This window comes from Monodelphis domestica, chromosome 2 (assembly GCF_027887165.1).
Source record: "Monodelphis domestica isolate mMonDom1 chromosome 2, mMonDom1.pri, whole genome shotgun sequence".
Classification (NCBI taxonomy): Eukaryota; Metazoa; Chordata; class Mammalia; order Didelphimorphia; family Didelphidae; genus Monodelphis; species Monodelphis domestica.
In genome coordinates this window covers 259694012-259917095 of record NC_077228.1, presented here as the reverse complement: position 1 = coordinate 259917095, position 223084 = coordinate 259694012, and the positions used below count along the sequence as shown (strand labels likewise).

The 223084-nt window shown below is 41.3% G+C and overlaps 13 protein-coding genes and 1 long non-coding RNA gene across 24 annotated transcripts; 7 read left to right on the top strand and 7 right to left on the bottom strand.

The window, feature by feature from the left end:
- Positions 1–8359: 8359 nt before the first annotated feature.
- On the bottom strand, positions 8360–20074 carry PLD2 (phospholipase D2). Of its 3 annotated transcripts, none has more exons than XM_056817687.1 (25): positions 19981–20074; positions 18999–19108; positions 18690–18820; positions 18451–18593; positions 17951–18059; positions 17760–17825; positions 17516–17574; positions 17108–17200; positions 16760–16912; positions 16074–16223; positions 15547–15630; positions 15258–15336; positions 14508–14618; positions 13960–14130; positions 13228–13354; positions 12948–13066; positions 12739–12852; positions 12552–12656; positions 12293–12381; positions 12075–12188; positions 11624–11673; positions 10256–10390; positions 9605–9758; positions 9416–9530; positions 8360–9264 (listed from the first exon to the last, which is right to left on the bottom strand). In XM_056817687.1, exons 1-25 carry the CDS (start codon positions 19989–19991, stop codon positions 9040–9042), a joined length of 2817 nt encoding a protein of 938 aa, XP_056673665.1. In that variant the 5' UTR covers positions 19992–20074; the 3' UTR covers positions 8360–9039. The 3 variants fall into 3 exon arrangements, with proteins under 3 accessions (XP_056673665.1, XP_056673667.1, XP_056673666.1); XM_056817689.1 differs by lacking the exon at positions 19981–20074 and adding an exon at positions 19705–19933; XM_056817688.1 differs by lacking the exon at positions 19981–20074 and adding an exon at positions 19795–19931.
- C2H17orf114 (chromosome 2 C17orf114 homolog) lies at positions 20026–20993 on the top strand. The gene is made up of 3 exons (XM_056817690.1): positions 20026–20141; positions 20460–20572; positions 20736–20993. The coding sequence occupies exons 2-3, from the start codon at positions 20500–20502 to the stop codon at positions 20897–20899; spliced, it is 237 nt and encodes a 78-aa protein (XP_056673668.1). The 5' UTR covers positions 20026–20141; positions 20460–20499; the 3' UTR covers positions 20900–20993.
- Positions 20994–23132: 2139 nt separating this feature from the next.
- On the bottom strand, positions 23133–25340 carry PSMB6 (proteasome 20S subunit beta 6). Its single transcript, XM_001370839.4, has 6 exons — positions 24957–25340; positions 24426–24493; positions 24163–24294; positions 23906–24035; positions 23495–23639; positions 23133–23381 (listed from the first exon to the last, which is right to left on the bottom strand). The coding sequence occupies exons 1-6, from the start codon at positions 25077–25079 to the stop codon at positions 23239–23241; spliced, it is 741 nt and encodes a 246-aa protein (XP_001370876.1). The 5' UTR covers positions 25080–25340; the 3' UTR covers positions 23133–23238.
- A 23-nt stretch (positions 25341–25363) lies between these two features.
- Positions 25364–35402, top strand: LOC103095333 (uncharacterized). The gene is made up of 4 exons (XR_462356.3): positions 25364–25816; positions 28420–28497; positions 34424–34565; positions 35017–35402. It is a non-coding gene; the product is annotated as an uncharacterized LOC103095333 (long non-coding RNA).
- GLTPD2 (glycolipid transfer protein domain containing 2) lies at positions 28979–31119 on the bottom strand. Of its 2 annotated transcripts, none has more exons than XM_007483236.2 (4): positions 30906–31119; positions 30709–30773; positions 30046–30194; positions 28979–29728 (listed from the first exon to the last, which is right to left on the bottom strand). In XM_007483236.2, exons 1-4 carry the CDS (start codon positions 31027–31029, stop codon positions 29206–29208), a joined length of 861 nt encoding a protein of 286 aa, XP_007483298.2. In that variant the 5' UTR covers positions 31030–31119; the 3' UTR covers positions 28979–29205. The 2 variants fall into 2 exon arrangements, with proteins under 2 accessions (XP_007483298.2, XP_001370841.2); XM_001370804.3 differs by having other exon boundaries at positions 30709–30776; positions 30906–31118.
- A 25150-nt stretch (positions 35403–60552) lies between the features above and the next one.
- Positions 60553–62351, top strand: VMO1 (vitelline membrane outer layer 1 homolog). The gene is made up of 3 exons (XM_001370776.4): positions 60553–60946; positions 61117–61232; positions 61704–62351. Exons 1-3 carry the CDS (start codon positions 60737–60739, stop codon positions 61999–62001), a joined length of 624 nt encoding a protein of 207 aa, XP_001370813.1. The 5' UTR covers positions 60553–60736; the 3' UTR covers positions 62002–62351.
- A 3664-nt stretch (positions 62352–66015) lies between these two features.
- On the bottom strand, positions 66016–74372 carry TM4SF5 (transmembrane 4 L six family member 5). Its single transcript, XM_007483233.3, has 5 exons — positions 74047–74372; positions 71740–71820; positions 66721–66860; positions 66243–66427; positions 66016–66146 (listed from the first exon to the last, which is right to left on the bottom strand). The coding sequence occupies exons 1-5, from the start codon at positions 74215–74217 to the stop codon at positions 66139–66141; spliced, it is 585 nt and encodes a 194-aa protein (XP_007483295.1). The 5' UTR covers positions 74218–74372; the 3' UTR covers positions 66016–66138.
- A 13843-nt stretch (positions 74373–88215) lies between these two features.
- ZMYND15 (zinc finger MYND-type containing 15) lies at positions 88216–95500 on the bottom strand. Of its 2 annotated transcripts, XM_001365922.4 has the most exons (14): positions 95406–95500; positions 94179–94760; positions 92817–93051; positions 92410–92565; positions 92129–92289; positions 91723–91875; positions 90992–91072; positions 90651–90767; positions 90359–90447; positions 89945–90043; positions 89602–89755; positions 89442–89500; positions 88838–88998; positions 88216–88516 (listed from the first exon to the last, which is right to left on the bottom strand). In XM_001365922.4, exons 2-14 carry the CDS (start codon positions 94753–94755, stop codon positions 88345–88347), a joined length of 2214 nt encoding a protein of 737 aa, XP_001365959.1. In that variant the 5' UTR covers positions 94756–94760; positions 95406–95500; the 3' UTR covers positions 88216–88344. The 2 variants fall into 2 exon arrangements, with proteins under 2 accessions (XP_001365959.1, XP_056673657.1); XM_056817679.1 differs by lacking the exon at positions 95406–95500 and having other exon boundaries at positions 94179–95397.
- Positions 95501–96875: 1375 nt separating this feature from the next.
- CXCL16 (C-X-C motif chemokine ligand 16) lies at positions 96876–102135 on the top strand. 4 transcript variants are annotated; one of them, XM_016430849.2, is made up of 5 exons: positions 96888–97151; positions 97612–97777; positions 98564–98646; positions 100222–100620; positions 101670–102135. In XM_016430849.2, exons 1-5 carry the CDS (start codon positions 97034–97036, stop codon positions 101720–101722), a joined length of 819 nt encoding a protein of 272 aa, XP_016286335.1. In that variant the 5' UTR covers positions 96888–97033; the 3' UTR covers positions 101723–102135. The 4 variants fall into 4 exon arrangements, with proteins under 4 accessions (XP_016286334.1, XP_007483296.1, XP_016286335.1 ...); XM_056817684.1 differs by having other exon boundaries at positions 96895–97151; positions 97645–97777; XM_016430848.2 differs by having other exon boundaries at positions 96876–97151; positions 100222–102135.
- MED11 (mediator complex subunit 11) lies at positions 102097–104240 on the bottom strand. The gene is made up of 3 exons (XM_001370719.4): positions 104006–104240; positions 103699–103829; positions 102097–102588 (listed from the first exon to the last, which is right to left on the bottom strand). The coding sequence occupies exons 1-3, from the start codon at positions 104088–104090 to the stop codon at positions 102451–102453; spliced, it is 354 nt and encodes a 117-aa protein (XP_001370756.2). The 5' UTR covers positions 104091–104240; the 3' UTR covers positions 102097–102450.
- Positions 104241–105599: 1359 nt separating this feature from the next.
- On the bottom strand, positions 105600–116031 carry ARRB2 (arrestin beta 2). Of its 4 annotated transcripts, XM_056817680.1 has the most exons (15): positions 115507–116031; positions 112260–112290; positions 111613–111673; positions 111388–111432; positions 110916–111112; positions 109989–110048; positions 109627–109694; positions 109113–109248; positions 108453–108537; positions 107947–108019; positions 107425–107562; positions 106731–106814; positions 106572–106651; positions 106387–106441; positions 105600–106044 (listed from the first exon to the last, which is right to left on the bottom strand). In XM_056817680.1, exons 1-15 carry the CDS (start codon positions 115644–115646, stop codon positions 105951–105953), a joined length of 1347 nt encoding a protein of 448 aa, XP_056673658.1. In that variant the 5' UTR covers positions 115647–116031; the 3' UTR covers positions 105600–105950. The 4 variants fall into 4 exon arrangements, with proteins under 4 accessions (XP_056673658.1, XP_056673660.1, XP_056673661.1 ...); XM_056817681.1 differs by lacking the exon at positions 105600–106044 and having other exon boundaries at positions 106381–106441; positions 107421–107562; positions 115507–115718; XM_056817682.1 differs by lacking the exons at positions 112260–112290; positions 115507–116031 and having other exon boundaries at positions 111388–111506.
- A 1432-nt stretch (positions 116032–117463) lies between these two features.
- PELP1 (proline, glutamate and leucine rich protein 1) lies at positions 117464–147852 on the top strand. The gene is made up of 17 exons (XM_001370666.4): positions 117464–117753; positions 120175–120239; positions 120683–120788; positions 122678–122827; positions 123010–123081; positions 142584–142643; positions 143093–143243; positions 143730–143859; positions 144108–144195; positions 144449–144537; positions 144619–144735; positions 144906–145053; positions 145208–145367; positions 145464–145519; positions 145718–145924; positions 146230–147534; positions 147695–147852. Exons 1-17 carry the CDS (start codon positions 117514–117516, stop codon positions 147788–147790), a joined length of 3240 nt encoding a protein of 1079 aa, XP_001370703.2. The 5' UTR covers positions 117464–117513; the 3' UTR covers positions 147791–147852.
- LOC100015976 (polyunsaturated fatty acid lipoxygenase ALOX15) lies at positions 123010–188722 on the top strand. Its single transcript, XM_003340327.4, is given in 15 exon segments — positions 123010–123081; positions 174318–174471; positions 176143–176347; positions 177062–177143; positions 177450–177572; positions 177745–177848; positions 179159–179319; positions 180672–180815; positions 182062–182271; positions 184583–184669; positions 185139–185308; positions 185578–185699; positions 187362–187462; positions 187624–187791; positions 188095–188722. Coding segments are annotated over 14 exon segments (1992 nt in total). The 5' UTR covers positions 123010–123081; positions 174318–174336; the 3' UTR covers positions 188275–188722.
- A 6298-nt stretch (positions 188723–195020) lies between these two features.
- Positions 195021–214493, top strand: LOC100015945 (polyunsaturated fatty acid lipoxygenase ALOX12-like). Its single transcript, XM_001365746.4, has 14 exons — positions 195021–196285; positions 199676–199886; positions 200554–200635; positions 200791–200913; positions 201062–201165; positions 201462–201622; positions 202995–203138; positions 203478–203687; positions 205958–206044; positions 206936–207105; positions 208847–208968; positions 213624–213724; positions 213869–214036; positions 214119–214493. The coding sequence occupies exons 1-14, from the start codon at positions 196151–196153 to the stop codon at positions 214296–214298; spliced, it is 1998 nt and encodes a 665-aa protein (XP_001365783.1). The 5' UTR covers positions 195021–196150; the 3' UTR covers positions 214299–214493.
- The last annotated feature ends 8591 nt before the right edge of the window (positions 214494–223084 follow it).

Genomic DNA, 223084 nt, shown 5'->3' with positions numbered 1-223084 from the left:
GACGATCTTGTGGTGAGTGATAAAGACTGACTCACTCTCCCTTAGGCCCTTTCTACTATTTTCTCTTTCTCTCTCTCTCCTTCCCTTAATTCCTTCATTAATATTAATTAAAATCTCCATAAAACCAGCTGACTTGGGTATTTTCATATTTGGGAATTTTCCTGTGGCAACCACTTAATTTTTAGTGTCTTGATTTAAAATCTAAAAAAAATATCTTTATAGTTTGGCCGAAACCTTTACAGTGTTTTGGCAATTTACAGTCTTGGCAAAACCACATTTTCACAGTTACACCAACTTAAAAGTTGAGTATGGGTATTTGCCCATTTTTAGATCTAATCACCAAAAGTATAAACATCCCATTTAGTCATTGACTGGAAGGTCTGTGACCCATGTGTAAGACAGTGGACGATGAATCAGAATCGACTGACTGCCTTCTGGGCAGTCCTAGAGTAGAGCGTAAACTGTGATTTGTAGACATAAAATTAGGGGAAGACACAGGAAGTGATGCAAGAGAAATTGTTTTTAAAATGGAGTGACAACTTCCTGAAGCAATTCAATTCTTCATGCTTTTGAGTTGAAACTGGTGAAGAGGGGCAGAAGGATCTGCTGACTGGACCTGAGACCCTGTTCCTTTAGACTGACACATGGTGAATGAAAAGCTGACTCTTAACTGCTGGATATTCAGAAGAGACTAACCTCAGGAGGGACCTATCCTCTTGAGAGAGATTCCCGGCATCCCCAGGGCCTAGACTACAAGGGCCTAGGCCTAGGGGCTGGGAGGAAATTACTTAGTGTTTAGGCTAGATATCTTACCTTGTCCTCTCTCTGATTTCTTACTTCACTCTTTCTACATTTTGTAAATAAATTGTAAATAAAATCTCTTTGGAATTAAATTCCTGGTGACCATACTCTTAAATAATCAAGTCTAACCCTTTTAAAATTAACCCTATTTCCCCCTTAGAGTCTGGGACTGATGTGATCTTTCAGGATTAAGAGACCCCCAGGGCTAGTTAGAAAAATCCCAAAGAATACAGCTGGGTTGCTTCAGATTCTTACCATTTCAATCCTAGATGTGCAATTCATACACATCCACCTCAACCCCAACCTATGCTTCCAATATCCCACTCCAGATCTGCCTACCCCTTCTGCTAGGTCTTCTGTATCACTGGCTCTATGATTAGCAAACTTCCTTTTGTTTTAAGCGTTTTTTATCTCTTATTTTTTTCCATCTGCTAGCATTCACTTAAGACCTGACTCCCTCCAAATGATATTGCCTCCCTGGATCCCCTTTTCAGTATTGATTTTACTTTCTCTCATTCTTCCCACTTACTTGGCCTCTGTTGAGGGAGTTAGTATATTTCTTGCTCCCCATTGGCACTTTGAGACTTCTCTCTCTACTGCCATCACTCAAAAACCTTTCCCCTTTTAAAGTTAACTTTGTCCAAATTTATCATCCAATCCAGATCCTTTTTGGCCATTATCTATCAATAACCCAGATAGTCTCCCTCCTCTCTGTTTAATGTCTAGTTCATAGTCTTTCTTTTCCACAACTTCTGCCCTCATATTAGAAGACTGAAACATACATATTGATGTTCCTTCAAATACTATAATTTATCAGTCCTTCAATGTCTTCAACTTCCATGACAATATCGTTCACTCAGCTATGTACAGCTATGGTCATAATCTTGATCTTCCTATCACCCAAGTGTCCTACTTCCATGTTCAGGAACTCAGAAATTCCTTTATCTGATCATAATATTGCATCCTCCCAGACCTCCCTATGCCTTACTATCTCTAGCCTTCTTCATTCTCACTCTGACTTCCATTCTTCCATTCATCGTTTACCAAGGCTGTCACCTTTATACTCAATTCTACTCCCATCCCTATTTTGACCCTTTGGTGAACTAGCTCAATCCTACTGTTTCTTCCATTCTTGAATCTCTTATTTTGGATCATACCTTGCCAAACCCTAACCCTAAATTACTCCTATGATCTGACTGCTTTGATCTATGGCTGAACAGGAGGGAGTTATGAAATAATGCTTACTGGGTCCATGACAGATTTGTATCTAAACTCAATTGACTCCTCATTTTGGTAAAGCAGTCTTTCTAATCTGGCCTCATTGTATTCTCTAGCCCACTCACCACAGTGACTTGATAATTTTTTTGTTCCCTCATATTGGTCATGGCATTCCTCTCCCCTCTTAGCTAAGGGCCTTGCCTCATATTTTACCAAAATTTGAGACCATTTTCTGATAGTTCCCTCACGTGCTTCTGACTTCATCCCACACTACATCTTCCTTCATTTCAGTGTCTAATGAAGACTTTTTGCCAAGGCCTGCTCCTTTACATTTGCCATTGATCCCATCGCTTCCTATCTTTTCCAGTAGATTGCCTCTACTATTATTCTCTCTCTCTCTCTCTCTCTCTCTCTCTCTCTCTCTCTCTCTCTCTCTCTCTCTCTCTCTCTCTCTCTCTCTCTCTCTCTCTCTCTCTCTCTCTCTCTCTCTCTCATTCTGGCTCTTTCCCTGCTGCCTATAAATGATGCCAATGTCTCTTCTATCCTTAAGAACAAAAATAATGCCCCCCCACTAGATCCTAACATTCCCGACAGATGATAGCTATATATATCAAACTCCATGAAAAAACCTCTACTGTCTCCACTTTTTACTCTATCTAAACTTCTTGCAATCTGATTTCCAACCTCATCATTCAACTGAAACTGCTCTCTCCAAAGTTACCAATGTTAAAAATAAAAAGATGTTTCAAGATGATCAAGGGAAAGGCTGAATAGTGAACTCCTAAAAATCTATTAAGATGCCTGACCCAGCTCAGGTCCTCCCTAGTCCTGAGACAGACATATAATTTTATTGGTTATGATGCTGTCCTAACCAATGAACCGGATATAATCTTGCCCCACCCCACTCCACCCAAGACACCAAAGTTAATAATGATTTTTTTCTCTTTTTTTCTTTTAACCCTTACCTTCTTAGTATTAATTACCAAGACAGAAAAGTGAAAGGGATTAGGCAATTGTAGTTAAGTGACTTGCTTAGGATCACACAGTTGGAAGTGTCAGAGATCAGATATGAACCCAGGTCCTCTGGACTGCTGGCCTGGCTCTCTACACTTTGCTACCTAATTGCCTCCAATTATCTCTTAATTATCAAATTAAATGTTGACCACCCACTTTTCCTGGATATTCTTTCCTTTCTAGGTTTTCATGACATCGCTCTCTCTTGATTTTCCTACCTATCTGACCAAACCTTGTCTGTCTCCTTAGTTGAATCTTTGTCACAGTTCCAAATTGAATTCATGTCAGCTCCCAAGGGTTTGTCTAGTCTGTATGGTGATGATTCCCAGATCTTTACATTCATTCATACTTTCCAGTTCCACATCACCAAATGCCTATTAAACATTTAAAACTATATGACCTGTAATCTTAAACTCCAGATCACCAAAACAGAACTATTTTTATATTTCCTCCAAATCTACCCTTCTACCAAACTTCCCTATTTCTGCAACCTCGGAGTCATTCTCAACTCTTCCCTTTCCCACATACCACATATCTAATCAGTTGCCAAATCTTTCTATTTCTCCTTCTAAACCATCACTCAAATCTGTCCCCTTCTCTTGACTCAGCCACAGTCCTAATAAAGATGCTTATCACCTCTTGACTGAACTATTAAAATTTCTTAATTGATCTTCTTGTTTCAAGTTTCTCTTTTCTTGCATCCATCCTCTATAAAGCTACCAAAGTGTTTTTATGCCATTACCCCTTCTTAATAAATTCCCGTGGCTCCCAGGATTAAATATAAACTCTGTTTTGGTAGCTAAAACTCTTCATACCTTAGTCACATCTTTTTCTAGGCTTCTTAAATGTTACTTCCTTCTACACAATTTACAATCTAGCCATACCTGCCTATTTGCTGTTCCTCACACATCAATGTTCTAGACTTTCCTTCTTGCCAAAATTAGCTATCTCTTCACCTTTTGAAGTTTCTAGCTTCCTTCAAGGCTCAGTTCAAGGGGCAGGCAGGTAAGTAGCACAGTGGATCAGAGCCCCAGGCCAGGATTCGGGAGGATTTGGGTTTAAAACTGGCTTCTGACACTTCCTACCTGTATGACCATGGGCAAATCACTTAACCACTATTGCCTAGGCTTTGCCACTCTTCTGACTTAGAATTAATATTGACAGAGGGTCAGGATTTTAAAAAACCAAACTGAATTCAGACACTTTTTTCTGCAGGACCCCCACCTCTAATGCAGGGTCCTCAAACTAAGGCCTGCAGGCCACATGCAGCCAGGCCATTTATCCGGTATTTATACTGCACTTCCAGAAGGGGCACCTCTTTCATTGGTGATCAGTGAGAGGAGCACTGTATATGGCAGCACAATGCTCACATATAATACTACTTCCGGTGACATAATCCTTTGCATGGCGCCTTGTAATGAGAGTAACTGAACTAGAATGAGGCGCCCCACAAAGGATTATGTGGTTGTGCAATAGAAGAAGTTAGCATGGTGAGCAGCAATCTGGGGGAGGGGATTCAGCACTGTGTATACTGCTTCCTGGTATAGTGATGGCAGTGATGAGCCTGTGCAAGGTGTGACAGGCCCATCACAGCCAGCGCTGCAGCCTCTGCTGTCCCAGACAGCTGTATACAGATTTGTTCATAGTTTGTTTGTTTTTTTTTAAATAGTCCGGCCCTCCAACAGTCTGAGGGACAGTGAACTGGTCCCCTGTGTAAAAAGTTTTGGGACCTCTGCTCTAAGGTTACTTTCCATTTACTTTATATGTATCTTTGGCATATGGCTTTTAGGTACACAAAATCTTCACAGTTAGAATGTAAGCTCTATGAAGCTGTGACTATTTCTTTTTTCTTTGTATTCTCAGTGTTTTATATAATGCCTTGCATGTACTAGGTGCTTGATAAATTCTCTTTGATTGGCAGATGAACTGACTTCTAAGTGCTGGAGACGATAGGCATTTCAGAACTGGAAGATAATCTTGTCAAACTTTTCTCCCTATTTTACTTTGTTGTTATTTTTTCTAGGTTGTAAGTAACTTCTTACTAATTTTAATAGGTATAAAGTAGCTTCAAATATTATGACCCAGTCTGAGTCATCCAAAATCTTTGTGAGCTTCTTCCTATTTTGTTGTTGTTCAGTTGTTTCAGTTGTGTAAATTTTTTCAACCCCATTTGGGTTTTTTTTTTGCAAAGATACTGGACTAGTTTGCCATTTCCTTCTCCAACTCATTTTTGCCGATGAGGAAACTATGGCAAATAGGGTTAAGTGACTTGTTCAGGGTCATATAGCTAGTAAGTGTGTAAGGCTATATTTGAACCCAGGTCTTCCTGACTGCAGGCCTAGAGCTCTATCTACTTTGCCACATAGCTCCCCATTTTTAAAGATGATGAAATAGGACCAGTGAAATTTTTTTTAAGGTCATCTGGTTAATATTTGGCAGGAGAGTCTCCTCTTGACTACAAACTTAGCATTCTTTACGCCATAGATACACTCTTATCTGGGATGTTAGAGATGAGAAATGGCCAAATACTATCCAATCTCATCTTCTCATCTTAAAAGTGACAAAGCTAACAAGAAGACAAAACTTGTGTACATGTGTACAAAATGTATACCCACTGACATTTCTGTGTACAACATAAACTAAATTAAGACAAATAACTTAAACCACCCCAAATGTTTGCCTCTTATCTAGGTTTAGTACCTGGGAAAGAAAAAGGAAGGTAGACAAGAGGAGGGAACAAGTAAAGAGATTGTCTTTGTCCTGTGTTTCATTTAACAATTTTTGTCTTCCTCCTCATTGGTAGATTTGAATGTCCTGTCCTAAAGGAAGGGTGGGAAGTTGGCCCAGAAACTAGAGGAAGAGAGCTTCTATTTTCTTCTGATCTTCTAGCTTCCAGGCACTTTGGTTACCTCTGGCTTCTCGCTTCCAGAGGGAAGATAGAAGAGGCCAACTCCACTTTAGACTACTGAAAGAAAAGACTGGGAAGAAGCCTCAAAGTGGCAATCTCTATCACATTCCTAACCCAAGCTTGCTACCCTAGAGACTTGGGAGTATCTCTTTGGAGGAACTCTATCTTGATTGAGTAGAGTTATATCAGTTCCATTGGGAATTAAACTTCACTGTATTTTCTAGTATTTATCTTCCTGTGTATACCTTCTTTGACTTTAATTTTGCTATCAATTTGGATAAATAGGCTTCTTTACTATATTCATTATGTGTGTCCATTGTGGTATTTGATGGGTGAAGGGTCAGGCCTTGGATAGAGAACTTGGAGTCCTGCTTCTCCCTAATGACAGTTTTCAGAAGTTAGATAAAACTTGATCATATTCTCTAGCCTAATAATCTTCAAGGAACATACACACACACATACATATACATATATGTATGTGTATATATATAAATGTATACACACACACACACACACACACACATACATATCCACATATCCCCTAGCCCAGTGCCCTTTCTCTGAGGAGAGCAGAGTGGCCTCCTATCCCATTTTTTCCTGTTCCTCCTCCTGGTAGGAGTTAACAGTTTCTTTTGGAGATCTGTTGGGAGTACCTCTGAGGGAGAAGCTAGGGATATCTATTCTGACTCCATTTTATGATACTCCCACACTATGTGTTGGGGGAGGGAGAGAACCACACCTCTATAAACTAGCTACATACAGAATAAATAGGAAAAATTGATAAAAGTTAGTTTTCTCAACTGTAAAAACCGGTATAACAATAGCACCTATTTCAGAGTTGTTTTGAGAACCAAATGAGATATTTGTAAATGGCTTAGCACATAGTACTTAGCTACTTAATAAATGCTTATTTCCTTCCTTTCCCATAAATTTTATTGTTACTTTACAGTAACAATAGTTACTAAAGACATTGAAAATAGGACCTTGTGTACAGCTTTTTTTCTTTTTTTTAAATTGGGAATTTCCCCTTAAAATAGGGATAAGAAAAGTAGCTGCTGTGCTTGACCCCAAGGACTGATTTTATTATTTTCTTAAAACCCTTAATTTCTGTCTTCGCATTAGTACTAAGACAGAAGATTGGTAAGGGTTAGGCAATAAGTGTTAAGTGACTTGCCCACATTTGAATTGAGGTCCTCCCCAGCCCAGACTTGATGCTCTATACTCTATGCTACTTAGCTGCCCCTGCTCCCCAGACTGATTTTAACTAGAATATAGAATGCCGGGGTTTGAAAAGACTATAGAGTTTCTATATTGCCAGGTAGAAATCTAGTGACAATTGACAGAGTTGGGACAAGAATTTGTGTCTCTAGGCTCCCTGAGGGTTGACTGTACCCCTAATCAAATTCTTTAGTCAAGGAAATAGGCAGGACAAAGGAAGATATATTACTACCTACCCCTTGAAGAAAGTAGAGAGAAAAAAAGAAATACATAATCCATCCAGCTCCTATCTGGTTGCCCTGTTTCCTCCCTGCCCCACTCCAGACAGTTAACAAGGTAATGACTCCCCCTGAGGAGAGGCACTTAACTGTGCTAATGAGGCTAATTAACAGACTGTCAATTAGCACCCAAGGACCTCAGTACCTATAGTGTGGGCGGGACTCCCTCTGGTAAAGATATTTCCCTGGAGCTCTGGAGATGAGGGAGGATGTAACTTGAAATAGTGGAAACCTTCTATGATACCAACATTCTTCTTTATTTAATTTTCACTCTTAGGCTCCTTCCTTGACTCATCCATTTCCCCGTTATCTAACTGAAGTTCCTTAGTTTCCTGCACTTTTGGTGGATATGGTCTGAGGAGAATGATTAAAGAAGGACCATTATCATACCTGAAGAAGAGAAATGGAGAATTTATGAGAAGATAGGGATATTGTTGCTGCAACGAGACAGCTAGGCCATTAAAAGATTTCCCATCCAAGAGATGTTCTCTCAACACAGGAGTTTAGGTCCCATCCCATCTGAAGTGGTTCTTTTGTACATTGGAGTATTTTTGGAGAGCAGGGGGCTCTTGCAAAGACTTTCCCAGGTCTGTGATTTGATGTGTGGGTGTGGTGCAGATGAGAACAGGAGAATTAGAAAGAAGGGTGAACCAAAAACTTCCTTCCATTTTTGTCTGTTCAAAAGTTTTGTTCTAGCCCCTCACTTTCTTTTCCACTAGGGGTCACTGAATCAGCTCCTTCCTCTTCCCCGAAAGCGGATGACTGATCCTGAAGCTACAGGTTCACAAATTGAAAGAAAATGGCAGAGATGGAATCAGGGGAGAGAAAAATAGAAGGAGTTATGGGGTAAAGAAGTGGAAAGCATAGGTACAACCCTTGTTGCTTCTATCCCACAAAATGAGACTTTTTTTAAACTTTAAAATTATTTTAAAAAACCCTTTATTTATAAAATGAATATGTGCTTAACATAAAGTATTCAAGTACTCAATTAGTGTCTGTAAGCAGGCTAGGGTAAGTGATTGTGCGCCTTTAGTGGTGGGATGAACTGGGGTACTGATCAGGGCTAGAGGAAGAAGAGAAGATTGGAAGACTGGATCTTTCTCCTCCGGGATTTGAACTTAATTCAGGAAATTGAGAGAAGTAAGAGATAGGTGGGAGAGAGGCATCTCTCTGCATCATTTCTACTCCACCCCTCAACTCACTCCTCTGTTGCTCCAGGGGATAAGTTGAGGTTCCTAGAATGTCAGGGTTGGATCATCAGATTGAACCCCTTCATTCCACTGAGAAATGAAGTAACTAAGACCTTAGCAAATGACTTGTCCAAGGTCACAGCTAGCTAGTTGGTTTCAAGGCTAGGACTGGAACCCAGGTCTCCTGCCTTTCAATTCTGTATTCTATCATATTGTTTCTCCTTTTAGACATACCTCCCCAGTCCTGAGGAGTGGAGCCTTTCTATGCATCCCCAGTATTTGTGAGAGATTTGTTTGTCCTCATTTTGAGTGTGAAGAGAGAGAAAAAATGCCAGGTACAGAATTTGGTGTCCCATAGTTCTTCTCTCACTAGCCCCAACTCACCAAAAAAAGGGGGCTTGGGTATTCTGAGCTATGTCCATACTTCGAGGGGTATGACTCCCTCCTTGCTACCCAATGGAGGCAACAGTGATTCTTCCTCTAGGAATTTGAGTGGGAAATGAACAAGGTGCCCTTGGATTTGAGCGAGTTCCGAACAGGCTATCTCAGGACTAACGGTGGCCAGAGGCTCCACGCTCCCATATTCCCGAAGCACTCTAAGTGATCGAGTTGCATTGGATGGCAGGCAACGAAATATCTAGGGGATAAAAGTGAGATTGTTGAATAATTTACTTTTCCTTGACCAACTCCCAGATATCCTGCCTGCCCCCTTACCCCAGGGGAATAAATATTTCCCCCCATTATTCTACAAAACTATGTATTTTTTCTTTCCCTTTGGATATCCCAACCTGCTCATAGATGTTGGCATTTCTCTCAGCTGTCTTCTGCCACAACTGGAAGAAGGTGTCACAAACAGGATCCTGGAGATCCAGTTCAGGCTGGGACTCTGCCCCCAGGATGGTGCTGAGGGGAGAAGGAGTGTCAGATTTATTTCCATATTCCCACCCTGAGGTGACAAGGTCCTCTGTAGCCTCTACCTGAAGCAGTGTTTCCGGAGACTGAGGGCAAATCTCCCAGCCTGGTACTCTTCTCCATCCATAACAGATGGCTCCATCTCAGTGTCTTCAATCAGTACTGCTAGTTCACTGTCCCTCTTCCCTAAAAGGCTTCGGTCATTGATGTTTGCTGAACCTGGAGTAGAGCTGTCTGTTAGTGGAGGCAGTTTGAAGAAGCACTCCCTTGCCCCAACTCCTGCTGCTCCCAATCCTATTTCTCTAACTTCTCCAGTCCCTAAATTTTCCTATCCAATTTTCCCTGTTTCTGCTTCTCACTAACCCATATCCTCGCCATTCATGGGGCAAGTAGGTGGCTCAGTGGATTGAGAGCTAAGCCTAGAGACAGGAAGTCCTGGGTTCAAATATGACCTCAGATACTTCCTGCCTTTCTGCCTTGGAACCAATACACAGTATTGATTTTTAAATGGAAGATAAGGATTTCAAAACATTACCATTCTCTTCATTGGTCTTTCTTCCTTTCTCTGTGCCTCTACCTCAAACCTCCTGAATGCTACTTGCACTAACTCCTCCAGTCCCTTGATATTCCCCATCTAGCCATGCCCTTCCCCAAATTTGACCCCTGAAGCTTCCTCTCTCCATCTCCAGCCTCTATTCCTTCAGATGTTTCCTGACCTATGATGACTGTCCTGTCATCGGCAATGAGCAACTTGCTATGGATGTAGATGAGCTCAGACATCAGCTTTTCACCCAGCTCTCCATGGGTTCGGAGCCCACACACTGACACATAGTCTCGCCATGTTGTACCCACTGGGACATGTACAAGAAGGAGAAACACAGGAAAGAGGCAAAGATTAGCTTATGTAAAGACAGCTGGAGCCACCTCTTTACCCTTTCCTTGCCTTTAGAGGACCTTTCCCCCAACCTTGCTGTTACAGGGATATAATGGAAAGGACATTGGGTTACGAGTCAGATCAGCTGGGTTTGAACTCTGGCTCTGTTATTTACCAGATATGTGACCAAACAAGTCACTTAATTTCTCTGGGTCTATGTTTCCTCATCTATAAAATGGGGGAATGATAATACCTGTACTTTCTACATAACGAGGTTTTTATGAGGAGCAGATGAGATCTGATCATATACAATAAAGGGCTATAAAAATGTCAGCTATTCTTCAGACAACATGGTACCATGGAAAAGGACCTGGCTTCAAATCCTACCTCTGTCATGTGTTATCAGTTACTCAGGAAAGTCACTTAATCTCTTTAGACCTCAGTTTCCTCGTCTATAAAATAAAGGGTTTCTTCCAACTCTAACTCTATATGATCCTATGAAAAGTTTTTATTAACCTTTGTCACTGTAGGGCAGCTAGTGGATAAAACAGTAGAGACAAACCCAGGCCTTAAGTCAGTTCATATCCATCCTTAGAAACTAGCTGGGCAAGTCACTTAACTTTGTGTTGGCCTCAGTTTCCTCATCTACAAAATGAGCTGGAGAAGAGAGGGGCTGGGTGGCTCACTGGATTGAGAGTCAGGGGGTGGGGGAAGTTCTGGGTTCGAATGTGATCTTAGATACTTTTTAAAATTGTATTTAATTGATTAATTAAGAAAAATTTTCCATGGTTACATGATTTATGTTCTCTCTCCCCTCCTCCCACCCTCCCTCCCATAGCCAATACACTAATCTATTGGATTTTATGTGTCAAGATACTTTCTAACTATGTGACCCTGGGTAAGTCATATAACCTCCACTGCCTAGCCCTTACCATTCTCCTGTCTTAGAAGCAATAACACAATATTGATTCTAAAATGGAAGGTAAGTGTTTTTTAAAAATGGCAAACTGCTTCAGTATATTTGCCAAGAATACTCCCAATGGGGCCACCAAGAGTTAGACATGCCTGAATAACAACAGTCCTTGTAGAAGACTACTTTCAGACTGATACAAGATCAACAGTCACATGGAGAAATATTCACTCTCCCTATCCCAGCTTCTCCCACTACTTCCTACTTCCTCTAGGACTCTCCCCAACTACCATCACTCACTGGCAGCTTTTAGTCGATGCAGGATTGAGTATTCACCACGACAAAGAGTCCTGGGGGAGAAGTCACAAGGAGAGATCAAAATCAGGGGAAAGAGCTGATCCTGAGAAGGGGGGAAGAGTCAAGAGGAAAGGGAAGGAGTTGAGAAAGAACGGGATTGTTTGAAGAGAGAAGGTGGGTGGGCAGCTAGATGGTTCAGTGGATTAAAAGCCAAGCCTAGAGATGAGAGGTTCTGAGTTCAGATTTGGCCTCAGACACTTTTTAGCTATGTGAGCCAGGGCAAGTTACCTAACTCTTATTATTGCCTAGCCCTTATTGCTCTTCTGCATTGGAACCAATACACAGTCGTGATTCTAAGATGGAAGGTAAGTGTTTAAAAAAAAAGGGGGAAGAGTCAAGGAAACAGAAGGGAAAAATTAAGAGGCAAGAAAGGGCAGGTGGTTATGTATCTGACCTGTAGGTGAAGTGCAGAATAGCTTGGATAGCATTTCCACCACCTGTGGAGATATCACCTTCAAACCCAGGGAGCAGGGGGAGTAGCACATACACCCGAAACCGCTGCTGTTGCCTGTAGAAAGGGGTGTGGGGTGATAGCTGGACACCTCTGATGAACTAGGCTACTTGGACCTAACCCTGCCCCTTTATATCCATCCACTCATCCAGAGGACTTACTTGTGGGCTCTGAGAATCCTCTCCACAATAGCATCTCCCACTGTGTTTAGAACTGTCCGTCCATCTGAGCAGCTGATGAAGAACTGATTCTGGTAGGACATGGGGTTTAATGGGCAAGGAATAGGGAATAAGCAATATAGCCTACCTCCCCTAATTCTCTAGTTTCCCAATCTCTGTCATCCCCACTCAGTGATACTCTCTGAAATCCTGGTCTCTTGTTCTTGACAAAACCCTAATTCTCCACTTTAGCCCCACCCACCTCAATATAGATAAAGTGACGACTCTCCCGAATAGTATGTAGGTATGCATTGAGGATGGAGCTCTCAGAGGTCCCAGCTGACCAACGATCTACTGATCGAAGGACCTAGGAGACAAGAAGGAAAAAAAGGAGGTCCTAGAACTTTGGGGAGAAGGCTCTTACACTCTGAGGAAGGGAGCTGTCTCACCTGTACAGTGACACATTGCCCTCCAGGGAGAGCAAATGGTAACTGGTTAGCTGTGTTGGTTGACTTGGGCAGCAGATATGGGTATGGAGGAATTTTGTACTTGGCCTTTGTGGTCTAAAATTTAGAGACAGGAGAGAGAGTCAGTGGAACTAACACTGGCCTCCTTTTTCCCTCCCCCAGATCAACCTTTTTCCCCCGTGAAGGGAAACCTTGGTAAAATTCCAACGCTGGATGAAATGTCGAGCAAGGTCTCTTGCTGCTGAACCGTGGACTACAACCCCAACATCTCTCCATGGCATCCGGGGCATTGTCTCTCTGTCAATGAAATCTAGGGGACCCCAAAGGGTAGAAATCAAAGAGGGGGCCCTGAAGCCAGTTTCTAAACATACACATAATAGAGCAAGGGCAACAGGGAGATCATGCTTGCTCTAGAGAAGGTTGCCTTGATCTGAATTTTGGACTTGGGACTGTAGAGGAGAAATCTCTCACCCTCAAAGGGCCGGTCCAGTTGTACCCAATCCTTGGTGATGAAATTGCTGTAATCCTTGCCCAGCCAGAACATTTGGTTGTGGGAGAGGTCAGGGGCAACGGGAACACTTGAGCATGGGCTGGGCAGCTGTGTGAGGAAAGACCCAGCCCAGGGGGGGCTGTGAGAAACCCAGCCCAGGGACAGGGTCATAGGAGCCAAAGTCATGGGAGAGGTGTAACCAGACAGAAACAGGGAAACATAAGACAGAGACACTGAGAGAAAGGAAAAGACAATAAGAGATTGGAAAAAAAAAGGGAATATTGATGATCACACCCTCCTGCTCCAAGCTTCCCAACCCAAAGGGGCAAAAGGACAGAAAGATCTGCCCTAGGATGTGGTGACATCAGAAGGGCTCTTGGATTGAATTGCCTGTTGGCTCTGGGAAGGGTAGGGAAGGGAGGGAGGGGGATAAGTCTGATCATATAACATAGGAAAACTTGTGAAAATTTCTTATTTAGCCAACTGTCTAAATAAATAAATAAGTAGGGATCTTGGAGAACCAGAAGGTTGAGAATAAGGGTGATCCTTGATGACAGGAGAGGACTACAAGTACAAACAGAGGAAGTGGAATTGGGAAGGACAAGGTGGAGTTGGGCTTCAAGGTTAAGAAAGGAGGTTCAGGGTCAGGGATCATCCTAGGAGGAGGAGAAGTGGAATGTGCGACTATGAGGGGAATACCAAGCAAAATTTACCTGGGGGGTGGTAGTTCCATTATAGCCCTCTAGGTCAGTGATCCGGTAGTGCAGATCATCCCATCGACCATAGGCAAGGTCAAGCCCTCCCATGAAAGCCACCACTTGGTCCACAATCAGCAGCTTCTCATGGTGGGCCCACAACGTCACATTGTCTGGGTGACGCATCACCTGGAAAGAGCAGGAAAAGGAGAAGCAAACAAGATTTGGGAAGAGACAGGATCTCAATGCATTGGGGCAAGTGGAAAAAGCTACATTGTTTATGCTAAGAGCACTATTCTTGTAGTCAAGACTGTGACTATGGGCAAGTTCTTTAACCTATCTGAAAATCAGTTTTTTACCTATACAATGAATAATAATTATGCCCTCTCCCCAATGTTTTGAGGAAGGCATTCTGTAAAGCTTAAAGTGCTATAAAAATGATTTATGATTACTTCAATATGTGGGCTTGAGGAAAGTGGAAGTTAGAGACAAAGAAGGAGTGGACATGGTGAAGTCAGGAATAAGGAGCAAGGGAGGACAAGAAGGCCAAGGGATGAGGGAATCACCTTAACATTAGGGTGCAGCTGCATCAAAGCCTTCTTGCTGTAGCCACTGTTGATACCCAAGGCCAATTCTACTTCCTTAAACAGTAACACAGAAATCCGAACACCCTCCTCCTAATTGTGGTGGAAAGGGAAACAGCTGTCAATGGAAAATGCCTTGGAAAACCATTCTCTTGCCTCATTTTGTTCTCACCCTTTGGCTCTCCTCTCTACTATCCCCTTTTCGGAGCCTCAAAACTTTGACTCCAATAAATTCAATTGAACAAATGTTCATTAAGCTCCTAGTGTGTCAGGGGATATAAAGATGAAAAAGTGACACAATCCCAATCCTCCATATATACTAAATAATCTTGTAGGAAGTTACCAAATAGGATTTAATACCATACTACTACACATAAACATATCCCACAGATGAGAAAACCAAGATCCAAAGAGAAAGAGTGACTTGTTTAGGTTACACAGGTAGTAAATAGCAGAACTATAATTCACACCCAGGTCATCTGACATATCCAATGTACAAATTTGTTATAATGTGATGGGGCAAGAGAGGAATTAAGACATGGTACCCTAAGAAAATCTGAGAAGGATTTTTATGAATCCTTTACTGTGAAAGATACAATTAATACTATACAATTAATGGTCCAAAGCCTGATCACCTGGACAGGGCCAGGTGTTCTTACCCTATTCTCATTCTATAAGCACTTCCCTCCTATAGGCTTTGTCCCCTTTGTATGCCAGTCCCAGTGCCCTTACTGCCTTCTTTTTGAGCATAACATCCAGTCTCCAGTCATCAGAATGGGCTGGACGCTTCAAATAAATTTCAGGACTCAACCTGGGAATAAGTAAAAATAGGACAAGTCAATACCGTGGAAGTCCCAAAGGTCCTCCCCCATTACCCTCTGGTATCTTTGACTCCTTGACTAATCTTCCTCTAATCTGATCCAGCCTTATAGCCCCTGTGGCCCCCCTGAACCAGCTCTCATCATAATCGCATCTGAAATCTATCCAGGTGTTCCACAGTCCTCTGATTACCATTACTTACCACCAATCTGCAATGAAAATCTCCTCCCTGGCCTGAAGAATGGCATCAGCCACAGCTGCAAAGTAACCAGCTCCATTAACAAACCTAGAGGAAGTGTGAGGAACAGAGTGGAAATCAGGGGGTCCAGAAAGCCGAAGAAAAGATCATGGAGGGGTCAGATTGGGGTGTGTGATAATGGACTAAGGAGACAGAGAAGATAGGAGAAAGTCAGAACAGATGGGACAGAATAGAATGGGATCAGAACCCAGAGAGAAGTCAAAGAAATGAGATTAGGGGAACAGGAGACGATAGAAAGGAAAGAGAAAGCAGGACATTTGATCAGAGAGGGTCTGAAAAGAAGGAGGAATGGGGACAGGAAGAAGTGGGTAGAGGAAAATTAGAGGTAGAAGGTGGTAAGAATGGGGTTAGAGGTCAGAATGAGGAGGGGGGTAGAGAGAGGTCAGGGAGGGTAGAGAGAAGACAGAGAGGGGGTAGAGGAAAGTCAGAGAGGATAGAGGATGGTAAGAGCAGATAAAGGAAGGTCTTACCATCTGGCCAGCGTCCCTGGCCTGAGTGGAGCATAGCTCTGGTGTCTGTGTAGTTGTAAGAAGTCACGACCCTGACCCTGAGCTAGTTCTGTGATTTCCTGACCCCACCATCGAGCCTGCCGGTAACTGTTACACTTGAGGATCAGGGACCTAGGACAGTGATAAAAACAGAGCCCAATTGCTGATACTCCCAACTGCTGTCTATCATCCTCTTAGCTCCAGCTCCATGCCTCTACTCCCAGAAAACAATTTTTCCCTTTTAAGCAATAAAATGTGCAACCAGGACAACATAGTCATCTTTCTGATCCTCATCTACAACTCTATCTCTGTATCTATGAAGGGTAAAGAGCATCTAGGATGTGGAGATGAAGTTATTCTTACCCTACTTCCCCCTCCCATTCTGGACCAGGCTCAGAAAATAGTCTCAACCTTTGTCACTGGTCTGGGGCTTGGCATATGATGGACAATATATTAATGTAAAAATTAGGGAAGGACACTCTTCTTCCCTTTAGTCTGTGCACCAGGTTTCCATCACCCACTCCCATCGTACCTGTCTTGGCTGAGTCCTCCTAATATCCCTATGCCCCTTCTATTTTTATTCACCCAACTTCCTCAGATATGTGACCATGTTCTCCAATCTCTCCCATTCATCCCAATGTTGGCATTAGTTGGCACTGGTCCCTGACCTGTGAGAAGTGTCGATTCGGACCCCATAACGTGCTTCTGTGCTCTGTTTCCCAACCTGGACCTCAAATCCAGGGTCAAAAAGCTGGACAAAGGAGATAGAGCCTGTCTCTGGACGCATGTACAACAAGAAGGAGTCTTTTACCACTAGCCACCTGGAGAAAAGAATGAGTTGTGATTAGTGACCCAGGAATCTGGTCAGTCCCACCCTGACCCCAGCTTTATCATTAACTGTTGCTCTGAAGGAAACTACATAGATGTCTTGTCACCTATCTCCCATTTCCTTCATGGATTTATTGCCCCACTCTCCTGACCCCTCAATGACCAAGAAATCTGGCCCCTCGATTCACCTTTTGGACCATCGGTAACAAACTTGACCTCGTCCACAGCAGGTAAAACCAGGGACTCGGTGACCACCTGAGCGCTTTCGAATCAAACCTTCCCTGTGGGGGCCACAAGTTAAAGAGATTTACTAGTCCTAGACGGGTTTCCAATACTGTCCTAGTTGTCCAAGGTGGAAGGAGTGGGGCAACAGTGGTTAGGGTATTTTTGGAAAGGGAGTAATAAGAATGAGGTATGAAAAGGGAGCTAAAAGAAATAGAATGATAGTGTTAGAAGTGAAAGGCTCTCAAAAATCATTTAGTTTAACTCCCTCATTTTACAAAGGAGGAAATAGAAGCCCAGAGAGAAGTGACTTGTCCAAAGTCACAAAGAAAGTTGGTGGTACTAGAAGCTGTGGGAGTATCAGGGTTACTCACAATCCTTTGGGACCAAGGTCAGGTATGAAGGAGAAGGGACTGACCTCTAGAAACTCTGTCTAATAGAGGAAGAAAAAATATCAGAAGACCCAGAAAATCTAGCTTTGCCAGAGTCCAATCCCCAATGCCCTCAGGATCTAGACTTCTGGCCTCCCAACACCCACTATCCTCATGGACCAAAGCATCTGTTCCCTGGTTTTTAATGCCCTCAAGGATCAAGGTTTCTGGCTCAGGGCCACCTCACCATGGCATGGTAGTTGCGGTAGAATGAAATGGCCAGGAGGTGGTTGAGATAATTTTCTAGGTATTTCTAGAGTAAAATAAGAAAGGGAAGAAGATGTAGCTGAGAGAAATTTCCATACCATGGTTTTGCCAGGTTCACTGTCCCCTTCCTTGTCTCTTGCCACTACCCCTAGGCAAGTAGTTAGACTGTACCTGTTTGCTGGCTCTGTGTCTGGAGGAGCCCTCAGAACCTACTCTGGGCAAAGAGGGAATTTCCGCTGTAGCAGCAGCTTCTTGGGAAGGGGAGTAGGCAACTGCAAACCTGGTGGTTGTAAGGTTGTAAGGAGGTGGTGGTGGTTATAAATCATATAGGGACTGGGAAGAGACCAAACATTATGCTACTTGAGTCACTGAGGAGAGAAGTGACTGCCAACATTTCTAGGTAAGGAGGGTTAGCAGTATGTGACTACCATGGCCTTGGTCTTGAGGCTCTTTTGGCAGAGGCAGGAGGATGGAGGGGTTTGGGGTAGTGAGCCTAGAATATGGCAGGAGTAAAATAAGGTATCCAGCCATGGCTGAGTGTCAGGAGCCCCGGGTATATATGTGTGATTGGTAGGGGAATAGGAGGTGGGATGGGGTGGGACAGTAAAGAGGAAAAAGAAAGGGCTTGAGCCCTTTCTGGGAACCTGAAGATGGTCCCATCCTCCTCTCACCGGGCCAGAGGAAGGAGACTCATCAAAACTTTGTGTCTCAGCAGGTCTCGATGAAGCTCCTGGAAATTTCGGAATTTCTTTTTCGTTGTCCACGTGAAATCACCATGAGAGAGTTGGACGGAGTAAAGTGTACACGTGCCCACCTTTGAGTTCCAAGTGCTAGGTGTCAGGTTCCTTCTTCTCTAGGTTCCCCTCCCCCCAGCCATATACATGACTACCCTTTACCCCCCCCCCCCAACCTTGGATCCACTGGTGTATCTCTCAGTGCCTACAACTTGTGCAATAACAGGAACTCCAGGGGCAAAAACTGTGGGATGATTCCTCAGGGGCTGAAGGTTATAGATGGTCAAGAAGTGATGCATCCGGTCAGCTGGTGGGGTGGGGAGGAGAGATGGAAGTCAGAGGAGCTTAGAGCCCAGTACCCTGACCTCCATATTTTTCCCCATGGTCCCCATCCTTAGATCCCTTGCTTCCCCTTCCTCTTCCCATTCCTATGAATGGACACAGCTCCTATGCACTGTACTGCCCCCATTTTCTGTCCAGATTACCTGGATCTTCCCCTTCTTTCAAGGTGTCCAATTCATCCGGTTCCATCTGGAGCTGCCTGGAGTCGAGGCCATCAACTCCAGGGAACATTCTCTCTGGATTTGACATCATACTGGATAGCAGACCAAGAGATCTCAGGAAGGTAGGGTTCTTCCCTCAAGACTTCTAGGTTTCCAGATTTCCTTCCTCCATTAGGTAAGCCCCTCTTTCAGACTGACTCTTCCTTCTCTGATCCCCCCACTGGATATTTTTTCCCTTTATCGCTGGTCCCAAACTTCCATCTTACCCTGAGTTTGACATTCTTCTGCTGCCCTTTCTCTCTAGTCATAACCTTGACACCCCAAATTCTGGTCTCCCTTGCTGATCCATCCCCAGCCCCCTCCGTCTCTCTCCTTCCTTCTCACCACCCACTTCCCCAGTACCCATTCTCTTAACTCTCCTCGGGAAGAGGGGGAGGGAACCAGAACGTGAGAGAAAGCACGGAGCCCAGCACAGGATGTCTCAGAACTAGGGCAGAGAAGGGGCCCTGGGAAAGAGGGGTGGGGGAAGGGGGAAAGCGGAGGAGCAGCAAGGAGAGTTGCTGAGGGGCAAGTGCCTCTGGCATAAGGCAGGTTGCCGGGCAGAGGCTTTTAGAGGCATGGGGTGAACACGAGACGTGGTTCGGGGAAAGGGTGGGGTATGGCAATCAATGAGGAAGTTGTGCTTTACCTCCCAAACTGGGAAGGGAGGGAAATCCCAAAGTCTCATAAACGCAGCTGGGCCCTAGTTCCAGTCCCCCCAGGACCCGTAGTCCCTCACCACTCAGAGTCAGAACTGGATGCGGGATGCCAGCGGATCAGACGCCCGAGCAGACATCCCGAGCGGGACTTGTTGGGCCGGACCCGGCCGGGGGAGCAAACGGGGATGATTACACCGGCCTCACCCTCCGGGGCGGGACAGAACTGGGAGTCAGAGGGGGCGGGGCGCTCTCCCCCGAAGCCTTACCTCCTCGGCATTCTTGTCCGTCCTGTTTCTTCTCTCCTTCTCCAGGGCCCTCCATCTCGTGGGGGAAGACCGCAGTAGTGGAATGGTGGCAGAAACCGAGTGCGAAGTGCAAAGCGAAGGGAAGAATGAAAGCACTTGTCCGCATTTCTGTGTGTCTTTAGGTATCCGTCTCCGTGTGGAGAGTTAAATTTCTGTCTCTCCTGACATTCTCTCCCCAACACTCCCTACTTCCTTGGGGAAATGCTAAATTCGAGTGTTTCAGTTGGGGGAGTTGAAAAGGAACCCCTTTCCTCTACCTTCCCCATGCCTTATCTAACCCAGCGATGCCCTCTGCCTCCGCCCCCTCCCCATCCATGCTGGAGCCTATAATCACTGAGGCGCCTGTCTGAGGTTAAGTGGTAGTCTGACTACTGAAAAGGGGGGTTTGGGGGCTGGCAATAAAAATGCCATCCTAACGTCAAGCTCCCCCTCCCCTCCAGCCCAATACTCCTTCCCTATCCACCCCCTCTCAGTCTCAAGATGGGTCTGAAAGGGCAATGGTGTTTTCCTTGGTCTGGGCCCCGGAGACATCGAGGGAACCAAAGGGGGACAGGTACTGTCTAAAAAGAGGGAAGAACATAGAGGTTTGGGTTGGGGGGATGGCCATTGTAGTTTGAGAAGGCAAAAGGAGGATCTGGCCAACTCTCCCAAACTCCTGTCTCCCTGTTGTCACTCCAACTTCTGACTATTTTTCTCCCACTTCCTTTCTCCTATAGCCCTGACTTTGGCCTCCCACCCAGACTCTAATCAGGCCAGGGAGCACCCCCTGCCTGGAGGAGGACCCACTCTAGGAGAAGGTGCCTACTTCAGCAGCAAAGCTCGACTCTCCTTCCGTCACCAGCTGCATGCCACAACCTCAGCCAATGATTCTACCAACTGAAGTCTGGTGGGGATCTGCAACTCCTAGGTAGTGGGCAGTAGTGGGCAAATCTGGCCCTACATGTACCACTTCTTAGTAAATCTATTCAGTGGTAGCCAAGTTTGTGTTGGTATTTGTTGGGGGGCGGGGGGGAAACTCCTAGAAATCACTTTGGCTGAGTGACAAAAGATGGAGAAGACCTACTGATAACTGCTTCAAATCTAGGTGTGGCTTGTAGGAAGGGGTGGAATGGGGAGGAGCTGGAGTGGGAATTAGTGAAGGGCTGGGTTAACCCAGATGAGTTGAAGAGATAAAATGATATTGATTTAATAATGAGGGAATCTGGGAAACCAGTCTTCACAACCAGGAAAGATGTGCAGTTTCTTTACTTAGTTTAATCTCTTCCTCCTACTGAATTTAATTACTTTCCTGCTCACTCCAGGAAGCTACCCCCATTAGCAATTGTGTGAATCACCGGGAAGGGAATGTGTTATGATATCACCCCTTCATTTCATATGTGGATTTGTCCTAAATTGGTTTACAGCTTAGCTCCAAGCATTATCACCTCCAAAGAGTGCTTCTGGACACACAGGCCCTGGAATAGTCAGACTTACCCTACCATATTCCTAAGTACTAGGGATATACAGCTGGTGGAAGGGTGAGAGAACAGAGGAGGGGCCCAGAACTCCATTGTTATTCTTCTAGGATTAGTGCTTTAAGGAAGGGGGAAGTCCCAAATTTAACCCTCTACTAAAAATCCTGGGACTGATAACAGGTCTCCAAGAGGGAGGAAGCAGAGTTGATGGAATCATAGGACCTCTGGAAAGGATGTCAAGAGCATAGATCTGCCCATGTGAAGTAAACTGTTATTTCCATTGCATGTGAAAATTCTGATCCTTACTACCCTCTGTAAGCCCCAAAATGTTTTCTACATTTTGTAAATGAGATAGAAAGCTATGGTGGCACAAGTGCTAAATTGTTCTGAAATTGCTAATTGTCCAGAACCTTGTTGAAGACCCACCTGTACCCAACAACTGTGACTGCAGGTGAATCACAATCTCAGGGCTCTAGGCAACTAAGGCTAAGCAGTTTTAGAAGGTGCCAACCTGCACTGGTATTTTTCTTATATTAGTTTCTATAGCCAGTAAAAACACAAGTCCATTTCTTGATCCTATGCAGATGAGCAAACTGAAGATCAGGGATTAAATGACTTTTCTATAGTCACACAGCTAATAAATGTTGAAAGTGAGTTTTGGACCCAAGTTATCTCCATACTCCATGTGGGGATGGGAAGGGAAGTCCTACTATGTGAGTAAAGTACTATTATCCTCATTTTAGAGATGAAGACATTGAGGCACAGAGGTTAAGCCCAGGGAGTTACAAAGCTAGTATATACAGCCATTGGATTCAGGTCTTTCTCACACTAGGCCCAGCACTCTTATCCACTTCATCACTTGGTCCACTGTTCTTACTTTTCAACTGCTCCCTTTTGAAATGACTAGATAGGTTTCCCTGAGGTGTGTCTTCAGTTCCTCTTTCCCTTCATCAGTTCACCCACATGTGACTCAGTGTATGTAAAGAAAAAAAAAAGGGTGGTAAGTAGGCTAAATACACTGGTAGAAAGGAAAAAAACACACAATATTTGTTCTTCTAAGATCTGAGATTCAATCCTAGTTTTACCTTACTTTTTAATGTAACTTTTAGCTTGTTTCCCTCCATTCAAGGGAGATGGACCTGATAAAAGTTCTCTCCAGATCTGACATTGTGTGGCTTTATAGGTCACTACTGGTCTGAAAATGGGCTATAGACTAGAATGTTTTGAAAAATGTTTAACCCTTTCATGTAATTCTCCTCTCCTCTTGTTCCTCTTACCTCTTGTGTCTATTCTTCTTTTCCTGATTCTGAGGAATCCCAACTCCCCACCTCCCCCAAATCCCAGCCACAGAACTGCCAAAGCTCTTTAGGGGTGGAGAGAGGGGAAGGAGGTGATGGATCAAGGAAGAGGTTCAGTTAATTACAGATTAAGACTATGAGGGGGCAGCTGGGTAGCTCAGTGGATTAAGAGCCAGTCCTAGAGACGGGAGGTCCTAGGTTCAAATCTGGCCTCAGCCACTTCCTAGCTGTGTGACCCTGGGCAAGTCAATTGACCCCCATTGCCTAGCCCATACCACTCTTCTGCCTTGGAGTCAATACACAGTATTGACTCCAAGACGGAAGGTAAGGGTTTAAAAAAAAAAAGAATAAGACTATGAACTCTCTCCCCATGACCAAAAGTTTATTGAATCTTGGGTATATATGGGGATTGGCTTATGGCTAGGGGAAGAGGGAACACAGAGAGAATGAGGAGGAGGTAGCAGATCTCAGGCTGAAGGATAGGTGGTACTAGGGAATTGGGGAAGCTGGTCCCCCATAAGCACCTGCCGTTCCACTCCTTTCTCAGTAATTGCTGCCAACCGGATAACACCACCACTTGAGCCATCTCGATCCATGGCCAAAGCAAGAGCTGGGAAAGAGAAAAAAGCAAATAAAAAAAATAAAAGAGGAGAGAAAAATACAAGAGCCAAACTTGAAAAGGTAAGAGAATAAATAAGTAGGCCTAGAAGCCAATATCCTTACCATTAGCAGTGAACTGAAGACACTGTTTTTCATTCATACCCTCTCGATAGGAGGCATCAACATAGCCATAGATGTAGGAGCTCCCTGAGCCCCCAATAGAGAAAGGCTGCCGAACCATCATACCTCCCATGGGTACTGAGTATACCTAAAATTGTGAGATACAGGAAAAAAAATAACCATTCCAAAGACCACTAACATATCTGAAAGACATACAGACAGACACTGAGCAGCCTTAGGGGAGACAATCACTTAAGAAGATCCTATTGTAAAGTTTGGAAACCAAAAAAGGGAAAGAAATGAAAAGGCAAGACCAAGCCAGTGACTCAGATGAAGTATAGTATCTGGGAAATGAGGTCAAAGGATATGACTTTACTGTTCTAGACTCCCCTAAGAAGGATTCAGGGGTCTAACCTGTCCCCCCTCACGGGGATCCCAGCCAGCAACGATGATCCCAGCCATGAGATCCTCTCGGTAACGGTAACACATCTCCTTAAAGAGGTTAGCAGCTGTGTGCACCAGGGGAGGCTCATTCAGTTCAATGCTATGAGGTTCAAGATAAGGAGCCGTTAGTGCCTGATTAACTCAGACTTGAACCCCTCTCAACCCCCAGACCTTTCTTTCTTCAAAAGACTCAAGCATCTTCCTTCCTGCACCCAACCTGTCACCACCTGTGGAAACTTAGTTGATAGGTGACTGCATCAGCTACAGCCTGGGTGTCAGCTGCAGAACCAGAACGGCAGCAGAAGATCCGATCATGGATAGGGGTCAACTTGTCTGTTACTCGGTTGGCAATATATGACCTACACAAAAAATGATAGTCAAGAAACAAGGAACACAACTCCCAGTGCCACTTTTGTTCTTACCCCCCTCAGGCTTAGGTAAGGGAGATTCCAAGCCCATCTCCAGACCAGATAAACAGTCAAGCACTCACCCAGTGGTTGTCCGGGAGTCAGCTCCAAGGACCACGCCCCCATCAAACTGCACAGCCATGATAGTCGTCTGGGGGTAATAATAATAGCAAACATTTATACAGCCTCTACTATGTGCCGAGCACTAGGCAAAGTGCTTTACAAACCTGGGTAAGGTAGGGGAGGTTAAAACTCCTACCCTCTTCACCGATGCTCAAGACCTGCCACCCCAGTACCGCAAAGTTTCAGGGTGGGTTTTTTACCACGCCTCCCCCACCATGTCCCTGCCATTACCCTAGGATGCCCCCAAGTATCCCGGCGTGCTCCGCGCCCCCGCTGCTCCAGTGAATTCCATGCTCGATTGCCAAAGTCTTCATGAACCACTCAGGCGGAAGCCAGGGAAGACCCTCCCCCCACTCCGCGGAATCCTGGGGCTCTCCCTCGCCTCTAGACCCGTCTTCCCACCGTCCCTCTCCCTCCCGGTTCCTTGCAGTCCCCATCAGCCCCGCACACTCCACACAACCCTTTCCCGGCCCAGCCCTGGCCAGACTCACCCCAGTAGAGACGCCCTTGTTCCCCCAATCCGGAGAGAGGCCCATGGGCCCATAGCTTGGGGCCGAGCACGGTCCGCAAGCCGAAGCCATTACTCTGTGAATCTGGAGACGCTGGTCCGGCATCGTCGGAAAGCAACTGCCGCAAAATGCTCGGTCAGCGCCGGAAAGCGGCACTAGTGGGGAGGCCGACTGTAAGGATTCCTGCGTGCCGGGTCGTTGTGTGACGCTAGGAGGCTGTGCGAACCTGCCGCTCACGTTGCGTGGGGAGGGGTTAGGAGTTTCGAACTTGATTCGTTGGAATGAAGTTTATCAGATATTCAGAGATGGAATAATGAAGTTTTAGGAGAAGATGGGTGGAATAAAATGCTGAAACAATAAATGTGACTCCCATCAGCCTCGGGAAGTCTAATAGTCTTATGGGAAATGTAGTCCATCTGGTCATAGGCTTAGAGCTGGGAGGAGCTGGAAAGCCTAATGCATTTTTATCTTTTGAAATAAATGTTTCAATTTTATTTTGCCTCTTAGGAGATGTAGTCCACCTGGCCATAGGATTTAGGGCTGGAAGGACTTCAGAAGTCTAATGCATTTTTAACTTTCGAAAAAACTTTTACTTAAGTTTAAAAAAATTATTTCAAAAATATTTCTTGAAAAATAAATTGTATTTCGTTTTTCCATCGCCAACATTTACCAGAATATTTTTCCCTTCTTCTTGTCCCCAAGAGCCATCCCTTAATATGAACAAACACTAAAGCAAAACCAGTTCCCTCTGTAAGAGTTGTGCATCCATAGGCCTACCTCTTCTAAGACGAGAAAATAACTCCCACGTTTTAAAGAAAGGGAGAAGAGTCTCAGCTTTTTTGGTAAGTACTTATTCATAAAAAGCTTCTGGGAGACCAGTGAAGCAGTCTGGCAAGAGTTAATTATATAGACCATAAGGCTTCACACTAACTATATAGGCACTGATGTCCAACCTATTGCATGGGTACCAAATGGCACCTAAAGCACATTCTGTGGGCATTCCTGGCCCCCTCCCCACAACAGACCAGTTCCCCTCTCTCTCTCCCTTTCCACCATGCATGATGACATTTTTTTCACATCACCCAATCCTCTGCTCAACAGCCCAATGGAAGTGCTTCCTCCCTCCCCGTGTGGGGTAAAGGAAGGAGGGGGGTCTCTGACAGGGGTAGGGGTGGAGGTGGGGATGGGGTAGGGGCAGAGCCCAGCTCTCAATCTCTAAAAGGTTCATCATCACTGATATAGAGTGTCCCAATGTCTTAGTGTGGTTTTAAGTTTTAAAGACTTTTTAGTTTTTAAGTTTCTAAGACTTTGGGAACACTCTATATAAAAAGATGTTCCAAATGGATAAATGAGGGAGGAGACTAATAAAAATTAGAGGAACCAAAAAAAACCAAACTGAAAAGTTTTTGCACAAATAAAATTAATGCAGTTAAACTTAGAAGGAAAAGCTAATTGAGAAAAAATATTTGCAGAAAGCTTCTTTGTTAGAGGTCTTGTGTCCAAGATAACTATCATAACAAGGAACTATTTGAAATGTATAAGAACAAAGGCTAGTCTGTATTAGATAATTGGCCAAAGGAAGAAGTCTAAGCTAGCAATGAGAATATGAAAATGTGTTCCAAATTGGTAGTAATTAGAGAAATGCAAATTAAAACTATTGAGGTTCTGCCTCACACCTCAGGTGGGTACCTGACTGGCAAAGTTGAAGAGAAAGGAAGGAGAGTTGGGTGGGTTGGGGAAACATTGTTGGTAGAGTTCTGAATTAGTCTAGCCATTCTAAAAAGTAATTTGGAACTATATCTTAAAAGTCATTAAACTGAAAATACCATTTGGCCTTCTATTTGTCTATACTCAAATGCTATCAAGGAATAAAGAAAATGACCTACATGTACAAAAATATTTATAGCAGCTTTTTCTGTAGTGGCAAAGAACAGGAAATAAAGGGGATACCCATTAATTGGGAAATTTTTGGACAAATTATGGTATATGAATGGAAATATGTTGTGCTGTTAGAAATGAAGAAAGTTTCAGAGAATGACATTATGTGTATAATAACAACAGTATTGTAAAGTCAAAAACTGAAAGACTTAAATTTAATGACCGACCTTAATTCCAGAACATTGAAGATGAAACATGCTGCTCCCTTGCAGAAATGAGACATGGATTTAGGGGCATGCCATGTGGAAATTTGTTTTATTTATATATATTTATTTCAGAGGTGTTTTTTTTTTTTGAGATAGGAAATTGAGAGGAAAAGAAGAGTTATGATTAAAAAATAAAGAAGAAGGAGAAGAAAACAGAAGACTAGAAAGAATCATAATCAGGGCAGTTTTACAAGTTACATGTTGATTTTGATACTTAAAATGCTTGATACTTGAGAATATCAATCTGTATATAAGATTTACAGTTTCATGTACAGTCCTTTTTTTTTTGGTCTACCTGGTATATGAAAATGCTTATTTTAGTTGGTGTTTGTTAATGTCAGATTTTTTTAATTTAAAAAAAAGTCAACAACAACAACAAAGATAAACTCAAGTGGAATGACAGTGTTTTATTAAAAGTGAATTTCCTTTAGGAAAAAATTTGTAATTTGGAATTCTCTTAATCTCTAAAAAAAAATTGGCTTCCTGGCAATGAATTTGCCTAGGTCCCAAAGAGTTCATAGGGACAGGAATGGCTACATAAATTGTGGGGGGGAATACTTACCCTCTGAAGCAAGACTATTAGAAGAATTTTTCAAAAGCCACAAATTCCATTCCATAACCAGAACTAAATCTCTGAGATAAGGGTTATAATACCCTAACAGTCAGTCCACTCCTTCCCATAACTCCCAAAGATGGAATCTTCTTTACTATCTCAGTTCTTCTCTCTATCATCTAGGAATCCATGTCTAGCCCCTTCACTGAACTTCCTAATTCCAGACCCAGTACTCTTATTTACTGAGATACCTTGATGTCCCAAATAGGGAAATTTGGAAGAGGGGTGAGTTTAGGGGAAGGATGATGAATTCTATTTTGGACAAATTGAATGATTCCTCTAGGCAATAATGACCTTTTTACTCTAGAATCTCAAAAAACAATTTTTTTCCTGCTTCTTTAGTTTATCTGAGAATGTGCTATTTCTAAGCAAAATGATATTAGAATCAGTGCTCTTCCTCTCTATTTGTATTTATTTTCATTATATTTTTTCTACATATACTTATCCGAACTTTGTCTCAGTACATATATGCGGATCATTCTAGAGTAGGTCCTTAATAAATGTTTGTTGAATAAAAAAAAAAGGTAAGTGACAAGACAGGTATTGTTCCCATTTTATAGATGAAGAAAGTGATATTTATAAAAGTTAACTTGCTCAAGGTCACAAGTGTAATTGATTAGACTAGGCCTGCATTAGACTGTGCTGCATTTCCCTAAGGTTCTCTAATACAACCCTCTTCATTTTTTAGGTCAAGTATCCCTTATATCCACTTTATAGATGAAGAAATTGAGCCAGAGAGGTGAACAGCCTGCCTAGTATAACACAGGTAAAGTTACAGTGAAAAAGAGCACCTAGGTCTCCTGCCCCTCTATTCATTGCCTTTTCCACATCACTACTGGGGAAAGAAATATATGTGTGTTTTTGTTGTAGTTGAATTATTTTCAGTTGTGTCCAACTTTTGGTGATCCCATTTGGGGTTTTCTTGGCAAAGATCCTGGTGTGGTTTGCCATTTCCTTCTCTGGTTCATTTTACATGAGGAAACGGAGGCAAACAAAGTGAAGTGACTTGCCCAGAGTCACACAGCTAGTAAATGTCTAAGGCCAGACGAACTCAGGCTGATAAGTCTTCCTGGCTCCAGCCTTGGCACTCTATCAGTTGTGCCACCTAGCCACCCAAGTGTGTGTTTTATGTGTATATCACATATACTTATATGTAATAGTTTACATATAAATATAATATTTTCAATATAAATGTTATTCTCAACCAGTCCCTGCTTGTATAGACACACACAACTCACACCTTGAAATGACAGTTGCTAAAAACATTTTATTTTCCCCCACCTCCATCTTCCATCTGATGTTCATGAAAGATGCCAAGGGGAAACTCAGAATTTTCTTGCCTCCAGGTCTGAGGAGTGTCATATGGCAGAGAGTAGATGGTAGAGAAACTGAGTGCCATTCTCAGTCTGCTTTCCCTCTCCCACCATTCAGTCCCCATACTCTAAGGGAGCACAGGGCTCTTCTGAAGATCCTGCTACCTGCCCCCCGTAGGCAGCATAGTAACTCCATGGGTCAGTATCCCCCTTTCAGCCAGTAGCCCCTGGGTGCGGTTGTAGACAGCTTCCAGCATGTCAGATGCCTGAGCCAGGGCCTCCTGGGCCTCTTGCTCATTGGCTCCTGGGCACACTACTGCCAGTAGCTTGCTTCGTCTGGGGAAGGCAAGAAAGGCTAGGCTTGCTGCCTTGCGGATCAGCCAGGGGTGAAAGGGGCCCAGCACTCTCTGATAGGCATCCCCACACAAAACCCCCATGTCTGCATTGTGGACTCTGGCAATGCCATCCAAGCAGAGCTGGGCCCAATGCAGGGCTCGGTGCAGAAGCACCAGTGTTTGGAGACCAGATTTGTATTTAAAGGGATCCTGCTCCCATTCAGCCATGGCCGAAAACGTTTGATAATGGTTGGAATGAGGGCCTCGGGAATAAGATTCGAGGGTTGAGATTTTCTCTGAGGCTTCCTGGGTAGCAAAGGTAAAGAGGGTGCCCAGGGGGTCCAGGAGCCTACAGGGAAAAGGAAATGGGAAGGAGACTGAGACACTGCCAGGAAGACAGTCACTCAAACTCCAAACATTCATTAAACACCTAAAATGTGTCAAAAAGCTAGAAGCTGAAATTACAAAGAAAGGCTAAAGACTTCCCTAGTCTCAAGGACCTCACAGTCAGGGGAAACAACACATAAGCAACTGTGTACAAAGAAACTATAACCAAGATAAATTATGGATAATATACAGAAACAAAGGCTCTAACATTAATCTGGCAAGGCTTCTTGTCAAAGTTGGGATTTTAGTTGGAATGATTCACTCAGGGGCTATACTCACATGACCAATTTCCTCCATCCATTGAGAAACTGGGGCATCTGTAGGTCTCCCTCAGTCGCTAAACTCTCCTTGAAAGGCCTTACCATTTGGCCTGGTAGCTTGTCTGGACCCAGGCAGTGAATTTCACCAGATTTCTGTCCAGGTTCTTCCTATGGGAATAGACAGGGAGGGAAGGTGGGAACTGGGGGCAGCCTAGGCCTCTAAGGTCTGACTTACATCCCTTTAACCTCAATTCCTCCCAACCCATCTCCAAGAAGAAAGCAAATGAATCCCTGAGCTGATACCTCTAGTTTTTTTCTGAGTCCCCCAGATTTAACAAAGAAAGTAGGCCCTATGATTTTGGTGTGCTGATGGTTTAGCTGAAAATGCCTTAGGCCAAACATTTTTTTTTATTACATTAGAATTCTCTAAATATGTTACATAGAAATAAATAGTAAAGGCACAATTGTTTTAAAAAAGACAAATCATATAGCTGAGATCAAATTACTTACCATCTCCAAGTTGGGGGGGGGAAGAAGGGAGGGAAAGAGATAGTTTGGATCTTATAATTTTGGAAAGAGTATGTTAAAATTATTGTTACATGTAATTGGGAAAATGAAATGTCTCTGAATCAAAGAAGAAAAAGAAGAAAGAAAAAAAAAAAACCATGGCCAGTGCCCTTACCTGAGAAGTCAAGGACCTCTCTGGAACACAGAGCTGAGCCGTGAATCCACAGCCTGTGAGCTCATCTTCTGGGGAGGGGAGAGGGTGGTGGTGAAGGGGCGCACACCAAGATTTCTTAGGGAATGGGAGCAGAGGAAAGAATTGGGGATCATAGAGTGGGGCTCTGGGGAGGTAGGGGAATGTAGACAATCACTCACGGCGTTTCTCTCCAGTCAGGTAAAACAGCAATATGAGGATGAAGATGGTGAAGGGAAGAGCACAACTGAGCCAGTGCCTGGGGGTCCAAACTTTAGAGGAAGGGGACAGTAACTTTAGCTTCATGGCCACTGTCCCAAACCACAGCTCCCCCCTAGCCCCTTGGGTCAGTACTTGTCCCTCTGACTCCTGAGTGGGTGGAGAATTAGCCACACCTTGTAGGGAAGGGGCTAATAATTAAGCTTTCTTTCAGTCCCTATTGGTCTTTGACCCCAGGGAAGATCCCAGGCCAGAAAGAAAAGGAAATAATGGCTCTCTGAAACCCTAGCAAACTCCTTCTTATACTCCATCCCTCTTTAGGGATCCAAGCATATGACCAAACCCTCAAATGTCCTTTTAGGAAGATCTATACCCACCCAAATCTGATCAACTACCTTATAAGTAGTTTGATTCCCTGGTCAATTCACCACAGAATTACACAAAGTTAGATTTGGAGGGGCCCTCACAGATAATCTAATTTAATCCTGATCTGAGCAGTAACCCTTCTTTAGCATCCCCATAAATGGTGATTTATAGGAAACAGTTTGAACTATACAATTAATGGTCCACAAAATGCATACAAATATAAATACAAATGGTACACAAATAAATGATATACAAAAAAGGGCACGAATATCCTTTGATCCAACAACCATATACCACAATTTGTTCAGCCATTCCCCAGTTAATGGACATCCCTTTAATTTCCAATTCTTCCTGGCAGCACTATTTGTAATCGAAAAAAAAATTGACACCCAACTATTGGGAATAGCTAAAATGAATTGCACCTAGCCAATAGCAGGTTGGGTTCCTGAAAGTGGGGTTTACCATTTACCATTTACCATCTCTTTAGGGATAAAGGTAGGGGCCACCCTGAGGGGTTGGACTTTGAGAGTTGAGCTAAGATGCCAAGTCACCATGAGGACTGGTACCAGGTAGAGCATACTGTGCAAGCTCTAGGGACTGGTAGTCTCACTCAGGTGATAAACCAAATTGATTTGACTAATTGCTTGTGTGTCATGCTCAATCAAGTATCAAGTGCTGAGTCAGTTGGAGAAAGTTGGGATTGGGGCACTTGCCCTCTCTCATATATTAAGCTCCCCTCCTATTTTATATTCACACTCACAGACCAGGCTTAAGCCTGTAAAATTTCTTTGCAAGGGTTCCTGCAACAACATAGGGCACCTGTTTTCTCCAGGGATCCCTGAAATACATAGGGAATTGGACAAAATCTCCAGGTATCCCTTTATATATAGGGCATCCTTGTAACCTTGAAGATATTCTTGGAAGTTGCAAATTTTCTCTGGCTCTCTCAACTAAGCGAAAAATGTTCCTTCTGGATCCCTGCTACTGGAATAGTAATCCAAATCTAAACTCATGCAATCTGATCCAACCATTCTGGAGAGCAATTTGGAACTATGTTCAAAGGACTCTAAAACTGTGCCTATCCTTTGATCCATCAATACCATTACTAGGTCTGTATCCCAAAGAGCTTAAAAAAAAAAAGGGAAAAGGACCTATTTGTACAAAAAATATTTATTAAATCTCTTTTTGTGAGAGCAAAGAATTGGAAATTGAGAGGTTGTCCATTAATTGGGGGATGACTATGAACAGGTTGTGGTATATAATTTTAAAAGAATACTATTGTATTTAAGAAATGACAAGCAGGATGATTTCAGAAAAATGTAGAAAGATTTATATCAACTGATGGCAAATGAAGTAAACAGAACCAGAAAAAACACTATACATAGTAACAGCAATATTTCTTGATGAACAACTTGAATGACCTAGTTATTCTCAGCAATACAGTGACCCAAGACAATCTTAAACACCCATGATGAAAAATGCTAGCTGCCCTCCAAGAAAGAACTGGAGTCTGAATGTAGACTGCAACGTACTATATTTCATTTTCTTTCTTCTTCTTTTTTCCATTTGAGATCTCTTCCACAATATGACTAATTGTGGGAAAATGTTTAACATGATTATACATATAGAGTCTATATAAGATTGCTTGGCATTTTAGGAAGGAAGGAGGACCAGGAGGGTGGTTCAAAAGAAAGAAAATAATTTGGAACTCAAAACTAAAAAAATGAAAGTTAAAAAATTGTTTTTACATGAAGTAGGAGAAAAATAAATATTATTTTAAAAATATTTCTAAACTCATCCATAATAAAACAAGCAGGATCAATTGAAAAGGAGAGAAAACAGGAGCAGGTAAATCTAAAACAGCTTGGGAGCTCTCAAAAGAGGCTAAATACTTGAAGTTCATGTCTCTGTTAGCAAACTTCATCCAATGGATTTGCATCCTTAAGGATGTATACTCAGTTCTAGCTCAGCAGCTCTAGTCTCACTACATTACTCTCCTTCTAAACTAGATCTCTGATACAAACTGGCCTTTTCTCTGTTCCTTACAAAATACACCTCCCACTTCCCTGCCTTTGCACTGGTGATCTCCTAACCCTGGATTTCACTCCCTCCTCACCTCTCTGTCTCATAGAATCCTTCTTTTCCTTGAAGACTCAATTTAAATTATTATCACTTACATGAGGTCTTTTTCTTTCCCTCCATCCTTCCTTATCTCTTTCTTTCTCTCTCTCTTTCTTTCCTTTTCTTTCTTCGTTCCTTCGTTCCTTCCTTTCCCTGCCCAGGGGCACATAGCTAGAAAGTGTCTGAGACCACATTTGAACTTAGGAAGATGACATGGGATCTTTCTTGATTCCTTTAAATGCTACTGCCATCTCTCCCTGATGACCTTGTATTTAACAACTTTGTATTTATTTATATTTGTTTTCTTTAGGTTTATTTTATATATACTTTAGGAGGTAAACTCCTTGTTTCATTGTTTTTATTTGTGTCTCTGAAACCTAGCACAGAGCTGGTCACATAATAGAGATTTAATAAATTCTTGTTGATAGATTGATTAAAATGATGAAACACCCCTCACTCCTCTTGATAAAGTAGTGTGAGAGGAGAAATGTTGTATATATTGTATCAAAGCTAAAAGATAGTCACTCAGCTTTGTGTTTAGTAGTGGTCAGATAGATTGTAAACAGTTGGTTGCCTAACATACTGAGACAATTAGTTGGAGATAGTGCCAGGCCTAGAATCAGGAAGATCTGAGTTCAAATACAGCCTCAGACACTTACTTATTATTATTAGCTGGGTAAGTGACGGGGGGCAAGTCATTTAACCCTGTTTGCCACAGTTTCCTCATCTGCAAAATTAGCTGGAGAAGGAAATGGCAAACAACTCAAGTATCTTTGTCAAGAATACCCCATTGGGATCTCTAAGAGTAGGATAGAACTCAACAATAATAACAACTAAGTGTCCAAACAAAAAGTGTGGGCTAGAAAATTCTAGAAAATACCTCAGGTTTGCATTAAAGTTATAAATCAAGAAGAATGTTTGCAAAAAAAAGAAAGGGGGAAAAGTCCAAGAAATACTTGTGATAATATTAGATCATAATAAATCTTCTCCCCAGAGCTTTTAGAGATCTTCATAATAAAAGGACAAGATCAGCAAGATGATGAAGTAGTTGTTTTCAATATTCCACTTTAACCTGACAACTTCAAAAGGAAGGAAATACACACCAAATCTAGCATAATTAAAGCGGAATCTGAAAGGTAAGAAAACAACACTCTCTCACTGAGTACTTTTACCTCCTAGAGTGTGCAAATGGGTTATTTGAGATGTTTTGTTACCTGTGCTTAGGCAGACCTTTCTTGAGTTCTTTCATGGCTGAAATTTGTGTGTGTGTGTGTGTGTGTGTGTGTGTGTGTGTGTGTGTGTGAGGACATAAGCAACTGTTCTCTGCCTGGTACCTCTATTATATCTTGAATACCTTTCCATAAAGAATAATGTTACCCACATTTTGGGGAGACCTTAGACATGAGTCAGATCTAAGCTTTATATTAGAGATTTTTCTAGACTTACTCTGAGATAGGGCTGGGAGTGGGGATAATAAGGCAGAATTACAGAAATTTCCACATTTACCTCAGACCTATTCTGTCTGAACAACTCACAAAGTCTGAAGGTCCTGACCTGCTAGGTAATGGCTTTCTTTTCATCCTTCAGGTTCAGGATAACCCTATCATTGGAGAGGTCCTCCCAGATCCCCCAATATTTAAGGATGCCACCAAGGGAATTCTCATCATTCCCTACCCAGATACTTTCTTGAACTTCTTATCATCTCAAGAAACTCATCATTCTACAAGATTAACTAGGATTAACTCTTTCCCTTAATTTCCTACCCAAGCTGCATGACTTCATCACATACTTTGACTGGGTAAAGAGGGAGAATCCTTTCTCTTTTCAACTTTTTATGTGTTGTCTTCCCCATTAACCTGTGAGCTCCTGGAGGACTGAGGCTGTCATGCCTTTCTTTGTTACCTCCCTTCCCCTTAAAACATAGTGACTAGCACATAGGAGACATTTAATAAATGTTTATTAACTCTTGTTAATTCCGTGGTCATTTTCTCTTCTGTTGTGGAAGTCACCTCCTAGGTAGCTGACATCCATGATAGCAACTTTCAAACTCCAAGACTCACATAGTTGCTGCCAGGATTATGTTAATATAAAATTTGGGACTCTGGCTGGAAATTTTTAATCATTTTATTAATAGAAATGTCCATTTATCAGGGCCTCTAGCCCTAGTTTCAGGGAAGAAAACATGTTGTCACTGCTATATTCTTGAGGCTGCCATTGCCATGGAAAGGGGACAGAAATTTATTTTCTACTCCACTGCAAATCGAAGTAAAGAAAGCATCGAATCAGAGCTGTTTTTTTTTTAGCTCCTCTTTCAGCCCACAAAGTAGTCATCTCATCTGACTCAGACATCCATCACCTTCAAAACCCTTTCCTTCCCTCCCCCCACTTCCCAGCAATCAACAAAAGGAATGTTGTGTCATCTCATGAAGGTACATATTCTCCTTAAGGAACCAGAGCACTCTTTTTTGTAACCCTTACCTTCTATCTTAATATCAGTTCTAAGACAGAAGAGCAGTAAGGCCTAGGCAATGAGAGTTAAGTGACTTGCCCAAGGTTACATAGCTAGGAAGTGTCTGAGGTCAGATTAGAAACCAGGTCCTCCTAACTCTAGGCCTGTCTTTCTATTTACTGAGCTAGAGAGAGACAGAGGCAGAGACAGAAACAGAAACACAGAAACAAAAACAGAGGCAGAGACAGAGACACAGAGAGAGACAGAGACCGAGACAGAGATAGAGAGAGAATATGAGAATCCCTAGGCAGCTAGGTGGCTCAGTGCATAGAAAGCCAGGCCTGGAAATGGAAGGTTCTGGGTTCTAATGTGACCTCTAGATGTGTGAATCTGGACAAGTCTCTTAATAGAGGGTGCCTATCACTTGCTACTCTTTTGCCTCAGAACTGATACTATAGATTCTAAGACAGAAAGTAAGGGTTTTTAAAAAGTATGGGGTGGATTCTGAGGGACTTATGAGAAAGAATGCTATCCACATCCAAAGAAAGAACTGTGGGAGCAGAAACACAGAAGAAAAACAACTGCTTGATTCTATGGTTTGATGGGGATATGATTGGGGATGTAGACTCTAAATAATCACCCTAGTACAAATATTAACTATATGAAAATAGGTCTTGATTAATGACACATGTAAAACTCAGTGGAGTTGTTCTTGGTTACAGGAAGGGCCTGGGAGGAGGGGAGTGAAAGAACATGAATCATGGAATCATGGAAAAATATTACAAATTAAATAAATAAATAAACTTCAAATAAATAAATATGTTGATATAAAAATTTAAAAAGTGTGTGTCTATAAGAGCCCCAGTCTATCTTTGTCAAACAAGCATTCTAGCAAACATCAGTAAGAACTGACAGATGTAAATAGCATATTCAATTTGTAATCACCTCCAAACAAGATGAAGACAAGAAGCTAAATAAGTACAATTAGCAAGAAAAGAGTAAGCAATGAGATAACATTTTTTCTCTCATGTTTATAAGCTATTAAAAAACAAATAAAAGTAAAAGTAAAAACAAAGAGTGATCATTAAGAGATAAAAAGTAACAAAAATTTCTTAAAGAATCATGAGGGAGGAATGGAGTAAGAGTGAATTAATATTCCATGGATTAAATCTGTGGAAGAAGCATGAAGAGAGAGAGAGGATTTGCAAGTGTAAAATGGAGATTTGAACCCCAGATTTCAATTCCTAGATGTCCTTGGTAGTTCCCAGAATTCCCTATAATATCACCCTGAGTCCTCAACTGATTTGGAGAACACAATTTGTATTTAAACTGACTCTCTGCCTACTTTGCACTCTTCCCTGCTTCTGCTTCTAAGCACATGTGTCCCTCAAGATATAGTAAGTGAAATTGAATGGGATTTTCAGCCCTCCTAGACACGTGCTTTTCTTATTTTGTATTTTCTTTATTTCTTAATCTTTAATAAACCTCATGAAAATACAATACTTTTGGCAGAGAAACTAATTTTAATTGTTACTAGTTATGGTGACCAAATGGGACGAGAAAACTCTCAATTAAAAAAAAAAAGATAGCCTAGATAGTGATTTTTAAGCCATGTTTCTCCAAGGCTTTTCAGAAAAGTCTCAAGATCTCCTGCCTGTAGCCATCTGCTTCGGACTTTCTTGATTCAATATCGCTCACTTGGTCCTAGCCCTTCTGGCCTAGCTCTGCCAGGCTCCTGTTGCCTGTTTCTGCACTCCTGCAATCTGGACCTGTTTGACCCAGATCTCGATCACCTGGTCACAACCTGCCCACCCGACCCCAGCAAACTCTAGCCTTGGAGCAGATCGCTCATCTCCCCAGGTCCAGGACTCACTTCCACCAGCTGGTAAAAAAATGGGGGTGATTTTTCTTAGGCTATGATTAGCCTCCACATGGCAAGGGGCAGGGGATAGCAGAGGGGGAGAAAGAGGAGAAGAAAGAGACTTTTGAACTTATAAGCATGACTACTTTTAAAGAATATCTTTTGACTGTATTGATTCTTTCACTTTGCTTACCTGGGAGTCAGGGGAAAAATTCAGCTCCCTGCAACTCTTTAGCCAAATTTGAGATTCCTAAAATTAACCCTTACTAAAGGGGGGAGAGGGGAAACTCAGTGGTTCAGTGGATTGAGAGCCAGGCCTAGAGACGGGAGGTCCTGAGTTGAAATCTGGCCTCAGACACTTCCTGGTGGTGTGGCCCTGGGCAGGTCATTTAACCCCCATTGCCTACCCCTTACCAATCTTCTGCCTTCTGACAATAGGCGTCTAAATGGATAAAAAAAAAACAAAGAATTTTAGAGAGACTGGAGGTTATATTTTTAAGGCATTTCAGACTCCATGTTTTATAAAAATCTCTGTATTCTATTGCATTTTGCCGATTGTTTTAAGGTTTAACTTTGTGGTTTTAAGTTCATATATTACTGCATTCAACACTATTCTGTTACACTGAATCAGTTTAATGTACTGGGTTTTAACTACTGTCAAATTCTGTTGCTTTTCCTCTATAACTATACCGAACAAACATTATTGAATAGGCCCATATAAAAATAGCTTTTCTATTTTTTACTTTGTAAATTGTCACATAGAGGATAGATGGACTCCATCAGAAAATATCTATAACAACCTTTGGAAATGTTATTGAGCTAAATATCTCAAATTGATTTTAAGGGTTCTTTAGACATGATTTTTAGAAATTTTCTTAATAATCTCTGGTCATTTTGCCTGCCCCTAACACGAGGTAAGGCCCATTTTAGTAGCTGAAGTGAAATACAATTATAACCCTCACCTCCTGCATTTATAAAAATGTGAATGGAAGTTGGGAAGTTAATCCCAGGGCATTATACCCCTAGAAGCCTCCAAAAAAAAGGGGGAAGCATCTCTCATTTATAACTCTTCAGCTCACTACTTTACTTCCACCAGAATGATATCTAGATTTCTTGATGATGTTCTAGACCCAAAATAAGTTTTACTTTGTTTAAAAATATGTTTACCAAGGTTGAAAGATTTGCTACGTTTGTAAAAATTGTGACAAATATCCATCAGTTCATAGGCTTTTAAAAATGCCATATAGCAACTTATGTAAAATATGATAGTGGGTTTGTTTGTTATTGTAATTAACTGGACTATTGAGAATTTTTGAGATATTGATACCTACATATTTGTATTACTGATCTTTATTAAAAAAAAAAAACTGTTACCTTGTGAAATTCATTTGCTTGTACTCACAGTGGATCATGGCCAGATATGAAGAGGAAATGAATCTCATTTTTGGTGAGAAAGCCTAGTATTCTATATTTTCTTAGCTGACACAGTGTGTCAATGATTATAAGCTACATTTTTTAATTTTTAAAACTTTTATTATATTTTTCTTGCATGTGCAATATACTATTTCAGTATTTTTTTCTCTCCTTTTTATATTTGGAGCATGTCACCAGCATTGAGATTTTCTTTAACTTTTTGATTTTGAAGTAATATAAGTTTAAAATACATTTGCTATAATGTCAATGCATGCCCCCAAACCTTGAGACTATAAAAATGATGCCATTAATTGTTTTAAAAAAATTATGGGACTTTGCTTAATGATTCTGTCTGATTCCAGGACAAGATATACAAAAAGAGTCATTACACAGGGCCAAATAAACCAATCCAGGAAGGATTGATGCACTTCTAAGCCAATGCAAAGGACTTGAACCTGGTGTGAAGACTCAAGGTTGCAACGCTTAACATACGTTAAGATGTAGGCCTTCCTTGTATCCACACTTTGTGAAAATACTTACAGACGAGTATCCCAAACTTGGCTCCTTACCTGGCTCCTATAATCTAGTCCTTTTTCTGTATTTCATAGTGTGGCAAAATTTCTGTAGTCCTGGCTACTGACTGGGTAAATGCATCATTGCTTAGATCATTTTAATTGGGCCCTGATTCAAGGACCTGTTATAGATTTACTTTTCCTTTACTTGGAATTTTTACACATAAGACTTTGATAGTCTCTGTTTTCATCCAGAAATTTTCTTTTTTATTTGGATTTTTCTGATGTCTTTTTAATTTCTCTTGCCAATTGATTCATATACCTCATAACTCAGCCATGAATCCCTAAGTGGTCCTGTGTTTTTCAATCACCCTCTTCAAGGGAGGAATGTAAAAATATTATTATTTTAAATTGCAAAGTTTAAGTTCCTTTTAAGAAGAATTTTAGGTTAAGAAACATGATACCTCTCCAATCCAGAAACTGAACTGTTTGGAGAAGACACCATGAAGTTGCCTCCAGACCACAAGCTGCACAAGAAGATCAAGAATGAACTTTGGGTGTGGTTGATTGAACATTTATTTGTATCTATACTTTCATGCCAAAGGGGACTGCTCCCTAACTGGTTGTTTGTTTTTTTTTTTTGTCAATGCATCTAGCAATTATTGGTTTTGTTCTTTTTTCCTCTTATCCTCAAATTATTGTCATCTTTAAGTTGATTATGTTTTCATGATCCTTTTGGGGAAATTCTTCCCAATAGGATCAAACGGGGATATGTAAAATGGATATTTGAACTCCAGACTTCAATTCCCAGAAGTCCTTGGTAGTTCCCAGAATTCCCTATAATATCACCCTGAGCCCTCATCTGAGTTCGAGAACACAATTTGTATTTAAACTGACTCTCCGCCTACTTTGTACTCTCCCTGCTCCCACTTTTAAGCACATATGTTTCTCAAGATGTAGTAAGTGAAGTTGAATGGGCTTTTCCGCCCTCCTAGACACGTGCTTTTCTTATTTTGTATTTTTTTATTTCTTAATCTTTAATAAACCTCATAAAAATACAATACTTTTGGCAGAGAAACTAATTTTAATTGTTACACAAGCCAGATCATGCAAGAAACAAGGCTGGGGACCTGTCTGTCAATCAAGATGAAGATTCCAAATGGAATGTTCCCAGGAGGGACCGGTGGGGAGCCTGACCAGAGAGGAGAGAAAAACTGAGACTTTGGCTCTCTGGGGTTGACTGACCAAGAAAGGAGAGAGAAACCTTTGGCTCTGGGTTTTTACTGAACAAAGAAGGCAAGTCTGGCTGCAGGGGGAAGAAGCTGAACTGATCCTAGTTCCAAGCTGAAGGACCCTTGAGGGGGGGGCTTCTGAAATTAGACTGAGAGACCTTTGTGGTTTTGTGAATTGGAAGAAGAAAAGAAGACTTAATAGTTATCCTCCATCTTTCTGACTGTCCCCCCTGTCACAGCTGTGACTTCCCAAACCCTCATAATCTTCATTTTAGATTAGGGAAACCCTCATCCCACTCACCGCAGTTTCCTTGTCCTGTTATCCCAATAAACCCCTTACCTGAGAAAAGAAAGGAAGAAGTTTTTCCTCATAAATATCATAGTCCACTTGGAGGGAGGGGGGGGGTGAAGCCACAGGCTTCAGAAGAAACTGGGAGTGAGAGGGTGGAAGAAGGGAAGGAGTGAAGGGAGGAGGAGGTTAGGAAAAATATTGATCAATTAGCCATCAAATAGTGATCAGTAGGCAAACTCCAGAGCATTCCCCTGTGGCAGCATCTCTCTATCTGTAGCAACATCTCTCATCTATCCCCATTTTAACTAAGCAGCCTCAGGTGTGTCCCCTAACAGCAGCTCTCTAGTCACAAGCCAGAGTATCCAGTTACCACAACCAGTAATAGTTTCCACACAGATTATGTTTCTATTACAAATCCCATACTCACATATAAGTGAATCACATAAATTACATAATGGAAAATCTCTTGAACACGGAGAGAGGAAAGAAGAGATAAGGGGGAGCTGGAACTGCATCCCCATCCAATATGGAAGTGAGCAAATCCATTATATAGTTGAGGAAATTGGGGCAGACAGAAGTTAAATAACTTGTCCAAGGTCACTAAGCTAGCAGGTATCTGCAGTGAAATTTGAACTCAAGAAGATGAATCTTTCTGATTCTAACCCTGGCACTCAATCAACTGTGCTACCTAGCCACCCAGCTCAAATTTTATCTTCTGGTACATACCATTCCTGATTCCTCCAGCTGTTTATGCTTTTCCCTCTGAGAATATCTTCAATTTATTCTGTATATGTCTTGGACATTGTAATCTATCTCCACAATTAAAAAAAAACATACTTTCTGTCTTACTAAGTACCAGTTCCAAGACAGAAGAGTGGTAATGGCTAGGCAATTGTAGTTAAATGACTTGCCTAGGGTCACACAGCTAGTGTAATAATTAAAAATAATAATATTTCTACCCATAGATATATATTTTTATAAAGTTTATTAGGAAGGGTAGACAATCATTCCTAAGGAACCTAATCGCGTGGGACCTAGCCTGCCAGTCTCTTCCTCATTCCCTCTCACCTGCCTGCTCTCTCTTCTCCTCATGGTTCTCTTGTCGGTCTCCCCCAATTCTGCCCCAAACCTTAACTTTTATTGACTTACAGAACTTACACCAACGCAACTGTAGTATGTCAGGAATGTTTGATAGACATGTAAAGTTACTTAGGAGGGGGAGGGGATAAACTTCCTTGACACACTAGGAAGTATCTGAGGCTGGATTTGAACTTAGGATCTCCTATCGTCAGGCCAGGCTCTCTATCCACTAAGTCACCCAGTTGCTCCAATCTTCAGCATTTAACACAGTTCCTGGCACATAGTAAATACTTGTGAAATATTTCTTGATGGATTGATGTAAGGCAACATGGAGGATGGAAGGATAAAGTGAGGTGTTTTTTTTTCAGGATAGCAAGACATGAGCATGTTTGTAAGAAAGTAGGGAATGGGTAGGTAGACAGGAAGAAATTGAAAATAAGTGCAGGCAGTCTATTGGAGGAGAGGAGTTAAAGTGGAATCACTTGAACAAGTAGAGTAGTTAGTCTTGGTAAGGAATAAGGAGAAGTTAGTGGTTAAACTAAGTGATAGGAGATGAGGAAGAGGGGAAAAGAAGGAGCTCATGGTGAATGGCCTCAATTTTTTCTGTAAAATATGAAATAGGGTTTTCAGCTGAGAGTGTAAAGGGAGGAAGAGCCATGGAAGATCTGAAGAGGGAAGAAAAGGTTTGGAAGAACATTTATGGAGAATGGGATAGTGAGTTGATAAGGAAGGTATAGCAGGATTGCTTAGCATCAATGAAGGCCTAATGAAGGCTGTACAACATAAATTTGTAATGGACCAGTCTGAATGGTCATGTGATTTGTCTACACTTTCAGTTTATTGCACATGTGTAAGAGCAAAGGTGGTAAATGGTGGGAGTGATCCTGAGGCTGATTAGGCATAACTGACAATATGATAAGGGGCTAGAGATTCAAGAAAGGATGACATTATAGAGTTGAATTTGTTCTCTAAGGGGTCAAGATAGATAAAAGAGGAGAAAGTATAGAGAGAAAGTAATGTTTTGTAGGGGAAGGCAGAAGGAGAGGTGAAAAGCCAATAGATCATGCTTAGATAAGGAGAATTCAGAATTCTTTTTTTTTACTTTCTTTTTTAAAAATTAAACTTTTTTAAATTTGGTAATTTTCAAACATTATTCCTTGGTTACAAAAATTATATTCCATTCCTCCCTCCCCTTCCCCTTACCCTTTCCATAGCCAATATAGAATTCCACTGGGTGTTACATGTGTCCTTGATCAGAACCTATTTCCATGCTGTTGATGTTTGCACTAGGATGTTCATTTAGGGTCTATATCCCCAATCATATCCCCCCTCGACGCATGTAATCAAGCAGTTGTTTTTCTTCGGTGTTTTTACTCCCACAGTTTTTCCTCTGAATGTGGATAGTGTTCTTTCTCATAGACCCCTCCAGGTTGTTCATGATCACTGCATTGTCACTAATGGAGAAGTCCATTACATTCAATTGTACCACAATGTATCAATTTCTGTGCACAATGTTCTCCTGGTTTTGCTCCTTTTGCTCTGCATCACTTCCTGGAGGCTGTTACAGTTCCCATGGAATTTCTCCACTTTATTATTCCTTTGAGCACAATAGTATTCCATCACCAACAGGTACCACAATTTGTTCAGCCATTCCCCAGTTGAAGGGCATCCCCAAATTTTCCAATTTTTTGCCACCACAAAGAGCACTGCTATGAATATTCTTGTACAAGTCTTTTTCCTTATTATCCCTTTGGGGTACAAACCCAGCAGTGCTATGACTGGATCAAAGGGCAGACAGTCTTTTATCGCCCTTTGGGCATAGTTCCAAATTGCCCTCCAGAATGGTTAGATCAATTCACAACTCCACCAGCAATAAATTAATGTCCTGACTTTGCCACATCCCCTCCAGCATTCATTACTTTCCCTTGCTGTCATGTTAGTCAATCTGCTAGGTGTGAGGTGATACCTCAGAGTTGTTTTGATTTGCATCTCTCTGATTATAAGAGATTTAGAACACTTTTTCATGTGCTTATTAATAGTTTTGATTTCTTTATATGAAAATTGCCTATTCATGTCCCTTGCCCATTTGTCAATTGGAGAATGACTTGATTTTTTGATACAATTGATTTAGCTTTTTGTAAATTTGAGTAATTAGATCTTTGTCAGAGGTTTTTGTTATGAAGATTGTTTCCCAATTTGTTACTTCCCTTCTAATTTTGGTTACATTGGTTTTGTTTATACAAAACTTTTTTAATTTGATGTAATCAAAATTATTTATTTTACATTTTGTGACTCTTTCTAAGTCTTGCTTGGTTTTAAAATCTTTCCCTTCCCAAAGGTCTGACATGTATACTATTCTGTGTTCACATAATTTACTTATAGTTTCCTCTTTTATGTTCAAGTCATTCACTCATTCTGAGTTTATCTTGGTGTAGGGTGTGAGGTGTTGAGCCAAACCTAATCTCTCCCATACTGTCTTCCAATTTTCCCAGCAGTTTATCAAATAGTGGATTTTTGTCCCAAAAGCTAGGATCTTTGGGCTTGGACTGTCTTGCCGAGGTCACTTACCCCAAGTCTATTCCACTGATCCTCCTTTCTGTCTCTTAGCCAGTACCATATTGTTTTGATGACCACTGCTTTATAGTATAGTTTGAGATCTGGAACTGCAAGGCCTCCTTCCTTTGCATTTTTTTCATGATTTTCCTGGATATCCTTTACCTTTTGTTCTTCCAAATGAATTTTGTTATGTTTTTTTCTAATTCAGTAAAAAAGTTTTTTGGTTGTTCGATGGGTATGGCACTAAATAAGTAAATATGTTTGGGTAGGATGGTCATTTTTATTATGTTAGCTTGTCCTACCCATGAGCAGTTAATGTTTTTCCAATTTTTAGATCTAGTTTTAATTGTGTGAAAAGTGTTTCGTAGTTGTGTTCATATATTTCCTGTGTTTGTCTCGGCAGGTAGATTCCTAAGTATTTTATATTGTCTAGGGTAATTTTAAATGGAATTTCTCTTTCTAATTCTTGCTGCTGAGATGTGTTGGAGATATATAGAAATGCTGATGACTTATGTAGGTTCATTTTGTATCCTGAAACTGCTAAAGTTGTTGATTATTTCCACTAGCTTTTTAGTTGATTCTCTAGGATCCTTTAAGTAGACCATCATATCATCTGCAAAGAGTGATAACTTGGTCTCCTCATTGCCAGTTTTAATACCTTCAATTTCTTTTTCTTCTCTAATTGCTACAGCTAGTGTTTCTAGTGCAATATTAAATAATAGTGGTGATAATGGGCATCCTTGTTTCACTCCTGATCTTATTGGGAAGGCTTCTAGTTTATTCCCATTGCAGATGATGTTGGCTGATGGTTTTAGATAAATACTGTTTATTATTTTTAGGAAATACCCTTCAAAATTCCTATACTTTCTAGTGTTTTCAATAGGAAGGAGTGTTTTATTTTGTCAAAGGCTTTTTCTGTGTCTATTGAGATAATCATGTGATTTTTGTTGGTTTGCTTGTTGATATGGTCAATTATGTGAATGGTTTTCCTAATATTGAACCATCCTTGCATTCCTAGTATAAATCCCACCTGATCATAGTGAACAACCCTCATGATCACTGTGATATTGAAACAACTGATATATATTAATTTAAGGTCTCCAAGGAATTCACTTATGTAATTCCAAAATGAAACACTCAAGTAAGCTGCCAAATTTTTATGGTGTTTTAATTATAAACAGGAGGAAGAAAGTATTATTAGAGGGAGAGGGGGAGAGAGAATGAGAGAGAGAGAGAGAGAGAGAGAGAGAGAGAGAGAGAGAGAGAGAGAGAGAGAGAGAGAGAGAAGGGAAAGGGAGAGAAGGAAAGAGGTTTAACTCAGACCCCACTCTGGCTCAGGCTGAGCCAAAATGGGCTTTAAGGCCTTGGATAGCCAAGGCAGAGAAAAAGGATCAGTCCTTATCACTCACATGACCAATCGGAAGGAAAGCAGTCCATGGTGTTCCTCCAACTCCAAGCACCAGTCTCCAACTGCCTCTTGCCCTCCTCATAGGAAGCCCTGAGAACTCCAGAGGCTGTTCTCCACCTCACTTCCTGCGTCTCACATTTGCCAATGGTGGCTCTAGCTTGACCTAGGATTGCCCAGAGGTCCGTCCTTTTTGCACATGTCTGTTGAAGGCCATATTCTCAAATAATAAAATCTTGAGTTTGCTGCAGCCCTTCCTAATCTTGTTACACTGAGTAGGGTAGAAAATGTAGTTTCCACAACCTGATTCTGTTATTCCAAGTATATTGTTATTGATCAGGAAATAGCTAAATTAGATCTTCTAAAGAATGATCTGAATAGGGTGGAGTAGTTTTGAAATTCACATCAATTGCTGGAGTCTTTTTGCTAGTATCCTGTTTAAGATTTTTGCATCTATGTTCATTAAGGAGATTGGTCTATAGTTTTCTTTCTCTGTTTTTGACCAGCCTGACTTTGGAATCAGTACCATATTTGTGTCATAAAAGGAATTTGGTAGAACTCCCTCTTTGCTTATTATGTCAAATAGTTTGTATAGTATCGGGATTAGCTGTTCTTTGAATGTTTGATAGAATTCACTTGTGAATCCATCTGGGGATTTTTCTTAGGGAGTTCTTTGATGGCTTGTTCAATTTTTTTTTCTGATATGGGATTATTTAAGAATTCTATTTCTTCCTCTGCTAATCTAGGCAATTTATATTTTTTGTAAATATTCATCCATATCACCTAGATTGGCATATTTATTGCCATATAATTGGGCAAAATAGTTTTTAATGATTGCCTTAATTTCCTCTTCATTGGAGGTGAGGTCTCCCTTTTCATCTATGATACTGTTAATTTAGTTTTCTTCTTTCCTTTCTTTTTGTCAGATCGACCAGTACTTTGTCTATTTTGTTTTTTCAAAATACCAGCTTCTAGTCTTATTTATTATATAATGAAGTCAATATCTAACTCTGAAACTAGTCTGCTTTTCTGTGATTCTTTCCTACTGTGCTATATTAAAAAAAATACAACAATGACCTTCTTTGCTCTTTTGATGATCATATTCCTAGCCTCATTCTCCTTCCAACCATGTGCCAAATTGAAAGAAAAAAGGAAAACCCTAGTAACAAATTTGCATGATCAAGCCAAACAAATTTCTAAAAACAATTTCTAAAAACATGGGTTTTGTTTTGTTTATAGTTTATTACCTCTCTGTCAGAAACTGGGTAGCATGCTTCATTACTTGTCCATTAGAATTGTGGTTAGGTATTGTCTTTCTTTTTGTAATTTAATTTTTAAATTTAATTTTTTATTATCATGCAAATATACTTCCATATTGGTCACTGTTGTAAGAGAACACTCATACAAAGCCCAAACCCCCAAATAAAGCCATAAATACACTGAGGTAAAAGATCATATGTTTTGATCTGCACCCATCTGACTCTACCAGTTCTTTCTCTGGAGGTGGAGAGCATTACCTGTCATAAGTCTTTCAGGATTGTCCCAGATCATTGTATTGCTGAGAGTTTTCACAGTTGGTCACCATACAATATTACTGTTACTGTGTACAATGTTCTTTCGGTTCTACTTTTTTTCACTCTATACAAGTTTATGCCAATCTTTCCAGCTTTTTCTGAAATCATCTTGCTTATCATTTCTTATAGCACAATAGTATTCCATCACCAAAATATACCATGATTTGTTCAGCCATTCCCCAATTGATAGACATCCCCTCAATGGCCAATTCTTGGGCATTGTCTTTGGAAGTTGTTTTTTCTTTATGAAATTTTTGTTCTTCTATAAATTGTTACTCACACACTTTATTCTCTTATCAATTCATACAAATCTCCCCAGGTTTCCCTGAAACTGTCTCTTTTGCTGGACAGGCCTTGCCCTGATTCCCAGAATGCACAGCTATTCTATAACTGTTTCCTGTACTCACCCTTTAGTGAAGAAAAACTTTTTCATTACCTACTAAGCCAGAAGTAAATGTGGATAAAAAGGAACTAGTTGACATAAAAAAGGTACTTTCTCTCACCCCAGAAGTTCAAGTAAAAGAAAAGGTGTGCCTTAGAAGGAGGAGCCTCTTCCTTACCTGGTCACTATGATGCTCTAAAGTCACATGGCATTTATATCACTTATAATCCATGATTTTTCTTGCTCTTCAGTGAAGAAGTATTAAAGAGAGATATACCTTGGGAGATTCAAAAGGTTGGAGAAGCTATTTCCCTTATTATTCCTAAGAATGTAATACTCTGGTAGACCTGGAACAGTTCCCTAAAGGGCAGCCCTGTGATGCTATGTACACATTGGGAAATGAGAGGGTTAAGAGACCCTGAGCCTATGATGATGCATATATTTAGAGAGTGTAGGAGATGGAGGACAAGAGGCAAAATATGGACTTTGAATGGCAGATGGGAAACCTCCCCAGAGTCATAGGCATGTGGGGAAAGTGAGCACCTCACCATGTCCTTTGATTTCCAGTTCCTGCAACCCCAGAAACTGTTAAGAGAATTGGGGGGGGGTGGAATAAATCATTCTTTCCTGTGCTGAACTGAGATTTCATTTTTATCCCAAATAGCAGAACTGTAAACCTTAAAACTTCCCAGACCCTACTTTATAAGATTGGATTAAGACCATTCCCCATTTGGGCAGTGAACTCTACTTAAAGCAAGAATGTGAGAATTCTACTTTACCTACTTGGGTCTGCCCTAGGGGAAGATAAAGTTGTAAACTCTTTTCTGAACAATGAAAAGTACTTAAACCCATACTTTTCTTAAGCTAAGTACCTATAAAGGTCAAGCAACTTGTGAATTTACAAGGAACAAAGAACTGGAAAACTTACTCAGGGCTTTCCTGGTGTGAATTACTCAAAAATCCACACCTTCTTAGGTGTGGACTAAGAATGGGCGGTCCTTTAGAAACATCTATAGTGATTGGTAGATGTAAGGACTTAGGGGAGGTGACAGAGAAGATTTTGCCCTTAAAAATAAGAGCTCAGAGAAGAGCAAAAGATCTCGATTTCTGATTCTCATTCTGGAGGATCTCATTCTGAAGGAGAGCTCCTTGAGGAGCTCCTCTGAGGGGCTCTGTCCCTCTGGGGTAGGAGCTCTGGAGGCTCTTGAGAGAGGCCCTTTGAAGCAATCTCTGGCTGGAAGACTCTTTGAGGAAGGACGCTGGCCTGGTGTCACTAAAATCCTTGTTTAGTCAGACCTTGTGGTGAGTGTTAAAAAACTGACTGATTTCTCTTTTAAGACTCAGGTCTAGGCCATATTGGCTTGAGGCCCTTTATACTTATTCCTTTCTTACTCTCTCTCTCTCTTTCTTTGATTACTCATTGTATTGTTAATTAAAATCTCTATAAAACCCAATTGACTTGGGTATTTGAATAATTGGGAATATTTCCCTGGCGACCACCTTATATTTGATTTTAAAACCCAAGACACTGTAGTGAAACGTATTTCTGCGGTCAAATTTGCTCACCCTCTCTTATATCCATCACAATTTATATCTTCCACTATTTTAATCACTACAGTTTAAGACCATTTTAAATCTCACAGAACCCCTAGATTTTTGCAGGTTCTATTGTCTGATCCCTGGTTACTCTTTTACCACTTGCTCTGATAAATATGTTTACTCAACATCTATGATTATTCTTAGTATAATAGGGTCTGCTGGGAGGGAAACTAAGTTGGTTGAAATTAAGGTAACTATTACCTTTCTGATTTGGGGCATGATGGCCCCCTACTTGGTGTGATCAGAGAAAGTGGCTTCTTTGACATTTCAAATATTGCCAGATTATTCCAAGTACAACATTCCCTCATTTAAGAACCAGAAATTATAGACCCCACAAAGACAAAAGTAGCATAGGTAAGATGTGACTTTAAAGTCACATGGTAACCCCAATCACCCAAAGACTTAACAGCAACCCTGGCAATTTGAATGATTATCGCCTTTTATTTATATACTCACTTCTGGTGGAGGAGTCAATTAAAAGGCTTTTCTTCACTATGCTGTGGTGAAATAGATTTTTTTTTACATATAATTACTTTTTCTTTTTCTTTTAATTCTTTGGCATATAAGCCTCCTAGTATAACTAGATGGTGGAGTGGATCAGTGCAGGGCCTGGAATCAAGAAAATTTGAGTTCAAATCTCCCTTCAGACACTTGTTAGCTGTATGAACCTGGGCAGGTCATTTAACCTCTGCCTCAGTTTCCTCATCTGTAAAATGGAGATAATAATAGCACCTATCTCCCAAGGTTGTTGTGAGAATCAAAATGAGATACACATAGTGTTACATGAACGCTTACCATTATCACTGTTATTATTGCAACTTAGGTTTCCAGTCAAGCCTGGGATTTTTTATAAGCCACTGACCTGATTCCTAATTGGTGGAAAGAATGCTAAAGTGAAACTGGAGCTGGTATAAGACCTTTTTTGGGAGGAAAAACATGTGGTTTCACACACTCTTTGGAAGAGGCAAGTATAAAAACTTTATAAACTACATACATTCAAGGTGAATCAGTTCTTCAACATGTCCTTGGGCGGCAGAGCTAAGATAGCAATGTAGTATTAGGAGCCTTCAGAATCTCCTTCCAACAGATCATTACAAAGTTTCTCAAAAGGACAGAAATCAAAATTGGACAATTAAAGGGGCTCTCCCACTGGACAAAGCCTTAAAGGTAGGCAGTGTTTGGGGATTCCCGTTATAAAGGGGTGAAACTATACTTATCAAAGTGCAAGCTGATTATTCCTCCCCCACACTACCTACTGCCAGAGTCAGAGCAAGGGCCAGGGCAATTTCTAATTCTCTGGGGCTGGCTGAAAGCACCACAGACTTACCCCTGAGGGCAATGCAAAGCCTTGGCAGTGACACTTGAGACCCAAGGTTGAAGAGCTTTGAGCCTGAGCAACAGAGTGTAGAGCTTGGGTAGAAACAAGGCTGGCCCCAGTTGAGGCAGCAGGGGCTAGAAAGAGAGCCTGAGGGCAAAGCACTTAAAAAAAAACAAAACAAAAAACGTGCTTCACAAAGAACACCACAGACCTACCTGTCCTCACTCAGACTTCTGACTGGGAAGGGAAGATACTACCAAAGCAAAGCCCTTTGAGACTGAAGCTAAGAAAGCAATTAATGTGTAGGAACCCCACTCCACTAGTGGCAAAAGGAATAAACAGCAGCAAAAAAAGTTCTTGACCCTGGAAAATTTCTGTGGTGAAAAAGAGCAAAATAACAGAAGCAACAGCAGAAAGTGACAAGAAAACGTATCCAAACTTTCCTCCCCAAAATGGAAATTGGTCATAAGCTCTCAAGGAATTTAAGAAGGAGTTCAAGAACTAAGTAAGAAAGATAGAAGAAAAATGGAAAGAAAAGTGGGAAAAAGAAATGAAAGTAACACAAAAAGAAAATAACTGCTTAAAAGACAAAATTTCCCATGTGGAAAAAGAGACATAGAAATAAAATGAAGTTATGAGCAAATTGGAGACCAGAAATGACCTCCTGGAAAACATGAAAAATATGTCCTTGATTTCCAACTTGCCTTCCTAGAGACTTCAGGGAATTTCCCCTTTGGTGAGATTGGAGCATCTTGCTTGGTTTTAGCTGAGATTCCATCTTGCTCCTAGCAAATGGCTGAATTACTTAATATTTTCTGATTCATTATTATTTTTTATTTAAAATTTTTAACTTTTAGATTCAAATTCTCTCTCTTAAGTTTCCCCTACTCATCAAGATGGCAAGAAATATGTTGTTCATTATATATATGAAGTCATGAAAAATGTATTAGCCATATTGTGAAAAAAAAGCAAGAAAAATGAGTAAAAAATCTATATAATTTAATCTGTTCTCAGAGTTCATCATTTTTTTCTGGAGGTCAACAGCATTTTTCATCACAAGCCCTTGGGAATTGTTGTGGACCATTGAATTGATCAGAATAGTCAAGTAACTTTCACAGTTAATTGTCATTACAATACTGCTGTGACTGGGTCTTCTTACTTTGCTTTGTATTACTTTATATAAATTTTTCTAGGTCTGTGTTGGTGAACCTATGGCACTTGTGCCAGAGGGGAATGCTCCCTTCCCCCTCTCCATGCCTGCCTGAAGACATTTCTCACATCAACCACTCCTTTGCTCAGCTGCTCAATGGGAGTTTCCCCCCACCTGGGCTAAGATGGGGGATGGGAGGGCACATATGTGATGTTGTCAGATAATTTTAGGGTTGTGACTTTAAATCTAGACTTAAATGGTAACCAAATAAAATTCCCAAGTCAGTCTGTAAATTTATGGTAATTTAATTAATATAGAGGGAAGGAATTTAAGGAGAAGGAGGAAAGAGGGTATAGGATTTCTCCTACCTGGCCTATGCCAGGGGGAAGTTTTAATCTCCCTGCCACTAGGTCTCTGAAGAAGATTAGAGGCTTCTGAGAGGAAAAAGTTGGAAAGTAAAGGAGGAAAATTCAGCCAGAAACTCATCACCGAACCGGACAATAGCTTTTAGCCATGCTAAGATGCCAAAAGGCTCAGCACGCAGCTCTCAGCTAACTCTCCACCGCCTGTCAGGGAGAGAAAGAGAGAGTCTCCTTGAGGGACAAAAAATCTCAAATATATAGACTTTTTATCCTTGTGTCTCCTCCTGTAAATTTTCACATCTACCAATCACAGTAAAGGCTTTTTCTACGGGACTGCCCATACTTTTAGTTCTCACCTTCTTTGATTTGATTATATCTTTGGAGTTACTTAACACTTCTTTGTTAAGTTCACCTTTTGTGAGTTACTTGACCTTTTTGTGATTAATTTAACCTTTATAGTTACTTAACACCTTTTTGTATTAGATCTAAAAATAGACAGCTTAAAGTTTTAGCTTCACTATAAGGTGAGAACTAAGTACCTTCATTATTCAATCAGGAGATTACAACTTTATCTTCTCCTAAAGTACAGTCTAAGTAGGGTGGAGCAGTTTTTAAAGTTCACCGTGTGAAGGTTGCAGTTTGGGTACTCAGTGTCTAAAAGGTTAGCTATCACTGTCCTAGGTTTTTCTGAAGCTATCCCTTTTTTCATTTCTTATAACAAAATAGTATTCCAGAATAACCATATACCATAACTTGTTTAGCTATTACCCCACAGTTTCCAATTCTTTGACACTACAAAAAGAGCAGCTCTAAATGTTTATATATATATATGAGTCCTTTTCTTTTTCCTTTGATCCCTTTGAGGTACAGACCTAGAAGTGATATAACTGGGTCTGGTTATATAGTACCTCTGGACATAGTACCAGTTGCTCTCCAGAATGGTGGGAACAGATCACAATTCTACTAACAATGCATTAGTATATCTTTTTCCACACCTCCTTCAGCGTTTGTCATTTTCCTTTTCTGTCACATTAACCAATCTGATGGGTATGAAATGATATCTGAGAGTTGTTTTAATCTGCATTTCTTTATTTTATTGGTGATTTGGAACATAAATCTTATCTTCAGGTACCTGCCCAATCAGAAAAAATAAGAAAATATAGGGAAACTAATGGTTGAAGAAAGCAGAAGGATATAGGCAGATGTGAATTTGTCAAACCCTTATGGAAATCAATTTGGAATTCTACAAGAAATTGTACTAATTTATTTACATATTTTGACTCAGAGATTCTTCTACTGGAACTGTTTCCAGTAGTATAAAGGAGGTTATTGACAGCAAGCAAAGACCATGTATATATACGACATGTTTAAAGTAGTCTTATGATAAGAAAAATCTGGAATATACCCAAGAGATGGGGAATGGTTGAACAAATTTTGATATATGAATATAATTGATTATTAATATGCTATAAAGAATGGCATGAAGAATTCAGAGAAATATAAGAAATACAAGAAGTAGTTCAGACAGAAGTAGTCAGAGCCAGAAGATCCATAATGACCACAAAAATGTCAATTAATTCAATGAAGAGCTATCAAAACTCTGAATGAGGGCGCAGTCTTTCTCCCTGTGTGCATTTTGAAGTGGACATTTTGAAGTGGAGACTCCATCTCCCAGGGCTCTCTACCATAACTTCATCTGACACATCCCACTTCCTTTGTGGGAGGGTCAGAGGGAGAATAAGGCCTTTGATCCCTGCCTTAAATAAACCTACCTAACTCCCTGGTGTCTAGTCTGATTTAATCCACTCCCTATCCTACTTACAAAGAACCCTGGTCAATTTCCCTACTGAGCAGGGGGGGGACCCAGGCTACATTCCTTCCCTTACTTTCCCTATCTTTCCTGCCTTTTCCCCAACTTTAAGTAGATTCTTCCTCAAGTCCCCCAACCCCAGTCTATAGCATTAGATGAGTTTGGAATTGAGACACCACAAGGAAAGAAGAAAAAGTACATTCTCTTACCTATTGAGACCACCAAATTTATGGAGAGCCAATGTATTCTCTGCCTGGACTCAGTATTTATTTTTAATAAATTCATACTGCCTTTTCCCCAGTTATAGTGATGAATTGCTAATTGGAGAGTAAGCCATTACCAATTTCACAATTGCTCGTTTCCATTCACCTCAACCCTACCCTTCCTATATACCATGTAAATCTTTGTTTCAGCTGTTTCTTTTAAACAGCACTTTATTGTATTCTGCTTTCTAATCTTTTCTGCTGTCTTCTTGTTTTATGGGTAAGTTCTCATTCATATTTAATCATGATTGCTAATTTGTTTTCCTTTCATCCTCATCCAATCCCCTTATATTTTTCCTTCTCTTTGCTTCTTGCTCTTTATAAAGAAGAGAATGAGGGAGGAGTGGGCTCAGCAATAGTAACCAAGGCTGGTACAGTCTGCTTTTACTCCCTTGCCCCTCTTCTCTTTCCTTCTCAGAGCCCAATTATTCTTTCTTTCCTTTTAAACCCCTTTACCCTCCATAGTTTGTTTTGCTTAGGGTTAATCTCTCTATTAATCTACCCTCTCTCTTATTACCTTCTTATGTCCCCTTTCCCTCCTGATTCCTTTTTTACTAAAATATATTTCTGTATCCAGCTCTGTATGGATGTGTCTGTATATATTCTTCCCTCCTTTGAGTATTTTGGATGACAGTAAAGTTCAAGTGTTATCTGCTTCCCCTACCCTTTCCTTTTTGTTTGTATAGTCTTCTCCTAGGTCTCCTGTCTCCATTATGAGAAAATTTTCTTCACACTTCTTTCATCCCCTAATAGATTCCTCTTTTCCTCTCTTTCCATTCTCTTAAGATCATCAAAACATAAAACCATTCCTAGACTCTCTACCTTATTAGAGTCCCTATATGATTTCTGATGTATTGGGGGCACCAGTATCACCTCCCCCATTAGACTATAATCACTTCATCCTTGTTTAGTCTCTTATGGTTGCTTACTCATATTTAATATTTCTCTTGATGTTTGTGTTTGAATTTCAAAGTTTCTATTCAGAATGCCCTAAAGTCCTCTATTTCATTAAAGATCCATTTCTCCCCATAGAGTATATTAAGTTTTACTAAGTTATTCTTAGTTGTAAGCCTTTAGTTTTGCCTTCTAGAACATCATATTCTAAGCTTTTCTTTTCTTTAAATTGGTGGCTACAAAAATTCATGTGGTCCTATGGTACCTTGCTACTTGAATTCTTTCTTTTTGGCTGAATGTAGGTTTCCCTCCCTCCCCACTCTGGATTATGGCTATAATGTTACTGGAAATGTTCATTTTGGAGTTTCTTTCAAGAGTTAAATTGACAGATTCTATTTTCACTTTGTCCTCTGGTTTTAAGAGATCAGCAGTTTTAAGATTTCTTGAAACATGGGAGAATATTGTGCACAATAATAGTAATATTATATGATGATCATTTGTAAAAACTTGGCTACTCTCAGCAATGCAATGATCTGAGACAATCCTCAAAGACTTATGACAGGGAATGCTATCCACCTCCAGAAGAAGAACTGTTGGAGACAGATGGATGCAGATCAAAGCATGCTATTTTTCACATCAGTGTATTTATGATTTTATTTTGGGGTTTTGGTTATGTATGTGTGCTTTTACAATAATGACAATGTGGAATTGTTCTTTCCATGATAATGAAAATAAAAATTTAAAACAGAAAGCAATAAATTAAAAAAAAGATTTCTTGAAACATGATATCTAGGCCCTTTTTTGGTTATAGATTTCAGGTAATGCAGTGATTCTTAAATAATCTTACCTTGATCTACATTTCAGGTCAGCTGTTTTTTGCTTTACCTTGCATTTTCTTCCATTTTTTCTCAGTCTTTGGACTTTGTTTTAATATTTCTTGTTGTTTTATGGATTTATTGGCTTATTTTTGGTCCATTCTAATTTTAAGGGAGTCTGTTGCTTGGATAAGATTTGTGTTTCTTGTGCCAAATCTGTTAATTCTCTAATTCTATCTTATAAAGCAAATATTTTTAAATTTTTTTCTGTAATGTTCTAATTATAAAATTATAATTATTAAATCATCTTAAACCTAAAAAATTCTTTATTTCTTTTAAGAATTCTAGTTGAACTGGAACCCAAATTATGTTCTCCCTTGAGGCTTTGCTTTAAATGTTTTGGAGTAAGTCCTTTCTTTTGGGTTCATGTATTGGGCCTCCCTATCACAATAATAGCTCTTTATGGTGAGATTATTTTTGTTTGTTTGCTGGCTGATTCCCCAGCCTTACTTCCCCCCTTGTGTTAGGGACAAGCTCTGCACACTTCTGGAAGAAATATCTGAGCCATGCTTGGTATATTTTATGTCCTCTTGGGTCCCTCTACTGCCTTCTTGGGGTATTGAGTATTCAGGAAGTTTAGGTCAAATACTTTTCAGTGTGTCTACAATGATCTAAGATGAAGATTGATTACTACCGTCTGGTGTGAGCCCTGAAATATCCTAATCTGGGTTTGGGTCTGAGTAACACAACTGTGAGTTTGCCCCTGGTTGAAATTGAAGTAAATTTATGCTGTACTACTTTGCTACTTTTAGCTGCAAACCTCTGCAGTTTCAGAGGGACAGAACTGCAAGATCCTCTTTGGATTGAACTCCCTATCCTGGTTTTTCTGTTGCAGGCTTCAGACTGAACTGGAAGCTGGAACTGAGATGCTTCTATGGTGCTGCTTGCTTCTCCTGATCCTGGCCCAGTCCACAGCCTCTGGTCCACAACTCTTTGTCCTGGACTCTTCATTTCAAGCTATATATGGGACCTAGCTCTCAGGCAGGATAAACACTGTTGCCAAATGTCACTTCTTCCTTCTCCCTATGTCAGACTATTCTGTGCTGTATTTGAGATTTTTTTTTTTGCCCTAGTACAAAACCATGGGCCCTTTTCCCAGACAACCTCCTGGCTAGATATTCCATTCTCAGTGTTTTCAGTCCTTTTATGTAGAAACAGAGATGGAATAAAATGTCTTGTAAATTTTTTCTTTTTCTTTTTTTTTCCAACCAAGACTTGGTCTGGCAAGTTTTCTAGATCTTTGTGAAGTGATTATGAGAAGGTGCTGGTCTGTACTGCTTCCTCTCACCTTACCATCTTGGTGGGTCCTGGTGGTTCATTTCTAGCTAGGTATAAGGATGATTGGTCTCAATGATTTATACTGGGATTCCCTATTTTCTCCTTCACAGAGTGTAAGGAGCTTAGGACCTGCAGTTCCCCACAAGAAGCAGAGATATAGACAGGGCAGCAAGAAATCTATTTTTAGATTTGAGACCACAGTTGAAATGGTAGGGGGGAAGGAAGCAAAGAACCCAGGTGAGTTTGACAAAGAACTTTAATCCCTCTCCTCCTTTCCCTTTTGTATTTTAAATATTAGGTTCCTTTGTGTCTAGAGGCTTATGCTTGGGTAGCATACTAAGTGGTTGTTTCTGATCTTTATACAGTTCTGGTCATTTATCAGGGATATTGAGAGGATATTTAAAATGGCACTAAGATTTGGCATGCCCTGTATTTCTCCTACTCCATCTAGGACTGTGAATATGGCTCATTGTGCTTCCAACAGCTTTTCCTCCTGGCTCCCAAGCTAAGCACTTATTGAATCTATTATTTCCAGAGTCACCTGGCATCTCTACTTCAGCTGCTTTACACATAAGCTAAACAAAATGTTTGGCATTCATTGTGCTTAAATTAATGTTATATATGTATACATAAAACACAGGTGTGTATACTTATGAAGGGGTGGGAGCAGAAAATAAGCTGATAAGCGCAGACAATAAAATATATGATATCAAGTTTTCTGACTGCAAGGAGTAAGAGGGCTTCCTACTCAGGTATTTGGAGAAACCAGATAATAAGTATCTAGGGCAGGAACTGGGAGGAGGAAGAAGGGATTACTTTTATGATAAGGGGTTGACTCACCCAATTGGACCTCCATACCTCCTCATCCACATTGAAAGCACCTTTGCAGATGGTTTTCATAGTTTCTCTGGATGTAGGCTTTGGAGACCTGAAGTGGGAAAGGTCATAACTCTTGGAAGATGAAAGTCCATCTACTATTCTAATTCCTACCCTCTCTCTCCTCTATTTTCTTTTTCCTTCCCAGAAATCTCCCATAACCAGTCATAGTCCCATATACACAAGCAGAACCTCAGAAGTTTTCCCCAAAATATTCATTGCTGTACACTCTAGGAATCTGAGCCCTGCTCAGCCCACAAACACAAACAAAACCCAGTTATAGTTGTTATTAATCTGAGTGGGAAAGGAGAGAGCTGTACCTATTAATCTTTGCTGAATGTTAGAATTCAATAAAAGAGAATGGAGTTTTTTTGTCTGTTTTTTAAACTTGTCACCTTGATTCAGTCTCTCCAAATCCTAACCTTGTTTTTGTGGCCAATTTTCACTTGGCTTAAAATGTTGGAACATAATTTCCTAACATTTTACCTCTCTATATACCTCATTTCTACTAAACTTATTCTTTGTTCTCACTAGAACTTCCAACTTGTACATTTTACAGGACTCTTCCTAGATTATCACTCTTTCATTAATCTCTAAAATTCCCTCCCAAATGAAAAGGATGTATATATGTATGTGTGTGTTTCCTATTTAGGCTATATGTATATGCACATGAGTTTGTTTAAACATGACTCAAAAGAGACATGAACAGATCTCTTTGGAATTTTATCCACTCTCCTCAGAGAGAGTTCAGCTTAGAGGGGAGCAGGACTTGGGGGCCATGATGTTGGGCCAGTCATGTTCTCTTCAGAGGTATTAATAAGCCGGAATCATATCAATCTGCCTCCTAAAAACTGTGAGCCATGGGGAAGTGATCTTTTTTTTAGGTTAAAGGCTCTTTTACTTATTGTTCAGTCTAGAAGGAGTACCCTGAACTATATCGGAAGACTTGGATCCCTTCCTGCCACATGCTAGTTATGCAAGGCTGTCACAAATAGGGAAAAGTGAATAAACCCATTTATCCACCATGAAGAAATCAGAGAAGTTATACAGATTAGAAAAGGATTAGAAGATTGGACATGTTTACCTGGAGTTTTGTGCTTGGTTAACTACTCGGGAGAAAAAGTGGAAAAAGTGGGAGGGCAAAGCAACTTGCCTGGTGGATTTCCCCCTACTCTAGCTGCCTCTTAAGATCGGTTAACATTTCCCCACCATTCACTGTTAAGTATTGTTATATGATGCCTTCTGGAAGATGGAAGGTAGAAGGACTTCTCTTTTTGTGGTCTTTTTTTTTAAGTGAAGCAGCATTTTGGCTCACTACCACTGTCACATGGCTAGTGGAGGGCCAAGGGACCACTCAGGATTTTCTGGGTCATACTAAAGCCCCATTCATTTCAGTTCTAGGTCACTTTTAAGTCCCTGGAAGTCCCCAGGGGACTTCATGGCTCAAGCTTCCTTGGGATGGTCAATACAACTTTCACTAAAATATATTATACTCCCTCTGAGCATTGACCTTCTTACTTTTCTGCATATGCAACATTCCACTTCTAACTCTCCTGCTTTTGCACAGGCTGACCCCAACCCTCCTAGAATGGAATGTATTTTGAATTCACCTATGCGTTAGAATCCCTCTATCCTGCAAAGCTCAGCTCAGTAATGCTTCTTGAATGAATCCTTCCTCTATGGAACCTCCCCTCTCCAATACTTCGTAATTACTTTGTTAAATCTGACAGCTACTTATCCAAAGTGAGAGTTGCTTCCCTTCCTTAGCTCCCCTAACCTCTATGCCCCTCCTCCCCTAAAGCCATGCAGAAATGATTTCACTTTTGTCTGTAACCCCAGAATTTCGCAGTTTCCTTCATTGACTTAATAGAGAAAGAAGCCTGTGAAAAATAGACTCTTATTGTTCTCTTCTATTCTGAACGCTGCCTCCCAAACAAAGTCTTCAGCCCCACAGCACCACGTTTTAGTCTTCCTTCCTCCTTCTCGACCCCTCTGAGAGGGGCCTAGGATTAGTGTCGGGTGTTCCTTAATCTCTGTCTCAGCCCTTGCCTTCCGCAATTGGAGCCAAAGGAGTGGTAACCCTATGAACTGTGAGTTGGAAGTGGAAGACCAGGCAGAAAGGCAGGATGATTTCGGGACCCCAGTCCGTGGTGCTGCTATTGCTCCTCCTGGAATCCTGTCTCAGGTCAGGCTCTTCTGAATACGACGGCTTCAGGGAGCGCGAAGGGCACCTCTACACCGCTGTTATCGAGGTGCCCAACGGCGGACCCTGGGGAGACTGGACGTGGCCCGAGATGTGTCCGGATGGATTCTTCGCCAGTGGCTTCTCCCTCAAGGTTGGGGGCCTTGCATCTGGGTCCCTGGGGAATTCAAGTTGCTAAAGGGGTCAGGAGTCAGATGCCTGAGTCCCAGAGGGAGGGACTTGGAGACTTCATCCCCCGGGCTTACTCTTACTGTCTGGGTCAGAAAACCGAGATTCTGATAATCATTCCTCACACCCCATAAGGTCGAACCCCCCCAGGGCATCCCTGGAGATGACACGGCCCTGAACGGGGTCCGGCTTCACTGCTCCCGAGGTGACGCTGAGCGTAACACTCACGTCGTGGAGTCTCAGGCAGGCAGGTAGGTACTAGAGAACCTCTTCTCAAGGTACCCTAGAGACTTTTTCCCTTTGGGCGACCAAAGAGGGATAGGGTAGAGCCTGGAGGAGCCTCCGGGACAGAACTTTCTTCAGTTTTCTTAGCTGCCTCCAGGTTGACTGGTGCACCAAGGTGGGCCCCCTAATCCGAACCCCTGGGGACACAGTCCCCTGTAACTAGAAATCTATGGTGTAGATTTTGCGTAGGTGTGTGTATGTGTGTGTGTCCCAGCACCACTGCTTGCCTTTTCCTTGTGTGGTGAAACAGTTCTCGGGTCTTTCCTTGGGGGACCTTTCTGCAACCTAGAATTTAGTCTATTTCACGAAGATATTAGGCTTTGGAAAATTTGGGAACTGGAAATCTGGTCCTTATGGGTGGGTGGGGGAGGGGTAGTGTATAATGGAGAGTTCCTTATCCCACTGGGTCCCCTGCCCACGCTCTGCTCTCCTCAAAGGTGGGGAGCATGGTCTGAGCCGCAATGGTGTCCTGATGGAGGCTTCCTCGCCGCTTTCTCCCTACGGGTGGAAGAGCCTAGGACTCCAGGAGACAATACTGCTGTTAACAATGTTCGCTTCCGCTGCTCAGGGGGCGAAGAAGTGGAGGGGCCCGGCCTGGAGTGGGGCGAGTTTGGGTCTTGGAGTGACAATTGCTCCAAGGGCGTGTGCGGCCTTCAAACCAAACAGGAGCCCCCCCGTGGGCTCAGGGATGATACTGCACTCAACGACCTTCGTCTTTTCTGTTGCAGCAGCTGAGATCCGTCACAAATTGCTTATTAGTATCTCTCCCTTCCCCCAGATCTCCCAAGTCCTCCTCAAAGCCTTCTCTAAAGGCAGTTTACTCCTTATAGGGATCTAAGTTTTGCCTTGATCTGTCCTTCCCACCTGTAGTGAACCTTCCATGAACCCATGAGAAAGAGTTCCTCTTCCCAGGTGTTTGTGTCAGTTCAAGGCTGCATAAACAATTCCAAGAACTCCTGAGAACTGGTCAAATCCCCTGTTCACATTCTGGGGAGGATTGGGGAGGATAGGTTGTTTTTCTTGAGGAGAGCTTTAAAACTTGTGTAGCTGCACACAATAAACATTCATTATCCCTGCTTTGATAATGTTCCAGTTTTTCTTTACTGCGACTCCGCAGCAGTTCCCTGCACCCACCCACCCCAACCTTCTCTTTTATTTGTCCGTATTAAATCTCCTCCCATCCTAAAGCTCCATCTTGTGTGTCACTGAGGAGTCAGCTAAACTCCTGACCTTCTGCCTCTGAGCAAGGACCAAGATTTGTTCTTTGTATCTTTCACTCCCACCCGCACTATCTGCACACTGTGATCTCAGGAGAAAAAATTCTCCCCTTTTCAGTATCTGTTCTACTCTACAAGAATAAATATTTCCCTCACAACAACTCTGTGAATCAGTTCAGTGGTTATTCTCATTTTACAAATGAGAAAACCGAGGTCATCATCATCCTACTCACCTGGGCCTGAAACTTTAGAGTCTTCACTCTCACTCCACCTATCTCATCTGTTGCCAATTGTTGTAATCTATGCCTTCCGCAATATCTTTCCTCTGTCCCCTTATTTCCACTCAAACAGCTATAACCTTAGTTCAGTCCCTTATTGCCTCTTCCACTACTGCAACAGTCTTTTATCTGGTCTCCCTGCCTCAACTCTCTCCCTACTCTGAATCATTGGCCACTCAAATGAGGAGGTGATTTTTCTAAAGGGTAGGTCTGACCATGACATCCCTCTACTTAATAAGCTCCAGAGTTCCCTGTTATCTCTAGCATTAAATATAAAGTGCTCTGACATCTCAAACTCTTTATAACCTGACAGCTTCTGACTTTCCCAGACTTTATTCCCCTTCATATAGTCTAAGATCATTGGCCTATTTGCTGTTTCTAGAACAACACATCTCCATGCCTTTGCACTAACCCCATGCAAAGTGGATAAAGCTCTGACCTGGAGGCAGGAAGACCTGAATTCAAATGTGGCCTCAGACTGAAAAACAACAGGCATAGAATACTCTTGCCCTTTCACTTCTTGGTTTCCCTGGCATCCTTCCTGACACACATCAAGCACTATCTTTTGCTGAAGGCCTTTCCCTCTCAGAAAACATTCTATTTAATGTGTAAGTACCTAGTTATTTACAAGTTGTCGCCCCCATCCCCCATTAAACTGTAAATTCCTTGAGGGCAGGGAATATTTTTACCTTTCTTTGAATTCCTAAGCACATAGCACATTTCTGGCAAATTTCTGTGGTTGTTCAGTCTCCAGACTTTTTGTAACTTCATTTAGGATTTTCTTGGCAAAGATACTGCAGTAGTTTGCCATTTCCTTCTGTGGCTTATTTTATAGATGACGAACTGAGCCAAACAAGGTGAAATGACTTGCCCAGAGTCACCCAGCTAGTAAGTATCTGAGGTTGCATTTGAACTTAGAGAGATGAATCTTCCTGACTCCAGGCCTGGCACTCTATTCACTGAGCCATCATCTGGCATACATGCTTAATAAGTGCCCCTTTACTGATTCGCCTAAAAATAGCACAGTTAACCCAGGCTGCTTGACTTTCCTTCCCATAGTCCTCTAGGAAATGGGGGTGGTATGGGGGAGGATAGCACAGACTTGGAAGTCAGTGCTTGGAAGTTTGGGTTCAAATCTTGATCCTGTCACTTATTGGTATTGTTAACGTTAAATCTGGACATCTCAATTTTACCCCTGCCCTTTGAGAAACCCCAGACCTGTTTTAGATTGAACTATAGACCTTAAATTGTTTGGGGACCCCTAGTGTGGGTGGGATCTGTCAATCACTGAGTGCCTTTATTTGTTTTAGAAGCTTCTCCCATTATATTAAAGTCCTCTCAGGAAACCCAGCTCTTAGTTTGACCCTTTCCTTTGTAAGTGTTATAGTTGACCGGCTCCCTGATACTCTTGAGGCCTCTTTGCAGCCTGCTTGCAGTTTATCTATGCAGGCTTGCTGCAGAGGGTATAAAAGACCCCCAGGTTTTGTCCCACTTCAGAGCTGGCATCTAGCGCAGTATCTTCTCCCAGGGATACATCCCCAGAGTCCCCAGGGTATAGGCCCCATGCAAATCTTGGCACTAGGCTCTGGGTGGCAGTCAAATATTGGACCTATCCATATTCTGATTAAAGACTTGGGTTTTTCTGACTATCTAATAGTTCTGTGGTTGTTTTTTTTTTTAAGTTAACAGTATATAATATTGGTGGGCAGGTCAAAACTTCTGGGCTTCAATTTCTTCATGGGCAAAAGAAAGGTTGGACCAGATAGATGGCCTTGCAGATATGCTTTTAACTCTAAATCTATTATCCTCTCAGGATCATGGAAAGAGTTTTAGAATCAGGAAGTTGTTAAATCATGTTGACTTGTGACATTTTCTTGGCAAAGATGTTGGAGTGGTTTGCTATTTCCTTCTCTGACTCATTTTACAGATGAATAAACTGAGGCAAACAGGGTTAAGTGACTTGTCCAGGGTCACAGAGCAAATAAGCATCTGAGGCCAGATTTGAACTTATGAGGATGAGACTACCTGACTCCAGGCCTGCCAGTCTATCCACTTTACCATAAAGAGCTGGCTTCTAATGTTTCCCCCCTGACTCAGATTCAGGGAACTCTATAAAACCTGGAGTTACAAATGGTTTTCAACCATTCTTTTCACTCCCAGGAAATCAAGATCTCAAGCTACCATGTTCTTGGGAGGTTCAAATGAGATAATGAGGTGGGCAAAACAGGGCCCCTGAACATCCCAAATTCTAGAGAAACCACAGTTCAAAGATTACATGAGGAATTTCACTCCTGAAATGCTTGCAGCTGAATGGAGCCTCTGGTTTTAGATGTATTTACACTAGTTTTATGATAAGGGTTCTAGCAAAGAGGGATACCTCCTGTTTGCTAGATTCCTCAAGATAGGCAACTCACCCACCTTTATGATCAGGATGTCATAACTGACGAATATTTGTGCTTATGCCCCCAGAGACCCAAAGGCACCATACTGTCACCTTTTATCCCTTGATAGTCTCGATGTTTGTCCTCCTCTCCACCTTTCCCTTCCAAGTCACACAAATCCTAATCCTTTAGGATATAAAAAATCCTGAACTTTTTACTCTTTGGGGAGATAGGTTGGTCCTCATACTTCCTTAAGACCATTGAACCAAAATAAATCTATCTTTAAAGATATCCATCAGAGCCTGTCATTCTTACAAGAGCACCCTTCCCAGACTAGGGGTTAATATCCAGTTCTCCCACAACAATAATGTCCCTAAAACACTTCTTTAAGAGCTATATTAGTCAGTGGATTGAGAGCCAGGTCCACAGATGGGAGATCCTGGGTTCGAATTTAAATTCAGACACTTCCTAGCTGTGTGACCCTGGGAAAATCACTTGACCCCTATTGCCTAGCCCTTTACCACTCTTCTGCCTTAGAACGAATACACAGTACTGATTCTAAGATGGAAGGTAAGGGTTTAAAAAAAAAAAAAGAGCTATATTACTTCAAATCTGGCTTCAAACACTTGCTATTCCACCCCTGAGCTAGTCACTTAACCCGGTTTTGGGTAAAATTAACTGGAGAAGGAAATGGTAAGCCACTCCAGTAATTGCCCCCCAAACCCTAAAAAACCAAATGGGATCACGAAGAGTCAGACACAACTAAAAACGTCTGAACAACAAAGGATTCCCAAAATTTCTCCTAAGTGGACAGGAGAGAAGAGAATTCGGAGTCTGACAGGTTCTCAGATAAGACAGCAGCAGCGCCAAAGGTAGTGCGAATCAAGGATACTTTATTTTAGCTGATGAAAAAGAGGAGTGGAGACAACCCACCCCGTTCCCAGACTTCTTGGAGTCGGCGTTCTGGCTGGGACTTGTCTTCTACAGCTTCAATGCTTATGGATCTGGAGGAGGAAAAGGAAGAGAATGGGAGCCCACTCCCAGGCATTTGCAACCCCAAGACCACCGCCCTAGCAGGTCCGCCTCCGCCCTAGACTTACCTCCTCTTTTCCGGCAATCCCCGCAAAACACTCCTATGGTAGCGTTCACTAGTTGAATGCCGCATAGCACTAGTTCCAGGGCTGATGCCGCAGACAGAATCGCGAACAGCCCCACGTTCCACGCCACCACGTTCGGAGGGTTCTGGCACACATCCCACAGCGTACTGTTACTCAGGTAATTCACGCTGCCGAGGCCGAGGTGGAGGACAATCAGTGGTGGGGATCAGTGGGGATCAAACTCCCCACGCGAAATTGGGTAGGTATCTCTATAGCGCGCGCACCCGTGGGAAGGGGCGGGGCTTGTGCTTCCCTTAAGCCTGCGAAGGAGGGGATTTATCCCGATCGGTGGAGGGACGCTCTCTAGTTCTGCCTGAGCCCAAGGAGAAGCCTGGGCTTCTCAAGTTTGGGGTGGGACTTGTTCCTGAGATGTTGGGAGGGGGAGATGGGCTGGGGTATTAAGAGTCAGATTTGTTCTTACTCGATGTTTTCGAAGGGGTAGGTCCAGGTGTTGTCTTCTATCTGGCATTGGGGCCCGATCTTAAGTGCTGCTCCGGAAACCGAGAGGCAATAAAGGGATCCAAGAACCCCAAAAGCAGAAGAGAAGACGGAGCGCAGCATCTAGGGAGCAGGGCACAGAAAATCGTAGACTTGAAACTAGAGGGAACCTTAGGACTCTAAATTTTTGACCAATCCTTTCATTTTGTAAATGAGAAAATGGAGGGGGGGGGGGGCAGAGCAATTAAATGATCCAAGATCCATATCCACGTATTAAGTGAGAAAGCCCATGTTTAGACTTACATCCTTTGCTTCCAAGTTCAGCACTGTTTTCATGGTGTGGAAATGGAGAGGTCAGTGACCTCTTGGCTCTCCGGAGTAGTCTTTTACCAACCTACCCTTAGCCTAAATCCAACCCCTACAGCCACCTATTATCTACTTAAAAATTAAAATATACCTCCCTAGTCTGTGGGACACAAAACTAAGAATTAGTCCCTGTAGGTTCCCAGGGAGTTGTACACTCTCTTCCTTCTAGAAGAAGTGAGACATGTTGGCATTTGGAACCTAGAAGGGACCTTGAAGGCTAGTACAGTTCTTTCATTTTACAGAACAAGAGAGGAGAAATGACTTGCCTAGGTCATACATGGGGAGTTAAGGGAAGAGCCAGGTCTAAAACATTTGTCTTGATTCCCAAGAATAGCGTACTTCCCACTTACCCAAGTGAGTGTATGCAAAGGAGGCAGCTATGCAGGGAAGGAATCAGAACATTTGAATTTCAGCCTGTCTGACTAGCTATGATTTTGGCCAAGTCAGATTGTAGGAAGGGACCTTGAGGTAATCATTCCCTAGACCTAACCAGTTGTCAAGGGCACATTTCCCACACAGGGTCTCTTCTAACATCATCCCCAAATCAACTCTGGGTGAAGCAAAAGTGGTGCTCCAGATTATTACAGTCAGACTCCCCAACGACACAATCACCAGATACTTATTAATATAGCTACTAAACCCTGATGATACAACTGTGCCAACCCATATCCACTACAAATTTATGTTGTTTGATTTAAATGGAGCCCTCACTGCTGCATGGCACTCCCTTAATTCTCTGAGTGACTCTCAATCATATTATCTCCTTGGAGAGATGTTCCCTCCTACCTTCTCTGTCCCCTGGCAGTGACCTATAGCAACTACTTTGCTGTGAAAATAGGATCATGAGATCTTTTAGTAAAACATTTCTAAAAACATGAATCATGTAACCATGGAAATTTTTTCTTAATCAATTAAATAAAATTTAAAAAATAAAAACAAACTATATTTCATAATCTCCTTATTTCTGAACCCATCATTTGATTAAATGTATTCTCTCTATAGCCAATAAAATATACAGTAACTACAGCTATGTAAATAGATATAAAACAGTTGATATATTTTATGAAATTTTAAAGAACAAGCTTGGCCCTAAGAGAAGATACCTCCTCCTACTCCTTTGCAGAGCTGGGAGATCCAGGAGTATGGAACATTGAAACTGCTCTCTTCAAAGGTCAACAACAATATCCTAGTAACTAAATCTAACAGATTTTTCTCTGTATTCATAACTGTTCTCTTTGCAGCTTTTCACACTGTTGATAATGTCCTGCCCTTCCCACACATTCTGTTCCCTCTACTTTTGTGATTTTGAAACCTCATTATTCTTTTGTCCTCCTTCCCTCAATTTCCCTTGTTGGACCATGTCCCAGTCTCTAAGAGTATCTGTATCATTGGGCTTCGGTTCTCTTCTTAAACCCTCCCTTTGGATTCAGTGATCATTCCTATGCTAAAAGATGCCCCAAACTACATTTCCAGCTCACATTTTCCCTCTGAAATTCCAGTTATCTACTCTCAACTGTCTGTTGGAAGTCTCTACCTATATATCCCATAGGCATCTCAAAGTCATTTTCTAAAACAAATACAACTACAAAATGCCAATCATTATATTTATCACTAAACCTTCCTTTGCTTCAAACGTCCTTTGTTTTTGTTTTTTGCTTGTCAAGGTCACCACCATCCCTCCAGTTATTCAGGTTTTAAATCTCGGTTATCCTTGACTCCATACTCAATTGAATGATCGCCAAATCATCTCTTTTATCAGTCCCCTTCTCTTCACTGGCAAGGGTACTACCTTAGATGAGACTCTTATCTTTTGTTTAGGCCACCTTTTCCCTCCTTTAAGTGTCTTCCCTCTCTTAGTGCATTCTCTGTACTGTACCAAAATCATCTTCCTAAGGCACAGATCTGACCATGTCATTTCTATGATCAAAAATCTTTAGTGGCTTTTTATTGCCTCTTGGAGAAAACATAAACTTCTCAGTTTGGCATTTAAAACCTCTTACATTATAACTCCTGCCTTCTCTTCCAAGCTTATTTCACATTACCATCTTCTAACAATCTGTTCCAGCCAATCCATTATTCCATTTCCTGATCTTGGGCCTTGGCACAAACCCCTCACCCCTGCTCCAATGGTTGGAATGCACTCAATCAATGAATCAACAATCATTTATTAAATGCCACCTTCACCCCACTCTCCAGCTTTTCTGAAATCCTTAGTGATTAAATACACTGTCCCTCTTCAGATTATCTTGTATTTACTTATACATCCATAGTACATAGTCTATCTTCAAGAGAATAGTTCCTCCTTTGAGGGCAAAGATTTTTTCATTCTGTCCTCGTATTTGGCACAATGCCTTTCAAATCCATTGAGCAGGCATATATTAAGTGGCCACTTTATGCAAAGCACTGTACTGGGCACTGGGAACACAAAGACAAATCAACTCTGTCCTCAAGGAGTTTATGTTCTGCTAGAGGGGATACTACATATCAGTAGATAAGTTAATACCATATATAGACAAAGTAATTTACATATTGGAGAAAATCTCTAAAAACTGGGGGAGATCAAGGTCTTACCTAAGAGCTGGCACATGGGTACCAAGGAAACTCAGAATTCCAAAAGGCAGAGGGCCTTAATAAATGCTTGTCGATTAATTGATTGAATGTATTCCAGCTATTAGAATAGGAATGGGAGGAAAACAGCTCCTACATAGGGACTCAAAACAGGAAATGGAATGCACAGAGGACTGAGAAAGGTTGGCTTGAACATAGATTGTATAAAAGTGAAATAAATCTAAGGAAAAGCTGGTGCTAAATTGTGAAGAGTTTTTAAATGTTAGGCTGAGAAGTCTGTGTTTTAACCAAGAGTCAATAAAAAGGTACTGAAAGGGGGAAGCTAGTGGCTCAGAAGACTGAGAACCAGGCTTAGGAATGGGAGGCCCTAGATTCAAATCTGCCTCATATATTTCCTAGCTGTGTGATCTTGGGCAAGTCACTTAACTCCCATTGCCTAACTGTTAACGATTTTCTGCCTTGGAACTGGTACATAATATTGATTACAAAACAGAAGACAAGGGTTAAAAAGAAAAAAAAGCCACTAAAGATTTTTAATCATAGAAATGATGTGGTCAGATCTATGTTAGGAAGATGATTTTGACAAATAGTAGAGAATGAATTGGAAAGAGAAACCTCACACCTGAGGTATTATAATAGTTGTCCAAGGCTTGGTAAACTATAGAACCCAGTTTGTGACCTGACTTTGTAGAGCCTAAGAACTAAGAATGTTTTTTATATTTGTAAAGGCATTTTTGTTGAATTTAAAAATGTATAAATCATTCATAGTTCCTTGGCCATAAAAACAGGTGGTGAATGGATTTGGCCCTCAGGGCATAGTTTGCTAAGTGCTGATAGGCAAGAATTGATAAGAACCTGAACTAGATAGAGAGAAGAGGCCTTCTCCGTGGAGAGAAAAGGACTAATAAAAGAAAGGGATGGACGTTTTAGACGTGTTAATGGATTGTACAGGGAGTTGAAAGAGAAGGAAGACTTAAAGCTAATTCTGAGATGGCAAAATTGGGTGATTTTAAGAGTAAGCTGGAGAAACAGGGAAATTAGGAGGAGGGCAAGTATTTAGTGAGATGGAGCAGCTAAGTGTCTCAATGGACTGAAAGACCCAGAAGGCAGGAGGGCCTGAATTAAAATTTGGTTCCGGACACCTCCTAGCTGTGTGGCCCTGGGCAAGTCACTTAATCTCCATTGCCTAGTCCTTACCATATTTTTGCTAGATTCTATGACTTCAGGTAAAGAATTAAAAACAACAACAAAGAGTTTAGGGAGAAAGATAAGGAGCTCTGCTTTGAGATGCCAGTACTAAGTTTGAGATGCCAGTGAGACAGCCAGCTGAAGATATCCTGCTAAACAGATGGTGATGAAAAACTGGAGAAATGTGAACTAGATGTATATATTTGGGAGTCATCTATGGAGAAGGAATTGAATTTCTTAAGATCAACAAAAGGGAAAGTATAGTCAATGAAGACAAGGGAATCCAGGAGGTGGTTGATAAATACATGAACTCAATACTCTTCTTTTTACAGGTGAAGAAACTAAGGCCACCTCTCACATTGTTGTTACAATCATATTATTAATGGCTAGCTTTTGTTTAGCACATGAAGGTTTGCAAAGGGCTTTATAAATTCTTTTCTATTATGTCTTCTTTGGGCCTCCATTATCTATCTCACCTGTAAAATGGAGATAATTATGTGTTTTGGAAACCTTAAAACACTATTACCTGGAAAGGCTAAAGCATTTTTTTTTAACCCTTACTTTACCTGTATCGGTTCTAAGGGAAGAGGGTGGTAAGGGCTTGCCAATGGGGGTTAAGAGATTTGTCCAGGGTCACACAGATAAGAGGTGTCTAAGGTCATATTTGAATCTAGAACTTCTTATCTCTGGTTATGGCTTTCCATTCATGGAGCCACCTAGATTTTAAAGCATTTTAAAGACTGGCAGAAAGGCAGAATTCAAAAGCAGGAAAGCAGGTCCCTGGTATGACGGGGGTAGGAATAAGAGGGTGCTTAGGCTAGTGAAGTGTGAGTGTGTAAAGAGCACCTGATGGTGGATAGTATGTGGGCATGGGCCTTACCCGGCAACGATTTCCACAGCAGCCAGCTCCACAGCACCCTTTGCCCCCAGCACGAACAGCAGCTATTCCAGGACATAGTACCTGTAGGAGAAAAGAGAGAGGAGGGATTTATTCCATCCCAGCTCACCAAGACTGAAAGCACAAACCAATAACTCCCAATTCCTATTCCCATCCCCACCATCACTTTCTTTGGTTAGAAGTGATGAGAGGAAAAGTGCTGATGCAGGGAAAGGGATAACCTGGGTTTTAGCATCTGGGATTTGATGATCTCTTGGTACATGCATTTAAAGGACTCATCTTGGGAGTCTAGAATCCCCCAAGGATGAATCCAGGAGTCTCTTTGTCTTCTTGCTCTCCTGTGTCAATTATTCAGGACTTCTACTACTGCTTTATGTATGGATGATTGTCAAACTTGGGTCTCTAATTCAGACTTCTCTTGTTTTATAGATTCATAAATGGTCAAAGAAAGGGCAGCCAGGTGGCTCAATGGATAGAGAGCCAGGCCTAGAGGCAGGAGGTCCTGGGTTCAAATGTGACATCAGACACTTCCTGGCTATGTGACCTTGGGTGAGTCACTTAATTGCCTAACCCTTACCACTGTTTTGCGTTGAAACTTGAGGTATTGATTCTTTTTTTAAAAAATATTTTCCCACATTTACATGATTCATTTTCTTTCCCTCCCCTTTTCTTTTCCCCCTCCCAGAGCCTACAAGCCAATTCCATTGGGTTGTACAAATGTTATCACTTGATACCTATTTCCATATTATTCATTTTTGCTGTAGAGTGATCTTTTAAAGCCCAAATCCCAAATTATATACTCATATAGACAAGTGATAAGTGATATGTTTTTCTTTTGTGTTTCTACTATCTAGTTCTTTCTCTCAATGTGGTTAAGGTATTGATTCTAAAATAAAAGGTAAGGATTAAAAAAAGTTATAAGGGATTATAAAAATAATCCAGTTTACCCTTTCTACCACTTTATTTTACAGGGAGGACACTAGGGTCCATCTCCCCTCTTCCACATCCCCCCTCCACAACAAGCAATTCCACTGGATTATACAAATGTATAAACTTGATACTTAGGTCCATATTATTCATCTTTGCAACAGAGCAATCTTTTACCGTCAAAACCCCAAATCATATGCCCATATAAACAAGTGATATGTGATAAGTCATATGTTTTTCTTTTGCATTTCTACTGTGAAGAACAGATTTAAATGCCAAATTTCCATTAAAAAAAAACCCCACTATTATTGCTGCCATATTGCTGCATTTCCATCATCTGCCTCCACTTAATAATCCTCATTGGGTCCTTGGAAATTCCCTCCCCCCACCTTTCTTAAACCCTTACCTTCTGTTTTAGAATCAATACTAGGTATTGGTTCCAAAGCAGAAGAGCAGTAAGGGCTAGGCAATAGGGATTAAGTGACTTGCCCAGAGTCACAGTTAGGAAATGTCTGAGGTCAGATTTGAACCTGAACCTCCTATTTCTAGGTCTGGCTCTCAATCCACTGAGCCACCCAGCTGCCCCTTGCCCCTCTCTATAGTCTTTCCACTAGAACAGGAAGGTAATTGGGAAGGCATATAGCAGGAGAGATGAAGGTTAGACCTTGGGAGGAACTTCTCAAATGGGAATGAAAGGATATCTAGGACCAGGGATCAGAGATGGGGAGCAGGGTGGGTAGAGGTTTCTTATCTATACCTTTGAGCTCCAATAAAACAAGCCAGATTAGAGGGTTGAAGGGTGATACTGGTGTATCTCAGTCTCTCTGCCTGTCCAATTAAAACTCAAAATAACATATTTTAAATAAGATTAAAGGTAGACAAGAGGAAAACCAGGAAGGCCCATTTCCACTAGTTGTCTTAACCTCCAAAAAATCATCATGGGAAGAGAATGCAGGTCGGGCACCTAGATAGGACAAAGAGAAAGACCCCTGGAAGGTGTGGCAGGGCAGTGATGTCGCCTCCTGTTTCCTTATCTCTCTTTCTCTCCCCCCTCCCTTTTGGCCCTGACAATGCTAAATATTGTGTATTGATGACCCTCATACCACCAGCTACTCTTCAGGTCTTAACACAGACTAAGTAGTTAAGTGTTTTTATCATTCAGTAAGGGAAATTGGCAATGATATTCATACCCCCAGAAAATAGACTAGGGATCCCAGGAGAGGAGCTGGTTCTCCTCTCACCCTTAATATTTCATTACTGTACCAATATTGTCATCATTCCACCCTAAATGCCATGTCCTTAGAGAACTAAGCCATTCCTCCCCCTCCCCCACCAGCTCAAGCCCACCACCATTCATCTCACCAAAAGGCCTCCGCCAATAAAGCCTGCCATGAACCACACATGCTTGCTGAGATGGTCAGTCCACTTGGTTTCCGCGTTGGGCACCAGAAGGAGGATATTGGCCAGTAAGCAGATGAGGGACAATGGGATAAGGCTGAGTCCAAGACATCGGGCACACTTCCCTGTACACATGACAATTGGAGGAGAGGAACAAAGGGCTCCCTGAAGAAGTTGGAGAAGAGGTGAAGAGGGAGAATTGTAAGAAATAAAGAACAGCAGAGAGAGTCCAGAAGAGTGAAAGTGATTGTGCTATCTCTGGGGAAGGGAGCCTGGTATAAGGGGACAAAGGGCAGGTGGTAGGTGTGGCAGAGACCTGGAACCAGGAAAGATAGATAAGGGAGAGATACACAAGTGGAAAGGAACAAAAACATTGGTGATGACGTTTGTGGCTATGAGTAGGGCAAGAAAGAGAGAGAGAGAGGATGTGGGGAAAGGGGGAAACAACTTCAAAGAGGAAGTTGTCTAGGGTCATTACATGGACTCAGCTGATTTTCATTACTTCAAACCCCCTTCCCCCTGCCCCCCAAGTTTTCATGCAGAGTAGTCTCTCTGGATGAGGATACAGATTCTCCCAGTTTTCCTCCATTCTCCTGGGACCAGGGCACTCCCCTGAGATAGGAAACCTATCCCAGGAGGAAAAAAAAAAAAGAACATAGAAAAGCTTGGTAAATAGATAGAGCTCAGAGACATGGGAAAATGTCAAAGTCTTTCATTTTCTCTCCTCTTTCAGAAACAGAGGACTATAGCATAGGACTGGGACTTGAGCATAGCAGAAAGTATGGAAAGAACCAGTGAATTAGATGCCCTAGATATCTTAAATTCAACATGTTCAAATTCAAACTTATCTTTTCCCCCAAAACTTCTTTCCTCTTTCTAACTTCCCTATTACTGTTGAGGACACCTCTACCTTCTTCAGTCCCCAGGCATCTGAAATATCATCTTCAATTCCAAACTTTCACCCCACTCCCCCATGTCTAATCTGTTGCCAAGGCCTGCCAATTTTTACCTCCTTATCAACTCTCTCTTATACTCCTTTCTCTTTTAACACTGCCATCATGCCCATATAAGCCCTCATCATTTCACACCTAGACTGTTGTGATAGCCTGCTGATCAGAATTCCTGTCACAAATCTCTCCCTATTTGAGATATGAAAAAGAAATCTACCTCTAAAAGGATTTGTTGGGAAGGACTTAGATGGGTTGGTGATAGAAAACCCCCCAACTAGGAACCTCCCAGGGCCAGTAAAGCACAAGCCCTTGATATTATAGAAAAACCAAGTTTATTGAGGTTAGGCAATGGTAGATAAGGTCCTAAATCTATACAGCTCTAGCTCCTCCCGCCTTTCTATGCCCCCTGGCAGGGATGACCTTCTTGTCTTCTCAAGCCCTTCTTATTCACTCCCTGATCTTATCTAGACCCCAAAAAGCTATATGACTATCTATATACTACAGATTGTCTTTAAAAGGCTGAGGATGTAGGACTCACAAATGTACTGAGTCCTTACCCAAACCCTGGGTTGGCTTCCTAGGTAAACCCAAAGTCCCAGGTGACAAAGCCCTTGGGTTTACCTTAACCAAGTTGTTTCTTATAGGTTGATCTCTGTACTTCGGGGAAAGGCAGTTCTCCAACCCAGAATTTCCTAATCTTTCCACAAGATTAGTCTTTTCCTAGGGGATACCAGAGCAAAGATCCTCCTTACCAGCTCAGAGGAAAGCCAGATCAGGAGAGACCTTTAAACCCAGTAAACTCCCAAGATCCTCCTCTTCTTCTAGAATCTTCTCCTAGGGTTTGTGTCTAAATTCTCCTCCTTTAAACTATAAGTAAATTAGGTGAATACAGAATAGTATACTTGTCAGATCTTTGGGAAAGGAAAAAATTTTAAGACCAAGCAAGAGTTTTAAAAAATTAAAAAATATAAAATTAATAATTTTGATTACCTTAAATTAAAAAGGTTTTATACAAACAAAACCAGATGCAACCAAAATTATAAGGGAAACAACAAATTAGGAAAAATTCTTTATAACAAAAAACTCTGACAAAGGTCTAATTACTCAAATATGTAAGGAGCTAAATCAATTGTACAAAAAATCAAGTCATCCCCCAATTGATAAATGGGCAAGGGACATGAATAGGCAATTTTCAGATAAAGAAATCAAAGTTATCAATAAACACATGAAAAAGTATTCTAATTCCCTCCTGTTAAAAAATGCAAATTAAAACAACTCTGAGGTACCACCTTACACCTAGCTGACTGACCAATGTGGCAGCAAAGGAAAGTGATAAATATTGGAGGGGATGTGGCAAAATTGGGACATTAATGCTTTGCTGGTGGAGCTGTGAATTGATTCAACCATTCTGGATGGCAATTTGGAACTATGCCCAAAGGGCTTTAAAAGACTGCCTGCCCTTTGATCCAGCCATACCACTGCTGAGTTTATATCCCAAAGAGATCATAGGGAAAAAGACTTATACAAAAATATTTATAGCTACACTCTTTGTGGTGTCAAAAATTTTGAAAATGAGGGGATGCCCTTCAATTGGAGAATGGCTGAACAAATTATGGTATCTGTTGGTGATGGAATACTATTGTGCTCAAAGAAATAATGAACTGGAGGAATTCCATGTGAACTGGAATGACCTCCAGGAATTGATGCAGAATGAAAGGAGCAGAGCCAGGAGAACCTTATATACAGAGACTGATACACTGTGGCACAGTCAAATGTAATGGACTTTTCTACCGGCAGCAATGCAATGATCAAGGACAATTTTGATGGACTTATGAGAAAGAATACTATTCACATTCAGAAGAAGAACCGTGGGAGTAGAAACACTGAAGAAAAACAATTGCTTGATGGGGATATGAATAGGGATGTAGACTCTAAATGATCACCCTAGTGTAATTATCAATAATATGGAAATAGGTCTTGATCAATGACACAAGTAAAATCCAGTGGAATTGTGCATCAGTTGTGGGGGTGGGGGTGGGGGGGAAGGGGAAGAACATGAATCATGTAACCATGGAAAATATTCAAAATTAATTAAATGAATTTTTAAGCATTACAAAATTTTAAAAATAAATAAATTCTCCTCCTTTCCTCTTAAAGACAATCTGTACATTTTTCTCTCTCCCTTATCACTTATCCTTATATATTCCCATTGGATCTTTATTCATTCATCAAAGGAATCTTCCTAAATTAAAGGTCCGATCATGTCACCCCCTCCCCTTATCCAATAAATTCTAGTGGCTCCCTATCACCTCTAGGATTAAATATAAGATCTTTTGTTCAAAGCCCTTAATAATCTGATACCCCCCTCCTACCTTTTCCAGTATTCTTATACCTTACACTGCCTCCTCCCCAATACCCTTTCTTTAAAAACTAACTTTCCATCTTAGAGTTAATATTGGTTCCAAAGCAGAAGAATGGTAAGGACTAGGCAATGGGAGTTAAGTGACTTGCCCAGGCACACACTGCAAGGAATTGTCTAAGGCCAGATTTTCTCTAGACCTGGCTCTCAATTCACTGAGCCACTAACTGTGCCCCTCTCCCTAATACTCTTTAATCCAGTGACATTGGCCTCCTAACTATTTCTCAAATGGTATCTTCCTACTATGAGAGTTTTCACAGGCTGTCCCCCATGCCTAGAATGCTTGAAGCTCTTGACTTCTTTGGCTTCCTTCCAGTGCCAGTTAAAATCCTTTATTCTACAGAAAGCCTTCCCTGATTTCCCTTAATTGTAATGCCTTCCCTCTGTTGATTATTTCAAAATTATTTTTAATATAGTTTTTTAAAATATTGAACATATTATTTGCATGTCATCTCTCTGGTAAGATTATGAGCTCCTTGGGAGTAGGGGCTGTCTTTTATATTTCTTTGTATCTCTAGAAATTAGCATAGTGCTTGGCACATAGTAGGAACTTGATAAATGTTTGACTGATTGAACCAAGGGACTCGACGGATTGGGAATTGGGGGAGATCTAAGAAATACTGGGAAAGTCTGAGTCTTTGGTCCTGATAACTCTTCTAAGTTATTCTAAGTGTCAGAAGGACACAGAATGTTACAGTTTGTAAAAACTTTTTCATATTGTGACACTTTTGTGACCTTGATGGTCTAGCTGGGCCCCTTGGGGTTTGGCTGTGGTTCAAGCACTGTCTTCCTTAAAAGTAGAGAAAGCCAGTGTGTCAGTCACCTTGCACTCTTAAATGAGAGGTCAATACTGGAATTTCCCATCAGATGGCGCTTTACTTGAGCTGCCAGTCCAGGTTTGTTGAGGGTTGTCGCGTCCTCCTCAAGCCTACTGAATAGGAGAGTTCAGTATCTGAATTGCCCACCAGATGGCGATTTGTTTGAGCTACCAGCCCCAGCTGGTCAGAGGAGGTTCTACTCATGAAAAGGGGACCTGCCTTTGAACAGGCAAGTAGCTAAATGGCTCTGGTCAGGAGCCAGAGGGTAGCTTTGTCACTTACACCTCAGTGCTGGGTCCCAGATTCATTCATGGACCTGAGAAGGGCTCCTGCTTGGAGAGTTGGCAGTTGAGGGCAAGGAATAGTTCCTGGCCCCAGGCTGTGTAATGATGGAATAATAACAACAACTACTACTGCTACAGCAACATTTATACATTATCTACTATATACCAGGCATTGTATTAAGTGCTTTACAAATAGTATCTCATTTAAATCTTCACAGTACTCCTATAAGGTAGGTGCTATTATGTATATGCCTTTTAAAGACAGAGCCCTAGAGATTTTTATTGCATAATGTTAGCACTAACTAAAATTTATATCCTAGTAACATGTTGAATCAGGAGAAACCATCTAGGATCTTCTCTTCAAAGTTCTGGTGCTATGATCTGTAAAATTCTGGACAAAATAGAATAGAGGGCACTTCCCTTGGCAATAAAGGACAAAAATCTAGACCTCTACAACTCTAGACTAGCAGAACATCAAAAAAGTGATGATGATTTTGGGATGACAACTTTGAAGTTTTACTGATAACTTTGAGATGATTTAGATGTGTTAATGTACTAATCCCAAAATGGCAAAGGTAGGAGTTGGTCTGTTTCCCCCCCAAACCCATAAAAATGAAATATCAAAACTCCCATCCCCCAAACACTCATCCATTTCCACTGTGTCCATGCTTTCAACTCTAATCCTTAGTTATGGCTGATATTCCCTGGCTCCTCTCCCCCACTCCACTCCCCCAAGTCCATCATCTGGCCCACACTGCTTACCTCCCTTTATCATCCTGTTCCCCATTCCTGAATGAGCTGTTTGCCTCTGAATCCCTCCTTATGTTTGTTGATTATCTCTGTGCCTTATTAACGTATGGTTTCTGGCCCATTTTCTTCTGTTTGTTGTGGTCCTTCCATCAAATACCCTAAGAAATGGACATGACTGACTCCATTTCATAATTTAATTATTAATTCAGGAGCATTCTATCAAAGCCTTCTCTTTTCTTGATGGGACATTTTACAGACATCCCTGTCAGTCATCACTGTGAAAATACTGATATTAGATATAAGATCAAGAATGATCTTTATGTGTTCCAGCCTTTCAATCAGTGGAATAAGGATAACCCTTGGAAGAGAAAAACAACTTGATTTTAATCTATATTTTCTCAAAGTTCTTTGATTTTAGCACTTTTGACCTCTTTCCAGAACCTAAGGAATCAATAATTTTAATTTACAGCCAAAGTCTCTTCCTTTTTAAAGTTGGTAATTTAAGTATTCCATAACATCAGACTTAAGTGAGATTTGACTGGGTACAAGTGGGCCATGGCAATTGCAAGCCCTCTTCTAAGATGAAGGTGATTGTCTTCAGTATATTTTCAGTTGTTTCACTATCTTCATTTATAACTCAGCTACTGGTGTTCAGTGGCTATTCATATACTTGACATCCCACCACTCTACAGGTCACCACAACTTTGAAATATGGCCTTTGGACCTTTGAGGTCCTACAACTGTGGTGATCCTAGCCTCAGGGAAACCTTGGTCTTGACCTTAGACAAATTTATCTCCAAAGCCCCTCAAATCTGAATAGAGAGATTGAGTGGTTTAGGATTTCCATCAATGTTGGAAACCTGAGGAGATATACATTTAGGAGAGATGAAATGCCCCTAAAGTCTGTCCTGGGATTTAAAATACAATTTCCTTAGCATCTCCATAAGCTGCTAATAAATTGTTTTCCTTTTTTTTTTCTTAACCCTTACTCTTAGAATCAATACTAAGTATTAATTCCAAAGCAGAAGAGTGGTAAGGTCTAGGCAATGAAAGTTAAGTGACTTGTCTAAGGTCACACAGCTAGGAAGTCTCTGAGGCCACAGTTGAACTTGGGACCTCTAGTCTTTAGGCCTGACTCTCAACCCACTGAGCCATCTAGCTGCTCCCCAATTGTTTCCTTATTAACCACCTTTCAGAAGCTATACCTAGAGCTCCCTAAAGGAGAAGGTTTCATCACCCCTCTGCTCTCTTGGCAAGGTGGGGGATATTTCTTTTTGTACCACCCTCAAAGCACCAATTGGCACCCTGAGCTCTGTTTGCCCCAAAAGCCACTGCTCTTCCAGTCTTTCAAATATTAGTAGTTGATGTGCCCAGACTTGTATGGTTGTGTCTAGTATTGTAGCTAAAGTTTGCCTTTGTTCTAGTGGGACCTAACTATTCTCAAGGCAGGTCCAACAGCAGGTGTCCCTGGCATGGAGGAGCTGCATAGATCCAATCTATCAAATCCCATTCCCTGCAGATCACTTTTAGAAACCAGATTCAAAGGGAACTCATCTTTATGGGGTCAGGTCAAAGTAACTATCTCAGCCACTTAAAAACAGGGGGAAAAGGTATTTCCTGTCTAGAGAATCAAATGGATTTTTTTTTAAACCCTTACTTTCCATCTTGGAGTCAATACTGTGTATTGGCTCCAAGGCAGAAGAGTGGTAAGGGCTAGGCAATGGGGGTCAAGTGATTTGCCCAGGATCACACAACTGGGAAGTGTCTGAGACCAGATTTGAACTTAGGACCTCCTGTCTCTAGGCCTAGCTCTCAATCCACCAAGCTACCCAGCTGTCCCCTCAAATTGATTTTGTTAACTCTGTGAAAGTCCTCTGAGAGCTCTCTAAATCTATGAAATTGTCAGAATATCTGAATTGACTTCATTAAACAATGTCCTCAAAAGCTACCATTCTCATGACTGGTTGAAATTTTCTTGTAACCTAGAAAGTTTTATGGTAAAAATTGTTTCCTCCTGTATCTCTCCCTCCCCCCCTCCCAAGGAAAAGGAGGAAATCTTACTCTAGGGCAATGATGGTGAGCCTTTTAGAGGGGTGGATGATGTGAGAAATGTCCTTAGATGCTCTTGGAGAGAGAGACAGGAGCAGCCCAATCCTATGTCCCTCTGGCTTTCTAGTAACCAACTCTGGTGAATTCAGTGCTAGGGTGAAGGTGGGCATGCCCACAGAGAGGGCTCTGAGTACTCATGCCATAGATTCGCCACCATGGCTCTAGGTTATAGTAATCAGGTAAGTTTGGAGTAGTCTTACTGGCATGGGACCTTGGACTGCTAAATTATGAAAATGCTTCAGGTCAAACTGTAAGCAAGGAAATTCCTTCTTTGCTTCCTTGCAGTCTTGTTAAGGTTAAGGAAAGGGTGGGCTGGAACTTCAAAGACTTAATGATAAGAAAGACCCTTTAATTATCCCCCTTGGATTCTCCCCTAGGAGATGGACACCTCCAGGCTATGCTTTGGTATCACTGAGTTGTATCTAAGACATCTACTTGTCCCCTACCTATGAGGGTCGACCCCTATGTCACCAGGACATGACACCACACTGACCCTGGTCAGGTGACCAACCTGATCTTCCCCCATTTTGCCTGAATTCAGACCCTCTTCAAGTCACATAGCACCTGCTGTAAATAAGAGTATAAAACCCCCAGAATTCATCCCTTTGAGGAGGTGGTGTCAATCCCTTCACAATGTCCTCCAAGCCACTTAAACATGACAATAAATTTCTCTTTTTCTTTCTAAACTAAGTTATGGAGTCTTGCATTCTTGCAAAGGGTAGACATTCCAAACCCAAGGGGTTCACCTCAAGCCCCCATAACATTTTCATAGGTGAGAATTCCCAAGTCTCATCCTTACTTCCCCTGGACAACCTGTATATTTATGTAATAGCCCTGGAGAATAGTGAGGACCCTGTAAAGACAATTTAAGACAATTTATTATAAGCATCTATTGCCCAAGAGTAAGTTAGACTCTGATGAACAATGAATGGACAATTAGCTTAGTGGATTCTGAGTAAAAAAGCTAGTCCACCAGTTGTAGACTGAACCAGATAATGACTCAAAAAGTAACACTTCAAACTATGAAAACTTTGTATATTCTAACCCTAACAACTTTGCACAGAGATGAGGACTTAGAGAAAGCAGAGACAGCATCTTTCCTACCTAGAATTTCAGCTTTAGAGACTCCTAGGCTACAGAGCCTAGACATGTTCATAGTGAGCCAAAGAAAGATTTAGAAATGAAGGCACAAAGAAGTAGCTGGGTGGTTCAGTGAATAGAAAGCCAAGCCTAGAGGCAGGAGGTCTTAGGTTCCAATTTGACCTCAGACAATTCTTAGCTGTGTGACACTAGGCAAGTCACTTCACACAAGTTGCCTGGCTCTTAACATTCTTCTGCCTTGGAACTGCTACTTAGAATCAATTCTAATACATTAAGAGTTTGAAAAATAAAAATCATTTGTGAACAAGAACCTATCAGTCTTGGCATCTTGTCTGCTAATAGAGTGAGTGTACTAGAAGATGCTATAAATGAGCCTATAGAAAATAAGGTTAGAGTCCAATTCTTTTTTTCCAATTGCAAAAGGCAGTTGTTTTATCCACTTGTAAAATAGTCCTTAGAACATGAAAAATGGAACGATAACAGGATAGTGACTTGTCTGTTATGTTTTACTTCAAGAATGTAATAGAGGGGCAGCTAGGTGATTCAGTGAGATAGAGAGCCAGGCCTATGTTGTGGGCACTATGTGTTGAGTTGCCAGGGTTCCAATGTTGAGAGAAAAAGGAAGAGAGACAGAGAGAGAGAGAGAGATACAAACCAAGGGTCAGAAGGGAAGATATATGATCTCCATGATCTCTGTTTATTATGACAAAGAAAAAGACTTTTATAGAGAATAGAATACTAAGTATTACATCATTATTAAGAGGTGTTGCTTTTCCACAGAATACTGTTTATAAAATCACTTTATCCAAGAACATTTTCAGTGCTCCTCTACAAATGTAAGCAAATTAAGAGTGACAGTTAATCTATCCTGGGTAACTTGTTGGAAAGGAAGATCTGTTTTTTTCATTCCTGATGTTATAAAGGCTTCGTCTTCTTTGCTCATTAGAATGAAGAAAGACCCAAGATGATAACCATATTGGGGGTGGAATCCTTCCTTTTCTGAGTTACAGTCTAGAGAACAGCTCATACCTGTAAGCCAAGACCCGACTTGCCAAGGCAAGGCAAACTCACAAGCATGTCTTTTCTGGTTGCTTTTCCTCAGTGGGCTTAATTTGTCCTAAACTCCTCCATAGACCTGGAGAAGGGAGGTCTTGCAAATGTGGTGCAAATGTGGTCTCAGACACTTCCTAGCTGTGTAAACCTGGGCAAATTACTTAACCCTAATTGCCTAGCACTTACCACTCTTCTGCCTTGAAACTGATACTTAGTATTGATTCCTTAGAATCTTAACAAGAGGTAGAGGTTTTAAAAAAAAAAAGGTATGTAGGCACATAGATATATTTGTTAACAAATCCATGCCATCAATTAGGGGCAGAAAAATTTCCAGATCATAAAGGAGTTCTGTCTCTCCCTATCTTCAACCATAATAACTTACATTACAGAAAAGAAAAAAAAACCAGAAAAGTAGCTACATGATATAGTGAGATAATACTGTTACAGGACCTTGTAAAGTGTGTCTTACATGTAATTGCATATTTGTAAATGTTAATAACTTCATGTTTTCTCAGCATAAATATTAACTTGCTAGTGTGCTAGTATCATAAATTTACTATAGCTACTGTTACCTGTGGCAGTTCTAATCTTTATTTTCCTATCTGTCAATGTTTATACATGCTTGTTATTATATAAGCTTATTAACAATGTTACTGATATGTTTTTTTTAGATTTATGACTTTTTACTTTTAAATCATATTTATAGGGGCAGCTAGATAAGGACAGTGAATAGAGTGTGGTCCTGGAGTTTGGAGGATCTGAGTTCAAATTCATCCTCATCCTTATTAGCTGGAAATTGAAGGAACTGAGATTAGAACATCAAGTGGTTAATTGTAGGAACTGAGTGAAACACAGTGACTCCATCTTGTGACTCACTTCTGGAGTTAGTTTAGTTCCCTTTCCATTAAATTATGGGCCTAGTCCAAATTGAGAAAAGTTTAGTCAGTTTTGGGAACTGAGAAAAAACCACTATTGCATTGTTTGAAGCTAGCCCTGCCTGGCTGAAAAACTAAACCAACTCTATTTATTGCTTAGAGACTCTTTAACCAAGGACCTATTTTATGTTGACCAGAAAGATTGATATAAGAAACTTTCTCATAATTGTATATCTCAAGCAATCTATTTGTCTTATCTGAAAACCAGCCCCATACTGATCAATCAAGTATTGTTCTCATGTTTACTTGGGGGAAGTGGGACACCATCTTTTTTTTTTAATTCAGAGAATTGTATCTATTTACTTTCTCCCTCCCATTTTGGAAGGTCCTTAATCTTTCATCTAAATAGAAATCAGATCATTTCATGTTGTATTGTTTTTTTAGTTTCATTTGATTGTTTTTAATGTATGAAAGTCTATCTTAAGGTCCAGTCCTAAGCTAAGGGAAGGGGCATGGTCCTGACTTGTTGGGCAATTGGCATTGCTTAATTGATATGCTCAGAAAGTTAAACCTTTGTTTCCTTTGCTTGTTACAGTTTTGGCAAACTCAGCTAGGTCCAATCAGAGTTCCAATCCTTGGAAGTCTTCCAGAAAATAAGCTTTCTAGAAAACCAGCCTTCTAAAAAACCTCCCTAGACATCGCTGTTTAATTTTTTTTACTGATGGAAGATTTTAGTTCAAATCTGGCTTTGGAAACTTGCTATGTGATCCTGGGCAAGGGCAGCCCCTATTTGCTTCAGTTCCTCATCTGTAAAATGAGAACACACTATAGAGGAAAATGGCAAACATCTTTGCCTAGAAAAGCAAAGTCCATGGAGTTAAGGATAGTTGGACATAACAGCAATATCTGCTGAATGTAATAATGTACATTTGACATAAATGGGATAACTACCATTAATGTTAGGCTAATAATCTTTGTTATCTTAAGAGATATTTTGATGCCACTTCCTCTGACTTCAAATTTAGCATATTTTCAGTATAACCAAAAGAACTCTAGAAGTATATGCCCAGGGGCAGGTAAGTGGTTTAGTGTCAGGCATGGAGAAGGGAGGTCCTGGGTTCAAATTGTATCAAGGGAAATTTATTCCCTCCCCCTCCTGGAGGACCAACCCAGTTCATCAACATTCCTCACATGCCATCGAAGCATCCATGAACATCTGTGAACATCAATAAAAGAGAGTGGGTGGAGCCCACCTGAGTCTTTTTCGCTAGACACTTGGCAGGAGCAGACAGGTGAGGGAGAGAGGTATTCTTGGAAAATAGAACACATGTGGTCAGAACTTAGAGTAAGGAAGAGACTTTAAATCTATACTTATCTACCTCTTCTATCTCAAGTGATTATTAATAAACTTTATGAAAAATAATAACTGGTAGATATATTAATTTTAAATATAACAAAATATGACCTCAGACACTTCTGAGATGTGACCCTGGGCAAATCATTTAATATACCAATCCCTTAGCCCTCATTCTTTTTCTGCCTTGGAACCATTACTTATTGATTCTGAGAGAAGGTAAGAGTTTAAAAAATATATGTGTGTATATGTATATATATATATATGTATATATATATACACATACATATATATATCATATATATATAAACCCATAGGTAGAAAGACATTATCCAGAGTTCTCAAAGTTCCTGTGACTTTTGACCTGTAAGAGACTTATTTTTGATTTTTTGATTAAGTGGTGACCAAAGGGAGAAGCAGAATAGAGACAATGTGGAAATGATAGAAAGGCAGCCTGGAGGACTGCCTAGGACTCCCTTCTAGACCATTCAGACATGGAGCTGAGTAATAGCTAATAATCATTGCTCATTTGGCAGAGGAGAAGAGACTAGAGCATTGGAGATAATCCAGACAGAGAATAAGGAACTGAGAACATATTGGGCTATCCATCTCATGGGCTGGTGAGATGAAACTCAGTCTACCACTTTTTTTTCCACTTCCATTTCTGAAGCAGTGGCTCTGATTTCTGTTTATGTGTTCATTATTTGCTACCTATTTTATTTCTCCTTCAAACCAGTGAGAGGAAGGATATGTGTTTAGGCAGAGAGAAAGCTATTTGTCCTCTCTCATTTGCAATTGAAGTAGTCATTTGGAGCTTTATTCACTTGTTTACTTCATTTCTGTGGTATATAATACTGCTATTAAAAAAAAAAACCAGACAGTTATAATTTACCTAGAATTTGATGGCATAAATGGAATAGCATTGAAAAGTAGCAAAGCCAAACTCAAAAGGAATTGAAGGATTTTCTTAATGCAGGTTGGATAGGGGCAGAGTCAATTAAAGAGAGAACATTTGCTTTTAATAATAATTTTCCAGAGTGAATATTTTTATGTTTAGGTCAGAGGCAAGACCTTTTCCTTTTGAACCCAGAAAGACTTAAAACCAAAGAAGCCTGAAAATTGTTAATTCCCACAGATGTGGGATGTTGATATGGTTTTTGCCCTGGGGGGTACCTTCTGGTCTGAAGCAGTTTAGGTTAAGGTTTGCTTGGTGTTGGAAGATTTCTGGTGTATAGACAGACTCCTTGGATTTCTATTCTTATGTCTGCCTCCCCACCCCCATCCCCCTTACAATTACATTAGGAATGATACTTTGCTTAGAGCTAACTATAACAGGCAGGTGGCATAGAGCAGACATATTCCTGAATTCAAATCTAGTCTCAGACGTTAGTTGTGTGACCCTGGGCAAGTCATTTAGCCCTATTTGTCTCAATTTCTTCATCTGTAAAATGAGCTGGAGAAGGAAATGGCAAACTACTTCAATATCTTTGCCAAGAAAATGCCAAATGGTGTCACAAAGAGTTGGGTATAACTGAAACAAATGACTAACTGAAGGGTTTTTTGTTTTCTTTTGGTTTTATATCAGATAAATAAGACCAAAGCATGTTTGTAGGCAGCAGGGAGTAAGCTAGTAGATATGAAGACACTGAAGATGAAAAAGAAGGGAATTGATAGGCAGGACAAGCTCCTGGAGGAAAAAGGAGAGGATAGTACCAAAGGCACAAGTATCAGGTTTGTTCTTGTCCAGAAGGACCACCCCTTCATTGAAGGAGGAGGCAAAGGACCAGACTATAGAGGATGCTAGAGGGAAGTTTTAGGGCGAAGAGTAGCAGCACAGAATGGGATAGTGAGATAAAGTTAGGCAGGGGTAAGTAAGGGTAAGAACATGAGCCAAGTAGGACAAGGTGACCAGGAATCAGTGATAGAGGACAGTGTACATTTGAGCTGATCAATTCCATAGGGAAGGAGGAAAAAGGAAATTTTTATTTGTCTATTTTAAACCCCAATTTTCTGCCCTAGTATGGATGCTAAAGAGGTGCCGCAAGGGCTAGATGATCAGGGTTAAGTGACTTGTTCAGGGTCACACAGCTAGGGAAGTATCTGAGGCCAGATTTGAATACAGGTTCTCTCAATTACAGGCCTGGCTCTCTATCCATTGTGCTATCTAGCTGCCCCAGAATAAGCATTTATTAAGAGCATACTGTGTGCCAAGCACTGTCCTAAGCACTTTACAAATATTATCTTATTTGAATCTCACAACAACCTTGAGGAAACTGAGTTACACAGCAATCAATCGATTTGCTCAGAAGTATCTGAGACTGGAATTAAACTCCTTTTCCTGACTCTTGGTCCAGTACTCTATCCACTGGGCTATCTAGTTGCCTAGAAGATCTACTGAGTACAGAGTGGGCCAGTTCACATTGTTTCATTTGCCTCTCAAACCAGTCATTTTATTCACCTTTCCTGTTTCCCCAGCTATCCCTTCCCCTCTGCCTGAAGGTTCTTCTTTTTAAAAATTTTATGGGAAGTGATAATTCCATCTTTGACTCTCACCTTCGCCTTCGGCCTCCACGACTTGGCCTCTTGTCTCCTCTTCGCCTTCTGGCAGGGACTAGAGGGACTGTGGGGGCTGGGACAGGGGGGGCAGGTCCAGGGGCAGGTCGGGTCCCACTTCCCTGAGGAGGCTTGTAGACCAAGTGAAAGATGAAGGCATTACAGTACCTAAGGGAAGAAGTAGTATCAGGACCAGGTACAGGATTCCAAAGGGAATGTGGATGAGAGGCATGTATCTCTATACAAATGAGAATCAGATATCTGGGTGTGTGGAATGGAGCATCACAGGGGATGGCTGGTCCATAGATGGAGGAAATGAGCACTATGAAAGTGTCATGAAGAAATGTGAGGTGTCTAAGTCTAGGTATGGAAGATTCAGGGTGATGATAGGGCACTATGAAGGAGTAAGTAGTGAGGAAGTAAAGGATAGGGGATTTAGGGATTCCACATCAAGGGAGATGGGTGCCAAGCACCAGAAGAGTCCCTCACCAAGGCATGCAGTTGTCTGCTGCCCGGAGTCGGAAGGGTGAACGAAATGGGTTGGGCTGTGGGGGGCTGGTCCCACCTCCTGTGGCCCCAGCCATGGTCTGTTCATCCATCACACAGCTGTACTCACTACTCTCCGTGAAAAATGCAGGGACTCTAAGGGACTGGAGGAGAATATCCATTATTAGTCTCCTTTAAACCTTCCCATATGGAGAATATCTCTCCTCAGAGATCCTTGCCATAGGAAAAAAAAGAAAAACAGAGAATAGGAACACAGAAGCACCTCATATTCGATGGAGTCCTTGATAGAGAATTAGAAAGAAGTAGAAGAATATATAGATTTAGGTAGAGCTGTGTGTGTGTGTGTGTGTGTGTGTGTGTGTGAGAGAGAGAGAGAGAGAGAGAGAGAGAGAGAACTAAGAGATCTCCTCCCACAAGAGAAAAGATCTAAAAGAGGAAGATAATAGGTGATTCAGAGATCTAGAAACACTTAAAGATATCCAGAGTGAAAAGGTGGACAACGGTGGTCAGTAATAGAAAGAAGGAAGGAAGAAAGGAATATTATCTACCATAGTGCCTCCCACCTCTTTTTTTCCACCCTCCACACCTGTAATCGAGGCAAAGAGCTCAACCAGGTGTCCTTGAGACCAAAGCCAGAGTTAAATCCTGAGGAAGAGGCAGAAGGGAGAGAGTGAAGGGAGCACTCTAGCTCTCTTCTCTCCTCCTCACCCCCACCCCCCTTCCTACAGGCATCTTAGACTTCTCACCAATCACCAAGTCAGGCTTGGGTCCCTGAAGTAGATGGTAGGGCCTCGCAGAAATTTTGATTTGCAGGTCCCTACGGCTTCCCTTCTCTTTAGCTCCTGAGCCTGGACGGGCAGATACCCCAGAACCTGGACGGACAGACACTCCTGATCCATCCTGGTGGAAGAAGAGCAGAGAAAACTTGGGGCAAAGGCTTTTGGTTAGGGGTCAAGAGAGGATGAAATGAAAGTGAGAGAAAAGATCGGTTATGGGGAAGAGCAGTGTGACTGTGACTATTGGTGGTGCAGAGGCTATATCTGGATTGAGAGAAGCAGGGTTAACTCTCTCCCCCCAGGTCCCTCATACCCTCTGAAGGGTAAAATGTTGCTGGTCATTCTCAGGAGGCAGAGCACCACCTACAAATTGCAGCTCCAGGGCCACATGAGGGAGCAGAACAGAGAGCTCCTGGGTAGACAGAAGAATGGAAAGGTGAGGTATCACACAGGACTCTCCATCCCCTCCACCACAACACCCTTGTCCTTTTCCCATCTCCATCTAGTACAGTTCCTTTGGAATGTTGTGGGTTATCTGCCTCCTCAACTTCCATACCTGATCCTAGGATTCAAGTGTCATCCCACCCCCTTTTCTAAGATCAGGGTATTTGGTTGTTTTAGCCTACTTTCATTGAAGACCCTAATAATTCAGCCTCCCTCAGGTACCATTTACCACCATCAGAAATCACCTCCCACCCACCCCATCTGCTTTCCTCTTGGGCCTCACCCAAAACACCATGATGAGGTCAAACTCCTTCCCAGCCTCTACCACATGGATTTTCAGGGATTGTTTGTTCTGGATGTTCAGCTCTGGGACTAGGTGTATGTGGGGAAGGGGGAGGGAACAGAACCATTTATTAAACTGATAATTCCTCAACCCCACCCATTCTTTCTCCATCTCCAGCCCCTCAGGTTTCTATTTATTCTTATAGCAGCCTGACTCCACCCCCCCACCCCCCACTGTTTCCCTGGTCTTGAGTCCCTCCCAACTCTGCCCCTCTTCTCAACCCTTTTCTTACAAGACTGGGGCACCAGGTGGGTAATAACATAGTAGACAGTCAGTGGGTAGGTAAGGAGGACAGCCAAAGGAGAGTCCAGGCCCAAGCCACGCCACGCATAGTAATCCTGCCAGGATCCTGGTGGTGGTGGGGAGGTGAGGAGGTGAGGAGAGGTGAATGGATAGGTAGATGAAGTCCACTGTGAGATGTAGACTTTCAGCCTTGGGCCCTCCTCCCTCCTGTCTCCACACATTGTCCTTGGGGACTCAAGAGAGAGAGACCTCTAGCCTCTAGTTCCTTCCCCACCTTCCCCACCTTCCCCAACTCCTTTAGAGATGATGGTGTCTAATTCTCCTCCTCACCAAAAGGGCCTCGGGGTGGGTCAGGAGGCACTGGAGGCATCAGGGGGGGCCCATCTCCTTGAAGTAGCTGATAAGGATCTCCTGAGAGAAGAGGTAGGTAGGGGTAGAGGAGGGATCCCTTTTTAGCCTATCCCTTCTTTATCTCTTGCAGGCATGATGCAGAGCTGGGAATCTCTATTTATGGGAGGAGGAAGAGGAGCTGATCCGAAATTACTATTAGAGGCATTTGAATAGGAATTGGGAACTGGGATGTGAGATAGGAGGAAGTAGTGAATAAGGTGGAGAAACTCTTTTGTGTGGGTTATTGGGCTAGGAGGGGTGCTAGCTGCAGAGATATTTAGGGAATAGGATGATCCAGCCTGAGGTGGCCCTTGTTTAAGTACAGGCATAAGAATCAAGTGGATTTGGAGGGAGCTAAGAGTTTTCTCTAAAACTTCTTTCCTTTCCACTTCAGTTTCTTTTTATGTGGGATCTATTTCCATTAGTATGTAAGCTTCTTAAGGGCAGGGGTTGCCTTTCTTTTTGCTGCTTTGTACAATGCCTGGAACTTAATAAGAACTTAATAAATGCTTGTTCCCTGTTGTTGAAGACATCCTCTGCCCTTCCCTCAATTTCTTTCCTATAATGCCCTGCCACATTTCTGTGGCCTTTGAGATTTGGGTGGAGGTGATAGTTAAAGAGCCAAATGCAGCATAACCCACCCCCCAAGCTTCCCAGGATGGCCAACGAACCACTGAGGAGGAGGCTGAGGGGAGGTCCATTGCCTGGGGGGTATCCTGGGGCAACAGGACCTGGAAGTAGCATGCTGAGCTGAGTCCAGTACCCTCTTGTGAGGCCCCGAGAAGCCAGGAATGCCTCCTTGTTAAACATCTCACTTGTTACCTCTGATGAAGTAGAGAAGGAAATGAGGACCCAGGTATTTATCTTTCTGGCCCCAAGGAGTTTTGACATGCCAGCCTAGACCCTGGTGTTAAGTCTCCTAGATTCCATCCCTTTCTTCTCCCCACCAACTCTGTATCGTGTTATCTTAGGAGCCCAGTGTCTTTCCCCTTCCCAGTTCCTTGCTCCCCCCAATATTCTCTAAAAGTCTAGTTCTTGGTCCCCACACTCCCTGAGGGGCTCAGGTCATCCTGGTACCAGCAGTATAGGTGAAGGGCAAGGCTGCCAGCTCCCCAGCCCGCCCCATGAAAGCTGCAAGTCTTGGGCACCAGAATCGATGGCTCACATCATCTGGTCTGCGTCGCCAGTCAGCCCAGACACAAGTTTCCCCACAATACAGGACTGCACCACATTGGGGGCTGGTAGAGATGAGATCAAGGGTAGAACAGTTATGGAAAAGGACAGGGCAAATATCCTAAGAGCCCTGCCTTCCTCCAACCTTAGTTTCTGTCTAACTCCTAATCATGACAGCTGCTTACCAGGGCATCAGCTTCACCTCAAAACTGTGTCTATGGCACACATGGCAGGCACGGGCCCGGAGTGAGGCAAAAGTGAAGCCAGGACGGGGGCCCCATGTTCTCATTGGTGCTTTAGCCAGCTTTACCCCAAGCCTAGGGACCAAGCTTTCCAGTTCTCTGGGTGGGAGATAAAATTCAATCATGGAGATTCAGCCTTCCACTTCCAATCCTTCATAACCATCAGGAGCTGGGACATAGGACATCCAGGTCTCAAGCTCCCTTCCCAGTACCTCTATTCTTTAGGGATACAGGAATATACACCCTCCAGTTCTCATGCCCTTTTAATAGCAATGCATTTAGGACCTTACATATCCCCTTCTCTATCCTGTGCCAGTCTCCACACCCTTTGGGGACCCACATCTCTGTACCGGTGTAGCTGAGGGTCTCCCACTGTGAGCTGTCGGGGTCTTCGAGGGTCTCCAGCTCCCATGGGGCAGGCCATGCTGTGGCAGAGGAGAGTGTAAGCTCTTTGGGCCAGGCCCTCAGCCCCAGTGGCTCTACCTCCACTCCCTTGGGGTCCACCCATCAGCAGGTCAATGCCCAGGATAGTGCCATGTTCATCTGTCACTAGAAGGAGGCAGGCCAGGTGTAGGGGGGCAGCATCTGGGAGAAGAGAAGGGAAAAGTCAGAAGAAAGGGAAGAAGGTTTGGGGGTCAAGGAGAGCTGATATACAAAGGAAGACTGTGTGGCTCTGGGGTAGGAGTTCAGGGAAGAGGAGGAGTCTGAGAAGAAGCAGCAGAGCTATAATTAAGAATTCTCATATACTGGGTAAATTTGAATTACGTTCTCTTAGTTCAACTGAAAATATTAAGAAATAAATATTTCTCCAGCGTAGACCTTATCAGATTTACTAGAAGAAAATTTTATTACTACTTAAATTTCTCAGGAAACAATGACCTCCACTAAAAACCGTTCTGACCTTTCTCTCAAGCCTAATCTTTTTCTTTTAAGAAGGTTTGAAAAGGGTAGAGAAAGAAAACTCAAGGTCTAAGGAAATGGGGGGAAATGGACTCATCTAAATGGGCAGCTCCCATTTGGAAGGAGAAATAACCTCAGATCTAGTAGAAATCAGTGAGTAATGACCCAGGTAAGAACAATGCCCTTGGTCCCCTTTATACCAAAAGAGATAGGAGAATCAATGCAAGGGAAGGGTTCTTTTTGTTTGCTTCTGGTCATCTGGGACCAGCAGAGGGGAGAGTTCTCAAAGAAAGTGACTAAGTTTTTGGAACTTGCCTGAAAGATTAAGTGACTATTTTTCTATCTGATGATGTAAAGTGTTCATTCTATTTTGTTTAACTCTTTTATCATATTGTGAAATGTTCCTCATTCAAGAATTCCTAGAAATTCCAAGGGCAGGCTTGTGCTTCAATGTAGTATAAAATATTTTTTTTCTTCAGACATCTTAGTCCAATAACCTCTACTAACTTCCATGCACTCCTCTCCTTGACCTAGGACTTTCTTTTCACCAAGTTCAACATAGGGGCATAAACTGGTAGACCATGAAGCTTAATACACAAAAACTAATGGCCTCTACCACAAGTGGGAAGAAGTGTCTGCTGACAATACCTAGGAAGGAAAAAGTCCTGTCCTAAAAATGGTTCTGGTCAAAAACATAGCAGGGAAATATTGGCAGAAGCCAGATAGAGCAAGGATGGGAACAGAGTTACACTCGGTAAAGAGAGAAGAATTGGGTCAAAACTAGGAGTAAGATTGTGTTTGGGGCCTCTTACCACCTCTCTTTCCCCTTCTCTTCTCTGGCCCAATTTCCTCCTCTCCTCCATCCTCTCTGGTGTCCCCTCCGCTACTGTCCTCTCCTCCTGCCTCTTCCTCAGCATCTTCTGGTTCCCCAGGTGTCTCAGCATCCTGAGTAGGCTCCCGGCTCGTGGTGGCCTGCTCTCCTTCTTCCTCCAGTTCCCCTTCCTCTTCACCTGTGCCCTCCTCCTCCCCATCCTCTTCTTCCTCCCCATCCTCAAGGCTAACAAAGCTGACATAGGGGCTGAGGTCTCTGAGACAGAGAGGGGGCTCATCTCCCAAGAGACGGGCAGCTCCCAGGCCTGGTCCAGGTCCTTGCTTAGCACCTTGCCCCAAACTGATTCCCACACTACGGTTGGGCAAGATGTGAAGAACCCAGAGGGCAGGGTCTGGGGGCAATCTTCTCACCTGGGCCTCCATCAACCTTGATCGACCCTCAGGCCCATTCCCCCCACCAACCCCAGTCCCACGCTCTGAGGCAAACTTTCGGAACCAGCCAAATAGAAGGGCAGCAAAGTCTAAGAACTCATCCCGATAACCAGATACAAACTCCATGATTTCTAGAGGAACAAGGGAAAAATCAAGTCACAGAGGGGGGAAAGGGACGCAGGGATAGTGAGTGAAGCTCTGGAGGTGGAGTAGGGATGGAATGAGTATAAGGAGGTGAGCACTACCATTGAGGGGATTGAGGGTTGTTGGGCTGGGGTCACTAGGGTTAAAACTAGAGAATGGATAGGGAACAGAGTCCTGGATAGGGCTCTTGGAGATAGTGGCTTAGAGAGTGAAGTGCAGAAGGAGTTGGACAAAGCATAGCTATGGTTTTTCATCAGACTCTATTTAGAGGGTCACTATTTAGGGCTAGGAATGGAGGCTCTAAATAGGGGAATTTTAGCTGCTAAGAATAGGAGTTGGAGATAGAAGCTATTAGAGATTGAATTAAATCCAGAAATTGAATCTAGGTTGTGAACTATTTCATTCTGGACTGGTTTTTTTTTTGTTTGTTTGTTTTTGTTTGTAGTGGGAAGACCCGGGAAAACATCAGGAAATAAAGGTGAATTTCATAACGGTCTATAGTCAGAAAGTAGGGGGCAAAGGGCCAGGTCATCCAGCGTCTAGATCAGATTTGGGTTGAATGTTTATGCCTAAGTGGATGGGGATGGGGTCTCTGTCTTTCCCATATTTCTCCCCCACCGTGCCTCTCTTACCTGCAGCGGCCGTCTCTGTTCGAAGGTAAATACTGTGGTGGTGTGGGGGAGGGCTGTGACATCACGTTCCCCCCTAACCTAGACCCGGCACTCTCGCGCAGAATGCCCCACCCCCATCTGGAGGGTAGACTACCCCTACATCCGAGCCCAGAGTCTTCTAGGGCTAACATTCAAGTGTTGTTGTTTCCTTTCTTTTTAAAAATGTCTTACGAATGCATTATTTTTTACTCTACAGTTACTTTCCAGTAATCACCCTTTCCCCATTATACTGTCCCTTATAAAAATTAGAAAAAACAAAGTTGGGCAAAGACATTTGATACAGCAACCTTGTCTGAGAATATATAACATTATGTACAGTCCTCCAGTTCTCTACCAAGAAGAAAGTAAAATGTTCTATTATCATCATCCCTTATCTGTAACTAATATTGACCATTGATTGCATTTGATCTAAGTGCTGGATCCATTTACAATGACAATCACTATATGTATTTTTTTGGGTCTGCTGTCTTTCATCTGCGTCAGTCTTTCCAAATTTCTGAGTATTTCATATTTATCATTACTTAAGGCACAATAATATTCTTTTATATCCATATATCATCCTAAAAAAAAATTCCCAGGGCATCTAGGTGGCACAGGATCACGGGAGGAGTCAGGAGGACCTAGTTTCAAAACTGGCTTCAGACCCTTCCTAGCTGTGTGACCCTGGGCAAGTTGCTTAACTCCGACTGCCTAGCCCTTGCTGCTCTTCTTAGAATTGATACTAAGACAGAAGATACTGATTTTAGAAAAGAAAAAAAAATCCCTCAATCAATGAGCTTTGTTTCTAAGTTTTTGTCACCACAAAAGGTGTTTTTATGAATATTGAAACAGATGGGACCTTTGAATTTGACTAATAGTGGGATGGAAGGGTTATAGTGGGATGGAAGGGTTAAAATGTATGAACAATTGAGTGACTTCTCCAAATAGATTTCCAGAATGATTGAGGCCAATTTCCAGATTTATCAGCGATAGCGTAGGTGTGGGCCACTTCAAAGTCCCTAGTTGTCTCTTTTCTCTGGGAAGCAGCCAAATCCTGATTCTGTATTTCTTTTTCCCAGTCTAGAAAATGCCTGTTTACCGACGCCTAGCACAGAAAAAAAAAAAAAGAAGTGAAAGCGCCTTGGGGCACTATCTGTCTGCAAAAGACCCCAGGTTCCTTGTGGCCCTTCTCTCCAAATCCCGTGCTCCCCGCCCATTCCAGCTCTCTAGGCACTGACAGTCTAGAACTTGGGGGAAATGGTGGGAATTTCCCGGGCTAAGCAACACCAAGTTTCGGCTCCTGACGGGCCTTTCTCCATTTGTCTGCCAGTCCCTACAAGTTTCTGAGTTTCCTTTTCTCCTCAAACTCTGTATCTGCCTTGTGGTCTTTATGCCCTCCCACGACATCCTCTTCTCAGCTAGGGAGGCAGATGTCGTCACTTTTTTTTTTGGTCGTCTATCGAAACCAAAGATGACCTAACAGCACAGTCTAGCGAAGGAAATCGTTAGAGCTCCCTTTCTCTGAACTTGTAGTCTGGAGACTTTTCTTCCGGGGGCGGGGACCAGTGAGAAGATTTTTAGGATACGCCCCCTTTCCCCCCACAACCCCCATGCAGCTCCGGCTGGAGTTTATGTCTGGAAGGACGGATTTAGCTATCACAGGGCAGCGGAGCATGAGAGGATCTTGGGCACTTTGTGTGTTTTTTTCCCTGACGACACTTCAGACAGGTTTGAGGATCTCAAATGACTCGGGTCTATTTGAGAGAGCATGGGGTTGAGAAAAGAGTTGGGGGAAACGGCATGGGACTGCCAGGGATTGGGGAGAGTAGTCTGGGGTCGGCTTGCGTCCCCGAGAACTCAAAGGCTTAGATGGCAAAGAAGGTTGTCTGGCATTTTGGTGTCCAAGGGGAAGGTGGTTTGCCAGGATGCGAGTCAAAAGGGCTCCTAGTGGGTGTAGGAGTTTGCATACCTCTGATGCTGGTCGGACGCCTGCGTTCTGAACTCTATGGAATAAAAGTTTGTGTGTGGTTGGGAGTGAACTTCCAAGTTAGCGGTGGATTCGATGGGCAGGAAAGGGAAAGCTGTTTAAGATACCCAAGACCCATTTAAGACACCTGGTTCTTGGGAATGGATAGACTGGGGCGGTGGTTGTGATGAGTGGAATTAGGGAGGGGTTTGTCGCACACAGGTCCTGAGGAAGTTACTATTCCCTCTCCCTTAGTCGTTGGAAACCAAGGCAGCATTTTAGGAAGTTGTCCTTGTGACCAGAAGCTTACCGAGTCCCTGGATTCTACACTTTGGAAATTACTCACTACTTATCTACGGGGATATGAACACTGCCGCAACTACATAAGGTAATACCCACCTCTCGGCCCTTTTTCCTCCAACTGTTTTGCTCCCAACAGACCTTACCCCCCCCCCCCCCCCCCCCAATGATTATCTTCCAGGACTCTCTAGGCTTGGTGAAACTTTCTCCCCATGGAAACCTGCCTCTCCCAAGAGCTGGAGAATCCCAGGCTGTTTCCAGGGCCATGGTTCATTGCTTAGGAATGAGGAAGGGAATTAAGAATTGAAAATGAATGTAAAAACAATAACAATTATAAAGACCAATTTTTTCAGAGTTTGAAAAATTGAGCCATCTTGTTTATATCAGAATCAGGTTGATCATTTCCCAATGTGTTTTGTGATCATATTAATATTTCTTTTCCCCTCTACTAATTAAAGTCCTTTCACGAACTCTGTTGAAAACAGCAGCATTGGCAACACTTAGTTTCATTATAGCTCCAGGAAATACAAATATATCTTCTGAGGAAAAATAAAAAAGGAATGAGGAAAGGCCAAACTGAGTAAACTAGGTTTTACACAGTATAAAAAAGGAGACAGGGGGTGGGGTGGGGGGCAGCAGTGTGGTTCAGTGGATTGAGAGCCAGGCCCAGAGATGGGAGGTCCTGGGTTCACATCTGGACTCAAACATTTCCTATCTGTGTGATCCTGGACAAGTCACTTGACCCCCATTGCTTAGTAGTTACTGCTCCTCTGCCTTGAACCCAATGGTAAGGGTTTTAAAAAGGGGGGGGGGATAAGTGAAACTTCGGAATTGGGAACTAAGGCAATATATATCTTCCTCAATTTCTAACCAGGTTCCGCTTGCCCAGAAGAAATCTGTGTGCAAGTCCCCAAAATACTTGGGTCCAGGAGCTTAAAAGTTGCTTTGACAACCATGGTAAGAGTTCACCTATCTCTAAACAACTCCTTCCCCCTCTTTCCCATTATTAACATTATTTCTCTTCCACTTTCCTTTTATTCTTATTCTGTATTGTTTTTTTTTATTGAGTTCTCTCATCCTTTGACCTCAGTTCCTTCCATGCATCAGTTAAATCTGTTCCCTCACCCTCCCTTTTCTTTTGTCTTTCCAGCTCAGTTGTCTTCCTTTCTGCCTCCTCCCCCCAAGCTAATAGCTAAGTTCCATTTTTCTCCTCTTCTCAAAGTAAATTTAATAAATATTTATTAAGCAATTCAACAAGCATTTATTGAAATTCTGCTATGTGCTAGGTAGTATGGTAGGGACTGAGCATGCAAAGACAAAAAGTGAAACCTTGACCTCACATTGTACTGGGAAACAACATTCTGAATAAATATGAAATTCAGGGGGAGGAGCTAATGGGGGGGGGGAAGGGGAACCTGAGAAAAGAGGTGAAAGCTGATTGAAGTTTCAGAAATCATCTGAACAGAGAAAATAAATGAACCTATGGCAGAGAAGAGGGCCCTGGACAGAACCATGGGAATACATTCAGGCAATGGGGAAAGGATAGAGAATCATCCAGCAAAGGAAGTCGAGGACTAATCATCTGGTCAGAGGAGAACCTAAGAAGCAGAGTGATTTACAATGTCAAATGTTGAATAGGTCAAGAAGGATGAGAACTGGGAAAAAGACCCTTGGATTTAGCAGTTAAGAGATTGTGGGCAGGAGTAGCTGAATGGTTCAATAGATTGAGAGCCAGGCCCAGAGATAGAAGGAACTGGGTTCAAATGTGACCTTAGACACTTCCTAACTATACGACCCTGGGCAAGTCACTTAACCACATTTGCCCAGCTCTTACTGTTCTTCTGCCTTGGAAATGATACTTAATATTGATCCTAAGATAGAAAGTAAAGGTTTAAAAAAGACCATGGACAGCATGGAAGAACTTAACATGATATGATAAAGAGTGAAATAAAGTAAAAAAGTAGTCAAAAGGAAGAACTGCAAAATTACAGAGAATAAGCAGAGCCCCAAAGAGAAGATATAATATGAACCCTGATTTCTTTGCAGATGTAGACTGGATGTGAAATATTGCATTTATTTTTAGCTTTGTTTAGCCTGCTGATCTCTCCCCCCCAATATTTTTCCTTTTTCTTAAAAATAGTTAGGTGGAATGGCTCTCTGGGAGGAAGGGGAAGTATTGGAAGAAATTCTGGGAATGTAAAAACGAAACCGAGAGCAATAAAATTTGTTTTTAAAAAAGCTGAGGGAAAAAATGCCAGCTTCTTTAGGGCAGGGATGGTTTTTACTTTTACTTTCTATCTCAGCTTAGCAGTTTCTTATATAGTAAATACTTCATAAATGCTTATTGACTGATTGTGGGAAGGGGGAAGATTGCTGCCAACACTGGAGTAAGGAGTTATACCCTTTATATATATACTCCTTCTTTTGCCCTCCTACCCACCCCACTCTCTCTCCATTAGTTCCTCGACTTCTATTTCCCATTTCTTCACATTTTTCTCTAGTTTCCCAGACTTTCTTATCTTGTCTTCCCAGAATGTGGATTCTCCAGGATAGACCAAACTGCAAATCAGATCAAACAGGATGATTACACAACCACCAGGACCCAGGGCTCTAAGCCTCCAGGACTGGACCACTTACCTCCATTTACCCCTACTACCCACCCATCCTCCCAGCCCAACTGGTCAACAAGAACCCAGCCCAGAGGAATGAGAGATAGATATTTCAGTGACACCACCAGTGCCCCACCAGAGAACACCAGCATCATAAACCTAAAGTGGAGAGTTGAGAAGGGGCCAGTAGAGCAGCTGGGCACCTCTCCCATCATACCTGTCCTGTGCCTACTTGCAATCGTCTTTGTCCTTACGGTAGCTCTTGTTTGTGTTTTGTGTCTGAAGAGAAGAGCTAGACAATCTCCAAAGCAGCACTCCAAAGGTAAACATGGGATCCAAGTGTTCTGGTCCCATAAGTCTCAGTTGCAACAAGGACAAAGGGAACCTGCCCTTCTAGGCTCGACTCCCTTCCCAGTCCCTGATCCTTCATCTCAGAAGTTATCTATCATACTGAAAAAAGTACTGGATTCAGAGTCAGAGGAACAAGGTTTAAATTCTGCTACTATATGACTTTGGGCCTTGGTTTATCATCAGTAAAATGAGGGTTTTAGACTAGATGACCTCTTAAGTTCCTTCTAACCTCATAGGATGTTTATGAAATAATTTCTCCTCTCTGGGCCTCATTATTCTTAATTCTACAAGTGAGTTAGATTTCCTTCCAATTCAGTGGCAGAAGCAGGAGCTGAAATCAGGTTTCCTGATTCAGAGTACAGTGCTCTGCTCATTATACCACACTTTCCTACCCAAGCACCTTAAAGAAGAGGAAATAGAATTCCTGACTCAACTTAAGCTAGTTAGTGGCAAAGGTAGGCCCATAAATGGTCTTCTGACTTCTAGTTTATGGCTAAATCTTGCATATAATCTTCATATGCTAAGTGCACCATTTGGACCTCTGAGGAGAACTCAAAGGGGCCATAAGACAGTCTTTGATTTTCTGGCTAAGGAAAGAAGACACATTCCTAAAAAAGATATTGAACAGTACAAGGATAATTGGCCAAGTGCTAAATGGTAGAGGCAGTCATTGTAGCACAGGTGGGGCCAGCTGGAAAAATAGTCACATATGACATGAGAGGGGCCTTTGGAAAAGCATAAGAATTGGATAAGCAGAAGAAAGTAGGCACATAAACATTCTAGGACAGATGCATTATTTGAACAAAGACAAAAGACAGGTTCTAGCATCCATGAATAGGTCAGTTTTTCTAGAGTAGAGAAAAGGAGTGGGAAATGAAGTTGGAGAGAGAAGCAGGGCCCAGACTGAACAAGGTCTTGTTGCCTAGTTCAAAAGCCTTCAGGAAAACCCCTCACTATACATAGCCCCCCAACTCCTATATTCTTTAGAGACCCAGCCTTCTTTCTCTCTCATCCTTTTAGGTTTTGAGCAGATAATCCCTTATGAGACAAATCCGTCTGACTCCTTGATATGAGCCATGCTTCAGCTATCTGGACACAGGTTTTTCTCCAAGACATTCTACAATTACGTTCATTTCTCCTGTGCCATTGTGTATTCACTAAACATGATGATTGTTCTCTAATTTGAGTCTATTCTGCAATCAATATCTCCCAGACATTCTCTTCTGCTTGACAATTTTATATCCCATCAATATTTCCCCTTTAGTTCTCTATTCTCTTTCTACCAAGTTAGCTAATTTACTTTTCCTGCTCCTTACCCCAGTCCCAGAGTATTATCTTGCTCCTTTCTATCCCTAACATAAACTTGAATTCACCTCCTCTCCTTTTATGCCCTGATGAATTAATTAGATGTCCTTAGCCCCTCTTACCCTATAAAGCATGGAAAATATAGGCTTATCTTATTTATTAAAAATCAGACCTTCTTTCACATTTTGTGTATTTGAGTTGGGCCAAGATGGCAGGAAGAATCCAAAGTATAATAAGAAAACGGAAATGCTGGGAGGGAGAGAAAAGGTGTATATTAGGATCTCCAAGTCCTGGTTAAAGAGGATAATTTGTGTTGACTTCTTGGTTGAAGCAAGCCATATTTCTTGTCTTTTCCATGGGTTTTCTTAATGGTGAAATCTGGTGGGATACCATTTCTTTCTCTTCATTTTTCTCCTTATGTAATATCATGTCCTTGAATTGCTTTGTCCAAGATGAGAGTTATAAATGAGGGAAAAGGAAGGTTCTCTACCCTGTCTTAGGTTTCCAGAACCTGTTCACAGGTTCGTGCCAGTTCACTCAGTTTCAATCTAGCATAATCTACCCGTTTCAGTGCCATCTGGCAGTCCTTTCTTGATGAGTAGCTGGAACCCTCATGAGGCTGGCCAGTTGCTACCTAAAAATGAACATAAAAGTCAATTGGTTCTTATCTTTACCCTAGAACACACCCCACTACATTATTCCCCTGAGGGATCGAGACATCTATCCAAACCCATTTTATATCCTTTTTCAAGTTCGAGGTATCCAGCTGGTTTATTCAACAAATAATAATTAAGCATGTGCTTAAAGTTCTGTTCAAGATGCTGGGAATGATACAAAAATATACAAGTCATTAACTTTGTGAAACTTATAATTTAGTAAACCTATCCTTCCAGTTGCTTTCCAGATTGTTTTAGGTTTATTGACTTTGAGCTGGAAAGGAGGTCAGAAGTCATAGGACCATAGATTTAGAGCTAGAATGGTTGTTAAAGACCAAATAATCCAATCCCCTAATTTTACAATTGAGGAAAATAAAGTACTAACCACTTAAATGATTTGCCTATGAGCACACAAATAATAACTGGGGCAGTATTTGAAATAATGTCTTCCCTGGGTCCAAAGTTCAGTGTGTTACCTATGCTGCCATTTAGTCCTGGCCTTTCCAAATGATGGAAGTGCAGCCCAGAATGAGCTGCACAGGGTCACACAGTAAATGACCAAGATGGGATTTGGACCCAGGTGTTGTGACTAAAAATTTCTAGAAGAACCTGGATTTAAATACTGGCCTTTGGGTACAAATCAGACAGCTTTCTTACTAAATTGACTAACTTTGCTCTTCTTCCTCCTGGCAATCTAGTCACCCAAAACCATGGCATCCATGTATTCAGAGCTTTAGAGTAGACAAAGTCCTGGGGCTGAAGTCATAGAATTTGAATGTGCCTGTTTCTCGGATGACGCTTGCCTTACCGCTCAGTTTCTTGGCGTCCATTCAGTTTTAGGTTATTTGGGAGACAGCCTAGCACAACAGATTTTCTCCCATTGTTTTTTTCCCCAGGCACAGATGAGGCAGAAGAACTGAATCTACTTGGGTTGCTTGAGGTTTTAAACATCACCTACTCTACCCGACCAACTACCCAAATCCATGCTTCCGATTCTTATCTCTCAGGCCCTGTCAGGATTCCCCCTTACCCCATCCCGCCCCTACCCCTCGATTTTACCCAGGTACTGACCTCTCCCGGGGACCTACCTGAGTCAGGTATCGGATCTGGGCGGACAATTCGGCCTCCACGTGTTGCACCGAGGAGGTGAAGGCTGCCGCCTGCCGGTCCAGCAACCTCTCGTTGGCTTTTTCCTTGGACAGCTCCAGAATCACATTTCCTAGGAGAGAAAGCCGAGATTGCGCGCGGAGGGGGGGGGGGGAGAAGGGAACGCCCAACATGGTCCTACCCTCCCGACCTCCACGCCCCACTCTGGAAAAAGGAACGAGACGCAAGGGGTTTAGCGCATGTGCAGCAAGCAAGTCAGGCCGCCTCGTTCCTTAACTCGATTTGTACCAGCGCTCTGCAGGATAGTCCCAATCTCGCGTTCGATATCCTCCAATGCCCGCAGTCGCTCGTTCGCCAAGCTATAAGTCGCCATGAATGAGACAAGAATCCTTGCTTCGAGTCTTTCCTAGCCTACCGCCAAATTGTGAAACCTGCAAGCCTTTCTGAAGCCGTAGAAGCACCCCAACTCCCAGGAAGCCTCGCGCAGCCGGATATCTTCCAGCCTGCTCCCGGTAGACTACAGCTCCCAGGAAGCCTCGCGCAGCCTGATACCTCCCTCTCAATTCCCCGCCCACTCGTTCCTCCCCTCCTTCCCCCCCCCTGCGCCCTTGCTCCTTGATAAGACTACAGCTCCCAGGAAGCTCTGTGTAGTTTGACAGTTCTTTCTCTGTGGACTACAGCTCCCACGTTGCTTAGGGCTGCACAGGGCTGAGACTATTGTTCTAAAGTAAGGTAGGGACTAATTATGAATCCTCCTGGATTAATTAAACCTGCCTTTCGATAAGAACGTTTCCATAAACTGAGCCACACCCTGGGGTTCTGGCCGGTTTTCATTTTCGGTAATCATTTGTCGGATTTCCGTTTGCTCAAAATGGGGCTTGGCGCTGGGAATGGGCGGTTTGGAGAGACCTTCACGCTCTTAGCATCCTCAGGAAGCAACAGTTGGGATTAAATTTTGGGTTGCTAGGTGGTGCAGTGGATAGACTACTGGGTCTGGAACCTGGGAGACCTGAGCTTAAATCCAAACTCACTCTTCCAAGCTATGCGACTTCAGCCTGCCTCAATTTTCTCTTCTGTCACATAACAGCACTTTCCCTCCGGGGTTGTTGTGAGGATCAAATGAGATAATTGTAAAGTATTTAGCACATACTAATCAATGTTTGTTGTTATTCGGTCATATCAAGACTCTTCCTGAGACCATTCGGTATTTTCTTAGCAAAGATGCTAGCGGCTTGCCATTTCCTTATCTGACTCATTTTACATATGAGGAAACTGAGGCAGTGACTTGCCTAGGGTCTCAGGATGTGTAGCTTATGTACATATTTCCCCTTTTCAAAACATTCGTCATCATTGAGCAACACAGGTCTGCTCCTGGACGTATATTGTCTTTTTGCCTACCTGGAAGTCAGTGGTAAGACATTAATTCTTTCCAGAACAGAAAATAGAAAAGGTAAACTTGGGTGTTTGGACATGCCAAGAACAGGGATTCTCCCAGTGTGCTAGCCGGAGAACCTACAAGGTGGAGAAGACCTTGGACACTATTCCTTGCCTAGATAGCAGTTAAATTTCTAGATGTAAATAAATAAATTCTAGGTCTATAAATCTGTATCCTTCTAAGTGAAGTGATGGAACTGCGTTTCTAACTTGGTAAGCTGAATGCTCAAGTATTGATGAACACACCCTATGTTGGACTGCCCTGATTCAGAACTGAATCTGCTACTTGTTTGCCTGTCTGCACCTCCTTTATGTCTCCTTTCTATCTTAGAGCTCTAGTGCTTTTAAATTCTAATAATTTGATCTTCTCAAGACTAAAATATTACTGTTACCTCCTCTTCATCCCATAATTTTTTATTAAGCCCCAGGTCAAAGAAAACACATACACTTTCAGCTTAAAAAAATTATTCTTTTTGCTTAGATCCATAGCAACTCCCCTACCTCCCAGGGGGGTTCTGTAGAGGCAGTGACAGGTATATGTGTGTGGGGTGAGGGTTCTCTTTCTTCCCACTATCCCTCAAAAAAAACCCCCCAAACCCCCAATAATTCAGGTATAAACAGTCTGCTGCTATGGGGGGGGGGGCAATTTCAGCTTAAAATTAATGCCCAGCTTCAATCAAAAATTGTGTATAGTGCTTTTAAGCCTGGAAGGGACATATGGAACCCCAATTAGAATAGGGAGCTTGGTCCTGCTCTTATCTCCCCCAGCATCTCTTCTCTCCTTTTCCACTCTCCCTCCCTAGCAGAATTGGTCGTCATAGTCTTCATCCTTCATTCCTTTGAGTCGAAGCCTGGCGAAGTCCTCAAACACAATGTCATCATCTGTGCCATTGCTGGGGAAGGAATCGAGGGAGGGCATGAGACAGCAGCTCCAGGTTTCCCTACCTCCCCACCAAAAGAAAGAGAAGCAAGAGTGTTGCTGGCACTATGGATGACACAGAGATTTAGCAGTGATGGTGGGACTGAGCTGCTGGGAAGCCTCTTCACTAAGCCAGGTATTGATGAGGCCTCATCCCTCAGCATCTTCTTTTCCCTTTATCCCCACCCATTAATAGTGAGGGCAGGGAACTGAGGCTGTAGCAGGATAGAGGAAGGCAGTCTTAAAGCAAAAAGGAGTCCTCTTCCTTTTCCATGAATGTAGGGGGAGGAGAGGTAAAAGCAAAGGTCTTCCTTACTTGGTCTCAAATTCGATGAGATTGGTATCTACTGGATCATTTATCTCAGGAGCAGCTAAAAGTAAAGAAAGGGGACAAATAGTTGGTGGGTCTAGGAAAGAATAAACTCCTCTTTATAGCCCATCCCTAGTCTGTTCCTATAACAGATCTCTGGAAATAGCTTGAGAAGTGGAGAGGAGACTTACCTGACTGAGGTTTGGAGTGGGTGACGTGGTCATGAGGCTTGGGGTGCATTAGGACAAAAGGGAGCTCCACGGAAACATCCCTAGAAAGAAAAACAGTATGAGAAGAAAAGACAAGCAGCTGGAGAGAATGGGAGAGAAATAAAATAGACTGGCACTCACCCTCCCCGAGACACAACCAACTTCACTTTGACCCGATAGGACACAAGGATGCCCAGTACCTCTTTGTTGGCGCCTTCCTTCACTCTACAAGGAAAAAGATATTCAGTCAGGGAGTAGGATTAAATAGCAATCTGGTGGACTGCCCCCTGCCACACCCCAACTCTAGACCCTCAGCTTTGGGGGGCAGATGCCTAATGCAAACTAAAAGGAAACCTTCTAGTTGACCTTGGGGTCTTAAGATAACCACACATAATACTTGGAGATGGAAGGGACTGACTTCCATTTAGTCCAACCACTTCATGTGACAGGGCAGAGAACTGAGGCCAAGAAAATGAGTCAAAGAGGAAGTGTGTGTGGTCAATTCTGGTTCTGTGATTTATTCCTCTACAACCTTGGGCAAATGACTTTACTTCTCTAGGTGCAGCAATTTCTCTCTAAAGATCCCTTCCAGCTATAAATTCTGACTTATAAAATTGCTTCCCCAAATTGACAAAGCTTGGATCAAAATGCAGGTATTCAAACTCTCCCTTCAAGAAACTTTTCACTGAATCATAGCAGTTTCTATTAAGAAACCAAAAGGAAATGTAGCCTCAGCTCTGTTCCAAAGCAGGCTGAAGGCAAGAAAAATGAGATATGAACCAAGTAAGGATATGTAACAGGCAAGACGCAAACAGGGTTCCCCTTGCCCACTTGCATAGTACTGGAGGCCAGATTGGTATCTTCATGTTTGAGCTTCCCATCCAAGGCAAGTCCTCGTTTCTCCCTATTTTCACTGAGCAGTGGGGTTAGATTATACACTTTACAGAATGTGGAACTGGGAGACACCTGGTCACTGAAAAGAGAAGGGGTGGTTATTTAGTAAGAGATGTTGGTATGGGGGGAGGCAGAGTACAGCCTCCAGTTCTCAGAGCCCCCAAACTGCCACTAAAATTTATTTGACACTTGTTGCCACTCTTTAATGGGTAGTAGTAATAAGGGAAGAAGATATTCACTCTAAGGAAGAACCTTCTAGCAATTAGAATAGTGTCCTTGTGAGCTTCCCATCATAGAAAGTATTCAAATTAGAGGCTAGATAGAAGACTTGAGATTATATTGTTCCTTGATTCTTTCTTGGTGTAAACTCCTTCCCACCCAGTCTGGAAAACTTTTTCTTGGTCCTTGCTATTCTTTCTTTCCCCGAAAGAACAGGGCCACCGAGGAGGGCTCCATTACTCACTCTTGTTCTATCTGAGCCACTGGACATTTATATTGGGCAGTACTGAAGAGGCAGATATCAGCATATTGTCTCACTGGAGTGGAGAAAAGGTGAAATCACCAGCAGAAAGCAGCAGGCAAAGAATAGGAATGGGGAAAAGTAGTAAGGTCATAGCACCCTCAAAAGATGGAATGACAGCCTGTAACCCCCCCGACTCTCACAACCTTCCCTCCACCCCTCTCCATTCAGATGGGTTCTTTATTCATGCCTTCTAACTTTCTTGCTTCTCTGATTCATCACCCTCAAGATAGGGGTCCCCAGTCCAATCTGATCCTGTTTAATGTTCCTACATTCCACATTTTGGTCCATCCCCACCATGACTTATAGCCTCAATATTCCCTAGTCTGTCCCAGTCAAGTCTTCACCTCCTTTATTAGGGCTCCCTTCAAATCTCTTCTACAGTCACTGCCCTTCCATCCCAGTCCCCCACAAACCCCATTCTATAGCCCTTATTCATTACTTCATACCAGAGACTTTGATCTTCTTGACGGTCTTGGTGGAGTTGTTGGTGACATGGACATTAACATTAAGTGGCTCCCCATGGTAATATAGCTGGGAGACAGGAAGGGGAGAGAAACCCATTAGTTTGTCTCATCACCTGCCAAACTCCAAATCATTGTTTAACACCATACTTGTTATTTTCTCAAAAATGAGCAACTATCTCCTCCAAAGGTATAGAAGACCCTCTCCATATTTTCTTAGTTTATGTAAATCATACTGTGTTTCCTCAATAGTCCATCCCTACTGTGGCAGGCCTTCAATTCAAGGGTTGTTCAGTTGGAATAATAATAGCTAGCATTTATATAGCACTGACTATGTACCAGACACTGTGCTAAATGCTTTTCAGATATTATCTTTTTTTTTTAAACCCTTACTTCCAAAGAGCAGCAAGAGCTAGGCAGTTGGATTAAGTGACTTGCTCAGGCTCACACAGGTGGGAAGTGTTTGAGCCTAGATTTGAACCCAGGTTCTCTCAATTCCACGGGTGATCTATTCACTGAGTCACCTAGCTGCTCCAAAATACTTAAAAGTCTTTTCCATCTTGTTGTTTGCCCTCCTACCCCTAAAAGTTTCCTGTTGGTAGTATTAGGTCCCTTCTTTTGATGAAGGATCTCCTCTCTCCTCACCTCTTTGTCCAATGAGGCCTCAAGGTGCAAGGATCGGTCAGACATGAGGAAGTGTCGGGCAGTTTCAGCAGTAGGTTGGGGACCTGGTATCTCTGGGGCAAACTGTACCTTCCTAATTACCAGCCGCACTGAATTCCTAGGCCAGGATATCAGGGGGTAGGATAGGAGGTACTGTTAGTGTTATATAGTATGTGGTCCATGAATTCCCCTAACTTTCCAAGATGCTATCTTTCCCCAGCCTGACCAGTAAGTCAGTCAAAAAACATTCATTAAACACCCACTATGTGTCAAACACTTGCTAAGTGCTGGAAATACAAAGAAAGGAAAAAGACCATCCCTGTTCTCAAGGAGCTCACAATCTACAAAGGGAGACAACAAGCAAAAAATTATGTACAAACAATGTAAACTGGAAATAGTCAACAGAAGGAAGACACTCAATAGATCCAAGATAGTTCCAAGAATAGTAAGAGTAATTGGGGAATGATGGAAGGTGGGTGGGTATTGGTCCCCTCACCTCTTGTGGATTTTCTCTTCCAATGCTTTGGCACAGAAGGCTCGAATCTCAAAGTCTACCCCACAGGCCTCAATGGGAAGAGGGAGGAAGCTAGAGTCAGTCTCAACCAGGGGCCCTACCACTATCCTAACCCCCCAATCATAATTTAGCCCTCTTTCTCACCCTCAATACCCCATCTTCCCTTATCCCCGACATCCCCCCATTTATCACCAGTCAACAGGTATAACTATCTCCTTTCCCAGTCCATATGCTTTAAAAACGTCTCCCACTTCCTTTTATGGTCCATTTCTTAACACTGCTTTTCAGGTCTAGCTGTGTCCTTCTACCTTGCCCAGCCCCTTGCCCCTACCAGCTCCCATTACCTTCCCTGTGTCCTCAGGTCCAGGTTGCAGTGTAACAGAACAGGGCAGGTTCTGTGGAATCTGAGTGGGGAAAAGGTGGAAAGTTTCCTCTGACACCCCCCCCCCATTCCCCAAGAAAAAAATCCTTCCCCAAGTGTCTGAGACTACAACCTCCTCTCTGAAAAAAACACAAAAAATATAATAATGGTATGAGGAAGGGTGGGGAGAACTCCATCTGGATGGAGGAAATTAGGCCTGGACTTGTAACTTCATGGGTGTAAGGAATTCCTGGGGGGAAAAAATCAAGTTTTTTAAAAGTATTTTTTTAAAGTTTTTTTAGTATAAATTCTAAGACAGAAGAGCATAAAGATCTGAATTAAGTGACTTGCCCAGAGTTCACATGGCTGGGAAACATCTCAGAACGGATTTGAACCCAGGAGTTCCTGTCTCTAGGCCTGGTGCTCTATCCACTATACTACCTACTTTCCCCATGGAAACCATCTCTCTTAATGCAAACTAACATCTGTTCTGTATCTTATACTCTAGTGACTCATCTGCCACTAGAAAACCAATTTGAATAGAGAGGCAGGACTTGAACACAGGTTTTCTGATCTTCCTGACTTCAAGGCCAGCTCACTATCAAGCTGCCATTCTAGATGGAGTAATTAAGTTGAGAGAAAAACTGTCTATGGAGGCTCTCTGAAAAGCTGGCCAGGAGAGTACTAGCTCAGACAGGCCTTGAGTATCAGTTCTTCTATTATCCCTACTTATCCTGAGATATCTCTATTATGCTTAGATCCCAAGTCTACTAACAATGAGGTACTCAAGTCTTTCCAAACATGCATATAGTAGGCCCCATACTACCTCCCCGGGGATGAAGGCCCAAGGGACTTTTATAGAGAGAAAACAGGCAAAGTGTTGAAAGTAGAAAGATGAAAAAATCCTCACTGTGAAGGAGAAGGGGTGAGCATGCTGGCCCAGCTTCCTCAGCAGTCTTTCCTGAAGGCGTGTAGTGGGTCGGGGAGGGTCAGGGATGGGGGGAAAAGCTTGGTATGTGGCTGCAAACAGGTCCTTTCGGAATGACAGGCCCAAAACATCCAGGTCTTCACGACCATATCGGAAGGCACAAGTCAATGTCACATATACTACGGATGGGTGGGGAGGAAGAGGAGGAGAAAAAGATGTCAGGAAGAAATCCTCCCCTCCCCCAAAGAGTCTATTTTGGATTCTCTTAGTTAGCAAGACCTGGCAGTAGATGACATTTGACATGGCCTCTGGTTTCATTTCTTTCTTCTGTTAAATACCCTAAAAAACCCATACCCTTCCCATGTATAATTCATCACTAATTCTATTAAGGAGTCCCCTCCCCCTTGACTTCCTTCCCATCTAGTTAAAGCCCCTAGTCACTGAGGCTCCTCACCTTTTCTGTCCTTCAGATAGTCTGGGTCCACTAGCACCACTCCATCTGTAAAGCAGATTCACAGTATAACCTCAGACCCTGCCTGGTCCCTCTGTAGAGCCTAGACCTTCTCTTGGCACCTATGGATGTCATAGAGGAAGGTAATGTGTTGGCTCAAGCCCTCTCAGAGCAGCTCTCTCTTTCTCTGTGTTCAAGGCCAGTTAGGGCTTTTGTCCTTCCACTCACCCACAGGATCCACTCGATCCAGGTGATCCACAAAGTCCCTCTTGCCCAAGTATACTGTTAGCTAGCCAGGAGACAAAAGGGGAAAGAAGCAGGAGATTAAGATCAAGTCAGAATGGAAGCCCTCAACTATCCCCTTTTACAGACCAGGTACCAAGAAGCAATTATCTCTCATATTTATCCTTTCTCATATCCCTTTTTATTATGGATGGGCCCAAATCTCCTCCCTGCTCCCCCTCCAGTTGTCTAGCACCCTTGACTCCAAATGAGACACTCCCCGGGAATGAAGACCTTAGGGAAATGCTACTCCAAGGTAGCAAATCAAAATACCTCCAGACCTGTCCTCTCTCCCCACTTGGGATTCTGAAACAGGGTAAACAGATTATAGTCTGTATCCCCAGGCTTCTCTCTTCTCCCCCCTTAACCCCAGAGACCAAGGCACCTGCCTTTCCTAACATCTCCCCTCAGTTTCCCTAGGTCTTATACTGACATGCATATTGCCATAGTGGCAAGAAAGGAGGAAGTCAGCTCTTAGATGTGACAGGAAGTGGGGAGCTAGTGGGGGAGGGGTTGGGGAAACTGTGTAGGAAGATGAGGCTACTGAAAGGAAATTGGGAAAGACCTGGATGGTTTGAGCCATGGGGCCTCACCTTGCAGTTAGGACTTGACTTCTTGAAGACCCTACCAAAACAAAAGAGAGAACATAATTCAGAAAGCCAAAGGAGACTCCCCTACCATACCCCTCCTTCCAAACCGTTATCCTCATTCTCTATCCTCTTCATCTTCCCAAGAAATCCAACCCCAACAAGGGGGTCCCAACCTTGGACCAGAGGCTATGGGATTTGGAAGTTATTACTAAGACAACTATCCAGACCCAACATAACCCCTTCTAGCTTATTTGATTCTCATGAGTCCTTTCTTAAGTGAGAAGGAATGGGAATGGAGGGGAGGATTCTTCCTCTAATATGACAGCTATACGTATATAGTAATCCAAGTAATAGGCTAGGCCACTTCTCCCTACCTTATCCTATCCTCATTTGGTCTTCATACTAGCCTTTACAGGAGAGGAAAGACTCCACAAAGAGTACAACTGTTGGTTCCTAGCTGTGTGATTCTGGGCAAGTCACTTAACCCAGACAGCTTAGCCCTTGCCACTCTTCTGTCTTTGAACTCATATAGGTACATACAGAACAGAAGATAAAGAGTTAAAAAACAACAATATAGCTATTGGTTTCAGAAGTCATGGTCTAGGTCTAACTTCTCCCCCCCTCCCAAATGGAAACTGTATTTGCTCTCCTTTTCAGAAGCTGACTCACCCCCAAGGGTGCCAAATAAGAGAATAGAGACCATCTGGGATTTCAATCTATGGCCCAGCCATTTTCCTCATCTCCATTGTCTGTCTGAGGGGAAAGAAGATAATCCCTCTGATATACTTCAGCTTGGCAGTTGCTGAAATCAGATTGTGGTGACAACAACCCTATGAGGTAGGTACTATGGGAGGTGGTAGCCCCATCTAAAAGACAAGAAAACTAAAACTGAGGGAAGATGGAACTTAGCCTAAGGGTCAGATAGATAGTTAGCATGGAAGGCAGCAAACACAGATCTCTTTGATTATGAGTCCAACACTAACATGAGACATGGCTCATCATTTGAACTAACTTGCTAGGTATGGTTCTCTTCCACTTACAATCACATCCCCCCCTCTTCCTGGGATTGCCATTTTCCAAGGCAGCCATTCAGGCTATGAATTCACTCTTTAGGATAAGAAGTCTTTGGGGCTTCAACATGGCAGTATTTAGAAATTGTTTTTTTCATAGCAACTGCCAAGGGCTTTTTTCATAGCAACTGCTCAATCTAGAAATGAGACAAAGCCCTACTTATCCCTCATACACTCTTGTTTTTCATAAATACCTCTTGAATAAACCTAAAATGGCCAATGCTGAATGATAACTAAGCTTCCCAAACTCCAGTTCCCTAATTCCTTTCTTGACTTCTAGAGGATCAAATTTCCTAGTCTATTAAGTGAAAACTTTGAGAACCAACTAAGGTCCTGTCTTTTCCCCATTCTCCCACACTGGCCTCTCCAGAAAAGTAGAATAACATTTCAATATACTTAACCACCATTTATTTTCTTCTGGTTGCCATAAAAAATACTCTGTTCTGATACTTCCCAAAAGACCCAAGATAGTATCTATGCTTTTCTATTTTTCTGTTTGCCTGCCATTCCTTACTCTGCAATCTAAACCAAGGCAGAGGCAGCTGGAATATTTTTTAAAAGGAACATTTTATTTGTTGTCAAAGGCCTTGTCTTTAAATTCTAGATCTGTCATTTACTACATATACAGATTTTGAATAAGTTGCTGTATTTGTTTTCTTGTCTGCAAATGTCTCTTCTAGTTCTAAATTTTATGATCCTGTCATCTTAAGAGGCCCCAGGATGGTATCTACCTGGATGCTGGTTACTAGAGCAAAAGCCCTTGCCTAGGAGAGAATTTTGGGTCTAACTTTGAGAACTGGTACTATTTTTCATTTGTGATTTTGTATCTATCAGCTCTGAGAAAAATGCTTTATGGCATATAGGAGCTTAATAAACATTTATTGAGTTGAGTTGTTGAATGTGGTTAATTGCCTGAATCTAGGGAGGAGTTCATATATGGAGGAGAGTAGTGAAGAAGACTGGGGGGAGATCAAGGGAGTTGCCCTGAAAGGAGGGCCAGTTGGAGCAGGTGCCCCCCCCCCATTTCCTGCCATTCTCTCCATTTCCTGTGGCTCAAAGAAAGGGGGGGTATGTGTGATAAATTGTGCCATGTCAGCAGTCCCCTCTTTATTCTACCCCAAAAAACCCCCATGCCACATAACAGTAAAGGGGGACAGTCTTAAGTCAACCACTTCCCGTTTCTTCTTGGGATTCTAACCCACCCACATCCCACAGCCTGCCCTTGTGAACTGTTTCTCCTCTTAACCCAAGCATTCAGCTTGGGGGTCAGAAACCTATGCTCCCACTTTCTACCAAAAAAGGTTTGACAACAGTTTGCAAGAGATATGACACATTAGCACCCGCATATACCCTCTCCTCTACCAGATGTTTCTTGCTCCGCCCCCTTTCTACAAGAAGCAGAGACATCCACCCTCAGCCCTAGGTCCCTGAGTGGGCATTGGGTCACAACAGGAAGTAGATTCTCCTGGAGTCCAAAAAACAGAAGTTGGGGTACAGAGATAGTAAAGAGCCTTGACTTAAAAATATGTGGGGTGGGGGTAGGCTAAAGGCAAATGGTGTTGGGACAAGGGTCACAGAAGCATATTAGGATGGCTTGCTTGCACCAACAACCCTTATATGTACTCTTCTCCTCCTCCATAAAGCTGCTGCCTCTAGCAACCCTTAGGGGTGAAGACAAAATATGTGGGTATCACAGATTAGGATGCAGGTAGAGGGCACTCTTCCAGGGCGGGGGACTACCGTATAGACGACTTCCTGTTTGTTTGGTACTAGACCGAAGGAAGGGGTTGTTTCTCCCCAGTGGGTTTAGGCTTCCCTCTCCAAGCACTGCCCCTGGGGGTAACAGGCCACCTGCTGCTTCTCTCCTTGTCCCAGCATCTCAGTCACAAGACAACTCAGTTGTCCAGGCCCTCACATTTCTTTCGTCCTTCTGAAATGCAAGCTCCAGGCCCCGAGTCCTCACTCGTTTTAGTGTGCCATGAATGCTGCCTCCGTCACCTCACATCCTCATGGACCCACAAGCCCGGTCCTTTCAGCGCCCCTGCCCCCACTCTCATTCTCACTCCCAGGCACCCAGTCCCTGCTCTCCTTCTCATATTCTCTGTCCAAGGAGCAGTCATTCGTTTTGCAAACTCTGGCTTTGAGAAATGCACCCTTTTTGCAGACCCCATCTCACTTACCTGGTCCCTGCCTTCTCCCCCATCGTGCGCGCAGCAGTCCGCCCGGCTAGTGGCTCACAGCTTTCCTCGCCCGCTGCTTGGCCCAGCTCCTCCCCGCTACCACTGCGCAAGCGCTTCACCACCTCTCTCCCCCTCCCCATCCCAGAGAACCCGGGTCCGACGCGTCAACCGGGATAGAGGTGGGGAGTCTACCCCTCCTACTCCTGACCGTAAGTCCAATTATCCAAGTTTATTGGACGGTGAGTCGAAACCCGTCCCCCTCTCGCTCACTGATTGGTGCTTCTTCAGCGACTGCTCGGGTGAGCACTCTGCTACTTTGCTCCTCCCCTCTCCCCGCCTCTCCGCATTTCTAGGCAGCTCTTTGGTTCCCTATTCGAAAGGGTCGCTTCTCCCGGACCCCCTTCTCCGCCCCAGCAAGACAAGCCTGTGGATTGGATGTTCATGTTCAGGCTCACGCGTCAATTGGCCGAATAGATATTCTTCCTTTACCTCTTTTTCGGGGACTGGGTTTGAGTGATAGCAGATCTAGGGACAGAAGAAGAGGGATGAATATATGCTGTACATTCCACATTCTTCCATTTGAGCTGCTGAAAACGAATCTCTTCCTCGAGGACGAACAACCCCGTTTTAGCGCCGCCCTCAAGATACCTTGCAGTATGATGCACTCTCTGGCCACCGCTTTGGTTCTATATCCCTACCCACCTTCCTCTTCCATATTCATACATCTCACTCCACTCCTTCCCATTTTCTTTCATTCATTAAAATTATGGAAATTTTGTTTAGCAAACTAATGGCAAGTCAGCCTTTAGATTGCAGAAAGACCTCTGAGCTCGAAGTCCGGACACCTTGGTTTGCAATTCGTTTATTAGGAGAGTGTTAAGGGAATCTTTTAACTTCTCTGATCCCATGTCTTAATGGATAAAACAGCTAATTAATTTTTGCATTGCCAAGTTCACGAAAAGAAAGTGCTTTACAAACCTTAAATTACTATAACAATACAAATTATTGTTATGCAAAATAACTATTTTTTCCCTGAACTCCTTTAATAATACCAACTATCACAATTTCGCACTTAATTATCTATGATCTCCATACTATATCTCTTCTTAGAGAGGAAGCGTGATACAGTGGGAAGGGCCCTGAATTTTGGGTCGGAGGAGAACTGGATTCCGAACCAGCTCCTGATCCTAAGCAAGACTATGCACAAGTTTCAAACTCTAGTTTTCAAAATGCAGATAATGCTTGTAGTATTTACCTGAAGGGTTATGAGGAAAAAAGATCTTTTGTAAAACACTTTACAAACCTTAGTGCTATAAAAGGAAGCTATCATCTCTAAGATGCCTTCCAGTTCTTACATTCTGTGATAAGCATTTTTTTTTAATCTTCCACTGCCAACTTGTTTTCCAAAGCTCTGTTCCAGGATCCTCCAGGACACACCTAGAAATATGGATATTCATAACCCTCTTGAGGAATTCTCGGTCTAACAGTAAATATGGCCTCAGAGGAAGCATAAAGATGCTGTGCAAGTGAACTTTATGACATATAAAGGATTTCCTTTAGGAATAAACAAATAAATTTTGGGGGAAATAATTTTTCCCAGCTACATCCCTGGCTCCACCCTGATCGCAAGCAAGCAAGCTTGGGGGGCTGGAATGCTGGCAGTGGGGTGGTAAGAAAGAGTTGAGCCCTATCAAAACTTGTTCTGTATACGGAAGGGAAGAGAGCAACTCTTCCCCCTGCTCCCCCACTACTCGTACAGTTTGTCCGCGACTCCCCTCCCAGAAAGTGCTCATCAATATTTTAAATCACTCGTCGCGTACCCATCGCTCTGCCCTACACCAGCTTCAATGCGCACGCGCAACCTGTCCCTTTCTCTGGCGCCAGGTCCCCTCTGAGGGTACTCAGTACGCATGCCAAGAGCGCCTCATCTTCCCTACCTCCTCCTACTGCACAGTCGCAGCGTGTTGACGTCACCACAGTGCGCAGCGGCCAAGAGTGCAGGCGAAGATGGCGGCAGCCGTGCTGAGCGGGAGCCCCGCAGGTTCTGGGGCTGGGGGTCCGGGCGGGGCAGGCGGTCTCCCGGCCGCAGGTCCTGGGTCGCGTCTCCGCATGCTGCTTTTGGAGAGCGTATCTGGGTTATTGCAGCCTCGGACTGGGTCTGCCACGCCTCCCTCGCCCCCCACCGCCCCGCTGGTGCCGGGGCTCGTGCGTCTGCTGAGGCTGCACGGGACGATGGGCGGGGCCCAGGTGAAGTAGAGCACCGGTGGGCGGGGCCTGGTGGGGGGAGAGTGGTGTGGGAGGGGGATATCTTGCAGGTGAGCTTTCGGGAGTGATGTTGTGTTGAGGTTTTTGAGTCGGGATCATCCTCCAAGTGAGCGTGGGAGGGGAACCTAAGAGGAGAAATCTGGAGGGGAGAGGCTCTGCAGGTAAAAGATAAGTAATGAAGATCCTAATAGATCCCTAGTAAGGAATAGGGAGATTAATTTTATAGTCCAGAGGAGGCTGGGAGGAAGGCTAGTTGGCATCGGAATTTCTCTCTGCTGATTCTCATATTCAGGGACCATCTCTTTAGACTTGCAAATAGGATGTCCCAGGATCACCTCAGACTCAAAGGATTTATAATCAATCTCTTCCTTTTGAAGCAGCATTGTACGGTGTAGGGCACAGTTCTGCATCCATTCCCCATACTTGTTATGTATCTAGGTATTTTCCGTATCTTGGCCTTAGTTTTTCCTTCATAAAATGAGTAGTTTTGACTAGATAATCTATACAGTCTCTTTATTTTCAGTACTACTTATCTGATTATGAATCCTTCCAAGAGTCCAGATTTCTTGTTTTATCACTATCTTCCCTGTTACCTTCACTCCACATTTTTACAAGCCTCTTTGACTCTTATTTGATCATTTTGGAAGTGTGATTCTTTTCTCCTTCATTATCCACATCCTGTTTATTACCAAATCTGGTGTTAAAGGAAGATGAATTGGGTGGATGAGAAAGGGAGAGAAACTAGGCATTGGGACAAGTTGTAGGGCTATTGCTCTTGAATTTACTCCTTTCTTTCTGTTCCCACTAGAATGGATATAGTTGCCTTATGCCTGAAATGCTACAAGAATCTTGTAACTTGTTATATTGTCACCAATTTCTACCTGTATGGACTCTTGTCTAACTTTTTCTTTTAATATTGCATTTATCACGTCATTTATGTGCTCAGAAGCTCTCATTGATTCTCCATTGCCTAAAGCCCAAATTGGCCTTTTCTCAATCTGGCCCCAGTGTCCCTCTTTTATATTTCTCAAGTTTTAGTTTTAAGCTGATTAGACTGTGCTATGCTTAAACAGACATTTGAGCAAAGCATTTCCTCATGATTGTTCCCCTGCTGTGGAATGCTGTTTTCTTCACCTCTTCCTTCAGGTTCTACCTATGTTTATTCTTCACTGATGAAGCTATGGAAGATCTCATTCTGCAAATTCTTAGATTCGTTTTACCATTCATTTAGCACTTTAATAAAACTTTTATTGTTATTGTTTTCATGTTTGTGTCTCTGCATTAAGATTTTGTGTTCTTCAAAGGGAGAGATTTTTGCCTGGTTTCTTTGTATCCCTTTATTGTCTAGTCCAGTGTTGTCCAGTGAATAGTAGGTATTCACTTATTCATTGCTTAACTCATTCCTTTTTTTTTTTAAACCTCACTTTCTGTCTTTAGAATCAATACTGTGTATTGGTTCTAAGACTGAAAGCAATAAGGGATAGGCAGTGGGGGTTAAGTGACTTGCCCAGGGTCACACAGCTAGGAAGTGGCTGAGGCCAGATTTGAACCTAGGACCTCCTGTCTCTAGGCCTGTCTCAAGTCTACTGAGCCACCTAGCTACTCCCCCCCCCCCCCCGCCCCCACTCATTTCTATACATCTTGTCTTCCCATTCTGAATCACCTACCACACCATGACCAAACACCATTTTCATCATTTCCCTTCCTTGCTTGAAAACCTATAGTAGCTTCCCATTACTTACAGTATTATGTTTATAATAAATCTTCTACTTTGTTTCCATTTTTCAACCACCAGTTAATCTCATTGCTGCTTAGAAATACCAAATTTGTTCTTTTCATCTGCTTCTTTTGTTTCCCCTCACCGAAATACTTCCTCCTTTCTCCAAGTGGTTTATGTAAGTCCTCCCCTTTCTTCAGTACTTACATAAAGTCTTCCATGATAATTAGGTTTACCTGACCTCTGATCTCTGGGAAATTCATGTGCCATTCTTTTGGAACCCTTAGTTATATTCTCTTTGAGTTTTTAAAAATCCTTTTTTTATATGGATAATACTCTTCTGTGCCCCTAAGCAATATGGCAAGCTCCAACCAAAGCTGTGCCATGCTTCTCTTCTATAACCCATGATACTAAGCACAGTAGGCACTCAGTAAATGTGTTGAATTTAATTAGCATGAAACCAGAGTTTTATCAGTGGGAGCCAAGAAGCCAAGGCTTTTCCACATAATTGGATAGAGGTTTTGGTATAAGGACTTCTGGAAGAATTGAGTTGGGTTTTTAGGTGAAAGCTTGGATACTGAGTTTTGGAATAGTTGGGACTTTTCAGATGATAGAGAAATAATACTGTGTGAGTTCTCTCCTTTTTCCTTGCCTAACTGTGATTCCACTCTCCGTTCTTTCTATAGAACCTCTCAGCTGTGGGAGCACTGGTGGGTCTCAGCAATGCCCGACTTGGTTCCATCAAGACTCGGTGAGTCCTTAATCAGGTTTTATCCTTTACCCCAAGTGCAGGAACTCAACCACATATCCATTCTCATACTTCTGGCTTTCTTTGGGGCTCAAGAAGGAATCTCCTTGTTCCTCCTCCTTATCCATCTCTCCTTCCTATGTTGGATGTAATGGCTTCTTCTAGAAGCCCCTCTCCTGGATTTTACAACCTCCCTTAATTGGAAGCTAAGCTTTATATATAATACATTAACACTCAGGCCTTCTTTTACCACACTTGGAGTGTCTCTTGTCTTTTTTGCTCCTCAGACTCCTTCTCAATCTTCTGCTAACCCTATCCCCACATTCTTTAGGAGTTAGGACTAGGATGGGACTTAAGTCCCAAGAGATAGGTAAAGAGAGGGAGGTATTATTCTCTGGAATCTAGCTGACCCTCTCAGACATTGCCCATCCTCATCCTCTTGCCAGGTTTGAGGGATTGTGTTTGCTTTCCCTGCTGGTAGCAGAGAGTCCCACTGAGATGTTCCAGCAGCACAGTGTCTCCTGGCTCCGTAGTATTCAGCATGTCCTTCAGGTAAGCATATCCTTCCTCCTTCCTCCCCCCTTCTTATTTCCTGGGTATGGTGGATTCCTTATTGTAAGGGAAACTGGTAAAATAATAAGACCCAATCCATTGAATACAGGAAGATGGCCATGGATCAGGAATGCTGTGTTCAGCTCTTTTTGGTTATTCTTACTCACTGTATTTACCTTTGACTTTATTACTTGCTATATCTTATTTAGTTCCTTTAAAACATCCCATTTTAACTTTTCTGCAGATATCCCCACCTTGTCTGTTAACATTCTTATATCTTCGGGCTTTTTAATCCTCTTCTATATACTTGTAGGGGCCTGATGGAGAAAAGGGTTGAGTTTTGTTGTTCTGTGCTTAAGGTATTCATTTAACTAGGAACTACTTTGCAATCTACGATTTCCTTGACCTTCCTATTTTTAAGAAAGATGTGAGCTAGCAAGCTTAGAGATAAGGACTGCACTATTCAAACTGATGGTTGAATAAGCAGATTTGAAGTTAGTTCAAATTCTGCTTTGACACTTGTAAGCTAGGCCCTGGGTAAATCAGCCTCAGGTAGGTAATAGTATCTTCTGGGTTATTAGGAGGCTCAAATGGGCAGCTAGGTGGTGCAATGTATAAAGTGCTGGGCCTGGAATCAGGAAGACTTTTCTTCCTTGAGTTCAAATCTGGCCTCAGACACTTTGTGTGACCCTGGGCAAGTCATTTAATCCTTTTTGCCTCAGTTTTTTCATCTGTAAAATGAGCTAGAGAAGGAAACAGCAGACCACTTCAGGGCCTTTGCCAAGAAAACCCCAAATGGGATTTCAAAGAGTTGGACATGACTAAACAACAACAAAAGCCGTTTTCAAACTTTATATCACTGTAGAGATGTGAACATCAGAACTTCAATCTGGGAGATGATGCTACTCAACTTCAGAAGGAAATAGCTTGCTTAAAAGAGTTGAGATATATATAGTTTAAGATGGGTTAACTAGGTAGCCTGCAGTGTCTCCAGACTAAGTTCTCTTTAGGTGACTTTTCCATCTTGAATTCAATTCCCAAGGTAGATTGCTGGAATCAGGAAGGATCTGAATTCAAATTCTTCACATACTTCCTGACTGAGTTAACTTCTTAGCCTAAATTTCTTCCTTTGTAAAAACGAAGTGCTTGAACTTGATGGCCTCTAAAGTTTCTTCAAGAAATTTGTCATCAAATGCTACTTTAAAAAGACAAGAATTAAAAATTTTTCCTAAAGCAAAATGCAAATTTTTGGGCATTATTTATGGCTTAAGAGCTCTCCATTTCTATTGAAAACCAAATTTACATCTCTGGAGATGCTAGAATCTTTAAAGTTAAGAGAGATTTAGGAATAATCTGGTTCAGACCTCTCATTTTATAGATAAGGAAACTGAGGCCCAGAGAGGTTAATTTCTTTGACTAAGGTCAGAGAGGACACAACAGAATAGAGCTTCTAACCCAGATCCAGTTGGAGAGCATTCTACCAAGGCTGGGAAAAGACATGAAAGTTTTGAACCTTTATTGGACTCTTTTACTATACCAACTATACTTTTGTCTCTTCCCATTCCTCTTACCTCTTTTCAGCTTCCTTTTTTAAAAAATGCATTGTCATCTCTCTTTGTCTTAGAATGTAAGCCCTTTAGAGGGCAGGAACTGACCATCCAGACTTTCCATTTGCATTTGAATTGATGTCTTTTGGCCCTTGGTAAATGCTTAATAAAGTGCTAGGCACTGATCAGCTGCCTCTTAGTCTAGTGCTCTTCCTACTATGTTGCATCCTCTCTTTGACTCTGTATTCTTCCTAAAAACCTGTACTGTCTCTTCCCTTTAGAGAGTAAGAATATGAGTTTTCTCTGGGCTCTACATTTTTCTTTCTTACCCTTCCCTTTCAGTCTCAGGACCCAGCACCTACCATGGAGCTGGCTGTGGCCATTCTGAGAGATCTGCTTCGATACTCAGCCCAGCTCCCTGAGCTTTCCCGAGACATCTCCACAAACCATTTGCCTGGCCTGTTGACATCTTTGCTGGGCCTCAAACCTGAGGTAAAGCTTGTGCCCTCAAGGCAGGGTTCCACCTGGAGAAGTGGACATAGGAGTAGGGAGGAGGAATTGCTGAAGTTAGGAATGGGGGTGAAGGTTTGAAGGCTCTGGGACTGGGATGGGGATTTGAAAGCACTATGGTATGGGAGAGGCTTATGCTCACTTTCCTTCTTATTCCCTCATAGTGTGAGCTGTCAGCATTGGAGGGAATGAAGGCCTGCATGACCTACTTCCCCCGGGCCTGTGGCTCCCTCAGAGTAAGTGACTGTGGCCACTCTGCCACCATCCTATTTAGTTATGCTAGCTCTGTAATTCTACTCTCTCATTTCATGAATTTCATAAGTAAACTCCACTGGTCCCCCACAGATATTGTACATGGAAATTTTGGTGCCCCTCTCCAGACCTCTGTTCTCTTGACCAGAACCTCAGCCTCTTCAGTCAGTATCTTTAGAGTCGTCTTTGTTGCCAGTGGCTCTTATCTATATACTAGTTGTAAGGGCACTTGGCCTGGCATAAACTCTGGGGATGTAATGACAAAACAAAACACAATCTCCGTTTTCATCAAGCTTACATTCTCCTTGCTGAGAGAGGTGGAGAGATACCATATGTAACCAAGTTATTATTTGAAGATAAAGAACTGACCACTAGACTTATCAGGCAAAACTTCCTATCAAGAGACCAGTGAGCTGAACCTTGAAGAAAACCAAGGATTCTGAGCCAGACATGAGAAAGAAGTATATTCTAGGCATGGAGGACAGCCTAGACAGAAACAAGGAGTCAGGAGAAAGATGATTAGATTTTGAATGAAGGAAACTTATCTATTAAATGATTATTAGGTACAAAGCACTATAAATAGCAAGTAGGTCAGTCTGGCTAGAACCTAAGAGTATGTGAGGGGGAATAATATGAATAAGTCTAGAAAGATAGGCTAGAGTCAGACCATGAGAACTTTAAATGCCAAGATAAAGAATTGATATTTTATCTTGGAGGCAGTGGAGAGTTACTTGAGGTTCTTGAAGAAGAGGGCTACCACCAAATGTGCTTTAGGAAGATTATTTTCCACAGCTCTGGATGGATTAGAAAGGGCAAGGAAGCAAGGAGACTAGTTATGAAGTTGATACAGCAGTGAAGGTGGCTGTTAGACAGATTATGGAGGTAAACTTGACCAGACTTACAGTTAATTGGTTTTGGGGGTTGAGAGGAAGGAACTGAGAATGATGCTGTTTGGGACCCTGAGAGACTAGAAGGATGGTGGTGCTCTCAGCTCTCAACAGACAGAGAAGTTAGAGGGGTAGGTTTGAGAGAAAGAAAATGAGTTCTGATTGAGATGCCTGTGGGACATCCAGGCTTTCCAATCGACAATTGGTGATAAGGAATTGCAGCACAGAGAATATTTGAGTGAAATCTTTTGAAGTTTTCTAATAAGTTGAATTTAAGTGAGGTAGTGTCATACTAAATCTTACACCTCACCTAGATCTTAGACAACAGGTCACCAACTAGAACTTACTGTGCAGGTCTAGGGAGTGGCATGGAACTCTTGAGTGAGATTATAATTGATCTCATGGGATCTGATGGGGTAATTAAATGTGGGTAGTGAATGAAGAAAAGAGAAAATTGGGACAGAGTATCAGGAGACACCTAGGGTTTGAATATGAGATGTAAATAATGGTCCAACCAAAGGACATTGAGAAGAAATGGTTAGGAGGGAAGGGAGAGAACCAAGAAAACCTCCTTTTTGATAATGTGTTATTTTTTCTTATTAGAATGTAAGCCTCTTGAAGGTGGAAACTGATTGTCCTGACAACCTTTCTGTCAGTGTTTGTATTGGTGTTGTTTGGCACATAGGAAGTACCTAATAAAACATTGTAGAGCTGCTATTAGGTCTGGAAGGATAAAGACTGAGAGAAGGCTGTTGAGTTTATTAGATTGTTGATAACTAAAGACTGTAGTTTGAGTTGAGGGATAAAGTAGAAAACCCAATTGCAAGAGGAATGGAAGGGGAAACAGCAAATGTAAATAGCTTTTTATAAAAGATTGTTTTTGAAGCCCTAAGATATGAGGAAATGACCATAACAATTGAAAATTTTTTTAAGGGTGAGAAAATCTTAGGTATGTTTTTGGATAGAAGGAAAGGAGACTGTAGAGAGAGAGAGGGTGAAGATAAGGGAGGAATGATGAAGTGGTCCAGAGGGAGGGGTAAGTGGAGGCGGAAGGATCTGGTGCACACATAGAGGGATTGGCATTTTGGTGGAGGACCATTCATGAAAGACTTTAGCAACTTGGGAGAGAATATGACAAAATGTTGAGGGATTTTGAGTTGTTGAGTGAGAGAGAAACAGCAGCACTTAAGGAGTGGTTTTTGTGTTCTGACAAAGTTTCTGATTGGGGTTCTTCTGACAGGGAGGAGGAACAGGTGCCAAGTTATAGAATTGCTACAGTATAAAATGACACAGAAAGCAAGAATAAAAGTGTCCCCTTATAGGTCTGAAGACACAGTTGAGATTAGATGAAAAATTTCTAGTGATCCCAGGCAAGAAGGTTATATGGTTTTAGTATTATTGAGAAGCACATGTTCATTACAGAGAGGGCAATTGGTAGTGATAGGACAGGGAGTGAGGGGTTGGAGAGTGCATAATTGAACTCGTTAATTATAGGATAGAAATATTTTAAGGGAAGAAACCATCTGGAGGGAGCAAAGGAGTTCCTAGAGGTTGTTAAAATAACAAAGAAAAGGTTTAGGAATAGAGAGGAATGGGAAGAGATGGATTGTAGGTTATACTCAGATAGGGGGGAACTCAGACATCATGAAGGAGGAGGATTATGGTGTACATCATAGGACTTAAGTAAGTTGATGACTACACTAGATCAACATGTCAAGCATTTATTAAGTACCTACTATGTACTAAGTGTTGGAGATACAAAAAAGGCAGAAAATCCTTGTTTATAATGAGCTCACAGTCTAATGGGGAAACAATTCAAGCAACTATGATCTATGCAAGATAAATTAGGGAAGACATTCATTAGCATTAAGGGGAATCAGAAGAGGCTTCTTGCATAAGGTGGGATTTTAGCTCAGACTAGAAGGAAGCCAGGAGACACATGAGGAGAGAGCATTCCAGGCAGGAAGAAAAGCTGGTGAAAATTCGTGGACTGTCTTGTGAGAGGAATAGCAAGGAGGATAGGTCACTGGATTTCAGAGTACATGGTGGGGAGGGAATAAAGTGTCAGATCAAGTTATGAAAGCTTTATTAAATACTAACTAGAGAGTTTATATTTGATCTTGGAGGTAAAAGAGTTGATTGAATTAAATTGGTAAGGGGGCAGGGCTGGTGTGTCACATGGTCAGGCTTGGGAAGATCAATTTGCTAGCTGAGTAGAGAATGGTCTGGAGTGGAGAGAGACTTAAGGCAGGGAGACTATCAGAAAATGATGAGAGTGGTCCTGTTATGGTGGGGGGGGGCCTATATAAAGGTGATGGCAGTGTCAGAAGAGAGAAAATGTTGTAAAGGACAAAGTTGACAGGATTCAATAATGCATAATAATATAAGGAGTAAAGCTTGTGACCTTGGGCGACTGGCAGAGTGTCAGTAATAGGGAAGTTAGGAAGAGGGAAGGATGTAAGAGGAAAAATAGTGAAGTCACTTTTAGACATACTAAATTTAAGATGCTTTTGGGACATTCAGTTCATGATGTCCAGTAGTCAGCTGGAGATCGTAAGACTGACAGGATAAAGATTAGGATAAATAGTATCTATCAACAAATAGCTCTGAAAATCTGTGTAGAGGTAATTGAATCTATAGTATCTAATGAGATCACCAAGCAAAATACTCTCAGGAGAGAAAGGAATAGGGCCAAGGACAGAACCTTAGGTGACACTTAAGGGGGTTTGGGATCGGCAATGAGAGACAAGAAAGAAAAATTTTATGTATTAGACATTGTGGGTCCTGTCAGGAGGTAGACCCCTTTCTAGAGAGAGGTTAGTGGGTATAACATGAATAAAGAATCAGCAGCAAAGGAGACTGAGAAGGATTGATATCGATTATTTGGAGAGGGGAACTGGAAAGAATCATGAAGTGATGGACAATGTGAAAGTCTGCAGAGAAGTCTAGAAGGATGAGGATTGAGAAAAGGCTATTGGATTTGGAAATTAAGACATCAGTGGTAGCTCTAGAGAGAGTAGTTTCGGTGGAATGATGAGGTTTAAGACAGATTGCAAAGGAAGTTAAAGGAAAAATGTGAGAAGAAAAAGTGGAAGTGCCTAGTTTGTGACCAGGCTATTTGAAGTGATAGCAACGCATGTGTTGAAACCTCTTATATTAGACTTTGTGGTCTAATGAATAGAATGCTAGACCAGGTGTCAGCCAAACAGGTTTTCATTGTGCTGCAAGTTTATGAGGTCACATCCGTGTGACCTGAGGCAAGACAACATGATCTCTGAGTCTTAGTTTCCTTTTCTATAAAATGAGGGCTGGGTGGCTTTTAAAGCCCATTCCAACTCCACATCTATGATTCTATGTATTAAGAACAGGGATTTGGGTAGAAAAAGACCAAGCCAAGCCCTGAACTCCTAGAGAAAGCAGAGAGAATGAACTGGGGGGGGGGGGGGGGGGGGTTCCATGATTTCATTCAGAATCTGTATCAGTGATCCATATAATACGGAACCCAAGGGGGTTACGATCAAAGGGGATGAAAGGAGTGTGAGGGGCAAGAAAGATGCCCAGTCTTCCTTGACATGAGGTACTGGACCTCAGGGTATAACAGGAAGTGGACCTTTACTTAGAGAGGTTCTAGGAGGATAGAACTTTCTTGGTGGGGTGGGGTTAGGAGGAGACAAGTTTAGTGAGTTCAGAAAGCTGAAGGAGTGTGATAGGAAAAGTTCTGAGGGGAAGAGAAGTTTGAAATTGTGGTGGTGTTGCTGGTTTCTTTTAATGTTCTTGTAATCTTGTTTTTATAATCACTCCCAATTCCCACTTTACATATTGTGTTATCCCCTTCTGAACAGCTAAGCCTCAAGAAAGCACAAAAAAGGAGAAAGATAAAATTTAGTACAACTCACTAACATTTTAAAAAAATCTAATATTGATAATTTTCCACATCTTTCTTCCTCTATTTCCCAAAGTAGTAGGGTTGGTATCTTCTCATATCTCTTCAGACATGTCCATTATAATTTAGAAACATTCTATTTTTAATTATGTTTTTGTTCTTTCCATTTACATTTCTGTAGTAATTTGGTAGAGTATATTCCTGGTTCTGCTGCCTTTGCATCAGTTCATAGAAATATTTCCATACTTCTCTGGATTCATCATATTCCTCATTCCTTAGAACATAGTGGTGGTCCATTATGTGCATGTCCCATAATTTGATAATCCTTTCCCAAATGATGGGCATCAACACTTTTTCTAGTTCTTTCTACCACAGAATATGTTTTTGTAAAGATTTTAATGCATACAGGATTTCCCCCCTCTTTTTCCATTACCTCCTTGGGGCATAACAAGAGTTAAAAGAGTATGAACTTCCAAATTGCTTTCTAAAATAGTTGACCATTTTAAAGCTCTACCAGCAATGTATTAATGCACTTGTCTTTCCACAACTCCTCCAGTATTGACTTTTTCCACTGGCTCTTATTATTAGTGATTTTACATGGTTGTTAATATAGTTTGCAACTCTGCGTGTTTCACTTTTGACTACTCTATGAGTCTGGCTTTTCCTCATGTATTTCTGTTGTCTATAGATAATCTTGAATTTCAGATTTTTCTTTGATATAAATAAAGAGGGACTTGGAAGAGGATGGGAGGGAAGGAATGGTAGCATTGAAAGTTTTCAACTAAACAATCTGATTTAGAGGGAGCTAAGTGACCCAGTAGATAGAATGCTGGGTTGGAGTTGAAGATCTGGATTCAAGTCCTCTCTCAAACACTTTTATTAACAGTGTGGTCTTGGGCAGGTCATTAAGCCTGTTTCCCTTAGTTTCCTCATCTGCAAATTGGAAATAGTAATAGTGTCTACCACCCTAGATTGTTTTAAGTATTAAATGAGGTAATATTTGTAACTCACTTAGGACAGTGCCTGGCACATGATAGGAGTTATAGGATAAATGAGGAGAGGAAGAGGTGTGATTTTTTTTTTTGGTAGCTATGGTTGGGGGGGATATATCTGTTTGGGATTCTCCTTAAGGGTCAAACAAACCAGTTTGTTTTCTCTTCTGCTTTCCCACTTGTTCTTTATTCCCTCCTTTTGCCCCATTCTATCCTCCTGTTTTCCTTTCCCTCTTTGTTCTCAGAACTATGGTATCCTTTTTTGAGGAAACTTTGTGGGGTGGTTCATTTCCCATTATACCTTCTCTCCAAAAAACACTTTATCCTAACCCCATTCACACTCTTGTTCCACATACTAATATTCTTTTTTAAAAGTTGAATTTTTTTCAGCTATTGAGAATTTTATTTTTCTCTTACCTTCCCTATACCTCCACTAGAAAAAAAAAGAAAAAGAACATTTCTAGTTTTTTGCCAGTTTGATTGTTATGAGGTAGAACTACAAAGTTGCTTTATTTTATATTTCTCTTATTATTAGTGATTTTGAGTATTTTCCCCATATGATTATTGATAACTTGGATTTCTTTGAAAACTTATTTATATCAAAAGCTTATTTATATCCTTGAACAACATCTATTAGAATGGCTTTTACTTTTATAATACTGAATCAATTTCTTATTTATCTTGGATATGAAACATTTATCAGAAAAACTTGCAAAGATTTGTTCCGATTTACCAGTTTCCCTTCTAATTTTAACTCCTAGATTTTTTTATGCAACCTTTTAAAATTTCATAATACTCAAAAGAGACCATTTTATTTTGTGTAATTTTTTTTAAACCTTACCTTCCATCTTAGAATCAACACTGTGTATTAGTTCCAAGGCAGAAGAGCAGTAAGGGCTAGGCAATGGGGGTTAAGTGGCTTGCCTGGAGTCACAAAGCTAGTAAGTCTCTGAGTCCAAATTTGAACCTAGGACCTCCCATCTCTAGGGTTGGCTTTCAATCCACTAAGCCACACAGCCGCCCCCTGTAATTTTTTTCTATTGTTTGTATAGTCCTAAACTTTTCTAGCCATGGATCTTCTTTGCACCTCTGATTTGTTAACTTGATATATATGGTTTGAAGTGTTGGTCTAAACTTAGTTTCTTCCAGACTGCTATTCAGTTTTTCCAAGAGTTTTTGTCCAATAGCAAAGTCCTTCCCATAATAATAGAATTTTTGGATTTATCAAACACTATTTTACTATATATAATATACCTAATTGGTTCCACTAATTGTCTTCTTTTTTAACCAGTTCTAAATTGTTTTAAAGATTACTGCTTTGTAGTACAGTATAGGATCTGATATTCACAAACTCTCCTTTTTTCATTTATTAGTCTTAAGAGTCTTTACCTTGTTTTTCTGATGTAATAAAGTGTTCCATTGTTATCTTGATTGATATGTCACTAAATAAATGAATTAACTTAGTTTGTATTGAAGTTTTTATAATACTGGCTTACTCATGAACATTTTATATATCTTCAGTTACTTGGATCTATATTTCCTTAAACAGTGTGTATATATTAGTGTAGACTCAAATATTTTATATGTTCTGTAGTTATTTTAAATGAAATTTCTCTATCACTTCTGTCTGGGCTTTTTCAGTAATGTATAAAAATGGTTATAATTTGTGTGGGTTTATTGTATATCATGTAGTTTGGACGATGCTACTGTTTCAGTTAATTTTTAGTTGACTGGGATTTTCTTAAGTGCATCTACCAAAAAAGGGGTAACTTTGTTTCTTTTGGTCTATTTTTATTTCCTTTATTTCTTTTTCTTATTACTGTAACTAGCACTATATCATATGTCTAGCACTATATCATCAAATAAATAATAGAGATTATAATGGATAGCCTTGCTTTTATCCCAGTCTTTTTGAAAAGGAATCTGGTTCCTCATTTTAGATACTATTTTTAAGTGCCGTATATCATGTTAGGGGAAGGTCTATTTGTTTCTATGCTTCCTAGCATTTTTAACAAAAATTAAAAATTTTAACATTTAGCATTTATGTATACTGATAGAATGATAGAATGTTTTTTGTTCTTATTAATATTGATAATTACAGTTTATATTTTCCAAATATTAGACCAATCCTTCATTTCTAGTAGAAATCCAATTTGATTATATAGAGTAGACAGTTCTGACTTCATGTAAATTTGCATTATGGAAATTCAACTTTATGTAAAGAATTCTGAAAAATTTGGATTAAAAAAACCCATTGATATTAACTTTACTCTTTAGTACTGTGCTCTCTTTCTCTTCTCCTGCCTCTCTGCTTGGTTCCAAGGCCTCCCCCTCTCTTTCCCATAAGCCTGTCTTCACCTCCAACCCCCAAAAAAGCAGAATGGACATGGAGCTAGACTGCCACTGACCCAGATCAAATAGTATTGGGGGCTTGGCTTAAGACCTCCAGTACTGAAAGAGGAGACCTTTGCCCTGCTTGGCCCACCTGAGTGCCTGTCTGCCTTGCCCCTTTCTCTCTTCCCTCCATCCATATTCCTTCCACTTTCTACCAAGTACTTGTCTGTCTGTCTGTCACTTCTAGTTGGCCCTCTCCTGTCATCAATCCATCCCCTTACACCATGTCCCTGAACCATGTGTTTATGAGCTGCCCTCCCTCTTCATCCCCCATAATAATAATTTGAACTACTTAAAATTTGATTTTTGTAGGTCTTCTGACAGTCCACTTATGAGAGCTGTCTGCCTGTGTGAATCTATATGTGTGTATATACATATATGTCTATTTTACATGTGTACACATTTATACATACACACTTTTGCATTAATATTCATTAGGAATAATATTTTTTGTAGTTTTTTCTCTGTTTTGACTTGTATTGCTTTAGATATTAAGACCATATTTGTATCATAGAAGGGATTTAGTAGGATGCCTTATTTTGCTATTTTTACAAATCATGTAATAGAATTAATTGTTCTTTCAGTATTTGATAGAATTCACCTGTATATCCAACTGGTCTGGGTTTTCGCTTTTGGGAGTTCATCTATGGCTAGTTCAGTGTTGTTTTTTTTTTTTTTGCTGAATTTGAGTTGTTTAAATTCTTTACTCTTTGGGGGTAGGTATTTGCCCATTTCCTTTAAATTATCTCATGTCTTTCAGCAAATTATTTTTTTATCTTTTTTTTTTAAACCCTTACCTTCTGTATTAGAGTCAATACTGTGTATTGACTCTAAGGCAGAAGAGTGGTAAGGGCTAGGCAATGGGGGTCAAGTGACTTGCCCAGGATCACACAACTGGGAATTTTTTATCTTTTTTTAATCAAATGAGTTTTTGCTTTTGCTATGTTTGAGATCATGGTCACTACCCCTACTTTTTTGAGACCTTCTGAGCCATAATAGATTTTGTTTCAATCCCTTATTTTTTTTTAAACCCTTACCTTCCACCTTTGTATTGGTTCTAAGGCAAAAGAGTGGTGGTAAGGGCTAGGCAATGGGGGTCAAGTGACTTGCCCAGAGTCACACAACTAGGAAGTATCTATCAACCCTTTATTTTAATTCTGAGTCTTTATTTTGAATATATTTCTTGTAAAAATGTCTTGATTCTGACTTCTAATCCAATTCTTCCATGTTATAGTTAAGCTTATCCTTATTCATATTGATAGTTGTATGTTTCCAAGTATACCTTATTAAGCTACCTACCTCCACATACTAATACTCTTCATCAGCCTGCCTGCTTTGAAAAAAATCCAATATATCACTAGTTCAAATTCCACAAGGGAAAGGAATCAGCGAAGGAAAAAGTAGCACCTGTTATTTGTCCTATTGTTTTCAAGCAGATGTAGTAGCATAAAACAAATGGCTATCAAATTGTCAACTTTCTTGAATAAAAATAGCCATTTATAATTAAGTGTGAATTATTTGCCCTATCAGTGAGGACTAACAAAGGACCTGAAAATGGTTTGAGTATATTAAATGTACTTGTTATAGTAACTTGTGCTTTAAGTAATGTTTCTTGTGTTTAAAAAAGTACCTTTATCACAGTAATCTGTCAGGTATTATGCTCATCTGACAGATTTGAGTTTAGGATTTGAACATAGGACACTAGCTTCCAAGTTTAATACTGTTCCTAGTATTGACCATTCTGGCTTTACATACATTTGCACTATGGAAATTCAGTTCCCTCCTCTATCCCTCCAGACACTGAAGCCCTTAGGCTTGGAGGGGTTGGGGAGGTGGGCTCAGGCACTGAAGCAGCTCTGAGGGGGTGGGAGTATCAGAGGATCACAAGGAGCATGGAGAGAGGTGGGGAAATGGAACAGTCCACTTACATTAGACAAGAACTGTCTGTTTACCATGCTTTCTCATGTCTGTTACCTGTCTTGCTTTCAAGCTTACCTCCAGCTGTATTTTGCTTAATTATTTGCTTTGTATGGTATCCCTTCCTCCCAGATTGATTTTATTTTAGATATTTTGGCGTAGGGACTAGATATGCTTCACCTAGAATCAAGAAGACCTGAATTTAGAGTCACTTAACCTATCTCTGCTTCAGTTCTTTTCAACTGTAAAATAAGATTAATGATAACACCTCCCTTATAGTGTTGTTGTGAAGAGTTTTAAAAACACCACAGTGCCTGGCACAGGCACATATAAATGCAAGTGATGATAAAGATGACGATGATGATCTATTGGTCTATCATGAAGGCCTTGTTTATCACCACTGAAGTTCTGTTCTACTGTGACACTGAGAAAAGATAGCCAGTTTGAGAATTGTGGTTTTCACTTTAGAGAAGGGTATGCAGGAGGTAATTGTCTATACAAGCAGAATTAGGTAATTACCTAGCCCTTCCTGAGACAGGTCTTAGTTTACTTGAAGTGAATTACCAAATTTGGGTTGAGCACAAATTTCATTCTAAAGCTAAATTTTGGGTTCTAACAAGAGAACTTCATTAATTTATAGCTTAGTGTAATCCCAGCATTTGGATACATTGAGACATTGATCATAGAATGTTAGAGTTTGAAAGGACCAAATGAAAGGGAACCTCAGAAGTCATTTATACTATACTTGAACAGGAATTCCCTCAATAATATCCTAACAAGTTGTTCATTTGAAGACCTTCACTACCTTCCATGGCAGTGTGTTCCACATTTAAAACACTGTAATTATCAGGAAGTTTGCCCTTATTCAGCCTAAATCCACCTTCCACCCTTGTTCCTTGTTCTGCTTTATGAGGCCAAGCAGATTTCCTCTTCCTGCTTCAGGACAACTATCATGGCTCCCCTATCTCTTTTCTTCTCCAAGTTAAGCATTTAGAATTTCTTTATCCATTCCACATGCAATGGGATTTCCAGTCTTTTCAACACCATCATTCTCTGAATGGGATCCATTTTATGAATATCCTTACAGATGGTGCTCACAGCTTAACAAAATACTCTAGAATATCGTCTGACCAGAACCTCCCACAACAAGACTGTTATTACCCACATTCTGAATTCTTTGCTTCTGTATAGGTAGCTAGCTGTTAGAGTTGTGTTTCTGGGTTCCTGCTATTGGCTCATATGGAATCTGTGAAAACCCTCAGGTTTTTTTACTTTTGTCTATATCAGTGCTCCCCTCTTCCATTGTGTAGTTGATTTTTAAAAATGTATGTTTATTCCTATTAAATTTAATCTTTATGGTTTTGGCCCAGTTTTCTAGTCTTTTGATCTTCTTGGATCTCATTTCTATTATCTTGGTATATCAGCTATCACTTCTGCTTTTATGTTATCTGTCAATTTCATTAACCCACTATCAGTGATTTCTCTCATATTTAACCCAAAAGAGAGGATGAGAAAGACCTTATCACCTAACCAACTTCAACCCATTTCCCGTGCTTAGTTTAAAGATTTCTTGATTTGGTCCTCAAGGATATTTGTCAAGTCACTTGAAGAAATCCAGGTATTTTTATGGCATTCCTATATCAAAAATTAGGTTAGTGGGGGCAGCTGGGTAGCTCAGGGGATTGAGAGCCAGGCCTAGAGACGGGAGATCCTAGGTTCAAATCTGGCCTCAGACACTTCCCAGCTGTGTGACCCTGGGCAAGTCACTTGACCCCCATTGCCTAGCCCTTACCACTCTTCTGCCTTGGAGCCAATACACAATATTGACTCCAAGAAGGAAGGTAAGGGTTATTTTTTTTAAAAAAAAAGGTTAGTATTGTCCATTTTACTGTATTTATTTTTCCAGTCTAGCATGCATTTGTGAAACACCTACCTTCACTCAAGAGATACAAAGATTTTTACAAAATTGCATTCTGTTATGGTCAGTTTCTATTGTATTTAGTTTGGGGCACTGTTTTTTGCTAGATTACTGGTAGAGGGTAGTACAACTAGCATAGTCTGCAAATGTATGAAAACTATGCCGTGTGAGGAACAGATACTCCTGTGAGTCTTCATCTGGGAAAGGGAAGCTATATAAATACGATTGCTTTATTTAGGTATTTGTGAAGGACCATCACGAAGGAATTACATATTCTAGGAGGCAGCTTGGGGATGTGGTGGAGTTAGTTAGCCTTGGGCATGGAGATCAGAATCTTTACCCAGATACATAACTGCTTGTTTGACCTTGGACAAATAAATCATTTAACTTTTCATAGCCTTAGTTTCTTCATTTGTAAAATGAGGATAACAATAATACCTACCTCTAGGGGGCAGCTGGGTGGCTCTGTGGATTGAGGGCCAGGCCTAGAGATGGGAGGTCCTGGGTTCAAATTTGATCTCAGATACTTCCCAGCTGTGTGACCCTGGGCAAGTCACTTGACTCCATTGCTTAGCCCTTACCATTCTTCTGCCTTGGAACCAATACACAGTATTGATTCCAAGACGGGAAGGTAAGGATTTAAAAAAAATACCTACCTCTCAGGGTTGAGGACAAAATGAGATCATATGTGTAAAAGTGCTTTAAAAACTAAAAATTGGGGGCAGCTGGGTAGCTCAGTGGATTGAAATGCTAGGCCTAGAGATGGGAGGTCCTAGGTTCAAATCTGGCCTCAGACACTTCCCAGCTGTGTGACCCTGGGCTAGTCACTTGACCCCTTACCACTCTTCTGCCTTGGAGCCAATACACAGTATTGACTCCAACATGGAAGGTAAGGGTTTTTAAAAATAAATAAAAAATAAAAAAACTAAAAATTCAAATGCTAGTTGTTGTTAAAACTCGGTTCCTCCAGGGGGCAGAATTGTATTGGCTCTGATGTAAGGGTGAACAGTATAAGAAAGATTTTTAACCATAGTTTGGGCCATGGGAGAATTTTAATCTTATTGTTGCCTTTAGTTTTATATTACAGTGATTTCCTCTTAGACACTCCACCTTCTATTGAACCTCTCCTAGCATCAGAAGAACAAAAGCTAGCCAAAGTTGCTACTAAGTCCTATAGCATTCTTTTTTTTTTCTAATTTATTTATATACTTAATTAATTTAGAATATTTTTCCATGGTTACATGATTCCTGTTCTTTCCCTCCCCTCCATCCTCCACCCTCCCATAACCAACGCACATTACAAGTATCATTGATCAAGACCTATTTCCATATTATTAATATTTGCAATAGAGTGATCATTTAGAGTCTCCAATCATATCCCCATTGAACCAAGTGATTAAGCAAATGTCTTTCTTCTGTGTTTCTGTTCCCACAAATCTTTCTCTGGATGTAGATAGTGTTCTTTTTCATAAGTCCCTTAGAATTGTCTTAAGTCATGCATTACATTGATTGTGCCACCATGTATCAGTCTCTGTGTATAATGTTCTCCTGGTTCTGCTCCTTTCACTCTGCATCAATTCCTGGAGGTCTTTCAAGTTCACATGGAATTCCTCCAGTTCATTATTCCTTTTAGCACAATAGTATTCCATTACCAATAGATACCACAATTTATTCAGCCATTCCTCAATTGAAGGGCATCCCCTTATTTTCCAGTTTTTTGCCACTACAAAGAGTGTGGCTATAAATATTTTTGTGCACATATTTTCCCCTATTAACTCTTTGAGGTACAGATCCAGCAATGGTATGGCTGGATCAAAGAGCAGACTGTCTTTTAGCACCCTTTGGGCATAGTTCCAAATTGCCTTCCAGAATGGTTGGATCAATTCCCAATTCTACCAGCAATACATTAGTGTCCCACTTTTGCCACATCCCCTCCAACATTTATTACTTTCCTTTGCTGTCATGTTAGCCAATCTGGGTGTGAGTCCTATCATTCTTAATGCCTCTCTTCAGGGAGGGGGATGGTATGATTCTGTCAGGTTAGTCCCTTCCTTTTTTAAGTCCCAGATAAAATCCCTTCTTCTATAGGAATCCTTTCTCAACTCTCTTGATTACAATCCTTAATTCCTCTGTTAATTATTTCCTACTTATCCTTTATCTAGCTTGTTATGTTTGCTTGTTGGCTTCCCCATTTAAACCTGTAAGTTCCATGAAAACAGGAGCTGCCCTTTTTTATCTCTTAACATGTACCTGACCCATTGCAGGTACTTAATAAATGTTTATTGATGGATTGATTGACTTTATCTTTTTAAAGTGATTTTTATAGATGTGCAAACTGAGGCTTAGAGAAAGTCAAGTTACTTTTCCTAAGGTCATAGGAGCTAGTTGTAAGGTTCTGGAACCTTAATTTTCATTTATTTATTTATTTTTAGGCCCTTAGCTTCCATCTTAGAATCAAAAATATTGGTTCTAAGGCAGAAGAGTGGTAAGGGTTAGGCAGTCACTTGCCCAGGGTCACACAGTCTGAGGCCAGATTTGAACCCAGGACCTGACTCAATCCTCTGAGCCACCTAACTGCTCCCCCTGAATTTTTTTTTTTAAGTAATAATGTTATAAAATCATAGTCTTGAAGCGTCTTAGAGGCCTTCAGTTCCTCATTTTACAGCAAATTAGGAACTGAGAACTAAAGATTTCAAGTGATTTGTTCAAGGGTGTCACTGGCCTAGTCCATGTTATGTGTGTGGACTTAATTATTGATTGTGTCATTCTGCCTTTCTAGGGAACAGGTTAAAGTGTATACAATTGCAATCAAGAAAAGACCTGCTTTAAAAATTGTTAAACATTTTAAGTTACTTGATTGAGAACTCAGATTTGAACATAAGTACTATGACTCAAAATCCAGTATTCTTTCCATAACACTCCACTGCCTCCCTCTTGATTTCAGAGACTTTTCCATTGTTCATGTGACCCCACTTTCCCTTCCTTCATTCCCTTCTCTTTGCTAAGGCAACCCCTCTACATGCACCCTTCCTGAAATCTCCTTGCTTCCTCCAGGAGGGAGATACATCTCCATTTACATTCTCATTCTCTGTAGTCTTATCATCTCTTTATGTACCTATCTATGACTCCTATATTTAAAAATATTTCTTTAAAATTGTATTTTTAAATTTAAAAAATCTTTTTTAAACCCATACCTTCTGTTTTAGAATCCATATAAGTATCAATTCTAAGACAGAAGATTGGCAAGGGCTAGGCAATTTTTGCCCAGGGTCACAGGCCAGATTTGAACCCAAAGTCTTCCATCTCCAGGCCTGCCTTTATCCACTGAGTTACCAGGCTGCCCTGACTCCTGTATTCTTAATCCACCCCTGATCCATCCATCCCTGCTAGCTAAACTCCCAGAAAAATCATGTGCCTACATTCATTCCCTCCTCTCATTCCCTTTTTACTAAACTCTCTCCAGTTAGGAGATGAAGATTGGGGAAATCTTTAACTGCCTTTTGGACAAAAACATACCTCAATCCTCCCAAAAACCTCCAATTCTCCCCTTCTAACTTTTCTATAAAGGTATTGCCCTCTTTCCAGTCACTCAGCCCTGAAATCTGTTTTATCATCAATTTTTCACTTTCATTCACCTTACATATACAATCTCTTACCTAATCTTAATTTTTACTTTCACAGCCTCTTGTATATACATTATCTCTCTCTTCCCCCACTCATAATCATCTTGCCACAGTATAGGTTTTCATCACTTTTCCTCTAGATGTCTGTCATTGGTCATTTTGATTCAAGTTTCTTTTCTTTTCTTTTTTTTTTTAAACCCTTACCTTCCTGTCTTGGAATCAATGTTGTGTATTGGTGCTAAGGCAGAAGAGTGCTAAGGGCTAGACAATGGGGGTCAAGTGACTTGCCCAGGGTCACACAGCTGGGGAATGTCTGAGCCCATATTTGAACCCAGGACCTCCCATCTCTAGGCCTGGCTCTCAATCCACTGAGCTACCCAGCTGCCCCTGGATTCAAATTTCCTTTGCCATTCTGTTACATCCTTTACTCAGCTACCACTTAGGAAAAAGTGATTTTCCTAAACCACATTTCACCATATATGTTCTTCTCTTATAAAATTTTCTTTAAAATACTTTTACCTTCAGTTTCTTTGTTTTGCTTTGTGAGACAATTCTTGTTTATCACCCTTCATAAAATATAGATCAGCTTATATTTAATCCAGTGTTGCATCCTTGAATCAGGTTGTTGTTTTTTTAAGCCCTTACCTTCGATCTCAGAATCAATATCAATGTATTGGTTCTAAGGCAGAAGAGTAGTACACACAGCTGGGAAGTGTCAGGCCAGATTTGAACCTGGGACTTCTCCTCTCTAGGTCTCTCCCTCTCAATCCACTGAGCCACCCAGCTACCCTCCCTTGAATGAATTTTTTTAAAAACCAAGAAGAATGAGAAATAGTTGAAACAGCTTAATCTAGAACTATGAAGCTATTGAAAATAAAGAATAGGAAATAGACATCAGAAAATCACATTAACTCTATAATAATTTCTAGGGGAGCTAGGTGGCATAGTGGATAGAATGCCAGGAAGACCCATCTTCAAATCTGGCCTCTAACCATGTGAACCTGGATAAATCACTTAATTCTGTTTGCTTGTCTGTAATTTTTGTTTCCTCATCTGTAAGAGGAGCTGGTAATTGTAAATGGCAGAGCACTATAGTATCTGGCAAGAAAACCCCAAATGGGGTCATGAAGAGTCAGATACAACTGAAAATAAGTGAAATGCAGCAAAGCGCATTCAGAATGGAATGAGGACCCCAGACAGATGGAAACCAGAAAAGTCACAAAAACCATTTTAACAAATTGTTTGGACTATGGAGCCACTACACATATCCACAAACCTACTAAATTTTTCTGCTCTTTTCATAGGTGATCTAGGAGTTTGGCCTCTTCTAAATAGTAGATAAACCAGCATACTTGGACTCCCTCTTTAAAAAAAAAAACACCTTACTTTCTGACTTAGATACAATATTGTATATTAGTTCCAAGGCAGAAGAGCTGTAAGGTAGGCCTTACAGGTTAATGGGAGTTAAGTGACTTGCCCAGAGTCACATGCCCAGGAAAGTGTTTTAGGCCAGATTGGAATCTAGTCCCTCCCAATTCTAGGCTTGGCTCTACTGAATGAATGTGTTTGATGTTTAAGGTCCCTTTTAGCTCTAATATTCTGAGAGCAACATTCTTTGAAGAGGGCTGTGAAATAGTGTTGTCTGGACTAATGAGCTCTGTACAAGTCAATTCTTGATTAAAGACACTGCTGAGGGTTGGGGATCACTTGTACCACTTATCTAAAACTAGATGTTAAATAGTTGTACCTTATGGAACGCATGGCCTACATTCTAAATAAAATTCATTATTTTGAGGAAATAGTATCTGAGTTACTCAGCTGCCCCTTAACTGTATCTTGTTGGCCTCTTGATTGCCAACACCCAAGATAAGAGTTTGTTTTTGTAATTTCCTCAAGGGTTTGAGTTTCTCGGAATTTTTTAAATATTTGGACATAAATATCATTTCTAGGAAAGATAAGAGCCTTCTTTTCTTCAGTCTAATTGGCCAAAGAATATTAGGGACCATACAGACTTCAGCCCCAGTTGGTTCCTCTAAAGGGAAGATTGTCAAACATTGTAGATGTATTCTGTCCCTGTGGTTTACTTATCCCACCCACACTTTGTTGCCAAAGCATTAAAACAGTTCCTCAGAATTACAAGGAAGGCTAAGTTGGCTTTTGGTCAAGGCAGAATCTGATTTTTAGAAATTAAAAACATAGCAAGTAAATTTTAGTTCATTTTCATGTCCCTGCTTAGACCAGTATCTCAGATGAACAATATGACCAACTTTGCATCTTGTAAGTCATATTATTGACTATTATATTATTGACAAGGGAATAAACCAATAATTTTCCAAAAGAACCCAGCTTTGTTGATTAATGTAGACCATGGCAACTATCTGAGAAATGATATCATCTTTTGGGGAAACAAGGTCAGATTTTTCTGGGGGTTTTCATTTGTTATTGAGTTATCTCGGTGACATTCGTCAATCATAGAAGTGCTTTTGGAATCAAAGCTAAAATGATTTCTAGACTTTTTAATCTTTCTAGTTCTTATCTGCTCTCTGTCTAAATACTAAAGATGTTAAGATTATTCATTCATTGTCATAAGTAAGTAGCAATACCATCATAAGGAGGAACTTTGTAAAAAGAACCATCTAGAGATGGAATAGACTACCCAGGATTTAATGAACTGCCCATTGTTGGAGATCTTTGAATGGAAACTTGACAGTTTCTAGAGGCAGTAGAGATCCACTGAAAGGTTTTGATAATGGACAAAGAAAATGAAAAATAAGCATTTTTATGGCACTTACTGTATGCCAGACACTCTGCTAGGTACTTTTTTTTAAGGTACTTTTTAGAAGTATTTTATTTTGATTGTCACAACTCTCTAAGGTAGGTTCTATTTTACAATTTAAGAAGATGAGACAAACAGGTTAAGCCAGATTGCTCATAGTCACACAGCTAGTGAATGTCTGAGGCCAGATTTGATCCTAGATCTTCTGGACTCCAGGTCTATCAGTCTATTCACTGTCTCACCAACTTTTCCTATGAGATTTATTCAGACCTATGACTTAGGAACATTTTTTTTTGCAGGTGTGTGTAGGTTAGTTTGGAGAGGAAAAAGGTTGAAAGCTGTTTCATCATAAGTTCAGGCAGGACATTAGAATGGTAGTCATGCAAGGAGGAGGGAGAAGCAGAATTAGAGTTATTCAAGCCTAGAGGTTGGTTGTGTGAGAGCTTGAAGGAGAGTCAAAGGCTGCTCCAGTGTTTTGAATCTGGTTGGTGATGCCCTCTATAGAAATAGGGAAATTTTGGAGGCAGGGACAGGATCAGGAGGGAAGAGAATCAATCTTGTTTTGGACATGTTGCAGAAGACAGTGTACCCAGAGAATTCACTACTATCACAATGTCCAAATGATCTACTAATTTTTCTCTAAAATATCCCTTGTATATTACTATCATAGTAACTGTGCTCCCACTAGCTGGTCCCCTGCCTGAGATGCCCTCTTCTCTGCCTTCTGCCTTTCTCCTCCACCTCTTTCCTTCCTACACAAAATCATAGAAATTCTTCCCATCCTTCATAGTCTAGTTAAGGGATTGGCTCAGGTCTAGAAAAATGTCTGAAACGGGAAAGAGATGGATGGATGGAGAAAAATTTGATCATAGACAAAGAATAGAAATGTTTCTTGAGCTATTTCTATTCTAGAAGTTCTGGTAATCCACAGTATATAAAAGCCAAGGGTTCATTTATTACCACTAGGTAGTGTGAGAAACCTCTCAGTTTTCCTTCCTCTTTTTGGTAAATATTAATTAAGATTATAATGATTTGTTGGGAGAGGGGGGAGGAAAGGAGTTCTTTTATCTTTCTCAATAATTCCCTTTCCCTCTAGGGCAAACTGGCCTCCTTTTTCCTATCCAGGGTTGAAGCCTTGAGCCCTCAACTCCAGCAGGTAAAAGGGTTGTGGGGAGGATATAATAATGGAAGCTGGAAAGGGTAGGGTGGGTAAGAATACAGAAAAGGTTAGATCTCCCTGCCTTTAACTTTATGGCAGTCATATAGATTCCTAATATTGGGATTATTCTGTCTCTTAGCCCATATAATCTTCACCTTTGAATTTTCCTTTTGCCTCAGGCTTATTCTAGTCTAAGTCTATCTCTCTCCTACCCAATGCACATAGATACCTTGACATACTTCCTTGTCTCTTCCCCTGTTTATGTCTGTCTTCTTCTGAGCTCATTGTGTCTTGGTCTTCCTCTTTTCCTTTGTTTCTCTCAGGTTTAGAATCGATTTTCCACCACCATCCCCCACCCCCATTCCATGTTACTCACTGGTACTTGGGGAGGATCACAGAGTGATTCCCTTGGGTGACCCAGTTCCTGACTCTCCTCCCTACTATAGTTGGCGTGTGAGTGTTACGCGAGGTTGCCTGCCCTGGGGGCTGGCTTCTCCCAGGGCCTGAAGCACACAGAGAGCTGGGAACAAGAGTTACATTGTCTACTGGCCTCACTGCATGGCCTTTTGGGGGCCCTCTACGAGGGTGCTGAGACTGGTACGGTTGGGTCAGGATTAGTTGCTGGGAGTATGGTGGGGTTGGTAGGGTGTGATTATTGTGGTCCTTGGGGAGGTGGTGACTAGAAGGGTGGAGAGGGAGACTTTTGCCAGAAAAGCATGGTTTGGGGGATGTGGGATGACAAAGCAATAAATAGATCATTCATCCATTGATTCCCTCTTGCCTCCTGGGGAAAAAAACATCCCTTATGCTAAATTAGGTAAAGATAGAGGTGGATCTAGGAAACTTGAAGCTCTTATTTTGTTGAAAGAGACAGAAAAGAGAACATGTGGAGATGAGCATCATGCTTGCTTTGGGCATGAGTATAAGGGTACTTACCCTGAGCAGGATAGAGTTAATCCTGGAAGATGCCTTGGATTTGAGTTTTGGGGAAAGACAGTTTGACAAAGGGATGGCTAAAGGTGTGGGGGAAGGGGTCTGTTGGCTGTCTTGTCCCTCTGTGTATGTGTGCATGTATGTATCCAGCCCCGATACAATATGAAGGTCCTGGAGTGGAGCTGCTGCTGCCACCCCCTGCAGATAATGATGTTCATGGGCTTCTCCAGCTTCGACAGAGGTTTTCAGGGCTGGCCCGATGTCTGGGGCTAATGCTGAGGTGTGGGAAAGGGAATGATATGGTATGGGGAGGTGGGAGAGGGAGGGAGAATGGTAAATGTTAGAGGGTGGGGGTAAGATTGCGTCAGGAGGAATTAAGCTCTTGTTTGGGTACTCTCGGGGGTAAGGAAGACATAAGAAGTGCTGCTGGGCAGTCCTAGGGAAGCACTGAAGGGAACAGAGGGAAAAAGAGTTGGCCACTTGGAGGGCCCAGACCTGATAGCATCTTGTCCCTGCCTCCACTTCCAGCTCAGAATTTGGGGCACCAGTGTCTGTGCCAGTGCAGGACATACTGGACATTATCTGCCGGACCCTCAGTGTTAGTGGCAAGAACATTGTAAGTGAAGAACAACTCACCATGTCTCCATAGACCACCTATGCTGTCCTCACCTGCCCCAGGATCCTCTGATTCCCCAAGAATTGGGACTTCTTACAACTGTCAGGCTCTCTTTCCAAAAATACCCATAACTTTTCACTTCTCTTTATCTTCTTTCTTCATTGCTTCCTTGCCCTCCCTTCCTCCCACACCTGCATCCTCACTCTCCATCTCCCCTCTGCCCCATGAACATACTGATTTCTCTCCTGACCAGAGCTGGCTTGGGGATGGTCCCTTAAGGCTACTGCTGTTGCCCTCTATCCACCTGGAGGCCCTGGATCTACTCTCTGCCCTTATTCTTTCGTGAGTGTGATTGGGGTGGGGGAGTTGATGAGGGAGTTGGGGAGTGATTTCAGTGTTCATATTCTCCCCTCACTCTTCCAGGTGTGGGAGTCGACTTGTTCGATTTGGGGGACTTATCTGCCGCCTGCTTCCCCAGGTCCTTAACACCTGGAGTGCTGGGCGGGATCCCCTTCCCCCAGGCCAGGAGAGGCCCTATAGGTAATGAAATTCTAGGAGCATTGTGGTAACATTGGGAAAATTAGTTTTGTTTTCAGGAGTCCAGGGATATAGGAGTTAATTGAGAGGATTGTTTCAGAGGTGGGTTCTAAGAGAGGCCTGGAGAAAAAAGAGCCCTTTCAAACCCCATAACTTTCTCCTTTGTCTCCCAGTGCAGTACGGGCGAAGGTGTACTCAGTGCTGGAACTGTGGGTACAGACCTGTGGGGCAGGGGCTGGGGTACTCCAGGGGGGAGCTCAGTCTGAGGCTCTGCTCACTCACCTGCTTAGTGATATCTTCCCACCTGCTGATGCCCTCAAGGTGAGGCTTGAGTCTTCCCCACTCTCCTAACCTGACTAAACCCTTTATTCCTGTCCTTCCCCACCCACCCTGCTCCCTTCTTCCATTTTCTTATCATACTTTCTAACTTACCCATTCTTCCTGCCCCTTCCTTACTCCGTTCCTCCTTCCCAAGCTTCGTGGTCCCCGGGTCACCCAGGATGGAGGATTACAGTCTGGGAAGCCTAGTGCCCCCAAGAAACTAAAGTTGGACTCAGGAGAAGCCGTGGTCCCACCCATGCACAGGAAGGGGGATAGCAATGCCAACAGTGATGTCTGTACCACTGCCCTAAGAGGTGAGGCTCTATGAGGGCACTGGGAGAAATGTTCTCTTATTTGGGGGAGTCAGCCCAGTTTCCTTCACTCACGTGAACCCCTTCCCATCCTCCCAGGTTTGAGCCGGACCATCCTCATGTGCGGGCCCCTCATCAAGGAAGAGACTCACAGAGTTGGTCCCCTGCATCGGGATCTTGGATTTGGGGTGGGGGGGTAAAGGGGAAATAATGCCTGGAATGTTGGTGACTGGAGTACCTGTCCCTTTCTCCCTCCCCTTACAATATGTTGTCTTTGGTGGTAGAATTGAGGGAGGAGAGGGAGTGGGGGTGTTGTCTCTTAGTGTGTGACCTCTCTTTTTGATTCCCCCCAGCGACTCCATGAGCTGACATTGCCCATGGTGATGAGTACCCAACAGGGTGAGATCCCTGGAGGTTCTCCCTATACTAGTGCCCGATGCCGCCGAGAACTCTACCGCCTGCTACTTGCTCTATTGCTGGCACCAGCACCACAGTGCCCTCCTCCTCTCACCTGTGCCCTGCAAGCCTTCTCCCTTGGCCAGCGTGAGGAGAACCTTGAGGTACCTACCTCTGAATGTCCTCATTACTCTGGGAGACACCTATCTGACTTAGATTTTTCTGCCTCCTATCTTTGGGAAGCAAGCCCAATCTACCTATGGACTCTCCTGGTTCTACTCCCCCCCTCCCCCCCCCTTTTTCTATGTCCAATCTCAGATCTTCCCCTTCCTTGGAGTGCAGCTTCTGTTTTCCTCCTTTCCGACTTTTTCTAATCCCTTTCCTGCCTTGGCTCTTCTTGTATTCTTCTCTGCCCTTCTCTTTCTCACAGTGCTAATAGCCACTGTTTTCTCTCTTTTCCCTCCTCCAGGTCTCTTCCTTCTGCTCTGAGGCACTAGTGACCTGTGCTGCCCTGGCCCACCCTCGAGTCCCTCCTCTCCAGTCTCCAGCTCCATCTAGCCCCCCAATTGCTCCACCAACCCAGCCTGAACCCCCTCCCCCCTTCAGGGCCCCATCTTTCCATCCCCCTGGTCCTCGGCCCCCAGCCTCTGCCACAGCTAACCACCTGGGCCTTCCCGTCCCAAACTTGGTGTCGGCGCCCCCTCGACTTCTTCCTGGTCCTGAAAACCATCGAGCAGCCCTAAGTGAGGATTCTGCCCCAGCCCCTGCTGGGACACCTCCACCCTCCCTACCCCCAGATGAGGCCTTTGGAGGGAGGCCTCCCCGACCAGCATTTGTTCATTATGAGAAGGAGGAAACATCAGATGTGGAGATCTCTCTTGAGAGTGACTCAGATGACAGTGTGGTGATTGTGCCAGAGGGGTTACTGCCCTTGCCCCCTGCACCTCCCCAGGCTGGCACACCACCTCCAGCACCTCCTGTTGTTGCTACTGCTGCCTCCCCACCCCTGCCACCCAAAGAAGAGCCTGAGGAGCTGCCTCCTGCCCCTGGGCCCCTCCCACCTCCACCAGGGTCTGGACCTCTCCCACCACCCCAACTGGTGGCTGAAGGGACACCTGGAGGGGCACCCCCTCCCCTAGAAGAAGATCTAACAGTTATCAACATCAATAGCAGTGATGAGGAAGAGGAGGAAGAAGAAGAAGAGGAGGAAGAAGAAGAGGACTTCCCAGAGGATGAAGATGAGGAAGAAGATGAGGAAGAATATTTTGAAGAGGAGGAAGAAGAGGAAGAAGAATTTGAAGAAGAGTTTGAGGAAGAAGAAGAAGGAGAGCTGGAAGAGGAGGAAGAGGAGGAGGAGGAAGAGGAAGAAGAGGAGGAGCTAGAGGAGGTCGAGTTTGAACCAGTGGAGGGTGAGGTAGAGGATAGGGGAGCCCCACCCCCAGATTCTTCCCCACCCCCACCTCCCTCAGAGCCTTCCAAGGAAGAATCAGAGCCTGGCCTTCTGATGGAAGTGGAAGAAACCAACGCTGAGGATGAAAAGGAGGGTGAAAGTGCCCCTCCTCTGGCCCCTGAGGCTTCACCCCCCCAAGGAGAAAGGGAGGAAAAAGAGAGAACAGTTGTACCAGAAGCACCCCCTGCTGAGGAGCCCACTGGCAATGAGCCCCCTGCCTTAAGTGGGGAGGGGACTGATGGGAAGGGCAACCAGGAGCCACTGCCCCCAGCCAAGGCTGCTGAGGCTTCAGCCACAGAGATGGAGACAGTACCTAAAGGGGAGGTAAGAGGGGTGTGAACAAGAGGGGCAGTGCTGCTGGTGGGTGGAGCAGGAGGAGGAGGAGGAGGAGGTGGCGGTGGCAGCAGCTGCAGCTTCATAGGTTCATTGTAGCTTCCTACCTTATCTATACTTCCCTTTTGTCTGTGGCTTTCTACCTCTCCAGAAAGAACAGGATGACACAGCCGCTATGCTGGCCGATTTCATTGACTGCCCCCCTGATGAAGAGAAGCCAACGCCCCCACCTGAGCCTGACTCTTAGCACCCTCTCCACACTCACAGCTCCCAGGTCTCCAACTTAAATAAAGTCATATCTGTATATCAGCCACAGCCTCTGCTTCTACTTTTGCCTACTGCACCTCATACATTTTGCCTTAGAAGACAACTGAGACCTGGTGGGAGGAGATATTAGCCTTCTCTCTTCTTCTGCACTCATTTCTCCTTCCATCTCTCTCCCTCTTAGGCTCTCCTCTCTCTAACCATCTCTGTTGAGACCATAGGTCATTAGCCCTATCTTTTCTTTCTTATCAGCAAATGTCCTGAGTTTTGACTGACCATATCAACGTTTTTATAGAGTGCCTATAGGATTTATAGTCATTGTTTCAACCCTCATAATAATAATAGCATCACAATATTGTCTCAGGTAACTAAGTAGAGGTCAGTACTGTTGTTTCCATTTTACAGGAGTAAAACCAGAAGCCCAGAGGGGAAATGATATAGAGTGGGGAAGGTTTTGCAGATGAATGAAGGATACACCATACCAGGGTACACAAACTGGCTGGGAAGAGAGGTGATGAATCAGGGTACCATGCAGACCCCTATAAGACAAGGCTCCTACACTTAAGAAGCTTGGTGTGGTCTGGTAGGGGAGGCAACACTCCACCTAAATTGATTGGTAATAGCTGGGTCATTCATAGACTTTTTTATTTTTAAACCCTTACCTTCTGCCTTAGAAATCATACTAAGTGTCAGTTTCAAGGCAGAAGAGCAGTAAGGGTTGGGCAAGTAAGTGTGTGAGACCAGATTTGGAGGGCCTCCATTCTACATATCTGATGAGTGTTGAAGCTGGCAGGGACTCTTGTTGTTATTAGAAGGCTCAAGAGAGGTAAGGTGACTCAGCCAAAGTCACACAAGTGGCAGAGACAATATTTGAAACGAGATCCTCAACTACAAATCCAATACTCCTTTTAGGCAATGTGTTATGTCCTCAAATCAGTTTCTATTCGTTTGACTTAGAAGTAAGGACTCTCATTTAAAACAAGGCTGAAAGGGGATGACCCTTTAAGTGTGTAAAAGCATGTGAGGACTAAGTGGTATACAGATGATGAAATTCTGGGATTTTTAAAAGCATTCTGAAGAATAGGCATAACCTCACCTCCAGTGATTGGGCAGTTGGAACAAATACTATTCATTTCCTCAGTGCTGCTGACAGCAATTCAAGTTTTCTTTACAGGCAGAAAGTCTAGCAATGGCCTGGATTCTAGTCCCAGCTCTTTCTTTGACAAGTTGTTCAATCTTGAAAAGGCACTTTATTTTTCATTTTCTTCATAAGAATTTGATGAGATTATCTTGTAAGTCCTTCCAAACTCAACTTTTATAAACTATGACTAAATGAGCTTCCCCACTCACTTCCTACTTTGCCCTGGCAAGCAAAATCTGGACTCTTTTAGCTACTTTTCCAGATCTGTTAAGGTCTGTCCCTGTGTACATGTATATGTCTGATCCTTAGTTTTTTTTAATAGGAATTTGGTATCAGGTGGTTGCCCAGGAGTTCAGAAGTAATTTGGGGTGTGTTTCAAAGAACAATAGACTTAAGAGTTGGGAAACAAAAAAGTCAAATCCTAGCTAGCTTCAAAAATTATTGTGTGCATGAGAAAATTGCTTTACATTCTCTGGGCCTCAGTTTACTAATGAAAAAGCAGGACTACATGACCCTGGTGGGTGTTAGGGTGGGGAGATTGATGGAGGGAAGGGCTTCTAATTCCAGATCTGGGATCCTGGGTCTTTGTTATTTTGATTTTGAATAACTAATTGTGAAGAAGGTTTTCCTTATATTGGGCTGAATTGACCTCTCAACAAGACATTTATCTTCTATAGCAAAGCAGGAATCTAATCTTATCAGATCCTATTTTCAGACTAAATAACCTAAATTTCTTCAACTGATTTTCAAGTGCCACAGATTATTTTGCCCAGTGACTTTCATATATAGTGCCTAGAAAAGAACCTAAATCCTAAAGATTTATGCTTTGATTTGAGCTAAGGAGTCATCACCTCCTTTATATTGAATTGTGTTGTGAGGTTTTGTGTGTGTGCCTGTGTGTGTCACATTTTTGACTTAAGAGTTTCAGAAAAGGTTATTTTCTCATTGTTGCATTTTTCTCTATTTTTTTTTCAGACCTGAATGGAAAACTTTACACTTATCCCTATTAAATTTCATTGTACTTGATTTGGTTCCATTGCTCTGGCTATATAAAGTTTTAATGTGCTAGACAATTATCTCAGCTCTTGTGTGATCTCTGGTTTTGATTAGTGGACTTATGTCTCTTCCCTTGGGTAAAAATGTTGAAAAAACCCAGTGAAAGGTAGATCTTTTGGACATCTTGTGTACTTCCTACTGGTGCCCCTTGTGTTGGCACTTACAGTACATACCTAATGTTTATCCTTTCATGTTATAGCATCCCTGAATAGAATGGAAAAGGACTTCAGAAATGGACCACTTATTTCAGCCCTGATATTTTATGGAAATTTAAAGCCAGAAAAGCAAAGCCTAAGCTTACACAGAACAAAGCTGTTTTATTATTATTTTTTAAACCTTACTTTCTTAGAATGGATATTGGTTTCAAGGCAGAAAAGCAATAAGGGCTCAAGGCTAGATTTGAACCCAGAACCTCCCATCTATTGGCCTGGCCCTTTATCCACTGAGCTACCTACTTGCCCCCAGGGCTGTTTCTTGATTAGAGACTAGTTCACTTTTAGAGCATGTCTGAGTTGGTTCTGTTTTTAATTCCGTTTGTATCATCTTGCCTCTTAAAATAAGACACCTGCTGGAGAGTTGTTTTTGTATTCCAGTGGCCTTGAGGAAGAGACTTTGTGCCAGTTTAGGGGCAGAGACAGGAATTGAGATAGAGGCATAAAGAAGCTGAGTAGTAGGGAGGAAAAAAAGAGGTATGAGGTAGGAGTAAATGATCCGAGGCCAGGCTGGACCAATGGGTGTGGCAGTTATCACAGCTGGAGAAAGTTTTACAGCTCAAGAAAGTTAAGTCCAACCAACAGATCCACCCTTATTCCCTGTTATCCCAGAGCAAAGAACTGGGAACACAAACTCAGAGTGGAAATCTTTTTTTCTTCAGAAAGGCCTCTTGGGCTGACTGAGAAAGGTGTAAGAAGGCAGAAAGAAGGATGTGAGTCTCATTATATATAACCTTCCTTGAACACTTCTCTGTGTTTCTGTAGTATTTAATATTATTGATAATAAGTTACATAGCCCTTAACAATGATTTTTCCCAAAGACTATAAATTCTTTGTTCAAGATTCAGAGTTGAAATTTAGCCCATGGAAAAAGATTTCCTAGTTTTACTTAAGGATGAAAGCCAAGCCAAGTAGAGAGTGTGTCTGCAGTTTGGGTGTTTTCTGAGAATATGATGGAACCTGCCCACTTTGAATCTGGAAAAAGAGAATTATTAAGAAGATGAAAGTATGGCAGAGGGGTAAAGGGTTGTTGTGGATGTCCCTCATTGTACCTGAGAGATAGAGTATCACACATTGTTGCTGTTCCCCAACCCCCCAAAGGCTACAATAATAAAAAATTTCAAATGTGTAAAAAATACATAGTGGGAGAAATTTGTATACTATGGGAAAGGCATGCTCTTTGGCTCCTAGGGAAACCCTGGAGAGCAAATTTAGGAGTGCATAGCTGTGAAGGTCTACAGATCTATAAATTCAAAGGCAGACAATCTAGAACCTGCAAGTCTAAGATGGGCATCTCCTGCTATCCTCACCACATCTGCTTCAAACCTCTTCCAATTTTGCAACTATTCTGACTTTACCTCCACTTGTTAATCCCTCAAGCTTGTCCCTGGGCAGAAGTCTCTGGAATTCTTGATAAACACCTTTTTGGGGCTTAAGACAGTTATCTTCCACTCCTGAATCTCCTAAAACTGTTCTCCACCCCTGACTCCAGATTTCCAGGAAAAAGGAAAAATACTTGTTCACATTTTATGATTTACATAATAGATCTTTTGCCAGTTTTAACAATGAAGAAATAGGCTCAGAAAAATGTTTTGATCTCCAAGTTGACAGCTGGTCAAAATTGGTCTTCAGACTGATTCCAAAACTAACTCTTCTTTGGGATCTTGGTTTCTTGTTCTTACTCTTACTTGAGAATGCAGAAACAAGAGCAGTAAAAAAAAAAATTTCTGCCTGAGGCAAATGGCCTTAAATTCATCCTTAGTTGAAGGAGGAGGGAATTAGATCACTTGAGAAAACAGGATTGAGGAAATCTATGAAAATAGATAGTAAATCTTGTAGAGAGCAGTATGATACCTAAGAGGAGCTCACCTGGTTACCTAATAATAGTTATATTAACTTTTTTCAAAATTTTATTTACTAAATTTAGAATATTTTTCCATGGTTACATGATTCATGTTCTTTCCCTCTCCTTCCCGCCTCCTGTAGCCAACAAGCAATTCCACTGGGTATGTATCACTGATTTCCATATTATTATTTGCAATAGAGTGATCATTTAGAGTCTACATCCCCAATGAATCATGTCATCAAGCAAATGTCTTCTGTGTTTCTGCTCCCACAAATCTTTCTCTTGGATGTGGACAGCATTCTTTCTCATAAGTCCCTCAGAATTGTTCTGGGTCATTGCATTGCTACTAGTAGAGAAGGCCATTATTGTTCGATTGTGCCACAGTGTATCCATCTCATTTAACTATTCTTAATAGCTAGGGCTTATGAGGGCACTGCAGCATGTCATAGTATAAAGAGAAGTGTATAGAGAACTAGAAGCAGTGCTTCTTGGGTTCAGGTTTGACACTTTGGCTTTGTGACCCTTGGAAATCATGCCTTTTCAAATGTTCAGGCCAACTCCCAAAAGCTATTGTAGATGATTTCCCCATCTGCACTGATAAAATCACAGATCTGGACCAAAATAAACAGATAAACCCAAAAACCACACCCAAACAAGTTGTTATTTCCAGGCTTCTGAAGTATTGCAAGAATTACCAATGCCTTCAAAATTCAGTACTGATTGTCCTGTCCTAAACTTTGGTAGGGATATTCCTTGGACCAGTCCCACAAACCAAGAAGCTAGGTCAGTCTAGTTCCTTCCCAGAGTAGAGGACTGTATATTGTGAGTGAAGGTTAGGGACGGGGAGTAGAAAAGAACTTATCTGGGATCACTAGGTGGGGTAACAATTCAGAACTCAGACCCCACAAAACTCCCTCCTACCCTCATACCTCTGCAGGAACCTGGTATGAGTCACAGCCCATCACCACCAAGAATCAGGGGTTTCTTCTCCAAAGACTGGGTTCCTCTGGTCACAGACTTCCACTATCACCCCTTTATAAGAGATATATACCTTCCATCCAGTCTTCTTTCCTCACTGTAACTAGATGAATCCCTACACAGATTAGCCTCAGACAGTTGTGTCCCATCTCTTAGTATTTATTTCACCCTTCATTTTCTTTTCTTTTTTTATTTAAAGATATTTTATTTTCCCAATTACATGTAATAACAATTTTCAACATACATTTTTTTGAAATTATAAAATACAAATTGGCCTGCCCTCCAAATACTTTCATATTGGTTATTGTTGTATGAGAATACTGATGTGAATCTAAAGCCCCCAAATAAAACCATAAATAAACTAATGAGAAAAATAGTATGCTTTAATCTGCCTCTGTTTCCCAACAGTTCTTTCCTTGGAAGTAGATAATATTCTTTGTCACAAGTCTTTCAAAACTGTTAGATCATTGTATTGCTGAGAGTAGCTAAGTCTTTCGTGATTGATTATTGTATGTGTATTGCTGTTATTGTATACAATTTTCTGCATCAGGTTATATAAGATCTTTCAGCTTTTTCTGAAATCATCCTGTTCATCACTTCTTATAGTACAATAGTATTTCATTTTTGTACAGATGGGTCCTTTCCCCCTTTTTATGATCTCTTTGGTATACAAAACAATACAATTGTATTACAGGATCAAAGGGTATGCACAGTTTTATAGCCCTTTAGGCACAGTTCCAAATAGAATGGTTGGATCAGTTCACAATTCCACCAACAATGTATCAGTGTCCCAATTTTGCTATATCCCCTCCAATATTTATCATTTTACTGTCATATTGGCCTCAGAATTGTTTTATTTGCATTTCTCTAACCAAGAATGATTTAGAACATTTTTATGTGGTTTTGAAAGCTTTGATTTCTTCATCTAAAAATTGGTTGTTCATATCCTTTTACCATTTGTCAATTGTCACTCTTTTCAATGCCAGTCCAACATAGAGCTTTTTTTCCCCTTTAAAACGTCTCTGGACAATGCAACTAAAACCTTTTTTTCTCTTAAAACTTTTGTAGGCTGGTAAAGCTAGAGAATGACAGGGTGAGAGTGTAGTTGAAATTTTTTTTTTAACTGTAAAACTAGATTGAGAAAGTACACAAAAGCATTAGATTAGAAATAGCTAAAAAAGACTTTAATAAGCTGTTGTGAAAGACTGAAAGTGACAGAAACTCAGGGGAGTCTCTCTCAGACCTGGGTCATGAGTTATATCCAGAAATGGAGTAACTTTTGGAGGAAAATTCAGTAGACATCATCTAGCAAGGTACCAAATTTGGTCCTCAAATTCTCATAGTCTAAATTGAAGAGATGGAGTACCTGAGTTCAAATCCAGCTTCTGACACTAGCTGTGTGACTGGGCAAGTCACTTAACCCTGTTTGCCTCAGTTTTCTCATCTGTAAAATGAGCTGGAGAAGGAGATGGCAAGCCATTTCCAGTATCTTTGTCAAGAAAGCCCCAAATGGGGTCATAAAAAATCAAGCCTAACTAACTGACTAAACAGCAAAAATAATTGAAGGGATGACAAATGTGAGCAACTTAATGTTAAAGTGTCCAGGAATGAAGGAGAGCAACCATTGCCCAAGGAAGAGAAAAAAAGCCTTCCTGAGACCACAGCTTTATCTCTGATCATCCTAGCCCCTTCCAGTCTTATTCCTCAGAAGAGATACTGTCTACTTTTCACAGTCACTTTTGGACAAATCTAGGATATGTGTGTGGGGAGACCCCCTTTCCTGTGACTCTTATGCACCTACCGATTTGTGCATTGGAAGGAGAACAGAGGAACATCTAATTTTGGCCTAGACCAGGGTCTTTATTCTTTTGAATAACTAGACCTATTCTTCTTGAGTCTCAGGCTGGTCTTCAGGACCTCTGGACTCTCACATAATTGTCAGAATGGGGTTCTTGTGCCCCCTATCTCACACCTCTGTTGTCTTCCACAGAGGCTGGACCCAGTGGAACCTCAATTCCATTCTAGTCTTAGGAGTCAGGCATCATGTTTCCTAGAGAGAAATTCTGTTTTCTTACTTATCTTTTTTGTTTCCCCATATTCTCTTTCTCTCTTTAGGTGAGATAGGATCTCACCACAACTTCTCTGTATCCTCCCTCTAGTCTTGACTTTCTGTTTTCTGTCTCTTTCCTAATTTTCCTCTTATAACACTTGTAACAGAGGTCAGGGTGAGCCTTGTGTAACAGAGATTTTTAGATAGATCTGGAATGCCCCACCTACTTCTCTTCTGGATTAGATTTCTGCCTTTGTGGAGAGTAGGATGGTAATGACTGTGATGGGGCAATCACTCCAGTCCCCTATCTTCAGCAGTGGAATCTGGCTAGAATCATCTCTACTACACATCTGTCTAAGGCTATGATTGTTTTGTTTGAGCTCAGGATAAAAGCCACTTTCCCTTCTTGATGGAGGGCAGAGCATTTGGGAGTGAAGGAAGGAGGGGAAGGGAAATAGTTCCTCCTAGACCTGAAGGCAATGTACATTATCTCTGATAGTTTGGCTTTTTTACACTTATTACATAAATGAGCAAACATTTATTAAAGTAGACAAGTAAAACAATACTTGAGGAGTGATCACTGTCTGTGGGACTCTGAGACACTCAACAGCTCAGTTTCTCAGGCTTCTGTTTTAATATTATACATTCCTGTGATAGCCAGGTCACTCAGTGGATAGAGAACCAGGCCTAGAGAAGGGAGGTCCTGGAGTTCACATTTAGCTTCAGACACTGCCTAGCTGTGTTTTTATTTCTGACTTTTCCCCCAACAAGGAATATCATAACAAATAACCTCCAGCTTAAATCTGTTGTAGTCTTTTGTGGTGGTGTATGTTTAAAATATACTGTTAATGTGAATTCCATTCAATGGACACTAGAATTCTGCAGGCCAGTGGTGTTTTACTGTCTAATGAAAGCTATAGACAGTTTTTCAAGGGCTTATTCATCTGGTTGTAGATGTAAAACAGCAGCAGCCCATAGCTGCAGAATCCTTTTACAGTTTTAATCTTGCAAGGTTAGCTTTAAACCAAGGTAGTTATAGTGTGGAGCTTTAAAAAGTAATCAGAATTTTAAAAATGGTCAATGCAATAGTAAACATTTTATTTCACAGTATAGTGGCAGAGCTTTGCAAATTTAAAAGCACTGCTTCATAGAAAAAAATGGTATTTGAAACTAACCATTAGTTTGTGGGGGAGGAATACTCAGAAATCCAACATTATAGTTTGTGAAAGGCCTGAGGTGACGTTTACTGAAATTTCAAGGGTCCAGATGACCTCTATTGTAGGTATTCTTGATACTGAAGACTCAGTGGTTTTAATCCTCTTTGTATCCATTTTTTGCTAGATTCATATTTTAACTTTGAGACTTGTGCCTCATTATGCTATTAAATGGTAACAAGTACTCATCATATAAATACAGTACCTTAATTATTTGCCCATTTCTACAATTGTATTTTGTGCAATGTTTCCTCTTAGGCAGCCAATGGCAGACTATTTCCTCTTTTCAGTGAATAGCTTCTCAATAGCTTACCCAGCCAAATCACTTAACCCCTATTGCCTGGCTCTTACTACTCTTCTGCCTTGAAACCAGATACTTACAAAAGGTAAAAGGTTACAAAAAAATTATATGCATACACACACACACACACACATACATATATATTCATACATACACACACACACATCCATCACATATCCATTGCTGTGTAGATGCTAACCTGTTTGCAGACTAAATTTACTCATCCAAAGTTCTCTAATGAAATTATAAGATCAAATACAGATTAGGTAATAGAATACACTTTAGTAAAAGGGGTTCTGCAACCCAGAATTGAGGTAAAATCTCAGCTCAACTGGGGAAAGAAGGATGTCATCCTAGAAATCTGCTCCTAATCTTTGGGGATTGTAGGCACTGGGAATGAATGTGTGTACTGATATATAGATTTTTCTTCCCATGCCTGCAGCTTTAGAGGTCTCCCATTCACCATTCATAGTCTCAACCTTTTCTCTGTCCTTTTCCAGAAGTCTCCACCAATCAGGAGTAACATTTTCCTACATGTATGCAGTGTCACAGGCTTATCCTTCAGCAAATAATCAAACCCATCTGGGTGGAGTAGGATTACACTCTAAAAAAAATTTTTGTTATACATTTCTTAGTTACATTTTTTTTCCTAAACCTTACTTTCTGTCTTAGCATCAATACTGGGTATTAGTTCCAAGGTATTAGAGTGGTAAGGGCTAGGCAATGGTGGTTAAATGACTTACACCGGGTCACAGCTAGAAAGTATCTGAGGCCAGATTTGAACCTAAGGGCTACACTCTTATGGCAAGTATGGGCTTCCCCAATTGGCTGGGGAGCCAGGGAAGGTACTCAGTCAGTATCTACTCAAAAAGCATTGTTTATGCTTCCACAGATATGGTTTTCTACTTAGCCAGGGCATACAACTAGTTCAAACACAAGTCTGAATAGATAGTAAGAAGAGTTGTTGGGAGATATCTCCCACTTAAAGCCAGGACACATTCTCTGACAAATATGTAGACCTTCAATGGACATATTACAGATGGTGTGTGTTCAAGGCCAAGGTGTGTGGGATCAGAGCTGGGAAAGTTGCCTCCAACTTTGCAGCTCACAAACTAACTCCACCTCTTATTCTCCTTTTGTCCACATCCTACCTTAGATTGGCTATAGAGGATCAACATGGTAGGAGTCTTACTAGAGTACTCTGGCTGCCCACCTATCTCATCTTCTCTTCCCATCAAAAAGTCCTTGATTAAATCATTTATGCCTTTTCTTCTTGTTCCCTCACATATTCTGTAATCTGTTCACACCCACCTTTGCACTTCTCTCTGTGACTTTTTTCCTTTTTTTAATTAAATTTTTTTTATCTCCATATTACTCATTCTTGTAAGAGAACAATTCCATAAAACCAAAACCCCAAAACATATATCCAAATAAACAAGTGGTAAATCATGTTTTCATCTGCATTTCTACTCCAATAATTCTTTCTCTGTTGGTGGATAGCATTCTTTTTTATAAGTCCCTCAGAATTGTCCTGGATCATTGTATTGCTGTTAATAGAAAAGTCTATCACATTTTGTTGTTCCATAGTATTGCTGTTACTGTGTACAATGTTCTCCTGGTTCTGCTTATTGCACTCTGCATCAGTTCACAGGTCTTACCAGTTTTTTCCAAAATCATCTTGTTCATCACTCCTTATGGCACAATAGTATTCCATCATCATCATATACCATGTAGCACATCATATGCCACATTTGTCAGCCATTTCCCAATTGAGGGACATCTCTTTAGTTTTCAATTCTTTACCACCAGAAAAAGAATGGCTATAAGTATTTTTGTACAAACAGATTCTTTCCCATTTTGTGACATTTATTTTTAATTTTTTAGACACATTCTGTACTTTGCTATCATATTATTACACTAGTAGAAGGTTGTTATTTTAAAAGAAGATGGGCTTTCATGAGAAGCTTGGGGTCGTCAAGAGAGCTTTGCAGTTGCCCAAAGACAATCCATTATATTTTCTTCTTCCACCCAGGTTTCAATGTCCTTTTTGTACTGTCTGACTCATTTGTACTACTGAAGGATAGGTTCTTTGGGTTGTCCACTCCAAATGCATATTATAATCCAGGTAGTAGATGTTCTTTGTCCACTTGTGTTTTTTTCCTGTGTGGATGGTCATGCCAAATGCCTTTAAGCGATATCTTCCAGGAGTCTCTGGAAATTCTGGAGCTGCAACAGTATCTGAAGAACCTTACCAGAGCCAGGGAATCCCTCCTCAGTGTGTCTGTCCTTCCACCATAGTGCTAAGTCCCTTTGGTGAGCATACATCTCTCTCTTTTATGCCTCACCTGATGTTTATGATTTTAGGGTTATTAAATAACAGGATTGTTCCTGTTTGTTACATGGTCCAGGGATTTCTGAATGATTTTGATATATGGATAGAGAGATACTTTGTTGTATGAGCATGGCCCAAATGCTTTTTCATCATCAACAAATAATAACAATGAATTCTTCTAGTCTCCATCTTTTGGTTGATTGTGAAATGGTGAGGAGGTAAAAGTTCTTATTTCTTCATTGAAGAAGTCCTTGATGGGGACAGCTGGGTAGTTCAGTGGATTGAGAGCCAGGCCTAGAGACGGGAGGTCCTAGCTTCAAATCTGACCTCAGACACTTCCCAGCTGTGTGATCCTGGGCAAGTCACTTGACCCCCATTGCCTAGCCCTTACCACTCTTCTGCCTTGGAGCCAATACACAGTATTGACTCCAAGACGGAAGGTAAGGGTTTAAAAAAAAAAAGTCCTTGATTCATCATTCAATGACACTCAAAAGGATTGCGTATGGTCAGTAAGCATATAGGTCTGTAGAAGCTGATTCTCTGGACCACATCTTTTTAGTATTAACAAGGCCTGACACTTTTTCTATACCTTTGATATGTTCCCTTTCAGTCAGATACCTTGTATATCAAACAGTCTCAGAATCGTTGGTCCAATCCAATTGTTTTTCTTCTTTCTTTGTCTTCTTATAGGACTCTGATGTAAGGGAAAAGCGGGGAGAAGAGAATAAATGTTTAGTAAGCACATACTCTGTGTAGGGACTGTACTAGACACTTTACATATATTATCTCATTTGATTGTCGCAATAATCCCAGAAGGAAAGTACTATTATTTTATTATTTTAGCAGTCAGTCATCCACCAATTATTTATTAAGCTCCTACAATGTGCCAGGCACTATGTCAGAGACTGGGCATCCAATCCAATCCAATTCAATCCACATTTGTTAAGTGCCAGGCATTGTGTCAGATGGTAGGGACAAAAGGACAAAGAATGAAACCATCCCTACTTCCATTCTAATGAAAGAGACAAGGATGTATAAAAGTATATGGTCTTAACCCCATTTGCCCAGCCCTTGCCCTTCTTTCTTAAGAGTTGTTACTAGGAGAGAAAGTAATTAGGATTAAAATATATATATATATACATATATTATAAATATTATATATTTATATTTACATGTGCATATGTATGCATATGCAGCATGAATAGGAAATGAGCAAATAATAACTAGCATTTTTGTAGCATTTAAACAAATATCTCATTTGATCCTGACAATAATCTTGGACAATAGATGCTGTTATTCCCTTTTAAATTTTTTCTCATATATCCTTCCCTCTGTTCTGCATACTCTGTTCCATCCACATTGGTCTTAGACCACTTTATCTCCTACCACTACTGTCTCTCTGTGAAATTCTTCTCTTGGAATTTTTTTTTTCTTTCAAGACTCAGATCAGGTGCCCACTTCTATATCAATCCTTTGCTGATTCTGTTATTAAAATCAATACTGTGTATTGGTTCCAAGGAAGAAGAGTGGTAAGGGCCAGGAAGTGGAGTTTAAGTGACTTGTCCAAGGTCATATAGATTTGAACCCAAGACCTCCCCTCTCTAAGTCTGGCTCTCAATCCACTGAGCCACCCAGCTGTCCCTAGAAAAATGTTTTGTATTTTTTGTGTATTTTAAAATATTTATCTGTTGATGTTTAGTCATTACAGTAGTTTTGAATTCTTCTGACCCCATTTGGGGTTTTCCTAACAAAGATATTGGAGTGATTTGCCATTTCCTTGTCTAGTTCATTGTATATCATGAAATCAACAAAATTAAGTGAATTGCCTAGGGTCACATAGCTATGAAGTATCTGAATCCAGATTTGAACCCAAGTCTTTTATTGTTGTTCAGTTGGGTGGGGTAATGGGAAGGACAGAAGATTAATGCATAATCACACACATATTTTTTAAAACCCTTAACTGCCATCTTAGAACATATTGTCTATTGGTTCTAAGGCAGAAAAGCAGTAAAGGCTAGGTAGTGGGGGTTAAGTGACTTGTCCAGGATCACACAGCTTGGAAATATCAGAGACCATATTGCTTGGTTCTCTATTCAGTGAGTCACCTAGCTCCCCCAACTGTTTCCCTTCTGATTGTATCACTTTTGTTCATAAAAACTTTTTCAGTTTTACATTATTGTCCATTTTGTCTCCTTTGATAATATCTATTATATGTTTGGTTAATGATTTTTTTCCCTATTCATTATCATAAGCAATATCTTCTATGATTTCTTTATTACATGGCTTTTTATGTCTATTACATTCCATTCCATTACAGTATATAGTGTTAAATGTTGATTTATGCTAATTACTCTCAGCTTGCCAGTTTTTTCAAGTTTAAATCCTTTATTTTTTAAACTATTTTATTTTATTTTTACCAATTACATGTAATAACAAATTTCCACATAAGTTTTCTGAAGGTATATGATTCAAATTTTCTCCCTTCTTTTTTCCCTCCCCCATCCCATAGCTGGCAAGAAATTCAATCTGTGTTATACATGTATTATTACCCAAAACATATTTCCATATTGTTCATTTTTGTAAGTGAACGATCTTATAAAACCCCAAACTTAAATATACAAGTGGAAAATTGGTTGTTGTCATCTGCATTCTGAGTCCAGCAGTTCTTTCTCTGGAGGTAGATAGCATTCTTTGTCATAAGTCCTTCAGAATTGTTCTGGATCATTGTATTGCTGAGACTAGCAAAGTCTATAATAGTTGATCATTCCACAATATTGCAGTTACCGTGTACAACGCTCTCCTGGTTCTGCTTATTTTACTATGCATCAGTGCATGTAGGTCTTTTCTAGCTCTTTTGGAAATCATCCTGTTCATCATTTCTTACATCACAATAGTATTCTGTCACCATTATATACCACAGCTTGTTCAGCCGTCCCTCAATTGATGGACATCCTTTTAGTTTCCAATTCTTTGCCACCACAGAAAGAGCAGGTATAAATATTTTTGTACAAGTAGGTACTGTCCCATTTTTAAAAATCTCTTTGGGATACAGACCCGATAGTTGTATTTCTGGATCAAAGGGTAGGCATTGTTTTATAGCCCTTTGGGAATAATTCCAAATTGCCCTCCAGAATGGTTGGATCAGTTCACAACTCTACCAGCAATGCATTAGTTGCCCAATTTTGCCACATCCCCTCCAATATTTATCATTTTCCTTTACTGTTATATTAGCCGATCTGATAGGTGTGAAGGGGTACCTCAGAGTTGTTTTAATTTGCATTTCTCTAATTAGGAGTGATTTAGAGCATTTTTTTACATGACTATAGATAGCTTTGATTATGTCCTCCGAAAACTGCTTATTCATATCATTTGACCATACAATTGGGAATGACATATTATAAATTTTACTCAGTCTCTCTCTATATATTTATGAAATGAGATCTTTATCAAAGAAACTTGCTTAAAAATTTCCCCCCAGTTTGTTGTTTCCTTTCTAATCTTGGTTGCATTGGTTTAGTTTGTATAAGAACTTTAATTTAATATAATCAAAATTATTTAGTTTACATTTTGTAATATTCTCTATCTCTTGTTTGGTCATAAATTCTTCCCTTCTCCATAGATCTGACAGGGAAATTATTCTATGTTCCCCTAACTTACTTATAATATCACACTTAATGTCAAATCATATATCCATTTCAACCTTATGTTGGTATAGCATGTGAGATAATTATCTATACCTCATTTTTGCCATACTTCCAATTTTCCTATCAGTTTTTGTCAAATAGTGAGTTCCTATCCCCAAAATTGGGATCTTTGGGTTTATTAAAAACTAGATTACTGAGGTCATTTAACACTAATCTGTTCCATAGATCCACCCTTCTATTTCTTACCAGATTGTTTTGATGATTACTGCTTTATATTACAGATTAACATCTGGTACTGCTAGGTCACCATCCTTCACTTTTTTTTATTGATTCTCTTGATATTCTTGACCTTTTGTTCTTCCAAGTGAATTTTATTATTATTTTTTCTGGTTCTGTAAAATAGTTTTGTGGTTGTTTGGTATGACAATGAATAAGTAAATTAATTTAAGTAGGATTTTCATTTTAATTATATTACCCATGAGCAATTAATGTTTTTCCAGTTGTTTAGATCTAACTTTATTTGTATGAATAGTGTTTTGTAATTGTGTTAATTTAATTCCTGTGTTTGCTTGGCAAACAAATTCCCAAGTATTTCATATTTTCTTTCTTTTTTTTTTTTAAATAAACCCTTACCTTCCTTCTTGGAGTCAATAATGTGTATTTGCTCCAAGGCAGAAGAGTGGTAAGGGCTAGGCAATGGGGGTCAAGTGACTTGCCCAGGGTCACACAGCTGGGAAGTGTCTGAGGCCAAATTTGAACCTAGGACCTCCCGTCTCTAGGGCTAGCTCTCAATCCACTGAGCTACCCAGCTGCCCCCTTCATATTTTCTTGAATGAGTTAAATGGAATTTCTCTTTCTAACTCTTGTTGCTGGACATTGTTGGAAATGAAATGCTTATGATTTATGTGGGTTTATTTTGTATTCTGCAACTTTTTAAAGTTATTAATTATTTTAGCTAGTTTTTTTTAGTGGTTTCTCTAGGATTCTCTAAGTATACCATCATATCATCCACAAAGAGTGATGGTTTAATTTCCTCATTGCCTATTTTAACTTCTGTTTCTTTTTCTTCTTTTATTGCTGAAGCTAGCATTTCTAATACAATATTAAATAGGCATCCTTGCTACATTCCTGATCTTATTGGGAAGGTGTCTAATTTATCCCCATTGCAGATAACACTTGCTGATGGATCTAGATAGATACTACTTTTTGAAAGCCCGACCAGCAGTCTCTCAAAGCCAAGGGTCCTTTTCTGTCTAGATGTTACTTCTACATATGTCTATATATTACTTCTTTTGTAGCTGGGGAGAGAACAGAACAATAATCCTAGTCAGTAGTAAGGGAAGTTAGTGGGAGAAGTCACATAGAGGGGAGCTGAGTGGGTACCTCATCTTTTCTGAAGGCTTCTCTGCAGCTTTCATTCCCCAACTGCAACTGTGTCAGACAGTGTGGGTATGATGAGTCTCCACAACTATTTATTATTTTAAGGAAAGGCTTTTTTATTCCTGTGCTTTTTAATGTTTTTTAATAGGAATGGATGTTGCATTTTGTCAAAGGCTTTTTCTGCATTTATTGAGATCACCATGTGGTTTCTATTAGTTCGGGTTATTGATATGATCAATCATGCTGATTTTCCTAATATTAAACCAACCTTGCATTTCCTGGAATGAATCCCACCTAGCTGTACTAAATAATTCTTGTGATGTATTGCAATAGCCTCTTTGCTAGTATTTTATTTAAGATTTTTGCATTCATTAAAGAAATTGATCTGTAATTTTCCTTCTCTGTTTTTGGTTTTCCTGGCTTAGGTAACAGCACCATATTTGTGTTATAAAAGAATTTGATAGGACTCCTTCTTTGCTTATTTTGCCAAATAGGTTTCTTTTAGATTGGGATTGGGATTGGGATTGGGATTTTTAAATGTTTGATAAAATCACTTGTGAATCCACTTCACCTTGGGGATTTTTTCTTAGGGAGTTCATTGATCTTTTGTTTAAGTTCTTTTTCTGTGATGGGATTATTTAAGTATTCTATTTCCTCTTTTGTTAATTTAGGCAATTTATGTTTTTGTAAAAATGCATCTATTTCACCTAGATTGTCAGATTTATTGTCACAAAATTGGGCAAAATAGCTCCTAATGATTGCTTTAATTTCCTCTTCATTGAAGGTGAATTCACTATTTTCATTTTTTTATAAAAATTCTTTAGAGTTAGGTGCTTTTTTTGTTGTGTTCTCATTTTTCCTATCTAATTATAGGTAGGCTTGGGGGGATGATGTGATGGTCAGAGGGCTGAGAGCTCTGAGAGCCTCCTCCCCCTGTTGATTCAGTTGGCCCTTACAATGCTGATAGCTTAAAGACTTGCCTCAGGCTTTTGATCTCATTCTGATCTTAATTATGTCAGGAACTGATCAAATTCTAGCCTCAGGCTTAGTCTCAAGTTTTTGGTCTCACTGTGTACTTGATTCAACCAGGCTTACCCTTGTTTGTTGTCCTATCTTGGAGTTCTGCCCTGAGCTTTAGGCAAAAAGATCAGTACTTAGTACTATCATCCACCCCAAGGTGTGAATTAAGTCCTTGTCCCAAACCCAGACTAGAATTCTCTGGCTGGGTGTGATTCGGGACTTCTCCACAGGTTTGAAATTTCAAAGGGTATGGGTTGATTTTTACCTCTATTTGCTCAGACTGGATTTCAGAGTCTTGATGTTGACTTGAGCTAGGTTCCTGAACCTTGGACAGCAAATGTGAAGTAGGAGGATGTGGCTCACTCTTGGCTTGCTCTTCCCTCCTTCCTACAGCTCTTGCTGGGTCTGCTCTCCTCTTACTCCAGTGCCCCAGATGTTCATTGCCTACCTTTTGGGTTTTTATTTTCTTGAAAGTTGTTTCACTCTGACTCCTTGTTGGTTTTTTCACTCCTGTATTCATTTTGTGGTGATATTCCAATTTTGGTTGGGGAGGTTTTTCATGGTGGCACAGAGCTGCTGAAGATTACTCTACCATCTTGGCTCCACCCCTGAAAGTCTATTGTTTTCATTTTTGATACTGATAATTTGATTCTCTTATTTCCTTTTTAAAATCAAATTAACCAATGCTCTATTCTATTTTGTTTTTTTTTTCATAGAACCAACACTTAGCTTTATGTATTAGTTCAATAATTCTTTTGCTTTCAGTTTTATTGATTTCTCCTTTGATTTTTAGGATTTCCAATTTAGCCTTTAATTGGGGATTTTAGATTTGTTCCTTTTCTGTTTTTTTTTATTTTTATGCCTGATTTATTGATCTTTTTCTCTATTTTATTCATATAAGCATTAAGGGATTTAAATTCCCCCCTAAGTACTTCTTCGGCTATATCCCACAAATCTTGATTTTTTGTTTCCTTATTGTCATCTATTTTGAAGAATTACATTATTTATTTTCTAATTAAATTTTAATTGCTTTTCCGTGAACTATAAAATAATTTTATTGCCTCATGATCTGAAAAAGTTGCATTTATCATTTTTTCTTTTCTTCATTTGGTTGTGAAGTTTTTATGCCCTAATACATGGTTAATTTATATATATATATATATCATGTGCTGCTGAAAAGAAGGTATATTTCTTTTTATCCCCATTCATTTTTCTCCAGATAGCTATTAAATCAATCTTTTCTAAAACTTCATTCACTTCCTTTACTTTTTTTTTCATTTATTTTTTGGTTAAATTTATCTAGTTCTGATATAAAATGTTGAGGTTCCTCATTAGCATAGTTTTACTGTCTATTTCTTAAGCTGCTTTAGTTTTTTTCTTTAAAAATCTGGAGGCTATGCCATTTGGTGCATATATGTTAAGTACTGATACTATTTCATTGTCTTCATTTTCTTTTATCAAAATGTAGTTATCTTCCTTATTTCTTTTATCAAAATTTATTTTTGCTTTAGCTTTGTCTGAAGTCATGATCGCTATTCCTGCATTTTTAAAAATCTCAATTGAAGCTCAATAGATTCTGCTCCATCTCCTTATTCTGTGTATATCTTCCTGCCTCCAATGTGTTTATTGTAAGCAACACAACATAGGATTCTAGTTTTTAATCTATACTTCTCTTTTATGGAGGATTTCATCCCATTTACATTCACAGTTATGATTACTATCTGTGTATTTCCCTCCATCTTGTTTTGCCCTATTAATCCTGCAGCTTCTCCTTTCACTCTGTCATTCCACACAAGTATTTTGCTTTTAATCACTCCCACCATAAACCTCTCCCTTATATTACTCCCCTTCCCACCCCCACCCCTTTCTTATTCCCCTTTTGCTTTCAGGGAAAATGTCTGTAGATGTTAGAGCTTGATTAAAACCCATTATAATATCATGGTCTTCCATCTCCAATATAATAGGAGTACATACGTCCTTTCCTAAAGAAGAGTGAGGGAGCCAAATGCTAAGGAGGAGACACCAAAGTGGTTTTGTAGAAGCTATTAGGAATAGCATACTCCCCTTAGACCAAGGGGAGAAGTTAAAATGGGCCATTTATATATATATGACTATAATATAAAAAAAATTGTCAAGGATTCCTTGATCTTGAGAATGCATACACATGTGTATGGGTGTCTGTGTATCTTTTTATATATATTTATCAGCTCTCTATATATCTTGGATATCATTTTTTCCAATTCTAACTGCATTGCTTTTGTTCATGCAAAAACCTTTTTAAATTATGTTATCAGAACTATCCATTTTGTTTTCAGCCTACTTGATAAAATTATAGACTATAAGCAGCATGATGAGAGACAATTTGTATTAAACTCTCAAAGCATAAAGATGTGTTTATTCCTTTATGAAAATTGAATAAGTTATTAATATTTAACAGAATTATAGGGTAGCTAGCCATTGGCTGGCCCAAGGAAAAACTCTGATTCTACAGACTTTTGAAAAGCAATTCAAAGGCATCTAGGTGGCTCAGTGGATAGAGATCTAGACATGGAGATGGGAGGACCTGGGTTCAAATGTGACCATTTTCTTAGCTGTATGACCCTGGGTAAGTCACTTAACCCCATTTGCCTAGCCCTTACTGCTCTTCTGCCTTGTAATCCATATTTAATATTGATTCTAAGACAGAAGGAGAAAAAGAAAGAGAAAGAAAGAAAGAACCATTTAAACGTATTCAAAGGACAAGTGACCACAGCATCTTCAAGCAGAGCTATGCTTGCAGAAGGAAGCAGGTCCAGGGAACCCAACAGAATTACATATACAGCTTAGTCGCTTTGCACGGAGAGAGCAATGTGAGACCATCATGTAAAGTGGAGGGACACTAGGGTTCTGAAGCATTGGAAGCATTAATGCCTATGGCCAGTTAAGTTACCCAAGTATGTTTCTGTCTACATGTGTGCCCTCTTTCCCATAGACATTGTGCATTTTGTGGGAGAGTGCACCCCATTTTTATGGGGGGAATTTTTATAGCTATCTTATAATGGCATCTTACAATGCCACTTCCATAAATGTTTTTGCTTTGTGGTTGTGTCTTTTGACTGGAAGCTCATGAAATATGGTTTTACATATACAGAACCAGAGTACCTTGAACCGGAGGCTCCAACCTTCTAGTTACCCCTTGGGGACCCAGTCTCCAAGGGTAAGTTTGCTGGAAGGGAATAGAGCAAATTTTAAACTTGGTATCCCACTAGTCTCTGGCACAGGAGGAAAGCCTTGATGCTCTTCCAAGAAGAAAAGCTTCAGATAGGAACTTAGTTTTTATATGTAACATTGCATATGGTGGCATACACAATTCATGTTTTAATTAGTTTAGCTGAAGTACTTTTTTTCTTCCTCTTAAAAAAACAAAATCTTTTCTTAGGAGTGATGGCTCACTGAGAAGAAAAGCGGAAAGGAGAAGGGAGATACATTTAGAAATGTAGGGGATATAAAAACAAAAGATTGCAATAAAAAGATTTTAAAACTACAAATAAGCCTCAGATCCCTAATGTAAAAAGGACAATCACTTATTGGCTCAACTTTCAGTTATGTAATTCTTTAAAAAAAGAAAAAACCCAATGTTTTTGCATTTTTTTACACTGACAACATTTTCCAGTGACTCCATTCCCACTTGGAACTCTCCCTGGTAACAAAACAAATCAACCCACTGATCTCTTCTAATGATGTATACCTCATTCTGCATGAATATAGTCCAAACTCTCTCTTTTGAGAAGCTAATTATCAACTTTTTTACAAGTTCCAATGAATTCTTTTGTCACCTTAAACCCAGGGGAATGTCATGAAAATGTTGTGGGGCTCCCATGGACCTAAGATTCATCCTGGGAGGCCTGTCTTCCCATCAAAGGAAATGGGTTCTCCTTTTGGAGTAGGAGGCAAATCAAAGCATACTATCTGCACCTCAGTTTATTTACAGTTTTATTTTCAGGTTTGGTTTTGTATGGGTGTGTTCTAATAACAATGACCAATATAAAAGTGTGTTTTGCGTGATAATACATGTATGACCCAGATCAAATTCATCTCTGAGTGGGGGAAGGGAAAGGTGAGAGGAAAACAGTTTGGATCATATTATTCTGGAAAATGCATGTTGAAAAGTATCATTACATATAATTGGGAAAATAAAAATATCTTTGAATGAAGGGAGATAGGTTCTCTTTCTTTAGTTCATTTACTTCATTGGTACTATTCTAGAAAATCTTTTAAAACCAAGTTTAAGTCCCTCTCTGGTTCTGAGTGGCAAATCACATTCAAAGTATCTATCATTGGGAATAAAGGCAAATATCTATTTCAAAGTTTAAAGTCCATCCTCTCTAATCTCATCAAGTTGGTTGAGAGGTGTATGTATGAGAGAAATACATAGGTGGGCTCTCTCTCTCTCTCTCTCTCTCTCTCTCTCTCTCTCTCTCTCTCTCTCTCTCTCTCTCTCTCTCCTTTCCTTCTGTCTTGGAATTGGTATTCATATTGGTTTCAAGACAGAAGAGTGGTAAGGGCTAGGTAATTGAGGCTAAGTGACTTGCCCAGGGTCATACATCTAGGAAAGTGGCTGAGGCCACATTGAACCCTGGATCTCCTATTTCCAAGCCTGATATTCTATCCACTGAGCCACCTTGTTCCCTAGGAGGTTCTCTTGATCATCCCCTGGTATATTCTCCTTTGAGTTAGCAAATCTATCTGTGGAACATTTTAGGAACTTTGTTTCCAGTCTTTTCTTAGCATAGAAAGTGCTACAAAAAATATTTTTGTCTATATGGGACTTTCCAACCTCCGTTTTTGATCTCTATATCTAAAAGAGATATCTCTGGGTCAGAGGCTAGATAGAGTTTAGTGACTTTCAAGAATAATTCCAAATTGTTTTCCACAAGAAATGAACAAATTCACAGCTCTGGCTTCTCACAACCCTCCAACATATATTATTCCTTTCTGCCATCTTTACTAATGTGGTAGAGGTAAAGTAAAACCTCAGCTGTTTTTAACTTGCATTTCTCTTGTTATTAGTTATTTCAAATGTTCTTTCATATGGTTGTTGATAGTTTACATTTTGTCTTTTGACGACTGCCTGTTGTCATCCTTTGATTTCTTATTTATTGTGGAATGGCTCTTAGTCTTATCTATTTTGACCAGTCCCTATGTATCCTTAATAGTAGAGCTTTATCAGAGATATTGGTGCAAAGATTTTCTCCACCAATACTTTCTTATTCTAGCTACATTAATTTTGTTTGTGCAAAAGCGTCTTAATTTTATGTAATCACAATTTTATATTTTCTCCTTTTTATTATCTCTTTCTATTATTTGGTTATAAATTCTTCTCTAGTTATAGCTGTGCAAGGCAATGGCTATTCTCTTCTAATTTTTCAATATGTGGCCTTTGCCATTTAAATGGCAACTCCATTTAGAGTGTATTGAGGCAGATGGTATGAGATTTTGTTCAAAAGTAATTTCTTTCTTTTTAAAAATTCTTCCATCTTAGAATCAATACTAAGTATTGGTTCAAAGGCAGAAGAGTGGTAAGGGCTAGGCAATAATGTTTAAGTGATTTACTTGCCCAGGGTCATACAGTTAGGAAATGTCTGAGGCCAAATTTGATCCCAAGACCTCCTGCTTCTAGGTCTGGTTCTCTGTCCACTGAGCTACCTAGCTGTCCCCTAATCCTAATATTTGCCATACTGTTTTTGTGTAAGTTTTTGTCAAATATAGAGTTCTTATCCTAGTAATTTGTGTTACCTTAAGCTAATATTACTAGATTGTTTTGGGGTATGTTTAGCTAGTCTTATGTACTTTTCTACTTTCTAACCAACGCAAGTATTTTTAAAATTTTTCTTTACTTTGTTCCAGTAACAAATCTACACATTTTCCAAAGTTACATGATTAATTTTGTCTCCATTCCTCCCATCTTCCCTTCTCTCTCCTATAGCTGACAAGCAATTCCACTGAGTTTTACATGTATTATCACTCAAAACGTATTTTCATATTGTTCATTTTTGTAATAAGGTAATCTTTTAAAACCCAAACCCCAAATCATATATCCAAATAAACAAATGATGAATCATATGTTTTCTTCTGCATTCCTACTGCAACAGTTATTTCTCTGGAGGTGGATAGTATTCTTTCATAAATCCTTCAGAATTATCCTGGATCATTGTATTGTTGTTAGTAGGAAATTCTATTACATTTGATTTGTCCCACAATGTTTCAGTTACTGTGTACAACGCTCTCCTGGTTCTGCTTATTTCACTCTGTGTCAGTTCATGTAGGTCTTTCCAATTCTTATAGAAATCAACTGTTTGATCATTTCTTATAGCACAATAGTATTCCATCACCATCATAGGCCACAATTTGTTCAGCCAATTCCCAATTGAGGGACATCCCCTCAGTTTTCAAATTTTTGCTACCACAAAAAGCACCTGTTTGTACAAATAGGTCCATCCTCATTTTTAAAAAAATCTCTTTGGGATACAGACCTAGTAGTGGTATTGCTGGATCAAAAAGCAATGTATTCTTTTAAAACCCTTTGGACATAATTCCAAATTGCTTTCCAGAATGGTTGAATCAATTCACAACTCCAAGAGCAACACAGTAATGTCCCAATTTTGCCACATTCCTTCCAACATTTATTATTTTCCCTTACTGCCATATTGGCCAATTTGCTAGGTATAAGGTGGTATGTCAGAGTTGTTTTGATTTGCATTTATCTAATTAGGAGGATTTAGAATATTTTTTCATATGATTATAGATAGCTTTGATTTCTTCATCTGAAAACTCAGGGCAAATATTTTATAAATAAGCTTATATTCTTTTTTTGTTTCTTTTGTAAACTAATTTTTCTCAATTAATATAAAACAATTTTAACATTTGTTTTTCATGCAAAACATATTTCTATATTAACCATGTTACAAAAGAAGATACAGTGGAGGTGAATAGTATTTTTCAATAAGTCCTTTGGAATTTGTCTTGGATCATTGTATTGCTGCTGAGATTAAGTCATTTAGTTGATTATTGTACAATATTGCTATTACTGTGTACAATATTCTCCTGGTTCTGCTCAATTCACTTTACATCAGTTCATGTAAGTCTTTTCAGGTTGTTCAGAAATCATCTAGCTCCTCATTTTTTATGGCACAATACAATAGTATTCAATTACAATAACATATCACAGCTTGTTCAGCCATTCCCCAATTGATTGACATCTCCTTGGTTTCCAATTCTTTGCTACCACAAAAAGAGCTGCTATAAATATTTCTGTAAAAATTAGTCCCCCCCCCCACTTTTTAATCTCTTTGGGATTCAAACCTAGATAGGTCTGTTGCTGGTCCAAAGGATATGCACAGTTTTATAACCCTTTGGGAATTATTCCAAATGTCTCTCCAGAATGGTTGTATCAGTTCACGACTCCGCCAACAGCATGTCCCAATTTTTCCATATCCCCTCTAACATTTATTATTTTCCTTTTTAGTCATATGAGCCAATAATAGGTGTGAAGAGGTACCTCAGATTGGTTTTAATTTACATATGCATTTAGAGCTTTTTTTCATATTTTTCATAGATATCATTGATTTCTTTGTTTGAAAATTGCCTGTTCTTATTTTTTGGTCATTTATCACTTGGCAAATGATGTCTTATAAATTTGACTAATTCTCTATATATTTGAGAAATGAGGGCTTTATCAGAGAAATTTGCTGTAAAAATTTCCCTTTAGTTTCCTGCTTTTCTTCTAATCCAATGCTGTATAGTTTGTTTTTCAAACCCTTACCTTCTCTCCTAGAATTAATAGTAAGTATTGGTTCTAAGGCAGAAGAGCATTAAGAGTTAGGCAATGGGGGATAAGTGACTTGCCTAGGATCACACAATTAGGAAGTCTGAGGTCACATTTGAACCTAGGTAAGGTTCTCTCCTCTAAGCCAGGTACCTAGTTGTCCCTGCCATGTAGTTCTAATGATTACTTTTTTATATGCCAGTTTGTGATCTGATAATTATTTAAATATTCACTCAAGTTAACCTTAATTCTAGGAATTATCTGACTGAACCAGGGCTGTTGTTGTGCAGGTTTTGGGGGAGGGAGAAAACTAGAAATAAGGGTTGGCATTAAATTATGAAGGGACTTGAAAATTAAAGAGTAATTTAGGCCTGATAAACAGAAAATAATGTTTTAGAAAGACCCATGCCCTGATAATTTAGAAGAAAGAGAGGGACTAAGAGGAAGACAACCAGTTATTTCAGTAATCTTGGTATGAAGTAGATGAGGGTGTGGACTCCTGAGTTAACTGTGGGAATAGAATGATATGAAGAACTGTGAAGATTTAATGAAGAACTAGATTTTAAAAATTATGATCACATGTCTTAGATTTCCTAAAACAGACCAGTTTTTGGGGAAAAAAAGAAACAATAGTTTTAACTACACTTGAAAAAGGAATGTTCTTGTCAGATCAAGTATTCTAATTTTTGGAGAAGAAAAATATCACAATAGGCATGCGACTTTTCCTCCTGTCTTTGTCCAACTTCTTCCTTAAAACTCCCTGGTCTCCCTCCTTCCAGCCAGCCATTGCCTCTTTTTTTAGTGCTTGGCTCATAGTTGGTGTTAAATAAGTGTTTATTCTCTGGTTGAGCTTCCTTCCCTTAACATCCCTGGCCTCCCAACTTTAGTATGCTTCCACAAGGGGTTGACCTCGATGGTCAACTGAGGTCCCTTCCTTCCAGCTCTAGAGCTATGATCCTATTGGGATCCTTTCTTCAATTTCTCTTCACTTCTCCATCTTCCCTGCCCGTCTCCTTTTGTCTCCCTTTATCTCTGAGACTCCCTATTTCTCTCCCTAGCTTTCCCTTCCCTCTTGTCCCTCATTTCCTTCCCTTTCCCTTGATCTTCCCTTCCTCTAGTTTTCTCATCTTTTTCCTTTCTCTACTATTTGCCCTTATTCTCTTCTTTTCCTCTCTCGGATTTCTCAAGCTCCTCCTCCACCTCCCATTCCTTCTCACTTTTTTTTTTTCTTTTCTCCCTCTTCACTCTCTGGTCGAGGTAGGGAGGAGGGATCGAAGGGTTAAGGATCCTGACTGAGGGGGCCTAGGGAAAACACCCGGGTCGGAACGGTGGAGATAGGAACGTGTTACCTGATGATTTACTCTGAGCCGCACCCTCGAAAAGTTTTGCAACCAACACTCGTTTTTTTAAAAGATAACTCCGGGGTTGCGGGTCCCGCATTTGTCAAGCAGGGGCTCCGGGGCCCCGCCCAGCTCCACCCGACTGGGTCCCAACCCCTTAAATAAGGCGCTTTTCTCCCTCCCTCACCGCAGTGACTTCTCTCCTGACACTATGGGCAGCTATCGTGTTCGCGTGGCCACTGGGAGCTCCGTCTTCTCGGGGTCTAAGAACCTGGTCCAGCTGTGGCTAGTTGGGGAGCATGGAGAAGCGGCGCTGGAGCTGCGACTGCGACCCAGTCGCGGAAAGGTTAATGAGCTATGGGGAGATGCGGACCCTGGCGACCCAAAGACGCTTCGGGGGATGCCAGGGTCTGGGAGGAGGTGCTTTCCACGGGAGATGCCAGCCTCAGGGATGCCCAAATCCCAGACGGACTAGAATTTGGAGGCTAGAGTTTAGGAGGATTTCTAGGTGTCTTTGGTGGGTCCCGTTTTCTTAGAGACTGTTCCTCCTTTTGTCCTAACCCAAATTAGGTGCAGGCGTCGAAACCCCAGATCTTCCCTCCTTTCTCCAGCCCAGCGTCTTTCCCCGACGATAGACCGGCCCATTACCACTGACCCCAGCGGAGGTTTAGGTGATTGGATCTCAGCCAGAGAACTGATTGACGGTTGAAACGATTTCCATCCCAAGGAAACAAGCTTAATTATAAGAGAATCTAGTAACAGAGTAGCTGAGATAGTCAGTAAGTAATTAAGGAGGTTGTAAATAAAGAGAGAGGGACAGGAAAAGATGGGGGGGCAGCTGTTGCCCCATGTACCCAGGGTCAGGTCCCTTTATCCTCGGGTCACTCCGTTTGTCGACTCCGGAGGAGCAAACAGAAGTGATGCTAATGCAGCGTTTCCCAACCGGGGCCCTGTAGGTCCCTCGTGCCGGATTCTGAGCAGACTCCAAAGGAGGGCAGGGAGGGTTGAACCCAGTCCTGTGTGACTGGGGAACTGAACCACCTGTGCTTGCTGTCCAGAGAGACCCCAACCAAGGTTAGGGCTAAAGGTTGATGTGAGGCGTTTTCACATAAATGTGAATCATGTCTTAGATGAAGGGTAGCCTCATTCTAGTCAACCAGTTTTTGTTTCTATGTTTTTCTGATTGTGTGCAGCTACGTTATAAACAGAACTTTCCCTTCCCCTTTTCATCTCTCTCTACCTCTCTTCCCCACTAGAAGCTTAGCCCTCCTGGGGTAGGAGCCAGGGGAGTAGGGTGTGTCAAATCTGGATGTAACTCTGCTCCCCTTCTCCTCTGCCAGAGATTTCACAAGCCAGCCACTGGATCTGGGAGCCTTTAAGGTAGTCCCAAGCTTGTGTCATGAAAGCATTTGAAATTTGGGGCAGAATGATACAGAGATGGGGAGAGGAAGCCTGAAAGGAGAAAGAGAGATCTATTGGCATCCCTTTCCCTGTAGGTCCTTTATTCAGATATCAGGGAAGGAGGCAAACTGTTAGGTATTCTCCCACCCCCTGGGCCCTTTTAGGACCCAAGCCTCCCCTTTTTATTTCACCTGCACAAACATCCCCAAGCACCTTGAGCTGTAGATTTGGGATATTGCCACAGCATTCCTATTTTATTTTATGTTAAAATTTCTTAATTGACCCCAAAGATCCCATAGGAGAACCTAGCATCACAACTCTTCCCCAGACAACTCCCAGGAGGAAAATGAGGGACCAGCTTCCTCCCTTCCTTTCTCTTTTTTGTATCTCCCAGTCTCCCACAGCTTCCTGAATTTCCTTTCCATCCTTCCTCTCTCACAGTCTTCCCAATCTCCTCTTTACTTCCCTTCTCCAGAAACAGGGAGACCCCTCTATTGAGGGGTGGGGTGACAAAGAGACAAAGAGAGACAGAGTCATAGAGAGACAGAGGGAGTGCCCTTTCCTGGGATTCTGCGTCCATGTGTTGCCTGACCTTTCCCTACCGTCCCTCATGCAGGAAGAGGAATTTAATGTAGAAGTCTCCAAGGTGCTGGGTCCCCTCCTGTTTGTGAAGGTGCGCAAACGTCACATCCTCGGTGAAGACAACTGGTTTTGTGAGCGAATCACTGTTCAAGGTCCTGGGGACAGTGGAGTGGAGGCTACATTCCCGTGCTACTGATGGGTGTTGAGTGAAGGCATCCTCTACATACCTGAGGGCACTGGTGAGAGGGAGACCTGTCTTCCTTCCTTTTGCGTATACCATAAAGTTCCACAATCTCATCCTGCCTTTCTGTGCATCTCTCTCTCTCTCTCTCTCTCTCTCTCTCTCTCTCTCTCTCTCTCTCTCTCTCTCTCTCTCTCTCTCTCTCTCTCTCTTTAATAAAACCCTTACCTTCCTTCTTGGAGCCAATAATGTGTATTGGCTCCAAGGCAGAAGAGTGGCAAGGGCTAGGCAATGGGGGTCAAGTGACTTGCCCAGGGTCACACAGCTGGGAAGTGTCTGAGGCCAAATTTGAACCTAAGACCTCCCATCTCTAGGCCTGACTCTCAATCTACTGAGCTACCCAGCTGCCCCCCTGCTCTTCTCTTTTGCCCAAGCCCTTCTTTATGATTAAGGGCACCCAAGACAAAATGAAAGCTATAGATTTTGCCATCTCAGACTCTGACAGAGTTTCTCTGCATCTCTCCTTTGTTTCTATCAAAACCTATATTCTAAAATGTCTCATGTTGGCCCTCATTTGCAAATTTCAACAAAGCAGGGGCTTTTATTAAAAAGAAATGAATTGGATTGGAAAGAGATGAAGGCGTTGTTGAGGGCAATAAGGGAGATATCTGGAGCTGTGAGATATTAGGGGCAGTGTGTAGGCGGGTAGGAGGAGAAGACTGAAAAAGGGGGCAAGAATGGGATGAGTGCAGACTTTCCTTTGTTTCCCTAGCTCGGACAGTCAGGAATGATCCCCAGGGATTCTTCAAGAAATATAGAGAGGAAGAGCTGGAGGAGAGAAAGAAGAAGTACAGGTGAGAAGGGGGTAGTTTTTTCAGCTAAGGGCCCTGAAACCTCAAAGACCTTTCTCCACTTCCTTTCATTTCTGAACTCCCTTTGCCCCCATAACCACTTTAGGTTTGACACCACTAGATCCTGTTCCCATACATAATGACCCCTTTACTGAGCTCAGGCTTTCCCCCACTTCGACCTCTCACTCTTGTGAGTCACTCCTATTCCCAAGCAAACCTCAATCCTAACCCACCAGACCTCAACCACCCAATTAGTCCCTTTCCCAAGCCTTGACCCTTGAAACCATATTCCCACCTCAACCACCACAGTTGGAACTCGTGGAAGGAGAATGTAGTCCGGACAGTCTCTGGGGCTGCTCTGTCTGATCTTCCTTTGGACGAGAGATTTCATGAGGAGAAGAGACTTGATTTTGAGTGCTCTCTGGCCAAGGGGTGAGTAAGATTGAACCTGTAGGTGCCTGGATTGTTGACATAAGCCTGTTTGGGAGAAAGCTGGGTTCTGGAAACCTTCATTCTCAAGAAGAGCAGGTTTTCTCATCCTATCTCTTCTCTCCCTCTTTCCCCCCTCCCCCCTTTCTCCTTACTCCCTCACCTGCTCCCAAAGACTTAAAGACCTTGCCATCAAGGATACTTTAAATATCCTGAGTTCCTGGAAGACACTGGAAGATTACAACCGAATTTTCTGGTGTGGTCAGAGCAAGCTGGCAGGTCAGTGACACCTACCTTATGGATTTTACAACATCATCTTCTTAACTTAATGATTTCAATTGATCCTCAAAATTCTTTTGTGAATTAGGCAGGACAGGGCAGGTTTTATCATTCCTATTTTACAAATAATTACTCATCTCTAAGTGATGGCTAGTAAGGCCCAGAGATGTCATGGTCAAAAGATAATGTAGAAGAGGCAGCTAGGTGGCTCAGTGGATAGAGAGGGGAGGTCCTGGGTTCAAATTGTGCCCCTGGGCAAGTCACTTAACTCCCATTGCCTAGTCCTTACCACTCTTTTGCCTTGGATCCAATACCCAGTATTGATTCTAAAATGGAAGATAAGGGTTTTTTAAATTTTAAAATATTTTTCCATGTTTACATGATTCATTTCATTTCCCTCTCCTCTCCCTTCCCCCTTCCAGAACCAACAAGCAATTCCACTGGGTTGTACAAGTATTGTCACTTGATACCTATTTCCATATTATTCTTTTTTGCTATAGAGTGATTTTTAAAGGCCTAAACCCCAAATCAGATACATATACACTTGTGATAAGTGGCATGTTTTTCTTTTGCATTTCTACTCCCATGGATTTTTCTCTCAATGTGGTTAAGTATTCTTTCCCATAAGTCCTTCAGGAGTGTCCTGGTTTGTTGCATTGCTACTAGTAGTAAAGTTAAAATGGAAGGTAAGGTTAAAAAGGGAAAAAAAGGTGATATAATGGTAGAGCCAAGATTCAAGTCTAAGCCTCCTGACTCTGAATCCAGTGCTTTTCTTTATTATACCACTTGATTGAAACACCTTTCCCCAAAGAACAGGCATGATCTGGTTTTTTTTTTTTTTGAGGGGGTCACATTTGAACCAGGACCTCTCATCTGTAGGCCTGGCTCTCAATCCACTGAGCCATTTAGGTGCCCCCAGTGTTTCATTCTTAATCTTCAAAGGCTTGGGTTTAACAACATATCTTCTGACACCAAGCTAAGTGTTTATTATAATTATCTAAAGTTCCCTTTTCTACAAAGCCACACTAATCATAGAGGAATTTAAAGCTGAAAGGGACCTTCAACTCATTTAGAGCTAATTTAGTGGAACTACCTCATTTTACAGAGAAGGAAAAAGGGGCCTAAAGAGGAGAAGTGACTTATTTTCAAAGCCTCAATTTGTGTAAGTGGCATAGCCAGGATCTTTTGATTACAAATCTATGCCCCCCAACCCAAAAAAAAAAGAGAAGGCTGGTGGGGGGGAGGCATGGCTGGAGTGAAGAACTGGGTTGTAAAGGGGCCCAAGTCAACTCTCCACCTTAACTCCACAGAGAAGGTTCGGGATTTGTGGAAGGAGGACTCATTCTTTGGGTATCAGTTCCTGAATGGTGCTAACCCCATGCTCCTGAGGCGATCCACCAAACTTCCAGCCCGTCTAAAGCTGCCTCCAGGCTCAGAGGAACTTCAGGCAGAACTAGAAAGACATTGTCAAGTATTTACCTACTTTTTTTTTTAAGTAGATAGCCTATAACATCCACTTTCCTTTCTATTGCTCTGAAATAAAAAGGCAAAGCCTGGGCTAGTCAGTAAAACCTTTAACTTTAGTGGAAATGAACTGAAGGTGACAATGGACGGAGTCTTTCATGCTATCCTTATAAACAAGAAAAAAAGTGAGGGGCAAATACTGATCAGGTAGGTGGGTTTGGAAATACTTGAATAACTACATCCAAAGAACAGTTATTATTTGGGGCCATGTTAACTGTTAATTGAGGGTCTCTAAGGATCTGCCTTTGACCCTGTGCTATTGGGCAGTTTCACCAGTGACTTAGCTTCAGGCCCTGAGATCTTGCTTCTTTATTTATCATATGACACTGCCTTCATGACTTTGCAGAAGTCATCTCTCATGCCTCGGAGGCCCACCCTCTTCATATCTGCCTCTTGGAAAAGAGCTCATCACCTCCAATAGGGGGCACAACTGAAGAGCTCTGTGGGGTAATGAGGTGTGGAAATGAATGGAGAGCCAGTGAACCTGTGAAGGAATGATTTAAGAAGGAGGGATTAGGGAACACTCAAGTAACCAAGAGATACCCTTGGGGAGGTTAAAAAAAACCCAACCAAACATTTTGTTTTCTTTGGATATTTAAATATTTATGTATGGAAGAGGTTTAAAGAAGAAGTATATGATTTGTTCTGTTTGTCACCAAAGTGCAAAACAAGGAACAATGGAAAATTGAAGCAGATTTAAATGAGAGAGGAAAATCCTAACAAATAGCTATCCCAACATGGAATGGGCTGTCATGGAAAGATGATGCTTTTTCCTCTTTTAAAAGTCTTGAAATGAGATTGTAGAGTCAAGTATAAGTTGCCCAAGAGGGCCTTTTGGGTTCCCTTCTGATGCTGAAATTCTATAATTCTGAAGAATAACACAGAAGAGCCAGAAATGGAAATACATCAAGAACCCACTTTGTGACTGGCAGTCAAAGTGGAAAGGAGAGCAGATGGAACCATGGAGCTAGTCAGTCTGTGATGATCTGCATTCAGTGATCACAGTGACATACAGTCCCTATCATTGACCCTGAGAGAACCCAGAGGCAGAAGATAAGCCCACGTTTTGATGGGGAATCCAAGATACCCACTCAACGGACAAAGAAAAGAGATGAAATGCAGAGAGCAAAGTAGGGCCTTAGTAGTTGGAGGTGGAGATGGGGTTATGTTTGAAATGAGAGGCTGGATTTTCAGGAGGGAGAGCTGATCAGAGAGGGCTCTTGTGAAGCAGGAACTAGAAGATTCCAGAGCTCACTTTTCACTTCCATCTCACCCTCTTCTCTTCTCCCCTACCAACAGGCAGGCTCATTGTTTGAAGCTGACTTCTCCCTCCTGGATGGGATTCAGGCCAATGTGATCCTCTGTTGTCAGCAGTACTTGGCGGCACCCCTGGTCATGCTGAAGTTGGAGCCAGACGGGACATTGCTGCCCATGGCCATCCAAGTAAGGAGGCCCAGATACCCTTTTACCAAGACAGCAAGCAACTTTCCCACCTTTCTTACTATTTTCAGTAAACCGTATAGATCAGCAGAGTCTAGGAAAGAGTTTTTCAACACCAGCTTAATAGGATTGTAAATTCAGAGTTGGAAAGGCTCCTTCAGGTCATCTAGTCCAATTCCTTCATTTTACAGATGAGGAAACAGTGGCAGAGGCTAGATTTGCATTCAGATCCTCTGATACCAGAGCCAATTCTCTTTCCGTTATATTATATCAGGTCTTTTTATAAGCAGAGGGGAAGAAGCCAGTGGAAAAGGAGAAAATGGATATAGGGATAGGGACTGAACCTGTGATTTCACTAATATAGGGATGTCCCAGGTAAAGACACTTCCCCTAACAATGTAATTGAGTACCTTCTTGGAAACTTATAGTTAAGAGGCATAGAGAGCCTAAATAAGTTAAATGACTTACTCATGGTCAGTATGTACCAGAGGCAGATCTTTCAGGCTAACTTTCTAATGGCTCAACTATCCTGACTTTGAGCATGGCCAATGCCTTTCAAAGGACCAGCTTGGTGGCACAGTGGATGGAGTGCTGAACCTGGAATCAGAAATACCCAACTTCTAAAATTCAAATCTGACCTCAGACTCTAGTTGTGTGACCCTGGGCAAGTCAATCAATCATGTTTGCCTTGTTTTCTTCATCTGTAAAATGAGCTAGAGAAAGAAATAGCAAATCACTCCAGTATCTTTGCCAAGAAAATTCCAAAATAGGATCTTGAAGAGTCCCATACAACTGAACAACCAATGACTCTGAAGAGTCAGAGAGAGATAAGATCAAGGGCATGTTTAAAGCGTTTAGTTATATCTGAAGGAGAAATTCTTCTAGGAAAGGAGGGAAGGAAGAGACGGATGAAGATCAAAAAGATTTTCAGATAAATGAGGGATCTCACAATGGACTGACCTTGATTCTCACCCTAAATTGGGGGGGAGTGGGTCAGGGAGGAGATGGGAGGCTTGAAGAGATTGGGAAAAGTATATAAGAGCCAGCATGGGAAATGCCTTAGCCAATCCAAAAGAACTAAATAGAATGACCATTGAGTAGAGAAAAAGATTCCAATGAAATTAGGTCCTGTGATAACTTTAAGCAGCTGGCCCATCCTCATAGCCACATGTATGCATTTTTCCCTTTTTTTTTTCCTCCACCCCATCATTTTAAGGATCTTGCACTCAGGATCTTCTCTCTGTTCTAGATCCAGGTACCTGGCGTGGGTTTACCAAATCCACCGGTGTTCCTGCCCTCTGATCCCCCTATGACATGGCTCCTAGCCAAAGCCTGGGTCAGGAGTTCAGACTTCCAGCTTCACCAACTGCAGTTCCATCTGCTGAGAGGACATCTGATGGCTGAGGTGATCGCTGTGGCCACAATGAGGTGCCTCCCAACACTGCATCCTATTTTCAAGGTATCTCACCTTCACTCTTAATGCTCAGGATACAAATTTGAATGGAGAGAGCAAGCATTCCATATACATTATTAGGCATCTTCTCAATTTATAAAGAGGTTCACTTACTCAGTGTATAAACAGGAAGCCAGAGATACTGTCTAAACTTCATGGTTCTGACTTGTTATGAACAGGATTTGTGATTTCATTAGTATAACATGGGCATCTCCAAAGTGAGGGCCCACATACCACGCACGTGGTATATCTGATGACAGTTGAGGGTTTGGAAAGGAAAGTTTCCCAGGACCTCTACAGCAGGTTTTCGACAGATATCCTTTCTCTAGAGGGGCCCATGAGGAAGGGCTGCTGGTTCTCTTCTTCCTCCCCAAGGCTCAGGTGGCTGGTGGTAGTTGTGATAGTAGAAACAGATGAAGACTCAGTAAGAGACCAAGAGAGCAGTGAGGGGATAGGGACAGAGGAGGAAGCAATGGCCAAGCCATGGGACCCAGTAGGCTGTGGAAGATGACAATCAATCAAAAAATATTTAGTAATTGCCCTCTATGTTCCAACCATTATGTTGGGCACTGTAGGGATAGAAAAACAGAAGTGAAACAATCCTTGCTCGTGATGACCTTACCAGTCCTGGGGGAGAGACAACAGGGACCTAGAGAGGTGTAAAGTACATTATAATTTGGGAGGAGGGCACTAGTAGCTGAGGGGAATCAAGAAAGCCTTCATGGAGAAGGTGGTACATGGAGAAGTTGAGCATTGCAGGAACAAGGAAACTATTTTACAGAGTGGTACGAAGTAAAAAAAGTTTGGAGAAACCTGCTGTAAGGAAGCTCTGTAGATGAAGATCTATACCAGTTGTCCCACTTATCATTTTAGGGAGTGCCCTGGGCTACTAAGAGGGCTTAGAGAAGGCAGAATTTGTTCTTGACTCTGGGATGGGATCGCTATCCATGATGTCATTAATGCTTGTAGAAATAAATGAACAATAAATGTTTTCAGACACTCAGTTAGAAGGAACCATGGAAATAACAGAAAACCAACATAGGCTTCCTTCTCTAGGAAGCCTTCCTCCTCTTAGGAATAAAAGATAAAATGACTTAGGAAACAAAGGTTCAGCCTCCTGAACATATTAATTTATTAAACAATGTATGGTTATTGCCCTAACAAATCAGGACCAGGCACCTTCTTCGGCTTAGGATCCTGAATATAGGGGGAGACAGACTTCTATACAGACTTATATTTTCAAAACCAATTAGTCAAATTAAGGCCAACTAAGTAAAAGGAAACAATAGGACATCAGGCAATCTGATTTCTAGTTGGAAGAAAGATTAGGGACTTTCCAAGTTGGGAGAGAGAGAGAGCAAAAAAATGTGAAATTCCCATAATTGAGGAAAAGAGATGTCCCACTCCCCCTAGCTGTATATGGATAAATGAACATCGAAATAGTATGGGGCCAGTTTTCAGACAAGACATAGGTGGCTTGAGAGGTACAATTATAAGAAAACTCCTTACGATCAGCCTTGGGATCTGACTGCCTTTCTGGCCAGTATAACCTGGGTCCTTGGTTAAGGTTCTCAGCAGGTATAGGAGGTTCAGTTTCCCAGCCAGTCAGGGGAGGTTCAAACAGTGCTTGCTCCTAGTTCCCACAACTGAACAAACTCCTCACAAAATGAAATTTGGACTAAGCCTATAATTGAATAGAAAGAGAACTAAGCATGCTCCAGAATTGTAACAAGATGGAATCAGTGTAGTTGCCTCAGTTAACCATTTTTGCTGTCTTATTCCCCTCATTTCCTTCATTCTGCCTTCTTCCTCTTTTCTAAGGGAGGAAATTGAGTCCCAAAGAAGTAAGCTTTTGTTTGAGGAGGTTAGACTAGATATCTCCTGAGTTCCCTCAGAACTCTAAAATCTGATTTTTTGATCATACAACTTCCACTGGGGATTGTACAAAGGAAAAGAGTGGTTTCTTCATCCAGCAATGGTGGGAGAATGGGGAAGATATATGTAAACAACAGAATTAGATGGGTTTGTCACACCTAATTCCTGTGATACATGCAAATGAAACAGACCCTATTTAAGATGTGTGGAAACCTTTGTAACTAAGAACAAAAAAGATAATATTGAAAATAATCAAAAGGGAGCCTGCAAAGAAACCTAAACCCCTTGGTCTTTAAAGGCCCCTTGAGAGATCTTGACCATCTTACCAGAAATCATTTCTCTGAAAGGCAGCACCCCTTTTCACAAAGACAACAGTTCTTTCCACCTCTGACTTCTCTTTTGGGCCCTACACTTCCCTCTTTCCTGTTAATCCCCTAAATAGATCCTGATCCCTCATCTTCGATATACCATGGAGATCAATGTCAGAGCCCGGACAGGACTTGTCTCTAATGGGGGAGTATTTGACCAGGTAAGAGGGGGTGAAAATGAAGAGGCAAGGGGTATGTGTGTGTGTGTGTGTGTGTGTGTGTGTGTATTGGGAGTGGGAATGAGTCTTTTTTTACCCTCTACTTTTTTTTGCAAATGGGAGTAATTGCATTAAATCCTGAAATGTGAATTCAGGGAAATCTATGTTGAAGTGAAATTATGGGCTCAATCTATACTTTGGGGACACAATGGGAAAACTCCAGAGATGTTCTTCTGAACTCCAGTGCCAGTGAATTGAAGGATATTCCCCCTCATCTCATTGATTCTGTTCCAGTCAATACCCACCTCAGGTTTCTTTCCTTCCTCTTTATCAATGACCTCAAGATTTCTTCTCATTTGAATTTGGATCCTTTGTGTCTTTTTGGTGTTTGTTGACAAATCTCTAGTCTGACCTTAATCCTGATTAATCATTCCTGGTCTCAGGCTCATCCTCATCCCCATTTTTTCCTCAGGTAGTGAGCACTGGTGGTGGAGGCCATGTTACCGTGCTTCAGAAAGCAGGGAAGTATCTGCACTATAGGTCACTGTGCCCACCCTATGACCTGGCTGATCGAGGGCTGCTGGGGGTATCATCTGCCTACTATGCTCAGGATGCCCTTCGGGTCTGGGACATCATCAAAAGGTAAAACTCTCAGGGAATGACATGCATCTCTGAGGAGCCAGAGGCATGAATTGGAATGTTTTCTGTGGGATGAGAGGTTAGGGGTTGGAGCTCCCTCGGTCCTACATTCACAACTAACTTCTTTGGTTTTTTAAACTCTTACCTTCCATCCTAGAATCAGTACTGTTTATTGGTTCCAAGGCAAAAAAGCAGTAAGGGCTATGCGGTGGGATTAAGTGACTTGCCCAGTTAACTTCTCCCTTCTGGCTATATTCTCCCTTGGTGCACAGGTATGTGGAGGGGATAGTCTATCTCTACTATGCAGGGGATGAGGATGTGGAAAATGACACAGAGCTACAGGCTTGGTGCAAGGAGATCACTGAAATTGGGCTTCATGGAGCCCAGGACCGAGGTAAGACAATATCCTGTCCCTGAGACTTATCACGGACCTACCTCTTCCCTGTCATTCACCTCCTCACCTCTGCCCATCAGCAAATCTCTTAGTTAGTCCCTCACCTGCCAACTTTCTACCCCATATTTTTTCAGCCAGGTATATCCCTTAGAGATGCCCCTCTGTCCACTAGTCTTGGAAACTGTTCTCTCCAGCATCTGACTGCAGAGTATTTTGAAGTCCTTTTATACATTTACATTCTAATTTGAATTAGAATTATGTTTACACTTATTCAATTCAATTCAACAAATATTAAACACCGGGTCTAGGGCATAGAATAGATAAGATGAAAATTTAAACAGACTCTGCCCATAAGGAGTTTACAGTCAATAAGGAAGGAGATGAAACATGCACAAATAAAAATGGTACCAAGTAGTGTGAGGAGGCCAAAGAAATCACAGAATTTGAGAACTCTAAGAGACTTCAGCAGACATATATACTATACCTAACAAGTGGTCACATGCTGTTTGTCAACTTTTGGACAGCTCTAGTTGTTAGGAGAGCACTTTGTTTTCTTTTTCCCTGATGTCAAGCCTAAATTGGCCACTTTGTGATTTTGTACCCACCCTTGGTCCTGCTCCCTGGGACAGACCAGACAAACCTCACCCCTCTTCTAGAAGAGAGGTCTTTCTTCTACAATCCTCATACAAAATGGATTCAAGGCCTTTCACCATCATGGTTGCTTTCTTCTTGGCACTCTCCAGCTTATCAACATCCTTAAATGGTGGCCAGTCAGATACTCTGGGAAGGAGAGCGTTTGTTCTAAAAGATCTGTGCTCTTAGTTAGCTATTTTATCTTCTCTGCTGGGAGGCAGCTACAGAATAGTGGGCTTCAGAACTAGTAAGACTTGAGTTCCAGTTTTATCCCAAACATCTACTGGACATGGGACCGTGGGCTCTCTAAAACTAAAACGTGCAGAGCAGGTGATCTGCATTAGAGGAAGTTTTCCTCATTGGGAGTTCCATGTGCCAATGGAATCATAAGGTCAGACTTAATTTTTTTTTTATTTGCTTGTAAGCTCCTTGAGGGCACTTGCTTTGTGGCTTGGTATCTGTTGGCTCCTCTAAATCACTTGGCTTTCTCACTATTTCAGCCCAGGCTCTATAAAACTGTGCTAGCTAAGCACAAGTCCTGATTGGGCTCTACTAGTCAAGGATGACTGAGAGGATGTTAGACCGTGTATCTGTCATAGGAAGACCAACCTAATTAGCCCATTTGGCTACTGAGCAATGAATTTTGGGGCCAGAATAAATCTTGAAGAACATAAACAAAGTTACAGGGAAACTAGAAACTACAGTGGTAAATGCTCTACCCACACAGATAAAGTGACAAACATTTGAAGTATTGTAGTAGTTAGGCCCTATTATTGTCTAATGTGCAGAGCACAAAGGAGGAACTCAATGAATGTATGTTGAATGAGTGATAATCACCGAATGAGTGATAATCACCAAAGGAGTGGAATCTGTCCCCTCAGCAGAGAACCCACTAAAACAATTCCAGATGTTTACCCACTCTTCTTTGAACCTAAAGAACCCAGACTACCCCCAAGACTTCAACTGGTTGCTGTTGTATGTCTGCCACAACCTTCCCCAATCTCCTTTTCCTCTCTTCACACCTTCTAGAGTTCCCCACCTCCTTCCATTCCAGGGAAGAGCTCTGCTTGTTTGTGACCATGTGTATCTTCACTTGTACCTGTCAGCACTCCTCCGTCCATCAGGGACAGGTATATCTACTGTCTCATGAAGTTGGGCTGGGAAAGGGATGAAGCCTAGATTTGCTTATGGATTGAGGTGGGAGGTGGAGTGGGATTAGATTGGAAGCTTAAGAACCCATAAGCCTTGTTCTGAGTGACTCTAGACTGTATTGTCTGTTTCCTCCTTCCAGCTGGACTGGTATGCCTGGGTTCCGAATGCCCCGTGCACTATGCGTATGCCCCCACCCACCACAAAGGATGTGACTCTGGAGATGGTGATGGCGTCTCTGCCCAATTTCCACCAGGCATCCCTCCAGATGTCTTTAACATGGCAACTGGGGCGAGCACAGCCAAACATGGTGAGGGAATTGGGGGTTAATGTTGGGAGGCAGTTACCTGGAATGAAGCATTTATTATTAAAAAAAAAAAATGAATGGAGTTGGAGAAAATCTGGGCTTGAATCTTAGCTCTGATGCTTACTGGCTTTGTGACCTTGGACCCTCTGAATCAAAATTTCTTCTGTAGGAGGAAATTGAGGAGAGGGCTGGACTAGAAGGAGCCTTAAGATCTTGCCAACTCTTTCTTTTTCTGTGGTTCCATTTTAGAGGACCTCTTCCCTGGTCTTTGGGTTGACCTGTATGTTTTTTTTCTTTCTGGCCCAGGTTCCTCTGGGACAGCACAAAGAGCAATACTTCTCAGACTCTGCTGCCCTGGCAGTGCTGAAATGCTTTAGGGAAGAGCTGGCTGTCCTGGACAAAGAGATCAAAGAGAGAAATGCAAAGCTGGATCTACCCTATGAATATCTACTGCCAAGTAGAGTGGAGAACAGCGTCACCATCTGAGCCCTCCCTGAGCCTACCCAACTGCAACTCCTGCTCCCATTGCTTAAATCCTAGCCCACTATGTGCATTTCCTAACATGCTTCAGAGCCCTCTTCTCAAAGCCCTCTGCCTAGATGGAAGATAAATAAAGCTTTTATTATTCATTGAAATGAACATTGCACTGGAGTCAGAATCCTGTCAGCCACTTCCTAGCTTTGTGATTTTGGACAAGTCATTTAAGCTTTCCTCCTCAACAGCATTTCTATAAAATGGGAGTGACTACTACTTACAGGAGGGGTGTGAGGAAAGCTTTAGGTAAACAGACCTCTAGAATAAGGTGGTTTATGTCATAGAACATAGTTGATCTGTGCTAGAAAGGGGCTTGGAAATCATCATATCTAACCATTAAACTTTGTTTTATTTTAATTTTCTTTATTAAATTAAATTTTTTCTTTATTGAAATGCAAAACATATTTCCATATTATTAATTTTTGTAGGCAAATAATTTTATAGACCCCAAACCCCAAAACATATATCCAAATAAGCAAGTATAAATCATATACCATGAAACTTCATTTTCAAGAAAACTAAAGCCTAAAGAATTCAGACTAATTAGACTAAAATTAGACTAAAACTGCATGAGATTCAGAAAATTAGCTGTGGTTTTTAGAAGAGAAAATTGAAGCTACTTTCTTTCCCAAACCCATCTTCCTATCTCTCCTGCTTTATAACTCCAAACAATAAAAAAGCAAAAACTTTTGGGAGGCAGCTGGGTGGCTCAGTGGATTGAGGGTCAGGCCTAGAAATGGGAGGTCCTAGGTTCAAATGTGACTTTAGACACTTCCCAGCTGTGTGACCCTGAGCAAGTCACTTAACTTCCATTGCCTAGCCCTTACCACTCTTCTGTCTTGGAACCAATACACAGTATTGATTCCAAGATGGAAGGTGAGGGTTTTTATTAAAAAAAACAATTCCTGTCTCTGAAACCCCAGGTCTATTTCTTATTGCCCACCCAGGCACTCTATTAATTACCCCCCAAAGAAACTTCAGACAATTCCTGTGTGGGAAAGGAGAAACTGAGATTTTGAGAAGGGTGGGGATTGGGTAGACACATAAGTAGGCATGGGGGGAGCTCCCCCACTAAAATGTTCAAGTCTGCTTAGAGGAGGCACATCAGACAGAGCAACTTTCCCATTACTCTTCTCACAGCAGCCAGTGGATCCAGATGTGGTGGGTCACTAGAGTGCTTGTGGCCACCAGGAACTTAGCCTTCTTGCCAACCAGGTGCAGCAGTGGTTGGTTGGGCAGCAAGGAGAGGCAGAACTAGGGCACAGGTTGGCAAGGGGGTGAGGATGTGAAGGGGAAGTTGGGGGATTGAGTAGTCTGGATGCCCCACACTGGGGCAGTTGAAAGAGGATCTCCATGCTGGGATGATGATTCCAACTGGAGAACAGGAGAATGACAGAACAACCTGGAAAAACTGATGCAAAATGAAGTGAGCAGAACCAGGTGAACACAAAATGATAAATTGTGAATGACAAATATCAGTAGCAAGGCAAGGATCCAAAACAATCCAAGACTCGTGATGAAAAAGGCTGTCCACTGCCACTGAGAGAATTATTCAATTTTGTCTAGGCTTTTCTTTTTGTCATGGTCTTCTGGTAGAATAATGATTCTTAAATTGTCTCTCCTCGAACGATTTTCTAAATCCTCCGTTTTGTGAATGAGATGCTTCATATTTTCCTCAATTTTTCATTCTTTTGGTTTTGTTTTATAGTGTCCTGCTGCCTTGTGAGGTCACTTAATTCTAGTTGTTGTATTCTGGTTCTTAAAGACTGAATTTCATTCCTGGCTTTTTGGTCATCCTTCTCCTTCTGGTCTGATTTTCTTTGGAGGTCATCTTTCATCCTCTTTACCTCGTCTTTCATCTCCTTTGCCTCATCTTTCATCTCCTTTGCCTCATTTTCCAGCTAGTTGATTTTGGCTTTCAAGACACTATTTTCTCATTTTAATTCAAGTGCCTCTGTTTCCAGATGACTTATCTTAGTTTTTAAGTTCTTTTCCCAATTGTCTTCAGCCTCTCTTAATTGTGTTTTGGATTGCATTATGAGTTCTTCCAAAGCCTGTATCCAATTCACTGGGATTTCTGATTTATAGTTTGCTGATCCCTCCCCCTCTGTTCTGTTTGCTGAATAGAAGCTGTCTATTGTAATTTCTTTCTTCTTTTTCTGTTCTTTGCTCATATTTATCCCTTCTTTGCTCCCCATATTTGTCTGTGCTCTTGCTCCTCTCATTTTTTTTTGTTTTGGGGGCTTCTGTCAGTCTCCCCTCTTGGAGCTTTGACAGAAGATCTCTTGGTGCAGTCTCTGGGGGAGGGTTGTTGGAGTTTGAGCTTCCCTGTCCTCTGGAAACTTTTGATTGGATTAAAGTCCAGCAGTCAGTGGGGGAGGGGTGTTGGAGCCTGGGCTTCCCTGAGTTCTGAAGACTTTTGATGGGATTAAGTTCAGCTGGGTTGGGCTGGGTGTACTCTGAGGCCAAAACCTCCTGGAAGGCTGGAGCAATATGGAGGATCTCCACAGCTCTGACCAGACTGCCAGCTCTATGTTCCCTCTCCAGCTCCTTCCCTGCCATCTGTGTTTGATGCTCTGAGCTTGGCACAGCCCTGCCTGCAAGGTACACCCTCTAGACCAACATCTTTGCTTTTCCAGAGGTTCCCGCTGCTGCTGGAGGCTCAGTGCGGGGGGGGGGGGGGAGTGTCCTGGGACCTTCCTCTGCCTTCCCCTTAAACCCAAGTGTTCTCATATTCTGGCTTTTGGGGGATGTACCTTTTGAATTGAATCCAGCAGGAGGGTTCCTTGGCTCTGTCTTGTTGTTAGGTTTGATTTTCAGTCCCCTAGGAGCATTCAGTTTGTGATTGGTAAGGAAGCGTATTCAGATGTCTGAACTTCTGCTCCTTCTAGGCTGCCATCTTGACTCTGCCTCTGAATTATTCAATTTTGAATGCAGATGAAAGCATATCATTTCCCCCTTTATTTCCTTCATGAGTTTTTTCTTACATGTGTGATAGGTGTCTTTTTTCACAACATGACAGATATAGAAACATATATTTGTAGCATACCAGGCATGTTGGCATCTGGGAAGTATGGTTGATATATTGATATTGTATTATATATATTCATTTATCAAATACTTGGTCAGATCAGTTAATGATCTTTGTATAAGAAGTTACAGTCCAAAGGGCAACAGAATTCCTGAGCCTAAGCCACAGACACTTAGCTCTCACCTGGTCAAACCACATTCCTTTGAAAAGCGCATGTCAGGGGAATCTCCACCTCCTCTGATCTTGTCATTGTCTATTCAACCAATGTTAAGACCTATGCTATGCTACATATTCATTGATCACCTCTCAATCCACAATAAATGCTGGGGTAAGGGGTGCTATTCTCTCTCTTGATTCCTGCATCCTCGGAGTTCTTTCTCCTAATTTCTTGCTTATCTATCCTAGTGACACTGTTGCCCACATGCTTTCTATCTCGGAATTCTTACTTCCATGTATTTTCTTATTTCTCATGTTTTTCTTTAATTAAGCTTCAAGGGAAAATATTATAAGGACCTAGCGCCTCTCCCCATAACTTTTAACTTGTCTTTGAGTCTTCATTTATCATCCATTTTCCTCCGGCTCCCTTCTCCTTCTCAAGTTATAACCTACAACAAAATTTATATAGCAATCACTGGATGATTGTTATAATATTGCATGATGGCACCTATATAATCTATATCAGAAAACTTGTTAATGAGGGAGGAGAGAAGGGAGATAAAGAATTTTGAATTACAAAATTTCAGAAAACAAATGTTAAAAATGATTTCTATATTTAATTGGAAAAAATGCAATTAAAAAAACAAAGAACACAAGTCTAAGATTAATGTGAGGGGTGAGATTGGGGTCTTCTCCAAAGAATTAATGACTTTGGCTGTGTTCATGGTGAGGGAGCAAGCTTTATAGAGGGAGGGAGAAAGGGGGTGGAATAACCCTAATGATGGAGTAGCTCTGGTGATGGAAACCTGTGGTGATAGAAAGGCCATGGCAATGAAAAATGGTGGAAAGACCCTGAGAAGTTTTCAGAAATACTTTTTATCTTGCTTAGTTACTAAGGAAGGGGTCATTTGTTTGGGGAGTTGTTACATTGTGTCTCCAGGAAACTGATGTCACTTTACCATGGTCCACTTTGGTTGGCCTGGCTTTACCCATGGTTCATTCTGTTTGCCCACTGAGAGGAACAAACTGAAATGAGATGTTAAACACCTAAACAACGTTAGGTTCAATTTTGTTCTTTTCTGCTATAGACCCAGGAAAGCAGTGATTGTGGAAATTGAGTATTATTTGAACCCAGTCCTGTGTGACTGGGGAATAGAACCGCCTGTACCTGCTGTCCAGAAACCCCAACCAAGGACTGAGGTTAGGGCTAAAGTTGATGTGAGGTGTTTTCTTGTCATTATGAATCGAAGCACCTCATATATCTTATATGAAAGGTAGCCCCATTCTAATAAATTAATTATTGCTTCTATATTCTTTTGATTTGTACAGCTTCTTGGCAGGGCTTGTGGGACATTTTATCCCACATCAAGGTTACACTAGGCATTAAGAAGTCATCTGTCCTTGAATACTTCTGATGATGGGAATCTTATTCCGCTCATCCTTATCTGATAGTGGCTCTTGGTAGCAGAAGCTGAGAATATTTGTCTTTTCTCCTCAGGGTGAATGACTAATCTTCAGTTTAAAGGTTTACCTCTGGGCCAGGCTGGAAACAGGGGTCCAGAGATAGCACAATTAACAAACTGTTCAGTAGTATTGAGCCCCTTGTGACCCCCATTGGATTTTCTTAGCAAAGATAGTAGAGTGGTTTGCCATTTCCTTCTCCAGCTCATTTTACAGATGAGGAACATGTGACTTGCCTAGGACCACACAGCTAGTAAATGTCCAAGGCCAGATTCACACTCAAGCTGATGATGCTTCAAAAGAAGGCAAGATAACTTGTTAGAGGAATCAACAAGGTCTTATCTAGTTATAGAAGACTGGGTCAAATCTAGTAAGAAGAAATTTAAGAGAGATAAATATAAAAACTTAAGCTTAGCTTCAAAAATGAATTTAACAAGCACAAGACTGGGGAAGTGTATACAAATAATAGTTCATCTGCAAACCTGGACAGCAAGCTTAATATGAGACCAACACTATAGAAGGATGGCCAGAAGAGATAAGGTGATTTTAGGTCACAGGAAGAAAGGCAGAGAGAACCTGCAGGATGAAAGTCCCACTGTAGACTCTATTTCTGCTCAATATTGATAAACTGGAGAGGATGCAGAGGAAGATAAGTAATTCTGGTGAAGAGCCTCAAGATCAAGGTATGGAAAGATCAGTTATAGAACTGGGATATAGTCTGTAGAAGAGGAGATAAAGGGAGATGTGTAGGGGCTGTCACTTGAAATGTCTAAAGTGCTATAGAATAGCTGGTTGGGGAGGTGGTACCCAGCCTATACAAGGTCCAGACACCTGTTTCTGTGCCTTACTCCAGGCCAACTTCTACCCTGAGAATCCCCAGCTTCCTTTAAGGCTCAGCTCAGGTGCCAACTCCTACATGAAATTATTCTTAGTCTCCTCTTCCCAAGAAAAATATTTGCATGTACTTGTCATGTTTTATCTTCCCAGAAAAACATAAACTCTCTAAAGACAGTTTCATTTTTGTAACTTAGCATAGTATCTTGCCCAAGAGTGACTATTCCTGTTGGGCTGAAGTTGAATGATTTCTTTGCTAAGTACAGGTGGAGTAGATTGTTTCAGACCCCTTCCAACTCTGGTATTCTGTGTGTGTGTGTGTGTGTGTGTGTGTGTGTGTGTGTGTGTGTGTGTGTGTGTGTGTGTGTGTAGAGTAAATGGTTACCTGTAAATATTCTTTTCAATATCCCAAAACAGTCAGAGTGACTTTATCTCAAGACTCCCCCAGTCATGTCTTCTAAGGCTTCTCCAAACCCAAGAATCGAGATCAGGGCTTCACCAGACTGTTGTCTCTGTGTGCCTACCACAAACTCACCCAATCTCCTCTTTCTCTCTTTACACCATTTTCTTCCATTCCAGGGGAGAGTTCTGTTGTCTTATGGCCATGTGCATCTCCACTTGTACCAGCCAGCACTCCTGTGCCCACCAGGGGCAGTGTGTGTAGTACACACACTACACTATGAAGCCAGGATGGTGAGGGGAGGAAGCCTAGATGGATTGAGGTGGGAGGTGGACTGGGGTTGAACAGGAAGCTTAAAAGCTCATATGCCTGGTTCTCAGAATGACTCTAGACTTTGCTATTTCCTCTGAACCCCATGAGGGAAGGACATTGAAACTGTTCACAAGTGGGCTAACTGGGGAGAGATATCACATCCTCTCAGCCATTTCCTCAAAGGGCTCTGAGTGATAACTGCCAGCCATTATCAAAAGGAGAGAGAGAAAGAGCTGTCATTCCTTCACATCTTGTTCCCGCTCAATATTTTACCGGCATACCATCTCATCCAGAGACCCTTTATCACAACAACCCTTGGTTCCAATTTTTACATAAATAAAGTCTAAAAAAAATCCCATCTTCCCTAATGCTTTCCCTATCATTTCTCCCTATTTATCCTGAACACAGCTTGTGTGCACATAATGGTTTACTATGTTTCTCCCCATTAGAGAATGAGCTCCTGGAGAACAGGGACTATTTTTTGGCCTTTTTGTTGTCACAGGCCTTAGTACAGTGCCTGGCACTTAGGAAGAGATCAATCAGTGCTTAGGGACTAACTCCAAATTGCTAGATTTGGAATGAGCTCTCTGCTTGAATTCTAGCTCTGACACTTACCACCCTGGTGACCTTGGACAAGTTTTCTCATTGAGTCTTAGTTTTTACTACAAAAAAGAAGCCTTAAAGTTCCTTTCAGCTCTAAATCTATATGATCATAGGGATACTCTGGAACCTCTTCTCTTGTATCTGGGCTTTATTATTTCTGGCCTAGGTTCCTCTAGGATAGCACATGGAAGAATACTTTTCAGGATCTGGATCCCTGGATGTGCTGAGCCATTTTAAAGAAGATTTGGCTACCCTGGACAAAGAGATCATAGAAATGAATGCTAAGCTGGAACTCATTCCTCAAAGTCCTCAGGCTGGAGGAGAGGGAAAGATAAAGCTTTTGGGCCCCTGAAATGAACACTGCACTTAAGTCATGAGTCGGAATCCTGACAGCCACTTCCTAGCTGTGTGATTGTAGACAAGTCATTTAGGCCCTCCACCCCATGTGCCTTATTTATAAAATGGGAATGTGACTACTTATAGGAGGAAAGTATTAGGTAAACCTTAAAACTTCAGAATACTGTGGACTTTGTCATAAAACATAGTGTGTCTGAGCTGGAAGGAAATCCTCAGCAGGAAAATCTTCCTCTTAAGGAAAATTAATGCCTGGAAAAGTCACTTAGGCTAAAGCTACATTGGATTCAGGTAATTAACCCTGGAAAGGAAAAGGGGAAACTGAGGCATCCATCTATGTGTGAGCTCCATAACCTTGAAAAAGGATAGTTTCTTATCTCCAAACCTAAGCCTTATTTTTGATTTTCCTGCCAGGCAGTCCATCTAACCAAACCCAAAGCCTCCCCAGAAGATTCCATCCCCGCCCCATTCCATTTTTATTGGCCAGACCTGCCCTGGGTGGAGACAATGGAAATTCAGAGAAGGGTGGGGACTGTGAGGAATATAGGCAGGTGTGAGGAGAGCTCTTCCACTAAAGGGCTTGGGTCTGTGCCTAGGAGACTCACCAGACAGCAGTGCCCAGGGATCAGACTAATTTCCTGTTACTCTTTTTGCAGCCACCAGCATCTCCAGACAGGATGGGTCACTACAGGGTACGAGTGGACACTGGGAACTTTGCCTTCGCAGGGACCAACAACCAGGTGCAGCTGTGGTTGGTGGGGCAGCGTGCAGAGGCCAAACTGGGGCCGTGGCTTCGGCCAGCTCGAGGACAGGTCAGTGATGGGGTGAGGATGTGGAGGGGAGGTCGGGAGCTGAGTAATGTAGGTGGTCTGCAATGGGATGGGTTACAGAGAAATGGGAATGGGCTCTGGGCTGGGGATCTTTAGGGCCCTGAGACAACAAGGAACACCTGGGACTCGCCAGTTCCTGGCCAATGGGCTTGGGCAGGAAGAAACCTTGACAGGGAATGGTCAGGTACAATGACCTTCTGGGATACCCAGGCAAGGCTATTTACTCCAGGGTCCAAAAAGGCAGGAGGTGGTTGTGAAGTGGAGGTGAGAATAGAAAGAATGCTAGACTTGAAGGCAGAGAATCTGGGTTTATATCTCTCTACTGAGGAGTTAACGTGTTACTGGTTGAGCAAATCACTCTTTCTGGGAACCAATTACCCACTAGGTGAAATAAGGATAACCGCTCTATCTTCCAGGCATGCAGATTATAAAGCAAGTTGGGAAAATCATTATAGAAATGTGAAATGTTCCTATGTGACCCAAGTGGGCCACTACCCCTTCTTCTCTTTAGATTTCTTTACATATTCAAGGTTTTTTAACTGCATAAAATCCATCTTCATTCCCTCCCATCTAACTTTCAAACCCCGTAGCAAAAGAAAAACAAAATCTTTTTTTTTTTTAAACCCTTACCTTCTGTCTTGGAGTCAATACTGTGTATTGGCTACAAGGCAGAAGAGTGGTAAGGGTAGGCAATGGGGGTCAAGTGACTTGCCCAGGGTCACATAGCTGGGAAGTATCTGAGGCCAGATTTGAACCTAGGAAACAAAATCTTTTTAACAAATGCATAATCAGTGTCACCTAGGTGGTTCAGAGTCAGGCCTGGAGATGGGAGTTCATATCTGATCTCAGACATTTCCTAGCTGTGTTACCCTGGGCAAATCACTTAACCAATTGCCCAATCCTTACTGTTCTTCTGCCTTGGAACAAATACCTAGTGTTGATTTTAAGACAGAAGGTTTAAGACAGAAGTTAAGGGTTTAAAAAACAAACAAACAAAAAAGTGAAATGGTTAGTCAAGAAAAACAGATTCCCAAATTGACCATATTTAAACTCTGCATCTTAAGTCTTTCAGTTCTCTATCATGTTTTATCATGAACCCTCTGAAATCATGGTGGGTCTGTCACTGATTGGGCTGATCAGTCGAAGCCTTTAAAAGTGGTTTGTCTGTGGGCTATTTTTGTCATTGTGTAAACTCTTTCTCTGGTTCTGCTCACTTCATTCCATATCAGTTCATGTAAATCTTCCCTGGAATCCTCCTCTTCTTTATTCCTAACAACACAATAGGATCCCATGACATTTATATGCTCCCTGCCCTTTCCACTGTAGAGACTGACCTCAGTATCTTTCCTTTGACTTATTTTGAAAAACCATTCTCTGTTGCCCATCACTGGTATAAATGATCATAGAATTCATAACAGATACTGAGATGTATAACCAAGAAAATAAGATTGTCTTTGGAAAGTATCTTAGACCTAACTCTCATACTCCTTTGTTGAAATTCTGCTCACTCATCAAAGCTCAGTTCTAATGTTACACCCTTCATGAAGGTTTCTCCATCCCTAGCTCACCCCTTGGACATGTCCTTTCCTCAAGATAGATATCTTTCATGAACTTATGTCACTTCAATAAACCCTGACATATTTAATCATCCTACAGCAACTATGATAGGATCTAATGGGTAAGCATAGTATTAGAGACAAAGGAAACTTAGATTTAATTCAGTTGACTTAACAGCAAGTAACAATTTCATATTTACACTGATTAGCTAATCCAACTTCTTCACTTTGACAGTGAAGTAAAAAAAAAAACCAAGGTCATGCAGGGGAGTAAGAAATCATCCATGCTTGAATTTTTCCAATGATAGAGGAAAGTCATTCTTCATGTCCATATCTGACAGTGCCTCTGGGTAGCAGTAGCTGAGAATCTGGTCCTTGTTCTCTCCTAAGTGCAAATGATGGTTTTTTGTTTTTGTTTTTGTTTTGTTTTGTCTTGAAAGTTTACTCTTATCCCAGGCTAGAAGCAAGAATTCAAAGATGACTTGCTTATCAAACTGACATTGGAACAAAATAGGGAGAGCAAGAAAATTTATTGGAAGAGAGGATTCAAAAAGACCTTGAGAGGCTAGAACATTGGCACAAATCTAATAAGATGAAATTTAAAACCCTAAACCGAGCTTCAAATACTCAGCTTAACAAGCACCTGTCTGGGGAGGTGTGGATCTGCAAACCCAGACAGCAAGTTCAATAGACCAAAATGTGACAGGGCAGCTAGAAAAGCAAAGGTTATTTTAGACCACAGGAAGAAAGGCAGAGAATCCAGAACTGGGAGGATGAAAGTCCTACCATAGACTCTGTTCCTGCTCAATACTGGCAAATTGGAGAGAATACAGAGGAAGGTAAGTAATTACGGTGAAAGGCCTCAAGATCAAGTCAGAGAGGGATCAGTTACAGAACTGGGATATAAAGTCTGTAGAAAAAGAGGTGAAGGGAGATGTGTAGGTGCCTTCACTTTAAAGGTCTGAAATGCTATCAGATAGAATAGGATTGATTTTGCTGGACCACAGCACCAGAGCTAGAAGGAATGGATGAAAGAAGCAAAACTTTTTACCAATGAGCAGGATCCCAAAGGGTAATGTGCTGCCTTCAGAAGCAGTGGGTTTCCTTTGACTGGAAGTCTTCAAGCAAAGGTTGGATGAGTGCTGGTTGGGGAGGTGGTACCCAGCCTGTACCACAAATCCAGATTCCTGCTCATGTGCCTTTGCTCCAGTTCAACCTCTAGCTCTGAGAATCTCCAGGTTCCTTCAAGGCTCAACTTAGGTACCAACTCTTACATGAGACTCTTCATAGTTTCCTCTCCCCAAGAAAAATATTTGTATTTGCTTGTTATCTTGATTCCTCCAACTAGAACATAAGCTCTCTAAAGATAGTTTTATTTTTGTAACTTGGCATACTATCTTGCCCAAGGGTAACTTCCTCTGTGGGGCTGAAGTTGAATGGTTTCTTGCCTGAGTATAGGTTGGAGTAGATGGTCTAAGACCACTTCCAGCTCTGATATTTTGTGAAAGCTACATCTGTGTGTGTGTGAGAGAGAGCGAGACAGAGAGACAGATAGAAATAAGATGAGGCATTGCAGTAATCTGTAAAGTTTATAGCTTTAAAGCTTCTTTTTCAGTACCTCTATACACAGGCAAAGTGCCTTGATGTCAAAAGACTGAGGTTGAAATCTCACCATATTTATGATATTAGGTGAGAGCCTTTCCCTCTGAAGCTTCAGGTTCCTCATCTTTAAAAATGGAGTAATACTTGACTATGAGCTATAATCACAATTCTTTTCTTCCTGGTTCTCCTACCTTCTCTTCTACTCCAACCCTAGAAGGAGGATTTTGAAGTGGATGTCTCAGAAGACCTGGGGCCCCTCCTGTTTGTGAAGCTCCAGAAAATCCATTTCCTGCTGAAGGATGCCTGGTTCTGCAACCACATAACTGTTTGGGTCTCTGAGAACATGGAGGAGGAGGAGGGGATATTGTTCCCCTGCTACAGATGGGTGCAGGGAGATGACATCATCTGCCTGCCCGTAGCCACTGGTGAGCAGGGTGGAGCCTGGGGCAGGGAGAGGGCAGAGGACTTAGGGCTGGAAGGGAGCTTTGGGATAATCCAAATTAATTTATAGGTGTGATTTGGGTTAAAGTGAAAAAATAGAAGTGAGTGGTTGAGGAAAGGATCAGAAAGAAGGCCGAAGACAATAAGGAGGGGAAGTCTTAGGAGGACAGAAGAGGTAGCTCAAAAAATGGTTATATGACATAAATTGATAGCTTTACCTGGGTGAGGTCAGAGACATGAGGAAGAGAATGTACAGTGTTACTCTAGGGAGTTGGTGACAGAGGAAGGTGACAATAAAGGTCTCAGAGTAGAAAATGTGAAGAATGTGATTTTGGAGACTAGATGTGAGGGTAAGTAAGAATTGGGCAGAGACAGACAGAAAAGGCAGCATTCAGAACTGGAGTAGAGACATGATAGGGATAGGAAGGATGAAGTGGAGACACAGGAGAATGGGAAACTTTCCCTAAGACTGGACAGCAGGAAAGAGAGGGATGGGAAATGGGATGGACATGGAGGCAGAGAGGAACAGAAAATTGGGGTAAGACTTGGTAAATTGGTGAGCTGGGGTCAGGGGATAGACAGCAGCCTGGAAGCACATCCATGGAAAGAGAGAGAGCAGGTAAGTGAAATCTTGTTCCCATGTCTTCCCAGCTTGGATGATGGGAAAGGATGTCCAGGGACTGTTTAAGAAACACAGAGAAGAGGAGCTAGAGGAGAGAAGGAGATTATATCGGTGATGTACCTGACCTCCCAGTAGCTTAAGTTCTGACTCCTGAGTTGCATTTCATTTCACTGACCCTGCACCCTTTGATGGTCTCTAACCTCTCTTGACCCTTGATTTTTAACTCTTCATTGACATTTTGGTTTTTTGATTCTGTGAACTTCCAGTTGGGCTACCTGGAAGAAAGGGATATTCTTGACAGTGGAAGCAGCATCAGAGAAAGACCTACCCCTGGATGTGAGATTCCATGAGGATAAGAAGATTGATTTTGATGGGGCACTGGCTGCAGGGTAGGACTGAGACCAGAGGCAAAATCTGGGGTTTGGGGGGTGGAAACTCCGTGGCACAATGGCAAGTATGGGGCTTAGTGGGGAAGGGGGAGGAGGAGGGTACTCAAGTATTTAATTCCTTGTTTAATTGCTTTGTTCCTTATCCTAGAGAGATGGAAGTTGTCCTTAAACGTGTGAGCAATTTCCTGAGTTCCTGGAAGAGCTTGGAAGATTTTGACCAAATCTTCTGGGGCCACCAGAGCACCCTGGCCAGTCAGTAACAACCCCATAACTTTGATGATTCTCTCCAATAACCCATTCATGACATTTTGTGTTCCTCTTCATCATATCAATATCATTCTACTTCTACCCCACAAATACTCCATCACTGCTGCCTTTCCATTGACCATCTTTCCCAGAAGTGTCCCTAAAGTTGACCTCATTTTAAGTCTTTTAATTAAGGGCAATACTGAGCATCCCAAGTTTGGGGGATCAAATGCCTGGCACCATGAGGAAAGTCAGGGTATAGAGGCACCTAGAGTGCTATGATCTCTCCCTTTTGCTCCCAGAGAAGGTACGCCAGTCCTGGAAAGATGATGATTTTTTTGGCTACCAGTTCCTTAATGGGATGAACCCTACAATGCTGAAAAGGTCCACTTCACTCCCCTCGAGACTTGTGATCCCCCCAGGGGCAGAGGAACTTCAGATCCAGCTGAAAAGAAAGCTCCAGGTAGTCCCTCTCCTCTTCATCTCCTCTCCTCTCCTCTCCAATCTTCTCTCTCTCTCTCTCTCTCTCTCTCTCTCTCTCTCTCTCTCTCTCTCTCTCTCTCTCTCTCTCTCTCTCTCTCTCTCTCTCTCTCTCGTATCTCTCTCTCTCTCTCTCTGGTATCTCTCTGACCAAAGAGAATTAAAAAGGCTGTGAGGGATCAAATTAGGTTAGTTTCTAAACCTATACAACACATTACTTGAAGATTACAGAAGAGAATAGGTTGAAATGCCATAAGAATAACTTGATTTTAAGAATGGAAGAAGCATAACTAAATCCTTGAAGGATCAATCAAGATAGTACAACTAGAAGAAAGTTTGTCAAAACAGTAGTATTTACACCTATTCTGTATGCAGCCTCATTCTGGGGGTATCTTGAGAATATGCAAAATACAAGGAACAGGAGCATACAAACAAAATGGGCCTACTATTCTTTTTTGGAGGGGAATTTACAGTAAAAGAGAAACAGGGCAGAAAAAGAGAAAGCAGATGGAAATAGGAACAGATGAATAACCAAATGTAGACTCTCCAACTGGACCTTAGTCCTGGATTTCAGTACACAGAAAAAGCAACATTTAGGAAATTATCCTGGAAGAGGTTGGAGTGGAAGGCTTGGGAGTTTGGAAGGAGTAGAGGGTTGAGAGGAGGGAAAATATATTTTGGGGAAGAAGAAAAACCTCTGTTTTGGAAATGGGAAAAGAAGAAGGGAAATGGCAAAAGATTTATTTGGGAACAGATAAGACTATGCCAGATGGAAAGACTACATAGTTTTGGATTTGGCATGGGACAATAGAAGAAAAAGGAGCATGATCTCCCAAACAAAAGGGCCCTTAAATCTGTCTCTGTCACATAAATAGAAAGAGCTCTAGAACTAGAAAAAATAGAAAAAAAAATAGAAAGGAGTAAACCCAAGTCTGAGTTTAAATCTGGCTTCAGACACTTACTGGTTGTGTGACTCTGGGCAAGTTATTTAACTGCTGTTTGCCTCAGTTTCCTTATCTGTAAAATGAGTTAGAGAAGGAAATGGTAAAGCACTTTCCAGATAAACTCCAAATGGGGTCAGGAAGAGTTAGACACAGCTAAAAGAACTGAACAACAACAACTGGAGAGAGAGAAGACTTGGTCTCTAACACCTGCTACATGATCCTGGATGAATCACTTCTGTGAGCCAGTTTCTTCCACTGTAAAAGCAAGTGGACTAGAGGCTAAGGGGTCTTCCAGTTTTTATATTCTATGAGTCTGAGTCTACTGAAGAATCTGATCCTTTGACTGTCTTTGGTATTAAAACTGTTTATATCAATCTCTGATCCTTGACTTCAGACTAATCTATCCCTTAGGAGGGCTGCCTATTTGAAGCTGACTATTCCCTATTGGATGGAATCCAGCCCAATGTGATCCAGGGGGAGAGACAATACCTGGCTGCCCCTCTAGTTATGTTTAAGCTGGAGCCTGATGGGAAGCTGCTACCCATGGTCATCCAGGTGAGGGACGCCAGTTATCTTTCTACCTAACTCCCTGATCCAGCCTTCTTCCTCCCCAATGCCATCTCACCAACCTGGGGCAAAGACCTCTGGCCTCTCTGCTCTGCTTCATCAACCTCTCTTTTTTTCAAAGGCCCAAGGATGGAATGCCCTATCCCATCTTACCCTATTCTATCCTATCCATGTAGTTCTACTAACAGAGTAGACTGGAGGAGAGCCCCTGGGTTCACATTCCTGCCTCTGAGGTCTCATCTTAGGCACGTCATTTAACCTTCTCTGGGCCTCTAAGGTCCCTTCTACTTTTAAGGTTATGATTGTATTGATTCTGTTGTCCTCCAGCTCCAGCCTCCCTGCTCTTGCTCTCCAGTTCCACCACTCTTCCTGCCCTCAGATCCCTCCCTCACTTGGCTCCTGGCCAAGGCCTGGGTCAAAAATTCTGACTTCCAGCTGCAACAACTACAAACCCATCTCCTGAGGACCCATTTGTTGATTGAGGTGTTTGCTGTAGCCACCATGAGGTGCCTCCCAGGGATGCACCCCATCTTCAAGGTACTCACTCTTCCTTACATATACCCTTCACATTCTACTGTGAACCTAGGGGAAAGGATTGCCTCTAAGGCTTCCATAAACCAAATTCTTGGAGTAGAATTTTCAGTTAGGGTTTATTTAGTTATTTTTTAATTCAAAAATTTTTCAGTTCCAAATTCTTTGCCTCTCCCTCCCTGTCTTCTACCCACAGAGAAGACAAGAAAAACAAAACTAATTAGTGATACAATGCAACTGTCCGTATTAGCTGTGATCAAATTTTTCTTTTTTAAAGTAAGAAAAAAAAGAAATTTTGCCTTAGTCTGTACTCTGGATGCATTATTTCTCTATCTGGAAATAGATAACGTTTCATCATGAATCTGTTGGAAGTGAGGTTGGTAATTATGTAGATGAGTTACTAAATCTTTCAGAATTAATTACTTTTATCATATTTCTGTTACTTATCTAAATTGTTTCCCTGATTCTACTCATTTCCCTTTTAATTGGTTCATGTCTCCCCCAGGTTTTTCTGAAACTGTCAATTTTTTTCTTTTGTTTTCTTAAAAAAAAAAACACCCTTAGAATTAATACTAAGCATTGGTTCCAAGGCAGAATAGTAAGGGTTAGGCATTTGGAGTTAAGTGACTTGCCCAGGGCCACATAATGAGGAAATATCTGAGGTCACATTTGAACCCAGAAGCTCCCATTTCCAGTCCTAGCTCTCTATCCACTGAGCCACCTAGCTGCCTACCTTTTAAAAAGTATTAACCAATCTGATGGCGTCTCAGAGTTGTTTTAATTAGAACTTCTCTATTAGTGATTTGGAGCATTTTTTCACATCACTATGATAATTTTTTTATTTCTTCCTCTGAAAACTGCCTGTTCATATTCTTTGACCATTCAGCAGTTGGGGGATAGCTGTGGTAAATTTTACTTAAGTCTCTATATAAAATTTCATAAATGAGATAACTGACAGAGAAACTTACTGTAACCACACAGAATTTCTTGCTTTCCCCCTAACTTTAATCTACATTGCTTTTGTTTCTACAAAAACCTTTTAATTTAATGTAAATATAATTATATATTTTACCTCCTATGATCTACTCTATCTCTTCTTGGACATTTTCCTCAATGCAAAGGGGAACCATATGATAAAAAGTGGTATTTTAGAAGATTAATCTGCATAGAGTGGAATAGGGAAAGACTGTAAACAGTGATGTCAGTTAGTCTGCAATAGTACAGGAATAATGTGGCATTGGATCTGGGACATAAAGGAAGATTCAGCAGGACGACATGACCAGAGATGGAGGAACTAGATAAAATAAGGAGTAAGAGATGACTAATCTTTTAAGTTTGAGGGAATGACAGGCACCAAAGAGCTGGTGTGAGTGAGGATACAGCTTGGGGGGACACATGATATATATGGAAATAGACAAGTCAACTTTGAATTCATTGTAGGGACAACCAGAGGAGATAGATTTTTGGTAGCTAAGACTATAGACCTGGAGACAGTATGAAATGTCCAATCTGAAGATGTAGATTTGAGCCTTTGTCAGTATAACAAAAATTATAAATGATGATAAAAATAACAAAGATGATAAATGAAGCCATCAAAGTATGAATAAGTATAAAAGGAGACCTGGAGAAGATGACAAAAACTTATGGAATATCCACAGTTGTAGGCAAGAAGAAAGGGAGCCATGGATGGAGGGTAATGCAGAAAATTATTTCAGATGTATAGGAGGAAAACAACTTATGATGAGGCAAGAAAAAGGTCCAAGATGGAGAGAAAATAAAATTAAAGATTCCATGGAGCTTCTCAGAAGGGAGAAGGCAACTTGTATTAGAATCCTAAACTTCCTCTAAATACAGATCAAGAAATACTTTTTCAAGACCCTACAATGAAATCATGCTTTCTGTATGGTGTATTCACAATGTTCCATAACTGGGTCCTACAAACCAACCCTTTGTTTTCATAACCTTCATACAACAGACAGGACAGTTTCAACCCCCTCTGACCACCTTTGCTGCTATTTTCTCTCTCCTCTTCCTGCAGAACCATCACCCTCAAAAGTCCTACCCAAGTTCTCAGCCTTGTTTCTTGTCCCTGAAGGGGCCTTGATAGGTCATCAGGTTCATCTTCTTGTGTCTAAATCTGATCTCATCCCAGACCAGCTATGTCATCTGTCCACATGTTTCAATGTTCCTCTACTGTAGCACCATCCTGGTCAAGTGTCTATTGTGGGGAATCAAGACTTTCCTTTCTCTTATTTCCACCTACCTTCTTCCCACAGCTGCTGGTCCCTCACTTCCGCTATACTATGGAGATCAACACTCGTGGACGGGCCGTAGTCTTCTCTGATGGGGGAGGTTTTGATAAGGTATGAAGGGAGTGGGACTCAGAAGTTGGAAAAACTTGAAGGAAACAAAAAGGGAAATGTGCCTCTATTCCAGGTCCTTCACCCATGAAGACTCTTCCTCTCCCAAGCCTCCAAATCAATGACCTGATTTTTAAAATTATTTTTCATCCAATTAAACATTTATTAAGCATTAAGTGTACATGAGGCACTGTAAATATATGAATGAGCCCCTCAAGAAGCTAACAATTTGGCAGAATGGAAAGGGCGTATACAAATCACTAGAAATTAAAAGATGATTTAGGTGCAGAGGAAGCAATGCAACGCAAAATTCAAGGAAGTAGTTCACATCTCCTTGGGTATATCAGAAAAGGGATCTTGGGAGAGGTAGCACTTGAGGGGAATCTGAAGAAAGAGAAAGATTTCAAGAGTTGGGTGTGAAAGGATTGTTTTCCATACATGGGGAAACTTGTAGTATAGCTGTGAGTGAAAGGAAGTAATGTGAAGTGAAGAGAAAAAAGGTAGGATGAAGCCAGATTTGAGATGGGACTTGAATGCCAATGTATTTTGTTTTTTAAGTATGGGGAGCCACTTAAGGTTGGGGGTAGAGCAATGGCAACATGAAATCTATACATTATCTAGATTGTTTTGGCAGCACTGAAGGATGACCTAGAAAGGAAAAGTCTGGAGGCCAAGAAAGCTTTTATAAGGTTATTTACCATTGTCGAGGCCAAAAATAACTAGGGATATCCTTAATGTATATCGTAATGGTCTATCAAGTGCTTGGAGTTCAGGAGGAGAGAAAAGTTTAAAAAAATAACCTGATTCTGTGAATTCCTTCCTTTCCAATTCCTAAATCCCACCCCTATGCTCAATCCTATCCTAACCCCACCTCCCCCCATTCAATGAACACAGATGCTGAACAGTGGTGGGGAAGGTAAACTGAATATCCTCCGAAGAGGGATAGCCCATTTGACCTATCGATCCCTCTGCCTTCCCAATGACCTGGCTGACAGAGGGCTTCTGGGGATTCCATCAGCTCTCTATGCTCATGATGCTCTCCGGCTCTGGGACATTATTTCCAGGTAACAAGGGGGCACCTAAAAGAGAAATGACTGGTACATGGGGAGCATAGGCCAAGGGATCTTAATGGTGAAAGGGCAAGAGGGGAATTAGACAATATATACTAGGCAAACAAGGAAACCAAGCTTGAAAAAATGTATGGAAGAGTTATGGGGTGATAGTCAAGGTTTGAGAAAGAGAAGGTCATTGGATGTGTTGGAGTTTTTTGTGTTATCTGTGTTTCTAAGGGAATAATCATAGCTCACATGTACATGGCATATTACTCACAACCACCCTTGAAGTAGGTAGTGCAGATACAAGTATTACAAATGTTGAATGATATGCCCCTTTTACAGGAGAGGGAACTGAGTCAGAGAGAGGGGGGAGGGAGAGAGAGAGAGAGAGAGACCACAGAAGGAAGAATACCAGTAGAGATACTCATTCACAGGAGAAAAAAATCCTTGAAAAAATCCATAAATCAAACACATGGCAAGAAGTCAAATTGGCACAAATAGGGCTCAGAGAAGAACAACTCATGAGAAGAGCATGGCTGTGGAAAATTATTTATTTTAAAAGAAAAGGATGTTGAAGCAAAGGGTAAATGGTATATGTTTAAGCTCCAAACCTTAGTCAGGACAGTATAGTGCCTCTGGTTTGGGATTAGAAAGGAATGAGATACTCATACACCACATCATATTTGACAAAAGTTTTCCACTCGACTCTAGCACAAATAGGATTCTCAGCAAAGATGGAACTACAAGTTGGCAGTGACAGTCCACATGGTCAGAAAGTTGTACTGATTCACAAAGCACTTACTGAAAAATGGACAAAAGCTATAATCTATACTAACTACTCATAGGCTGGGTTTTAATATCTTAGGCATTGGTTTCTCTAACTTTTATGATCATGCAATAAACATTTTTGAGAATGTTCCTCTAGAAAAGGTTGATTTATTTATAATTTATATGCATTTATTTAGACTATAATTTATACATGCATATTAGAATAGTATATTAATGTCTTAATAATTATGTACTTTATAAAACATGGGATGATGATGTAGAGAAGATTAATCTTGGATTGGAAAGAAGAAAAGTGTTGAGAAGGAAATTAAAACTCAAGACAAGTAGGGAAATGGTAGAGACCACCTGTTTTCTTTGGACAAATTCTATTCACTGGGCCCAGATCAATAAAATCCTAAAGAGGAGAAAAATGTGATTACTAAACTATTAGTGATATATGAAAGGTTGGGTTAATGGGAGAGATGCTACAGGAGTGGAGAAAGACAAAGGCCCCAGTTGTCCAAAGTGGAAAGAAAAGTTAGGAGACTTGAGAGGAATAGAGTAATTGTCAATTACTTAAAAGACTAACATGTGAAGGAGAACTAGATTTATTCTATATGGCTTTGAGAGGGCTTTGGGAGTGCCAGAAGGGCACTAGGAGCAACGGAGGAAAAGGTGGAGAGAAAGACCTAAATTTTTACAGAAAATTGTAAGGAAAATGAATTAAAATGTAAGGAAAAACTGCCTAATATATAAAGCTTCACAAAATGTAATGAGATAACTTTGGTTTTCTCTCACTAATGATCTTCAAATGAAGATAGAGTCATGACTTGTTAGGGATGATATAGAAAGGATTTTTATTCTGATTGGGGTGAAAGAAATGTTCTTTAAATTTTTTTTCTAACTCTAATTCTGTGATTATGGGAGATCCTTCATCCCCTTAATCTACTCTTCCCTGACCCTCTTCTCTCTTGGAAAGCAGATATGTACAAGGAATGGTCCATCTCTATTATTCAGGGGACAAGGTTGTACAGAATGACCATGAACTACAGGCATGGTGCCAAGAAATCACTGAGATTGGGTTGTGTGGGGCCCAGTTCCGAGGTAAGACATGATTATCTCCCTTGTCAAAAACATTTCTCCTTTCTTTTTTTTTTGTTGATTAAAAAAAATTATTCTCAGTTCCAAATTATTTCCCTCCCCCACCCATTGAAAAAGCAAGAAAGACAATATTCATTCATATATGTCTCCCTACTTTAAATGTTTCTTATAGACAGCATATTTTGGGATTCTAATTTTTAATCCACCCTATCCTCTTCTATTTTAAGGATGATTTCACCTCATTCACATTTACAGTCATGGTTACTATGTTTCCTACTCCACTCCCATCTTACTCCCCCCCTTTCCTCGTTCAGATATTTTGCTTCTAAGCACCACCTCACCTAATTCATCCTATCTTTTGTCCATTCCTCTCTATTTATTCCCACTCTACTACAACTTGTCTATTGGTAAGGATAGAGTTGTATAGAAGATTGAGTGTGGGTGTTAGTCATGCTTTGAGCTAATTCTGATGAGAGTAAGGCTCAAACATTGCCTGTGAACCCTCCTCCCCATTTCCCCTTAACTGATTAATTCTTATAGTCCTCTTCAGGTGAGTTAATTACCTCATCTATCTCTCTTTTTGTTCTCTTAGTATGTACCCTTTTCTTACCCCCTTTTTTTTTGGTATATCATCCCATCATAATCTACTTGCTGTTTGCCTTCTATGTATACTCCTCACTGCCCTAAAAATAATAAAGTTCTTAAGTATCTTAAGTACCTCAAGTACTTTAAGTTTCTCAAGTGCTTTAAATACTTTAAACAACATAGATAAATCTTAAGTATCTTCATTTTTATCTTCCAATATATAGAATGTAAACAGTTTAGCTTATTTAATCCTTGGGTTTTTTCTTTCTTATTTACCTTTTTATTCATTTCTTGAGTGTTTTTATTTGATCCTCAAATTTTCTATTCAGTTCTGTTCTTTTCTTTAGGAATACTTGGAAGTCTTCTATTTCATTAAATATTCATTTCATCCCTTGGAGAATTATACTCAGTTTCACTGCATATATGATTCTTGGTTGTAATCCTAAATCCTATGCCTTTTAGAGTATCATATTCCAAGCCCTCTAATGTAGAAGTTGTTAGGTCCTGTGTAATCATGACTATGACTACACAATATTTCTGGTTATTTGCAGTATTTTCTCCTTGGCCTGAGAGTTCTAGAATTTGTCTATAATAGTCCTGGGAGTTTTTATTTTGAAACTTCTTTCAAGAGGTGATTGTTGGATTTCTTTCAATTTCTATTTTCCTTTCTTGTTTGAGAAAATGATAATTTCTTATAATATGACTCTTTTTCTGATCATGGTTGTCAGATGGTCCACTGATTCTTAGATTATCTTTCTGGATCTATTTTTCTAAGCCAGTTGTTTTTCCAGTGAGATATTTCAATTTTTCTTCTATTTTCCCCCCATTCTTTTTGTTTTATTACTTCCCGATTTCTCATGGAGACATTAGCTTCCATCTTTCCAATTCTAATTTTTAGGAAATTACTTTCTTCATTGAGTTTTTGTACTTCCTTTTCTACTTAGCCAATTCTACTTTTTAAGTTCTTTTCTTTAGTGGATTTTTGTAACTCCTTTTCCATTTGTCTGATTTTAGTTTTAGGAAGTTGTTTTTTTCAGTGTATTCCACCCCCCACCCCAGCTGTCGATGTTTCTCTCATTTCTTTATCTATTTTTCTTCTATCTCTCTTATTAATTTTTTAGTTCTTCCAGGTGTTCTTTTTAGGTCTGCCACCCTTTCACACTTTCTTTGAGGCTCTACAAATTTCAATTTTGGCATTATTGTCCTCTTCTGTGTTTGCATTTTGAGCTCCCCTGTCACTAAGTAACTTTCTTTGGTCAGATTTTTTAAAAACCCTTATCTTCTATTAATTTTTCTGTGCTTCTTCATGACTCTGCCTATATGCTGGAGTTCAATTCTATTCCTAGGGGTGAAAAGAATTCTTTTTCAAGTTTGTATTACAGTCTGTTCTGGTGCTTGGGGTTGGTTGACTGCTTTTGGGTCTTACAATTCCACTTAGTGGAAGCTGCCTGCCTGGATTATCATGGGGAGGCGGTCAGTGATTTTATCCAGTAGTCAGCTGTGCTAGATCAAGCTAGGTTCCACTTCTCCCAGTTTTGGCTCCCCTGAGCACAGTGGTCCAGACTGTTGGACTCTACTTCCCCAATTCCTGATGGATTGAACTGGCTATTATCTGTTATTGGCTTACTCAAGTACAGTATGGTTTGCATTGCTCTCTCCTCTTAACCCAGTGAGATAGGTCCTTTCCCCCCCCATTTGAATTAGTTCATTTAGTCAATTTAGAACATTATTCCTTGGTTACAATAATCACATTATTTCCCTCCATCCACCCTTCCCACAGCCCACTCACAATTTCATTGGGTATTACTTGTGTCCTTGATCAGAACCTATTTCCATGTTGTTGGTGTTTGCACTAGGATGTTCATTTAGTCTACATCCCCAACCATATCCCTTGGTTCCATGTATTCAAGCAGTTGTTTTCCTTTGGTGTTTTTACTCCCACAGTGTTTCCTCTAAATGTGGATAGTGGTTTTTCTGGTAGATTCCTCCTAGTTGTTCAGGATCACTGCATTGCCACTAATGGAGAAGTCGATTGCATTCGATTGTACCACAGTGTATCAGTCTCTGTGTATAATGGTTTCCTGGTTCTGCTCCTCTCACTCTGCATCAATTCCTGGAGGTTGTTCCAGTCCCCATGGAATTCCTCCACTTTATTATTCCTTTGAGCACAATAGTATTCCATTACCAACATATACCACAATTTGTTTAGCCATTCCCCAATTGAAGGGCATCCTCTCATTTTCCAAATTTTTGCCATGAGATAGGTCCTTCTTGCTATTCTACCTTGCTGTTTTATACTGAAACACTGTTTCCCTCTGTCTATTGTTGGCTCTGCTGTTCTGGAATTTGTTTTGAGGCTTTTTTTGTTTGGTTATGTGATTGTTTGGAGGTGGGTTGGGTGAATTCAGAGCATTTCTTACCCTGCCATCTTATTTCCTGAAAATAGAAGTCTTTCCTTTCTTCTTAACTCTTCCTAGAGCTCTGTAAAAACCTTCTGTGAGTTCCACCAGCCTTCTTAAACTGTTTTCAAGTCTATCATCTAAGATGCTCAGACCCTAGATGCCTTACGTTTCCCTATATCCTGACCCCTTATCCCTGCTATTTACAAAAAATATACATAAATAAACCTAGCCCACAAAAACAAGGCACCAAAAAACACATAAGGTATATAACATCACATGACAATGTAGTTTTGTTGCCAGTAGATACATCTTAGGATTTCCAGCCTCCATTTCATTACCTCTACTAAAGGATAAAATTGAGAGATATTTCTTCGCCCAAAGCCCAAGTTTCCAAAATTGTAAAGAAAAGGAAGAATTCTCCTCTTCCTCTTTCCTCATCTCTTACTCCTTGGGTTTTCCAAGAGACAGCATCTTTTTCTCCTATCCCTGTCTACTGGAGGCCACTACCTACACTCTAAAACTTGACTATAATGTAAGGGAATTTGTCAGAACAAAAAGTTGTGTGTGAGGGATTTATATCTCTAAATACCTTTAAAAGTGAAGGGAGACTCTTGATAAGAGAAATGTAAATTAAAACAACTCTGAGGTACTCCCTGACATCTATTAGATTGACCAATATGACTGTAAAGAAAAGTGATAAATGTTGGAGGGGATATGGCAAAATTGGAACATTAATGCATTGCTGGTGAAGCTGTGAACTAATCCAATCAATTCTGGAGGGCAATTTGGAATTATACCCAAAGGGCTATAAAACAATGCAAACCCCAAAATACAAATACTAGGTCTGTATCCCAAAGAGATTTAAAAAATAGGAAAGGACCTACTTGTAAAAAAAATATTTATAGCTTTTCTTTTTGTGGTGGCAAAGAATGGAAAATTAAAGGGATGTCCATTAATTGGGAAATGGCTGCACAATTTGTAGAATATGATGGTGATGGAATACTATTGTGCTATAAGGAATGATGAATAGATTGGTTTCAGAAAGAGGTAGAAAGACCTATGTGAACTGATGCAGAGTAAAATAAGCAAAATCAGGAAAACATTGAACAGAGTAATAGCACATTTGTGGAATGATCAACTGTGATAGATTTAGATACTCTTAGCTAAACAATGATCTAGGATAATTGAGGAACTTATGACAAAGAATGCTATCTACCTACTGAGAAAGAACTGTTGGAGTCAGAATACAGATGAAAGCAGATGATTTTTCAATTGCTTATTTTGATTTATGTTTTGGGGTTTTGGTTTTATAAGATTTATTTATTTATTTATAAAATTGAACAATATGGAAATGTTTTGCATGATAATATATATATAACCCAGATCAAATCACCTGTCAACATGGGGAGGAGAAACAGGATGGGGGGAGAGGTAGATTCAATCATATAACTTAGGAAAGCTTGTGTGGAAAATTATTACATATAATTGGTAAAAATAAATAAATAAACAAAAATAAGTGAAATAAGAAATAAGACATTTGATCATATAACTCCTAAGAGTTAAAAGTTTCCCAAGTCCACACATCCCAGGATCTTGGCTACCTCCTGAGGACACTGGCCCTTATTTCTCCCTAAGTCTTCAGCTTATTCCACAAACTCTTCTTTCTTCCAGGGTTTCCTGCCTCCTTCCAAACCAGGGCTGACCTCTGCCACTTTCTCACCATGTGCATCTTCACATGCTCAGCCCAACACTCAGCTGTTAATCAGGGACAGGTAAAGTAATTTAGAAAAGTAATTCCCCGAGAGTGTAGTGGCCAGATATATTCCTTTCTCAGAAGGGAGATGTTTGAGGGAGAGAAACTAAGGGCCCAGGTCCCTGGGTCACTGAATTACTTCAGTCTCTCTCCCCATCCACAGGGTGACTGGTATACCTGGGTCCCTAATGCTCCATGTTCTATGCGGCAACCCCCACCAACCACAAAGGATGTAACCTTAGAAATGGTGATGGATACAATGCCCAGCGTCTATCAATCCAGTATCCAGATGTCTATTTCATGGCAGGGGAGCCGTCCCCAGCAAGACAAGGTGAGAGTCAGGGCCTCCAGAGGGAACAAGCCCAGGGGTAAGATTCTTAAAGCTTGTAACTCGCTTTTTGTTGCTGTTTCAGGTACTCCTGGGTCATTACAAGGAGAAATACTTCTCAGAACCCGAGTCCAAGGCTGTGCTGAGCCGTTTCCAGAAAGATTTGGACATTCTGGAAAGGGAGATTGTGGCTCGTAATGAAAGTCTGGACCTGCCTTATGAGTACCTTCAACCAAGCCAGATAGAAAACAGCATTACCATCTAAGTCCAACATCTGGCTTACTGCCACTCTGATTGGGTTGGAAAAGCCTTATTTCCTTTCCCTTAGTCCTTTTAATCTCAAGTCTACAGGTACAAAAATTATAAGTTTGGGATTCTGTCCCCACATCTGACCTGTCTGCTCTTTTTCACCCACCCACTGAGGAGGGCTGATTCTGTATAAATTATATTTAACATCTCACTTCAGTGTCATGAATCATTTGTTCACATTTCAGCTCCTTGGCAACACTCCTTTCCTATTCCCTACACATGCTTCTCATTGTCTGGTGCTGGTGTTCCTGGAAAGAAATACTCTTCCCTTTGACTTTCCTCCAGGGGCAGAGATAGTCCTCTTATTCTGCTGAAGAATGGGAAAGTTCCTGGTGCAACTAGTTCCAGTGCCTTCTCCTAGCACTGATAGTCAGTCCCCCTTGTTATAACACCTACTTGCTTCTGTGTCCTTACACACCCTGTCCCTTTCCCATAATCTGCAAGTGGATTACTATATACTACAAGGCATCTCAACCTCTTGTTGCTCAGGGAACAAAATAATTCCAATGCTGGTACAAGACCACAGACTAGGAATATTTTTCATATCATCAAGAAAGGTCAAATGAGAAATCGTGGGGGCAGCTGGGTAGCTCAGTGGATTGAGAGCCAGGCCTAGAGATGGGAGGTCCTAGGTTCAAATCCGGCCTCAGCCACTTCCTAGCTGTGTGACCCTGGGCAAGTCACTTGACCCCCATTGCCTACCCTTACCACTCTTCTGCCTTGGAGCCAATACACAGTATTGACTCCAAGACGGAAGGTAAGGGTTTAAAAAAAAAATGAGAAATCGTAATCCTCTTCCTTGGCTCAAGATTAGAGTAACTTTCCAAAAAGTCATTAAAGTCTGACATTCATGAACATAGTTATTACATCTTTTATCTACCATCATTCTGTTTCCATCATTCTGTATCAACACTTTGGGTAATTCATTCTACAAGGTACACATATATAGTACACCCTTCATCTTCTTCCAATGTTGTCTCTTTTAAGTTTCATGGAAGGGGAAGTTCCCTGCAGTTCTCTTACAGCATAATCAATACATTTCAGTCATATTCTGTTATTATCTTTTCAGAATAAGAAACCATTCATTTTCACCTACTACTTTTAAGATTTGTAGAGCAATTTATGTACATTGCTTTATCAGATCCTAGCAATTCTGAGATAAATAATATCAGTATTGTTAACTTTATTTTACACATGAATAAATAGTCTTAGAAGCTAAGTAACATTTTAAGGTTCCCTTCTAGTATCAAAGGCAGGTTTTGAATCCAGGATTCTGAAATATAAGTACAGCTTTATTCTTCATCCTCAGTTTCCAATGAACAACTATAAACTTTTTAATCTGCTCACAAAGAAACTCCTTTGATCTAATCCTTTAATAATATTAATAGTTATAGAAAACTTTAAGGTTTTTAAAGTATTTTCTTCAATACCTGTGACATGGTATAAATATTATCATTACTGACAAATGAGGAAACTGAAATTACTAGAGGTGACCAAATAACCTAAAGTCACAAAGGGCTCAGTTAGGAATGGAACACTGATCAAGTCCAGCCACTATATACATTTGGTTTCACTGAACCATCTCCAAATCTGTTTTACTTTCATGAACGTGAATTGAATAGAGAATAGAGGTGTGGATAAAAAAAAATTTTTTGTAGGCTAGAAAGTATAAGGTAATGAAATGATCATTTAATTTAGGGAGTTAGGTCAAATTTTGTTCTCCATACCAGTATTAAAGTAGACAAATTGCTGAGCCTAATTTCCTGGTTCTAAATTTTCTCTCTGGTAAGAAAGAGCTTTAAAGGAACTATATGACATTGTCTAGTTGATTTCAACTGCTTTCCTGAGGATGCCTAACCTCTTGGTTGTGCCATAACAGCACACTATTCTCCCTTGGAAGTTAACTTTGAGAAATGACAGGGAGATGCTCTTTCTGGTTTCTAATTAACTTAAACTGGAGGAACAAAGGATCTTTCCTTTTGGACGTCTGTTTCCGGCACTTCCTACCCCTTCATTCTTCTCCAGAAATTTCAGAAGGCCCACGTGGCAGATCTGGAGACCTCTAAGCTATCGTCCCCACAGCACGACCAGGCCTTACCACATCTACCCAAAGCAAAGGAGGAAATGGGCTTCTTTCCCGTCCCCTCAGGGAGATACCGCCAGACCATGTCCTCCTCCAGGACAATCGTGAAAGGGTCCTCCCCAGCATTCCCCCACTTAAGGGCCAGATCGAAAAAGATTTGCTCACTACATAGAAGAGACAGGTAGGCTCGTCTTCAGTCACGGGACTCAGAAAACGTCCTGGCGTGTGAATATCCCTTCTCCCAACCCCTCCCCCCACCCCTTTCTTATTTCTGTTTCCCATACCATATTCGTGGGGAGAAAGAGGAGGAAAAATTCGTATTTCTCTAGGAAATGGAAATGCAAACGTCATCCTCGGTATTCCTTCAGGAAGATGTTTCATCTGACCATCCTCTTCTCAATGACAGCCGGCCCCCACCTCCTTCCCACAAACCCCAAGATTCCCAGGACTGGCTCTTCTCGGAAGTTTGGAGCCCGCCCCACTCCTGCTCCTTCGTTGGTTCCGCCTTTCCCGGATAAAACTCCTCCTCCCATTCACTCTTTTTAGGATCGCCCCTCCCCCGCTCCCTGGGCCCGCCTCTTTCTCTTCCGTTCCAACCCTTTCGGCTGGAGCTCCGCCTCCCTCTTCTCTCCAGTGTGGCTCCTCCTCCTTGCTCGAGCTCCACCCCCAGGTCCCGCTCCTCCCCTCCGGTCCCAACAGGATCCCTCTCCTGCCTCTCTGGGATATCTCTACGCACTGTTCATCCCTGACTGGACTCACTCTGTTCTGTCGTGCCCCACAGCTGCACTACTACTACAGTCTGCACTGTAGAAGTGGCCAATATTGAGCGTGGAGTGAATGAATGATTGAAACCTTTTTGGGGCTGTGATCAGAGAGTTTTTGTCAAGAATCCTGAAAGCCGACTTTGGGGCGCGGGTGGATGGGGAATCAGGAGAAGGGAATAGTGGAGAGGAGGATAAGAATTTGGGGAATTAGGGGACAAGGGTTGGAGTCAGGAAGCAATCATTTATTAATCGCCCACTGTGTGCGCAGGAGACACAAAGGGCAAACCTGCCCCACCCCAATCTTTAGCTCTTTAGGAGCTTTGTTTACTTTGGTTAAAGTCTAGGTTAGGACGATGGAAGTCTGGGGAGCTTGACGAGTTCATGAATTAGCTCCTGGAGCTGTGACCCAAGAGCTACAATGGTGAAGGGTCTAACACCTCGTAAATGCTTTAAGTGCACAGCACAGAAAAGAGGCTCAATAAATGTTTGTTGAATGAATGAACCTCGGATAATGGCCAAAAAATTGGCTCTATATTTTTAAGGAACCTTCCTGACATTTCCTGCCCCTTTCAATCGTGACTCACAAGCTTCCTCCAAACTTAGAACGCCAAGGACACCTCCAGACCTTGACAGGCTTCCCAGGATACAGCACCATCCAATCTTCTCTTGCTTCTTCTACACCTCCTAGTTTTCCCCAATTTCCTTCCTTTTCCAAGAGGAGCCCTGCTGCTTTGTGACCATATGTGACCATGTGTGCTTTCACTTTGTACAATTGAACATTTCTTTGTCCACCAAGGATAGGTACTCTTATAGTTCCATGAAGTCAAATGGGAAAAGGATGAAGCATTAGGCTTGCTTGTGGATTCAAGTAGGAATTAGAGTATGGAAGGAAAAGAAACTAAGAGCCCATATACTTAGTTCTCTGAATGACTCTAGATTCTCCTCTCTGGTTTCCTCCTTCCAGCTAAATTGGTATATGTGGGATCCCCATGCCCTGTGTTCTCATATGCCCCCATCTAGCAAAAAGGATGTGACAATGGAGATGTTGATGGTCATGGCCCAATCCACCAGGCTTCCTGAAAGTTTTTAACATGGCAACTGTTGTGATAAGGATTTTATTTAGTTTATCCTGTCTCATTTGGAGCAGGGGTTTTAGGTCAGAGAAAAGGTTTGTGACTTTTACCTTCAAGAGGGAGGAACAGAGAGAGATGGCTACCCGTCCTTTAAGGGAGAAGCATAAAACCCAGTGAAGGGAGAATTCTAGGCTCCATGTTTTTTCTGGCAGTCTCAGGGAACAGGGGTAGCTGCTTTGAGCTCTCTCACTCTGACAGTTGGTGACAGTTGAAGTTAATAGAAGATTATATATTACTTTGAGAGTTGACAGTGGAGAAAGAGAGTGTTATTCACTAAGGAGGTTTTCCTCCCCAGTTCCTGGGGGAAAAGAAGCTGCCAGAGAGAGTCTCTGTCCTTTCTCTGACTTAGAAGAAGGTCCAGTGTCAGTTTCTCTCAAATAGGAGATTCTGACAGTTATTCTAATAGTTTGATCATTTATATTAATTGAAGAAGGTAAAAGAAGATTTTATAAATTAGAATAGGTTTAGTTAGATAGAAAATAATATTCTAAGATAGCTAAGTTAAGTTAGGTCCACCTTCATGGACACAAAGAAGCTGCACAGAAAGCAGCCAGGTTGTGGAGGTTGGTTTATTTAGAAATATTAGAATTAAGGTAAGAGATTCCTGTTCTATTCTTAACTCTTGTCCCTGCCTCTCCTCATAGAGATAATTAAATAAGAGTTGGATTAAGCTGTTTCTGGCTTTCCATCCACAAATAGTTTAACCCTGACAACTTTAGTTACTAATAACAGCTTATCAATAATAGTTTGGGTTTCAATATATCAGCAATTATTTACTCATAACACAACAGAGTCAAGTCCAGTCACATATGATGAAGGATTAGGGATGGGCCTAGATGTGGAATAAAAAATGTAAAAATCACTGGATTTGGAGTGAGATCTGGGGCTGAAAACCAGCTCTGAGGGAAATTAATGTTTGATTGTATTTCTATGAATCAATTTATTGCCTCAAGTTACTAACTGAGTAAGTCAATTATTCCCATGGCCCTAAGGTATGGAACCCTACTGTGTTCATCCAGAAACACAGTGCTATTTCTTAAGTGCCAGGGAGGGATGGCTCAGGCTAGCTACAGTGAAGTTGTCAATGAAATAACTGAGAATTTGATATTTAAGGTATGACTTGTGATATATTACTATAATCTCTCTGCTTGTGAAATTATCACATCAGTATACTTTAGAGCAATTGATTTATGGTTTTCTTTCTTAGTTTTGACTTGTCTTTCATTTAGTTAGCCAGATCATCTTTGTATCATAGAAATATTTTGGTAGAACTGTTTTAGTTACTTTTAAAAACAGGTTATATACAACTTTCAGGGATCCAGGAGAAAAAAAAAACACCATTCATAAGCAAAGGATAAACTATGGGAGTGGAAACACCGAGAAAAAGCAACTGCCTGAATACAGAGGTTGAGGGGACATGACAGAGGATAGACTTTAAATGAACACTCTAATGCAAATACTATCAACAAAGCAATGGGTTCAAATCAAGAAAACATCTAATGCCCAGTGGACTTACGCGTCGGCTATGGGGGGTGGGGGGGAGGAAAAGAAAATGATCTATGTCTTTAACGAATAATGCTTGGAAATGATCAAATAAAATATATTTAAAAAAAAAAACAGGTTATATAGTATTGGAATTAATTGTTCCTTAAATGTTTGGTAGATTTCATTTGTCAATACTTCTATTGGAAGAGGAAAACCAGACTTATGTCTGGTTCTAATTTCTTCTCCTAGAACAGGATTATTTAAGTATTCTATTTCCTGTTTTGTTAATCTGGACAATTTATATTTTTTTAATATTCAACAATTTCATTAAGAAGTAGGTTTCTTTACCCCATTTAAGCATTGTAGATTAGGCCTAAAAGCAAAGAATCTTGGTAGGAATCAATGATGCCTTAACATCTTTCTAGTTCTTATATTCTAAGGTTCTCTACCTCAGGTCATGGAAAAGACTGTTGAGAGAACAGAGAGAATATTCAACAGGAGAATTCCAAACAATCTCATAATAATGGGAAAAACTGGTGTATATCTATCACTAAATTGTGTGTCTGGTATTGATGAAAGCTCTGAAGGATTTAAAAAATGATGTGACCTCTGACTTCACAAGGTTCACAGTCCAGTTTAGGTTGTAGGCCCATAATTCAGATCATGATATCCAAACAGACTCATAAGACAATTGTAAGAATTTAAAATTTTAGGTTTTATGTTAAATATGCAAGTTCTAAAGTAATATTGGGGTTGCTGATTTTAAAATATCATAGCTTAAGTCAAAATGACTTTTAGCAGCTTTATTTACAAAGAGGTAAAAAGAGTAAAAGTGGAAAAATGTAGTTAAAGAGACAGATTTTAACAAGCGTACCAGCCCTTTTCTGGTGAATTGAGGCTCAGCCCCACAGGGGCTTCTCCACGTGGATTCATAGTAGTCTCTTAATCCAGGAGTCTTGGTGGTGTCTTCAGCAAGGATTCCACCAATGCAGCCTCCTCCAGGAAAGGAAGGCCTCTCCAGAAGCCAGGAAGAGAAGGCTAGCTACTCACCCAGCAAGCCTCGCGGGATCCAGAGAGAGTCTCCTCCTTCAGTCCAGCTCACTGAAGCCAAGTCCAAGGACTAACTCCAAAGGAGGAATTCAAAGGAGAAGCCCAAAAGGCAAAGTCCCTTTGGACAGGAAGTTCGGGACTTTTTATAGTCCTTCCACATCACTTCCTGCCCCTTCCCCACTTTACAGGAACCAATCGCAGTCTTTCAATTTGCTTAGCACTGCCCAAGGGGGTGTGTGGCAGTATTCTCTTACTTAGTGTTAAGTAGGGGTGCTTAAGTTTTTGATTGATTAATTTAAAAGTTGCTGATAGACAAAGAAAGTTTGATTCGCTCCACACAATCTGTAATCAATTAGACCTTTCTCGTTTATAAAATTTCTTTATACAATCTCTCCCTCTCATTCCCAATCCTGTTCCTTGCTCTCCCATTTTATTCTTTTCTTTTCTCTCTTGTTTCTTCTCTTTAATTTACTTTCTCTTTTTTCCTTTACTTCTAGTAGAAGCAAGAATAAATATGGTATGAGCTGAGCAAAAAGTTTGTGGATAATGCTACCTGAATAGGAGAATTTATGTAGTTAAGCTTATCTGTTAAGGAATTAAAGGTTAGATTCAAGGAGACCTTGAGGGTCAAGTTATGGACTTGTGGCATTTTCCTTAAGGTAATGGGGAACTATATGATGAAAACTGGTATTTTAAGAAGATAAATCTGCATAGAATAGAATGAGGAGGCAGTAGTGTCAATTAGGTTGCAATAGTAGAAAGATAAAAAGGCAGTGATTCTGGGTCATTACAAAGGATGAGGCTCAATGACTAGAGATGGAGGAAAAAGGAAGAATAAGGAGTAAGGGATGACTAATCCTTTAAGCTTGATTGAGTGACAGACACTAAAAAGCTGGTGTGAGTGGGGATACAAATTGTGGAACACATGATATATGTGGAAATAGACAAGTTGGGTCTTCTGGGGTAAGATGGCCCCAGAGTAGAAGCAAGGCTCTTCCTTTCCTCTCCCCTGATCAATATAAATGACAAAATCAAAATCAGATGAGCAAAGGGGCTCCACTATAGCATGAAGCATTGAAGGGAGGCAGTTTTGGGCATTTCCACGCTAAAAACAGGGCAAAATTACTCCTACCAAAATGCAAGTTTGTCACCTCTCCCCACTACACCTATAGCACCAGGGTCAGAGCAAGGGTGGGGCAATCTCTAGGTTCTCAGGGGCTGGCTAAAGACACCACAGACTTACCCCTAAGAGTAGTGAGACTTAGGACTCCAGGAGGCTGAAGAATGTGGAGCTTGGGCCCAGAGATAGAGCAGAGAGGGCCTGCCCACAGCAGATGTTGGGGAGATTTGAAAAGTAGCATCAGGGCAAAAGCCACTATAGCTTGATACTTAGAGAGCCTACCCTCCTCACTCAGACTTCTGGCTGGGAAGGGAATGAAAAATCAACAAGGCAATGCCCAGCAACACCCAAGAAATATAATCTACCAACACCAAAAAGAATAAGGGAAAGGCATTGACCCTGTATAATTTTTATGGAGAAAAAAATCCAGACGACAGAGTTGACAGCAGAGGATGACAAACAAGAAAACACATCCAAACTTTCAAAAAAAGGGGGGGGGCAGTAGGTAGCTCAGTGGATTGAGAGTCAGGCCCAGAGATGGGAGATCCTGGGTTCAAATCTAACCTCAGGCACTTCCTACCTGTGTGACCCTGAGCAAGTCACTTAACCCTCTTTGCCTAGCCCTTACCACTCTTCTGCCTTGGAACCAATACACAGTACTGATTCCAAGACAGAAAGTAAAGGTTTAAAAAAATGGAAATTGGTCACAAGTTCTCCAAGAAATCAGGCTGGAATTTGAGAACCAAGTTAAAAAGATAGGAGGAACTTGGCAAGAAAACTGGAAAATAGTTTTAAAAAATAACAGTTTAAAAGACAGAATCTCCTAGTTGGAAAAAGAAGCCCAGAAATCAAATGAAATCATAAGCAAATTGAAGACCAAAAATGACCTGCTGGAAGCCATGAAAAGCAGGATAGACCAAATCAAAAAGGAAAAATGAAAAAAATCATAGTTGAAAACCAGTCTTTAAAGACAAGAACTGGACAAGTAGAAACTAATGATCTCACAAGACAGCAAGAATGAATAAAGCAAACTCAAAAGACTGACAAAATAGAAAGAAAAATGAAATATCTCACTGAGGAAATGACTAACCTGGAAAACTGATCTAG

Excerpts from the sequence above, each read along its gene's own strand:
- VMO1 (XM_001370776.4), top strand. The coding sequence starts at position 60,737 with ATGATTTCGGGACCCCAGTCCGTGGTGCTGCTATTGCTCCTCCTGGAA. Across the intron at positions 60,947-61,116 it reads CCAGTGGCTTCTCCCTCAAG|GTCGAACCCCCCCAGGGCAT; the intron begins GTTGGGGGCCTT and ends ACACCCCATAAG. Across the intron at positions 61,233-61,703 it reads GTGGAGTCTCAGGCAGGCAG|GTGGGGAGCATGGTCTGAGC; the intron begins GTAGGTACTAGA and ends CTCTCCTCAAAG.
- PLD2 (XM_056817687.1), bottom strand. Across the intron at positions 17,575-17,759 it reads ACCGCAACTACCATGCCATG|ACAGAGTTTCTAGAGGTCAG; the intron begins GTGAGGTGGCCC and ends TTCCTCTATTAG. Across the intron at positions 12,657-12,738 it reads GGCAATGTGTCACTGTACAG|GTCCTTCGATCAGTAGATCG; the intron begins GTGAGACAGCTC and ends CTTGTCTCCTAG.
- MED11 (XM_001370719.4), bottom strand. The coding sequence starts at position 104,090 with ATGGCGACTTATAGCTTGGCGAACGAGCGACTGCGGGCATTGGAGGAT. Across the intron at positions 103,830-104,005 it reads GACTATCCTGCAGAGCGCTG|GAAATGTGATTCTGGAGCTG; the intron begins GTACAAATCGAG and ends TTTCTCTCCTAG. Across the intron at positions 102,589-103,698 it reads AGATCCGATACCTGACTCAG|GTAGCAACTGGCCAGCCTCA; the intron begins GTAGGTCCCCGG and ends GTTCATTTTTAG.
- PELP1 (XM_001370666.4), top strand. The coding sequence starts at position 117,514 with ATGGCGGCAGCCGTGCTGAGCGGGAGCCCCGCAGGTTCTGGGGCTGGG. Across the intron at positions 142,644-143,092 it reads TGAGCCCTCAACTCCAGCAG|TTGGCGTGTGAGTGTTACGC; the intron begins GTAAAAGGGTTG and ends TCCCTACTATAG. Across the intron at positions 145,520-145,717 it reads TCAAGGAAGAGACTCACAGA|CGACTCCATGAGCTGACATT; the intron begins GTTGGTCCCCTG and ends GATTCCCCCCAG.
- C2H17orf114 (XM_056817690.1), top strand. The coding sequence starts at position 20,500 with ATGGGTCTGAAAGGGCAATGGTGTTTTCCTTGGTCTGGGCCCCGGAGA. Across the intron at positions 20,573-20,735 it reads AGGGAACCAAAGGGGGACAG|CCCTGACTTTGGCCTCCCAC; the intron begins GTACTGTCTAAA and ends TTTCTCCTATAG.
- PSMB6 (XM_001370839.4), bottom strand. The coding sequence starts at position 25,079 with ATGCCGGACCAGCGTCTCCAGATTCACAGAGTAATGGCTTCGGCTTGC. Across the intron at positions 24,295-24,425 it reads GACTCCCGGACAACCACTGG|GTCATATATTGCCAACCGAG; the intron begins GTGAGTGCTTGA and ends TTTTTTGTGTAG. Across the intron at positions 23,382-23,494 it reads TCTTCAGTTCACTGCTAATG|CTCTTGCTTTGGCCATGGAT; the intron begins GTAAGGATATTG and ends TCTCTTTCCCAG.
- CXCL16 (XM_016430848.2), top strand. The coding sequence starts at position 97,034 with ATGCAGCTCCGGCTGGAGTTTATGTCTGGAAGGACGGATTTAGCTATC. Across the intron at positions 97,778-98,563 it reads CACTGCCGCAACTACATAAG|GTTCCGCTTGCCCAGAAGAA; the intron begins GTAATACCCACC and ends ATTTCTAACCAG. Across the intron at positions 98,647-100,221 it reads AAGTTGCTTTGACAACCATG|AATGTGGATTCTCCAGGATA; the intron begins GTAAGAGTTCAC and ends TTGTCTTCCCAG.
- ZMYND15 (XM_001365922.4), bottom strand. The coding sequence starts at position 94,755 with ATGGAGTTTGTATCTGGTTATCGGGATGAGTTCTTAGACTTTGCTGCC. Across the intron at positions 90,448-90,650 it reads CCACCTGGTGCCCCAGTCTT|TCCCAGAGCTGAACATCCAG; the intron begins GTAAGAAAAGGG and ends ACATACACCTAG. Across the intron at positions 89,756-89,944 it reads AACATTTTACCCTTCAGAGG|GATGGATCAGGAGTGTCTGT; the intron begins GTATGAGGGACC and ends TTCTTCCACCAG.
- GLTPD2 (XM_001370804.3), bottom strand. The coding sequence starts at position 31,029 with ATGAAGCTAAAGTTACTGTCCCCTTCCTCTAAAGTTTGGACCCCCAGG. Across the intron at positions 30,195-30,708 it reads AGAGGTCCTTGACTTCTCAG|GAAGAACCTGGACAGAAATC; the intron begins GTAAGGGCACTG and ends CTATTCCCATAG. Across the intron at positions 29,729-30,045 it reads GGATGGAGGAAATTGGTCAT|GCTCCTGGACCCCCTGGGCA; the intron begins GTGAGTATAGCC and ends TTTTCCCTGTAG.
- ARRB2 (XM_056817680.1), bottom strand. The coding sequence starts at position 115,646 with ATGGGGAGGGGGAGAGAGGTGGTGAAGCGCTTGCGCAGTGGTAGCGGG. Across the intron at positions 111,433-111,612 it reads GGATCGAGTGGATCCTGTGG|ATGGAGTGGTGCTAGTGGAC; the intron begins GTGAGTGGAAGG and ends TCTGCTTTACAG. Across the intron at positions 106,815-107,424 it reads AATCTGGCCTCCAGTACTAT|AGTGAAGGAAGGCGCCAACA; the intron begins GCAAGTGGGCAA and ends TTTTCCTTGTAG.
- LOC100015945 (XM_001365746.4), top strand. The coding sequence starts at position 196,151 with ATGGGTCACTACAGGGTACGAGTGGACACTGGGAACTTTGCCTTCGCA. Across the intron at positions 203,688-205,957 it reads GGATGCACCCCATCTTCAAG|CTGCTGGTCCCTCACTTCCG; the intron begins GTACTCACTCTT and ends TTCTTCCCACAG. Across the intron at positions 208,969-213,623 it reads GTGTGGGGCCCAGTTCCGAG|GGTTTCCTGCCTCCTTCCAA; the intron begins GTAAGACATGAT and ends TCTTTCTTCCAG.
- TM4SF5 (XM_007483233.3), bottom strand. The coding sequence starts at position 74,217 with ATGTGTACAGGGAAGTGTGCCCGATGTCTTGGACTCAGCCTTATCCCA. Across the intron at positions 71,821-74,046 it reads TTATTGGCGGAGGCCTTTTG|GTACTATGTCCTGGAATAGC; the intron begins GTGAGATGAATG and ends TTTCTCCTACAG. Across the intron at positions 66,861-71,739 it reads GCTGTGGAAATCGTTGCCGG|ATGCTGCGCTCCGTCTTCTC; the intron begins GTAAGGCCCATG and ends CCTGCTCCCTAG.